The 288,358-nt window shown below is 38.6% G+C and overlaps 2 protein-coding genes and 1 long non-coding RNA gene across 4 annotated transcripts; 1 reads left to right on the top strand and 2 right to left on the bottom strand.

The window, feature by feature from the left end:
* The first annotated feature begins 1,482 nt into the window (after window positions 1-1,482).
* On the top strand, window positions 1,483-2,106 carry LOC108134805 (NADH dehydrogenase [ubiquinone] 1 beta subcomplex subunit 2, mitochondrial-like). Its single transcript, XM_017255257.2, has 3 exons — window positions 1,483-1,661; window positions 1,727-1,850; window positions 1,900-2,106. The coding sequence occupies exons 1-3, from the start codon at window positions 1,558-1,560 to the stop codon at window positions 1,960-1,962; spliced, it is 291 nt and encodes a 96-aa protein (XP_017110746.1). The 5' UTR covers window positions 1,483-1,557; the 3' UTR covers window positions 1,963-2,106.
* Window positions 2,107-48,344: 46,238 nt separating this feature from the next.
* Window positions 48,345-274,007, bottom strand: LOC108137349 (DEAD-box helicase Dbp80). Of its 2 annotated transcripts, none has more exons than XM_041709788.1 (11): window positions 273,891-274,007; window positions 273,720-273,841; window positions 212,646-212,777; window positions 212,390-212,585; window positions 189,239-189,353; window positions 188,987-189,164; window positions 125,743-125,844; window positions 112,844-112,979; window positions 85,722-85,884; window positions 85,548-85,661; window positions 48,345-48,541 (listed from the first exon to the last, which is right to left on the bottom strand). In XM_041709788.1, the coding sequence occupies exons 1-11, from the start codon at window positions 273,936-273,938 to the stop codon at window positions 48,402-48,404; spliced, it is 1,446 nt and encodes a 481-aa protein (XP_041565722.1). In that variant the 5' UTR covers window positions 273,939-274,007; the 3' UTR covers window positions 48,345-48,401. The 2 variants fall into 2 exon arrangements, with proteins under 2 accessions (XP_041565722.1, XP_041565723.1); XM_041709789.1 differs by having other exon boundaries at window positions 273,720-273,832.
* On the bottom strand, window positions 232,458-233,415 carry LOC108137350. Its single transcript, XR_001774034.2, has 3 exons — window positions 233,111-233,415; window positions 232,686-233,052; window positions 232,458-232,624 (listed from the first exon to the last, which is right to left on the bottom strand). It is a non-coding gene; the product is annotated as an uncharacterized LOC108137350 (long non-coding RNA).
* Window positions 274,008-288,358: the final 14,351 nt, after the last annotated feature.

Raw genomic sequence — 288,358 nt, 5'->3', positions numbered from 1 at the left:
CAAAATACGTTCGATGTCGATGATTGTCTTAAAAATTGATTGTCTGTTAAAAGCAAAAATATAATAAAAAGCCAAGTTAAAAAAATAATATAAAGCCAAGATGCTGATGCCGCATTTTTAGGCAGCCCCTGCCGGCGGCCCGTATCTTTTTTTCTGGCAGAACTTTTTAGACACTGCACCGGTGAGCTAAACACTCACCGCTTATATCGACCGGATCGGATTTCGCTTGCGCTTGAATTGCTTGCGTCTAGCTGAACATGGTAACAGTTAACGCGGAAATTTTTTGGAGTTTTACGAAACAGATTGAACATGCTCAGATTGGTTTGGCCGTACTCGTATTTTACTTTTGCCGCTTTACTATACCGCCTTGTAGAGAAAATTTGTTTCACACGCAATAAATATCTTGGTACGCCATTACCGTGGTCTTGTGGTAGTATAATTCCATCGCAAACGGCTTAGTGCCGTACTGCTAATGTTTAAACCTTTTTTAATCTGAACGCGACTGGGCAGTAAAGTCCTCTTCAAATTGCACGTTTTTGGCCGTCGAAATCACAATCAGTAATACACTACAGTATTTCATTACACTTGGCTTATTAAGTTTCCTGGGCTGAACTCACACCTGATTTACAAACATCAAATTGTATATATTTATTTCGTTTACTTTGCTTTTTATTTTGGAAAGGTCTGTCCTCAGAGCACCATCTCCCAATTTTTCACCTAGTCCTAGATGGTGAATTAACGTTCCTAATGGCCTAATCACACAGAGCACCAGCCACCATCTCTTTCAAATATGGTCCGTAAGGTTTTGCCTTGCCAAAAATTTCCCGGTTATTTACGTTCCTAAACAAATGTTTTAAGCCGATATTTAGACGAGGTTTTTTCGGTGCAACTCAAAAGTCTTGACGCGATGGAATTCATATTGACTTGGCGGCCATGCCATCTATGTTTCTGTGAACCAGAGGCGTAGTCGGAAGAAAAGGGGGGCTTGGGCTTCCCCAGGCATCGTGTTGAAAAAAAAGCTTTTTGGGCAGTTCTTTTAAAGTTGAGATAACCATTTAACAACTAATCCATAGCATTAAAACAAAATAAGAGTCGGTAAAAGTACTTCTAAAAGAGTTTGACAGAGAACAGATGTACGTCACTCAAAACGTTCAGATAAATTTTTACTTGTTTTTTCATGACAATTTAAAAAAAAAGAGCAGGGAAAAATAGTTAGAATACTTCTTAAAAGGGCAGAAAACTCTCCGTACGCCACTGCTTCTGCTTACGTCTGTTTTTGAACTGTGAATGGTGGATTTCTGCGTACAAGAGTTAAACAACCGTCAAAAATCTCAACCGTCTCACTTAGATGGGTTGTGTGGGATTGGGCTACTTGATAAAAACCCCTTCGTGCTAACAATTCCATCGTTCCATTTTCGTCGTTAAATAATCGTTGCTATTTTTCCGCCTATTGTCTTTTCATATATTAAAGTAAGGTTTTACGGATCAAAGGCCGATAACGATTTGTCATAAGTGAAAAACATTTTTTTGTCGCTGAATTGTCAATTCTGGCAGATTATGAATATTGCTGTTAAATTAAGTTATTTTCGAGCCCCAATCGGTTTTATCAACCGCAGTATTTTGGCAGGGGAACGTAATGCAATTCAAAGAGAAAGTCATGTGTGAGTTACATATATTCGTCGAAACATTTCTTTAGATCGATTATAAGCTTACATAATATTTGTAGCGTTTCTTATCGCAATCCTCCTCCGCCGCATTCTACGGCAACCAAAATTGGAGCAACAACTGTTGGAGGAGCTATGTGGTGGTGGGTAATTTGGCACTTATGGCATGAGCCCGATCATATAACGGTATAATTTTTATTTTTATATATATTCACATTAACAGTATATTTTACAGGGAGAATTCGATTACCCCAACCCATTAAAATGGAGCAACTCTGAGTTGGGTATTCCAAAATGAGATTTTGAAAAATTGTCATTTTGAGTAAAATACCAAGTAATTAATAAAAAGGATGTTAAACAACGTATATTAATCTGAACATTTTTGCTATGCGAACTAGTTGTTCAAATTAAATACTCCGCAATTAAATACTTTAAACAAAAATGTTGATTTGTTTTTATATTATATTTATGTATAATATATATTTGTCACTTAAACGATGAGCATACATAAAACCATAGCTAAAAAAATTTTGTGTCAGTAGAGTAAAATGGATTTTAAAATTTATCAAGACAGTCTGAAATTAAGATGATGAAATTTAGTAAAAGGGATTGCTCTCCACATTTGGGCTGGATGCTTATGTATTATTACTTAGTGGGCCGAACTTTATTTACACCGCAGAATACCGACCTCTAGGTTTTGTTTATACCAGGGGTGCCCAAACATTGCTAATGGCAGAGCAAACACCAGTTTTTTTGTTTCAAGCCGTTACACTGAATAAAAATGACTGAAATTTACAATCTATGATGCAGATAATTTAGCATATAACTATTAATATGCCACTCCATATCAAATTTTTAGCCCCACTTATTATTTTAAGACAAATAATGCATTGCTGCTCAAGTTGACCAATGTTCAAGCAACGGAGACAAGAGGTGATTTCTGGCAGTGTAAACTTTTTTGGGCGTTTACGGGGAATCCTATGCAATTGTTGTTGCTCATTTCGGCGACAGAGGCAAAATGCCTTCGGATAAGCATGAAAAAAGTAAAGTAAGCCAGGGGTCAGTGATGTCGTTTCTACTTTTTCCCGTCAAATTGGTAATTTTTTGAAGTGTGATTGCGGAAAAATTTGAAAACGGGCAGCGGGAAACTACATTTTAAGTGCGGTTTTAATTGAGTTTGACGGTTAAAATAGTAAAAATGTTTTTCTTTCGAAACAGTATCGAAAGTCCACACCTAATTTTAGCGCGGGTTCCATAGGTAATATTGTGAAATTCGTTTGTGAAACTGAGGAAAAAACATATGTAAATTGTCCATGCCAAAAGAGGCTTACAAACAAGAGTTCCGAGATGCCTGGCGTCAAAGCACGAAATTCAAGAATTGGATTAGGAAAGATCCCATCGTAATGTCCGGTGTGTTTTGCAGTTATTGCAAATGCAGCATAACTTCAAAATTGAGAGATGTGCGAGCACTTGGTGCTCCAAAAAAACACACCAGTGTGTTAAAAAAATAAAATAAATCTGCTCAGTCTGTCCCTGAGCGAATCAAGAGTATAAGGAGAGCACGCAAAATTGTCCTTATAATTGGCATTCGCTATGCTAAGAGCGGCACATGTATATCTTCATATGTATATCAATGTACAATCCAACAACAAAAGAGGAACAAGAACCCCTGGTTTATACTTTGCAGAAGAAGGACAGCGGAACTTTGTTCAAATTTTGCAGAAAACGGACCACGGAGAAATTAGAATGAAGGTTTAAACTGTCGGCTAACGTGCTCTTATTGGTGTGGGGAACCTGAGTAAGAAGTTGCCTACTCGAAGTTGCTTATAAATTCGATAAGGATGCTGAGCTCAGGCGTGGCAAACTCCCAGATGGTTAGATAATTCAACTACAATATTTTCTTTGAGTGAATTTTTTATACTCTTAAGTATTTTAATTTCAGTCAGAAGTTTGCAACGCTGTAAAGGAAACATTTCCAGCCCTATAAAGTATATAAGTTAGCTGATCATGCATAACCGACTAAAATAATGCAAAACCAGCGACACCTACGGATGTTGCACAACGAGTTGCCAAAATCCCAAGCTTCGGTCAGCGCAATGCACTCTGATGCAACGGCGGCTACCCAGACCATGCATAGGCAGCCGGGTCAGCACTTCTAGGGCATAGGGCTAACTTTCGTTATAAGAATTATTGTACTTAGCAGTAAGTTGAATTTTGGATACAAACCGTGACGGTCAAACCTCGCAATTACCAAGTCTTCTCATTCGTACAGTACAGTACGTCTTAAAATAAATCCTTAAACAGGACTTATAATTAATTGGCACCCAACGCGTCGTAAGACCCTCGACCCGTGTTAAATAAAAAAACGCGTCGTAAGACCCACGACCCGTGTAAAATAAAAAAACGCGATCGTAAGACCCTCTATTCAACGTTAAAATAAAAACATAAAACAAATATTTAAAAAACGCGTTCGATTCGTAAAAAAAAAGAAAAAACAACAACAACAAAAACAATCAACCAAATAAAAACAACCAGGAACATCTACAAGAGCGAAACTGAATTAAAAGAAGGAAGACACCGACAGCGGCAACAACATTCAGTTTTATAATTAAATAAAAACCATGTAAGTAGAGTGTTCATTGATATTACCACTATTTTCAAATTGCAAAATATTTTAAAAATATTAAAAAAGTGATTTCCTAAGAGTCTCAATCAAAGGTAAAACAAGTTCGGAAACCTTTTTTTTAGAAAAAATTAAATACGAAAGGAACAAAATTCTTTGTTCTTTGTGTTAAAATCATATGAGCGTTAGAGAGATAGAAGAATTATTAGACAGATTTCAAAAACTAAATACCGCGGAAAGTTCACAACAAAATAGTTCAAGCATGGCATTGACCAGTGAATAATTAAAATCCATTATAGAAGGCGAGCGCACTTGCCGCGCAAGAAAAGAGCTTTGAGAAAAAATTACAAGATGTTCAGAAGCGATTAGGCGGTGTAAATATCGGCACACCAGAAATAGAACCGTATAAGGATGCCGAAATCATAATAGATATTGCTTGCTGCGAAACGTTAGATATTATGAAGTCCCTGCTGGTCTTTGAGGGAAAAAATGAGACATACGTCTCTTGGAGGAAAGCGCATACCGCCTATAAAGTATTTGAAAAATATGATGGTAGTTCCAAGCACTACCAAGCCTTAGGCATTCTCCGAAACAAAATAAAAGGCTCAGCCGATATGGTTCTTTCGTCGTTCGACACGTCTTTAAATTTTAAAGCTAATTTTAACAGGCTTGACTTCACATACGCGGACAAACGACCGATATATTTAATAGAACAGGAGATGTCAACACTCCGTCAAGGAAACATGACACTTCTGCAGTACTATGACGAAGTAGAGAAAAAACTGACTCTGCTAATAAACAAAACAATTATGCCTCACTGAACGAAAAATATAGAGCGGATGCGCTACGAGTATTTATTTCGGGCACAAGGAAATCGCTTAGCGACGTTCTTTTTTCGGCAAGACCAACCGATCTTCCTTCCGCTTTAGCATTAGCCCAAGAAGTAGATGCTAATCATGAGCGATACATGTTCGCAAGTAGTTTTGCACGTAGCACGGAGGAAAAACACCAAAGGGCTGAACAAAGAAGTGCAACGACAGACGCTAAGTTTAATCCATATGGTAAAAACCCTACTTTAATAGAATACCACCAAAACAACCACCCAGACAGGATCCGACACAACCAATGGTAGTTGATCCCTCATTATCCCGTTTTAGACAACCAACCCAAAACCAACAAAGTGGACCGTTTTCAAGGCAAATTCAAAACACCAAAATATTCAACCCAACGGTAACAATAATAAGCGGCAGACGATTAAAAGGCCCAATAGTAGTAGCGCTAGATATACAGGACCAAAACACCAGAGCATAAACCATCTGGCTGTAAAAAACGACCCACCAAATGATGAATACCCAGCAGTAGCCGAAAAGGAATGTGAGAACATCGACGATGACCTAGTAGAATACGGTGAAATAAATTTTTTAGGCATAACTCCCTGCTCCCATTCATAGAAAGGGATATCGCAGGGAGAAAAATAAAACTTTTAATTGACACAGGGTGTTTGCGCACTCAGCGCTTGTATTTAAATCATTTAAATCTCTAGTTGTAGGGCGAGAGCGGGAGCCAATAAAGCTTTCGTCTGTTCGCTCTTGCGAATTCGCCCCGTCTCTCGCCACCGTAGCATAAGTTAGGTTCTAAGAGAAATTATTGAAATATAATTGTTAGTGATCAATCGAACGTCTTCGTAGCCACTCCTTTTCGTCGCGCTTTCGACATAGTTTTCACAAAGTTTCGCAATTAAAATCGTCTCGAACTACTGCGTTCACAAGTTTTCGCGTTATTAATACAAAATAGTATTAAATTTTCACAGGGGCTTAAAAAACCTTATTTTCGTAAATAAACCATTCTCTATAAAATCAATCCATGGTCGCAACACAATAAACAAAAAATTTATAATGCACCTTTTTAATAAAAATACAACATTTTTCTTGCTACCAAACTTAACAACGTTTGATGGAATAATTGGACTGGACCTACTAAAAAAAACTGACGTCGTACTTGATCTAAGAGAAAAAAGTTAATAACTAATAGCAGTTCGGAGGAAATTTAATTTTTGAAATGTGGAGATGTTAATTTTACAAAAGTTGAGGATATAGTTGTACCACAGGAAATAATGGAAAAAATTCTGGAAATATTAGGAAACCGTAATTTGCAGATCCAAACGAAGCGCTGCCGTACAATACTAACATTATTGGTACTATCCGGACGAAAAAACTTTTAAAATATGTTAACTTATTTATTTTTGAATTAAAAAAAAAAAATTTTTAAGTAGTAATCGAAATAGTTGAGAGTTCAGCTTTATGATTTTAATTTAGCTCAAATCGGAAATCGAAATACCTGCCATAGGAAGTATCGAATAATTAAACTGCAAATTATCATTGCTTCAATGTTTTTAAACATATACGGAAGTAAATCATAATTTTAATGTTTTCAAGAATATTTAGTTTTTTCATTAGCTGCAAGGGTATATGAGCTTCGGCTTACCGAAGTTTGCTTCCTTTCTTGTTCAGGATTACTTTATTACTTTCGACCGTTAATAGTGGAGTTTTGCGCCGAATAGGAAGTTGAAGGTGCAAAGTCACTCCACTCTTACCTTGTCAAGAGATGTTTTTCTTTATATGAAAAGATTTTATTATACCCGTTACTCGTAGAGTAAAAGGGTATACTGTATTCGTGGAAAAGTATTTAACAGGTAAAAGAAAGCGTTTCCGACCCCATAAAGTATATATATTATTGGTGGCCGAGTCGATCTATCCATGTCCGTCTGTATGAACGTCGGGATCTCAAAAACTATAAAAGCTAGAGATTTGGGATTTGGAATCGTAAAAGTATTGTGAGAAGTCTTAAAACTCCCCATAACAGCGAAGGAGCCGAAAATACCGCAGGAATCAAAGGCTACGACGGACCTTGGACCCGGGCAACGCAGAGACACCGTGAATTAATGGTTCCGAGCTGGAAATTGGACCCTCACAAGGCAAGGGCAACAAGGTCGGACGGTAAATTGGTAAACTTCGGACCTGCACAAAGAGGGCGCACCGTAAACTAACCTTGGAGAGGGATAACGGGACCATCACAGGCTATAAAAGGGCGGCGCAAGCGCAGCTCAGCCCCGAAGTAATAGTGCGAGAATCAAAGCGAGTGCGTTTAAGCGAGACCAGTAGCAAGCTAATCAAGTGCCGAGTGCCAGAATCAAGATCGCAAAGTCGAGACGCCGAAAGATAGTGAGGTTCGCATAACATCCAGAGTCTCGGTGGAGCCGTCCCGATTTAGACACCAGCAAGCAGTTAACGACGAGGTGCGACGACGCAGAGGACGACAACGATCCCAATACACCCCTTGCTTTATTTCTTGGTCATAGGCAATCACCAAGTATAAATTTGGTGGATTGATCCCATAACCTCTCTGAGCTAGCCGCCGTTTACGTTGCGAGCGAGATACATAAGAAATCAGTTCATTACATCTGGCGTCCATAAGTAATTGTCCTGACAATAGATCGAAGATGGGGAAGTCCTGGATTTATAATCTAAGGAAGAATGGTTTCGCCGAGGTGAGCAAGGTTCTTGGAATAGAACTCGAGGGCTCAATAGAGGTTGTAACGAACTGATTTTGTTGGTTTATCCGCTCGCTACGAATGTCGTGCGGCTAGCTCAGAAGATGTAAGTGTTCGTCCCACCAAATTTATATAAACGTAAACGGCCTATTGATCAGTGAAAACGCACAGAAAGATTGGGCATATATATCCACTTGACTCTCAACCGGGGTTTTGTATTGACAATGTGGAAATGTGCTCCGCCGTCGGCTTCTTCCCACGTTGAACGTCTCGCTGGGTTGTGATCGCTGCGAAGTGGTGTCTCCCTCGCCGGTTTCGATCGATATGCCTTCTGTTGCGTTTGGCTCGGCGGGATTACAGGGCTTAGGGATGCGTTACCGTTCCCAGACAAGGGTGAACAGGCACTGTGCTCTCAAGGCGTACGCCGTTCGCAGCTGCAGCCTCCTGTCCCTTGCTCTGTCCCGGCCGGTCGAACCGGACGTCGGCTCAGTTTCTACCTGACGGTTCAGGCGTACGCCGGGTCAAACGCAAGGTTATAGACGAACGCTTCCACCCTACCCTCTCTGCCGCAGACTTCAGAATTCGACGTATTTATATTCTTCGTCCTGGTTGTCCTCGTTGTCCTTGCTCTGCCTCCGGATGTCTCGATTGGCTCCGCTCCTTGTTGGCGTAACGCGCACGATTCGGTAAGCTGCCGTTCTGGGACTCTAGCGGTGAACTGCAGTAACGCATACGCAGTTCGAAACACTAGCTGAACAAACCTTGTAAAATTCCTGCAGGACGATCAGACGTACGCCGGAGTTCGCCAATGCAGTCCTTGTAGGCAGGTAGCTAGTTCAAGACCACTTTCCTTCTGACCCCACGGTTCTTCGTCGAAGGACTCTATTTGTTCAACTCTGGCGGACACGCCGGGTGGGATGCCAAGCTCAAATCGCGGCAGAAGTTGTGACAAAGCGCCTGGACTAAGCCGTGTGATGCCGTAAGGACCTCAGCTACCTGTGTCTCAATTCGGAGACTTTAGCTCTAAGTCCCGAACGTCTCGACGTAGCGATCTTGTTTCCTTGATGAATCCGCACAGCTGTGCTCCTTGTTGACGTTGATTCGATATGTTGTTTACTTGCGTTGGCACTCGTAATAACTTTCACTGATGATGACTGCTCGATGATTGACTGATGACAGACTGATCCCGCTTCCAGCGTCCGGCCTGCTTATATAGGCCCCTGTTTACCGTTAATTCTCGACGTCTCCTTGCTTCCTGGTCCAAAAACCACGGTTCTACTTTTCGACCTTTCGCCCTCTGCGAATGACACCAATATCAGGGTCCAAAGTCCGGTGCCGTCTCGTTACTTGCTTTTGCACACGGCCCTTCGCTGCTCCTTTATATTGCCGTCTCTCTCTCTGACCCTCCCTGTCCTTGTTTGGTATTCAGGGCACCAATCTCTCTCGCCGCACTACCGTTACTACGGGCGAATTCGCCGCGTAACTGGTAACTGGTAGGCCACTGCTTGCATGCGCTTACTCTGCTTGTTTTTTAACTTGTGGGGAGTTATTCAACTCCTTACATTCTCCCCTTACTTCGGGAACGCAAAAGAGACCGTTGTTCTCTCTCCCTTGGTATACTCCATACATCCTTCCCTGGACGTGTCTTCTCCTTGTACTCGTCATCGTTTACTTGTAGCCTTCTAGACGACTCGTTCCTCCAGATGGTTCCCACGACGCTCACAGCTCCTTCTTGAGTTCCACAGCGCCGATCCTCCTTCCAGATTTTGAATCTCCCGCCCAGACGTTTCCCCCATAGACTTTAAAGTCCCGCCCCATATGTTTCCCCCGTTGACTTTCTCGATTTCCGTGATTTGTCCTCTCCGTTGGATGGTCACTCTACGTCGTGCCGATCGGTCTCCAGCTGCTATCGGTGTTATCGATATTCTCCAGTGTGACTCTCCGTTGTACGGTCACCCTCCGCCAAGTCGATCGGTCTTCAGCTGCTATCGGTTCCGATGTTTTCGATGTTCCACAGTGTGACTCCGTGTGCCGATATTTCGAGTATTTTGGGCCCACCGATCGACACTATCGTACAGTCCAATCGGCCGCTTTAAATCGAAGTGTCCCCATCCCTTGATTATAGTGACTTCGCACAATGATATGGTACGAGCAATTTCCTATCGATTTGTTGTTTACTTATTGTCTATTTCCTTCAAAGCTTGGCCCAGGATTGCAGAGTTGACCTTTCCTGCCCTTGGGGCCGGGGTCAATGACCCTGCTAGGTTCATCACTCTCTTGCGCCGTTCTGCATTTAGTTGGCAAGTGGTTTGTTTCCCTGAGAACCCGGTTTTCCTGTATATCTCTCATTTCAGATTGCCGGCTCAGCTGTAGTGTCATTTATGTGTGTGTGTTTATTTGTTTATAATTTTTTATTTAATTGTCGCCGTTTATGTGTGTTTACGGTAAAGCTCTCGAGCTGTACCGTCTCCCCTCTTTCATCGGTAAAACAAGGATCTGGTCATGGTCTTCCGCGATTCGTACAGAGTCTGCCGACGCTACGGATTGTTGTTGGCCTGCGGACTTTTCAGGTTCTTGTCCTGTGCATCACCTTATTCTACGCGGCGTATCAACAAATGATTCTGGCTTTATGCCCGACGCAGAATCTGTTTGCCTCGTTGTCTAGGTCACTGTGCATCCTTGTGTCCTGCGTACTATAAAGACTTTGGTATTTGCCCGACGCTATAGTTCGCACCGCTTGTTGCTGCCTGCCCGAGTTGTCCTGGATTGTCTGTACCGAGTTTTTGTGTTTGTTGTTTAAGCACACTGACGTGGACGGTTCGTCCCTTTTGTGTTTCCTTGTGGCGGATTCTACAAATGACTGGTGAGACGAAGTCTGTCACTGTATACGGTCTGTCATATCTCGGCGCTAGCTTTGCCGCAAAACCCTCGGCTGCCTTCGACAAATGGTGCTCCTATACCCAGACCATGTCCCCTATTTTTGGACTCCACTGCCTCCTTCGTAAATTGTAATGCCTGGCTTGGTCCTGATCAGCTTTCTCCATGTTCCGGCGCACAATTTCGAAGATCTCCTTTATCTTATTGGCCTTATCTTCAGGCGTTTCCGTCTGTTTTCCTGTGCCATTGGTTTCCCTGTCGTACTGGGCGCTGGGCAGCCGATACTTTAGAGCCTGAGTGAGGAAACAAGGGGAGTACCCTGTTGATTCCGACGTACTTGAGTTTACCGCTAGCATAATCTCCGGCCACTTCTCGTCCCAATTCCTCTGGTTCTGTCCTGCAAACTGAGCTATCATGGTTTTAACGGTTCGGTTTGCTCCTTCTGTCGGATTTTCCTACGGTGTATATGGCGCTGTAAATTGTTGCTTAGTGCCCATTTCGCTGAGGAATTTCTTGAATGCTCTGCTGGCAAACTGTACTCCATTGTCCGTAATTACCACCTTTGGGGCTCCGAACCTAGCGATGATTCTTTCTCGTTACGCCTTTTGAAGTGTTTCTGCCGTTACTGTTCGCAGTGGCACCAATTATGTTCACTTTGAAAATCTATCTATCAGCACTAGCAGCATTTGGTGCTTTGATCTTGGCAATGGTCCGACAAAGTCTGCGCATACTGTTGCCCATGGTTCTTCGAGTATCTGCGTCAGCATCTTCCCAGCTTTCTGCATCTGGTTAGGTTTGAATTTAAGGTATGTCTCGCATTTTCGTACTTGTGCGTCCCTATGCCGTCCTGGCTAGTAATATCGAGCCGCTAGCTTTGCAATAGTTTTCCGACTTCCCACGTGTCCAGCGGCTGGTGAGTCGTGATTCTCCTTCAGGGCGGCACACAGAGCTTCCATGCTTCCACGTCTTCGCTGCCTGCTCTTTGCGGTTAATGCCTTTATAACGCGCCTTCCTCCATGAGGTATTCCGGAAACTTCTGTGGCTGAGTGTTGATTTTCTCACACATCTCCTTAACCCAGCTGCATGCTCCGTGCGTGTCATCCGGAGTTTCCTTGGCTAGCCTAAAGAATTCTGGCAGAGGCTGTTTCGACAGTGCATCAGCGACAACGTTAAGCTGCCCCTTCCTGTACGAAATTTCAAAATCATACTGCTGCAGCTCCAAAACCCACCTCGCTATCCTTCCTGATGGACTTTCGACGCTGTTCAACCATTTGGTCATATGGTCAGTCACCACTTTGAAATGGTATCCTTCCAAGTACGGTTTGAGCTTCCGGATCGCCCATACGATTGCCAGGCGTTATTTTTCGCTGGTTGAATAGTTCTTTTCCGCGCCATTCAGGGTCCGGCTTGAATACGAAATGACCTTTTCGCCGCTTTCTGTTTCCTGCGTCAGGACTGCCCCTATAGCATAATCGCTTGCGTCTGTCTTTAAAACGAATGGTTTATCGAAATATGGACATGCCAGCACAGGATCGGGCACTGGCCTTTCCTTTACCTCATCGAATGCCTGCTGGTAATCTGTAGTCCATGTCCATTTCGTGCCTTTCCGCAATAGATATTTAATGGTTTCACTATTCGAGCAAATTCGGACACGAATCGCCTGTACCAAGATGATACGCCTAAGTATTGGCGCAGTTCTTGGATGGTTGTAGGTGGTTCCAACTCGGCTATGGCTGCTACCTTTTCGGGATCAGTGCCGATTCCTTGATTTGTCACGCAGTGTCCCAGGTAAAGCAGTTCGTTTCTGAAGAATTGGCATTTTTCGGGATTTATCCTGAGGTTTGCCTCAGGTTCCTTCTGTGTTCTTCCAGCGTGCGTCCGATCACGATGATGTCGTCTTGGTACGCAAACGCGTGTGGTGACATCTCCGGTGCTATAACCTGATCCAGTACTCTCTGGAAAGTCGCCGAAGCGGAGTGTAAGCCGAATGGCATTACTTTCCATTGGAAAAGTCCCTTTCCTGGCACTGTGAACGCCGTGAATGGCCTGCTATTTTCTTCTAGGGGAATTTGTCAGTAGCCTCCTTTCGATGGTATCTCGCATCCCTCAACTGGTCCAATATGTAATTTATCCTTGGCATCGGATACGCATCTTTGATATATTTGGAATTTATTTGTCTAAAGTCGACCTGTCTTCTTCTTCATCATGACAATCGGGGTGCTGTACGGACTTCTCGAGTATTCTATACATCCCTTCTCCAACAACTCGTCGACTTTCGCATTGATTTCCCCTTGAACCTTTGGATTTTTCGGGTAGTATCTCTGTTTGATTGGTTTGTCGTTCTTCATGGTGATTTGGTGCTCGGCTATGTTGGATGTTCCACTCATTGTTCGAAATTCCGCGAGCTCCTGCTGTAGGAATTTTTCAACATTGCATTCCTCAGAGGTGGTTTGCACCACTACCAAGGACAATTTTTCCTCTAACCACTCGTTGTGCCTTCTCCTTTCTGGGATCACCACTGTATGTCCGGCACACCTTATTTCGGCGCCGACTCCTGTGAGGAAATTCCATCTTAGCACCAGCGAGTCTACCATTTCTGGTAGGATCACCAGGCTCATGGGCAATCGCTTATTGCCGAATTCGATCTCCACCTCGAGCTGTGTGTTTATACCTCTGCACCTGCCATCTGCGAACCTAACTTGCCTTCTCGTCCTTGTAATCTTTCCATAAGCAGCCAGTATATCCGCCAGCTCCTCGCTTATAAAGTTCGCTTTTGCTCCGGTGTCGATTGTGGCTTTGTGTGAGGTTCCGCCAATCGTTACCGCTGCGGATAACTGCTGCTCTTCTTCGGATAATTTGCCAGTTAGTTTGGAGAGACAACACCTTGCGACCTCTGCTCGCCGCTCTGCGGCTGTGATCGCTGGCCACTTCCCGATCTCTGGCAGCACTCTACACTTCTAACACCAACCTTGCCGCAATTCCAGCCGAAAAGTAGCCGCTGGTTTTGGCATCCACTGGCCCAATGCCCGTGACCGCCACACCGCCTACATGCTTCGTGTGGGTTCACGATGTGTGTCTGTGACCTGTGGGCTCTTGGTGCTGCCACTCATCGTCACTTCCGTCACTTCCTTCTGCACACGGTCCTTTGCTGCTCTCTTTTATTGCTGCCTCTTTCGAACTCTCCCTGTCCTTGTCTGGTGCTCAGGGCACCAATCTCTCTCGCCGCGTAACTGCTTGCATGCGCTTACTCTGCTTGCTTTTCAACTTGTGGGGAGTTATTCAACTCCTCACAAAGTGATGAGGAAAACCCTGGCAGACGCTATTGACCAGAGCTAGACATGGCGGAGTTGGTGTCGATTCTAGAGAAGAAATTCCGGAAGATTCAAAGGGCCGAAGGACTTATATCGAGCCTGGATGTCCAGGGCATGGCAAGCGACGGCAGGCAGCGAAAAGTTAGCCGGGAGAGGAGGGAAAGCGTACGGCATATCCGCTGGACTACTGCCAAGCAAGTTTAAGGCTCAATAAACAGGGCTCAAAAAACCCATCACAATTCATTCGAATTTACTCACCGTATTCAGCGTTAACGCAAAACCACGAGGCCATTTAGAAAATAAGGGACGGTCGGTCGATAGTTGCGATCGATGGGTGCAATAAAATACTGCATTTCTTGATGAACGGTCACACCGATTCAGCGCTGAAAACTTAGGACAACGATAAGGGCAACGACAATAGCACTGCTGAACCCCACTATCGATAAATGCGATCGGGATGTGTTCAGTAGAGTGGCCAGACGACGGGAATTGAAATGGTGATTTCAAATTGGGTACTGTCTGGGCGGGAAATTCCAATTTCGTTTCTGGGGGAACGAGGAGTACGAGTTTGGCGTGGATTTAAAGAAACGAACATCAGGGGCGGGGAAATCACCACTTCCTCCACGTTTCCGAAGTAAGAGGGAAATGTGAGGAAAAACTCCCCACAAATCCCGATGCTGCATTGCAACAGCAAAGAAGCCGAGAATGCCACCGGAGTCAAGGGCAACAGGGTCAAACTGTAAGCGACGGGCCTTGGACCCGGGCAAAGCATAGACAGAATTGACGGTATCGAGCTGGACATTGCACCCTCATACGGCAAGGGCAACAAGGTCGAACGGTAAAATGGCGGACTTCGGATCTGCACAAAGAGGATGCACGTAAACTAACTGTTCGGCAGTGGAACTTTGACCCGATCACGCGAGCTGGAGAAGAGGGACCATCACAGGCTATAAAGGGCGACGCAAGCGCAGCTCAGCCCCGAAGTAATAGTGCGAGGCCAATAGCAAGTTAATCAAGTGCCCAGTGCCAGGATCAAGATCGCAAAGTCGAGACTCCGAACGACCATAAGTCTTCAAGGCTGACGCTACAACGCTGAGATCCAACGGAAGCCAGGTCGTCGTTGAATCGAGCTCAATAAGTCCTCAATAAGTAAGTAAGTGAAGTTCGCATAACATCTTGAGCCTTGGTGGAGCCGTCACGATTCAGACACCAGCAAGCAGAAAACGATGAAGAGCGACGCCGCCGAGCGACGCAGCAGAAGCTGTAGTGAAGCGAGGCTATATTTATGGAGACAAATAGAACCTTAAAGATCCCAACACAACCCTTGCGTTATCTCTTGGTCAAAGGCAATCACCCAATATATATTTGGTAAAACGATCCCACAACCTCTCTGAGCTAGCCCCACTTTTACGTAGCGAGCAAGATACATAAGAAATCAGGTCGTTAAAGTATGTACTGTCACTCTGAGACACGTTAGAAGGTTGATTGTTGTGTGTGCGTTTTGGTCATATCTATCGGCAGTCTCTAAAAAAAATTGATCTATTATTTTAGAAGTTATGGGGCTTATGAAGTTAAAAATTGTTAGTGGTGATACGTAATAAACTTAACGATATGTACATTGTTACTATCGATATGATGTGTGAATGGTGTTCCCTATTTCATAGCGGGAGTTAACGAAGAATAATTGAACATAATACTTAATCAACAAGTAAAACTTAAAAGGCCTTAAGTCTGAACCATACCGGCCCCCCCTGAACGACCCGTTCAGTTAAGAGGGAGAATGGCGACCTTAGTAATTGGGCGCTTGTAGACCCCATTGGCCTTCTTGACAGTCACCACTCGGACTTTAGAATCCTGACCTGGGTGTACTTCTTCGATGCGTCCAAGTATTTACTTCGAGGGCGGAAGATTATGCTTCTTGAGTACAACAAGGGTGCCTATTTCGAGGTTCGCCGTCTTCGTTTCACTTGCCACGGCGAGTGAAGTGAGGTATTCAGTGTGCCATCGCTTCCAGAAGCCTTGCACTATGACCTGCAGCTTATTCCATCGCTGCAAAAAAAAGTACGGTTCAGGCACCGCTGTGTACGGCTGTCCTACCAAAAAGTGGGCTGGAGTTAGTGGATCGAGGCTGTGATCGCTGTCCGGAGTAAGTGGCCGTGAGTTTAGGATAGCTTCGATATGGGCCAGAACGGTTTACAGTTCTTCAAAGGTGAGTGCGGCTCCTCCGGACGCCCGACTCCCACAATCCGCGCAAAGTTTGGTGGGGACGGGGGTATAAAGTGCTAGTTTATGCCTTCTGATGACAGAAAACTGGCCAATGTTTCATTCTTAGCTTACTCTTTGAAAAGTTTGCGCATTTCGTCCAATTCCCGTCGGGCTCCATGGAAGGTGGTTCCATTGTCAGAATACAAGTCGGATGGTATTTTGCAACGGGCACAAAAAAGTTTGAACGCAGGAATAAATTCATGCGTTGTGAGATTGCTTACGACTTTTATGTGTATTGCTTTTGCCAGGCACACAAATATGGCAAACCAGGCTTTGCTTATGTGGGGAGTACGACCTTTAGATTCCATGATTGAGATGGGGCCCGTGTAGACCAGACCAGTGTGCCAGAAACAAGGTATATCCACCAGGATTTGCTGACTTCTGATACGCCGATTCATAAAGCAGGACTTACAGCGAAAGACTTCCTTGCGTATTATGTTCAGGGCTCCTAGTACCCAGTATTGTTGACGAACTTGATGAAAAGTGGCGTCTACTCCATGGTACAAATTAGCCTGGTGAACGTAGTGCACAATCAGCAAGGCCAGCGGTGATTCCTTGGCGACGATAATCGGATGTTTTGCGTTAATTGATAACTCCGATCGGTCAATACGTCCTCCGATGCGCAGTATACCGGCGTCAATTTAAGCAATTTTGATTTTCTGGGCAGTCTTTGATTTTTCGCGGTTGCGTCGTATTCTTGTGGGAACGCCGTAAGTTGCATGTGCTTCAATAGCCTCTCTAGGGCGTATTGCAAATGTTTAGCAGTTAGGTATCCGCTGAGATGTTCAATCTGGAATGGCAAGCTATTATTAAGACATGCTTTACTTTTGGGGCGTATGCGTTGTATAAATCGAAAAACTTAGCCGAAAACGCGCAATTGTTGATACTATGAGGAGTTGAATAACTCCCCACAAGTTAGAAAGCAAGCAGAGTAAACGCATGCAAGCAGTGTCACACCAGTTACCAGTTACGCGGCGAATTCGCCCGCAGTAACGGTAGTGCGGTGAGAGAGAGAGTGGTGCACTCAGCACCAGACAAGGACAGGGAGAGTCCGTGAGGGACAGCAATAGAAGAGAGCGGCGAAGGGCCGTGTGCATAAGGAAGTAACGGGACGGCATCGGAGGTTGGACCCTGATATTGGTGCCGTGCGCAGAGGACGAAAGGTCGAACGGTAAAACCGTGGACTTTGGACCAGGAGGCAAGGAGACGCCGATAACTAGCGGTAAATAGAGGCCTTTATAAACCGGCCAAGCGCAGGAAGCTGGATCAGTCGATTTCTACCAAGACAACAAGTTACAGTAAGTAAGTAAGTAACAGTCAACTGAACCAGTAACCAGTGAAACAAAGTGAAGGAGCAAGTAAAGCCGTGCGGAGTCATCAAGGAAACAAGATCGCTACGTCGAGACGTTCGGGACTTAGAGCTAAAGTCTCCGAATTGAGACACAGGTAGCTGAGGTTTTTACGGCATGACACGGCTAAGTTCAGGCGCTTTGTCACAATTTCTGTCGCGATTTGAGCTTGGCATCCCACCCGGCGTGTCCGACAGAGTTGAACAAATAGAGTCCTTCGACGAAGAACCGTGGGCTCAGAAGGAAAGTTGTCTAGAACTAGATGCCTGCCTATAAGGACTGCATTGGCGAACTCCGGCGTATGCCTGATCGTCCTGCAGGAGCTGTACAAGGTCCTGGTGCGACTAGCTCGGAAGGACGTATGCGTTTGTTCAGCTGGTGTCTCGAAAGGCGTATGCGTTGAGAGCACAGCGGTCCACCGCTAGAGTCCCGTTACTTCCTTCTGCCCACGGCCCTTCGCCGCTCTCTTGTATTGCTGTCCCCCTCGGACTCTCCTTGGCTTTGTCTGGTGCTCAGTTCACCACCCTCTCTCTCCGCACTACCGTTACTACGGGCGAATTCGCCGCGTAACTGGTAACTGGTAGGCCACTGCTTGCATGCGCTTACTCTGCTTGCTTCTTAACTTGTGGGGAGTTATTCAACTCCTCACACAATTAAAGCACAATTTGTTTCGATCGAGTATGCCCAACGATAAAAATTGAGTGCACATCATAATTTAATGCGGCTGTGTGCAGAAAACACAATACCTTCCTGACGAGTTCGAGGCATCGCTGGCGAGGTGTGCGCTGGCGATGCGTTTCCCATATGGTTTGGGAGTAGTCTAACACGATTCCAGAGCGTCCCATATGGAGAACAAAAAATCCAAAAATGTCTCTAGTCTCTAGTGAAGCACTTCGCTAGAGCATCCTTCTGTACGTTTGGCCCAAGATTGGCGTGTTTCCATGTCCAATTTATGGACCAATTTGTGTATTAGCCATGGATCTCGCTAATCACAGGTAGGAATCCGGATCTTCTCAAATCTCAAGTCTGTGTGTGTGGGATTTTCGAACCTGCTCTGAAAACTGTGTTTGCGAGGACACAAGCTGTACCTGCGTGGTAGCCAACCGCTCAAGTGGATCCCCTACGTTGGCGATTGGGGTGGACGAATAAGGTATTGCTCTTTTCCTCTCTGCTATAGCGCTGGATAAAAGAGCATGAACTTCATAATACTTGATTTCGTATTCCTGCATATCGTTCGTCTACACAAATTTTTATTTCAGTGTATTAATGTTAGTCATTATCGATACATCGATACGATATGTGAAGGGTATTCCAATTTCCCAATAAATGAACATAATACATAATAAACAAATAAAACTTAAAAGGCCTTAATTCTAAACCAAAAATGTTTTAAAGAATATTTAAATGTTGCAAAAGCTGCAAGGGTATATAGCGTCCTTTCTTGTATATTCATGGCTTTAATACATTTTTTTTTGTAAAAAGATTCTTTCTTATTTTTGTTTTTGTCGTTTAGTTTTTTTGGTTTAATTTGTACAGGAGACCTTGAAAACAACGAAGATCACTATGGACTGAACCAAGAGCGTGTGCAAAGGAGACTACTAATATAGCCGTAGAATTGACGATGGCCGTGCATTGAACATCATAACTCGTTGCCAAATTTTTCACGAACTTCAAAAAATACATTTACGGGAAGACCGATTCAAAGTTTTTCATACGTGAACAACCTGGTAGCAGTGCCGGTCGTTTAAAACGCTGTAACTCTATTGTTTTACTCGGTTTTATTTGAAATTTGTACAGAATATTCAAGATAGTGTTGATTAAGAAAAAAAGGGGAATAAAAGTTTAAAGTTTATGTCTTTCAGTTCCCGTGGGAACAATCGGGAAAATATATGAAAAACAAGAAAGAAAGCAAACTTCGGCAAGCCGAAGTTCATATACCCTTGCAGCTATTGCAAGAATTAAACATTTTTGAAAACATTAAAATTATAATTTACTTGCGTATACGTTTAAAAACATTGAAGCTGTGATGATTTGCAGCTCAATTATTTGATAGTTATTTTATATATTTTTATTGTTCCTATGGGAGCTATATGATATAGTCGTCCGACTTTGATGAAACTTAAACCGTAAATTGGAAATATTTAACCATTACTAAATGTCGAAGAACTAAACAAAAAATTAAAAAACAGAAAAGTTATAATTTTTTTTCATTTATTTTTCCGATTGTTCCTATGGGAGCTATATGCTATAGTCGTCCGATTTTGATGAAATTTTTACCATAATTCTGAAATATTTAACCATTGCTTTATGTCGAAGAACAAAACAAAAAATTAAAAAACAGCAAAGTTATAATTTTTTTTCAATTATTTTTCTGATTGTTCCTATGGGAGCTATATGCTATAGTCGTCCGATTTTGATGAAATTTAAACCATAATTCTGAAATATTTAACCATTGCTATATGTCGAAGAACTAAAAAAAAAATTTAAAAACAGCAAAGTTATAATTTTTTTCATTTATTTTTCCGATTGTTCCTATGGGAGCTATATGCTATAGTCGTCCGATCCGGCTCGTTCCGACTTATATACTACCTGCAATAGAAAGATAACTTTTGGGAAAGTTTCATGCAGATAGCTTTAAAACTGAGAGACTAGTTTGCATATAAACGGACGGACAGACGGACAGACGGACGGACAGACGGACGAACAGACGGACATGGCTAGATCGACTCTACTAGTGATGCTGATCAAGAATATATATACTTTATAGGGTCGGAGATGTCTCCTTCACTGCGTTGCAAACTTCTGACTGAAATTATAATACCCTCTGCAAGGGTATAAAAATAATATCGCTGTTTTTTAATTAATTTGAATATATTTCGATATAAATTATTGCTTTCTTTCTTTTTGGGTAAGCTTTTTAGTCTTGCCGAACCTAGATTGTTTAAATAAAATGAGTATTTAAGTATAGCTAACGGTTTTTTTTAAATCGTGGTTATAACATTGGTGTACTTTACTTTACTTTACTTTAAAAAAAAACAACGTTTAACGAGCTTAAAAAAGTGTGACGGCCCACCGTCATAACAACTCATAAGACTAAATACAACCCATATTTAAACATTAACATTAAAATTAAACATAAAAACATTCCAAATACTGGTATTTTATTTTGAAAAATGTTTTAAACGCGCTCCCAAAGTCGTCAACACCCTGTCACACTTACACGACGGAGTTATCGATCGCCGATTATCATCGCCCAATAACCCGATTACCTAAAGCTGGATCATCGTCATCGTCCCATCTGGTCTCACTAACCAGCGCCTATATAAGGGGAGACACAACTCCAGTCCAGTCACTTGCGTTCCGATTACTATCGAGGAAACATCGGTAAAGAAGAATATCTGGGTAAGTGTTCTGGTAGTGGTGGTGGATCCGTAAGAGTGCGATTTTAAGTTGGCTCTACGATCTGGTGAGGATCACCGACGCCCGGTGTGGTTTGCGAATACGCACCCAGGCCCGGTCATGATCACTGAGCCCGCCGCGGTTTGCGTAATTTCGGCCCATCTCAGTGAGTTCCTCCCAGAAGTCACCCGGAAACGATACTGAATAAACGGCAGGTCGAAACTGACGATGCTCTACATTCCCATATCCCACTAGAAAATCCAAGTATTTCGTTCCTCACAACACTACGAACCCGACGTACTCGAACGACGGGACAGTACTGAGCAAGCAGTGTGCAATCGGTCATCGATCAGCACAAACACGCCCAGCAATCAGTTCAACACTCGGCATTCTGACACCGCCAATCCCAAACAACAAGCAGTGTAGCATTCGCTTCATTCGCAGCGCCAGCACCACGCACCAAGCAGTGTAACAATCGGCCCTTCCGCAGCTCCAGCACCAAGCAATTCAACACTCGGCCCTTCCGCAGCACCACGCACCAATCAGTGCAAGATTCGGATGTCAAGCAGTACAAGATTAGACCCTTCTCGCACACAAAGCAGTGCAATACTCAGCATGCAGCGATATACTCGGCCCTTCCGCAGCGTCGATATCACTCAGCAAGCACTTCGGCACTCGGCTCTTCAGCATCGCCGACACTAACTCAGCAAGCAGTACCACACTCAGAACATAACCATACTATGTAGCGTTCGATTTTTGTTATTCTTTGGGGAAAGGGAGGTAAATTGATCTAAAGATGAAATAAATTTCTGTCTCGAACCCTGGACACGGCAAGCTATACCGCCTCCCGATATACTCGGCCTTTCCGCAGCGTCGGTATCACTCAGCAAGCACTTCGACATTCGGCTCTTCAGCAGCGCCGACACTAACCCAGCAAGCAGTACCACACTCAGAACATAACCATACTACGTAGCGTTCGATTTCTGAAATTCTTTGGGGAAAGGGAGGTAAATTGATCTAAAGAGGAAATAAATTTCTGTCTCGAACCCTGGACACGGCAAGCTATACCGCCTCCCGGAACAGGGTCGTTACGAAGTCAATATTAATCATTGAAATTGTTGCCATTGTTTATGTTTACCTGTATGGTATCTGTGGCAGCCTGTCACTGCGAGCGTTGCTGAAAGCGTTAGTCTCTCATTGATTCAGTTATATATATATTCTTGTAGAGTGCAGATCACGCTGAAGAAATAATAAATATTGTTTGTATATTTGTATTTATTAAATATAAGTTAACACCGGCTAGCGCCCCCTTCCCTTCATTCCCTCTCGCCATCCACGATACCCGACGACGACGACCCTTCTCATTCGACCCCTCGGCCACCCACATCGTACATGTGGCGACCTGGTCTTTACAGTACACATTCAATTCAAGTGGCTGCAATGACCCGGTCGCTGGGCCACAAGAGCTACAGCGGTAGCACCAGCAATAGCAGCGATGCAACGGCAGCGACGCGACGATGGAGACAGAGCGACAGCGGCAGCGCCAAAACGACAGCGGCAGCGCCAGAACGTCAGCGGCAGAAGAGCAACGGCAGCAACAAGCAAGCGGAAGACTGTTGACCGCCCACTAGCTGTCTCAGTTCAACAGCCGCCACCCCTACCACTGCGCTAGATAAAGTGCAGCTCTCGCATCCGGAGCGCAACAAGCGGACCAACCAAAACCTCTGCAGTCGGCTACCGTACTTCCGCGTCTGCCAACGGCATGCTGACGCCGGAGGACCGGAGCTGGTTAAGAGGCCAACCCACAAGTATTTAAGAGCGCACTTCTGTAACCACAGCAGTACTGTGCGTACCCAATATTAGACTGCACAAATAAGCTTATAACGTAATCCGAAAGTAAAGTTGTTGAATTTCATAAAAAACCAAAATAACGAGTGAACGAGTGAGATGCAGCTGATCAACGTTACCATAAGGTAGTATAGGGTAGCTTCGTACCCTTACGGCCATGTCCGACCTTAACTGGCGCCCGAAGAGATTCCAATTTCTCGCGAAAGTGGGACCCAAATTTTTGCGGGTACCCCCGACAAAAATCAAAGAGAATAAAAATGTGAAAAAATAATAATTATTTAAAAAGAATGAAACGAAGATGAATTAAAAAATGTTTTTAAAAATGAAAAACCCAAGAAAGGATAAACATGATTTAATACTGCGTTGTGTGTGTGAGAGTGCATAAAAATGTATGGCTTTCGCAGCTGGCATTCCCCACGGGCGCAAAAAAAGTTGTAATAAAATAATAAAACAGTGAACCTGCCACGGCGATATGTCCACGCACCTCTCAGTGTGCCGTATCCGCGGGCACAAAAAAAAACTGTGTATAAAACAAAAGAAGCAATAACCCGCTGCGGCGTTAAGTCCACTCAAGTGGGTAGCTTAATCGCGAGCGCAAAAATTGCATTATTAAAAGAGAAGAAAAAGCTTTGGCAACAAAAAAATATAATAAAAATAATTATCTTAGTCTGAAATAGGAGTTAGCACTGGAAAATAATATTTTTTGGTTGGTTTCGAACTAGGAAAAAGCCGAAGGTGATAATAAAATCAAAATAATAAAATAAAAAAGTGGTGTGTGGCAATCTGCTGGAAAGGCTCACGAATGTGGAATGCATTCAAAAAGTGCTGCCCAGTAGATTGTGTGGCAACGTTACCTTAGCAGGCGAAACGCCAGAACGGACAAATACGGACCACCGCGACCAGTACCCAATAACCGCACCAAGAAAAACTCACACAAGTATTAACGCACAACGCCCCAAGAAGAAAAAATATTACAAAACTATACGAATTTTTCACCAATCGAAAACAAAATACTAATAAAAAATTTAATTTCAGAACTCTGCAAGAACACTACAAAACTACAAGAAATCGGTCAAAAACACACACAAATCAAAAAAAGCCCAAAGAATCTTTGCGAAGCGAAAAGGAAACCAACGGGTGAGTGAAACGTTTAAATAAAACAATTTCCCCTGAATAAAAAAATATAAAAATAGTAAGAAGACAAACTGTTACCCGTTAGGCCCATCTACATTAAAATTTTTTCACTCTATCCTTTTAAAAATAAAATACACGGCCTGACCAACTTTTTTTTTTTATTTAGCAAAAATCAGAAAATAAAAAAAATGAAGGAAATGAAAGAAGTATTGAAACGCCTTGATGCCTCCATGGCAATCTTGACTGCCCAAATGGCAGAGATGAAGAACGAGGCTAAGAAAGTAGGGAATAGAATAGATTTTCTCGAATCCGATTTCGAGAAACGTAGCCCGGTAGTGGAAATACCGCTACCACTAATAGCACCCCCGCCGTTAGCAATAGGCTGGTAACAGGATATCCCTAAAATTTTCCAACTATTAAATGCCACTTCGATAATAAAGGGGAAATGTGTATTAAACGTTTCACAAGCTCAAAAATAATTACACAATTACCACACCAAAATACCATAAAATGTTAACATAAAAAAAACATATAAAAAGAAAAAAATTTAGTCTAGACATATAAAAATAAAACTAAAATACAAACAAATTTAGACATATAAAAATAAAGGAAACAAAATTAAAACACAAACAAATCTGGACACATAAAAGCAAAAGAAACACAATAAAAACACAAAACCAATCTAGACATAAAAGAAAAACACAGGAACATTTTTTACAACACTAACAGACTTAACACAAAATTCACAACAAAAACAAACCTAAACACAAAAAACTAACAAACCTGAAAACAAAAAAAAAAACTTAACAGAATAACACACTAAACTAAAATAATAACAAACCTAAACTAAAATAATAACAAAACTAAAATATACCGTCTGGCGAACCAACGGTGTTTTTAAGCTGGCCCATATTATCAATCTAGACCGCATTAAGCAAGTCATCGACCAAACAACCAACGAGGCTATGATAATCACCGACCAACGGATCAATGCTTTGGTCTTCCACTACCTGCAACACGCATCAGAGGGCATCTCACGCATGGATGGCACACCAGCACGGAGGTCACGATCAATCGACTGGCTAGGATCAACCTGGAAATGGGTAGCAGGGTCACCGGATAGGTCTGACTGGAAAGCGATCTTAAAAACAGAAGACGACATAACCAAGAACAATATCCAGCAGATCCGGATAAATACAAAACTCTTTGAGTCAACACACGAATCACTCCAGAGATTAAACGACGTCATCGGAAGAGTTAACGCAATAGACGGCGATTTCCATGTAACAACCGCCGTACTCCACAAGGCAATAATAATAGCGGACCAAGTCAGTGAACTACTAAGAGCCTGCCAACTGGCAAAGACTGACGTGGTCAACACGAATCTATTGGACCACCAGGAAATAGACGAAATTTTGACAGAGGTAGAAAGCCTTCCGCATCAGAACATGGTTGAAGCCGTCGAATTTTCCCGAGCAACAATCCTCACGAATGGAACTATATTATTGTATATCTTGGCAATGCCCAAGGTAGTGGACCAAAAATACCGATTGATGCTAATTTACCCAACGGTATCCGACGGTAAACCGGTTGTGCTGAAGTACAACAAACATACGCCCTTCTTGGAAATTGCGTATCCATCGGCAATACAACTGTCTGCTGAGAAAGGGACCTATACAAACTGGAGGAGGAAAGCTGCATACCACGACTTCTCAAGGTCAAGTTGCATGCGACTATCTTAGGACAAACCAAAAAACGGTGGAACTCATCGATGACAGCACAATCTTCCTGACGAACTTCAATGGCACAGTATCCACTCCAACAAAGGAACACCACCTGGAAGGCTCTTACGTCGTACAATTTGACAATGAAACGGTCACAATCGGTGACCGGAATTACATCAGTTATTCGTCAACGCACTTGATAGCAATGCCAGCGGTCTTGACCCAAATAACGACAACGGGTTACGAATTATCATTGAAATACGTGCATGACTTCAGCATGGAGAACCTGAAAAAATGATCAACTATATCTAATGAAATTTTTAATATCCTTCTCCGCAGAAATAATCATAACAGTACCCATCATAGTATCAATCTACCTTGTTTGGAGAAAGATAACATCAACCAAAGGGATCCCGATGCTGCGAGACCCACCAGCGAACCTCGAACCGACAAAGGCTTAAGGATCTGTGGGACACTGATCTTGTGGTGGGAAGTAGTTAACACCGGCTAGCGCCCCCTTCCCTTTACCCCCTCTCGCCATCCACGATACCCGACGACGACCCTTCTCATTCGACCCCACGGCCACCCACATCGTACACATTCAATTCACGTGGCTGCAATGACCCGGCCGCTGGGCCACAAGAGCTACAGCGGCAGCACCAGTAATAGCAACAGCAACGATGCAGCGGCAGCGACGTTACGATTGAGACAGAGCGACAGCGGCAGCGCCAGAACGTCAGCGGCAGAAGAGCAACGGCAGCTTACTTATAACGTAATCCAAAAGTAAAGTTGTTGAATTTCTTAAAAAACCAATATAACGAGTAAGCGAGTGAGATGCAGCTGATCAACGTTACCATAAGGTAGTATAGGGTAGCTTCGTACCCTTCCGGCCATGTCCGGCCTTAACTTATGTCTATTGGGCTGTTTACATTCGTTTCGGCTTACATTCGTTTGGTACATACACACATAAAAAGGAAAAATGTGTGGCCACTTAAATGTAGCCTAAGTGGCTACTCTAGAATTGAATTTCAAAGTCAAAGTAGAGTGGTCAAAAATTGATCCTGAGGAGAATTGTGTAAATCGAATTCAAAGGAAAAACTAAGTAATGGCCTGAAGCCATTTCTATGCAATAACATAGACACTTTGGCGCTCCGAATGGGACAGCGAAGAAATTAGCTCGACTCTTAAAAACTTCAATAAGCTTCTGCATTTGGGAGGCTCATAACTTCAGTATATTATAAATAACTTGCCAGGAGCGATGGTTCCTTTTATTCCGGAGGAACGCAACGATGTGTGGATATATGAATATTTTTCGCCGATACGTAATTCGGTATTCGAGCGACATCACCTAGTTTTATCGCATTGTAAAATGATGGGAATATAAGGCTGTGTATCGATATGCGCCAAGCGAATAAAGCAATTCAACGAGAAAATTACCCATTACTAAGATTATAGTCGTTTTCAACGAAGCTTAAGGACGCTCGCTGTTTTTCTCGACTGGATTTGCTTATTAACAATTGCATCCAAATAGCCGAGAAATTACTACGTTTATAACATTGCAAGGGTTGTATAGATACAAGCGTCTACTGTGCGGCGTTAACTCAGCATCTGAGATATTTCAAAAACTTCCAGAGAAACGTTTAGCGAAATGCCCGAAAGGCTAAATTATATTGATGATGTATTTGTCTTCGGGAATTCACTGGAAGAACAAGACAAAATGGTGAGGATGGTAAAAGTTATCTTAAGGAAAACAATATCTTTCTCAACGTAAATGGTAAACGCAGCAACTTAAATGTTGTGAAACGAATGGAGTTGACCTAATTACAACCCCTCTCTATTGGCCTCAAGCTAATGGCGAGGTAGAAAATATGAAAAGGTTATTAGTAAAGTGGTTCAAAATTGCATTTGAAAGTTATAAAAAATATAAATAAATAGGAGATTCCAAAATTTATATTTAATTATATTTAATCGCAGAGACAAGATTCCGGGAGCTCAGGATATAGTAGGGGAAATGGAAGAATCTGAAAAAATAGACAGGAATTTTATTAATAAGAAAAAAGGAATGGAGGAGGCAGAAAAACTCTTAGCCACTGAATCTAAAACACAAATGGGAGATAAAGTAGTGCTAAAGAACTTGATTTTTCCGAGCAAGTTAACTCCTACAGTCTATGAGCTAATTCAGACAGATGGAAGGAAGCCTAGTAGGGATATCGGGAGGAGGTAAAATGTATTTAAGAATCAGAGGGTTCTGGTTTAGAGATTAAAACTTCTCAGCAGTCGGATGGCTACTAGCAAGAAAATGGTGCCTCACTTAGAACACTGCCACCACCGTTAACGCAAGCCGAATCGATTCCGGATATCTCCGTAGAGCAGCATACAGATGCGCAGCAGGACTTGAAGCTAAAGTGCGAGAGCGTTGCTGAAAGCGGAGAGCATTCTGGCTCTCATTAAGTCAGTAATATATTTACTCTTGTGGAGTGCAGAAGAAGAAATAATAAATATTGTTTGTCTATTTGAATATTCGCGTGCCATTTTTATATATCTTTTAGGCTGTTTACACGTCATTACAGACTCCATATCCAAAATTTATTTTACACTAAGATGGACGTCGGGATCCAAGCGCGACAAGCATTCTCGTTATGCCCAGATTCTTGGCTTTTCACAGTATTAACAACTTTGTCACTGGGCCTTTGCCATGGATTCTTCACTTTCGCAATAAGTCCGTCTATTTTTTGTGACGTGGTGTTTCCATTGGTCAAACGCCTAAAATGATTTTATGTTGTTCAATTGCGTGCTATAATTTGTTGGTACGTTTTATTTATATTTAATTTTCAATGCATCAAACCTGACCTACCTGACTAGATGCGAGTTCGTTTCGAGAAAATTATATTGTGCTCCTGCGCAACCGTATGCCAGGGAGGGTATTATTATAATTATGGTCAGAAGTTTGCAACGCAGTGAAGGAGAAATTTCCGTCCCTGCAAAGTAGATGTATTCAGTCCATGTCCGTTTCTACGCAAAATAGTCTATCAGTTCAATAGCATAATGCATACAATTTTTCTAAAAGTTGTCTTCCTGTTGCAGGTAGTATATAAGTCAGACGGTAATTCTTTTAAACCTAGTAATGGTTTTAATTTTATTCGAATCTAAAAACTTTATTATATAGTTGCCATAGGAACGTTGGAATAATTGAGCAGAAAATCATAATAGCTTCCATTTATTTTAACATTAAGGCATATAATTCGAAATTTAGATGTTTTAAAGAATAATATAATTTAATAGCTGCAAAGGTAAATAAGGGTATTTTCGACTCAATACAAAATTTTTTGGAATCAAAAAAGCTTACCGGCTGCAGGTACCAAACGAACTTACAATACGGACATATTTTTCCGTTTTTCCTTAATTCAATTGCTTGAACCACTGCCAAGTCCCGCGAGTCAGATACCTCTTCATCCTCCACCGCTGTCACCCTAGATGTCATCTTCCGCTTGGGACATTGCTGATACTTATGGTCCACGCACTGTAGCACTTAAAGTAGGCCCCATACGGCCTCTTGGGTTGTCCACAATCTCTAGCTCAATGTCCCATTTGCCGCCAGTACGGACGGAATTCATTGACTGCTCCTGCAACTTTGAGATCAGGGCAGACATCGTCTTCAAATAAGCCTTTTCAGACGCAGATCCTGAGTTATTTTCCAAGCCTTCCACAATAAATCCGAAGATATCTTCTGTTGACAACTTGTCGCACAATGCCGCTCAAGCGTAAATCTATCGCAAAGCGCTTTGGTTTTTTAATTTATTTCTGGCCTCCAATTGCTTGGTACCATCGAAAATAGTCACCTTGAAGTCGAAAACAGCCAAGTTAAAGCTGCCTTCTCAATCATTAACGATCTTGCAGATTCCGTCATAAAACGTTTGGAGAAAATAAAAAAAAAAATTCTTTTCAGGCGAGGTTTCCTCCAGGTTTAGCACCTCAAGTCTTTTCGATTCTGGATTGTCCATAATGACTTCGCAGCTGCATGTCTTGGCGTCTTCTTGGAAAAACACGTTTTTTACTCCAGAATATATTTTAACTCGGATATCGATTTCTTTATCACGTCCCAGTATCTCTTAAGCAGGTTCATATTTTACTGGCATTCATTCCGCACCTAATATGAAAAACTGAGTTTTTTTTTATTGTTTTCTCAACCGTCAAACGGCATTCTGCAAGATAGCAATCGCACTTTTTGATAACAATATCAATGTTTTCATGTGATACCTTATTTCTAATATATAATATAATATTTACACTTTTTACAAATATAAAATATGTCTAACAGATTTGAACCATTTTAACAGTAACTAGACAAGAAGAAAGGAAGCTTAAGGAAGCTTCCATGGGGTCGGTCCATGGGGTCGGTCCATGGGGTCGGTCCATGGGGTCGGTCCATGGGGTCGGTCCATGGGGTCGGTCCATGGGGTCGGTCCATGGGGTCGGTCCATGGGGTCGGTCCATGGGGTCGGTCCATGGGGTCGGTCCATGGGGTCGGTCCATGGGGTCGGTCCATGGGGTCGGTCCATGGGGTCGGTCCATGGGGTCGGTCCATGGGGTCGGTCCATGGGGTCGGTCCATGGGGTCGGTCCATGGGGTCGGTCCATGGGGTCGGTCCATGGGGTCGGTCCATGGGGTCGGTCCATGGGGTCGGTCCATGGGGTCGGTCCATGGGGTCGGTCCATGGGGTCGGTCCATGGGGTCGGTCCATGGGGTCGGTCCATGGGGTCGGTCCATGGGGTCGGTCCATGGGGTCGGTCCATGGGGTCGGTCCATGGGGTCGGTCCATGGGGTCGGTCCATGGGGTCGGTCCATGGGGTCTGGGGTCGGTCCATGGGGTCGGTCCATGGGGTCGGTCCATGGGGTCGGTCCATGGGGTCGGTCCATGGGGTCGGTCCATGGGGTCGGTCCATGGGGTCTCGGTCCATGGGGTCGGTCCATGGGGTCGGTCCATGGGGTCGGTCCATGGGGTCGGTCCATGGGGTCGGTCCATGGGGTCGGTCCATGGGGTCGGTCCATGGGGTCGGTCCATGGGGTCGGTCCATGGGGTCGGTCCATGGGGTCGGTCCATGGGGTCGGTCCATGGGGTCGGTCCAGGGTCGGTCCATGGGGTCGGTCCATGGGGTCGGTCCATGGGGTCGGTCCATGGGGTCGGTCCATGGGGTCGGTCCATGGGGTCGGTCCATGGGGTCGGTCCATGGGGTCGGTCCATGGGGTCGGTCCATGGGGTCGGTCCATGGGGTCGGTCCATGGGGTCGGTCCATGGGGTCGGTCCATGGGGTCGGTCCATGGGGTCGGTCCATGGGGTCGGTCCATGGGGTCGGTCCATGGGGTCGGTCCATGGGGTCGGTCCATGGGGTCGGTCCATGGGGTCGGTACTCACAATTAAATAATTATTTCTTGAGATTTACATTAAAGGTATTGAGAATCACTGAAAGGTTCTTCGAAACGATTGTTATTTGAATCTTCGAAACGATTGGTATTTGAATCTAAGCGATAATAATTAAATATTTTTTTAAACAAATTTTAAGAGCATTTTTCATTTATTTATATATGTTTTTTTCTTTATAACTTTTTTAATTAAATTTATGATTTTGTGTCAAAATTTCAAGTAAATCGCAGTTGAAGCGATTAGTGAAACAGAAACAAACAAAATTTACCAAATTAATAATGAAAATGGACTCTATGGTAACCAGGTGAATTCTATTACCTTTTACACGCAGTATAATTTTAATTTTTCAAATGACCCTCTATCCTTTTTTTTCTAAGGGTCGCCGAAGACTGGCTTCCACGCCCCTATGTGTCAATATATGTATTTTAGCAATAGAAAAATTGTGAATTCTTAAACGGATTTCTTAAACGGATTTGAAAAAAAGTATTCTGAATAAATATGTGATATTTATTTATTTTAGGTTTATGTGCTGACATAAGATATTAAGGTTAAGACAATAAGGCTATGATATTTAAGATAGGATTTTAAGGTGTTAGCACCATCTTTCAAAAATTTTAGATATTAACCGCGCTTTGTGGCACAAGGCGTTATCATCTTTATTGGCCTCAATTGACTAATGGCGAGGAAGAAAATATGAATAGGTCAATTTTTATATATCTTTTGGGCTGTTTACAGGTCATTACAGACTCCATATCCAAAATTTATTTTGCCCTAAGCTGGAGATGCCCAGATTCTTGGCTTTTCACAGTATTAACAACTATTCACTGCGCCTTTGCCACGGATTCTTCACTTTCGTAATAAGTCCGTTTTTTTTATTTTGTGACGTGGTGTTTCCATTGGTCAAAAGCCTAATATGATTTTATATTGTTCAATTGCGTGCTATAATTTGGTGGTACGTTTTATTTATATTTAATTTGCTATGTATCAAACCTTAAGTTGCTGGAGTTTATTCAAGCGACTTATTGAAGCGACTCGACCAAGTCTATCAAACCGATTATTGTGAAAATTTGCACACATTTTTTAACATAAATTAACAGGTTACTACCAAAAGTTTTTTATAGTTTTGATTTTTTTTATTTACAAAAAAAAAATTACATTTTTTAGTGAAACAGAAACTTATTAGTTCCAAGTGCTGCAAACAAAAATTACAAAATTAAAGAAGACTGTCTGCCACGCCCCTATGTGTCAATATTTTGAGATTCAATTTATTTGAGATACTTAAAATAAGAAATAATACAATATGTTTTTTTGGAATTCAAATTAAGCTTATTTTAAAATATTGTCTCGTATTTTATAAACTTGACTATTAAAATTATTTCCCGAGAAACCTTTTGATAAATATTATGAGGTTGTGTAGTGTAAAGACCACGATCTCCCACTGAATGAAAACACTTTATATCAACTGATAATATATTCTATCTATATTCTTTATTGGCCATTCGCTCTGGCCGCTTAGCATAGAATTTCGAGACATCCTGTGAGCTTAAAGTCTCTGGTGTTGGCTGTAAAGATATTGAAGTAGAAGGAAAGGAGTCGGCGTCGACGTCCACCGGATTTGTCGACATAGACGATTTAGTCTCTACTATCTTTTTTAAATGACCAACGTTCCTGTTGGACGTCTTACCACCCCCGAGTATCTAGACAACATTTCCTTCTCGCTTAGTAACCTCATAAGTGGTCGTATCAAATGTTGGCGTCAAATTGTGTGGGAATACTACGTTCTTTAAAAGTACTTTGTCGCCAATTCGAATAACCAAGTTTCCCCCGCTCTTGTTGAAAATTAGTTCCGTCGGTGGAGCGCCTGTGGTACCGTGTGGAGTAACATTGTACATCAATACGAATTTCTGGATTTCTTTCTTGTAGCTGTCGTTAATCGCGTGAGCTATCTTCAAACGTTTCACAAGATATCGTTTCATGTTCTCTACTTCGCCGTTAGCCTGGGGCCAGTAGGGAGGTGTAGGCATTAACCTAATTCCGTTTGTCTGGCAAAAACTTTTAAGCTCAGCGCTTAGAAATTGCCTACCATTATCCGTCGTTAGTGTCTCTGGAAATCCTAGCCGTGAAAATATCTCCTCCATCTCATCAATAATTGTTTTGGATGATATAGATCTGATTAATTTGAATTCTATATACCTTGAGTAATAATCTATGAGAACTAATGTATTCTCACCGTTAGGTAATGGTACCAAAAGATCAGTCGCTAGACATTTCCAGGGTCCATCCGGAAACGGGTGTCGTTGCATCGGGGCAGGCCTTGGCATTGACACTATAAGACAATCTCGGCACGTCTTTACGCACTGTTCAGCATCTTTGTCCAAGCATGGTTACCAAACCTTTGAACGCAATCTTCGTTTCATGGCACTTATTCCTGGATGCCCTTCGTGAGCAAGGTTAAGGATTACTCCTCGTAGTTTTCGTGGAATTACTAACCGGGTGCCTCGAAGTAGGATATCACCGACTATAGACAGTTCCAGCCGAAACGGGTAATACGGGCTTGACAAATTCGCTTTCCATGAGTCTTGATTAAGACATGTCATTGCATCCACCATCTCCTCACCTAGGACACTCATACCCTGACTTCAAATATGGAGATGGATTTAGGTATGGATGTTGACAGTACGCGAAAAATATGCTCCTCTCCAGCCCAGTCATAAGGTTCTGCATCAGTATGTTGGCACAGTCTTGACAACGAATTAGTAATATTTTCTTTTCCCGTTTTTAAATAACATGAAAACGGTAAGATTGTAACCTCAGCAACCACCTTTCAATTCTAGCCGGGGGTCGTGATGTTGGTCTCTAACGGCTTGTGATCAGTTATTAAGTGATCAGTTATTAAGTCAAATTTTAAACCAGCCAAAAAATAATAACATTTTTCCACACCCCACACTAACGCCAGGCTTTCCTTTTCGGTTTGCGAATATCTCTTTTATACCGATGAAAGGCTCTTGCTGGCAAATGATATTATTCGTGGATTTGTCAAACTGTACTAATACAGCACCAAGAGTCAGTGGACTAGCATCCGCAATTAAACAGGGTTTTTGCGGATTTTGTTTCTAGGGTTAAAGTATGCGAGTTTTGGTACTGCCGCAATTTTTTCTTTTAATATTTTCAATGCTTCGTCCTGCTCTTTACCCCAAGCAAATGGTTCACAACTCTTTAGTTATTTCCTTAATGGCTCAGTACTGTCTGCTAAGTCAACCACAAATTTAGCCACGTATGTAGCTAGACCAAGAAAACTGTGTATTTCTTCTTTATTTTTGGGAGCTCTGAACTCAGCAATAACCTTAACTTTTTCTGGGTCAACTTCGATCCTTTGATCGGACAAAATGTGCCCTAAAAATTTTACTTTCTGAGTTCTTAGTGTACATTTCTTTTCGTTCAGCAAAACATTATTAATTTTTTTTTAAATTGTCCTTACCATTTTTAGGGCAGTGTCATGTTCTTTCATATTGCTCCCAAAGACTATTATGTCGTCAATGTAGTTTAAGGCATTTTGACAAGGAGATAAGAGTTTTTTCATCAACCTTTCGAATATTTCAGGCGCCGAGTTCACCCAAACATTAAACGTTTGTATCGAAATAAGCCACGGTGCGTAATAAATGTTGTAATTCCTCTGCTGGATTCGGCCAATTCCAATTGATAATAGGCGTTTTTTTAGGTCGAGCCTTGAAAAATTGTGAGGAGTTGAATAACTCCCCACAAGTTAAGAAGCAAGCAGAGTAAGCGCATGCAAGCAGTGGCCTACCAGTTACCAGTTACGCGGCGAATTCACCCGTAGTAACGGTAGTGCGGAGAGAGAGAGTGGTGAACTGAGCACCAGACAAAGCCAAGGAGAGTCCGAGAGGGACAGCAATACAAGAGAGCGGCGAAGGGCCGTGGGCAGAAGGAAGTAACGGGACGGCACCGGACTTTGGACCCTGATATTGGTGCCGGGCGCAGAGGGCGAAAGGTCGGTTTGGACCAGGAGGCAAGGAGACGCCGATAACTAGCGGTAAATGGAGGCCTATATAAACCGGCCGAGCACAGGAAGCTGGATCAGTCGATTTCTATCAAGTCAACAAGTAACAGTCATCAAGTGAACAAGTAACCAGTGTAACATCGTGAAGGAGCAAGTAAAGCCGTGCGGAGTCATCAAGGAAACAAGATCGCTACGTCGAGACGTTCGGGACTTAGAGCTAAAGTCTCCGAATTGAGACACAGGTAGCTGAGGTCCTTACGGCATCACACGGCTAAGTCCAGGCGCTTTGTTACAACTTCTGTCGCGATTTGAGCTTGGCATCCCACCCGGCGTGTCCGACAAAGTGAACAAATAGACTCCTTCGACGAAGAACCGTGGGCTCAGAAGCAAAGTGTCCAGAACTAGCTACCTGCCTACAAGGACTGCATTGGCGAACTCCGGCGTATGCCTGATCGTCCTGCAGGAACTGTACAAGGTCCTGGTGCGACTAGCCCGGAAGGACGCGCGTTTGTTCAGCTGGTGTCTCGAAAGGCGTATGCGTTGAGAGCACAGCGGTCCACCGCTAGAGTCCCAGAACGGCAGCTTACCGAGTCGCCAACAAGGAGCGGAGCTGGTCGAGATAGCTGGAGGCGGACAAGGACAACGAGGACCCAAGGACGACGAAAACGAGCATCGAGCGAGCAGCCCACACTTCGAATTCTTAAGCCTGCGGCAGAGAGGTTAGGGTGGAAGCGTTCGTCTAGAACCTGGCGTTTGACCCAGGGACTGCGTTGGCGGCTTCCGGCGTACGCCTGAACCGTCAGGTAGAAACTGAGCCGACGTCCGGTGCGACCGGCCGGGACAGAGCAAGGGACAGGAGGCTGCGGCTGCGAAAGGCGTACGCCTTGAGAGCACAGTGCCTGTTCACCCTAGTCTGGGAACGGTGACGCATCCCTAGTCCCTGTAAACCCGCCGAGCCAAGGGTGGAAGAAGACATCGCAAGCAAAACCGGCGAGGAAGACACCACTTCGCAGCCGGCACGATCCAGAGAGGCGTTCAACGTGGGAAGGAGACGACGGCAGGACGTGATTCTACATTACCAGTACACCACCCCGGCCGAGGGTCAAGTCGGCGAATAAAAGATCACTGCATGCTCCCAATCTTTCTGTGTGTTTTCACTGGTCAAAAGGGCGGTCACGTATATATAAATTTGGTGGGACGAACACTTACATCTTCTGAGCTAGCCGCACGACATTCGTAGCGAGCAGATAATAAAGAAAATCAGTTCGTTACATCTGGCGCCCAACGTGATTGTCCTGACAGTGAAAAGGATTTCTCAAAGGTGGCAGCCAAGCTTGGCATTATCCTGGAGGGCAAGTCGGACGACATGCGAAAGGCCCTTTCAGAGTATGTTACGAAGACACAAAACGACCCAGGAATGGCGGGAATTTGGGCTGAGCTGGAGGAATTGTACGACAAACCAAGCTCGAGCGGCAAGTTACAAGTCCCAGACGCTGAACAGCTCATAGCCAGCCTGGGCGTTGAGAGCATGAAGGAGGCAGGAAGATCCAGAGGCCCAAGCCAAGAAAGAAGAACAGAACAGCAAAGGCCCAGCGCACCAGACTATGCAAAAGTCGCGAAGCAAGTCAGGGAATGGTCGTTCAAGTTTGACGGCACGGAGAAACCACTGGAGTTTCTGGAACAAGTGGAATGGTCAGCAAACACATACGGTGTGAACCTGAACCTCATTCCCCGAGCCATGCCAGAATTGCTGCAAGGCAAGGCCCTAAAATGGTTCATATCAAACAATAAACACTGGAGGACATGGGGAGAGTTCAGCGACAGTTTTCAAACGTATTTCCTGCCAAGGGGTTTCTTCACAAAGCTCGCAGATCAGGTCAAACAAAGGAAACAGGGCTTTAGAGAGTCGTTCAATGACTATATGGTTGACATGCAGACCATGATGAGACCACTTGGCTACTCCCCAAAGGAAACACTCGAGCAGATAAAGGAAAACTGCACGCCTGACCTGAGGATTTCCCTGAGGACATATAAGATAGACGATCTAGAGTCTCTAATGGTGCTGGCTGACGAGTATGAAGAACTCGAGAAAGAGCGAGAAGCATTTATTCAAGAAAACAAATTCTCGCGAAGCAAAACAACAGCACCACAAGTCACGTGTAGAAGGTGCGAAGAAGAAGGCGGACACCAAGCACCTATTGACGGTCCAAGACAATGGACTCCAAACACCTACAACCACCAGAGCACGTTATGGAGGCCACCCAATACCAATCAGAGACCACCCAGCGCAGCTCCAAGAGCCCACAGGTCACAGACACACATCGTGAACCCACACGAAGCCTGTAGACGGTGTGGCGGTCACGGACATTGGTCAAGAGGATGCCAAAACCAGAGGCTGCTTTTCTGCTGGACTTGCGGCAAGGTGGGGGTGAGGAGTGTAGAGTGCTGCCAAAGATCGGGAAATGGCCTGCGATCCCAGCCACAAAGAGGCGAGCAGGGGTCGCAAGGTGTTGTCTCTCCAAACTAACTGGCGATTTAATCGAAGAAGAGCAGCAGTTATCCGCAGCGGTACAGATTGGCAGAACCTCACACAAAGCCACAATCGACACCGGAGCAACAGCGAGCTTTATAAGCGAGGAGCTGGCGAATACACTGGCTGCTTATGGAAAGATTACAAGGACGAGAAGGCAAGTTAGGTTGGCAGATGGCAGGTGCAGCGGGATAAACACGCAGCTCGAGATGGAAATCGAATTCGGCAATAAGCGATTGCCCATGAGCCTGTTGATCTTACCAGGAGTGGTAGACTCGCTGGTGCTGGGATGGAATTTCCTCACAGGAGTCGGCGCCGAAATAAGGTGTGCCGGACATACAGTGGTGATCCCAGAAAGAAGAAGGCATAACGGGTGGTTAGAGGAAAAATTGTCCGTGGCAAACCAACTCAGAGGAATGCGACGTTGAAAAATTCCTAGAGCAGGAGCTCGCGGAGTTTCGAACAATGAGTGGAACATCCAACATAGCCGAACACAGAATCACCATGAAGGACGACAAACCAATCAAACAGAGATACTACCCGAAAAATCCAAAGGTTCAAGGGGAAATCAATGCGAAAGTCGACGAGTTGCTGGAGAAGGGGTGCATAGAACACTCGAGAAGCCCGTACAGCTCCCCGATAGTCATGGTGAAGAAAAAGACAGGTCAGTGGAGGCTTTGTGTCGACTTTAGACAGATCAATGCCAAATCCATCAAAGATGCTTATCCGATGCCAAGGATAAATTACATATTGGACCAGTTGAGGGAGGCAAGATACATAAGCAGTCTGGATTTGAAGGACGGATACTGGCAAATTCCTCTGGAAGAAAATAGCAGGCAATTCACGGCGTTCACAGTGCCAGGAAAGGGGCTTTTCCAGTGGAAAGTAATGCCATTTGGTTTACACTCCGCCTCGGCGACTTTCCAGAGAGCACTGGATCAGGTTATTGGACCGGAGATGTCACCACACGCGTTTGCATACCAAGACGACATCATCGTGATCGGACGGACACTGGAAGAACACAGAAGGAACCTGAGGGAAGTGTTCCGACGCCTTAAACAGGCCAACCTGAGGATAAATCCCGAAAAATGTCATTTCTTCAAAAGCGAACTGCTTTCCCTGGAACACCGCGTTACGGACCAAGGAATCGGCACCGATCCCGAAAAAGTAGCAGCCATAGCCGAGCTGGAACCACCCACAACCATCCGGGAGTTGCGCCAATACTTGGGCGTAGCATCGTGGTACAGGCGATTCGTGCCCGACTTTGCGCGAATAGTAAAACCACTAAACGATCTATTGCGGAAAGGCACGAAATGGACATGGACTCCAGAGCACCAGCAGGCGTTCGAGGAGGTGAAGGCAAGGCTAGTGGCCGATCCTGTGCTGGCATGCCCGGATTTCGATAAACCATTCGTACTGCAGACGGACGCAAGCGATTATGGAATAGGGGCAGTCTTGACGCAGGAAACTGAAAGCGGCGAAAAGGTCATTTCATATTCAAGCCGGACCCTGAATGGCGCGGAAAAGAACTACTCAACCAGTGAAAAGGAATGCCTGGCAATCGTGTGGGCAATCCGGAAGCTCAAACCATACTTGGAAGGATACCACTTCAAGGTGGTGACGGACCATATGGCGCTTAAATGGTTGAACAGCATCGAAAGTCCCTCAGGAAGAATAGCGAGGTGGGCCCTGGAGCTGCAGCAGTATGATTTTGAAATATCATACAGGAAGGGGCAGCTTAACGTGGTCGCTGATGCACTGTCAAGACAGCCTCTACCAGAAGCCTTTAGGCTAGCTAAAGAAACTCCGGAGGACACGCAGGGAACAAGCAGTTGGATCAAGGATATGTGTGAGAAGATTAACAAACAGCCAAGAAGTTTCCGGACTACATCATGGAGGGAGGCGCATTGTACAGGCATATCCCGCACAGAGCAGGCAGCGAAGACGTGGCAGCATGGAAGCTCTGTGTCCCACGGGGGCTGAGGGAAACAGTCCTGAAGGAGAATCACGACTCACCAGCTGCTGGACACGTGGGAAGTCGGAAAACGATCGCAAGGCTGGCGGCTCGATATTACTGGCCAGGAATGCATAGGGACGCCCGAGCACACGTACGGAAATGCGAGACATGCCTCAGGTACAAGCCCAACCAGATGCAGGCAGCCGGGAAAATGCTGACGCAAATACCCGAAGAACCATGGGCAACGGTATGTGCGGACTTTGTCGACCCTTGTCCAGGTCGAAGCATGGCAACCAGATGCTGCTAGTTCTGATAGATAGATTCTCAAAGTGGACAGAATTGGTGCCACTGCGAGCAGCAACGGCAGAATCACTTCAAAAGGCGTTCCGAGAAAGAGTCATCGCTAGGTTCGGAGTCCCGAAGTTCAGTTTGCCAGCCGTGCATTCAAAAAATTCCTCAGCGAAATGGGCATTAAGCAACAATTCACGGCACCATATACACCGCAGGAGAATCCGACGGAAAGAGCAAACCGGACAGTTAAAAACATGATAGCGCAGTTTGCGGGACAGAACCAGAGGAATTGGGACGAGAAGTGGCCGGAGATTATGCTAGCGGTAAATTCAAGTACGTCGGAGTCAACAGGGTACTCCCCGTGTTTCCTCACGCAGGCTCGAGAGCTTCGACTGCCCAGCGCCCTGTACGACAGGGAAACCATCGGCACGGGAAAGCAGACGGAAACGCCTGAAGATAAGGCCAATAAGATGAAGGAAATTTTCGAAATTGTGCGCCGGAACATGGAGAAGGCTGCTCAGGACCAAGCCAGGCATTACAATCTACGAAGGAGGCAATGGAATCCAACGATAGGGGACACAGTCTGGGCGAAGGAGCACCATCTGTCAAAGGCAGCCGAGGGTTTCGCGGCAAAGCTAGCGCCGAGATCCGACGGACCGTACACGGTAATAGACTTCGTCTCACCAGTCATTTGTAAACTCCGCCACAAGGATACGAAAAAAGAACGAACAGTCCACGTCAGTGAGTTTAAACAACAAACACAAGAACTCGGTACATACAAGCAAGGACAACACAAGCAGGCAACAACATCAGGTGGTGCGGACTATAGCGTCGGGCATAAGCCAGAGTCTATATAGACCGCAGGATAACACGAGCATGCAACGACAAAAAGTACAGACTATATCGTCGGGCATAAGCCAGAGTCTATATAGACCGCAGGATAACACGAGCATGCAACGACAAAACGTGCGGACTATATCGTCGGGCATAAGCCAGAGTCTATTAGAACGCAGATAAAAAGGAGGCACAGTGACCCAGACAACGAGGCAAACAGATTCTGCGTCGGGCATGAAGCCAGAGTCATCCATTAATACGCCGCGAAGAATAAGGTGATGCACAGTACAAGAAACCGAAAAGACCGCAGGCCAACAACAATCCGAAGCGTCGGCAGACTCTGTACGGATCGAGGAAGACCACGACCAGATCTTTTTCATTCCCGAGGAAAGAGGGGAGACGGTACAGCTCGAGAGCATTACCGTAGCATGCCAAGCCGGAAAAACACGAATATGACGCGCACACACATAAACGGCCACAATAAAAAAAAAAAAAAAAGGGAAGATACACACACATGAAAGGCACAACGTATGATCCGGCAATCTGAAATGAGAAATATACATGAAAACCGGGGTCGCAGGGAAACAAACCACTTGCCAACTAAACGCAGAACGACGCAAGAAAGCGATGAGCCGAGCAGGGTCATTGACACCGGCCCCAAGGGCAGGAAAGGTCAACTCTGCAATCCTGGGCCAAGCTTTGGGGAAAAAGAAAATAAGTAAACATGAAATAGAAAGGAAATTGCGCTTACCATAGCATTGTGCGGAGTCACTATAAAGAAGGGATGGGGGCGTTTCGATTCATGATCACCGATTGGCCCTACACGATAGTGTCGATCGGTGGGCACAAAATACTGGAAATATCGGCACAAGGAGTCACGCTGTGGAAAATCGATACATCGAGTGGCAACGCCACGTTGGGTCACGGAACCGATAGCAACTGGAGACCGATCGATTTGACGGAGAGTGACCATACAACAGAGAGTCACACGAGAGACTATCGATAACACCGATAACGACTGGAGACCGATCGGCGCGATGTAGAGTGGCCATCCGACGGAGAAGACATATCGGGAATTCCAAAATCATCGGGGGAAAAGTCTGGGCGGGAATTCAAAAGTCTACGGGGGAAACGTCTGGGCGGGAATTTAAAGTCTACGGGGGAAACGTCTGGGCGGGAATTTAAAGTCTACGGGGGAAACGTCTGGGCGGGAATTTAAAGTCTACGGAGGAAACGTCTGAGCGGGAAATTCAAAATCTGGAAGGAGGATCGGCGCTGTGGAACTCCATAAGGAGCTGTGAGCGTCGTGGGAACCATCTGGAAGAGCGAGTCGACTGGAAGACTACAGGCGAACGAGGACAAGTACGAGGAGAAGACACGTCCAGGGAAGGATGTCAGAATGTGGAGTATACCAAGGCAGAGAGAACAGCGAGTCTCTTTTTCATTCCCGAAGTAAGGGGAGAATGTGAGGAGTTGAATAACTCCCCACAAGTTAAGAAGCAAGCAGAGTAAGCGCATGCAAGCAGTGGCCTACCAGTTACCAGTTACGCGGCGAATTCACCCGTAGTAACGGTAGTGCGGAGAGAGAGAGTGGTGAACTGAGCACCAGACAAAGCCAAGGAGAGTCCGAGAGGGACAGCAATACAAGAGAGCGGCGAAGGGCCGTGGGCAGAAGGAAGTAAAGGGACGGCACCGGACTTTGGACCCTGATATTGGTGCCGGGCGCAGAGGGCGAAAGGTCGAACGGTAAAACCGTGGACTTTGGACCAGGAGGCAAGGAGACGCCGATAACTAGCGGTAAATGGAGGCCTATATAAACCGGCCGAGCACAGGAAGCTGGATCAGTCGATTTCTATCAAGTCAACAAGTAACAGTCATCAAGTGAACAAGTAACCAGTGCAACATCGTGAAGGAGCAAGTAAAGCCGTGCGGAGTCATCAAGAAAACAAGATCGCTACGTCGAGACGTTCGGGACTTAGAGCTAAAGTCTCCGAATTGAGACACAGGTAGCTGAGGTCCTTACGGCATCACACGGCTAAGTCCAGGCGCTTTGTTACAACTTCTGTCGCGATTTGAGCTTGGCATCCCACCCGGCGTGTCCGACAAAGTGAACAAATAGAGTCCTTCGACGAAGAACCGTGGGCTCAGAAGCAAAGTGTCCAGAACTAGCTACCTGCCTACAAGGACTGCATTGGCGAACTCCGGCGTATGCCTGATCGTCCTGCAGGAACTGTACAAGGTCCTGGTGCAACTAGCCCGGAAGGACGCGCGTTTGTTCAGCTGGTGTCTCGAAAGGCGTATGCGTTGAGAGCACAGCGGTCCACCGCTAGAGTCCCAGAACGGCAGCTTACCGAGTCGCCAACAAGGAGCGGAGCTGGTCGAGATAGCTGGAGGCGGACAAGGACAACGAGGACCCCAGGACGACGAAAACGAGCGTCGAGCGAGCAGCCCACACTTCGAATTCTTAAGCCTGCGGCAGAGAGGTTAGGGTGGAAGCGTTCGTCTAGAACCTGGCGTTTGACCCAGGGACTGCGTTGGCGGCTTCCGGCGTACTCCTGAACCGTCAGGTAGAAACTGAGCCGACGTCCGGTGCGACCGGCCGGGACAGAGCAAGGGACAGGAGGCTGCGGCTGCGAAAGGCGTACGCCTTGAGAGCACAGTGCCTGTTCACCCTAGTCTGGGAACGGTGACGCATCCCTAGTCCCTGTAAACCCGCCGAGCCAAGGGTGGCAGAAGACATCGCAAGCAAAACCGGCGAGGAAGACACCACTTCGCAGCCGGCACGATCCAGAGAGGCGTTCAACGTGGGAAGGAGACGACGGCAGGACGTGATTCTACATAACCAGTACACCACCCCGGCCGAGGGTCAAGTCGGCGATTAAAAGATCACTGCATTCTCCCAATCTTTCTGTGTGTTTTCACTGGTCAAAAGGGCGGTCACGTATATATAAATTTGGTGGGACGAACACTTACATCTTCTGAGCTAGCCGCACGACATTCGTAGCGAGCAGATAATAAAGAAAATCAGTTCGTTACAAAATGTTTGGCACCCCTTAGTTTAGTCATAAAATTATCAAATGTTGGCAATGGGTAGTTTTCTCTCTGAATAGCTTTATTTGCACGCCGCATATCTATGCATAAACGAATATCACCATCTTTAAATGTAATAACCACCGGTGATATCCAGGCGCTTGGACCAGACGGGTTCAATATTCTCCATGCTTAATGCTTTTTCCAGTTTTTTATCAATTTTTTCTTCCAACGCTGTCGGTACATACCTAATGGGTAGTTGGATGGGAGTAATGGATTCGTCAATCGAAAGTTTGGCTGAAACATTACGCCATTTGGGAAACGGTTCAACTTTTTCAAATATATGTACGCTTAGTCCCAGTCTTAAGACGTTGAATTTTATAGCTGTGTCACGTCCTAACAAAGATTGTTTACTATTTTCAATAACGTAAAAAGTAGTTCAGTTCAGAATCTTTCCGTGCCGAAATCGGTGTTTCGAAAATTTGAAAGACGGTCTAAGGCATAAGCTCTAAATTGGTTTACTGATTCTGTGCGAGCGTTAAACATGACAGCTTTTCCCTCGCGCAATTGTTGCCAATTTGAATGACTGATTAGGTTATACTTTGAACCCGAATCAATAATCATGGCGACCGTATGACCACTTATTTTACACAGAATCTCTTCCTCGCTGGATTGCTCATTTGCTACTCCAAACAGGTTGGTAGGCTTTGAATCGCCATACTCATTTTGAGTTTCAGTACTTATTGATTGTATCCTAGTATTTCCCTGACGTCGCCGTTATCGACCCAGTTCTTTCAAACCGAAGATTGAACGACATTGCTTATAAAAATTCCTGAGTCTATCGCTTTTTCTGCACCTCATGTTCCTAGCGGGGCATTCCGCGCTGTTTTCCGATGCCCTCTTCTACCACATCTTCCGAACTCCATACCCGTACCGTGCTGTATAATTTTGTTAATGCTGCTGCTGGTAGTTGGTGCGGCCATAGACTGCGTTTGTTTGTTTACTTGCTCGTCTATGCAACTTGTTTTTACGATCTCCTCCAAAAATTGCTCATTTTCAAGCAATTTCTTCTTTAAGTCTAATGGGGCCCAGATATCAATAAATTTATCGATTAAACAGATCTTTTCGATTTGTCCCTTAGTCTCACCAAATGAACACTTAGCGATTTGTTGGCGTAATCTAAGTAAAAACTCCGTAAAACCTTCTCCCCTCCGTACGCCATAGCGCCTTGTCCATCGCCTGGCGTAGAAAAGGTTTCAGCTCCGTCATAATTTTTCCTGAAATTAAAACATAAATCCCAAAATAGTCCTTCAACATCGGGCTTTTTTGTATTATCTTTCTTTGCTTTCATTCCATTAGGAACAGATAACTTAAGGCTTTTACTTCCTGTCCTTGATCTCATTCCCTATGGAATAGACTACTTTTTTTTTTTTTTTAGCTTAGGCTCATTCCATTTTGAATAGACTCTTTATTTTTATTTGGATCTCATTCCATTTGGAATAGACTCTCTCTTTTTTTTTCATTTCTTTAATCCTTCCATTTGGCAAGGGTTTTTCCACTCTGGCAATGCTGTGTGCCTGTGTCTTTTTCTTCTTTTTTCTACTTACATTTCCTTTGCACACTTAAAGTTTGCTGATTTAATCGATTCGGTTATCTTTTTCTTGCAAAAAGGTTAGCACAAACTTTATCTCCGGATCTCATCCTCGTCGCCAGTGTAAAGACCACGATATATTGGCCATACGCTCCGGTCGCTGACTCTGGAACTAATAATAAGGCGTTGCCAACCGATTGGCAAAGTACCAGCCAAACCTACTGTGGAGATAGGGAGAGAACATTACTCTTCTCCTTAGCGCCGCTCTCTGCTGGTACAGATCGCCACATGTAGCAATTTTTTAATATATTTTAAAAAACAAAACTGCTATAAGGGCAAACCAAAAAAAAATTAATTTATATATACTTTAAATATTCTTAAAAATTTTAAATTTTAGATATGGCAACGCTTAACCGCCCGATGCTCCGTCTGAAGCAAAAAATACACAACACAAATATGTATTTTGACAAAAGAAAAATTGTGAATTTTTAAACGGATTTCTTAAACGGATTTGAAAAAAAAGTATTCTTTTTGTTTTCCTAAAACAAACTTCAAAAATTCATACTTTTTCATAGAGGGGGATTATTAATAAATATATGATATTATAATGATATTATGTTAATTTAGTTTCATGTGCTGGCATAAGTTTTTAAGGTTAAGACAATTAGGCTATGATATTTTAGACAGGATTTTAAGGTGGCCGGTCAAAGTTTTAGCACCGTTATAAAGGATTCTCCAATAACCCAATCTCCAGAAGTAAAGGTATTTTTATTTAGGTGAGTGTAAGGTTAAAAAAATGCTGTGAAACGAATAGAGTTCACCTTATTACAACCCCTTTTTATTGGCCTATGGCGAGGTAGAAAATATGAATAGGTCATTAGTAAAGTGGTTCAAAAAAGCATATGTAAATGATAAAAATTATAAATAGGAGATTCCAAAATGTATATTGATATTCGAGCTTATATTCCGGGAGCTGAGGATATAGTAGGGGAAATGAACGAATCTGAAAAGAGAGACAGGGATTATATTAATAAGAAAAAAGGAAAGGAGGTGACAGAAAAAACTAGGAGAGGCTCAGTGCCTCTAAGAGTCTAAAGAGTCTAAAACACAAATGGGAGATAAAGTAGTGATAAAGAACGTAATTTTTCTAGCAAGTTAGCTGACTGTAGGACAGTCTATGAGCTAATTCAGATATATGGACGCCTAGTAAGGATATCAGGAGGAGATAAAACGTATTTAAGAATCAGAGGGTTCTGGTTTAGACATTGAATCTTCTCAGCAGTCAGTTGGCAGCGAGCAAGAAAATGGTGCCTCACTTAGTACACAGCCACCACCGTTAACGCAAGCCGAATCGATTCCGGATGTCTCCGTGGCTCTCATTAAGTCAGTTATATATTTACTCTTGTGGAGTGCAGACTATACTGAAGAAATAATAAATATTGTTTGTCAATTTGAATATTTGCGTGCAATTTTTATATAGCTTTTGGGCTGTTTACAGGTCATTACAGACTCCGTATCCAAAATTTATTTTGCCCTAAGCTGGAGATCGGGATCCAAGCGCACAAGCCTTCTCGTTATGCCCAGATTCTTGGCTTTTCACAGTATTAACAACTTTAATCACTGCGCTTTTGCCACGGATTCTTCACTTTCGCAATAAGTACGTCTATTTTTTGTGACGTAGTGTTTCCATTGGTCCAAACGCCTAAAATGATTTTATGTTGTTCAATTGCGTGCTATAATTCGGTGGTACAATTTATTTATATTTAATTTGCTTTGTATCAAACATTACCTACCCGACTGGAGAGAAAATTATATTGAGCTCCTCCGCAACCTTATGCCAAAAATCGACCTTTAGTTCGATTTTTATACCCTTGCTATTATTATAATTTTAGTCAGAAGTTTGCAACGCAGTGAAGAAGAAATTTCCGTCCCCATAAAGTAGATGTATTTGTGATCATCATCAGTCCATGTCCGTTTATACGCAAAATAATCTCTCAGTTCTATAGCATAATGCATAAAATTAATCTAAAACTGGTAGGTAGTACGTAATTCTTTTAAACCTAGTAGTGGTTAAATTAAGAGCTACGCTTTAAATTTTATTGAAATATAAAAACTTTATTATATAGCTGCCATAGGAACGTTGGAATAATTGAGCTGAAAATCATTATGGCTTCCATTTTTTTAACATATACGCATATATTTTGAAATTTAGATGCTTTAAAGAATAATATAATTTAATAGCTGCAAGGGCATATAAGGGTATTTTTGACTCAATACAAAATTTTTCGGAATCAAATAAGCTTACCGGCTGCAGGTACCAAACGAACTTACAATACGGACATGTTTTTCCTTTTTTTTAGTTCAATTGCTTGGACTACTGCCAAGTCCTCCGAGTCAGATCCCTCTTCACCCTGCACTGCTGTCACCATAGTTGCCATCTTCCGGCACCATCCGGCCTCTTGGGTTGTCCACAATATCTAGCCCAATGTCCCATTTGCCGACAGTACTGACGAAGAGATCAGGACAGACATTGTCTTCAAATAAGCAATTGCAGACGCAGATCCTAAGTTATTTTCCAAGCCTTCCACGATGAATCGGAAGATGCGCAACTTGTTGCCGCTCAAGCGTAATATATATCGCAAAGCGCTTTGGTTTTTCAATCATATGTAAAACTAAGTTTTTTTTTATTGTTATCTCAAATACTTGCCGATGTCTTCCGCAAGATAGCAATCGCATATCACAGATGATGTACGCTTGCTTCTATTAAAAAAAACTTTATGGAAAGTTTTATCCAGATACATACAGCACCCTCTGCAAGGGAATTCAATTGATTAGCCATCTATAATTGTAATTTCCCTACTGTTATTTGCTTGTCCAAACACTATGTCAGTACAATGTGTACGTTTTTTTACACCAATTTTTCAGAATAAAGTTTAAATGTCATTTTATTATAAACTACATTTTGTGGATACAGAGAAATATAACTATGTGCCAATCTTTTCAATGTCATCGGCGCTATCAGTATTCAGCACTTCAATTTCTTTTTTAAAATGTTTCTCGATATCAGAGCACACCGTCATAGATTTCTCATCCGTTATAAGATTTATAGCAATCCCAGACTTTCCTGTAAGAAAAAAATTTTGCATGTAAGTATTGGGGAAATACAGTATATAAAAATCTAACATGTTAAAAACCGAGGAGTTCGCTAAATACAAGCAGAGGGGTTAATCAAATCATTGTCAAAAAATAATAAAAACCATTGACAAAACGTAAAATTTCAAACAAATCGGAGTTGAAGCGACTCGACCAAGTCTAACAAACCGATTAGTGTGAAAATGTTCACACATTTTTTTTAACATAAACTAATAGGTTACTACCAAGCGTTTTTTTTTAGTTTTGGTTTTTTTTTTATTTAAAAAAAAAAGTTTACATTTTTTAGTCAAACAGAAACTTTCCACTTCCAAGTGCTACAAACAAAAAATGAAAAAGGGCTCTATGATAACCATGTGAATTATATTACCATTTATACGCAGTATAATTTTAATTGTTCAAATGACCATCTATCCTTTTTTAAATGATTTCAATATTTTGAGATTCAATTTATATAAGATACTTATAATATGAATAAGACAAAATTCTTTTTTGGCTGTTAAAATCAAAATTCATTCCTTACACCCCTTAAGCTAATTGTAAAATATTGTTTCTTATTTTATAAACTTTATTAACAAAAATATTTCCCGAGAAAAATTTAAAATGTTATAAAGGTAGACCAAAAAATAAATTTTTATATAAACTATAAATTTTCTTAAATTTTTTAAATTTTAGATATGGTAACGCTTTACCGCCCCGGTGCTCCGTCTGATACACAACACAAATATGTATTTTGGCAAAAGAAAAATTCTGAATTTTTACCTTCGATTCTTGAACGGATTTGAAAAAAAGAATTCTTTTTTTTTTTTCTAAAACAAACTTAAAAAGTTCAAGATACGATACTTAAGATTTTTATTTATGTGTAGTTTTACGTGCTGACATAAATTTTTTGAAAGTGATGTAATACTACGAAAACATTCCTAGCAATAACAATTCAAATTATTTAAGATATAATCAAAGATCTCCACAGCAAGTTAAAAATGACCAGTGGAAGAATCAGGGAAAAAATATTAATTGGAAGTCTTATAATAATTATGTAAAGCCTACTCGTGTACCCATGGAAATTGATGAATCGACCCAATATCAAAATCGTCCGAATAACAATTTTAATAGAGGTTGTAATTATAATCATTATAATCAAAACCAAACGCAAAAAGTAAATACAGAACAAACAGCCTGAACCACATCCACCAATAAAGCGAGAACCAACTGGTTCAGTTAATCAAACTGTTCAAAAATCAATGAGAGTAAATAACATAGAAGAGGATAATTTTTTAGATCAGAACCTGGAGTAGGAGTACCCTTCATGAAGAGATCAGATATTAAAATCAAAAAAGATTTACAATTATTAAATGATACAGAAGCAAAATCCTGTTACATACAAAAATAATTTATCTAAATAAAAAAGAGCGTCCAATTTATAAAAGGCTTACAACCAATAATGGGTTTCATATTTAATACAAAACAAGTGGACAGTTTTGTATGACGCACTGCAGATTCGCGGCGACATCGATATGACCACTGTCGAAGAAAGGTCAGCAATCGTAGTCATCATGTAACACTACACGGCGGAATAGGACTCACGCTGGCCACGACACGACATCAGTTTTCAATTGTCAATGGAAGACAAACTGTTAGACGTACTCTCAGAAGCTGCATTCAATGTTTTCGGGTACGCCTAAATACAAGTCAACAACTTATGGCCTATCTACCACTTCACAGAGTTACTCCTCCACGTGGACCTTTCATCGCTACGGAAATACAGCCTTTGATTGAGGTGACGACTACGATTGCGGTACCAACTTTATCGGAACCGACAGAGCTCTTTAAAGTTGTCAACGCCCTATAGTCCTAATTTTGGAGGGATATGGGAGACTAAACTTATCTACATTGAGTCTTTTTAGGAGTTCGAATGACCTATGAACAACTAGCCACAGTATTAACACAGATTGAAGCATGTTTAAACTCTTGGCCTCTGTACCCGCTTACAAATGATCTCGACGATCTGTCAGTCTTGATACCGGCACATTTCGTAATAGGCGACTCTTTACTTGCACCACCGAATGTCTCGCCAACGGATGTTTCGCTCAGCACTCAAAGAATCCTCCGCCAATTCTGGATTAATTTGAGCACCGACTGGCTGTTTCACTTACAAGCACGTCCGAAATGGCGACCGGAATCCAAAAATCTTCAAGTCAACGACGTAGTCCTTATTAAAGATGACCGACTTGCTCCTGATGAATGAAAAATTGGCAAAATAATCGAAGTTCACCCAGGCGGGGATAAATTGGTTCGTGTAGCCTCTATTTAAAGCAACGTTAGAACTTACAAACGTTCCGACTCCAAGATCTGGAGACCACCAATACCGCGCAGAACCGATCCAAACCTTGTTTCCAGTAAATAAATTCTTAATCCTCGCACCTGTTGATCGCCAATACAATATGTCATAACATTCGGTCTCTTTTGCAGCACTTGTGAGCCCAATTGGATTTAATACTGGACCCAATATTGGAGGCGGCATGGATAGATTTGTATGACGCACTGCAGGTTCGCGGCGAAGGGCAATGTTAACCTGCGGCACTCTCTCTCTCTCTTTTTCTTATATTACGACTCACTCACTATTGAACTGCCTTGAGAGTTGGTCGCGAATATCTTTATAACTCGAATTCACAATAAACAGCACAAATTTCGCCCAGTTTAATATTCAATAAACAATTGGAGAAGATCAGTAACTATCAACCGTATTGATTCTCATTTACTTGGAACAAGGAAAAGTCCCCTTAGCAGTCTTTTGCTCATCATCGAAATTATCCAGGGAGTTTTTTACAAAATAGAAGCATTAGAATCCGACCTAATTATAGTTTTTAATCTTTTAAGAAAAATAGAAGCTGTAATTAATATTTAATACAAAGGAACTTTTAATTATAAAGAAAACAATAAAGAATAGTAAAATTTTTTTATGATGAAGATAATTCAATAAACCAATTATCGTTAGCTAAAGACAAAATTATTCTTACGTTAAAAGAGTATACTATAAATTTTTGTTTGGTGAGCTCAAAGGAATTAAAAGACAAGCTGTAATGGTTGATAAAGTTTTTTAGCTTGAAAATACAGAATCCTGAGCACACCAACGTAGAAATATCCGTCAACAAAAATTTAAAAAGTTTGGGATCTAAAAGACCTGAACACGCCGACATAGAATTATCCGTCAACAAAAAATTAAAAAGTTTGTGATCTCAAAAAACCTCGAAAACGCCAACGTAGAATTATCCGCCAAAAAAAATTAACAAGTTTGGGATCTAAAAATCCTGAACACACCGACATAAAATAATCCGTCAACAAGATTTTTTTCAACAATTGACTTGGAATCAGGATTCCATCAAGTTTTAATGAAACGTCCTTTTCCACTAAAAATAGAACATTTGAATTTTTACCTTTCGGTTTAACAAATGCACTCAGAATTTTCCAAAAACTTATCACGTCTACATGGATGAGATTATAATTTCAAACAAATCGAGCAACATTACTCGGACTTAATACAAATAATAAGCATTTTACAAATATGAAAATTTCTCTCTGTAGAATTACTTTACATTACGCAGACCGAAGACATAGTACTACAAATGGACAAGTTGAAAGAGCGTACTCGACATTAACGGAAATAGCTCGCTGCATAAAAGAAGAGTTCAATAAAGATATATAATAATATAAACAGACCATTCACTCCAAAACAAACCAAAAACCTTTTTGTTGTGTTTGGTTAGAATCGTTCTCGGTGAGTGCTTGGTACAGACTGACTTTATTCAGAGATCAGCGAGATACACGTGTGTGTGTATACATGTGTGTGCTTATAGAACGAAGGAATACAGATTAGATTTGGATGTGCGAAATAGCGAGAATACATTTTGCTTATACATAACACATCTCCTCCTTTAATTAAGAACTATTTATATGCTTAGTTTTTCTGAAGTCCTTTGGCTTAAAACGATCGACTTCCTGGCGAACACGGCTGCTTTGGCGTACTGGTATGCCTGAAAGACGTCGTGTAGATTGGTTCTGCCTCAGCTGCTGGGTAGGCTCTGCTGCGCGTTCAGGAGGACGAGAAACAGGAACAGGATCAGGTTGCTGAACAACTGACGGAGTTGGCGGTCGATCTTGTTGCTGTATTTCTTGATTGAAGGATGGCTTTGGCAGTTCAGGAATCCACCAAAACTCTGGAGGTCTCTTGATTGAGTTGTTTGCTGACAACTTCGGTTTCAGCTGGTTGAAATGGCGCTTGATGTAACCATTTGACGGTTGAACAATGAACAGCATTTTTCCAACTGGACGGTCGATAGTGCCTTCAATCCACTTTTCTCCCCTTCAATAGTTTCGAGCGTATACCATTTGATTAGATATGTACTTGGTGATTGTCTGTTTATCTTCGACAGGCTGCTCGAAAAGTTGACTAAGCACGGTGCGGACTGGTCGACCGTGGATTTACTGTAAGAAGAAGAAGAAAGATATTTTGTTACAGCTACCCTAAGTGGTATACCGTCTTTGAGGTTCTTCTTGACTGCGAATTTAAACGTCTGTACAAATCGCTCTGCTAATCCGTTGGATGCTGGATGAAACGGTGCTGTGGTAATAAGCTTTATACCGTGCAGTTTGCAGAATTCTTTGAAGGCGTCAGCTGTAAGCTGAGGACCGTTGTCGCTAACCATAGTTTTCGGGTATCCTTCGATGGCGAAAATCGAAGAAAGTGCAGCGACCGTTTTGGCGGTTGTTGTAGACGACATTTGGATGACAAATGGGAACTGTGAGTACGTGTCCACGCATATGAGCCACATAGCGTCAAAGATTGAACCGACGAAGTCGATACGAATTCGCTCCCTTGCTGTTGTTGCTGCTGCCCAACTTTGGTACTCTCTTCGTGCTGCAGGATTGTTGCACTTGCTACAAGACTGAGCAAGGCTTTTGATGTCATCGTCTATGGTAGGCCACCAAACATGTTGTCTTGCCAACTGCTTCATTCGAATACATGCCCCAATGGCCTTCATGTAAGAGTTTTAGGATATGGGCACGTAGACTGGCTGGAATTATAATACGATTTTCGTCTGTGTGTAGGCAAAGCAATTGTTTGTTAATTGTAAGAGCAAACTTCCGGTTAAAGTAAGGCAGTGGCAAGCTTCCTCTTCCTTGTCGAAGTCTGGATCTGTACCCACTGGAAGGCGTGAAAGAGCATCTGCATTATCATGAGCAGATGTGGATCGATACTGGATGTCGAAATTGTAGGCCATGAGAATAATTGCCCAACGTTGTAGCCTGTTTGACGTCATCAACGGGAGATGCTTGCCTGGATTAAAAAAAAAACAATGGGTCTCTCTCCGCCGTCTGGCTGAAGATCCGAAAGGACTACCCCGATGCCAAAGGATGAGGCATCTGTAGCGAGCACTAGCGGTAATTTTTCGTCAAAGTGAGCTAGCTGCGTTGCGTTAATGATGTGGGACTTAAGAGCTGTAAAAGCCAAAAAAGAAGGCTTCGTCTTTTCTGCGAAGCTGATTCAATGGAGCAGCCAACTGCGAATAGTTCTGAATAAAATTACAATAATAATTAGCTTTACCCATGAATGCTTCCAATTGTTGTAAGTTAGAAGGCGAAAAAAAAGAAGCATTTTTGCCTTTTGCATCTGAGGCCGTTCTCTTGAAGAGTGCTGAGAACTCGGTTGATTCGGTTCTGATGTTCCTCGCTTGTAGCTGCTGAGATTATGATGTCATCTAAATAGTTGACACAACCTTCTATTCCTTTTAGAAGTTGCTCGAGGTATCTTTGGAAGATGGCTGGTGCGCTTGCAATCCAGTAAGGAAGACGCTGATATTGAAATAGGCCCAGTGGCGTGTTTACCACCATGATTTCCTTCGAAGCATCATCTAATTCCATCTGGAGATAGGCATCCTTGAGGTCTATCTTGCTGAACTGCTTACCATGACGAATGATGTGAAGTAGAGCTTCTTTTGTTGGCAACGGATACTGTTCGACGTCGATTTGTGCGTTGACTGCCTGTGTAAAATCGCCACAAATATCACCAACTGGCTAAGGAGCGAGCACGATTGGGTATGACCAATTGCTGAATTTTACTGGTTTCCAAATTCCGGCTTGTGTGAGTCTGTCTGCTTCGGCTTAAAATGTGCCCATTTGAGCGAACGGAATTTGGCGGCATTTATAAAACTTTGGTGTCGCTGAAGATTTTAAAAATACGCTGGCTTTGAAGTTTTTAATGACACCCATGGCTGGTTCAAACACTGCGCTGTACCTGTTGCAGAGGTCACTTACTTTGTCATTATGTACCTCAAAAATGTTTGATACTTGCATGATATCAAATCCGAAAACGTTAAATAAATCCATGCAGAAGAGATTAGTCAAAGTTTTTATATTAGTCACGATTATGACCACTTGTTTCTCTTTCTCTCCGCACTTTGCGAAAGTGTGCAGCTCCCCTAGTATTGGTATTGGAGTATGTCCAAACGCATGTAAAACTCGGGAACACTTATGCAATTTCGACTTCTGCAGCAAGGCGTATGTATTGGAGTTTATCACGGATGCTGTATCTCCGGAATCCATTTGAAATCAGATAACTTGTTTTAATATTTTGAGGTCAATAACTTTTCTGTTTTGTTGACATTTTACTTGACCTGTGACACTGTAAACTGCTTCGATCACTTCGACTTCGTTTGCTTCGTTCCTATTGGACTTTACTTCCCGGTTATTTACTTGACCCGGCCATTTGACATTTGACTTGACATACTTTGACATACAGACGACTGATATATGTCCTTTCCTACCGCACTTGTGACATACGGCGGTTCTGAACTTACATTTTTCTCTCTGGTGAGTTTGACCACAACCGGAGCAAGATTTAAGATCACCTTTAAAAGATCTGGAATCGTTTCCACTGCTTGCTTTTTTGTGTGTGTGTGGATCGCATTGATTGGATCCTGTTTGTATACGTTCTCTTTTAGCGTTGCAACGGTTTTTGTTATTGTCTCATAGGTTTCTGCAACTATAAGTACATCTTCAAGAGTTGACTGTGACTTTTGAAGAGCAGATGCCCTGATTGCATTATACGGAGTATGTACTATGATTTGATCTCGTATCATCTCATCTACATAATTTGATAAACAACCGTTTGCGTTGCACACAAATTGGCATTCACGAGCGATCTTGCGCAAGTCGGCTACCGACTCTCTATGTGTTTGTGAATGCTTCATCTCTCGTTTAAAAACTCGTAACGAGCTGCTACAATATGCCGTTTTGTGGTGAAATGCTCCGTTAGCTTGTCTGTGAGCTGGTTGTATGTATATGTGTTCAAATTGTTACTCCCGAATAGATTTTTTAATAGTTCGAATATGTTAACACCACACCATGAAAGGAAATAGGCTTTTTGTTTTTGTTCTGCACTAACCGAATATGCGTTGAAGTGCTGCGATAATTGTGGAATGAAGGACACATAGATAATTCACCCGCGTGTCTTGAATCACTAGCAACTGCAGAAGCGTTTTTTTCTAGGATTGCTTGCATCCATGTTCATTGTTGTTCAATAAGAACTGCTGTAAATTCTTGCTGTTGAGCAAGCATTGTCTGGATTATGTTCTGATCTGCCGGCATCTTGATGAAAATCAACGACTACGCGACACTGTATTACACAAAAACGATGTGTTTTTGCGGATGATAACACGGTTTACACAAGAATGTGTATTCCTGTGGCTGCTTTACGATTTACACAAAAACGATAATTCTTGTGGCTGAGATTCTTCTTTTTATCCTCGTCGCCAATAATGTTGTGTTTGGTTAGAAGCGTTCTCGGTGAGTGCTTGGAACAGACTGACTTTATTTAGAGATCATCGAGAGAATGAACAAAAGTGACGTGTGTACATATGTGTGCTTATAGAACGAAGAAATACAGATTAGTTTTGGATGTGCGAAATAGCGAGAATACATTTTGCTTATACATAACACTTTTGAAATCCCTAATAATACAATTTAGCTCGATAATGTTCCCCTTATTTTAAAAAATACATAGTTAAGAATGTTAAAAAACATAAGTAAAACAGAAAAGAAAAAGAGTATCATATAGGACAAGTTGTTTATGAAAAGAAACATGGGGAACGAAATAAACTTAAATCCAGATATAAAAACAAATGGTTAAGGAAAATATGCCAAACAAAATAATTATCGACGATAGAAATAGGATTATTTATAAAGATAATATTAAATTCTAATCAAAAAAATTAATTTAAAAATATTGATTGTTAGCCGGCCCGAGGTCAATATGTTTAAAAAAATAACACAATTATTAATTATGGTTATTTGTCAATATATTCCGGATGCTCTTCAGCAACCGTCTTCAGGACAACTAAAAAATAATAATAACGATTTTAATATTCTTACCAACAGAAACAATTTACATTTGGCATACATCTAATTTACGTCTGTTTCCGGTGACGTGGAGTTGTTAACTAATTTTTCTTTCCCTAATAAATGTCTATATAAATGAGCGTAATTGACAGTGTCCGTTTGGTAGTTCATCCGTATCTGTAGGTGATTTTAGCATTTCTATGGTGAATCGTTTGGCATAGTGTTGTCCTTGTGTCAAGATACTCGCCTCTTCGAATGAGTGCTGTTTTTTACGCGGTCGTATGGTGTCTAGCTTTAAAGTCCGATTTTTGCTGTGCTAGTCTGGTTTTCAGTTTCGATTTTGTTGTTCCTATATATATCTTGTTACTTATTTCGTTGCTGTTGTCGTATTTTATTGAACACGTCTAATTACTACTGAGTTCAAATAAGCTAATTGATCGTTTTCTTCTAGTTCCATTCTAAATTTTATATTATTGGCGAAAGAGTTGAGCATGGTCAGTGTAGTTTTAATGTCATCCTCTTGAAACATCTACGTATTTGGTCAGTAATCTTGGAGGTCGTTTACATTTACTAGTGAAAGAAAGAGAAAAATTAGTTAACAACTCCACGTCACCAGTCGCAGACGTTTAAGTTAAATGTTAATTGTTCTTGTTTGTTAAGAATATTAAAATCGTTGTTCTAATTTTATAGTTGTCCTGAAGACGGTTTGCCGAAGATCATACGAAATATATCGACAGAATAATCCAAAATTAAAATTGTGTTATTTTTTCAACATCCTGACCTCGAGCCGGCTAACAATCAATATCAATAATTAAATTTTAAAATAAAATTTTACTTTTTTCAGAAAAATGTTTTCTTGTGTACTTATATTGAACTTAATACTTTTAACAAGTTCCGAAATAATTGACTACTCAAGTCTAGCGTATTTATTATTTAAAAACGTATTGACGTACGATATATACGTAGACTTATTTCATGTAAATAATTTAAGTTTTAATAAAAAATAATAAACAGGGAAAGAGGAATTCAAAATAAATCATCAAAAACAGACATAGAATGGGAAGTTTCAATGGATTTAGAGCTCATCGAAATTACATGATTAGAAATAATGCCAAAAAGGCAAAAAGACGATTAACGAAAAAGGAACTTTATGGAAATGGATAGCAGGAATTCCTGGTCATGATGATTTTATAACTGTTCAGAATAAAATAGACGACTTAATACGAAACAATAAAAAACAATTCACAATAAATTCCAATTTATTAAATGGGGTAAAATACTTTACTGAATATTTAAAAAAATGTAATCTTTAATGAGGAAACAATTTTATGAAAACACCTTTTGCGGTTGTTCACATTTGATTTAAAACATTTATTGGATACCATTATCTTGGCAAAAACAAACATTTTTAATACAAAAATTTTAAATGAAAAAGAAATTAAGGAATTTTACAATCACGAAAAGCCATTTGAAGTATTAGCCGACTTATTGAATATATCAACCTTTAAAATGTTAATTAATAACGATTTACTAGTAATCTATAAAAAATACCTGTATAAAACCAGAGATTGCTAAACCCGATGGAAAATTATTAGTTAACAATCAAGTTGCCTTTTGCAAGAACAAATATTACTTAATGAACAATTTTATAAAATAATTTTTAAATAACTACTGTAAATTAAGTTCTGAAACAAGTTGTTTTATAAAACTATTAAATGGCGAAAAAGCCAGCTGTTCTAAAATTAGAGAAAGTAACAAAAACAAGAAAGAAAGCAAACTTCGACAAGCCGAAGTTCATATATCCTTGCAGCTATTGCAAGAATTAAACATGTTTGAAAACATTAAAATTTTGATTTACTTGCGTATATGTTTAAAAACATTGAAGCTATGATGATTTGCAGCTCTATTATTAGATAGTTATTTTATATTTTTTTATTGTTTCTATGGGAGCTATATGATATAGTCGTCCGATTTTGATAAAATTTAAACCGTAATTCTGAAATAGTTGAGTATTACTATATCTCGAAGAACTGCAAAAAAAAAGAAATAAAAAACACCAAAGTTATAATTTTTTTTTTATATATTTTTCCGATTGTTCCTATGGGAGCTATATGCTATCCGACTTATATACTACATGCAATAGAAAGACAACTTTTGGAAAAGTTTCATGCAGATAACTTTAAAACTAAGAGACTAGTTTGCGTAGAAACGGGCGGACAGTCGGACATGGCTAGATCGACTCTCTTAGTGATGCTGATCAAGAATATATATACTTTATAAGGTCGGAAAAGTCTCCTTCCCTGCGTTGTAAACTTCTGACGGAAATTATAATACCCTCTGCAAGGGTATAAAAATAGATATCCTCCAAGATGGTTCGATTTTAGTTACAGGAACAAACATAGTAGACAAAAATTAATTTAATTTAATTTAATTTTGTTCAACGACTCAAAAATTATAAATAATTTTACTAATGTAAACACCGAAAAGAAAAAATAAATTTACATAGCACAGCACAAATTTATTAATTATGACATTGACATATATATTTCTTCTAATAATTCAGAATTTACCCTTGACAATATAAATATTCTCAATCCATATTTCCGAATTAATAAAACAAAAATACGCATTTCTTTTATATTATTAATTGTAATCATCGTATATTTAATGTTATAAAATTGTTGTTGTTGTTATAAAATATAAAAACTTTATTTTTATAAGCAAAAAACAACGGCCAGAACTAAAAAAAAGGTATAAGCCTTTAAACAATTAAATACAAACCATGATATTTACAAAGTGAAAATTCAAACCATTACATTTTAATACGTGAAAGTACAAATCAAGAAATTGTCACAGAAATAAATTCGAACCAAGACCAATGCTGTTTTTTGAAACTCAGAGACCGATTAAATGAAATTAATAATGAATCGGAGCGATCCATTTTAGAAGGATTTGTCTTGGTTCCCCAGCCGAGATAAACAATTCAAACTTAAAGTAAACATCAGCTTCCGTTCGAAGCCAAATCAATTGCGCCTTTTCTATTCCAAGCCCAAATAAATTGCATTGTTCAGCATAATTGAACTTCACAATTGGAGGCGACTTTTGCAGCATGAGCTTATACTTAAAACAAAAAAGGAACTTCTTGAAGCTCCAGAAAAAGCTTTTGGCCAAGGTTCTTTGAATTAAATATTTTTTTTGGGTACTTTAACTAAGAAGTGTTTTGCGTAAAATAATTTTAATAAAGGTTTAACAACATATCATTTTTGGAAATATTATTTATATTTATACCCTTGCAGAGGGTATTATAATTTCAGTCAGAAGTTTGCAACGCAGTGAAGGAGACATCTCCGACCCTATAAAGTATATATATTCTTGATCAGCATCACTAGGCGAGTCGATCTAGCCATGTCCGTCTGTCCGTCCGTCTGTCCGTCCGTCTGTCCGTCTGTCCGTCCGTTTATATGCAAACTAGTCTCTCAGTTTTAAAGCTATCTGCATGAAACTTTCCCAAAAGTTGTCTTTCTATTGCAGGTAGTATATAAGTCGGAACGAGCCGGATCGGACGACTATAGCATATAGCTCCCATAGGAACAATCGGAAAAATAAATGAAAAAAAATTATAACTTTGCTGTTTTTTAATTTTTTGTTTAGTTCTTCGACATTTAGTAATGGTTACATATTTCCGATTTACGGTTTGAATTTCATCAACGTCGGACGACTATATCATATAGCTCCCATAGGAACAATCGGAAAAATAAATGAAAAAAAATTATAACTTTTCTGTTTTTTAATTTTTTGTTTAGTTCTTCGACATATAGCAATGGTTAAATCTTTCAGAATTATGGTTTAAATTTTATCAAAATCGGACGTCTATATCATATAGCTCCCTTAGAAATAATAAAAATATATAAAATAACTATCAAATAATTGAGCTGCAAATCATCATAGCTTCAATGTTGTTAAACATATACGAAAGTAAATCATAATTTTAATGTTTTCAAAAATGTTTAATTCTTGCAATAGCTGCAAGGGTATATGAACTTCGGCTTGCCAAAGTTTGCTTTCTTTCTTGTTTTTCTATAAATTTCCGGTGAAATATTAAATTTGTATGCTGAGCCGAAAAGTTTTTATTTCAGCTTTTTAAATTAACGGTTCCGCTATATTTTGAATTTCTTTTGTCAATTTTTCTTATATTTGTTTTAGCATAACCTTTCGAAACATATTGAGCTTTGTGTTTTTTTTTTAAGTTTTTAAAACGCACTTTAATACAGAGTATTGGTCGACGCCATACGTTTGTGGTCGCCTAAGATACGGACACCAAGAAATTCAATCATTTTTTTGAGAAGTCATTCCATGCATAAACGCATCGCTTACTCCGAGTCCGTTAAGTACGCCTAATACACTAATATGATATAAAGGGCTAAGCTAGAACAAGAGAAGAGCGACCCAAAGGACAAGACCGACAACTACTACTGCCTAAAAAACCAAAAAAAAAAAAAAAACGTAAAAGGATGTAAATTAACTACGAATCCTTTAAGGCCTCGGACAACGACGCGAACTCAATTAATAACGTTGAGATATTGACCACATGGAGGACCTCGTCAAAATATGCAACAAATAGTCACTATATTTCGTTTTGATATTTTTTTTTTATTGTGTATTAAGAATAGCCGCCCACATAATGCACGCATATACATATGAGTAAACATAAATATAAAATATATATATCTTTCAAAACCCAGGATCCAGAGCGTCGAGATCTGACGACGGAGATAATTCCATATCAGTCATCAGCCAGCTTTCATTGTGATCGGTTGTTTTTCACTATGTCTCTTTGCACCGAATGCAATTCCGAGGTTACTGCTACGCAGCTACGTAGCTTCGAGGCGGTCCGTTGTTCGTCGGTCTGTCGCCGCACATTTCACAAAGCCTGTGTTGATTTGCCCGAAGAGGCAATTAAATTACTAATTAATATGCCGAACCTTCTCTGGCAATGCGACGGTTGTGTTGTGAGTAACGATTCTCACTCTAAAATCGGAGAACTAATGGAAGAGATTCGTGAGCTAAGAAATCTATATATGGACTTAAATTCAAAGTTTAATAATGCTTTTCCCGTTCCTGCTATTGGCAACAATAATGTCAGTCAGCGTAAAAATTGGTGAAACCTGCAGCACCAACTCCTTCTACTTCCCATCAAGCGAACCAGGCTTCATCCCATCATGCTAAGCAAGCTGTTCTGGTATTCACCGCTCCAGCAGCTGCCCCCAAAAGGAATCACAAAAATAATCATAGGAACAAGGGACGCATTGTTGGTTTAGCCCCTAGTTGTGACCAATTCGAAGTTCTACCAAGCAACAAATTTAAGCATATTGGCAAATTTGCAGTAAGCACCAAATCAGAGGCGTTGTGCGAATTTGTTGCTAATAAGTTGTGCATTAAAACTGACCGTATAATTTGCAAACCTTTAATTAAAAAAGATGCAGATATATCAGCATTGAAGTTCATCAATTTTAAGCTGGGAATTCCTGAAAAATACTATCAATCAGTGTTTTGCGATGAATTTTGGCCAGAAGCAGTAAAAGTCAGCAAAATCATCTACAGGAACAGACCAATTGTTGAGGAAACGATTTTTGAGTTGCACACTGATCATACTCCTATTTCATCATTACCCAATTCAGATCCAAAAAACCCCCAGGAATAGGCGCCACTGGCGTCATCACCGTTGCGGGGCATTTCGGCGATCTTCTTCCTTATCTACTGGGTTTGTGCTCGCAACAACAAATGCTGGGCTTGCCTATTGCCTTTGTTATCCCAAAATTTTAAATTCTTTATTTCTTAAATTCCACCGTTGTTCGTTTTCTTCGACCCTCGCCAAACATCGGGTTCCATTCCTATTACGGATTGCGTGCTCCTCCGAGACGTGCTCTATTATTTCCATACGCTCACGACAGCCCCACAAAATTCTCGGCTTCAGCTTCCAACGTCCGCTTTGAGCGAGGCTCTCCTAAGTCATGGTCTTAATGTCCATGCTCTTGGACCGCTCTCCGGATTCGAGCTCTCTGCAATGATGCTACAACTACAACACTATCTGGAATTTTTACCGCCCGCTTTGTATAGCTGCTCTGGATTTGATGAGACTCTGAAAGTGCGTGTGGGAGTTGAGCTCTCTGCTAAACTTTCTGTTCAGCTGATGGATGAACAACAACATCGCCCGCTTTTATCGCTATGTTCTCTTAAAGTTGCACTCTTGGAAGTGGCCGCTTTCAGCTTAGAGCCATCGCTCTTAAATTCTGACTTCTCTTTTTTCGAGAATTTTAATATATTTTACGAATGTAACGCACTTAATTCTGAAGATAAGCAATGGATCAAAGTTACATCGTTATTAAGGGCGATCAGCGGAATAAAAACATTAGGATCGGTAGGTGCTGTTACTCCGCATGCACTGGAATGCATTAGCATGAACAACACGAATCAACTGGTGGCGACCCCGAGGATTTCAAATCATTCCATTTTAAGCACATCCCCACATAAAATCTATTTCCAAAATATTTCTGGAATGCGAACAAAAGCGGAATAAGTATATCTTGTTACATCCCAAGGCAACTTTGATGTCATAGTCCTAGTTGAAACCTGGCGCAACATGAACTTTTACACTAACGAGTACTTCGATTTCAACTTGTATCAAGTCTATCGCAAGGACAGAGATGGTACAAAAACACAATTTACTTCCGCTAAACATTATTAAATGCTTTTATGTTAGCTACAGTAAATGCGTATACAACCTTATAACCACTTACAGTATTGCAGGGCAGCCCTTAAATGTTCAACAATAATGCTGAGATCTGGGTGTAATGTTTGATTCCAAATTTAATTTCTCAGCACACTTTGAGAAGTGCCTAAAGCATACGCTGTGTTTGGGTTTGTAAATCGGAACTCAGCGCTATTCATGGATCCCTATACGAGGCTTGCGCTCTATTCAACGTTTATGCGCTCTAAAATAGAGTACGCGGCTTTTATCTGGAATCCATCAGCCAATATCCACATAAATAGAATAGAAAGACGACAGAAAAACTTTCTAAAATTCGCTCTCTTACCCTTAAGAATTTCTGAACCCTTCCCCCCTTATCAGCAGCAGTGTCTCCTCGTTCACCTTCCCACACTTGCCAATCGCAGAACAATCATCTCCATCTGTTTCATCGCCGACCTGGTGGCCGGAATCATTGACTGTCCAGAACTTCTTTTAAAAGTAGGCTCCAGCTAGGCACTTCCCTTTATTGTTGAGTTACGCAGGACTAATTACTCCCAAAACGAGCTTTATAGAGCCTTGTGTGAGTGCAATAAACTTCCAACTAGCATGCGACTTAATTATTTTTCTAGAAGTCTGATCTTAAACATAAGTTGATCGATTACTTTTTTCAATGTTAGTGCGTAAGAATAATGTTAAATATATAAGTAACCAGTTAAGGAATGAATACCGTTGGCGAAATAAATAAATAAATAAAAAAAATATTTATTGTCTCATTATTATGACAATGATCACCACTACAGCAATAGGCAACACTTACTGTAACGATCAGAATTAAATAATCAAGTAGATTATTTGTTATCTTGTTACACACTATTTCATTGTCCTAAGACGCAGAAAGCCATGGTTTTCATTTCACTAACGTACATTAAATTATCGATGAAAACCTCTTTCTGGGTGGAAACATAGAAATTGTAATCACCCCTTAATAATATTATTTTGTTTTATAATTTACTCCCTGTATGCGCTTATGTCCCAAGCCTACAATATTTTATGAAATAAACTTCAAATGTAATCAGAATTTAGACTAATTCAAGGGGGGCTGACGCAATAGTCGAGAAAGGCATGAAAATTACATAATTTCTGACAGACAGCCTATTGTCAAAATAGGGGATCGTATTGCTCGGCCCACGGCGATCAATTGGTCCACCCGAGCAAATGTGACCGAGAAAGTTTGCGGTCGAAACACAGCCCGATCGTATTAGCAAGAACCTCACCCAAATCCGGCGAGTTCATGCGGGCAGTAATAGGCCGACGAAACATGCCTTCTAGGCAGGGTCGATACAACCTTATTGATATTTCCGACTGGCTCAGCCATTTCGAAGCTAGCGTCAACAATCTTTCTGCTTCTACTCCAACTTTATCTACCTGCAATGTCAAAATTGGGTACATAAAGTATCGTCCATCACTAGCCATAATTTTTTGCCATATTTCTGGCATATCACAGATTTCACGTAGAAAGAAATCTGGGCTTTTTTCTCTTATCTATTATTCCATCTAATCTCTGACTTCAATATAGTTGGATAAGTGCAGGTAGGCTAGGCCAAGAGCCATCGGAAGGAGCAATGTCTAGGATACACTGCGGGTGGGGTAGACATTGAATCACGCATTTAATTCAAATCACATCGGAAAACGATATCATTTAGTTAAGGGAGTAGAGAAAAGATAAAGAAGGCAAACGCGTCTTTGGGGAAACATCTTGAAGCGGGAATTCAAAAGTCTGTGGGGAAACATCTGGGGCGGGAAAATCAAAACTTGGAAGGAGGATCGGCGCAGTAGGACTCCACTAGGAGCTGTGAGCGTCGAGGGAACCATCTGGAGGATGCAGGTAACTCAAAAGCTACAAGTTAGCAAGGATAAAAGCTGGCGAGCCTAGCAACAGCTCTGGGCCACGTAAGAATTAAGCCTTAAGCATTAAAAAGTTTCTTAAAGACAAATATCTGCGGTTTTAACCACGATTTACTCCAGTCTCGGACGTGTTTTCGACATCGGAATAGTATTCTGCAAATAAAATCCTTTTATTTCTTGCGTTTGTGATAAGTCTTCATTGAGAAATCTATTCAATTCCTCTTGCTTTGGTGGTCGTTTTTCGTCGTCCAAATCGAATCGGCCACTTTTTAACCCTGCAAGCCACTTTTGACACGTTCGTTCGGCTAGAGCATGTACACCATAAACTTCAGCTAAAATACGGTGGATTTCGACAGCCTTTTTCTTCATATTGTAGTAGTGAAGTAAAATTGCAGATACTGAAAATTAAAGCCTAGAGATGACACTTCAAAATGCTAGTGTTGCCAGATCAAATACCGGCCTACCAATTGAAACCGCACGAACTTATTTATACACCTAATACGTATATGCTCACAACAGTATTGTTTTCAACTATGTTAAATTCAAACGGCTACAAGCGTTCTATCATTTAATTAAACCGCCCGCGTGTATACAAGACACAAATTCTTAGTTAAAAACCACTAGCAAAAATAAGTAAAAACGCCCGCTTAAAAAGATGAAACACCTCGCTAGAATCGTTCAATCGTTAATAAAGGAAAAACCATACAAAAACTTGCTGTCCACAATTATTCGGAAGCATAACAAATTTTTTGATCCATTCGGAACGCCGGAAATAAATTCGTTAAACACAAAGGGAGAGAAGTGAATTAACTATTCATCATGAATACAATAACACATCAACTTCCAACGCAATGAAGGAGACATTTTAGTCCCTATATAGCAGGTATTAAAACCGAATCAAATATTGGTTTCGGTTACTGTTAAAATTACAACCAATATAATTATTTCGATTAAGGTTTCGGTTTCGGTTCAAAAATTCTATTTCCAACCAACTATACCCCAATCAACAAATGTTATGGTTTGTTTGGGAACCAGACACCCTATACGTTTACATTGTTTATCTTATCTTATGAGGGCAGTTCGATGCGTTATCTATAATTGTATTATATCCACACTCACACGAGCGCATAAAGCGAAACTTAATTCATATGTATATGTAAGAGCTTTGATTACCTGCATTGCAACTATCATAATAATAAGACAGACAGACCAATAAGTTTAATATCGTGTATGTCAAAATTGTTTTATAAATGCCCCCTAACACGAATAATACCATATCTGGGAGCACACAATCTCATCCCGGTATATCAATTTGACTTCCTTCAAAGCCATGGAACAATCGAACAAGTTAACAGACTAAGATCAGAGTCTGGCTCGATGGCCTCATGCATAAAATCAAAACACACTTGCCTACATACACTCATAAGCTACTTGAGTCGTATCACTACAAAACAGTCTTCGCAATAAGGTGCAGCACAACAATATCTTACGGCTACAAAATCGAAGCTGGAGTCCCGCAAGGAAGCGCACTGAGGCCTACAAAGTTCTACCGTACAACTCCACTCTCAAGCCTATTTGGACATATGGCTCCCAGCTATGAAGGAACGCGAGCATTAGAAACATAGATTTCTTATAGCGCGCACAATCGAAAATCCTAAGAACTATCACAGGGGCACCATGGTATTTTCGCAAATAAAACATTCACAGGGACCGCGGCATTCTTGCAATAAAAGATGATATAGACAAAAAAAAGCTCACCCAAATCAACTCGCAAGAGGCTTGTAGTCGAACCGCTCGAACTTAGTTATAAACCTAATATTATTGCAGAGGGTATACAAATTTCAGTTAAAAGTTTGTAACTCAGTAATGCAGACGTTTCCGACCCTATATAACTGTCGGAAAAAAAAGCCAGGTGTTTGATTATAAATAAAAAAAAACTTAATAAATTCTTTCATATCAATTTCGTTTATTTCATTTCTCACACTATAAAATATATTTACATATATATATTGATCAACGTCTTTAACAAATTTGACCTTTAGCTCTAGTACATCAACAAAAAAATGTTTGTTTCTAAACACACTAATTCTTATAATTAAAGTATTTGTGAGGTCTACACTTCGAAACTAAAAGTTGTTCCAGATTTTTCGGCAGGTAATTTCAAAAGAAAATAAAAGTTCTAATTCAAAGCTTCCCAATGAGGAATACAAAAGTAACTTGAATAAGCATAAAAACGTACCAATTGTGCTCCATAAAAGTTATTGAATCTTGTCAACGCCCCATGCTCTATACGAAACACGACCATTTTTTGAGATCCCAAAATTAATCCTGTAGGTACATCAATCAGTAACGCAGCAACTCGTTACAGAACAAGACTTCCTTCATTTACATATAGACTGGCCTTGACAATATCCAGACCTTTAAAGAGAGGAAGACTTAAAAGACTACACCTATGCCCTACTACTTAGTTTTGTTGAGAACCTTTCCATTTGAAGGAAAAATAACGATTGTGCATCGATATTAGAGCCTTCGATGTTTCTAATTTTTCAATTTAGGTGTGAGAGGTCTACCGCCTTAATTCCCCTACCTACCCCAACCCAAAGCCCGAACGACAATTTAAGCTCGCGCCCAAAGCGAATCATAGCTGGTAACACCAATCTGACATCAGCGCGATAGCGATAACAGATTATCGTCATCAGCGCAATCTTGAGATTTCAGTCAGAGGTTAGAAAAACTCAGCAAAATCCTATAACACGTCACTCTTACCGGCGTCTATAAACAATCGAATATGATTTGAAGCAACAAAATAAATAATAGCATAAAATATAATCCCGAACCAATTTGGCAAAACTAATAATGCAGAATTTCTACTTTTTGATAGTACTTTAAGCAGCCACTTTCAAAAACTGTTTCAGAATCGAGGATGTTGCACAGATTAATACGGTGACGACGCGTCTTTGGGGAAACATCTTGAAGCGGGAATTCAAAAGTCTGTGGGGAAACATCTGGGGCGGGAAAATCAAAACTTGGAAGGAGGATCGGCGCAGTAGGACTCCACTAGGAGCTGTGAGCGTCGAGGGAACCATCTGGAGGATGCAGGTAACTCAAAAGCTACAAGTTAGCAAGGGTAAAAGCTGGCGAGCCTAGCAACAGCTCTGGGCCACGTAAGAATTAAGCCTTAAGCATTAAAAAGTTTCTTAAAGACAAATATCTGCGGTTTTAACCACGATTTACTCCAGTCTCGGACGTGTTTTCGACATCGGAATAGTATTCTGCAAATAAAATCCTTTTATTTCTTGCGTTTGTGATAAGTCTTCATTGAGAAATCTATTCAATTCCTCTTGCTTTGGTGGTCGTTTTTCGTCGTCCAAATCGAATCGGCCACTTTTTAACCCTGCAAGCCACTTTTGACACGTTCGTTCGGCTAGAGCATGTACACCATAAACTTCAGCTAAAATACGGTGGATTTCGACAGCCTTTTTCTTCATATTGTAGTAGTGAAGTAAAATTGCAGATACTGAAAATTAAAGCCTAGTGATGACACTTCAAAATGCTAGTGTTGCCAGATCAAATACCGGCCTACCAATTGAAACCGCACGAACTTATTTATACACCTAATACGTATATGCTCACAACAGTATTGTTTTCAACTATGTTAAATTGAAACGGCTACAAGCGTTCTATCATTTAATTAAACCGCCCGCGTGTATACAAGACACAAATTCTTAGTTAAAAACCACTAGCAAAAATAAGTAAAAACGCCCGCTTAAAAAGATGAAACACCTCGCTAGAATCGTTCAATCGTTAATAAAGGAAAAACCATACAAAAAACTTGCTGTCCACAATTATTCGGAAGCATAACAAATTTTTTGATCCATTCGGAACGCCGGAAATAAATTCGTTAAACACAAAGGGAGAGAAGTGAATTAACTATTCATCATGAATACAATAACACATCAACTTCCAACGCAATGAAGGAGACATTTTAGTCCCTATATAGCAGGTATTAAAACCGAATCAAATATTGGTTTCGGTTACTGTTAAAATTACAACCAATATAATTATTTCGATTAAGGTTTCGGTTTCGGTTCAAAAATTCTATTTCCAACCAACTATACCCCAATCAACAAATGTTATGGTTTGTTTGGGAACCAGACACCCTATACGTTTACATTGTTTATCTTATCTTATGAGGGCAGTTCGATGCGTTATCTATAATTGTATTATATCCACACTCACACGAGCGCATGAAGCGAAACTTAATTCATATGTATATGTAAGAGCTTTGATTACCTGCATTGCAACTATCATAATAATAAGACAGACAGACCAATAAGTTTAATATCGTGTATGTCAAAATTGTTTTATAAATGCCCCCTAACACGAATAATACCATATCTGGGAGCACACAATCTCATCCCGGTATATCAATTTGACTTCCTTCAAAGCCATGGAACAATCGAACAAGTTAACAGACTAAGATCAGAGTCTGGCTCGATGGCCTCATGCATAAAATCAAAACACACTTGCCTACATACACTCATAAGCTACTTGAGTCGTATCACTACAAAACAGTCTTCGCAATAAGGTGCAGCACAACAATATCTTACGGCTACAAAATCGAAGCTGGAGTCCCGCAAGGAAGCGCACTGAGGCCTACAAAGTTCTACCGTACAACTCCACTCTCAAGCCTATTTGGACATATGGCTCCCAGCTATGAAGGAACGCGAGCATTAGAAACATAGATTTCTTATAGCGCGCACAATCGAAAATCCTAAGAACTATCACAGGGGCACCATGGTATTTTCGCAAATAAAACATTCACAGGGACCGCGGCATTCTTGCAATAAAAGATGATATAGACAAACAAAAAGCTCACCCAAATCAACTCGCAAGAGGCTTGTAATCGAACCGCTCGAACTTAGTTATAAACCTAATATTATTGCAGAGGGTATACAAATTTCAGTTAAAAGTTTGCAACTCAGTAATGCAGACATTTCCGACCCTATATAACTGTCGGAAAAAAAGGCCAGGTGTTTGATTATAAATAAAAAAAAACTTAATAAATTCTTTCATATCAATTTCGTTTATTTCATTTCTCACACTATAAAAAATATATATATATATATATTGATCAACGTCTTTAACAAATTTGACCTTTAGCTCTAGTACATCAACAAAAAAAATGTTTGTTTCTAAACACACTAATTCTTATAATTAAAGTATTTGTGAGGTCTACACTTCGCAACTAAAAGTTGTTCCAGATTTTTCGGCAGGTAATTTCAAAAGAAAATAAAAGTTCTAATTCAAAGCTTCCCAATGAGGAATACAAAAGTAACTTGAATAAGCATAAAAACGTACCAATTGTGCTCCATAAAAGTTATTGAATCTTGTCAACGCCCCATGCTCTATACGAAACACGACCATTTTTTGAGATCCCAAAATTAATCCTGTAGGTACATCAATCAGTAACGCAGCAACTCGTTACAGAACAAGACTTCCTTCATTTACATATAGACTGGCCTTGACAATATCCAGACCTTTAAAGAGAGGAAGACTTAAAAGACTACACCTATGCCCTACTACTTAGTTTTGTTGAGAACCTTTCCATTTGAAGGAAAAATAACGATTGTGCATCGATATTATAGGCTTCGATGTTTCTAATTTTTCAATTTAGGTGTGACAGGTCTACCGCCTTAATTCCCCTACCTACCCCAACCCAAAGCCCGAACGACAATTTAAGCTCGCGCCCAAAGCGAATCATAGCTGGTAACACCAATCTGACATCAGCGCGATAGCGATAACAGATTATCGTCATCAGCGCAATCTTGAGATTTCAGTCAGAGGTTAGAAAAACTCAGCAAAATCCTATAACACGTCACTCTTACCGGCGTCTATAAACAATCGAATATGATTTGAAGCAACAAAATAAATAATAGCATAAAATATAATCCCGAACCAATTTGGCAAAACTAATAATGCAGAATTTCTACTTTTTGATAGTACTTTAAGCAGCCACTTTCAAAAACTGTTTCAGAATCGAGGATGTTGCACAGATTAATACGGTGACGACGCGTCTTTGGGGAAACATCTTGAAGCGGGAATTCAAAAGTCTGTGGGGAAACATCTGGGGCGGGAAAGTCAAAACTTGGAAGGAGGATCGGCGCAGTAGGACTCCACTAGGAGCTGTGAGCGTCGAGGGAACCATCTGGAGGATGCAGGTAACTCAAAAGCTACAAGTTAGCAAGGGTAAAAGCTGGCGAGCCTAGCAACAGCTCTGGGCCACGTAAGAATTAAGCCTTAAGCATTAAAAAGTTTCTTAAAGACAAATATCTGCGGTTTTAACCACGATTTACTCCAGTCTCGGACGTGTTTTCGACATCGGAATAGTATTCTGCAAATAAAATCCTTTTATTTCTTGCGTTTGTGATAAGTCTTCATTGAGTAATCTATTCAATTCCTCTTGCTTTGGTGGTCGTTTTTCGTCGTCCAAATCGAATCGGCCACTTTTTAACCCGGCAAGCCACTTTTGACACGTTCGTTCGGCTAGAGCATGTACACCATAAACTTCAGCTAAAATACGGTGGATTTCGACAGCGTTTTTCTTCATATTGTAGTAGTGAAGTAAAATTGCAGATACTGAAAATTAAAGCCTAGTGATGACACTTCAAAATGCTAGTGTTGCCAGATCAAATACTGGCCTACCAATTGAAACCGCACGAACTTATTTATACACCTAATACGTATATGCTCACAACAGTATTGTTTTCAACTATGTTAAATTCAAACGGCTACAAGCGTTCTATCATTTAATTAAACCGCCCGCGTGTATACAAGACACAAATTCTTAGTTAAAAACCACTAGCAAAAATAAGTAAAAACGCCCGTTTAAAAAGATGAAACACCTCGCTAGAATCGTTCAATCGTTAATAAAGGAAAAACCATACAAAAAACTTGCTGTCCACAATTATTCGGAAGCATAACAAATTTTTTGATCTATTCGGAACGCCGGAAATAAATTCGTTAAACACAAAGGGAGAGAAGTGAATTAACTATTCATCATGAATACAATAACACATCAACTTCCAACGCAATGAAGGAGACATTTTAGTCCCTATATAGCAGGTATTAAAACCGAATCAAATATTGGTTTCGGTTACTGTTAAAATTACAACCAATATAATTATTTCGATTAAGGTTTCGGTTCAAAAATTCTATTTCCAACCAACTATACCCCAATCAACAAATGTTATGGTTTGTTTGGGAACCAGACACCCTATACGTTTACATTGTTTATCTTATCTTATGAGGGCAGTTCGATGCGTTATCTATAATTGTATTATATCCACACTCACACGAGCGCATGAAGCGAAACTTAATTCATATGTATATGTAAGAGCTTTGATTACCTGCATTGCAACTATCATAATAATAAGACAGACAGACCAATAAGTTTAATATCGTGTATGTCAAAATTGTTTTATAAATGCCCCCTAACACGAATAATACCATATCTGGGAGCACACAATCTCATCCCGGTATATCAATTTGACTTCCTTCAAAGCCATGGAACAATCGAACAAGTTAACAGACTAAGATCAGAGTCTGGCTCGATGGCCTCATGCATAAAATCAAAACACACTTGCCTACATACACTCATAAGCTACTTGAGTCGTATCACTACAAAACAGTCTTCGCAATAAGGTGCAGCACAACAATATCTTACGGCTACAAAATCGAAGCTGGAGTCCCGCAAGGAAGCGCACTGAGGCCTACAAAGTTCTACCGTACAACTCCACTCTCAAGCCTATTTGGACATATGGCTCCCAGCTATGAAGGAACGCGAGCATTAGAAACATAGATTTCTTATAGCGCGCACAATCGAAAATCCTAAGAACTATCACAGGGGCACCATGGTATTTTCGCAAATAAAACATTCACAGGGACCGCGGCATTCTTGCAATAAAAGATGATATAGACAAACAAAAAGCTCACCCAAATCAACTCGCAAGAGGCTTGTAATCGAACCGCTCGAACTTAGTTATAAACCTAATATTATTGCAGAGGGTATACAAATTTCAGTTAAAAGTTTGCAACTCAGTAATGCAGACATTTCCGACCCTATATAACTGTCGGAAAAAAAGGCCAGGTGTTTGATTATAAATAAAAAAAAACTTAATAAATTCTTTCATATCAATTTCGTTTATTTCATTTCTCACACTATAAAATATATATATATATATATATTGATCAACGTCTTTAACAAATTTGACCTTTAGCTCTAGTACATCAACAAAAAAAATGTTTGTTTCTAAACACACTAATTCTTATAATTAAAGTATTTGTGAGGTCTACACTTCGCAACTAAAAGTTGTTCCAGATTTTTCGGCAGGTAATTTCAAAAGAAAATAAAAGTTCTAATTCAAAGCTTCCCAATGAGGAATACAAAAGTAACTTGAATAAGCATAAAAACGTACCAATTGTGCTCCATAAAAGTTATTGAATCTTGTCAACGCCCCATGCTCTATACGAAACACGACCATTTTTTGAGATCCCAAAATTAATCCTGTAGGTACATCAATCAGTAACGCAGCAACTCGTTACAGAACAAGACTTCCTTCATTTACATATAGACTGGCCTTGACAATATCCAGACCTTTAAAGAGAGGAAGACTTAAAAGACTACACCTATGCCCTACTACTTAGTTTTGTTGAGAACCTTTCCATTTGAAGGAAAAATAACGATTGTGCATCGATATTATAGGCTTCGATGTTTCTAATTTTTCAATTTAGGTGTGACAGGTCTACCGCCTTAATTCCCCTACCTACCCCAACCCAAAGCCCGAACGACAATTTAAGCTCGCGCCCAAAGCGAATCATAGCTGGTAACACCAATCTGACATCAGCGCGATAGCGATAACAGATTATCGTCATCAGCGCAATCTTGAGATTTCAGTCAGAGGTTAGAAAAACTCAGCAAAATCCTATAACACGTCACTCTTACCGGCGTCTATAAACAATCGAATATGATTTGAAGCAACAAAATAAATAATAGCATAAAATATAATCCCGAACCAATTTGGCAAAACTAATAATGCAGAATTTCTACTTTTTGATAGTACTTTAAGCAGCCACTTTCAAAAACTGTTTCAGAATCGAGGATGTTGCACAGATTAATACGGTGACGACGCGTCTTTGGGGAAACATCTTGAAGCGGGAATTCAAAAGTCTGTGGGGAAACATCTGGGGCGGGAAAGTCAAAACTTGGAAGGAGGATCGGCGCAGTAGGACTCCACTAGGAGCTGTGAGCGTCGAGGGAACCATCTGGAGGATGCAGGTAACTCAAAAGCTACAAGTTAGCAAGGGTAAAAGCTGGTGAGCCTAGCAACAGCTCTGGGCCACGTAAGAATTAAGCCTTAAGCATTAAAAAGTTTCTTAAAGACAAATATCTGCGGTTTTAACCACGATTTACTCCAGTCTCGGACGTGTTTTCGACATCGGAATAGTATTCTGCAAATAAAATCCTTTTATTTCTTGCGTTTGTGATAAGTCTTCATTGAGAAATCTATTCAATTCCTCTTGCTTTGGTGGTCGTTTTTCGTCGTCCAAATCGAATCGGCCACTTTTTAACCCGGCAAGCCACTTTTGACACGTTCGTTCGGCTAGAGCATGTACACCATAAACTTCAGCTAAAATACGGTGGATTTCGACAGCCTTTTTCTTCATATTGTAGTAGTGAAGTAAAATTGCAGATACTGAAAATTAAAGCCTAGTGATGACACTTCAAAATGCTAGTGTTGCCAGATCAAATACTGGCCTACCAATTGAAACCGCACGAACTTATTTATACACCTAATACGTATATGCTCACAACAGTATTGTTTTCAACTATGTTAAATTCAAACGGCTACAAGCGTTCTATCATTTAATTAAACCGCCCGCGTGTATACAAGACACAAATTCTTAGTTAAAAACCACTAGCAAAAATAAGTAAAAACGCCCGTTTAAAAAGATGAAACACCTCGCTAGAATCGTTCAATCGTTAATAAAGGAAAAACCATACAAAAAACTTGCTGTCCACAATTATTCGGAAGCATAACAAATTTTTTGATCTATTCGGAACGCCGGAAATAAATTCGTTAAACACAAAGGGAGAGAAGTGAATTAACTATTCATCATGAATACAATAACACATCAACTTCCAACGCAATGAAGGAGACATTTAAGTCCCTATATAGCAGGTATTAAAACCGAATCAAATATTGGTTTCGGTTACTGTTAAAATTACAACCAATATAATTATTTCGATTAAGGTTTCGGTTCAAAAATTCTATTTCCAACCAACTATACCCCAATCAACAAATGTTATGGTTTGTTTGGGAACCAGACACCCTATACGTTTACATTGTTTATCTTATCTTATGAGCGCAGTTCGATGCGTTATCTATAATTGTATTATATCCACACTCACACGAGCGCATGAAGCGCAACTTAATTCATATGTATATGTAAGAGCTTTGATTAACTGCATTGCAACTATCATAATAATAAGACAGACAGACCAATAAGTTTAATATCGTGTATGTCAAAATTGTTTTATAAATGCCCCCTAACATATAGATATAGATATAGACAAACACAGATTAATACTGTGACGACCACGCCTAGAAGGAGTGAAAGCCACAATTTTTGTAGTCTGGACACCATTCATGAACATAATAAATATTAAGATCGCGGGACGAATAAGACGTGTCATCCGAACACGTTGGCTGAACGCGGAACCGCAAAACGGGAGACACCTGCGAGTCAGCCACGCATCCGCTCGTAAGAAAGTTTTTCTCCGGAAGCGCGGGTCGACTGAAAATAAGTTCTCGGAAAAGATCAGTGTGCTCAAGGTTAGTTTAATTAGCTTCAACCTTCATTGAAGGAGGACGGTGTAGTGGACTCCTGTCCTCCTCCAGAAGGAAATTAAAATAATAAACGGATACAAGGAAATTAAATTCCTCATTTGTGGTTTATATTCGTAGCTACACATCTAGTGTAGCATCCCCCGTAGTGATTGCGACCTGCGCGTGGACACCATTCCCGACTGGTCTTTTCCCTAGTTTCCTTCTCCCGTAGTGATTGCGACCTGCGCGTGGACCCCGTCCCGGCTGGTCAACTGTATCCTATCTTCCCCCCGTCGCCTTTCACCTGACGAACTCTCTCCGGCTTGGCCTCGTCCGAAGGTCCAGCCCATTAGATTTTTCATCTCTGGCGCGAAACAAAAGACTGTGACGTCCTTAAAGTATCCTCCCTGGCTTGGCCTCGCCCGAAGGTCCAGTGTATTTCTGCCTTCGACGCGCAATAAAAGACTTGGGAGCCTGACCTTCGAAGAGTTCATTGTCCTCGTTCGCATCGCTCGCTGAAGTTAACCCAGGAATTTAATTGAAGACTATAACACAAGATGAGTAACTAAGGAATCCGACGGTGAGTACGAAGTAGTTGATTTTTGTAAGAATCCAGGTATAGGACCCCGCTGGATATATGCTCGTCGAAAAGACGATCTCAACTCTATCGCCGTTAAGTTCGGTTTTAAAGCGGATGGTACCGTCGAAGAGATAAGAAAGACGTTCGCCAGTCTAGTCAGCACAGGATCGTTCTCACAAAGGGTGTGGGACCGACTGGCTCAGTTGCAGGAGCAATACAGTAGCCGGCCCCGAGCCCTAACTCTGCAGGACGGAACGGCGAGATGGGGCAAGAAGAAGTGTACCGAGCATACGAAAACATGGCTCCGGAGAATCGGCTACACATTAAGCGCAGTGATTTTGCGACGCTGACCCACAGCTAACCACGTGGCTACAGAATATGAGAGTGTCGAACAACTCAAATCGACGCAATATGAAATCCCAGCGGCGACGGACAGGAACAACGAAGGACTGAACTTCGACGGTCGCCGAACCCATTCCGGAGTCCAAAGAGAACTTCACAGACGGGACACGTGACCCACCGGATGATCGGACAAGCAACGTTCAGCGGGTTTGCGGTCGTTGCGGAGAGAACGGACATTTTCGACGAGACTGCCCTAACCCACGTCGTGACTTTTGCCGAGCATGAGTACGTCTACGTACTACGGTACTATTACCTATGTTGACGATGCCCAATACGTTGGATAGAGTAATACTTGGGATGGACTTCCTAAAAGTGCGATGTGGCGTGCCACCCTCGTCTTGCAATCCGAAACCCAAGCGGTACGCCCCGCCGAGGTTAAAGTACAATTGGGGACCGCCAGTCAAGGAGGAGCGGTGGTTCTCAGCCCTATGTCCACTCAGGCTGCGACCTTGGAAACCGACACTGGAATATCCGCTGAGATAGAGACAGGAGATGACGACGAAGAGCGACAGAGCACACCATTGAGTCGGGCTCAACAAGGCTTCATCGACCGGGAAGTGGCCTCGTTCGATGGACTTTAGAGGGTGTCTCATGTCGCCGAGCACCGTATCGTCATACGCGATGATAAGCCATTGAAGCATTGAACCATTGAAAAAAATTATCCCAGGAATCCGGCGATCCAACATATCCAATCGTATTGGTGGAGGAAAAGACTGGCGATTGTCGCATGTCCGTCGACTATCGGCAGTTGAACGCACTCTCAGTGCCTGAGAATCAAACACATTTTGAAGAAGTTACGTCACGCCCAATACATCTCCACGTTGGATTTGAAACACGGCTATTGGCCGTACCCAAGGCTAGGGAAAGTCGCCAATATACTGCATTCACTGTTCCGGGTAGAGGACTATACCATAAGAAGACGAGGACGAATACAGGTACATGACGACCACGAAAACAAACCGCTGACTATACGCTGGAAAATGGCCAGCTCTATAGGAACATGGGTTACCGACCTGACCACGAGTACTTCCAGTGGAAACTCTGCATACCCACTTCTCGTAGAGCCCGCGTCTTACACGAGTGTCATGACTCCCCGACCGTAAGACACTTGGGGGTCCGAAAGACGATTACTCGCCTGTCGCACAGATATTTCTGGACCGGTATGTATCGCAACGCAAAACACCATGTTCGGCACTGTGAATGTTGTCAAAAGTTTAAGACTGTTCAAACCAAAGCGACAGGTAAAATGCTGGCCCGTGTCATAAGCGAACCTTTCGGCATTCTCTGTGCGGACTTTGTAAGCCCGCTACCCCGGTCGATACATGGAAACTCTGTGCTTCGGGTTTTTCATGATGTGTTCTCCAAATGGGTAGAGTTGATCGCACTCCGGAAAGCTACCGCCGCAAGTGCAGAACGCATACCCGGGCGAGTGGGCATTCCCCGGTAGTTCGTGTGCGACTATGGAAACCAAGTTCCGAGCCGGACCCTAAAGGACCACTTTACCACAGAAGGGACCAATCGTTTTGTGAAGACGCTGATATCCCAGCTGTCGAAAGGCGACCAGAGTTCTTGGGATAATATGTTGGCGGAGATATCCCTCGCTTTCGATTGCAGCATAACGGACTCGACGGGGTATAGCGCCGCATTTCTCACTCAGGAACGGGAATCACGCCTGCCTGCGATGCTGTATGACGAACTCATTATAGACATTATAACCTACGAAGGCGCGAATGGAGACCAACGCTCAGGAGTCAAGTATGGCTACGACAAAATCCCTTATCAAAAGCGGCCAAGGAATTCGACGGCAAACTTGCTCGTAAATATGACGACCCTTATACGAAGTTTACAACTCCGAACTTGGTAAGTCTGCAGAGCACAGGAGATCGACGCCGGCGAATCGCCAACATATCTCAGCTCAAACCATACCGTGAAGCGGAAACCCCTGGCATGTTCGACGACAGCATGGCCGGGCCGAGCAATCCGGTACGGTAAGCAACAGGAAGCTGCAGAGTAGCTTTAAGAACCATTTTATTACTTGCTATGTAATAGGTTAACATTAACGAGTCTTTTGTTAGCTACCCCGTCAGGTAAGGGGCAAATCAAGAGGAAGGTGGCCGTGGGAGCCGGTCCTCTCAGATTCGTCGACACCATTCGGAGCGACGGGCGCCTCTATATGGCGCAACCATGCCTAGAAGGCAAGTACGCGACAATTTTTATAGTCTGTAATTTTATAGTCTTAAGAGACATATCATGAAGCATAATAAATATTAAGTTGAAAGATCAAAGATAATATTAAGTTATAGTTAAAATCAGAACTTGAGTGGCATCACCAACTGATATTTAGTGTAGACATGGGAAATACTAGGAAGACAAGGAAAATACTAGAGGGGGGATAATACTAGAGCATCCGGGCTCTTGTCTTAGGATCGCGGGACGAATAAGACGTATCATCCGAACACGTTGGCTAAACGCGGAATCGGAAAACGGGACCCACGTGTCTCCCGACGGTCGGAAACTCCGAGGCATCTAAGCCACCTGCGAGTCAGCCACGCATCCGCGCGTAAGAAAGTTTTCTTCGGTAACGCGGGTCGAGTGCGGACCTAGGAAAAGATCAGTGTTTTCAAGGTTAGCGTAATTAGCTTCATCCTTCGTTAAAGGAGGTCGGTGAAGCGGACTCCCGTTGGAAATACAGAAGGAAAATAAAAAATAAAAGGATATAAGGAAATTAAATTCCTCACTTGTGGTTTTTATTCGTAGCTTCCTTAGTTTCCCTCTCCCGGAGTGATTGCGACCAGCGCGTGGACACCATTCCCAACTGCTCTATTACCCTAGTTCCCTTCTCCCGAAGTGATTGCGACCTGCGCGTGGACACCATTCCCGATAGGTCTATTACCCCTAGTTTGCCTCTCCCTTAGTGATTGCGGCCTGCGCGTGGACACCATTCCCGACTGGACTATTTCCCTAGTTTCCTTCTCCTGTAGTTTTAACGGCCCGCGCGTGGACAAAATTCCCGACTTGTCTGTTTCCCTAGTTCCTCTCTCCCGTAGTAGTTGGTCTTGTGCGTGAAACCCTTTACCCCCGTCGCCGTCCACCTGACGAACTCTATCTGGCGTGGCCTCGCACGTAGGTCCAGCCCGGTAAATTTTTCATCTCTGCTGCGAAACAAGAGACTCCGACTTCAGTGATTTATAAATTTCTTGTTAAGGACTTCTGGATCCGACTGAGATCTGAACCCCGGCCAGAGAGCATCCTTACAATACTCTAATTTAATATTAGAGGAATATAATTTTTAGTTAATCTACTTGGTGCAGTAAGGACGGCCCACCAAGCCGGGGTTATCAATTTCACCACGTATAGGGTTATAGATTAAGACAGTAACAAGCATCGTTCTGAGGTTGGCTGGGGAGGGTAAATTAATTAATAGTATTCTACAGAATAAGAAGGTAAAAAGTAAACAAGTTTTTTTTACTAATTCAATGCGGTCAATATATACCTATTTCATAATGCGGACTCCAGATGGGATTACTCCAGAATCGGACGAACTAGCGAAATATAAAAAGTCTTGGCGACATAGGGATCCTCGAACTCCAAGATCGTTTACAAGAGCAGTCTTTAAGAGGATGAATCGTGTATTTTGGATTGAAAAGCTATAAAGTCATCACCTTACATTTATCGTATAGCCGTTTAAATTTTGTAAACTATACCGGCCCCATTTTTGAAAGTGATTTAGATCGAATTGTAAATGTGGGATTTTGCATTTTTAAAAGGGAACCCTTTAAGTCCTGACACTCAGCTATCTTTAGATCCATCTTGGTAGTAAAGATGGTGGATCCTGTTTGACATGGACTGGGGGACCTAGAGAGGAACATCGACGCCCCTGTCCAGATCGGTTATGATCATTAAATCGTCTTTACCGACCGACCGAACATCCCGTCTATAACTTCCCGAATCCTTTCCAATCTGGGAGTATTTAGTCGGAGAGAACGACCCATCCGAGCGCCGAACTAGAAAAAACTTCACCGAGAACCCCCTATTAATTATATCCATTGTATAAACTAAATTACTAGTAGTAGTTGATTATTTATAATAATCAAGGCATGGTTTATAACCGTCATCCGAAATATAAATGTTTGTTTACACTGATATATTCCAATATTTTTATAAATCAAAAACGTAAAAGATTCAACGTAACTCGACTTTACAAGATTAAATGTAATTATTGAGTATAATTTGTCAGTAGCATAAAGCATGGTGCAGGATGGAAGAGAGTTTGGTACAATCTTTGCCGTTTAGGTACTATGCCAATTCATTATTAGGGAGGGAACGCGTTTGAAAAAGGACAATCCTTAATTCCGACAAAATTAGACAAGTGTCGATATAGTGAGCGACATTTTAAATTGCTCGAAGGCTTCGAAGGCTGTATTTCCAATTTTTCTTCTCAGTCTTATTCTTTGGGAATGGGAGGTAGACTCATTTGTCTCGCACCCTGAATACCGCAAGCTATACGACCTCTGGAAACAGTGACGTTAAATTATGTATTCATTTACAGGTCGCTGAAACCAATATAAAATCAGAAGGGGAAGAACAGTCCCAAACACATTTCGCAATATTCTTAAATTGCTAATAAATTGTAAGCACTTTCAAATCAGCAAGTCTGCTGAGAAAACCGGAATACTTTTAACAGACAATGCACTTAGGTTTCACACACTTTTGAAATAGAATAGTAATGGCAGCCCGATTTCCGCGGAGGAATTCAAAAATACTAAAACAGATAGTTTTAGTATTTTAACTGTTCGCTGAATAATTCGAAGCTTTCTTTATAAATTACCTCAAATTCGAGCAAGAAACTTTAAGTAATAAAAAGAGGCATTCAAGGACATATGGTCGACATGCAGACCATGATAAGACCACTCGGCTACTTCCCAAAGGAAACACTCGAAATGATAAAGAACAACTGCACACCTTATCTGAGGATCTCCCTGGGAACTTTTAAGATACATGATCTACAAGCTCTAATGGTCCTGGCTGATGAATATGAAGAACTCAAGAAGGAGCGACATGCAATTATACAAGAAAACAATTTTTCGCGAAACAAATCAACAGCACCACAACAAGATGCGAAGAAGACGAAGGACACCAAGCGCCCGTCAAACACGCAAGTGGACTCCGAACAACTATAATTAGAACACGTTATGGAGGCCACCTACTACTAATCGGAGACCACCCAACGCAGCACCGAGAGCCCACAGGACACACACGTACGACGTGTACCCACACGAAGCCCGCTAACGGTGTGGCGGTCACAAACATTGGACACGAGGATGCCGAAACCAGCCGCTACTTTTCTGCTGGATTTGCGCCAGCAAAGAAGTGACAGAATGGAATCTATGTGTCCCACGGGGGCTCAGGGAAACCGTCCTAAAGGCTAATAAAGACTCACCAGCCACTGAACATGTGGAAAGTCGGAAAACGATTGCAAAGCTGGCGGCCCGTTATTACTGGCCAGAAATGCACAGGGATTCCTGAGCACATGTGCGGAAATGCGAAACATGCCTCAACTACAAGCCTAATCTGGCTAGGCCAGATCCCGGTCAAGGGGATAACTAATACAACTATACACTATAATCGCCATCAGATCGACAACTTGACCCTGATAATAGTATCTGGAGTCGGGGCCAACCTATTAGGTTGTTATTGGATCGAACCTCTGGGAATTCGTATCGAAGGAATTCATGGTAAAAAACCATTTGAAGAAGAACTCGATCGTCTGAGCGCAAATGAATTTTAAAACATTCCGAATGGGCCACATCGACGGTTCCTGTTGTTAAAAAGGATGGATCAACCAACCACATTGCCATCGAATTACGGCCATAAACACGCTTTTTGCATCAATAAAGTGTATTGCATCAATAGCGCAAGTTTATCAGCAACTGGTAGTTGCCGTATTTCGAAGAGAATTGCCGTATTTCGACGATATTGTGGTCATGGGAAAGTTTGACGAGGACTTATCAGTCAGACTTATCGACGTCCTTTCTATTTCATCTAGGCATACGGCCCTCGGTAGACAAGGTCAAGTCCATACACTCCTTACCAGCGCCAACATATAAGAAGCACTTACAAGCCTTCCTGGACTCGCTAGTTTGTGTCATTCATGTTTTCTTACAATGCTACCATTGCAGAGCCATTGCATCGCCTTCTGAATAAAAGTTCTTCAAGGAAATGGTCGCAGCAGCATCATGAGCCTTTCACCAAGTTAAAAAAGGTCACCGTTTCGACCAAACAGCTTACCAAGGTGGACCTTTTAATGATTGAATGGGCAGCCAAACCTATTGTGAGCGCACATTCACGCGCATCATCCCAGAATTGTCAAAATGAAAGCATTATCAAGGAACTACATTTGGTGGATAAATATCGGGTATCGATTGCACAGTTATGCGCTGCAAAGCTTGTTAAGAAACACGAAATGAGCCACATAGATAAGAAGTAAGCTTGTGGGAATCCATTAAAATACCTTGGTCCCGTTTCCATGTTGAATTCGCAGGACCGTTTTTTTTTGGTCGTTGATTCTTGTTCCAAGTTCCTCGAGATTTGCGTTCTTTCGCCTGCTTTTTTCTACTCATGGAATTCCAGACGAGCTTGTTTCGGATAACTGAACTGCTTTTACATCCGATGAGTTTAAAATATTTATGAGCCATAACCTTATTCGCCATATCCGATCGGCACTTTCACCCAGCAACGAATGGCCAAGCTGAGCGAATGGTCCAATGCACATAGGTTTTCTTAAAAAAGATGGAGCGAGATACTGACTTTAATCTAGCCCTGGCCCGATATCTGCTCAGCCAACATTGCACACCACACTCGACTACGGGGCATTTGCCAGCAGAGCTGCTCCTCAAGCGGGAGCTCAAACTACTCGAGCGGCCGTAAATGGATTGAAGGTCGTGTATTTGAGCAGACTAAACCCATATCATACGCGGTAAATCTCGAGGATAGCAGTGTAGTTTGACGTCATCTAGACCAGCTTCGAGCTTGCGAGCCTACTACTCCGTCTACGTCTGTCGACAAATCTGTTCCCGATCCACACCCAACATTGCCGTTTTCGCCAATGCGATCTTTGGAAACGATTCAAGTGGAAGATCAAGACGACATCGACAACCCCCACAATACTATGACCCATCTGGGTGTCAGGGGGTATTGTGTATGCGTAAGTCGGTAGTTGTTCCCTATTTACTCTTCTCTCTATCGTCAGTCCATACGCAGTCGTCAACCAATGCAGATCTAACTGCAGCAGAAGTCAGGCCTTCCACAGGCACACGTCATCACATACTACTATTATCATATCATAATAATAAACAATTTAATATATGCTTGCGCATACATAAAAGAAACCATAAGAGTGCAGAAGCTGCACGCTTAGAACTTTCGAGACAGAGAGAGAGAGAGAGTGGGAGTTTAGAAAGCGGGAGATCAAGAGAGCGGGAGTGTAATGCAGAAAGCGCCTGCAAGTCTAGCACCAAAAACAATACTACGGCGTGGACAGACAAAGCACAAAAAAAAACAGCTAAAATTTTAAATACACAGAAAAGAAAACAAAAAAGTTTAAATAAATTGTTAATATAGATCACTATAGCGAACGGTTATATTAAAGTTTTTATTAATTGACCGAGTAGTAAAAAATGTTGTTATATCTCACAGCTGGGTTATTACAAAAACAATAAAAGTTCGGAGCGCACAAAAAAACACGACCGTTCGCTTTGCAAGTCAAACGAAGTCTGTCTCTAACGGCTCTAACGGATCTAACTTGCCTTACTGTAAAAATGTTACAGTGCACTCTTTAATAACTACACTGTGCAACAAGTCGAGGTCGGTGAAATAATACATTGGTGCGTTTCTATAGGTCTAATAAATCTCGGTGTGCTGACCACAACCTCATCCTTGGATTTTGTTTTATTTTGAAAAAATCAAATACCTTTATCTGTAAGGTCACAAGTCAGTTTTTTTTTTACCGTACCACCCTTGGCACTCAGACGCTTTCCAATAGTTGCAGAATTAAAGTACATACCAAATCGTCCGGTGCGGCCTATTCGATGTAAATATGTTTCGCAGTCAGCGTTGCCTCGCACATCTACCGGCAAATCAAAGTTGACGACAATTGTAACTTGCTCAATGTCAATGCCTTAAATTAAGATAAGTATTCAACGTATTAACATGTTTAATTTAATATTATCCAAAATACCTCTTGATAAAACATTTGTGGTTATAAGTACTTTTTCAAGACCAGAACGGAAACGATCCAAAACAGCAAGTCTTTGCTCAACTGTCAAATCTCCAGAAAGCACAGCAACAGAATGTCCATCCGAGGTCATTTTTGCTGCAAGCCAAGCAGCAGTTCTGCGCGTCTGTAGACGAAATATCAAATAATATTTAACAAAGTAATTAGTTTTTGATTTTTTTGTTATCTTTGCAACGCAGTGCTATTTATTTATGTGCTGACACACTAGGCGATTTTATATATATTATATCATAATGTGAAGTTGGCATACAGCGGTCACTCTGCGGATTCAACTTTTTGGTCTAAAAGGGTTTGAGCAGGAAATGTTAAAATAATCTGTGTGTGACAGAAAAAAAATCTGAAATATGTTTTATTTCAAAGTGAATTTATAAACATAAATGGGGCTTTTATCAACATTTAAAAATAAGAAATTCCTGCCAATTTCTGTAATTCTCGTTAATAAAGGAGCATACCGCATTCGTTGAAAAGTATGTAACAAGTAGAGGAAAGTTGGTTCAGCCCTAAAAAGTTTATATATTTTTTTTTTGGTTTGGATAATTAACCGAGTCGATCTCGTAATGTCCTTCTGCGGCACAATATTTTACCAATCGCAAAACTAGAGAAATGGTAGAGGCCAGTTTTTAGGCGGTATATGTATATTCGGTCTGTATAAATAATCACACCCAAAGCATAATTAGTGCTGAAAAGAACTACGAAACGATACGACGTCTTTATTTGTTGAGTTATAACTTCGAACGGTTTTATTTTATTAAGTCTCTGTAAGCAAATAACATTTGTGAGATTGTCATTCTAGTCTTATCTTTGGGCTACGCAGGGAGCGCATCTATTTGCCCTGAGCGGGCGCGGGAGAGCTATAGTTGGACTCCCGCACAAGTGCTTTGTGTAGTGTGGGAAACACCAACAGTGACATTAGTTTGAAGGCTCATGTGGCCTGTACTTACAGATTTCAAGTAGTAACAAATGCTCCCTTGCATGGTTTTGGTAACAGATCGTAAATAATGGGTTTAGATCGATTGACAAAGTGACACAGCACAGAGCTGTGGGATTATTATCTTATTTCTTATAACCCACGGAGTGGCTTGTTTATCCCTAACTTAGAAAAACACAGCTAGCCTAATAGCACTTATCGTCAAGGACATTCTGTGACCGCTCATAGGAAGTCGTTTTAGACTTGTGTTGTTTCATTCAAGTGGCTGCAATGTTTGTCTCATATTCCTATATTTATACGTGTTAATGTTTGAACATTCTGCCAAGGGCCAGCAAGATTAGAAGTGTAGTTTTTAAAATTCACATATGAAATAATAAACATTTCGTGATTGAACAATTATATCTGTTATATCTGTTATATGTTATATCTTAAATTAAAAAAAATAAAAAAAATTGTTTATCTTTTTGTTTTAATGAAAGTCAGGTTTAATTAAATCCGTAATTCTAAAATAAAACACATTTTTATATATGAAGAACTTACAAAATAAAATTTAAAAAAGAAAAAGTTACAATTTTTTTAATTTTTTTTTCCGTTTCTACGCAAACTAGTCCCTCAGTTTTAAAGCAATCTGCATGAAACTTTCCCAAAAGTTGTCTTTCTATTGCAGGTAGTATATAAGTCGGAACGAGCCGGATCGGACGACTATAGCATATAGCTTCCATACGAACAATCGGAAAAATAAATTTAAAAAAATTATAACTTTGGTGTTTTTTAATTTTTTTGTTAGTTCTTCGACCTATAGTAATGGTTAAATATTTCGGTTTAAATTTCATCAAAATCGGACGACTGTAGCATATAGCTCCCATAGAAACAATCATAAAAAAAAATATAAAAAAATTATAACTTTGGTGTTTTTTAATTTTTTTTTTAGTTCTTCGAGTAATGGTTAAATATTTCAGAATTACGGTTTAAATTTCATCAAAATCGGACGACTATTGCATATAGCTCCTAATCGTATAGCTGCCATAGGAACTATCGAATAATTAAGCTGCAAATCATTATAGCTTCAATGTTTTTAAACATACACGCAAGTAAATCATAATTTTAACGTTTTCAAGAGTATTTAGTTTTTGAAATAGGTGCAAGGGTATTGAACTTCGGCTTGCCGAAGTTTGCTTGCTTTCTTGTTTCATACAAGTTTTCTTTCTTTCAGTACAAAATGTACAAATGAGAAAGGTACAAAATTTGCTACAAGTTGCTAAAACCACAACTCACAAATTAAACCATTTTAAATGAAATAAAGTCGAATGCACCGTTGATGTAGTTTTTATTATATAAAATATTGTTTTATTTATTTTGAAAAAAACGGTTTGTTTTGTTTTTCCCTACTAAAATTGATATTTGTTCCTCGAACTATAACTGTTTATAACATGTTTTTTTTCGAAATAGCTGCTGTTATCTTATTCTAAGCCTGATAAAAAACAACCAAAGGTTTAAAAAAATAACGATCTTATATTTCCCTTGCTTTTTGATGTGTTAACAAATACCTACACAACTAAGGTCTTTTTAGCTTTTTGAATATTAAATTCAGCTTCTTTTAATATCCCACAGCTGCCACCACTGCCTACATCTAACAGTCCTTTGAAAGCTAAGCTGTCTAAGATGTTGTTAAAATTTTGTGCTTGACGGCCGAAAAAAATAAAACGCATAACCTTAAGAATCCACAAAAAATCGAATTTCCAATTAATTTCTGGCATAATTAACTTGTCCGATTAAGTCGGATACCAACAATAAGTTAGAATTAATATGGATTTTTCAATGAATTTTTTTCGAGTTTTTAAGGGTATAGTTTAACAGCCCAAAATTAAAAAAAAAAAGTGTGTCTGTCGAGCTCTTGCAGACAAATGACTTATCCAATCCAATTACTCATTATGACAATGTTAAATATTGATCTATTGTTAGTAAAATTTTGTAAAATGCACCAAAGTCGGTTGGCCACAAATCGAGATATAAAATAAAACTTGAAAAGACAGCTGTCAAAAACTTTCTAAATCTTTAAAAATAAAGTGTCCCAAAGAAAAAATTTTTAGTGATCCAGGAGTCGTACTCTACCAGAAATTTGTATTTTTGGCTTGGGGGTATTTCGGCTGTAAACTAGTGTTATTTATGAACATAGTTGCGTCTTAATATGGGGGATGGAAAAGTTTGCCCCAAGGGTATCATTGTCAACTAAATGCTATGTATGTTTAGCGAAACCTTCCGAAATTAATAATTTAGATACCATTTTTCGAATTTGGTTTATCTTTACTGGGTCATAAATACGTTTTGTTAAATACTTTTTGCACATTTCGTACAAATTGGAAATAAAAATGTGTCTAGTTAAAGATCCAGATAATAAGTTAGAATATGAGTTCAATATGAATTTCGAGAAAAATGGGTGTAAAGGACTTCCCAAAGATGGCGGTTGAGGATCATCCAACGACGAAAAAATTTCTGTAGATTCTTTTTTACGGAGGTTATAATGGAGGGTGAGGGGAGAGGTTGTTATATATGGGATACGGCTCCAATATTCTATGTTTTCTACCATATTGCTCAGATCACTTTATATATAAATTATGTTTTAGTTGTGCAGCCTCGCACTGTCCCTTGCCGCTGTCCGTGAGGGTGAAGAGTTGCGATCCAATTGCCACCGTGGCTGGTCCGGGGGAAGGGGTGAAGACGTAATTGCCACCGTGGCTGGCTGCTCATATGAATGTGCCGGGCGGTTGCCAATGGCTTACGAAGACTACGTTGGGAGTAACTGACTCCGTTGCTAACGGCCCTTAAGGCTCGGTAACCAATTTCAATTAATAGAATAAGTGTTGACGGCCACTGACGGAGTTTTACATTCAAGCCAATGCTCTTTATTAAATGTCCAAATTAAAACTGAAAACATATATGACTTTACGTAAGCTATGCTCGGCCGGCAAGCCGACCGCTCGTGCAGCAAAGTGCTGACACTAGCAAAATCAACATAACTCACCATACCGTGCACCGCCAAGAACCAGGTACGGCCCCTAAAGATGTTTATGCTGATTTTGCAACTAAACACTAGGGTGATCCAATAATCACCCAAGATCTGTATCGACTTATGATTACTCCTTAACAGTGTTAACATATATAAGGGTGTCAAAAAAGTCCTGCGGTATTTTAATTGAATTTTCAATTATTCATAAAATTAGTAACAATCAAGCGATTTAAGTCAAATAGTCGCCGTTTTGTTCAACGACTAGTTACCAACGATGTGCCAACTTCATAATGCCCCTCTTATAGGCCTCTTTTGTGGCCAACTTCCGACTACCAAGCTCTTTCGCCATGGATAGAAACTGGTGGTATTCCCTTGGTGCATGCAAAGGAATTTCCCAACCGAGTTATCGGAACTCACCAAAGATGTGTATGGCCTGGCAGTATTGGTCCGAATTGAGCGTGTGGCTATAGGGGAGCAGCTCATAGTGGATGGTTCCCTCCCAGTCCCACCGGCCACACAGCAGAACCTTCCTTGCCGTCAATCCGAGCTTGACCACCGCCTGGGCCGCTTCACCACGCTACGACCACGACCGTTTGCGCTTCATGTTATAGTAAGTGACCCAATTTTCATTGTCAGTTACCATCCGCTTCAGAAACGGGTCAATACAGCAAATATTCTGCGTAAATTCGAGTGGCACACACATATCGAAGCTTAATTCTGAATCCAAGGTTTGATGCCTCATGCCCAACTCTTGGCCAATGCTCGGCTGCTACTATGCCGGTCTCTCTCGACCAATCCAGAGATTTTGTCGCAATTTTCGACGACAGGCCTTCCGGAGCGTGGCCCATCCTCGATCACCTTTACACAAGAACGAAAACGTTGAAACTATCGTTGTGCGGTGCAAATGGAAACTGTATCGGGTCCATAAACAGCAAAAATATCAACAAGCTGGAGAATGACCCGTTGCGATGAATACAAATAGAACTACGCAATACTTTTTAGACACCCCTACATTTAAGCACTGTAATATTAATAACATAATGAAGACACATTTATCAAAAAAAACTAAAACTAAGTACGGTGCAAATATGTTGCAATTTTAGTTTTCAAAAAAGAAATAGAGGTTAAAATGGTCCTCTGGGAGAACTAGAGGGTCAATTCTAGATCAGTAGGAGAAGACCAAGATATATCTGAGAGATTAAAATCACCCAAACTCAGAAAGAAGAGAAACCAAGAACAAATTTAATAGCAGACAAATAATTGGGGTAATCAGGCTGAATTTTCTCCGATGCAAGACTGGAGTTAACAGCAGATAAATCCTTTTCCGACACTGAATTTAAAGAAGCGTCCGTTCTAGTTGACTCGGTTTTTTACGTTACGTTACTCACTTAGCAGTTTTTTATTACTAATTGTTGATAGAACCTCATAAAGCCAATCATCTCAAGTTCCATTACCCTGCAGGACTCACATGACCACTTGAGCCAAGACCGCAGGTCAATGTGATCCCTAACTCTACCAAAAATCCCGCACATTTAGCATACATGTTTGTATCGCAGACCCAGCACAAGGTTAATATATCTTTTGATGTAGTTGGAAGCTGGCAATCTTTTTACTTTATTTATAATAAGAATTAGAAGCAATAATGTAAATTATTGCGCAAAAAAAAGATTAATAAATAAATACCTCAGTCAGTTTGACACTGGGATCAAATGAAAACACAAAAATTTTACACACAAAAACACAAAAGTAAAAAAAACGCGTGTTTGTTTCCCGCTGACCAAGACGGAAAAGTAATGCAGCGGGCTATGCAGCAGATGCGAAGTACAAGGTTAGCACACTGCCCATAGCGCTGCCGTCCATTCTGCTCGTTGCTGCCGACGTCGGGCTTCTGCCCGGCTTTCTTGGAGAACATTTAAGATAGCATTAGTTAGTTCTTAACAGACTCGAAAGGAATCCAAACGGATTCCCGGATAATTTTAATAACAATAAACGGGAATAATTCCATAAATAAAACTATAGTTATCCAAACGGATTTCTAATTAATGTCAATTAACGAACGGGAGTAATTCCAATAAATAAAGATTATTAATTCTAACGAAATATAGTCTTGTATTTACTTAGATAAAGCTAATTTATGCCAACATTTCAAAAAATTTGATTTCATGAACTTTTGACATTTTTTAAAGACGCAATTTTATGAAATATTTAATAAAAAGTGAAAAAATCAAATAAGAAGAGATGCAGACAAAAGCAATTTGTGTATAATTTCGAAAATGTTCACCGGACCGAAGTTAAATTTTCTCTGTGTATTCTTAAATATAAATACATTGAGAAAATGAATTAAAAAAAACAATTTTTTTTAAGTTTAACTGTTTACAACTCCTTTGCTTTAGTTTTCGGTTTTAAGTATAGACTTAATTTAAAGGAGAGGCAGTTTTAAAGACTAATGTAGTCTAAAAAGTGTGCTATCTTAACCTTTTCATAGGAAAATTAAAATACGTTCACAAAATATGTATGACGTCATCATAAAGCAAAAATTATTATTGGGTCGATTATTTTAATAATATTACCGTCGCGTTAAAAGATGGCATTTTACAAAGATGATAAATACCACTTAATATTTTTAGTCGTTTGATTTTTTTCTTGATTTTTTAGTATCTTATACTAAAATGTGTATTAGGTCCGCTTTCTACTTTTTTTCTAAAGACAAAACATGCAAACATTTTAAATAATAAAAGTATCATATTTTAAGACAATAGGCTTTATTGCAGCTCCTGAGCCTTACTGGAAGAGAAATACCAGAAAAATAGCTTTCTGGCCAAAGTGCGATCGAAAGAAAATGTGTTGACAAGTGACAAGCAGTTTCAACATATAGTTTGGAGGAAAAATCCTTTGGCTATTCGATGTTGTGTGAGTCTGTGCAACTATCATTTCCTAGAGTTAAGTTATAGAATCCGACTCTTACGTCAATGATATTTTGACTGGCGCTGCCAGCGTAGAGGAGCTAAATGCCATTAGGTTTGGATTGTCTCATATTCTTCAAACTGAAAGATTTTAACTTCAAAAGTGGTTATTTAACATCAATATCAATTGCCTTTAAGTTTTAAACTGACACTGCTGACATGGGTCTCGAGACACAAAACGGAACATACTACCAGTGACTTGAAAGTTTAACAAGTCCTACAATAATTAAAGGAAAAATCCTATTGCTGGAACTTTGGCTTTATAAGTTAGACGTAGAGGATTTGATTCCGATGCATTCTGAAACAACATGAAATTTATTAAAATTTAAACATTCTCAATTGGATAAGATATATTTTCTGCGGTTTGTGTATACCGATCTCCGATGGGAGCTTATGTTGCTTAAATCTTTAATCGTAGCAAAGCTGCAAAGGAATGAACATGATCGTTGTTGACTTCAATTCCCGAATTAGCGTAGCAATTAAGCACTCCCATAGGCTTGAGTTATGTTTTCTCAACTTCTTCCAAATCTATGTCAAGACCCTAACAAAGGTTATTGGAAATGATCGTGTCCATCTTCTTTGTGGACATTCGTTTCGAATAGTGTAGCGGTGATTAAAGAAAAATAAAGTTTTTGATACAGACCAAATGCTTTACTAAATTCAGAGTAAAGGACGTCGGACGTCTGTTTAAAAATTATTTTTAAAGCTATAAAGTGAACTCCATAAGGCTAGTTGTGATTGATCTCCTTTTCATAAATCCATTAAACCGTGATCTCCTTTTCATAAATCCGTGAAGACACGGAGAAAACACTGATTTACAAAGGTGAGAAGACAATATTTTCAAAAAGCTTTGAAATAGCCAATAACTTAGATATACACCTTTCTTTCGAAATATGTGGAAGTTGGAAGGTTTCATGTGATATGGTGGGCAATTTAAAAGAATTTAGCTCAGAGCTTTTGCACAATATATAAGCACGCAGCCAGGAATTCCATTGACCCTGGTAAATAAACAGACTTAACACATTGAAGATCTAATAGCAGAGAACTGTCGTTTAAAGTGTGACAGAAAACAAAGTTCGACTTGGAAATGGTGTAAGAATTAGGCTGCGTCGAGGTACATTAGCTTGTTCGAAAAAAAGCCAAATAAATTGGCTTTTGCTTGATCTGTAGTTGTAGTCGTGTTTTCAAAAGATGGCGAGGAAAGATTAGATTTAGGTTTACGCTTAGTGTTAATCATGTTAAAAACTGCTTAGAGTCCTGGGAGAACTAGACCCTTCAATGGTTAATTTTAAAAACACTAAGCATTAAGCACGGTGTATCTTGACCAATCTCTTAATAATCTAGAAAAAACAGGTTCAGTGGACTTTACGTTTCTAAGGTGTGTCAGTTTTTTGCCAAACCAAAGTGGTTTGTTAGAACACACAAAATAAAAAATGCTAAGGGCATCAGCCAGTGTATTTCTTAAGTACAGATTGGATTAATTAGAGGTCAGAAATAATATTATTTTGCCTCAGAAAGTCTTGCTTGCGAAACAAACACTTCTTAAACTTTTCTTATTTTTCTTCTATTACGGAACCCGTGCCGATTGTTACATCGATTGTAGAATAAAATTGATCTTCAGGTTGTGTAAGTGGTCCTATTCTGAACAGAAACACGTTGTTACAAAGCACAGAACTATTAAGCGATTTATTTAATTACGAACACGGTTTACTTGGGATAAAGACAAATCAAGCAACCCTTCAATAATATCATGTTGTGCTATATATAGTAAGACTTTCATTTTTCTTCTGTGGACCAAGTAACTCCTTTCTAAAATGTGAGTGTTTATGTAGCCCTATATATCAATAATCAATAATAATAAACAAAATATAATGTACGTCACTGCAAATTCTATTCAAAATATTAAAATTAGTTCTTGCTAAACCAAAAAGTTTACCTCTTTTGACTAGTGCATTTATTTTAAGTTATATTGTAATTTTAGAAGATTATTTATAATTATTTGATATGGGGGGGCATATGACTCAGAATAATATCCTGTTTTTTTGTAAGATTTATTTTACACTGTGATAATAATCCGCGTTGCACAGTCGTGTACAGAAATTGGTCACATTTTTCACATTGATAAGTTGCATTCTGAAAAAATTCTCTTATCGAAGAAGAAATTCAAGCTTTCGAGATATTTTTGCTAATTCATCAATGACTTCGTCTGCTGTGATTATATGCAGCTGATGCAGCGCCGCGGCACGCAGTAAACTGAGAGGCACTGTGACTGACTGAGGTATCACTTGGAGGTCCGTTAGAAGCGCTGGAGTTATCATATTTTCCACGAACCCTCCTGATGAACAACAAACCGGCAGGCAGACGCCAAAACTGCGTAAATCCTGGGAAACGCAGCGACCGCTGGCAATCTAAAAGATTCAAGGAAGAATTTGTCGGTTGACAAGAAGTCAACAGTATTGAACATAACTCGGGCATTCGAAACTTTAATATGCTGTACTGCACAGCCATCGCGTTAAAATGTGTTTCAATTTTGAGATTATATCATCTTATAATTCTCAGACCCAAGGGGGGGGATTGATACCCCCGATCCCCCCCTATCTACGCTACTGTCACTATTTACGGCAGTACCTGAAGATCGGGTGCAAGCTATCCAACCCGTGAGACCAGGCCGGTTATGGCTATTATAAACAATATTTTCAAACTCTGCATTTTAATTTGTCTTTGCCTTTGGCTTTGAGGACCGATCTTGGTTCCCCAGCTAAGTTAAACAAATCAAAATTAAGGTAAACATCAGCTTTCCTTTGATGCCCAATCAATTGCGCCTTTTGCGTTAAGAGTTCCGACCAAATTGTATCGGTCATCATAATAGAATTTCACAATGAGATGCAACAGTTTCTTGTTAAGCTTTAAAGCTAGACATAAATTGAAGTTCTAAAGCTAAAATAGAAAAGCTCATGGACGAGGATCATTCGATCAGATTAAGAAATGAAAAGTCAGTCATATTTTGATCGAGACCGCGATCGGTTTACAAGTATTTAAAACTGTCTTGCATTAATTGAGTATTAAGAATAAACGTTTAACACCCGAGTATTAAAATAAAAAAAAAAAATTTTAACTGGCGACCAACGTAGGCCGGGTCAAAAAAAGATCCAAAAATTGTTTAATGAAAAATAACTCATTTTTAGTGGACAAATTAAAAAATTCTACAAAAGACACAACAAAGTCACAGTCGTTAACAGCAATTACATGGAAATTAATAAATGAAAATAAAGGTGAATATTAAACGAAAAAATACAAGAACACAAAATAAGTAAAACAACGGACAAAATAAAATAAGTTTAAAAGAAAACGCAAAAAATTATTAAAAAACCAGAAACGCATTTAACTAAAAAATTTTAACAAACAGGAACTACCAATAACGAAAACTCAACACGCTGAAACAAGAAAAACTATAGAAGGAAGAAAGGGCATTCTCTAGCCATCAATCTTCGCTGAATCCAGGAAAGAATATCAACCCACAACCTCACAGAAGGAAGACCCCATCGGAACAGTCTCGTGAGGAATTAATTAACAATAATTAAATATTTAGGATTATAATATAAGATCAGGATATTGAGATTAAAACTTTAATAAAAACAGTAAGATAGATTCGCGATTTAATAACTAATATTAAGAAACAATCTGGAATAATATAATAAATAGCTATGGTGAATTAAATTTAACAATGGCAACCGGAAGTTCAGCACAGGCGGTTTAAAAGTGGATTTAATAAAAATATTAATAAATGTTTAATTGAATGAAGTGAGCAGGAAAATATAAGGTTTAGAAGAAAGGTTAGTCACAGATGCAAACACTGTGGAGGATTATAAAATACAAGCAATCGACCCAATTATAAAATGCGATACAACACTTGAAGTGGTAAAATCTTTACCAAAATTCACCAGGGAACCAACACAATATGTAGGTTAGAAGGAAGCTGCAGAAACTGTAATGAGTCTTTATAAAATTCAAAGTGAACAATATTTTATCGCCTTAACAATTTTACGAAATAATATTATGTTGCTCTTACCAATAATGGCATCTTTTTTAAACTTTCAAGCAATCTTATCTAGATTGGACTTTATATATAGCGATAAACGACCAATACATATTCTCGAGTCAGGACTAAGTATCCTCAGGCAGGGACAAATGACAGTTACTGAAAACTATTACGAAAAACAGTCAACTATTATCGCTTTTACGCTGGTCCTTCGTATTACCAATACAGTTCTTTGGATCTCGTCACAGTCAGCATTTGGAAAGGTGCATACATCGGGTTGTTTAGGACCTTGGTCCCTTGACTGTCGGAAAAACTGTGGCCAATTTATCCATTCTTTAGGGCTTGGAAATGAATTTCGTGGCCATATTTGTTAAATACAGCTTCGTTGGAACCCAATGCCAATTACTGGCATTCGTAGTCTCCATGTTTTCTCCAACATGGTGCATTAAAAAGACGTAAAAATTCGAGGATCCTTCAGTCCGTCCAATATATGTTTTCATCAGTCATTATGTTACATGTGTTACTGACTTTCTGAGATAAGCGCGCGCCAGTCAAAGCGGCGAGTAGATTTATTCGGGGTATGGGAAGTGGCTTAAGAGATGCCACTTTGCTTTTTGCTGCGACCAATGATTAAGTGATGTAATTCCCCTATCGTAGGTTGCATATCCGAACTCCCTGGCGTCCACAAAGGTGTGTAGTTCGATGAAGACTGCTATATGGAGTAATGGCGTGTAATGTCGTGGGACCTGAACTGTTGCGGCTTGGGAAAGCAAACCTTTCCACTTTTCCCAAATAAAAGCTGAGGTACCGGTAAAACGTTGTCCCATCTTATTCCTGTGCGCCAAATTTCTTGTAGCAGAATTTTGATGCCTATGGTGAAACAGAGTAAAAATCCCAAAGGGTTTGGTTGGCATTACTTCTTCAGAAAGGACCTTTCTTTTCATTCGTGTAAATTTGAAAAAATACTTAAAAATTTCAGTTTATGGTTCCCAAAACATACCAAGGACTTTCTCTGCATCTCCGAGCTCCTTGGCCGGTTCTAGGGTAATCGAGTCACCCAGCAAATGCTTCAGAACTTCGGGGGAGTTAGACGCCCAATTCCTTACATTGAAGCCTAATGCGGCGTGTATGTCCCGAACCTCTAAAGAAACCATGATTGCTTTGTTTCGTCGGCCAGACTGTCTATGAAGTCGTCGACATATTGTGCTTCAGTAATAGCTGCAAAGGCTCGTTCACTCTTCAGTTTATACTCCTCCGCTTTCTTATCTAGCTCGTAATGAGCAATGCATGGAGCGCAGGATATGCCAAAAGTCATTGCTTTCATTACAAATATTCTTGGGGCTCTGGTTTCTTTGTTAAACAATATAAATCGCTGAGCGTGCAAATCTTCTTCCTGGATACGAATTTGGTGGAACATTTCCGCAATGTCACCGCAAACTCCTTTTTTCCAACCCGGAACGCCATCAAAACTTCAGTAAGGTGATGCAAAAGGTCGGGAACCGTGATCATGCAATCGTTCACTGACTTTCCATGAGATTTAGCTGCTGAGTCCCATACAAGCCTAACCTATTCTGGATATTTGGGTTGTGAGTGATAAATATCGGAAGGTACCAAATGCTCATGCTCATTTCGGACAGTCCAATCTTTTCACCGCGCTTTTATAGCTTTGTCTTGGTAAAATGGGGCTGTTGTGACGCCATAGGAGACCAACTTAATAGTGGCCATCAACTGTTGTGCAAGTACTATCCAATATATGTAGGGCCTTTTCGTCATCGATTGAACGAAAAGTGCTTGGAGACACAGGCTAGTGTAACGCCATAGGAGACCAACTTAATAGTGGCCATCAACTTTTGTGCAAGTGTTATCCAATATATGTAGAGCCTTTTCGTCATCGATGGAACGAAAATTCCTTGGAGTCACAGGCTTAACATGAAAGCTCTCTTTATCGGTTTTATCGATTTCTTCCCAATTACATTGACAGTGGTGCATAGATTATGCGGTCTTGGCGTTGCCGGCGCCTTGTAGTACCCAACCGAGTGTACACTTCGACGCAATGGGATCGCACCAATTTCCTTCTCGTAATTTGCGAGGCACAGCAAACTTCCAATTATTTGTGCCAATCAGAAGCATTGGTTCAGCACTTGAATAAGACTTTAAGGGTATTTCCTTTAGGTGCGGGTATTTGGCGGTTAACTTACTTACGTTGACAGTCAATTTTGGTAGACCAAGTTTATGACTGTGTGAACGTTATTTATCCAGTATGTTTTTTGGAGGTCTGCTCCTGAGATTTGAATGTTAAAGCGCACAAAGTTACTTTCCATTCTAGGGGTTTGATTAGCCAACTGTATTTCATTCACATCCTCCGATCCCACACAGCCTAGTTGAGAAGCAGCTTCTTCCATGGACTTTAAGGCACTTAAAGCAGAGTCGATTGTCACGAACAATTAGCTGCTTTTCCTCATAGGGGAGATTACGAAACCCTTCGCACTGTGCGATTTGATGCTGTGTACTTTGGCATTTGAAGCAAGGCGTATTCTCAGAGCTGTTAGCGTTTGGAGGTTCATCCGATTCGGTGTGTTGTGGCCGTCCGGTGTTGTAGCTGGTGTGAGCGTGTAAGTTATTTGGTTTTAAGAACAGCGTTGAAACCACAGTGGAAGCTGCTTCGGCGATCTTGTATAAACTATCACTAACAGCCTTTACTTTTCCAATGGATCCGTCTTTTGGGTGAATTGCACAAGACAATTTATATTGATTTGGGAGCCTGTCAACTAACTCCTTTACAAGTATAACGTTGTTGATGCTAGCATCGAGTTTGCATGCTTCCATCGTAGCGCAGATTTTGTTGTCCAGCCTGTCCTTGTTTATAGATATTCTTCTCGCTTTGTAGAATCCAAAAATTTGATCAGGGCGGCCAAAAAACGTCTTTAATGTGCTTTAATTGGGCGTTTGAATAATTTAAACTCGTTTTGTCAATCTCGACCTCAGCTACGTTGATTTGCTACAAGTTGTTTTTCACGATCTGCATCGGATCCGGATAGCCTTTTAATTGTTTTTTAGGAGCTACTGAGATAATTTCTAGGCCCTGTGCGGCTGCACTTTGCGGTACCTTACTGGTGTTGTCTACATCTTTAATAGCGTTGTTGGATGTAATTTACTCGCAAGTAGTGCAGGCCCAGCCTTTAAGGTTATCGTCACTTTCCTCGCGCACGCAAGTAAAATGATAACAAGTTTTGCAAGTTTCACATTGCACCCAAATAATATCGTTATCGCGATTGAACATTTTCGTATTCTTGTAATCGATTTCACAATTGATCTTTTCTTTGACCTGTTGGGGGGAATGTATTTACTTACATAAGCTATGCCTTACTCACAGCTTTAGTGGTCAGTTGGTTTCAGTTAGTTTTATCATTAAAGCGATAAACATCTAGACGGCATCATGTGTTCAAAAATTCTTTTCTGCGGACCTGTCTTGCTCTTATCTTCGCAGTTAAATTTCGATCAGTAGTGAATTGTAGTAGTAGTAGTAGTAGTGAATATGTGAATTTTGTATGTATACGAGTAAAACTGCACTGTGTCTTTCGCTCTGTTACTGCGGAACTGTACTGTTCTTATATATAGTCAGTAGCAAGCTAATGATTTTTTTTGCATACGCGGAACTTAATTGCTCGATACGCATATAGAAGTTTAATTTTTCTTCTTTTCACATACACACTATACTTAAAATACGTATATTAAGTTTTTTTAAAGAATGTTACAGACGGCCATTAAAACGAAGCTTCTAACAGCATTTGATTTAAAACGATGGTTTATTAAATATTCAAAATTTATTCAAATTTATTCAGTTTTAAAAAACCTTTTCTCGTCTCGAGGCTCGTGATGCAGCTGCCTCTCTGCGTACTAGTTGCCTCTCTGCGTGGATGCACATCGATTGATATAAAAATGTATTTTTCATTCCATCGAGATTCGATAATTTATTAGAAAATATTTATAAACATTAAAATTATAATTAAATTTCAAGTTGCTGTACTGGGGCGGTAACAGGTATACTAAATTAAAGCAGGGGTGCTCAAAACTTCCTTTAGGCAGTGCATTTACTAACACAATTAAAACAACACTCGCACACAAGTAACGGAGTCAGTGAAGAGTCAAGAATAAAAAACAATTTGACGATAAAAAAATAAAATTGTTGTTGCCTTGCCTCGTTCTTATCAGAAACGAATTGGACCATAAGGAAGAAACGAAAAATTGTTAGTGTATAGCAAATTGTGCAAGCTAATATATTGCCTAAGCATTTTGCATTTACAAAAGCAATTGTGCTTATTGTGCATTATAGGCGTGAGCCTATTTATTTATGTATTGGTTCCACTGCGCATTCAGACCATTCCAGACTTCTTTATCCTTCTAGAAACAATTACCTTTTTTATTTGTTCCAAACTTTTTCGTAAAGATGAAAGATGACGGAATTGTTCAAGAAAATAAAGAAAATCCATATACTTTAAAAATAGCGGAGATGAATCGACTTTTTGATAATGGTTTATATACGATCAGTTCTAAAGACATGTAAGTTTGTAATGTAATTTATTGTAATAAAGTAATGATTTAATATTTCTGAATTACGGTTTAAATGTTATTAATATCGACTCCAACAAGAAAAACAGGAAACAAAATTTAAAATAATATATCTTAGTTGCTTTTAAATTAAATGTAGATGTTTATATTGATTTAGTTAAGGTTTTTTTTATTTCTGCATTACGGTTTTAATTTTATGCAAATTTGACGCATGTTTACGCATAAATTCGAAATGTAGTTGATTTAAAGGTTTTTGATTTTCTGACATTTTCCCCGCCAAGCTGGTGATTCATAATTTCAGCTAAACGTCATACCCAGGCAGCGTTAGCTGGTTTGAACTGAGAATAATGTCCGTTTTTGTTGTTTAATAACTTTCGAAGCATTCACGCTGAAAATCTATTTATATTCCAAAAGTTGAGGAATCTCAAGAGCTATTAACGTGAAAAGTTAAACAAAAATCGAAAATAACAGTGTTTAAAAAATTTCAAAGTAAAAAAAAGTTAATTATTTTTTTACTTTTTTATTTAGAGCTATTATGTTAAGGCAACGTGATTAGCATTTGACAATGCCTTTTTAGTATAGAAGTTATACCCGCGGAAAGTCCAGCTGTTTTAAGCGATTACCCGCTAAATTAGCTAGCGAGATTCCAGAATTCTAAAACATGTCCTTAATGGATGATCGATGGAGAAAACTTTTGTATTTTTAAAATATACAAAAAAAACATTTTTTTAATTACTTTTGAACGGAGCATCGGATCCAAGCAAACTGTGTTTAAAAATATAATATTTTACCAATAAATTCCACTTAAAAACATTTTTAGTATTTCACTTACACCGCCCTTTCTCCCAATCAACCAATCAATTTTCCTAAACTCCTTCATTTACCGATACCTTTCAATTGGTTATTACTCGTTACTCGTTACACGTTCTTGGTGCGCATCGTCACTACCTGTTCAGTCGTACAGTGATTCCCACCAAAATCAATCGGAGTTTAGGTGGCGAACAACATTGCCGACACTAGAAGCTAAGAGCGTGCAGCAGGCCCACCCCCTTCTAACAGTTAATTTGTTCTGTCTGCCGAGTAGCGGCAGATTTGCGGCAGATCTGCGGCAGAGGACTTAATAACTCTATAACTTCAAAAATAATACCTCGATTTTAAAACGACATTCCCGAAACACACGCACAGATAGCAGATGTTTAACATGTCTCAGAGTGACATGACAGACTTTGGCGCTTCTACATAGGGTCAAATTCTCTCCAATTTTCAAAGCCGCGTGCATTCCTTTTCTGTGTCATTGTAGTGAGCATGGGCACCTCTTAGTTGCGCAGAGTAAAAAGCAATCGGTTTCTCCTTACCTTCATTGTCCTCCTGAAACAATACAGCTTCGGTTCCGCTTTGTCTAGCGTCGCATTATATAAAGAAACGTCGTTTGTGTCGACCGATAGATATTACCGAAACACACACACACAGAGTCCAATAGCTAAGGTCAAACAACTTTCAGAGTTACGTCTGTCGCGATTTGTGGGCTTTAGAGTTGGCGTGGCAACATTACTAGAATCTGCATTCTAAGCTTTATAGTTTTCAAGATGTCGACGTTCGTACGAACAGTCAGACGGACAGTTGGACAGACGGACGGACATACTTTTCGACAAAAGCAGAAGTCGCAGTCGAAGCAAATGCAAAAATCAAAAAGCGACAAAAATCAGAAAGTAGCTAAAGTCGCTGTTTTTTTTGTTTCATTGCTGCTTTGCTGTTTTTTACGTTTATGAGCGTAAGTCAGAGCTGCGGCAAGTATCAACTTTCGGAGGTCGTTGGAATTCGCAGTCGACTTTTGCCCAACACAAAAAAAGTTATTAGTTATTATTATTCTGAAACAAACTGACAAAAAGATACGGAAAAATGTTCATTTTGAGATGTACAAAACAAATATTTTTTTAAATTTGCGTTAGCGAGGTAAAGATCTACAATGATCTACAGTGAAGTTGAGACAACTCACCAAGTCGGGGCTATCTATCTCACCACGTAAAAGGTTATAAGTAAAGACAGTATCACGCACCGTTCTACGGTTGGCTAAAGTGAATAAATTAATTAATAGCAGTCTACCACTACTCCAAGAGCGTAGTGGTGGTTGAACTCCGTTTCATATATCCTATTTGACACGGAGATATAACTGGTTTACAAAGGTGCTGCAAATATGGAGTTATAATATTTTCAAAAAAAAACTTGGAATAGCCGACCAAATAGATATACAATTTTTGGTATTCATTTTACTAACCATCGTGTAAAGAGGAAGAACAAATGACTTTTTCTTTGCACAGAGCTTCTGCGCAATACCTAAGCACGCAGCCAGAAATTCCATCGGACCCTGGCGAATAGACTAAGATCTAACAAGAGGGAAGTTTCGTTTAAGGTGGGGCAGACAATTACTTGGAAACGGTGTAACAAAAAAACTGCGTTAATTTAGCTGAGGTAGAATAAGTTGTTTAAAAAACAAAATCGTCTATTGCCTTATCTGTAGTTGCTGTCATGTTTTCGAAGGATAGCGAGAAATGATAAATATTAGATTTACGCTTTGTGTTAACAAAGTTATAAAACTGCTTAGGGTCCTGCGAAACCGGAAGCCTACAGCGGTTTTAATAATTTGTATAACACTGAGCATTGGGCACGGTAAATTTTAATTGAGCACTTTAAAATTAAGAAAAAAAGATTGAGATAAGCTTTTGCTAAACCAAGGTAGTTTGTTGGAGATAGACGGATAGTACCACGGAACACAAGAATTAACAAAGTATTTTTATTAAAGCCATTATATTTCATGACTAGAGACCGAAGCAATCGAAGCCAGATATAACTGATTACTTTTAGAAAATGACTTAATAGTGGGGTTAAAACTGCGAGTAATGCGAGGAGAGCAACTCATCTTTAGCGAAAACTATCTGTATCTACTCTGAAACTATAAGACTATAAGCTTGTTATGCTGTCTTTAGAGTGGCACATGAACGACGTCATCTCGTTCACAACATTAAAACCAACGACACAACAGAACTCTTTTGCCCTGTAAAGTCAACGCACTTAGTCCCTTGATCAGCAAGTCACGTTTGACTGATCAGTCCTTATAAGCATGACATGTCCAATTTGCCAAATATTTAGTTAAAGGTTTTCGAAATCGTTAAGTTTAAGCTGCAAGAAATGGGCAATTAATGAAAGAGCATCTTTATCGAATAATCATTTTTTAGATGAAGCTCATTTCCACCTAGTTGGTTACGTCCATAAGCAGAACTGCAGCATTTGGGGAGCCGTCTTAAAAAAAGCCAATGCATTCACAACGAGTGACTCTAGTAGTAAGTTAGTTAGTTAGTGGACAGGCGGCATAATTGGTCCGTTTTTCTTCGAAAACAAATCAGGAGTCGCCGTAACCGTCAATGGTGACCGCCATCGCGGCATGCCGAAAGACTATCTTCCACCGAATGGGAGCGGAACTCATCAACGACATATAGTTCCAGTACGACACATCTAACGTACATTCGAACATCTACGCGGTACGTTCGAAAAGCGAACTATAAGCCGAAATGGCGATGTCAACTGGCCCCTTCGCAGCTGCAATTTTCCCCGTTGGACTACTTTTTGTGAGGTGCCGCCAAGAATAAGTTCTATGCCAACCATCCAGATACGATAGAAGACGAGATTAAAGTCACCATTGGGGCCATTGAGGACTATACTATCAAAATTGGGATGAAAAATTGAGTCGATCGGATGACCTACTGCAAGGCCTCCAAAGACAGCTAATTAAAAAAAATTTTTTTTTTTAACCCACCGGTTTTTTTTTTGTAAAGCCATTTTTAAAAAGGAACCGCTAAATCGGTCACTCTGCACATGTGTTTTAAGCTATTTAATTAAAAAACGTAGTAGTAGTTTTCATATAAACAAAATTCTTTTAAAATAAAATTTATATAAAAAGTGAAATTTTTAAAAAAATATTTAAAACCTTTAATCGTAGCAAATAAATTAATTTTACGTTTAAACTTGAAACCTTGGTGTGAGAAAACTAGTCGAGCTGTTGTATCTTTTATTTATTATTCCCCAAGTTTACATCTGTGAGCTGCATTGTTGTCATTATCACAGCTTATCGGCAGCAACTCCCTATGAAAATGCTATTACTGGACTTCGCTCAGTTGTGGTGTATCAGGCTTATAAACGCATCATAGTAGCCGGGCCAGTCAGCACACGCACCGGATTTGAGAGCTTTGTGACAGTCTACTTGCAAATTCACTTATTTTAATTAAGCGGGAAACTCGGATTCGGAAGCCATGTTAACTTGTGAAAAGCCAGCATTCGCAATGCACATCAAACTATTTAACTTTTTAAAAGTTAATAGCTTGTCTCACACTCTACCCGCTCACTCTCCCAGTACTGCTTAAATACTGCCTCGTTAAGCTGTCGTACTTAGGCAGACGCGGTCTAACGGAACTTATTTACCCTGTCGTTTGCAGACTGCTCTCCCTCGCTCCGCCGCTCTTTCACTTTCACTTTCTCTTTGCAGCTAATGTAATGTTGTAAATTTAAGAGTCACTGTTTTTTTAAATTATCCCAAAGGCTCGTATTGTTTAATGTTACAGGGTAACTGACAAAACGTCATTCAAAAGAAAGGAACCAAATAGATTTATGCAGCGAGAACATAATCTGAAGGAGCGGTGTAATTTTAGTTGATTTATAGTTTTTTAATTTTTTGGGTTTAGAACAACAACAAAATATGACAATTGAATTGCTTTGAGAAATTGGAAGCTTTACGGAAGTTTTGTGTGTAGTTCAAAACTTTGAAATTTTGAAAATAAAAAAAAATAATTTAAAATAATACAAAATATTTCTATTTATAACTGACATTTTTTATAAATATATTTAAGGGTTGATTGGCAAAAAGTGTACATAAAATAGTCAAAAGTAAGTAAGTACTTTTTTCATGGAATTTTAATTTAAGATACAAATAAAATAATAGCTTAAGAGAGCCCAAAGGCTTTTATGTTTTACCGCTTTTGATTTTACGATCTATGCGAAGATCGGATTCAGTAAGGACTCTCACGAACAGCAGTGCTGTGCATAATAATGCAGTTTAAATATTAATAACAATTAAAATTTCGTATCAATCTTATTCATGGCGCCCGAGCAGTGACATCGAAAAGTTTTGCGCGGATTTATTAAAAAAATCATTTCAAGACCGCTTAGCTGCCTGCTAATTTCGGCGCCAAGACTTGTAATTTTTTGCATTTTATTTTAAAGCAACAGGCCAACATCGGTGGACCCCAATGCACACTCGAAGGAAGTGAGTACATTGTATGACCAGAGAACCGTGTCAAATTAATAGTTGATCGCTGCAAACAATAGGTTTCGCAAGCGAAACAGCGTTATCAGTGCCGTTCAAACATAACATTAAGTTCTCGCTGTGTTTTCCTAAGTTTATTTTAGATTTGATTTTAGACAGGCCGCAAAGCGCCAGTGCAACGAACTGCAATTGCTTGTGTTTTGACTTTGAGGTGTTCGTGCACTCTCTTAATTTCGTTCTCGTCTCTCATTTCTTGTAACGCCAAACGCTTTACACTTAAACAAATTTGTTCGAACCACCTAGAAACATAACCAGTGGTTATGTTATTATTATGTGATTATTAACCACATAAGTACATATAAAAACAACATAAATAAATAAAAGAAGATAGCTGCTCCTCGGTGCAATTAACTAAATTATTATTATTCAGAGTATAAACAATATATAGGAATATTTAAACAATAGGTTGACTTTGATAACTAGTTATCAAAAATAGAAACCATTTAACCATTTGCTAGCATGCCTTTCTGACGAGGCATTGGGAACAATAAAAGCTTTTCGAGCCTCAGATGCAAATTATAAAGAGACATTATCGAGTTTAAAGAGAGTCTATGAAAACAAGTGTTTAATTTTCTTTAAAACTCTAACGCAGTTTTTTGAAACCTCATGAATCACAAACCCTTCTGTGTCTGCCTTAAAGTCAATAATTGATAATGTGAGTGCAATTTCGCTTATGTCCCTTGGGCACGAAAAATATGTTGTTGATGCGGTAATTATTCATATAGTTTTGTGAAAAGTAGATACGTACAGTTAATCCAAGTATAAAGCACAGATTAATTATGATGAACTGCCAAAATGGTCAAATTGCGTAAAGGTTTTAGACCGACGATATCAACATGTGTCAGCCGAGGAAGCGTCGAGGGTAAAGGGAAAAAGTTATTCGGAAATGCCCTCTGGGAGCAAGGAATTCATATACTTGCTCAAGAGTCAATAATACAAGTGATCCAGAATGTTCAAACTGCAGTTCTAATCATATCACATAGCGGGATGCCAATTTTAGATCGTTTTAACTTTGCCAAAATGAAGCAATTATGTATTAATTATCTAAATGCGGGACATCGAGATTGTTTATTTATTATGCTCACACGCACATCACACTCAACTTTATCGTTATTAAAACACGAGTGAGCCACATCCAGATAGAAGCTGGCAGGACCAGCAAGGACAAGGTGCTTCTACAGCTCAGGCTTCTAATTAAGTAAGTAATTCCAGCAACAGGCGTTGTAAATGTATGCGATCGATTTGGTCAACTCCATCGGGCCAGGGCTTTATTAGATTCGGTGTCGCAAGTTAACTTTATGACAGAAAGCCTTGCTCAGTTATTAAGAATGACAAAAACAAATAAGTGCCTTACTATCACATCAGTAGGAGAAACAAGTTCAATTACCAGAAGCGCGGCCCAATGGACATATTCTTACGTCAGAATTGTGGAAGACAGAATTCCACAAGATTTGTTGTGTAGTGGTCAATGAAGGTCCTTTGCTACAAAAAACGCTCTTGGGATGGGTTATTTCTGGACGGTGTAAGCAACAACAAAAGAAGCTACTTGATGAATCGCCTTGTCAAAGGAACATATGAGATTAGTAGGACTGGTTAAATGGCTTTGGGAGTAAGATACCGTCCCAGAAAATAGAAATTTTTTTGTATTTAGGCGAAAAATGTGTAGCTTATCAGATACTATAAGTTGATAGTTACGATCCTCTTCTGCTAGACTTACTTGCCTATATATTTTTGTTATATCTGCCCTTAAGGCGAATCTATTTAAACAAAATTGAACTAAAGATAATAACAGTTCCCTCTGAATAGTGGGCCCCACCAATCACTTTTAGCTATTCGTCGCTTACAAGATCTTGGTGTTCGTTACATGGAAAAATATGAAATTAGTTCGTACATAATTTGCAACGATTTATATGTGGACGACATGATATTGACACCTTGAACGTGATGTGTAATCAAGTGTCTGAAATTCTTAATAGTGGCAGTTTCCAGCTGTCTAATTGGTTTTCAAACCATCCATAACAACACTGAAAAATCTCTAATTTTTGACCAAAGCCTTGGGTATGCTGTGGATGTCATACACAGTCACATTTCAATTTCATTCAGATGAGAGTTTTACCGAGTTGACTCTTACAAAACGCACAATTCTTTAAGTTAGCGCGCGTCTTTTTGATCCCTTGGGATTGCCGTCCTAGTGGCCTAACGTCGAAGATTATTCTTCATAACATTGGAAACGTCAACTTGAATGGGAAGAATCGATTTCGATGTCGTTACATCCGAGTTGGGAAAGGCTTAAGAAGAATCTACTTAATTTTCACACAGTCACCATTCTAGGTACATGTTAGCCAGTGGGTGCTGAGCCGTTCAAAGTTCACGGATTTGCGGATGCATCCAGCCAAACTTACTGAAACTGCCTCTATTTTCAAGCGACCGAAAACGGTCAGGTCCACTAAAAACAAAAAACATACCATGACTTGAACTATGCGCCGCACTTTTTTGGCACAATTTTGATCCTTCATCAAACAAGATTTTAACAAATGTAAAATCGAGAGCGTTTATTTTTGACAGACTCAGAAATTACGCTACATTGGATAAAGTCTCTTCCTTCGTCAGTTGCAGTGTTTGTTTCAAATCAGGTAGCCACAATTCAAGAGCTATCAGAAAATATATAATGGCGACAGTTTAATCCACCATACATTGCGTCCAGTGGCTGCGATGTAAGTGAACTTATTGAGCCCATTGGTTCGAAGGCCCGAAATTTGTATATGAAAAGTTCCGGATTAAAAAACTCAGAGTTGAAAAGAGCCGCTCAAACGTGTATAGCCGTCGAGCTATCAACTCCGTTTGAATTTATTATGCTTAGTTTTCTTAAGTTTTCAGGTTTAGAATTTTCAAAAAATCGATTTCTTTTTTTTTCATTTTCAGTCACTATATGCCCTTAGAAGTAAGTTAGAAACCCTTTTTAACCGCAGACGGTAACAGAAGTGGCCGAAAAATGAATTTCGCCGCAAGGCCGCGAGCGCTCGAATCGCACAATTGGCGCGTTGAGTCGGCCGCCTTGTCATAGCGTTTTCTCAGTTTCATAACTTTGACATTCGTCGTCCCTGCATTTTAATTTCGAAAAAAACTTGTCGCGAAGAGAGAAGTGAAAATTTTGTATTGTATGGAGCAGGCATTGCTGATTAGAGGTACGATGATTTTCTTTCGACTAAGGCATGTGTTTCCCGTACTCAAACTTTAAACGCGTTTATCTCGAAACGCGTTTTTTTGGTGGTCGCAACGAGTGTGAGTATTACCTCACATGCGCCTGGATCCGAGCTCCCCGAGATTCCGTTAGGATTGCATTTTTCTATTATTTTTCTACTATTAATGATGTTGTTGATGTTAAGTCCTAGTTAAGTCTTAAATGAGTAGCCAGTTAAAGATTGTTCTGTTGGCGAAATAAGTGTTCTAAAGCTGGTAGAAGATTATCGCCTTTTCGGGTAGAAGCAGACTTCCGAATGCATCTATTTAAGAAAATGCTTAATTTCCAATATTACTCCCTTGTAAAACCCAAATTGTTGATTTGTATCTCCGAAATTTGCATTTTAGAAATTGTCACGCAAACGCAAAAACAATGATAGGTCTTCATCGGCAGTAAATCTGGTTAATAAATGCGCGCAGAGAATGCACTCGGGTGGTGAGAAGGTATATCCATTGTTTTAGATATAAACCTGTTCTGGTGATCCAAATAATGGGGAATCTGCTTGACGATAGGTTCGAATCCATAAGGCAATTTCATATTCGTGGCGTAAATTTGTTAAGTCCTATAAAAGTCTCGTTCTGTATTCGAGCACGGTCCCGCATTAAGATGTATATTCCTGTATTTGTCTATTTTTCTTCCAAAGCTTGTTCGAGTAAATCTTTTTTGGCCTCTAAAAGCTTCATCGCAAGACGTGGTGTACAGCCGAGGGCAGGAAGTATCTGGCAGACACCGAGGCCGTGCTGAATCCTTGGCCTCTGACGTGGGAGTGGTGTTCACTATAGGGCACCTGCTAATCAGGCCCTTTGTTCGCTGCCGCAAGGATTAGAGGCAGACGCAAGATCTTTGAGCTTCTTCAATAGGTGGCAACTGCTATCCACGCTCAGATAGCGCTTCTGGGCGGCATGGTCAAAGGAATACGTTCACAGCACATACTGGAGGTCGGAGCCTTGGTTATCATCCACGAGGACAACAGTCCACCCCAGCAGGGTCGTCAGCGTAGTGGCAGGGGCCGCTGTCAAAAGTCGAGTGGCCGAAATCAAGACCGCAACAGCGTCCAATTCAAAAGCATGCTGTACTTCCAGTATATTGAAGGCAGGTCCTTCAAGGTGGCCGGAATGTGGAAGCGCAGAATGTAAATTCATGAAGTTTAGATTTAAGATACACATTTAATAATAGCGGTAATTTAAATATTGACAATTTTTCGTCTCAATTTTCTTCAATGTTGTTGTGAAATTAAAAATCCAAAACGGTTCATAAATTGAACCTTTGAAATATCTTCCAAGTGGGCCGATGTTTTGATAGTAGTACTTGAAAATAAACACTCCCATTAATGTATTTAGAACGGAACTAAAATCGCGCAATAGAACTCAATTCTTTGAAAAAAAAAAATCAGCCTGGATGGCTGTAAAAGGACCTGCGGCATAAGTCTCTAAGACCCAAGTTCAAGTGAAAACACAGAAGGACACAATCTTTCAGAATACGGAGAAATATTTTCAATAAAGACTCCACCGATCTGTCAAAAATAACATTGCTAAAATTTTGGTCTGGATACTACAACGTATTTGCATAATTCATCTTTCCGCATTTCAAAGGATTCCGCAGTTAAGAATTGTGGTATATAACAGATCCCGCTGACAAACGCCAATTTCCAGAACGCATGCTAGCTCAAACGGTCCAACAACCAACGAATCGTATTTGCGCACCGAGTAATGTGGTTGTACACCGTTGCACAAGAAATAGGGAAAAGATAAACGATCTCTGTCAAGCACCGTAAACGTATACAGATGCGGCCGTCTTGGAAATAAGAGACCAGTCAATGATTATTGGCTCAACACAAGATTACCCAGCAGCCTTCACGCTAACAGTCAGACTTCAATAATTCAATAAACCAAAAGGAGTTAGCTATCAACTATAAGCTGTGTCCCAATTGCTTGAGAGATTTGCACACGCTCTAAGGAATCCAATCGGGTAAGGCTCAGCATTGTACAGGCGCTGTGAATTTTACTATTCGTGCCATTCGTTTCTTGAAGGAAATTTATGCCAAATTTCCTTACACAGATTTAATAATCGAAACGGATTTTTTAGATCAAGTATTATTGTCGAACCTAAAGTAAAAACACTATTAAGGTCAAACAGGCACACAAATGACAGTTTAATGTTGTTATCAAACCTCCGTACATACAGAAGAACTATAAAATTAGTTTATAGAAGTTTACCAGTAGACCGATATCCAAGCAAGCAACAGAGTTAGAGCGATTGTCAACTCAAGAGTGAGAAAAGTAGAAATTGGAAAGCCATGCATGCCAGCGCGCAAAATTTTATGATAAACATAAAATTAAGTGTATACAGATTGGGAAGATAACAACGAATCGGAATTCAGTATAAGTCCCAGATTCTTCCATTGTTTTTTTTGGACAAGCTATAGAAAAACACGGTATTTGACAGTCATCTTTTTATCTGCTCCGTGACTCACTTCATTCTGTGTCATGTTCATATTGCTCCCAAAATAAAATGTATATTGCTTAAACAAATTATTATTTTGCAATTTTTGTCTCGAATTAAAATTAATAATTTTAATAATTAATAATAATAATTAATAACTTATGAAGCATTATGAATATTGTTAATATACTAATTTTGATTTATAAAATTTAGTGATTGTCCCATAGAACAAATCCTAAATAAAAAAAAAATTTTGCTTTCAAAATAAAAGTTACTTCAAATTTTATTTAATTTAATTTATATATATTTTTATTAATGTTTTTTTTATATTAATATTAACATACTAATATTAAATAATAGTGCTTCAAAAATTAAAAATAAATGTATTTCAAACCAGATGATTATTACAAATATTATAAATAATTTTTCTATAGATATTAGAACAGAAAAGCTGGATATAATCAGTATGTGTCGATTTTTAAATACGTAGCTTTATACTTACATGACAAAATATAATAGCTTGGCCAATGCTTATGCAACCGTAGATATTTTGAATAGCGTTATATTTCCCTTCCTCGTTTTTACATTTTACATAAAACTGCTTGATATTATCAAGCGACTCCTCTTCTCGCAACAATCTAAAAAAATACAATACAGATTTAATAAAACATATGATAGATTTTGATAAGTTTGTAAAATAAACGTTTTCATTTTTGCTCCCACATAATTAGCAAATAACAACAATGAAGCCATGTCAAGGAGTTTTACGATCGTTGTAATGGAAGCTAATACACACGGATCAGACATCAGTCAGGGCAAAAAATTAGTAAAGCCTGCAAACCAAGCTGTTCCGTTACCCACCGCTCAAGCAGCTGCTCTCACCAGGAATCACAGAAAAAATGATAGGAACAAGAGGTACATCGTTGGTTTGGCCCCCAGTTGTGATCAATTTGAAGTTCTACCAAGCCACAAATGCTTGCATAGTGGCATACTTGCAGTAAACACCAAACCAGAGGCATTGTGCGAAATGTAAACTTTGATGTTCTTAAATTTTAAACTAGGAGTGCCTGAGCAACGCTATCTGTGTTTTGCGATGAATTCTGGCAAGATGCAGTCAAAGTCAGCAGATTCGTTTACAGGAATAGACAACTTGCTGAGAAAACAATTTTGACTTTGTACACTGATCATACTCCTTTTTTATCAGCAATTGCTCCTAACTTCTGACTTCTCTTTGTTAAAAGAATCTGATGTATTTGGCGAATGCAGCGTGCCCCATTCTGATGATACACAATGGATCAAAGTCACGAAGCTACTAAAGACGATCTGCGGGACTAAAGCATTCAGAACGGTTTGTGCTGTTATTTTGCATGCATTTAAATACATACCAAAGCTTGAAAACGAATCAGCTGGTGGCGATATTATATGAAGCACATCCCAACTTCATATATGTTTTCAAAATATCTCTGGAATGCGGACAAAAACGGGACAAGTATGCATTGCCCCATCTCAATGCTACTTTCATGTTATAGTTATAGGTGAAACCTGGCTCAAAATGAGTACTTCGACTTCAACATGTATCAAGTTGTTCGTAACCATCCCACAAAAAAACGTTGCGCTAGAGAAGGAGTTTTAATTGTTCCTGTTCGCCGACGTTTTAGGTGTTTGTCAATCCGCCTTCTCAATGAAGATACCCTTCCTAATCAAGTTTCTGTTTCGGTTACTGGACTAGCGGATACGCTGCTAATTGTGGTGTCTTATAAACCGCCTATTAGTACCTTTACAAGGCCCATCTGGAGAATGTGGCTTAAAAGCAACTCAACGTTATTGGTGACTTTAACCTGGCCTCTCTTGTTTGGGCTAGGCATCCTGACGCTCATTCCTTATTGCCAAGTAACTAACAATAACCAAATAAGATACTTTTTATCGATGATCTATTTAGGAGTCAATACTATACATAACATAAATATATATAAATTTTTTCCTTAATTGAATGTAATTTATCTATTAACAACTGGGATATTCATCATAGGTCGTTGCTAATGTCTTTAGACTTTTATAGTTTTGGGCCATCCGCGAAAAAATTAATTTTTAGTGAAAACTGCCTTTGTTCTATCGGAAGTGATATTTCCTCTGTTAATTGGGAATCAGTTCTTTTGCGTTAGCACAAAGCAAAAATTAGTTATATTTATAAACTATTCTAAAAACATGAAAGGATGTAAACTTTGGCCGAAGTTTATATACCCTTGCACTTGAAGCTGTGTATTTGATAGTTCCTATGACAGTTACATGATATCGTTTTCCGATTTTAATAAAATTAAAAGCGTAATTTTGAACTGTTAAATTATTAATTAATCAAAAAGAATTTCTAAAAAAAAAATTACAAAATAAATAGTCAAATTAGAAATACATCTTTTTTTTAATATTTTGATTGTTCCCATGGGAGCTATACCATAATTCTGAACTATTTAACCATTGCTATAAGTCGAAGAACTAAAAAAAGATGAAAAAATAGCAACATTTATATATTTATTTATATATATATATATATATGCTATAACCGTCCGATCCGGCTCGTTTCGACTTATATACTACCTGCAATAGAAAGACTACTTTTGGAAAAGTTTCATGCAGATATCTTTAAGGCTGAGAGACTAGTTTGCGTAGAAACGGACGGACAGACGGACATGGCTAGATCGACTCTCCTAGTGATGCAGATCAAGAATATATATACTTTATAGGGTCGGAGATGTCTCCTTCACTGCGTTGCATACTTCTGACTGAAATTATAATACCCTCTGCAAGGGTATAAAGTATATAATATCCTCTGCAAGGGTATAAACAGCTAAGCTATATTTTTTTTATTTTTTTTTTTTTTTCTATTTTTCCTATGGGAGCTATATGCTATTGTCGTCCGATCCGGCTCGTTACGACTTATATACCACCTGCAATAGAAATACAACTTTTGGGAAAGTTTCATGCAGATAGCTTTAAAACTGAGGCACTAGTTTGCGTAGAATCGGACAGACGGACATGGCTAGATCGACTCTCCTAGTGATGCTGATCAAGAATATATATACTTTATAGAGTCGGAGATGTCTCCTTTACTGAGTTGCAAACTTCTGACTAAACTTATAATACCCTCTGCAAGGGTATAAAAATACATAAACAACATTCAGCATGATTTTATAGCAAGTCGTAAGTAAAGTAAGTAAAGTAAGTAAAGTAAGTAAAGTAAGTAAAGTAAGTAAAGTAAGTAAAGTAAGTAAAGTAAGTAAAGTAAGTAAAGTAAGTAAAGTAAGTAAAGTAAGTAAAGTAAGTAAAGTAAGTAAAGTAAGTAAAGTAAGTAAAGTAAGTAAAGTAAGTAAAGTAAGTAAAGTAAGTAAAGTAAGTAAAGTAAGTAAAGTAAGTAAAGTAAGTAAAGTAAGTAAAGTAAGTAAAGTAAGTAAAGTAAGTAAAGTAAGTAAAGTAAGTAAAGTAAGTAAAGTAAGTAAAGTAAGTAAAGTAAAGGTAAAAAGTAAGTAAAGTAAGTAAAGTAAGTAAAAAGTAAGTAAAGTAAGTAAAGTAAGTAAAGTAAGTAAAGTAAGTAAAGTAAGTAAAGTAAGTAAAGTAAGTAAAGTAAGTAAAGTAAGTAAAAGTAAGTAAAGTAAGTAAAGTAAGTAAAGTAAGTAAAGTAAGTAAAGTAAGTAAAAGTAAGTAAAAGTAAGTAAAGTAAGTAAAGTAAGTAAAGTAAGTAAAGTAAGTAAAGTAAGTAAAGTAAGTAAAGTAGAGTAAAAAGTAAGTAAAGTAAGTAAAGTAAGTAAAGTAAGTAAAGTAAGTAAAGTAAGTAAAGTAAGTAAAGTAAGTAAAGTAAAGTAAGTAAAGTAAGTAAAGTAAGTAAAGTAAAGTAAGTAAAGTAAGTAAAGTAAGTAAAGTAAGTAAAGTAAGTAAAGTAAGTAAAGTAAGTAAAGTAAGTAAAGTAAGTAAAGTAAGTAAAGTAAGTAAAGTAAGTAAAGTAAGTAAAGTAAGTAAAAGTAAAGTAAAGTAAGTAAAGTAAGTAAAGTAAGTAAAGTAAGTAAAGTAAGTAAAGTAAGTAAAGTAAGTAAAGTAAGTAAAGTAAGTAAAGTAAGTAAAGTAAGTAAAGTAAGTAAAAAGTAAGTAAAGTAAGTAAAAGTAAGTAAAGTAAAGTAAAGTAAGTAAAGTAAAAAGTAAGTAAAGTAAGTAAAGTAAGTAAAGTAAGTAAAGTAAAAGTAAAGTAAGTAAAGTAAGTAAAGTAAGTAAAGTAAGTAAAGTAAGTAAAGTAAGTAAAGTAAGTAAAGTAAGTAAAGTAAGTAAAGTAAGTAAAGTAAGTAAAGTAAGTAAAGTAAGTAAAAAAAGTAAGTAAAGTAAGTAAAGTAAGTAAAGTAAGTAAAGTAAGTAAAGTAAGTAAAGTAAGTAAAGTAAGTAAAGTAAGTAAAGTAAGTAAAGTAAGTAAAGTAAGTAAAGTAAGTAAAGTAAGTAAAGTAAGTAAAGTAAGTAAAGTAAGTAAAGTAAGTAAAGTAAGTAAAGTAAGTAAAGTAAGTAAAGTAAGTAAAGTAAGTAAAGTAAGTAAAGTAAGTAAAGTAAGTAAAGTAAGTAAAGTAAGTAAAGTAAGTAAAGTAAGTAAAGTAAGTAAAGTAAGTAAAGTAAGTAAAGTAAGTAAAGTAAGTAAAGTAAGTAAAGTAAGTAAAGTAAGTAAAGTAAGTAAAGTAAGTAAAGTAAGTAAAGTAAGTAAAGTAAGTAAAGTAAGTAAAGTAAGTAAAGTAAGTAAAGTAAGTAAAGTAAGTAAAGTAAGTAAAGTAAGTAAAGTAAGTAAAGTAAGTAAAGTAAGTAAAGTAAGTAAAGTAAGTAAAGTAAGTAAAGTAAGTAAAGTAAGTAAAGTAAGTAAAGTAAGTAAAGTAAGTAAAGTAAGTAAAGTAAGTAAAGTAAGTAAAGTAAGTAAAGTAAGTAAAGTAAGTAAAGTAAGTAAAGTAAGTAAAGTAAGTAAAGTAAGTAAAGTAAGTAAAGTAAGTAAAGTAAGTAAGTAAAGTAAAGTAAAGTAAAGTAAAGTAAAGTAAAGTAAAGTAAAGTAAAGTAAAGTAAAGTAAAGTAAGTAAAGTAAGTAAAGTAAGTAAAGTAAGTAAAGTAAGTAAAGTAAGTAAAGTAAGTAAAGTAAGTAAAGTAAGTAAAGTAAGTAAAGTAAGTAAAGTAAGTAAAGTAAGTAAAGTAAGTAAAGTAAGTAAAGTAAGTAAAGTAAGTAAAGTAAGTAAAGTAAGTAAAGTAAGTAAAGTAAGTAAAGTAAGTAAAGTAAGTAAAGTAAGTAAAGTAAGTAAAGTAAGTAAAGTAAGTAAAGTAAGTAAAGTAAGTAAAGTAAGTAAAGTAAGTAAAGTAAGTAAAGTAAGTAAAGTAAGTAAAGTAAGTAAAGTAAGTAAAGTAAGTAAAGTAAGTAAAGTAAGTAAAGTAAGTAAAGTAAGTAAAGTAAGTAAAGTAAGTAAAGTAAGTAAAGTAAGTAAAGTAAGTAAAGTAAGTAAAGTAAGTAAAGTAAGTAAAGTAAGTAAAGTAAGTAAAGTAAGTAAAGTAAGTAAAGTAAGTAAAGTAAGTAAAGTAAGTAAAGTAAGTAAAGTAAGTAAAGTAAGTAAAGTAAGTAAAGTAAGTAAAGTAAGTAAAGTAAGTAAAGTAAGTAAAGTAAGTAAAGTAAGTAAAGTAAGTAAAGTAAGTAAAGTAAGTAAAGTAAGTAAAGTAAGTAAAGTAAGTAAAGTAAGTAAAGTAAGTAAAGTAAGTAAAGTAAGTAAAGTAAGTAAAGTAAGTAAAGTAAGTAAAGTAAGTAAAGTAAGTAAAGTAAGTAAAGTAAGTAAAGTAAGTAAAGTAAGTAAAGTAAGTAAAGTAAGTAAAGTAAGTAAAGTAAGTAAAGTAAGTAAAGTAAGTAAAGTAAGTAAAGTAAGTAAAGTAAGTAAAGTAAGTAAAGTAAGTAAAGTAAGTAAAGTAAGTAAAGTAAGTAAAGTAAGTAAAGTAAGTAAAGTAAAAAGTAAGTAAAGTAAGTAAAGTAAGTAAAGTAAGTAAAGTAAGTAAAGTAAGTAAAGTAAGTAAAGTAAGTAAAGTAAGTAAAGTAAGTAAAGTAAGTAAAGTAAGTAAAGTAAGTAAAGTAAGTAAAGTAAGTAAAGTAAGTAAAGTAAGTAAAGTAAGTAAAGTAAGTAAAGTAAGTAAAGTAAGTAAAGTAAGTAAAGTAAGTAAAGTAAGTAAAGTAAGTAAAGTAAGTAAAGTAAGTAAAGTAAGTAAAGTAAGTAAAGTAAGTAAAGTAAGTAAAGTAAGTAAAGTAAGTAAAGTAAGTAAAGTAAGTAAAGTAAGTAAAGTAAGTAAAGTAAGTAAAGTAAGTAAAGTAAGTAAAGTAAGTAAAGTAAAGTAAAGTAAGTAAAGTAAGTAAAGTAAGTAAAAGTAAGTAAAGTAAAGTAAAGTAAGTAAAGTAAGTAAAGTAAGTAAAGTAAGTAAAGTAAGTAAAGTAAGTAAAGTAAGTAAAAAGTAAGTAAAGTAAGTAAAAAGTAAGTAAAGTAAGTAAAGTAAGTAAAGTAAGTAAAGTAAGTAAAGTAAGTAAAGTAAGTAAAGTAAAAAGTAAGTAAAGTAAGTAAAGTAAGTAAAGTAAGTAAAGTAAGTAAAGTAAGTAAAGTAAGTAAAGTAAGTAAAGTAAGTAAAGTAAGTAAAGTAAGTAAAGTAAAGTAAAGTAAAGTAAAGTAAGTAAAGTAAGTAAAGTAAGTAAAGTAAGTAAAGTAAGTAAAGTAAGTAAAGTAAGTAAAGTAAGTAAAGTAAGTAAAGTAAGTAAAGTAAGTAAAGTAAGTAAAGTAAGTAAAGTAAGTAAAGTAAGTAAAGTAAGTAAAGTAAGTAAAGTAAGTAAAGTAAGTAAAGTAAGTAAAGTAAGTAAAGTAAGTAAAGTAAGTAAAGTAAGTAAAGTAAGTAAAGTAAGTAAAGTAAGTAAAGTAAGTAAAGTAAGTAAAGTAAGTAAAGTAAAGTAAGTAAAGTAAGTAAAGTAAGTAAAGTAAGTAAAGTAAAAAGTAAGTAAAGTAAGTAAAGTAAGTAAAGTAAGTAAAGTAAGTAAAGTAAGTAAAGTAAGTAAAGTAAGTAAAGTAAGTAAAGTAAGTAAAGTAAGTAAAGTAAGTAAAGTAAGTAAAGTAAGTAAAGTAAGTAAAGTAAGTAAAGTAAGTAAAGTAAGTAAAGTAAGTAAAGTAAGTAAAGTAAGTAAAGTAAGTAAAGTAAGTAAAGTAAGTAAAAGTAAGTAAAGTAAGTAAAGTAAGTAAAGTAAGTAAAGTAAGTAAAGTAAGTAAAATAAGTAAAGTAAGTAAAGTAAGTAAAGTAAGTAAAGTAAGTAAAGTAAGTAAAGAAGTAAGTAAAAAGTAAGTAAAGTAAGTAAAGTAAGTAAAGTAAGTAAAGTAAGTAAAGTAAGTAAAGTAAGTAAAGTAAGTAAAGTAAGTAAAGTAAGTAAAGTAAGTAAAGTAAGTAAAGTAAGTAAAGTAAGTAAAGTAAGTAAAGTAAGTAAAGTAAGTAAAGTAAGTAAAGTAAGTAAAGTAAGTAAAGTAAGTAAAGTAAGTAAAGTAAGTAAAGTAAGTAAAGTAAGTAAAGTAAGTAAAGTAAGTAAAGTAAGTAAAGTAAGTAAAGTAAGTAAAGTAAGTAAAGTAAGTAAAGTAAGTAAAGTAAGTAAAGTAAGTAAAGTAAGTAAAGTAAGTAAAGTAAGTAAAGTAAGTAAAGTAAGTAAAGTAAGTAAAGTAAGTAAAGTAAGTAAAGTAAGTAAAGTAAGTAAAGTAAGTAAAGTAAGTAAAGTAAGTAAAGTAAGTAAAGTAAGTAAAGTAAGTAAAGTAAGTAAAGTAAGTAAAGTAAGTAAAGTAAGTAAAGTAAGTAAAGTAAGTAAAGTAAGTAAAGTAAGTAAAGTAAGTAAAGTAAGTAAAGTAAGTAAAGTAAGTAAAGTAAGTAAAGTAAGTAAAGTAAGTAAAGTAAGTAAAGCAAGTAAAAAAGTAAAGTAAGTAAAGTAAGTAAAGTAAGTAAAGTAAGTAAAGTAAGTAAAGTAAGTAAAGTAAGTAAAGTAAGTAAAGTAAGTAAAGTAAGTAAAGTAAGTAAAGTAAGTAAAGTAAGTAAAGTAAGTAAAGTAAGTAAAGTAAGTAAAGTAAGTAAAGTAAGTAAAGTAAGTAAAGTAAGTAAAGTAAGTAAAGTAAGTAAAAAAGTAAGTAAAGTAAGTAAAGTAAGTAAAAAGTAAGTAAAGTAAGTAAAGTAAGTAAAGTAAGTAAAGTAAGTAAAGTAAGTAAAGTAAGTAAAGTAAGTAAAGTAAGTAAAGTAAGTAAAGTAAGTAAAGTAAGTAAAGTAAGTAAAGTAAGTAAAGTAAGTAAAGTAAGTAAAGTAAGTAAAGTAAGTAAAGTAAGTAAAGTAAGTAAAGTAAGTAAAGTAAGTAAAGTAAGTAAAGTAAGTAAAGTAAGTAAAGTAAGTAAAGTAAGTAAAGTAAGTAAAGTAAGTAAAGTAAGTAAAGTAAGTAAAGTAAGTAAAGTAAGTAAAGTAAGTAAAGTAAGTAAAGTAAGTAAAGTAAGTAAAGTAAGTAAAGTAAGTAAAGTAAGTAAAGTAAGTAAAGTAAGTAAAGTAAGTAAAGTAAGTAAAGTAAGTAAAGTAAGTAAAGTAAGTAAAGTAAGTAAAGTAAGTAAAGTAAGTAAAGTAAGTAAAGTAAGTAAAGTAAGTAAAGTAAGTAAAGTAAGTAAAGTAAGTAAAAAGTAAGTAAAGTAAGTAAAGTAAGTAAAGTAAGTAAAGTAAGTAAAGTAAAAAGTAAGTAAAGTAAGTAAAGTAAGTAAAGTAAGTAAAGTAAGTAAAGTAAGTAAAGTAAGTAAAGTAAGTAAAGTAAGTAAAGTAAGTAAAGTAAGTAAAGTAAGTAAAGTAAGTAAAGTAAGTAAAGTAAGTAAAGTAAGTAAAGTAAGTAAAGTAAGTAAAGTAAAAAGTAAGTAAAGTAAGTAAAGTAAGTAAAGTAAGTAAAGTAAGTAAAGTAAGTAAAGTAAGTAAAGTAAGTAAAGTAAGTAAAGTAAGTAAAGTAAGTAAAGTAAGTAAAGTAAGTAAAGTAAGTAAAGTAAGTAAAGTAAGTAAAGTAAGTAAAGTAAGTAAAGTAAGTAAAGTAAGTAAAGTAAGTAAAGTAAGTAAAGTAAGTAAAGTAAGTAAAGTAAGTAAAGTAAGTAAAGTAAGTAAAGTAAGTAAAGTAAGTAAAGTAAGTAAAGTAAGTAAAGTAAGTAAAGTAAGTAAAGTAAGTAAAAAGTAAAGTAAAGTAAGTAAAGTAAGTAAAGTAAGTAAAGTAAGTAAAGTAAGTAAAGTAAGTAAAGTAAGTAAAGTAAGTAAAGTAAGTAAAGTAAGTAAAGTAAGTAAAGTAAGTAAAGTAAGTAAAGTAAGTAAAGTAAGTAAAGTAAGTAAAGTAAGTAAAGTAAGTAAAGTAAGTAAAGTAAGTAAAGTAAGTAAAGTAAGTAAAGTAAGTAAAGTAAGTAAAGTAAGTAAAGTAAGTAAAGTAAGTAAAGTAAGTAAAGTAAGTAAAGTAAGTAAAGTAAGTAAAGTAAGTAAAGTAAGTAAAGTAAGTAAAGTAAGTAAAGTAAGTAAAGTAAGTAAAGTAAGTAAAGTAAGTAAAGTAAGTAAAGTAAGTAAAGTAAGTAAAGTAAGTAAAGTAAGTAAAGTAAGTAAAGTAAGTAAAGTAAGTAAAGTAAGTAAAGTAAGTAAAGTAAGTAAAGTAAGTAAAGTAAGTAAAGTAAGTAAAGTAAGTAAAGTAAGTAAAGTAAGTAAAGTAAGTAAAGTAAGTAAAGTAAGTAAAGTAAGTAAAGTAAGTAAAGTAAGTAAAGTAAGTAAAGTAAGTAAAGTAAGTAAAGTAAGTAAAGTAAGTAAAGTAAGTAAAGTAAGTAAAGTAAGTAAAGTAAGTAAAGTAAGTAAAGTAAGTAAAAAGTAAGTAAAAAGTAAGTAAAGTAAGTAAAGTAAGTAAAGTAAGTAAAGTAAGTAAAGTAAGTAAAGTAAGTAAAGTAAGTAAAGTAAGTAAAGTAAGTAAAGTAAGTAAAGTAAGTAAAGTAAGTAAAGTAAGTAAAGTAAGTAAAGTAAGTAAAGTAAGTAAAGTAAAAGTAAAAGTAAGTAAAGTAAGTAAAGTAAGTAAAAATAAAGTAAAGTAAGTAAAGTAAGTAAAGTAAGTAAAGTAAGTAAAGTAAGTAAAGTAAGTAAAGTAAGTAAAGTAAGTAAAGTAAGTAAAGTAAGTAAAGTAAGTAAAGTAAGTAAAGTAAGTAAAGTAAGTAAAGTAAGTAAGTAAAGTAAGTAAAGTAAGTAAAGTAAGTAAAGTAAGTAAAGTAAGTAAAGTAAGTAAAGTAAGTAAAGTAAGTAAAGTAAGTAAAGTAAGTAAAGTAAGTAAAGTAAGTAAAGTAAGTAAAGTAAGTAAAGTAAGTAAAGTAAGTAAAGTAAGTAAAGTAAGTAAAGTAAGTAAAGTAAGTAAAGTAAGTAAAGTAAGTAAAGTAAGTAAAGTAAGTAAAGTAAGTAAAGTAAGTAAAGTAAGTAAAGTAAGTAAAGTAAGTAAAGTAAGTAAAGTAAAGTAAAAGTAAGTAAAGTAAGTAAAGTAAGTAAAGTAAGTAAAGTAAAGTAAAGTAAAGTAAAGTAAGTAAAGTAAGTAAAGTAAGTAAAGTAAAGTAAAGTAAAGTAAGTAAAGTAAGTAAAGTAAGTAAAGTAAGTAAAGTAAGTAAAGTAAGTAAAGTAAGTAAAGTAAGTAAAGTAAGTAAAGTAAGTAAAGTAAGTAAAGTAAGTAAAGTAAGTAAAGTGAGTAAAGTAAGTGAAGAATGTTGATATTTTCGAGAAGTACCCGTATCTTCGGGTCACGGGCTTCGACGCTCTTTATTTGGTTCGTCGCTCATTGAGCTTTTTATTATGGTGACACTATTAAGAAACATTGATGCACTTCTATTGTATCATATCATTAATTTTTTGAGTTTATTACTAATTCTGTTATAAGCGTCGTTGCTTTTATTTTGTAATACACCAGTTCTGAGAGATTTATTATGAAGAGATTACCTAGGTGAATTAATCTCAGACTGCCTAGAGCCGGAATGGAACAGAACAGGAGTTCCTCCGTTTCCTCTTCTCCTTCGTCTCTGCAGTTTCTGCAGAAGCATCATTCCGCACTCGGTACGGTAGAGTCTTAATTTCGACGTTTTCGTTTTTTTTTTGCGCCTATAATGGTCTATCGGCCCCGGGCCGGACTAAGGTATAAGTCGAACCGTGCCGAGAGTCAGTCTGGCTGAGGGCCCGGGTTAACAACTAGCTCAGTCTCAAACTCTGGGTTCAGGGAGATGGCGACCCCCTGTTCTAACTATCGCCTTAACCGGGCATCGCGGATCTCTGCCCGGGTGGACCTTCCCTTTCTCCGCAACTCGTGGGATTCAAATATTGGACACCAACAAAAAAACAATAAATACCACAAAATAACAACACCACGCTGGAGACAGGATCTGCGAGCGTTGGCTCCGCCTGTGCTGGCACCTGCTCGGGGCTATCTCGAAAGGGTCCCATCCCAAATTGGGGGTCAAAGGTGGAACACAGTCGGCCGCCAGCACCTCTGCAAAGTGCGCGTCGGCGCCAAAAACTGCAGAAGGTGCGGCTAAGACTGTCGCTCCACCCACCGAGCAAAGCAAATTTACATATACGGAGACGCGGACTGCCGCGCAGACACTCCGCTTACAGAACAGGAGCAAGATCGCCAACCCCTCATTCGAATGGTTAAAGAAGGTGGAGTGGGCGAGAAATATGTTTCCAAATTATGGCCAAGAGAGGCCTAGTGCAAAGAACGCACAGCCGAAGAGGCAGCGATCTCTTGAATTGCCTGGACCAAACCTGTCTTTTGCGGACATCACGCGGGACAAGATTTTGATTGGGCTGGACAAATATAAAGAACTTGCGAGCCCAGCATGTAAGGCATTGTCGCGTCTCTCGCCAGACATGGCCAATTATTGATGCGAAGAGAAATTCTCAACTTCTAAAGCTAAACCTTACCGAGCGCGAAATGCTAATACGAGTGCTTACAGGCCATTGGTTGGTCGGCACACATGCAAGCAGACTGGGCGCGCCCCAAAACGATTTCTGCAGAAGCTGCAGGGATGAGGAGGAGGAGGAAAAGGTGGAACACCTGTTGTGTTCCTGATCCAGACTGTATCACTTAGGGAATCCCTTCATGAGCAGTCTATCTGAACTGGCGAATATAAGCCTAAGGCGAATAATAAATAATAAATAATAAATTCATGAAAGCAACCGCATGGGAGCTATGCTAGGTCAGCTGCAGTAAGGGCAGCAGACAATAATATAGAAAAGGGGACACAGATCCACGCGGTATCACAATGGACCTTCGAGGTCTAAGTGTGTCCATAAAATTGACAGCTGCTCTAGCCTAACCGAACCTAATGGGCCATCGGCATAACAGTGTTCTCCTTATCCGGAAGATAGATGGTAGTACCATGTCTTGCTAGCTCGTCAGCTATACAGTTGCTTGCGATGTTCCGGTGACCGGGGACCCATTCAGGTTGATGCTTAACTGCGTAGCCATCTCGCTCAGAAATCTGCGACAGTTTAATATTGTCTGGGAGCTTGTGTTGGTCGCATAGATCGTATAACCGCTTGGCTATCCCTATAGATGTTGATCCATATTTTTTGACAGTTGGCATTGTATACTTGCATAAGTGCTTATCGATATAATTCCGAATGGAAGACGCTGCAGTGATCAGGAAGTCTGTAAGATTTCCTGATTTTAAGTTGATTATACCTCCGCCGATGTGGTTCTCTAGTTCATAGCCATCAGAGTAGATGCTGACAGATTGTGTAGGCCCCAGTGCTCCCAGTCTTCTCGACTTGTGTACAGGCTTTATAAGGAGGTGTGATCTTATTTCCTTTGCACAGTGTCTCTCAAACGAACCGCCGCCGGCTAAGCCCGGCTAAGTCCATAATTTGGAGTACTGGGAAGGGCACCGCTTATGCAAAGGGATTCCATCCGTTGAACCTTGTTAAGGTTTGCTGTGATTGTTTGCTTGTTTATCGCAGTCCATTACATTGATATTCCGTAGAGCGGAATGGGCTTGACTATGGCTATGTATTGCAGTTGATGATTTCCTCTCGATGGCTTTTTTACAGATGTAAAGAACAATTGTTGTTTTTCTTGTTCTCGCTTGGTTTTTTCAGTCTTCACTTTAGACGCCTGTCTAGTACTAACCCCAAGTAACTAACGTTGTCACTGAAGCAACCTGCAGGTATATTTCTACAGTGTTCACTCTGAAGCCTTTGATTTTGATACTTCTTGCAGCAATGAGAGAACATAAAATTTAATCGGGTAAGCCTTGTCAGGAATGCTGACTAAACTCAACCGCGAAATCCCTTCACATTTACCTTTAAAAAAATATGTAATATGTAATATTATACCTTATTATAGTGGGATCTGCTACAATTAGGCGAGCAAAGTCCATAACTTCTTTATCGTATGTTGCTGAGAAAAACAACATTTGGCACTTAGGATTCAGCATTCTGAAATTAAAAAAAAGCAAATATTAGGAATCATATATTTAGTCTATTATTTTAAAATTACGATTTGATTAACCTTAAAATTATATGCCTTTAAGAGTCAAAATATTTTAGGGAATTGTGTCAAAGGCTCTTATAGTATATCGGATAAGCCGCTGAGCCAAATTACCAGTCATAACACATGGTGTTTTCTACCAGTTTCGATTTTTTAAATAAGAACTTACAATATTAAATTCGGAAAATTTTTGGTCGTCAGTACAATTGTTCGGTATAAAAACGGAAACACACCTTTCGTAAACCTAATTCTTTCGTCAAAATGGGATGAACCAAAACTTATATAGCATTTAACAAAGATTTCGTCCAATATTTTAAGAGTTAATGTCTCTGTACAATTTTTTTTAATTACCACTGATTTTGGTTTACAAAAAAAATTGCTAAGTCGTATAAATTACTCTTGAAAATTGTTATAGGTAATACACTTGTCAATTAAATGTTGTGCAGATCAGGGGCAAAGCACGACACGAACAGTATAAAACCTTACACACACATTGATAAGTACCCTGTGCAAATAACCCTCACAAAATAAGAGCAAGCAATTAATTATAAGTGTGCTCCCCGCTGCTCTTGATACACTGTAACGACCCTGTTTCGGGAGGAGGTATAGCTCGCCGTGGCCAAGGTTTGGGATAGAAATGTATTTCCTCTTTAAATCAATTTACTTCCCTTTCCCCAAAGAATAAACCAATTGAACACTACAGAGTATGGATATATTTAATAAAACGGTTGGTTAGGGCTACGTCTCTAAATTTAATTACCTCGGCGCTATGGGAGGGCCGAATGTGGTACTGCTTGCTGAGTGATACCGACGCTGCTGAATGACCGAGGGTAGCACTGCTTGCTATATTGATGTTGACGGTGCTAAGGGGCCGAGTATAGGACTGCTTTCTGAGTGATACCGACGCTGCGGGAGGGCCGAGAAAATCACTGCTTTCTTAGTGGTATCGGGGCTGCTGGGTCGTTGGGAGGAACGATCTACTTGGTTCTTTTAGTGAGATGTGGTGTAATGTGCATGCATACAGATTACACACTGTACCATCGACAACAATGTTAGCCAAATCTGCAGGATCAGCAATCTTCCAGTGCAAACGTAATTTGTCCACTCACACCATCGGCGAGTGATAAGTCGCGCCAGCTTATTCCCACAGTTGGCGACGGCAACAATTATATCCATTTATGCACATATTTCTTCTCTGTCTCTCTCTGTGCGCGCCGCTCTCGGAGATAAATATCTGCAGCAGTTCAACACCTCCAACGTGGGCTACACCCAAAAATTACAAACCGAGCTTGATTTTCTAAAATCGAGTCTCGAAAAAAAGAAGCCGAGAATCGCCACTCACTCACAACAAAGAAAATATTTATTTTAAATGAAAAAATATTAACGAAACCTCCATCCCCCTTAGGCAGCGTTCATTGTCAGTACACCTGCGACAGACCGGCGACGCCCAGAAGATGCGAAAGGGTCTCATAATTCCAGCAATTTTTAATAGTGTTAGTAAATAATATGCATTTGTTAAGTTGAGCGAAACTCTCTCTGCCCAATTAGATTTATAGCCCGTAAAGCTATACAAAAAAAGGTAGAAAAATTGTAAAATTAAAATTTAAAAAAAGTCTTAAATTCTAAAAACGAAAAATAAACTTAAAAATTTAATATAAAAATGAAAACAAATAAGTAATGAGAATAAATAGTATAAGTTAAATTGATATACCAAATCATGAAACACCAGTTATAATTGACAAAAAAAACAAAACAGTGGAATTTTGATAATTAATAAAGCAGATTCCAATAATGTTGACATGTATCTTACAAATATATTGTTAATGATAATTGTTGCTATTTTGTGCGGAAATTTGATTTGCAAATTATATTTACTTCACAATAAATGCCTGCTAAAAAGAATCCAAAGCAAAGATAATGATAATTAATAAAGTAGAGACCAATAATGTTGACGTGTATCTTACAAATATATTGTTAATGATAATTGTTGCTTTTTTGTGCGGAAATTTGATCTGCAAATTATATTTGCTTCACAATAAATGCCTGCTAAAAAGAATCCAAAGCAAAGATAATGATTTAGACAAAATCTAAAAAAAAAAAAATATATATATCATAAAAAACAACAATTATTATATTATCAATAAAGAAAAAGTATTTATATGTGGGATTTTTATTTATTAAGTAGGTTATTATTTAAAAGTTGGATTATTAATATTAATTAACATAGTAATTTGATTTAACCGTCGTCTTGTCGTCACACGTCGTTCGCTTGAGCACGTCTTTACTCAACTCGATCCCGTCAGCAACTAACGCTCGTCCTCTCGATATGTTGCTCTGCTCGACTCCTCGTTGTCACATCGCGTTGTAGTGATCGTCGTCTTCTTTTCCATCGGCTCGTCTTCCTTTGGAATGCGTTTTTTGACCATCTACTCGTCTTCTTATTTTAAGCTGCTTCTTTCGTAGTCCTGGGCATCATGTCATACGAATGCTGGGGTTTTATGGGAGGGATTCGGGGAATAATGCAATCTCACTCCCACATTCGGCCATTCTTTGTCTTCGAGGGTGGGCCACGGCTTAAGGTCTCTGCACAGGTTGAAGAAATTTTTGGTCCATCTGAGTTTCCGACTTTGGTTATTTCGTAAGGACCCAAATACTTTGGCTTTAGTTTGAGACCACCGCCAAACTGCGTTCGTTTTATGGCTACTAGTTCACTAATCTTATAAGTCTTTGCCGGTTTACGTCGTAAGTTGTAGGTCTTCTTGTTTTCAGTTTGGATTTTCAAAATGTGACTTTTTGCCTTGAGTCGAAGGTCGTTGTGCGTGTTCTGAAACAAGGCTTTGGACTCGTTCTCATTTTGACTCCGATTAGAACCTCAAGAGGAGTGGCGACGATGCTTCTCGAAAAAGTGGAGTTAAAGGCTTGTTGAACTCGATCGTCTGTACCTCTTTGTGGGATCATCCACACTCAGTTTGGATAGAACTGAAAAAATGATGGCATTCAGTCTTTCCACTTGTCCGTTAAAACGTGGTAGACCTGTCTTTGATTTCACCACCTTTATGCCTTCGTCTTCGCAGTACTGAAGATAGTCTTGCGCGGTAAAAGCTGAGCCTCCGTCCAATATAATGCAAGCTGGGTTACCAAATATATAACTTTGGTCTCGTATGACTTCGCTGGCAGTGGTTGAGGGTAAAGTCAACAGAATTTCGTAAAGGAGTCGATTACGGCGAGAATGTGCTTGTAATGTTTGCTTGTGGAGTCTAGTAGACCTAAGAAATCAATGTGATAGGTATGCAGCGGGAAATCCTCTTTGTGCAATGGATGTAACCAGCCCTCCTGTTTGCCACGCTTGCGGTTGGTCAAAATGCACGGAATGCAGCAGTCGATGTACTTCTTTTTTTTTCGTCAGTGTTTTCGATAAAATACTCGTTGCAAATCAGCGCCTTCGTTGTTTAAATAGCAAAGTGTCCTCGGTCATGTGCTCTACCAATGGTCTGCTTCTGCATGTCCTTCGGAACTACAATTAGTTCTAAGTCCTTGAAAAGTTTGTACAGGACACCGGATTTCAGAAAATAGTCTTCATATGATGAGTTAGAGTCTTCCAGGATTTTAATAATCGCTTTCAGGTGTTCATCTTTTTCTTGCGCTTGCCTGAAAACAAGCAATGGAGTCGTCAACGATCGTCATTATTGGGTACCTAGAAAGGGCATCAACGTGCTTCATACGTGAACTTGAACGGTGTTCAACTTTGTAGTCGTACTCTTGGAGCAAAAATACCGAGCGTGCAACCCTAGTGCACTGGATTTGCTTGTATAGCGTCTTTGCGAATGCATTACAATCTGTGATTATCTTAAATGGAATTCAAAGGAATTCCGTTGTTTGCCTACTCATGAAGTAGTCAGGGTGAAATTGGCCGTCATTTGGTGATTTTTGCAAAAGCACGGCGCCAAAACAATCGATTGATGCATAAGTATGTACCTCGGTGTCATACTTCGGGTTGTAAATTGCCAAAACAGGGGTGGAAGTCAAGTACTTTTTTAAGGATTCAATCGCATTCTCTTCTTCTGGGCCAATTACAAAATTTGCTTTATTTTCAGTCATATCAGTCAGGGATTTCGAAATAAGAGCATAGTTGGATATAAACTTTCTAAAGAATCCGGTAAGACCCAGAAAACTCTCTAGCTGCTTCAGATTCTGTGGAGTCTTGAATTTGGAAACGGCATTGGTCTTCTGAGGCGTCGGGGAAACTGTTTAATTCTCGATGATGTGGCCTAAAAACTGAATACGGGTCTGCAGGAAATGACATTTCTTTAGGTTGAGTTCGAGCCCATAGTTGCTGCAAGTTCCTATAACTTCTTTGAGATTCGATACAACCTCATTTTCGTCCTTTGCTGGTATAATGATATCGTCAACGTAAGGGAGAGCGATTCCTCTGCGAGTCAGCGTTCGGAAAATCGCATTGATGTGTCTCTGAAACACACCAGGTGAGTTTGACAAACCAAAAGGCATCTTAAGGAACTGGTACTGTCCGCTTTGGGTCAAGAATGAGGTGGACTTCTTGCTGGAATCGGCTACTGGCACATGAAAATAGCCATTCCTGGAGTCAATCGTGCTGAACATCATAGCTTCTTGTAAGCGATCAAGCTGGATGTCAATCAGGGGCCACGGAAAATGGTCTTTTATTATTACCTTGTTGATACGCCTGAAATCCACACAAAGTCGTTGGGAACCGTCGTTTTTCGTAGCAAGCACTACAGAGCTTGTAAATTCAGAGTCGGACTCTTCGATTACGCCGTTTGAGAGCCACTGCTCGATCTGATCGTCAATTACTTTCGTTTCAGCGAATGCAAATCTACGCGGGCGCGAAAAAATTGGGGTTTCGTCGTTTAAAATGATTTTCATTTCAATGTTTGTTGACTTCGATGGTTTAGGAATGTACATCGTTATTAGTTCACGCACCTCTTTCATTGCATATTAATATTAATTTCGAGTTCTTCGTTGTCAAGCACTGCTTCGATTTGCATTAAATTGGATTCCTATTCATCTTTGTCAAGATTGTTCAACTTTTGCACACGCAAACCACTTGGACTAAACGAAACTTCTGCTTGCAAGCACAGTTCTTCCCAAATATCAAACGAGTGTCCATACAATCACACTGAACTATGAAGAAGTTCAAGTCATAAACACTGTTGTCAATCGATACTGCTTGCTTACACTGTCCAATCGGCTTGATCTTATTGGCATTGCGATCTTTTCCAAATCCAATTAGATTTACCCTGCACTCTTTCAACCTTGGCAAAGCTATCTGCTTGTATAAGTCTTCGCGCAAAATGTTGAACGTTCTGCCCGTATCAAACAGCGCCACGCAATTCTGATTTTGGATTGAAACTGCTTTGCTCGTCATGTCACTGTGCTCCCTTAAAACTCGCGCGTTGGGCTTGCTTTCTTCGACTGCCTTTTCACTTTGTGGACAATTCTTGGAAATGTGTCCAAATTTGTTGCACTTGAAACATTTTCTTCCTTTTTCTTTGTTGTTGCAGCCACCAGAAATATGTCCCTTTTCACCACAGTTGTAGCAAACGACTTCTTTTTTGCCACCTTTTGAACCACTTTTTGCTTCCTTCCAGAACTTTCGATTTTGCACTTATTGTTTGGTAGTCCTTCAATTTTTACTTGAATTCGTTCATGTTTTTAACACCGTACAGAATTGATTTATTTAAAGAAAGTTCGTCGATACCGTCGATCACATATTGAATAAGAGCTTCTTCCTCAGCATTTCCTCGGTATGCAATATATCTTTCATGCGATAAAAGTATTCTTGCACATTTTCGTTTGCACGTCGTTTGCTCTCTCCTTGTTGCATATGTATTTGTTTGCTGCTTACTCTGGACCTGAACTCATTTAGCAAAGACTCCTTTAATGCATTCCACGAATTTAATCCCTTTTCACTCAATATAAACATCTTAGCGACACCTTTAAGGGACTTTTTGGCGAAGATAAGCTTTTGTAGCGCATTCCAACCCATAAGTAAGGCTTGATCTTCAAAGTTGCTTATACATACCTCAACTGGAATTTCATCACTCCCATCAAAATGTTTAATTCACTCTTCTATGTCTCGAAAACTTAGAGCAAAACGCGGCATATCAACCTTCTTGATTCGTTGTGAGTTCGACTTTCTCTTCCTTTCGCCTGTAGAAGGTATTTCTACTTCTGTTGAAATTACACTTCTAATTTCATCATCATTTTGGCTGTCTTCGTCATTTTCCATCTCTTCGTCGGATGCCTCGTTCTCAGAATTGTCCACTTCGTTGAAAAAGAGAAGTTTGCCAAACTGCAGATTGCAGCTGCAAAATTTTCTACGTCGTAGTTAAAAACTGCGCATATTGATATCAAATCTTTGTCTTTCAATTTCGCGTGTATACACACTTGGATTTATAAATTGCGTCATTTTGGTCATACTGAAAGCCAGCAAATTCACGTAAACGTTTGCGATTGCTTCTGTCCCCTTCTCCTTCGAATATATATTTGTGAAGTGCACAAATGCTTTCTTTCGATGCACTTTTCAGCGTATTGGAAATCAGATCGTTTAGGCAAGCCACAGTTTAGAAAAAAAAATGTTATTTTCACAGTCGTCTTTAGTCACTTTTCACTTTCACTTTCAAGTTTCCTTAACATTAACATAGTAAGAAATCTGAATCTTTGTGTTTGTTTTAACCGTCGTCTCGTCGTCACACGTCGTTCGCTTGAGCACGTCTTTACTCAACTCGATCCCGTCAGCAACTAACGCTCGTCCTCTCGATATGTTGCTCTGCTCGTCTCCTCGTTGTCACATCTCGTTGTAGTGATCCTCGTCTTCTTTTCCATCGGCTCGTCTTCCTTTGGAATGCGTCTTTTGACCATCTACTCGTCTTCTTATTTTTAGCTGCTTCTCTCGTAGTCCAGGGCGTCATGTCATACGAATGCTGGGGTTTTATGGGAGGAATTCGAGGAATAATGCAATCTCAATATATATTATGTGCGATTTTTAAAAAAAATAAATGACAAAATAAAATGATATATTTTCTTAATCTCAAAAATGTCTAAAAAATGACCACCCTTAAAGCAATTTAATTGGGAGGCCTATTTTGCAGAAAGAATTCAGCAATTAGTCTCAACGACTCTAATAGGCATATATGAATTAGAAATTAAAAATTTTGAAACCTTCAATTTAGAATCCTCACCTTAATACATAGCACTTAAACACAAAAAGCTATCGTATTGTCTACCATCCCCGGTGTTCAGTTGAAATCAGTTGTAAATGGCAACCCAATGTTAGGTAAAAACCTTTTGCTTGTAGTTTTTAAAAAGTAATTTCTACAAATATGGAATGGGAGAAACTACGTAAAAGAATAAGAGAAGAAAAAAATATTTTTGATAGATCCTATACGTCTTTGACAAAAAGTCGATTCAGAAAAAAACAAACATGCATAAATATTATTAACTTGCTTCAACAAAGCTCGTTCACTAATATATGACCAACGAGACAAGTTAGAAAAAGCACATTGGTTCCAAGTAGCTACAATTACGATCAAATTTGATAAGTATAAAAGAAAAATATAGTTTGGATATAACAGTTCCGACTATCCTAAACACAGCACTGACATTGGAACAAGAACCGAAATCCATAGAAGCTGAAGACATTAACCTAGAGGAACAAGAAAAGTTTGATTTCGATAACGCGGAAATAAAAGAAAAAACACAATTCCCGCCATCCTAATTCAATCTGAGCTATCAGATCAAGAAATAAAAGATTCTGATCCTGACAATAGCATAGCAGAAAATAATCCTTGCACAATGACCAACGAAGCAGCCGCTCAAAGGGCGTAAATCAAAGATATTTTAAATGCAGTACCTGAATTCGATGGAAGAAAAATAAATCTCCAGCGATTCATAACTTTCGATTTTGTCAAGATGACAATGGGACCATACGAACAAATTGCTATAGAAGTAATTTAATCCAAAATAATTGGGTCAACGCTTTACAAGGTCCAAAATAGCTCATATACAATTGATGCAATAATCACTAAGCTTCAAAGCACATTTGTTGGCGAAACCTCAGAGGTACTAAAAGCTCAGCACAAAAGAAGCAATATATACTTTGATAAAGAGTTGCGAAAGCGCAAAAACCAAAACAATTTTGGAAGCTAGATCATTCAATATCATGTATAACGCTATAACTAAATACATTCACTGCAGTACCCAACAAACAAATAACCACAGCGTATTGTATAATATATGTCGGAATCTCGACTTCCTCAAGGAATTCCGCGGCGTTGGCAGCCGTGCTCTTTCTCGGCTGTGATATTTCGTGACCGCACCTCGATCGAGACTGTCTAATCTATCAATCAGAACTCCCTTATATGCAGCGTAAATAGGCCAGCATCATCTTGATTAAATACTTTTCCGAATACCATATGGCCGTCTCTTTTACTCGTACCATGTCACACCGAGACTGCACATAACAGACCTCCGATAGGCTTAACGCAACACTTACACACAGAAACTCATATAAAGAAGGGATTGTGGAGGGAGAAATAAAAAACAACGAGTGGCAAACATAAGCTTTAATTTTAAGTAAAAATGTATTTCCAAGTAGATAAGGATTTCATATTAATTCATATTAATTCATATTTTAATAGCGTAATACCACGAAAATAAAACTAAAGATCCGACATATACAAATACCATATACAAACAACCGAGGTAGTTATTATAGAGGAAACCATCGAGGTAATTTTATACGCGGTAGAAATATCTTCTACCAGGGAAATTATCGCGGTATTACCAAAATAATAATAATCGAGGAAATTATGGCCAAGGCCAATATCAAAACCAGAATTACTATAGAAACCAAAACCAACATATTAACAGCGGAAACCAAAGGGATTCTTTCCGAAATAACTCAAACAATTGAGGAAACTCAAATGCTCAAGTAAGAGCTATTGAAAAAGAACAGGAAAACTAAAAATTCCCTTAAGACGAAAAACGCCACACAAAGCAACTATATATAAAATTAATCTCAGTCTCAAAATTTATATACAAATAAATAACAATCACACTAAAACACCTTAACCCTTTTAATAGATACAGGAGCTTATTTAAGTCTTTTACAAATAAATTCTGATCACTAGAATGACATAGACACAACAAAAATAATAACAATGTCTGGAATAGGAGAAGGTACTCTTACTCAAAAGGCTTAACATTTATAAAAATCCAAACAGGAAATTTTTTAATCCCTTTCAATTTTCAAATAGTTAAAGACGACTTTTCAATACCCTGTGATGGTATAATAGGAATGGACTTCCTAAAATATTAAATTTTTTATAAAAAAACGAAACAGGTCATAAATTAGATAACCAGTATTAGGACCCTATGTAGTAATTGAAATCAATCAAAAATAAAGAGCAGATAGTACATAATTATAGTTTAAAACCGTTTAGTTCATAGAACATATAATTCCCAAATTTTATTAAATTTTATTGATCTTCATTAAACACTGTGACGATCCACCTTCACAAATATGCAAAATTCAACTTTCACATTAAAGCTTAAAAGAACATTCCAAATACTGGCCGGCCAAATATTCAAACGCGCGCCCAAAGCCAGCAGCACCCGGTCACACTTATTCGACGAAGTTATCAATTGCCGTTAATGATCAAACCCGATTACCCAAAGCTTAATTATCATCATCGTCCGAGCTGGTCACACTAAGCAGCGCCTATATAAGCGGAGACACAGCCCCAGACCAGTCACTTGCGTTCCGACGACTTTTGAGGAAACAACAACTTGGAGGAATACCCGGGTAAGTGTTCTGGTAGTAAGTATTGGTAGTGGTGGTGGATCCGTAAGAGTTCGGTTTGAATTCGGCTCTACGACCTGGTGAGGATCACCGACGCCCGGTGTAGTTTAGGAATACGCACCCAGGCCCGGTCGAGATCGCTGAGCCCGGCACGGTTTTCGTAACTCCGGCCCATCTCAGTGAGTTCCTCCCAGAAGTCACGTTTCCGGCTTCCGACCCGGAAACGATACGGAATAAAACGGCAGCTCGAAACTAACGATGCCCTACATTCCCACATCCCACTTGAAAATCTAAGTAGTTCGTTCTTCTAAAACGACCCAGAACACTACGAACCCGACGTACTCGAACGACGAGACACGACGACGCCAAGCAGTGCACAATCGGCACTCCCGAAGCGCCAACACCAAGCAATGCACCCAGATACCGCCCAATGTCGACAACAAGCAGTGCACTCAGCCACCGCACATCGGCAACACCAAGCAGTTCCGCGAATCATTGCGCAGTACCAGCAGCAAGCAGTACAACATACGACCCTTCCGTAGCGCCGATCCCGCACACAAAGCAGTGCGATACTCAACGAGCTGCGATATACTCGACCGTTCCGCAGCGTCGATATCAACCAGTACCAGGAGTACCACATTCGGCCCTTCAGCAGCGCCGACGCCACTTATCAAGCAGTATCACGCTCGATATAATTATAGTTAGAAAACATAGTCTTAATCAATCGTACTATTAAAATATAACCATACTCTGTAGCGTTCGATTTGTGTTATTCTTTGGGGAAAGGGAGGTAAACCGATCAAAAGAGGAAATAAATTTCTGTCTAGAACCCTGGCCACGACGAGCTATACCGCCTCCCAAAACAGGGTCGTTATATGGCGCCCGAGCAAATTGAACACAAAGAAAAGACAGTATCCTCAAATAGAAACACCAAAGATCATTTACCCTCTTCCTCAACACAGCACAAAATAATACAATGGCAGACAAGTTAACTCGGGGCTGGATAAACAATGCCAATAAAGCCCAACTAGAAGCCTATCTAATAGAATTCAAGGTCAAACCAGAAACACTGTGCGAGGACATGCGAAGACAAATGTCAGATTTTATAAAGAACGGCAACCACGGCGAGGAAACTATCAAACGCCTTTTAAAACTGGCTCAAAAACACGCACCTAACGGAACAGAAAACCAACCGAAAGGCATTAGCGGGACAACCGACACAGAGGAACACATCGAGGAAAAACATAAATACCTGCAAGTGCCGAACCCGACGGAGTTTGTCAAAGGAATACCTGGACCTAAGCCCACAAGGACAGAAGGAAATAAAGTGACCACGATGGGAGTAATACGAAGTTGGGGAGAAGAATACGACGGAACTGGAAGCCCGGAAGAGTTCATTAGTAGAACAGAGGAATTAGCAGAGGCATACTGCATAGATCTAGATCATGCAGCAGGAGCAATGGTAATACTTCTCAGAGGCTTGGATTGGTGGCACACCCACCCAAACCCTAGCGGAATACCTCCGACTAGCCGAGGAATTCGAGACACTACAACCACAGGGGCACACAGCACAGCAGACAACGCAACAAACACCGGAAACTCGTTTGGGACACCAACAACCAGGAAGTTACTGGAGACCACCAAGAAACGAATGGAGACCCCAAGAAACACAACCAATACATAAAAGAGGCGTCACAAGATCTTGGGACATGAGCAATAGATGCTCGAGGTGCAAAGCAGTGGGACACATAACAGGCGGATGCAATAACCAACCAAGACTGTTTTGCTGGGTATGCGGACGGGATGGAATACGAACAATTCATTGCTGCCGCAGGAATGAAACGACGGGAAACGAAAGACGCCCATGGGATCAGAGCGGGCACCCAGGGCACACACCAACATCAATAAAGTTCAACGGTCGACGTCTACTAGCACAAGTCATCATAGGCAGCACAAGAATTCGCGGTGCAATTGACACAGGAGTCACACGGAGTTTTATCGGCCAAGAACTAGCCAGTAGAATAGCCAGACTTGGAAAAAGAAACAAGTAGTAAAGCCATAAGACTTGCAGACGGAACAAACAAAACGCGCACAGAGACACTAGAAGTACCAATACAACTCGTGACTCAAACAGACACAACAACACTATTAGTCCTCGAAGTGGTGATCGGAGACCTACTCTTGGGAATAGACTTCTTAGAACAATGCAACGCCACACTAGAATGCGGAGGCATCACAGCGAAAATTAAAAAGAAGTAGAGGAACCAACGCAGAAGCAAGAAACACAAGAGACACGGCATCGGATCACTAGAAACAGGGGACTTAACAGACGAACAGATTCAAGAGACCCTCAAAAGGAAGTTAAAAATGATGAGCCAAATTAAAGGAGTAAGACACATTGCAAGCCACAAAATCTTCATGAAGCACGACCGCCCAATTAAACAGAGGTACTACCCTCGAAACCCAGCAATGCAGTCAATAATAAACAAACAAGTCGACGAACTCATAGCACAGAACCTCATAGAACCCTCGCACTCCGCCTACAGTTCGCCAGTGGTAATCGGGGAGAAGAAAAACAAGGAATGGAGGCTTTGCATAGACTATAGGCAACTGAACGAGCACTCTGAGCGAGACGCATTCCCAGTACCACGAACCAACTCCGCGAGGCAAATTACATAAGCACACTGGATCTGAAAAGTGGCTACTGGCAGATACCGATGGACGAAGACAGTAAACAGTACACTGCTTTTACGGCACCAGGACGCGGACTGTTTCAGTGGAAAGAGCGCTAGACTCAGTCATCGGACCGGAGATGGAACCATTCGCGTTCGCATACCTGGATGACATAGTGGCAATCGGACGCACGAAACGGGAACACCTGGAGAAGCTACTGGAGGTAATGAGGCGACTCCGCAAGGCAAATCTAAAGATCAACACAGAGAAATGCCACTTCTTTAAGGAAGAAGTGAAAGGTATACACACCGATCCAGAAAAGATAGACGCGATCCTCAACATGCCAAGTACACAGCTTCCTAGGAGTGGCCTCGTACAGAAGATTCGTCCCGAATTTCACTGAACTAGCGCAACCGCTGTACAACCTGGTCAAGAAGGGGACAAAGTTCAAACGGACCGAGGAGACAGAAAGGCGACCAAAAACCTAAAGAAAGCCCTAACCGAAGCACCAGTCCTGGCTTATCCGGACTTTTTTCTTTATACTTCAGACGGACGCCAGTAATTACGGACTAAGAGCAGTACTGACCCAAGAGTACGAAAACGGAGAACACGTTATTTCATATGCCAGTCGGAAGCCTACAAAAACAGAACAAAACTACTCGGCTTCCGAAAAAGAGTGCCTGTCAATACACTGGGGCATCCAGAAAATGGGGATGTACCTGGAAGGGTACCACTTCGTCGTTATCACGGACCACCAAGCACTTAAATGGCTTAACTCGATCCAGAGCCCTTCAGGACGGATTGCCAAATAGGCATTGGCAATGCAGCCATACTCATTCGAGGTACGCTATCGCAAAGGCAAGCTTAACGTCGTGGCAGACGCATTATCCCGAATGCTCGAGGAAGAAATACACGGAGCCGAAGTAGAGGAGGACGAGTGGATAAAACAGAAACTCATTGCAAAAGAAAAAGAACCAGAAACATGGCCAGATTACGCATTATTGAAGGAAAACTATACAGACATCTACCGTTATGGGCCGCAGACGAGGATACACAACCGTGGAAGCTATGCGTGGCAAAGAACCAAAGAGAACGAGTGCTACGAGAAAACCACAGAAATGGGGAATCGTCAACCAATTAACAGCGCCATACACCCCGCAAGAGAACCCATCCGAGAGGGCAAAGAGGACAATAAGAACTATGATAGCTCCGGAACCGAACACACACGGTACGACGACTGGCTACCCGAAAAAGCAATGGCCATCAATAGCAGCAGGTCAGAAACAACAGGATACAGCCCGGCGTACCTACTATACGGACGGGAAATACGACTACCTGGCAGCCTGTATAACGAAACCACACCTGGATCCGGAATGGTTTACTTCATTAAAACGTATCAATCCAAAAAACATAAAAAAATGCAGAGTTATCAAAGTAAAACGTCCGAGTTGTTCCGATCTCTAATATGCACTGATTTTAATGTTCAAGTTTGAGCTTGCAATGAGCGACATGTACATGTGTGAGCTGTATGTATAAGAGCGAATTAAAAATACAAACATATTATTACAGTGAAGGAAAATTAAGAAGTAGAAGTTGGCAAAGAATTCAAATTAACCAATTGTTTTTAAACAAAGTTATTTATAAATAAATAATACAAATGTAAATTGGCGTTCAATTATGATGTCATCGAACATTCTCCGCCCGTTGAATGATCCAAGGAGTATTCAAGCACCAATTTGCTCAGGCAGGGGCGCTATCTTGCAGATGAGTCTACGAATGGTTCCATTTTTCACCTTGATCTCGGCCACTCTCACTCGTCCATCAGCTCCAAAATGAGTGTTGGTGATGCGACCCAGGATCAACTCCTTGGGAGGTGAATTATCCTCGTGAATTATTACAATTTGGCCAATTTGAATGTTGGCATCGGGTTTGAGCCATTTGGAGCGCGCCTGAAGTGTGTGTAAATAATCACGCCTCCATAGCTCCCAGAACTGCTGCTTCAAGTATGTTACCCGCTGCCACCGCGTAAGATAGGATGGTCTGCTCTCGTCAGAACACATCCAGTTTGGGCTGCCACGACATGACCAATGTCTTCGTTACATCTTTGGTATCAACCTTGAATTGAAACTCTGCTCCATTGCCTTCTATTTTGCTTGTGTTCCATTTTGCAAGCTATAATCCAGCATTAGAAAGTATGCTGGTGACTTCTGCAGCCTTAAGATGAAGCTCTTCGACACTGTCTGCTCCAGTAAGAAGGTCATCGACGTACATCTCTTCCTTACGTACGGCTGCTCCGATGGGAAACTGCTTTGAGAAGTGATCCGCAATATATTTCAAGCTCCTGATTGCTAGAAATGGTGCGCAGGACATGTCGTACGTGACAGTGTTGAGCTGAAACAATTCCAGAGGCGCAGCAGAGGATTCTCTCCAGAGAACAAGTTGATACATACGATCGTCTGGTGATACTTCAAACTAGCGATACATCTTGCAGATATCCGCTACAAGTGCATGACGATGTAGCGAAAGACTAGAAGTGTTAAGATAGGATTTTGCTGGATGCTTGGCCCAATCATCAACAACAAAGAAAGGTTCGACGTTGTTTTTCATGATGCACCAAACACAAAACGCAGCTTGGTAGTCGTGCTTTCTGATCTAAGGACTCCAGATGCGGGATTACATAATGGTTCTTCTGCGAGTCAAAATCAGATGCTAATTTCATGTGATTCAGAGCTATGTATTCTTCATGAATTTCACGTACATCTCTCTTAACAACGGGTTGCGGTTCAACCTGCGTTCATTTTGCAGAGACCAGGATTTGGCTATTTCAAACGACTTTCTTAGCTTGTGAGGGTTCTCTTTAAAGGTCGTGTAACGGCAACAACAACGAAATATGCAACAAAATATTTATAGGAACAACAAAATCGAAACTAAAAACTAGACTAGCACAGCATAAATCGAACTTCAAAGCTAAACACCCTACGAACACGCAAAAAACAGCACTAATGTCCCACTGTGCCAAGAATAATCACTCAGCGAACTTCAAAGAGTCGAGTATCTTAACACAAGAATAACACTATGCCAAACAATTCACAATAGAAATGCTACATATTATAAAAACACCTACAGACAAACGGATGAACTACAAAACGGACACTGACAATTAGGGAAAGAAAAATTAGTTTACAAGTCCACGTCACCGGACGCAGACGTGTAAATTAAATGTATGTCAAATGTAAATTGTTTCTGTTTGTGAAGAATATTAAAATCATTATACCCTTGCAGAGGGTATTATAATTTCAGTCAGAAGTTTGCAACGCAGTGAAGGAGACATCTCCGACCCTATAAAGTATATATATTCTTGATCAGCATCACTAGTAGAGTCGATCTAGCCATGTCCGTCTGTCCGTCCGTCTGTCCGTCTGTCCGTCCGTCTGTCCGTCTGTCAGTCTGTCCGTCTGTCCGTCCGTTTATATGCAAACTAGTCTCTCAGTTTTAAAGCTATCTGCATGAAACTTTCCCAAAAGTTGTCTTTCTATTGCAGGTAGTATATAAGTCGGAACGAGCCGGATCGGACGACTATAGCATATAGCTCCCATAGGAACAATCGGAAAAATAAATGAAAAAAAATTATAACTTTGCTGTTTTTTAATTTTTTGTTTAGTTCTTCGACGTTTAGTAATGGTTAAATATTTCTGATTTACGGTTTAAATTTCATCATAATCGGACGACTATAGCATATAGCTCCCATAGGAACAATCGGAAAAATAAATGAAAAAAAATTATAACTTTGCTGTTTTTTAATTTTTTGTTTAGTTCTTCGACGTTTAGTAATGGTAAAATATTTCCGATTTACGGTTTAAATTATATCAAAATCGGACGACTATAGCATATAGCTCCCATAGGAACAATCGGAAAAATAAATGAAAAAAATTATAACTTTTTTGTTTTTTAATTTTTTGTTCAGTTCTTCGACATATAGCAATGGTTAAATATTTCAGAATTATGGTTTAGATTTTATCAAAATCGGACGTCTATATCATATAGCTCCCATAGAAATAATAAAAATATATAAAATAACTATCAAATAATTGAGTTGCTAATCATCATAGCTTCAATGTTTTTAAACATATACGCAGTAAATCATAATTTTAATGTTTTCAAAAATGTTAAATTCTTGCAATAGCTGCAAGGGTATATGAACTTCGGCTTGCCGAAGTTTGCTTTCTTTCTTGTTGTTATTATTTTATAGTTGTCCTGAATACGGTTGCCAAAGAGCATCCAAAATATATTGACAAATAACCAAAATTGAAAATTGTGTTATTTTTTATACCCTTGCAGAGGGTATTATAATTTCAGTCAGAAGTTTGCAACGCAGTGAAGGAGACATCTTCGACCCTATAAAGTATATATATTCTTGATCAGCATCACTAGGCGAGTCGATCTAGCCATGTCCGTCTGTCCGTCCGTTTATATGCAAACTAGTCTTTCAGTTTTAAAGCTATCTGCATGAAACTTTTCCAAAAGTTGTCTTTCTATTGCAGGTAGTATATAAGTCGGAACGAGCCGGATCGGACGACTATAGCATATAGCTCCAATAGGAACAATCGGAAAAATAAATGAAAAAAAATTGTAACTTTGCTGTTTTTTAATTTTTTGTTTAGTTCTTCGACATTTAGTAATGGTTAAATATTTCCGATTTACGGTTTAAATTTCATTAAAATCGGACGACTATAGCATATAGCTCCCATAGGAACAATCGGAAAAATAAATGAAAATAAATTATAACTTTGCTGTTTTTGTATTTTTTTGTTTAGTTCTTCGACATTTAGTAATGGTTAAATATTTCCGATTTACGGTTTAAATTTCATCAAAATCGGACGACTATAGCATATAGCTCCCATAGGAACAATCGAAAAAATAAATGAAAAAAAATTATAACTTTTCTGTTTTTTAATTTTTTGTTTAGTTCTTCGACATTAAGTAATGGTTAAATATTTTCGATTTACGGTTTAAATTTCATCAAAGTCGGACGACTATATCATATAGCTCCCATAGGAACAATCGGAGAAATAAATGAAAAAAACTTATAACTTTTCTGTTTTTTAATTTTTTGTTTAGTTCTTCGACATTTCGTAATGGTTAAATATTTCCAATTTACGGTTTAAGTTTCATCAAAGTCGGACGACTATATCATATAGCTCCCATAGGAACAATAAAAATATATAAAATAACTATCAAATAATTGAGCTGCAAATCATAATAGCTTCAATGTTTTTAAACATATACGCAAGTAAATTATAATTTTAATGTTTTCAAAAATGTTTAATTCTTGCAATAGCTGCAAGGGTATATGGACTTCGGCTTGCCGAAGTTAGCTTTCTTTCTTGTTTTTGTTTACCCTTAGCGGGAGAGCTACGCACAAATCCATTGGAAAGTAATAAAATTTTGAAGGCTCAAGTGACCTGCACTTACAGATTTAAGTGGTAACAAATGCTCCCTTGCGTGGTTTGGATAACATATCGTAAATTATGGATTTAGATCGATTGACAAAGTGACATGCACAGAGTTCATAAAGTCTTATAATTGGGATTTTTGACTTATTTTTAATAACCCACGAAATGGCTTGTTTATCTCAAACTTGCGAAAACATTTTTAAGGGATAAGGGAGATCACAACTACCCTGATTGCACTTATCGTCAAAGACATTCTGAGACCGCTCGCAGAAGGTCATTTACATGTGATGTGTATATAAAAAATTGTGTTTGATTCAAGTGGCTGCTATGTATATCTCATAAACTTATATCTATACGTGTTCATGCTTGAACATACTGCAAAGGACCATCAAGATAAGAAGTGTAGTTTTTAAAAAATAGCATACATATACAAACTTTTAAATATTTAACAACTAATAACGCTTTAATACTTCAGCTTTTTGTAAAAGTTATGTTTATGCTATGTTTATGTATTGCCTATATATAATTAAAATTAGAGCGATTAATAGCCTGATTCCATAGCCGCATTAGTGGACTAAATGGCGCATTAGCATTCAGCTAATGCAACTCCAACATGTGAGTGGCACGAACAGCTGATCTGGAGTGAACATGAACATGAGTGAGTTTACTCAACTCTTTAATGCTCAGCAGGACATCCATAATGGTATCGAGGCATTTGTCAACTTGGACGACAAGGAAGAGAAACTGATTGCTTTGTTATGACGGGTTTGCAATGGAGACCACCACAGTTTTGTAAAAAGGGCAAGTTATGTGGGAGTTATTTTATGCTTAGCTTAGTGTCTATCGGTGGCCTCCGGGAGATGGTGACCCCCTGTTCATCGCGGATCTCTGGTTAGGTGGACCTTTCCCCTTCTCCGCAACTCATGGGACCAAATTACGGAATCAATAATAAAAAATAACAATATGGAGCCGGGGAACTCATCCCGAAACGACGATAAGGAAGGGGGCTGGAACAGCTGCAGGCACAGCGACCGTTGGCTCCACTTGCGCTGGCACCAGCTCGGGGAGCTTGGCCGACAAGGCCCTATCCCAAACTAGGGATGACAGGTGGCAAACAGTCGGCCGCCAGAACCTCTACAAAGTACAAACAGCCAAGACTGTTGCGCATCCTTCCGAGCATGGCAAATTTACATATGCGGAGAAGCGGATTGCCGCGCAGACACTCTCACAGAAGGAGCAAGATTGCCAACACCTCAGCGGAATGGCTGAAGAAGGAAGAATGGGCAAAGGCTGTGCTTCCAAACTGTGGCCAAGAAAGACCGTGTGCAAGGAACAAAAACCCAAAGAGGCAGTGATCTCTAAAATTGTCTAGACCTACGGCAAAAATATCTAAGGTCATTGCGATCATTACGCGGGACAGCATTCTGATTGGACTTGTGGACCAGGGAAATCCCGGAGGCCGGATCCCTAGGAACAATTGGAAGTGGAGGGGATGCTGTCTAATGTCCACCAAAAAAAACCCCAGGGCATATCTTCTTCATGCTGCAGAGCTGCAACCAACACCTTTCCACGCAAAACTGGAACGTCGTGAAGGTGGAGCCACGTGAGGGGCCAGTCAGCCAGGCCATAGGCGTGCAGAACCAAGAATCGGCATAGCCAAGCGGCTGTTAGATCTATGCGACCAACACAAAATCTCAAACAGTATCAAACTGTCGCAGATCTCTGGCCGAGATGGCTACGCAGTTTATCATCAACCTGATATGTGTCCCCAGAACATCGCAAGCAAATGTAAATCTGACGACCTGGTGAGATAAGGAGAACTTTGGTATGCCGATGGACACTCGCTAAACATGGCCCATTATAGACGCAAAAAAAACGAAAACGTCGAAATTACTTAAGACTTAACCATACCAAATGCGATAATTTGCGATAATTTTTGCAGACGCTGCAGAGACGAGGAAGAAGAACAAACGGAGGAACTCCTGTTCTGTTCCTCTCCGACCCTATGCAGACTGAGATTAATTCATAATAAATCTCTCAAAACTTGCTAGCAAAACCTAGCAAGAACAATACGGTTCATGAACGAACGAGCAGATGAGTGTGCCAGACGAGGATGAGCCTCACCGCTATTAACATCTGTCAGGAACATCTCCAGATTACTAAAGCGCTCACTCACCACACTTGGCGAAATGTCAACAGCTGAGTCATCTCCAAAACCAAACGAACCGTTATTCGAAAATACGTGTACTTCTCGTATATATCAACACGCGATAGCGAAGTGCAAAAAACGTCTACCAAGGGCAACTCGGCCGTACTGACGTTGGAAAGCCAAAGAGCATGGACTTGCTTACTGTCACTACTTACTCTTACATCTTCTCCTACGGCGTGGAGTTTTCAGTCTGTTCTCAGTCAACAGATGCGACCACTGGTGCACCAACAACATGCAGCGGTAAAATGTCTGCAATTGCACCAAAAGTAATAACAACAACTTCAGCATCGGCAGCAAAATTAACAACAGAGACAGCAACGGCTTTTATCGCGGAACCGACTGCTATGTCGTCGACCAAATACAACGGCAAATACAACGGCAACATAAAATTTGACAGCTAAACAAAACCAAAACAATATTCAACAAGCGTGCCTGGCCATACAGATACATACATACATACCGGCATGGATCCCTACATCCAAATTAAGCGTAAGCTTAGGCCGCAGAACACCGCAGTTGATAACAAACCAAAAATAAACATTGTCCAAAGAGACAACGAATTATCCCGGAGATCTAACGACAATAGATTTGCCCTCCTAAGAGAGAAAAGCTCGAACGCCCTGGTCAACAAATTTGTTGCGCTGGTCGGGGACGGAAATTGTCATGTTGGTTCGCTCACTAAAGGGAATATTCACGAAACCAAACTTCAGACCAAAGCTGAAGAACATTTCCGAGCTTTTTACAAATACCTTGAGGAAGCTACCCATTAAAAAGCAGGAAGGTCTTGCAGGTTGTATTAAAAGGAACCGAGCCCGACGTAACCCCCAATGAAGTATCGATGCCCTCAAAGAAAACGGGTTTTCTGCAAAACCTCAATTGGTCAGCTTAATACACAGTAGGGCTTCTCATACGCCGATGCCCTTCGAACAAAAACGGGAATCCCACTCCAGTCTAATCTAGGAAACTTTCAGAAGGTCCCAGGACAGTCACAAAGCACACTGGAATCAATGATGGTTACCATGCAACAAGGTGTGATGGAATTTATGTCTTTCATGAAACCGGCCATGCAAATACTGGTTCAAAACCTGAAAATGGTGTTCCAGTTGCTTGCAGCTAAGCAGTTCAAATATTTATGGCAAATCTACGTGTGGAAAGCCAATGGTGTTTCACGGCACAAACTTGAAATAACACAGTTCCTTAATGTAAATCATACCGACATTATGCTACTGGTAGAGAGCCGCCTTTTACTGCCCGCCTCGCTTTAAAATCTCTGCAGGACAATTCATAAATTTTTACAATTTATTTGGAGATCGCTTCATAGCTGCAGTAGACTATAATGCTAAACGTACGGACTGGGGATCACGACTCGTGACTCCCAAAGGAAGGCAATTATATAATGCAATCATAAAACTGAGCAACAAATTGGAATATGTTTTCCCTGATAGTCCCACATACTGGCCAGCAGACCCCAGAACTGATTAATAGATTTTGGGGTGACAAAAAACATTCCACGCAAAATTATAAGCGCTAAACCGCTTTCGGACCTTTCATTTGACCATTTGCCAGTGCTAATAACTCTCCTTTAAAGCCCAGAAACCACAGAGCACCCCCACATGCTGACATCGCACAGAACCAACTGGTTAAAATATAAAAAGTATGTAAGTTCCCACATTGAACTAAACCCTCAGCTCAACATCGAAGCAGACATCAACTGATGCTCTTAAAGAAAAAGGCTGAAAATGCACAGCTACGGTACATCGAAAAACTTTCGTCAACTAATACAAAACATTATCTGTGGAGGGCTCACCCAAAATCAACTATCATAATGTAAAGACCACACAATTCCATCATCCTACAGGCCAATTAGTTTATTATTGTGTCTATCCAAATTGTTGGAAAAACGCTTTCTTACACGCATAATACCATTTCTGGGAGCACACAATGTCATCCCGGCAGATAAATTTGGCTTCCGTCAAAACTATGTGTTGGCTCATTTGAGTTTTTTATTTTATTGAATTGTTGTTTTTGAAGTTATTTGAAGTTTACTGTAAGTTAGTTTATCGCGAAGGCGGGAGCAAACTAAAGCTCTCCCTCGCTCTCGCGATTTCGGCCAGTCTTCGCCAACCTTCTTTAAGCTAGGTTCTAAGTACTTTTATATTGATTCGTTTCGATCGCACGCAGTATTCTTTTCGCTGTCGTTTTGCCAAAATAAAGTTCACACCACCAAGTTCCTTTTTGTTATATTAGGCCCAGGGTGGACTGTGAACAATACATTAAAGGCAGAAAGTTTTGAGTGACAATAACACATACATATAACAAATAAAGTGCAAGTGAAATTTAATTGCAAACCAATTTTTACAAATATATATATATATATATATATATATATATATATATATATATATATATATATATATATATATATATATATATATATATATATATATATATATATATATATATATGTTTTTTTTTTGTTTTTTTGTTTTTTTGGTTTGCTCAAAAAATTTGGGAAAGCGCAAATTGGTAAAAAAAAACGTTCCGGTCGCAGAATACTGTATTTTTTTTTTTTCGCCAAGGATGCCCTGCGTTAGCTCTGATTGCATGAAAAAAGTGGCACATACGTATCTATATAGTGGAGCTATATTACATGCATTAAACACATTTAAATATTGCACAACCACAACATATGCACAATATATTTTTTTGAAGCAAAATTTTACAAATTATTAACATTTATATTTGTTATGTATTTATTATAAAATTCCACCCAATTCCATCTTGAATTGCGTGGCACTGCTAATATTTTTAAGATGGTTTGGGAGCTGATTCCATGATCGAATAGCATTAATTAAAAATTGTCTTTCGGATGTCAATGATCTAGGTTATATGCAAGTAAGATTGTTTGCTCTTCTAGAGGATGTAAATTGAAGTTTTTCGAAAAGATACAAAGGTTCTTTTTGGAAAATAATTTTTTGCAGAAAAATTAAGTTCCGCATCTTTATCCATTCATTTAGCGAGATATCGAATATTTTCAGCGAAAATTCGGATACGTGATCTGTATGTGGTTGGTTGAATATATACCTGGCTATGCAATTAAATAGAACTTTAATTTTGTTCTTACTGGTAGTGTCACAGTTTGAAAAAACTTCTACTCCATAAAATAGCGCTGGAACAATGCAGGTTTTAGCTATTAGTAAACGTATATGGGTGGGCAGGCAATTTTTAGTTACGGATAATGTCCTTAATATGCCATATGTTTTCCCTACAGACTTTTTAATATGATCATTCCAGGTAAGGGTTCTGTTGAATGTAAAACCTAAGTTTACAGCTGTTTCAACGTACTGAAGTGGCGTGCTATTCATACTCAGTGGCTGCAAATTGTTAAAAATTATCTTTCTTTTACTTATGACAAGACATTTTGATTTTGGTGGGTTGATCCCAAGTCCATTGTTGCCGGCCCACTCATTTACACGTTCAAGTTCTCTGTTACAAACATCTATACATTCATTTATTCTGTTTAAAGGACGACTCACATACATTTGGACATCATCAGCATACAAGTGTATATTACATTCAGATAACGCATTGGGAAGGTCATTAACATATAAGGTAAACAATAAGGGACCAAGTACAGACCCTTGGGGTACACCACGATTAACATTTTCATATGAAGACGTAACGCTAGACAGTACAACAGATTGACGACGATTTTGTAGGTACGAAGACACAAGTTTGACAGAAGTTTTAGAAAACATAAACATATTACGTAGTTTTGCACAAAGGACATTATGGTTTACTGTATCGAAGGCCTTACTATTGTCCAGTAAAACTAAGAGTGTAACATTGTTTTCGTCTATTTGTACCCTTATGTCGTCTGCAATTTTTATAATAGCTGAGGTACAGCTTCTGTTTTTCCTAAAACCAGACTGATTATTAGTAAGCATTGCATTGTCGGACATAAATTTATTAATTTGATCAGCCATGAGATTCTCAAATACCTTTGATAGGTATGGTAAAATGAAGATGGGTCTGTACTCATTATTTTATTTAGGAATTGGAATTATTTTTGCCGCTTTCCAACAGTCCGGATAAGTAGATTTTGTCAGTACAGTATTAAAGGTATAGGTTATGTATGGCAGGATTTTTGGCAGCAGAATTTTTATGAATTTAGGGTTTATGTTGTCAGACTCAGTGGCGTCACTCTTAATTCTTAGTATACTTTGTAGGACATCACACTGATTAACACACAAAAACCTAAATCTAATATCACAGACAGTTTTAGATACAAATCGTGGGTTAAGATATTTATTCTCAGTGATTTCAGGTACTTTGCAGCTTAAGAACTTTTTATTAAGTTCATTTACATTAATGTCTTGTTCAAGTCTTGGTTTAACTTTGCATATTCCCAGGTTTTTAATTATTTTCCATGTCTGAGCAGTGGAAGATGCGTTGTTGAATTTATGGGAATAGAAATTTTATCTTGGCGGTGTCAGTAAGTTTGGTCACTTTTTTTTCGCAATGACTTGAACACTGCGTAAGCTTGAGGTGTCCTGTACCTTCTCCACTTATTGAACGCCCCGTCACGCTGTAATAGTGCGTCTTTGATGTTTCTTTGGAACCATGGTTTTTCAGAAAAACGAATAACTTTGCTACGAACAGGTACGACACAGTTATATAAATAACAAATATTGTTTTGTAAAAGGTTAACTTGTTCGTCTACTTCGGAAAGGGAATATATGTCATTCCAATTGCACAAATTAAAGGTGGAGTCCAAAAAACTATTGGATGGTCAAGGTATTGTAGGTCAAGTGCGTAAGTCAAGTATATGAGGTCATGTTTTGAGACCGATGGGACAATAAGTTGGTCATATGTAGCTACTTTGTCTGTATTAGACACAAAAAATAAGTCTAAAAGCGAGTTGCGGGTTTTGGTAAAATGCGTAGGGGACACAAAGTTAACCAACTTCATCCCCAGAGATTTCATGTCCTCTGCAAGGTGGGAATCCCTTAAAATATCGCTATTAAAATCGCCTGTTATAATGACGTCTGAATAATTAATTGACACGTCAGGAATGATGTTTAAAAATTGTTCATAGTCAATACGGCAGTTAGGTCGGTATACAGCATATCTTTGGCATCTAATTTCTATAAATAAGTATTCAATTGCACTACTGGTTGAGTGTTTACATATAAACGTGGAACATAACTTTTTACTAACATATATTGCAACCCCACCCCCATGACTATCACGATCAGAGCGATGCAAATTATAACCATCACATTCAACTAAAACATCACATAAATAAGGAACAAACCAAGTTTCAGAAACACATATAACATCTACACTCGAATTGATAAAGAGGTATCTAAATTCTTCAATTTTTCGTGTGAGGCTTTGAGCATTTATATGACACACATTAAGACCAGCTCTCTTCTCTCCGAGAATCCTTAACATCGCATGGCTATTTGATCGATTTGGATTTATGTTTATGTTATTGTTGTTGCTGTCACCCATTTTAAATTATTTAATTGTAATATTAGCTGTGCTCGCAGTCTATAAATATTTATGACATAAAGACACACCACACCAAGAAACAAAATAAAATTAATGCGACTGATACTAATCCTAAATAAATATAATAAAACTACTGATAATTTCACAACAATGGTATATAAATATAAGCGCCTCTTAGGTGCGAAATGAATTATCATTTAATGTCCCAGAACTAGCAGAATGCAGCGCAGCTAATTCCTCGGGGGTGCAAATCTCCATTTGAGCCAGTTCGCCCAGGCTTTGCACGCAAATGGCCTCCCCTCCCTCTCTCTCCTTTACGAATATATCTCCACGGCGAGAGAAAACAGCTGTTAGGCGCTTCAGCCTCTTGAGATGCATCGCCCGCTTGAAAATTTCATATTTTGTTTTGGTCAGCTGTTCGTTTATATATATAAACGCTGGCGAGTCTAGGCCGATGAGCTTTAAGCTCAGTTGCGTTTTGTTTTCTTTTCGGTATGCCCCGATCGCACGCAGCAGTGTCGCCTTATCGTGCACGTGTTCCATTTTAATAATTATAATTGGATCCACTACTGTACGGGTCGATTTTCGCGGTCGCGTTCGAAAAATCGTACGTACTTTAGGCGGCGGGGTCAGTTTGAGAGAGAAGCACAGTGCGTGAAAAAGTGCTTTCACATTTTCCCCCTGGACTTGTGGGACCCCATGCCAACGCAAGTCACAGGCGACTTCAGACGCCGCCTGTGCGTTGCAGGAGGCCACCCACTTTGCCTCCAACTCGTCAACGCGCTGATCCTTGCAGTTTTTTACATATATTTATCAAACACATAACCTATTTGAACCGCAATTGAAATCTAAATGTGTTAAATATTAAAATTGGTAATTGCAATCACAATCGTCCATCCTAACCATCTTCTCGTTGAACTTGCAAAATAATAGTTAATAAAAAAATCCCAGCCGCTTACATTACCAATACATAGTCAAACACATAAGCTGCAGATGCTTTTTGCTTTCGCTTGACCGCCGCTGCAATGGTCGTTGTTGTGTTTTTCTTTTTGGCGCGTTGTTTTGATTCGAAAATTTATATATTATTTTATCGTCATCGTTCAATTATTTATTTTTATTTATTTAAATTTTTCTTAAACAAATAAATGTAAAAAAATAATGGAATCAGAAAAATTAAAAAAAAAAAATAAACAAATTTAAAAGCCGAGTTAGAAGTATTAAAAGAACGGCAACCCAACGGGGTTGGCTTGACGTTTTAAATGCATCGATTGATAAGGCAAATCAATTGCAAGACTGCATAGAGAAGATAGATACGTGACACGTTTGGAGACGAGTTGAAAGAATTAGAAATAGTGACCAAGGCTAAAATTCTTTCCCTTGTAACGGTCGTTATAACAGCTAGCGAAACCGAAGCTCCACGCTTAGCCTCGTTAGCCACAAATCGTGCTCGACTTCCCTATTTATTTATTTCGCCAACAGAACAATCTTTCACTCTCTTCTTATTTAAGACTTAACTAGGAAACTAATAATTATTAGTAGAAAAATAATTGAAAAATGCAAGCCTAACGGAATCTCAAGGCGAGCTCGGATCCAGGCGCATGTGAGGTGTTAGGTTATTGCATAGTCTTAATGCTCTACGCATAGGCTCAACCATAATTAGATCTATATAGCGATATGTGAAATGGCTCCATTGCTTTTAGAGACCTACCTGGGAAAGATATATTAATTATACTTGCAAAGCTGGACAGTCATTTCTGCCACCGAGCAGATAGAAGCAGATACTTTTCTGCGATCCTGAAGCGAAGCAAGATGTAGAAAACGACACTTAGCAGAATAGGAAGGAGCAGGATCGTGAAAATTAGGAGATTGTACGTAACAAAAAAGCATTTTGAAAAGTTTAGCGGCAGTAAATTACGGGAGCACCAATTACCAAATCTTTTTAAATCATTTTGGAGAAGCTGACTGTCCAAAACTGAATGTGCCAAGTGCACTCCCTTGAGGGAGGCCAGACGTTGCCACATACGAGTTAGAGAAAAAAACATTGTTTTGCACATTATACACCCTGTTCTTTAAATAGGATCTGATCCTGTTTAGGATTGAAGAGTGAAAGCCTATCTTCATATGTTTAGCCAATAGAGCTTTGGGACAGACTTTGTCAAACGCTTTGAAAAAATCTGTTTAAACTTGGTTATGAGTTAATAAAAACACTTATACAGAAGCTATTTAACAAAACTATATTTGTCGTAGTCGACCCTCCTGGCATAAATCCGAGCTGGTTAGGGCTAATGATGCGCCCATCAAGAAACACTAGCTGCCTAGCCATAATTCTTTTATTGATTTTAAGTGGGCCGCAGAGAACGTCTATACAGTTTTTCAAAATGAAAAAGGCCGGCGCAACCAATTTATTTTCGAGTCATTAAAGCTCATAGCAGCCGTATCACAGTCAGAATCAGTGATATCTAAATTCCCTATGCTTAGCACTGAGGCAATGGATTGCAATATTTCTTCATCTTTCCAGGGAGACAATGGCTGAAAGTTGGATAAAAAATCATAGCGATAAAATAAGCCACCCCCAAGTCAGAGGAAGCGAATTCCTTTTCAAGCAATATACCGGAAGGAATGTGCGATATTGATCTTTTAGAATTTACAAAATTCCAAAATGATAATGGGTTAGTAATCAGTTAATCATCCGCAAATTATTGACTGTATAAAAATTTACTCAAGAACCCGAATTCGAGCTTATGTTGTTTGAACCGATCAAAGTATACAGAATCTCCGCTTGCAGCATAACGCTTATAAAACTTGTTTCTAAAATTTTTCTATTTTTTAAGTCCGCGCGTAAACCAGGGAGTTATATTAGAACAAGGAGTTTAATAAGAAAGAAGAAGACAAAAAGTGTTCTTATTTCTGTTAACATTAGAAATATATTTCCGAATTGAATTTAAACAGCTCGCACTAACGAAGAATAGCGACGCCGGCAAGTTACATGGTAAAAAATATGACAGGTTAACTTAATTAAAAGTGGCTGTTGGTAAGCATCGCACTCCGATACAACAACTACAACAACTTAAACTAACGCGAAAATCGGGGTTAACAAAAATTAGGTCTTAAAGTTTGTTTAAACTATTAAATACATTATTAATCAAATACCATTTTAAAAAGAACTTGGAAACCATCGCCGAGAAATCTGTATCATGGGCCCACACAATTCAAGAAAGGTTGAAGTCGCCCAGAACGCAGATGTACTGATTTTCTTCGAAATCCTGATAGGTATAATCTATATTGTCCAAATGAGCCTTGTATAGCTCGAAGCTAATGCTTGGGGGTATATAAGATACCACCAGGAATATCCTCTCCTAATGTCCAGAGAGAGACACGCAAATTTTATTAAGAAGAGAACCCTCATTTAAGAGTCGAATAGAAGCGCAACGCAGATTACGCCGCACATCTATAAAGACGACGCCACCTCAAGAGCATTGTGTTTTAACAGCTTTCACTTGCGAAATACTTAAATTCGGATCGAAAAATTTATTGTCATAGAAATCCAAAATGAACCGGGTTTCAACTAACGTAATGAAACCATATTCACACTGAGTGGTTTCCAGAAATATAGAATGCGATTTAGTACGCATACCAGCAATATTTCGACAATAGATGCTAAACGATGCATTGTTTTCGCAAGTTTGGTCATCAAAGATCGTGCTATCAATGTTCGGCCAGGCTGCCTGGACAGAGGCGAAAAACGCTTTGCTGGTGTCGTTATAAGGTAATTGATATAATTGGTAAGAACTTTAAACAAGTGTTGAAGTGCGGATACGTAGAGGCTGTTGATAAATGCTCAGTATCTGAGGAAAATGAACAGTTCTCACAACGAAAGAGCATCAATGAAGTTTTTTCAGTTAGAAGAGAGCGCTGCTTCTAAGAGAACACTACACGCAGTTAATCCATTTAATGATAAGACTGGCGACATCAGCTTTTAATGTCCAAACTGCTCCCCACAAGCAGTAAAGGGAGAGCATCACAAAGCGGGACCCTGAGAGAGGGTCCATACCACTATTGTGAGAAAGCCCAAAATCAGAAAACATGTTATGTTTTTTTATCACCGCAATATCTATTAGTTTAGGGACTTTTTGGGGTCTACTGGCCGGTACGTGGGCTACCAGGGGAAATATGGTCGAATTTGTTGCTCAGTTTTATGATTGCATTATATAATTGCCTTCCTCTGGAGTTAAATTCCTGCCGGAGTTAAATTGCTTGTGAAGTGCGTCTCTACCAGTAGCATAATGTCAATATGATTTTTACTCAGAAATTATTTCAAGTTTGTGCCGGGAAACGCCATTGGCGTTCTACACGGTTATTCGAAGATTTGCCATCAATTATTTGGACTACTTAGCTGCAAGCAACTGAAACAAAATGTTCTGGTTTTGAACCAGTTTTTAAATGGTCGTTTCATGAATGACATGGTAACCATCATAGATGCCAGTGTGCCTTGTGACTGTCCTAGGACCTGCAGAAAGTTTCCTTGACAAGACTGGAGTGGGTTTTCCGTTCTTGTTTGAAGGGCATCGGGGTATGAGAAGGGTATTTAGCTGACCAAATATGGATCTTGCAGCCGTGCCTAAAAAAATTCCCTTTAGTGAGCGCAACCATTTTGTTGACCAGGGCGTTCAAACTTTTCTCCTTAATGTAAATTGGTGGGGCATTGGTTTCGGTTGGGTCTCTTGACCCAGTTCTGGTTGAAATTCAGCTAGGAGTGTAAATCTGTTCTTGTTAGATCTCTACGGTATTTCGATATCTCTTTGGACACGGTTTGTTTTTGGTTTGTTAAACAGAAGCTAAGGCTTGCATCCCAGTTAATGCCCCGTAGATCAAATATTGAAACGTTTTTTTACACAGATTTTATTCGGTCTATATGCACACCATTCTGGGGACTGGTGAGCAGTTCCCCAGGATTGGACGAAATAATGAACTTACATACGGATAATCAAATGCTTTTAACCACCTTTTTATAAATACAAGCGCTCCCCTGGCTTTATTCACCATTGACGAAATATGATCAGAAAATTTAAGTTTTGGGTCCAAGAGGACGCCAACGCCATCAATTAGTCTAAGACTACACAACCATCCAAAGTATACGTCGCATACTGTGGATCGGCCCGATAGAATGTCATTCTTTTGCATTTGGCACTATTTAATAGATTTCCACAAAACCATAGTCGTTAAGATCCTTTTGTAAGTCTGAACTACGGAAAATATCACAATACTTAACGTCATCTGCGTAATAATAATGTAATAAATAATGTAAAAAGAAGTGGACCAAGGTGGCTTCCATGTGGCACGCCTGGACTTTTAAAAAGGAATCGTTGTGTCCTACCACTCAGATAACTCGAAATCCGTGTAAGATCGTTTGAACACCCTAATAAGTCTTACTTCCGTACAATAAGCGAATGATTTACGTAATCAAATGCTATGCTAAAATCAGTGTAAGATAGTCAGTTATAAAGTAATTTCTAAACGTTTTCACGAACGAACGATGTTAGCTCCAAAGGGGTTTGTCATCGTAGACCTCCGTGTTATAAATCCATGCTGACAATATGTTGCAAATGAGGGTTAATAACGTTTTCGAAAAGCTTGGGGATAGCGGATAACTTGGAGATACCGCTATTATTGCATGTACTTGATTTATTCCCCTTTTTATAAAGGGGAATACAAAATGATTCATTCCAAAAAAAAGAAATTTCTAAGGATAGGGTAATCAAGGGTCTTTTTTTATCTCAGCACACAGACAGGAACACCGTCAGGACCCGGTAATAAGACTGACTTCACCCTTTGCAGATCTTGGAGAAGGGAGATTGAACCTAGACTCGTACAAAAGATTAAGTCAGACTTCGACACCACTGGTTTAGTTTTTATATTTTATTTCATTTGTCTTTAAAACATCCTCTGTCTTTAATTTTTACCGCTCTTTTTAACTGCACTAAGGACATTTTAATCGAAAAATTATTTTTTTAGATTAAGCTAATTTCCACCTCGGTGGTTGCGGCAATAAGCTGAATTGTCACATTTGGAGCTCCGAAAACTTTCACGTCGTCTTATAGAAGCCAATGCATTCACAAAAAGTGAATGTTTGGTGCGGTATGGGGTTGGGGGCTTTCGAAAAGCACTATGCAATTAACACAAAAAATTTGAAAATTTTCATCCGTTTTTGTTTAAAACCCATTTTGAAGGGCAACTTTTTCAAGGGCCACCCTGTATCTGTCAGTAGATACTCATTTTTTAAATCAAACTATTTTTTCAGAGTAAGTGAATTAATAAGTCCTCTACCGCTAATCTGCCGGCAAAACACTATCTTATGCTTATTAAATTTGGCTGTGCTGATCGCTGATGTGGAGAGCGAAAGCAATATTAGCGGGGGGTGGCGGTGCGCGCTTAATTACAATTTGGAAGCAATTCAGGCTTTTCCCGACTGTGGTCGTGAAGTTTGTAGAGGCTTTTGGCCTAATAATCTCCCGATGCAAAAACAGAAACATTGGCCAGAGTTTTTGTCTTCGCCACCCGCTTTGTGCGAGCTTTGTTTAGATTCCAGTGCATTAATTGTCAATACCGCTTCCCGCCGAAAATTTTCCCTTCACACTTTATAACTGGTTCGTTCTAATGCTGGCTCTTAACTAAGGTGCTCAAATTTTCACATTCATTCTGATTGCTTGCTTTATGGTTGCCACAAATTGATAGTCGCTGGCCATGAATTGTCATGAATTTGGAATATGGATTTCGGATTCTACAACCGTCGACAGACTGGAATTTGAAAGGGTGTTTCCGTATAAAAAAAACCTTCACTTCTTAAGTTTAAATTGTGATCTGATTTTTTGTTTGCCTGATCAGGAGCCACGTAGCGACCTTTATGTGCAGTGTGGAAAATATATATTTGGTTCGCCTCAAGTGCCATGCACTTTAAGATTACAAGTGTTTAGCAGCGCGCAAATTCTAATTTATTGCTCTCGATTGATTAACAAAGTGACATGAATTCTAACTCTTAAATTTATGATAATTATATGATAATTGGTGTTCTCCTTGAAAATTCTGCCACGGGCCGGCAAGATAAGGCGTATTGTTTATAAGTTACATAGATTGGTATATATTTTGGTGGACAGTATATTTTTTTGATAAATTTTATTTAGCCTTTAATTTATTTATTTAAGCACAACCTGCACGTTTTTAAAGTACTGTGGGAAAATAGGAAGGTGAATTTTTAATTTAATACTCTCATCTATCAAGACAAGCTCAAATGCATTATTACGGGAGATGGGACTTGGATTTATGCTTTCATTCCGAAAACAAAATTTGATGGTACTTCTGTGCTCAATTAATCATACATTGTAAAAATCGTAAAATGCACTCTTGGTCGTTTGGTAAACACAAGAGTAAATACATTACTGATAATGACATTGACATAATATTTTAAATTGAAAATTATCCTTACTTTTTGCCAACAGTAATATTCATATTTTTTCGTTGTCTTTAACTGTGTCGACTTCATATAACGGTGGTCTACCTATTAAGAAATGTATTGGCGTTATATTTTCATTTTCCTTAATATTTTCTCCAGTAGTATACAATAAAGGTCTTCATAAATGCAGTAGTGTTCTGCTCTCTCACTCATTTGCACTCATTTTTTGCTGTACAGTATATTCCATAACCCAAAATATACTGTTCAACATTTTAGTGAATTGTACTGCGTTCACATCCCTGGTTTTAATTCATATCTAACCATTGAGTCTTTAGTAGATAATGTTTAATTGTTTTGAATTTTGTGTAAGTCAATGCGATGTTTAAGAAGCAATACTAAAAATTAAATCAAATGCCACTTGTCTTAATGATGAAAAGTTTTAATTTTTGTGTTGACCAAAATATGAAATATGTATACTTTTTTTAGACAGCTATAAGGATTATGAAATCATATATCTCTTATAGGCAAAAAGCTAGTGTTGTGGGGGAAAAATGTGTCCGAGATACGAATGGCTACTCGTGGTGAAAAATATCCAAACAATTTATCAACCGAAGCTGATTAGGAGAATATGTTTAGAAAGCGCTAGTACTTACTAATAAGTCACTTTCGTAACCATATCAATATAAGACAAGTTACGACAAATATACATAACACAGACTTTTTTCTGACAGTCTTTTCTCTAAAACTATTGTTATAACTACCCTTTAAGGGCTCGAAATACTTGGAAACTGTGACGTAAAAAGACAGCTTTTTAAAAATGTTGCACGATATGTTTACTATTTGAAACGAACGGATTATCTAACAGAAAGCGCAAATAACATATTTAACCTAAATGAGCATACCTGGATTAATTTAAAAATCTTAATACTCTGATGTAAAATAATAGTAACAAAGCAACCTGAGTATTTGTTTGTCCTTATAAGATTTTCTTTCTTGCAATATTGTTAATATAAGACTTGCAAGCTCTGACAAGCAGTTCTTAATTTTTGCTGCTAAGCTCTGGAACCATTTACCAAACCAACTTAAATCAATTAAAGGCACATGACATAAAAAAAAAACGAAATTATTAATTTTGAACCGATTTTTTCTATGAAAGCTATAGGATATAGAGTTTCGATCTGAACCGTTTTCGAACTGATCTGCGAACATGTAAAATAAGACGATTGCGAAAGCTTCAAGTTTCCAGCTTTTAAATTAAGCTTCCAAACGGTATAGAAACAGACAGAAATAATATATATATGTTAGATATACCCTTTACTGCTTTGACAAACCTTTGACAAATATTATTATGCAAATGGAGTATATTTAAAAAATGTCCGAGTCATCATATAAACTATGGTTTTTATATCACAAAACAAAAGCGTTGTAGTTTTAGTGTAAATTATTATTTGATTAAATAAAATAAAAATACCTTTTTGGTGGGGTTTATACATACTTATACTTATACTTCGAATACATTGATCATGATGACCTTGGGTGGCTATCAAAACATCAGCTTCATCTAACACAAAAACGGTAATTTTTTAAGTCATAAAGGCGGAATTTTAACCCCCAATCTAACAATTTTCCCGGTTTCCAATATCACAATATTGCAGGCATAACTTAACGTTATCTGCGTAATGATAATGTAATAATTAAAAAAGAATCGTTGTGACCTACCACTCAGATAACTCGAAATCCGTGTAAGATCGTTTGAATACCCTAATATGTGTTACTTCCGTACAATAAGCGAATGATTTACGTAATCAAATGCTTTGCTAAAATCAGTGTAAGATACGTCAGTTATAAAGTAATTTCTAAAAGGTTTGTCATCGTAGACCTGCGTGTTATAAATCCATGCTGAAAATATGTTGCACATGGGGGATAATAACGTTTTCGAAAAGCTTGGGGATAGCGGATAACTTGGAGATACCGCTATTATTGCTTGTACTTGATTTATTCCCTTTTTTATAAATGATTCTTTCCAAAAAAAAAAAAATTTCTAAGGATAGGGTAATCAAGGGTATTTTTTTATCTCAGCACACAGACAGGAATTTTGAAGGGCAACTTTTTCAAGGGCCACCCTGTATCTGTCAGTAGATACTCATTTTTTAAATCAAACTATTTTTTCAGAGTAAGTGAATTAATAAGTCCTCTACCGCTAATCTGCCGGCAAAACACTATCTTATGCTTATTAAATTTGGCTGTGCTGATCGCTGATGTGGAGAGCGAAAGCAATATTAGCGGGGGGTGGCGGTGCGCGCTTAATTACAATTTGGAAGCAATTCAGTCTTTTCCCGACTGTGGTCGTGAAGTTTGTAGAGGCTTTTGGCCTAATAATCTCCCGATGCAAAAACAGAAACATTGGCCAGAGTTTTTGTCTTCGCCACCCGCTTTGTGCGAGCTTTGTTTAGATTCCAGTGCATTAATTGTCAATACCGCTTCCCGCCGAATGGAATTCTCGGCAAACTCGAAAATTTTCCTTTCACACTTTATAACTGGTTCGTTCTAATGCTGGCTCTTAACTAAGGTGCTCAAATTTTCACATTCATTCTGATTGCTTGCTTTATGGTTGCCACAAATTGATAGTCGCTGGCCATGAATTGTCATGAATTTGGAATATGGATTTCGGATTCTGCAACCGTCGACAGACTGGAATTTGAAAGGGTGTTCCGTATAAAAAAAACCTTCACTTCTTAAGTTTAAATTGTGATCTGATTTTTTGTTTGCCTGATCAGGAGCCACGTAGCGACCTTTATGTGCAGTGTGGAAAATATATATTTGGTTCGCCTCAAGTGCCATGCACTTTAAGATTACAAGTGTTTAGCAGCGCGCAAATTCTAATTTATTGCTCTCGATTGATTAACAAAGTGACATGAATTCTAACTCTTAAATTTATGATAATTATATGATAATTGGTGTTCTCCTTGAAAATTCTGCCACGGGTCGGCAAGATAAGCCGTATTGTTTATAAGTTACATAAATTGGTATATATTTTGGTGGACAGTATATTTTTTTGATAAATTTTATTTAGCCTTTAATTTATTTATTTAAGCACAACCTGCACGTTTTTAAACTACTGTGGGAAAAAAGGAAGGTGAATTTTTAATTTAATACTCTCATCTATCAAGATAAGCTCAAATGCATTATTACGGGAGATGGGATTTGGATTTATGCTTTCATTCCGAAAACAAAATTTGATGGTACTTCTGTGCTCAATTAATCATACATTGTAAAAATCGTAAAATGCACTCTTGGTCGTTTGGTAAACACAAGAGTAAATACATTACTGATAATGACATTGACATGATATTTTAAATTGAAAATTATCCTTACTTTTTGCGAACAGTAATATTCATATTTTTTCGTTGTCTTTAACTGAGTCGACTTCATATAACGGTGGTCTACCTATTAAGAAATGCATTGGCGTTATATTTTCATTTTCCTTAATATTTTCTCCAGTAGTATACAATAAAGGTCTTCATAAATGCAGTAGTGTTCTGCTCTCTCACTCATTTGCACTCATTTTTTGCTGTACAGTATATTCCATAACCCAAAATATACTGTTCAACATTTTAGTGAATTGTACTGCGTTCACATCCCTGGTTTTAATTCATATCTAACCATTGAGTCTTTAGTAGATAATGTTTAATTGCTTTGAATTTTGTGTAAGTCAATGCGATGTTTAAGAAGCAATACTAAAAATTAAATCGAATGCCACTTGTCTTAATGATCTGAATTTAAAAAATACTTCTTCCAAAAATTATAAGCTACGTCACTCTTGTGTTTAATCTACGAGTACCACATCTACTTTTCCCAACTCCTGGAAAACTGCAAAAAATCTGGCAATTCCCAAAGCCAATATAGAACAATCTTAATCCTAACTAACCTGTCAAAAAAGTTAGAGATGCTTATTAGAGAAAAAACAATCTGGTTTCCGAAAAATAACAATCTGTAATATAGCGGTTGTCAAAATATTGTAGTAGAGGATATTCACCGTGAATTAGATAACAGTAGAGTAAAAGTTTTAATTTTTTTGTTGACCAAAATATAAAATATGTATACTTTTTTTAGACAGCTATAAGGATTATGAAATCATATATCTCTTATAGACAAAAAGCTGGTGTTGTGGGGGAAAAATGTGTCCGAGATACGAATGGCTACTCGTGGTGTTCAGACGAACACTGATAAATATTATGTCTAAGATTTAATGAGCTCTGCACATGTCATGTGGAACTGTGTAATTCGATCAAGAGCCATAATTTCAAATGCACTTGTAATCTGTAACAGCAGGCCACTTGAGCTATCTAATACCGAGAGTTCTTGTGCGGGGGGCAAAATAAAAAACTTCCCCGCCCAGACTAAAAGATTAGGTCTCGTAGACCATAGCTAAGATTAGAATAAGATTTTCACATAAGTCTCTTGTCAAGAAGTTTTAAATAAAATGAAACAGTTTCAATACAGAACTCAAACAAAAAGGTTGTATTTATTTACTATCCTTAACATTTCGGTCCTACGAGCAACTCTACAGTTTTCCCCCACCAGTGGTAAGAGACTTAGAGGAAAGCCAGCACCTTAATTGACTCTTGTTTTCCCCTTTATGGTAAGAAACAGAGTATAAATTTAAAAGCAAAAGGACAAATAAGAGTCCTTATTGTTTAAAGCAATTTTCAAAAATAATAAAAAAATAATAAAAATTTTTTTGTGAAATTGTGGTCGAGAAATCGACAAGTTAAAATAAAAAAAAAAAATATAATAAATTGTCATCGAACAATTTGATTTTGAGGCGTATTCGTGGCCTTACAACAACGAAAGATAAAAAAAGTGATTAATTAAAATCAGGCCACACATCGAAAAAGTGCAAAAAAAAGTATATATATACATATATATTTAAACTATCAGTGACAAAAAACAAATATTAAAAAAAAAAAAAAACAATATTAACTGTTCAAAAATAAATAAAAAAAAAACTTAAATCTTTAAAAACAACAACGAAGACCCTCAAAGAGACGACAACTGAAGGAAGGCCAGCAGGATCAACAACAGGAGCGGCAACAGAGACAAGGACAACGGCAGCAGCAGCAACAACGACCATCAGCAACAACAGCATCAGCTAAAACAACTACAACGGCGACAACGGCAGTGACGACAACAAATACACCAGCTAAGTTAATCTTAAAATTTATTTTTATAAGTTACGAACATTTTAATATTAAGAAAAGATAAATCCGTTCAGACGCTCTCGAGTTTTAACGAACATCAATTTATTTTTATATATATACATATACAAAACTAAAGTCAAAACCATGTTGTCCGCTGAAACTATTGCCTTAATAACAAGAAAGAAAGCAAACTTCGGCAAGCCGAAGTTCATATACCCTTGCAGCTATTGCAAGAATTTAACATTTTTGAAAACATTAAAATTATGATTTACTGCGTATATGTTTAAAAACATTGAAGCTATGATGATTAGCAACTCAATTATTTGATAGTTATTTTATATATTTTTATTATTTCTATGGGAGCTATATGATATAGACGTCCGATTTTGATAAAATCTAAACCATAATTCTGAAATATTTAACCATTGCTATATGTCGAAGAACTGAACAAAAAATTAAAAAACAAAAAAGTTATAATTTTTTTCATTTATTTTTCCGATTGTTCCTATGGGAGCTATATGCTATAGTCGTCCGATTTTGATATAATTTAAATCGTAAATCGGAAATATTTTACCATTACTAAACGTCGAAGAACTAAACAAAAAATTAAAAAACAGCAAAGTTATAATTTTTTTCATTTATTTTTCCGATTGTTCCTATGGGAGCTATATGCTATAGTCGTCCGATTATGATGAAATTTAAACCGTAAATCAGAAATATTTAACCATTACTAAACGTCGAAGAACTAAACAAAAAATTAAAAAACAGCAAAGTTATAATTTTTTTTCATTTATTTTTCCGATTGTTCCTATGGGAGCTATATGCTATAGTCGTCCGATCCGGCTCGTTCCGACTTATATACTACCTGCAATAGAAAGACAACTTTTGGGAAAGTTTCATGCAGATAGCTTTAAAACTGAGAGACTAGTTTGCATATAAACGGACGGACAGACGGACAGACTGACAGACGGACAGACGGACGGACAGACGGACAGACGGACGGACAGACGGACATGGCTAGATCGACTCTACTAGTGATGCTGATCAAGAATGTATATACTTTATAGGGTCGGAGATGTCTCCTTCACTGCGTTGCAAACTTCTGACTGAAATTATAATACCCTCTGCAAGGGTATAAAAAGGCAAGTAGAAATTACAAAACTAATTCATACCCTTAAAGAGCTACCTAGTCTATCATTTGAATATTTGAAACAGTATGAGGAATTAAGGTCCGAATGTGTTCAAAATCATTCGGTTTTGGTTCAAATTGGAGTAGTCGATCATGACTACTTCAAGAAGAATCATTATGAGAAAATGATGATAGATCTCTCAAACATAAAAGATAGGATAAATAGGGTTTTAAACAAAGCTGACAAAGTTAACTTAGAGGCCAGTAGTTCTAAAGTTGTCAATAAATTAGATAGAGCAATAGTACAGGTACGGGAGTACTTAAAAGAAACTTTTGAAGACATTAAGCTATCAATGTTTCAACTTTTGAGATTAGAGTCCAGAAATTAGAATTTTATTGGACAAAAATAGTAGGTCCTAAACAAGTCGACCAAGTAGATGTCACTGATAGGGGTTATGACGAGGAGTTGAACGAGTTAGAGTTCGACATCTCGTCAATAACCAACACAATGAAAAAAAAATCGAACAAATTGTGCCCGGAAAGGTTAACGTTGGAAATCATAAAATTGATGATTTGCCAACGTTACCTAAAATTCAGGTAACCACGTTTTATGGAGATTCCAAAGACTGGGACCTGTTTTATGAGTTGTTTAATGAACTCATTCATTTAAGAGGGGATCTAAGTCCTTCTTTTAAGTTCAGTTGCCTTAAGATCTCACTTAAGGGAGAAGCCAGAAATGTGGTTTATTTATTGACACGATTAACGAGTCATTACATATGATAAAATTGAAGGCACAACTTTCTAATGAAGTGGATATTATGTTTGCACACATAATAATTAGGAAGTTTAACAAAGAAGCTCTTCAACTATATGAGAGCCATGTTAAAAAAACTAAAGAGATTCAAGCGTTATCGGACGTCATTGAATTTTTAGAGCAACGGCTAAGTTCGATAAGCTCAGTTTAGGATGAAAAGCCTGTAAAAAAAATATATAGTAGCAATATAAGAGAATTAGCTACTAATAATTGTCCCATATGTAAAATTTCGGGACATTTTATATTCCAGTGTCAGAAATTTAAGGCTTTAAATCCATCAGAAAGGATGGAAAAAGTTAAAAATGCCCATTTGTGTTTCAAATGTCTGAAACACTCATTTAATAAAAAATGTCAAAGCGACATTTCATGTTCTATTTGCAAGAAAAATCACCACAGCATGCTACATATAAATTATAACGTTAACCAAAAATTAGAAAAGGTTAACACTTGCAGGACATCCGAACAGGCGTTGCTTGCTACAGCACGCGTTCAAATAAAATCCTCGAATGGAGAGTTTGAAAATTTCAGAGCTTTGATTGACAGTGGTTCTCAAAGCACCATAATTTCTGAAGAATCTGTGCAGATTCTAAAATTACAAAAAATTCGATCTCAAACAGAGATCAGTGGAGTATCCTCCACAGGAAAGTGCATCTCGAAGCACAAAATTCATCTTTCAATTAAATGTAATGCTTCCCAAAAAATTTTAAAAGTTGAAGCATTAGTACTCCCAAAACTTATGAGGGCTCTCCCAGCCCACAAAGTTAATGTTGACAAAACAAAATGGGAAAAATATAATTTGGCCGACCCCGACTTTAATAAGCCGGGGCGTGTAGATCTAATTATTGGAGCAGATCTATATACTGACATTCTACAGAGTGAAGTGGTCAAAATAAATGGCCTCCTCGGCCAAAAAACCGATTTCGGGTGGATTATCTCTGGATGTAAAAAATCAAAGGGACAGAAGACAATTGTAGCAACCACCATAGAATTAAAAGATATGGATCGGTATTGGGAAGTAGAGGATGAAGATAAAAATGATATCGAATCTGAAATATGTGAAAATAATTTCAAAAAAACTACAAAGATAGATTGAGATGGGCGATACATTGTGTCAATTCCATTTAAAGATGATGTCACCTTAGGGGATTCAAAAAAACAAGCGATGGTTCGTTTCATGAATCTGGAGAAAAAATTAAAAAAAAACGAGAAACTAAGGGCAGACTACACTAATTTCATCAATGAATATATGAATTTAGGACATATGGTCGAAGTGCAGAATGAAGGTAAGTATTTCTTACCGCACCAAGCCGTGATCAGAGATTCGAGCTTGACGACCAAATTAAGAGTAGTTTTTGACGCTTCAGCAAATCTACTAATAACAAAAGCTTGAACGATATAATGTGGGTTGGTCCACGAGTTCAAAAGGATATTTTTGACATTATCGTTAAATGGAGAAAATGGGAAAATGTAGTATCCGCGGATGTTGAAAAAATGTATCGTCAAATAAAGATTGATGATGAGGATCAGCAATACCAGTACATTTTATGGAGAAACTCTCCAGATGAAAAAATAAAAAATTATAAATTGGCAACAGTCACATATGGTACTGCATCCGCACCATATTTAGCTACCAGAGTTCTGGTAGATATTGCTGATAAATGTAATAATAATATTTATTCGGATAACGGAACTAATTTCGTAGGAGCCTCAAGAAAATTAGATCAAGATTTAGTTAAAGCAATCAAGGAAAAGACAATGATTGCCGCGCAGCTCGAAAAGGATAGAATTGATTGGCATTTTATCCCCCCGGCAGGACCTCACTTCGAGGTATTTGGGAAGCTGGAGTTAAATCCATGAAATACCATCTGAAACGGGTAATCGGGGAAAATAGTCTGACATACGAAGAAATGTCAACACTTTTATGTCAGATAGAAGCATGCTTAAATGAAAATGAAATTGATCAAGATGAAGTCCTAACACCAGGACATTTCTTGATTGGTAGACCACCGCTAGAAATAGTTGAACCAATTGAAAATGAGAGAATTGGGAATTTAGACAGGTGGAAACTAATCCAGAAAATTAAAAGAGATTTCTGGGTTAAGTGGAAAGAGGAGTATTTACATACTCTGCAACAGAGGCACAAGTGGAAGAGAGACAGTTCTAATATAGAAGAGGGACAAATTGTGTTATTAAAAGATGAGAATACTCATCCAGTCAGATGGCCAATAGGCAAAGTAGAAAGGATCCACAAGGGCAAAGATGAAAAGGTCAGAGTGGTAGAAATAAAAATAAAAGATGGATTTGTAACTAGACCAATCACTAAAATTTGTCCTTTAGAAGGAATTAAGTCTGTGGACAAAGTTGAATCTGACCCTGAAGAAACAAAACCTGAAAGACGAACAAGAGGTACATCGACAATATCGAAACTTTCTTTTATAATGGCTTTGTTATTATGTATATTGTGTCAATTCTCTTACGCTTCAGCTAAAGTTGATCAGCCAAAATATGCGATTGAGAAAATAAACAAAACTTCGGCTATATATCTAGATCCAATGGGTGACGTAGAGATTGTAGCCTCCTCTTGGAATTTAATTATATTTTATAATATGGACGCTTATTTCGAGATGATTAAAAAGGGTAAAGATTTAATCCCAAAAATGAGAGTAATTTGCGAAAGGCTTCTTAGTTTTGAGGATCAGTGTGTTTTAGTTCTCAATAACACAGAAAGGCAGATCTCAGACTTAGAAGAAAATAATAAACTTTTTATGGCTCAGGGGAAATCAAGAAATAAACGAGCTCTGTTTGGATTAATGGGATCGCTTTATCACATTTTATTTGGGATAATGGATGAAGACGACAGGATACAAATGGAGGACAATATGAAAAACTTATTAAGCAATCAACATAATCTTAATGAGTTAAGTAGGAAACAAACTTCCTTAGTTGATTCTACGACTAATATTTTGAAAAGAACTACTGAAGAAGTTAATTTAAACTTTAAAGGAATGAATAAAAGAATTGAGAACATGACGGCGGTATTGCAGAAATCTTATTATGTGTACAAGGAGTCCATCAACTTCTTCATGATAACAAAACAATTAAGTAACATTATAGATGAATGCGAAAAGATTCAATCCGGAGTTATAAGCCTGTTAATTGACATCAATCATGGTCGACTTAATACCAATATATTGAAACCTAGTCAGTTGAAAAGTGAGATTTCCCAAATAAAAAACAGTTTGTCAGAGAATTTAATTCTGCCAGGAAAAAGAACAGGTACAGAATTAAAAGAGGTTTATACTTTACTCACGGCTAGGGGGCTATTTGTAGATAAAAAGTTAATTATCAATGCAAAAATACCTTTGTTTGGAAGACATGCTTCGGTGCTTTATAAAATTATCCCAGTACCAGTTAGGCTAGATGAACGTATGATTACAGTACAAGTCGATTCTCAGTACTTAGTTTACAATTTTGAAATAGATGCTTATCACCTCATGACAGAACCAACCATTACTTATTAATGGTCAAATATGGCAATCTAATAAAAGGGTTTGTGAAGGAAGTTGGCCTTGGAGTAGTGCTAACGATAATAGTTGTGAGCTTAAGCCTCTCAAACCAAATAAGCAATCAGATTGCAAATATAAATCAGTGATTGAGAGTAAATCATATTGGGTCGAGTTAGAAAGGAAGAGCAGTTGGCTTTTTAAAGTTCAGAACCATTCTAAGGCTAGAATTCAGTGCAGCAACTCGAAAATAGAAATAGTGGATTTACCTGAGCAAGGAATATTAACGCTAAGGTCAGATTGTACTGCTCGAACTGATGACAAAATATTAGTTGCCCAACACAGTATTCAGCTAGAAGATCAGGGAACATTTTCTGTGTCTTATATTGGAGAGGTTAATGATGTACCGAAGATAGTTTGGAACCAGCTCAATTTGCCCTTAATAAATCATACTGATAAAATCAATCGATTAACACAAGAAATACAATATTTAAAGACTCACAAGTAAGAATTAAAAGAATTAGACTTCCATCATGTAACTGGACACGCTTCTTTAATTTTGGCAATTATTATAATACTTGTATTAACTGTATATTTTATAAGAAAAATAAATGTACGAAGGCAATTACAAGCCATTGCCATACCAAACGGTATAATTAATATTTAATCAATTTATGTTTTAAATAAATTATGTTAAAGAATGTTTTGATTAAAAATAAATAAATTAAAAATTCAAATTTTGTAATCCTAAAACATAAGTCATTTCAAGCCGTGCAAGGTGTTAAATTTATAATGCAAAATAAAATATATCGAATAAATACAGTCCACTAATTTTATATTGCAATTGAATCAATTATGTAATTACAACACATACACCACAGTTTGCCGGCCCTTGCCAGAATGTTCAGACGAACACTGATAAATATTATGTCTAAGATTTAATGAGCTCTGCACATGTCATGTAGAACTGTGTAATTCGATCAAGAGCCATAATTTACGATCTGGGACCCGACAAGGGTTCAGTTTTTCAAATGCACTTGTAATCTGTAACAGCAGGACACTTGAGCTATCTAATACCGAGAGTTCTTGTGCGGGGGGCAAAATAAATAACTCCCCCGCCCAGACTAAAAGATTAGGTCTCTGCGTAGACCAAAGCTAAGATTAGAATAAGATTTTCACATAAGTTTCTTGTCAAGAAGTTTTAAATAAAATGAAACAGTTTCAACACAGAACTCAAACAAAAAGGATGTATTTATTTACTATCATTAACACGTGGTGTACCACCTTTCTAAATAAAAAAGCCTAGTTATATACAAGAAAAATATCCAAACAATTTATCAACCGAAGCTGATTAGGAGAATATGTTTAGAAAGCGCTGGTACTTACTAATAAGTCACTTTCGTAACCATATCAATATAAGACAAGTTACGACAAATATACATAACACAGACTTTTTTCTGACAGTCTTTTCTCTAAAACTATTGTTATAACTACCCTTTTTAAGGGCTCGAAATACTTGGAAACTGTGACGTAAAAAGACAGCTTTTTAACAATGTTGCACGATGTTTACTATTTGAAACGAACGGATTATCTAACAGAAAGCGCAAATAACATATTTAACCTAAATGGGCATACCTGGATTGATTTAAGAATCTTAATATTCTGATGTAAAATAATAGTAACAAAGCAACCTGAGTATTTGTTTGTCCTTATAAGATTTTCTTTCTTGCAATATTGTTAATATAAGACTTGCAAGCTCTGACAAGCAGTTCTTAATTTTTGCTGCTAAGCTCTGGAACCATTTACCAAACCAACTTAAATCAATTAAAGGCACATGACATAAAAAAACAACGAAGGATAAAAAAAGTGATTAATAAAAATCAGGCCACACATCGAAAAAGTGCAAAAAAAAGTATATATATACATATATATTTAAACTATCAGTGACAAAAAACAAATATTAAAAAAAAAAAAAAAACAATATTAACTGTTCAAAAATAAATAAAAAAAAAACTTAAATCTTTAAAAACAACAACGAAGACCCTCAAAGAGACGACAACTGAAGGAAGGCCAGCAGGATCAACAACAGGAGCGGCAACAGAGACAAGGACAACGGCAGCAGCAGCAACAACGACCATCAGCAACAACAGCATCAGCTAAAACAACTACAACGGCGACAACGGCAGTGACGACAACAAATACACCAGCTAAGTTAATCTTAAAATTTATTTTTATAAGTTACGAACATTTTAATATTAAGAAAAGATAAATCCGTTCAGACGCTCTCGAGTTTTAACGAACAGCAATTTATTTTTATATATATACATATACAAAACTAAAGTCAAAACCATGTTGTCCGCTGAAACTATTGCCTTAATAAAAAGGCAAGTAGAAATTACAAAACTAATTCATACCCTTAAAGAGCTACCTAGTCTATCATTTGAATATTTGAAACAGTATGAGGAATTAAGGTCCGAATGTGTTCAAAATCATTCGGTTTTGGTTCAAATTGGAGTAGTCGATCATGACTACTTCAAGAAGAATCATTATGAGAAAATGATGATAGATCTCTCAAACATAAAAGATAGGATAAATAGGGTTTTAAACAAAGCTGACAAAGTTAACTTAGAGGCCAGTAGTTCTAAAGTTGTCAATAAATTAGATAGAGCAATAGTACAGGTACGGGAGTACTTAAAAGAAACTTTTGAAGACATTAAGCTATCAATGTTTCAACTTTTGAGATTAGAGTCCAGAAATTAGAATTTTATTGGACAAAAATAGTAGGTCCTAAACAAGTCGACCAAGTAGATGTCACTGATAGGGGTTATGACGAGGAGTTGAACGAGTTAGAGTTCGACATCTCGTCAATAACCAACACAATGAAAAAAAATCGAACAAATTGTGCCCGGAAAGGTTAACGTTGGAAATCATAAAATTGATGATTTGCCAACGTTACCTAAAATTCAGGTAACCACGTTTTATGGAGATTCCAAAGACTGGGACCTGTTTTATGAGTTGTTTAATGAACTCATTCATTTAAGAGGGGATCTAAGTCCTTCTTTTAAGTTCAGTTGCCTTAAGATCTCACTTAAGGGAGAAGCCAGAAATGTGGTTTCTCACTTATTGTTGGGATCTGGGGAGAATTATAAGGCCGCTTGGGAGTTATTAACCAAGCGGTACGAAAATAAAAGGAAAATTTTTTCCGATCAATTAAACCGCCTTCTGGATTTTCAAATCGTAAATGTTGATTCAGTTAGGCAACTAAAAATATTTATTGACACGATTAACGAGTCATTACATATGATAAAATTGAAGGCACAACTTTCTAATGAAGTGGATATTATGTTTGCACACATAATAATTAGGAAGTTTAACAAAGAAGCTCTTCAACTATATGAGAGCCATGTTAAAAAAACTAAAGAGATTCAAGCGTTATCGGACGTCATTGAATTTTTAGAGCAACGGCTAAGTTCGATAAGCTCAGTTTAGGATGAAAAGCCTGTAAAAAAAATATATAGTAGCAATATAAGAGAATTAGCTACTAATAATTGTCCCATATGTAAAATTTCGGGACATTTTATATTCCAGTGTCAGAAATTTAAGGCTTTAAATCCATCAGAAAGGATGGAAAAAGTTAAAAATGCCCATTTGTGTTTCAAATGTCTGAAACACTCATTTAATAAAAAATGTCAAAGCGACATTTCATGTTCTATTTGCAAGAAAAATCACCACAGCATGCTACATATAAATTATAACGTTAACCAAAAATTAGAAAAGGTTAACACTTGCAGGACATCCGAACAGGCGTTGCTTGCTACAGCACGCGTTCAAATAAAATCCTCGAATGGAGAGTTTGAAAATTTCAGAGCTTTGATTGACAGTGGTTCTCAAAGCACCATAATTTCTGAAGAATCTGTGCAGATTCTAAAATTACAAAAAATTCGATCTCAAACAGAGATCAGTGGAGTATCCTCCACAGGAAAGTGCATCTCGAAGCACAAAATTCATCTTTCAATTAAATGTAATGCTTCCCAAAAAATTTTAAAAGTTGAAGCATTAGTACTCCCAAAACTTATGAGGGCTCTCCCAGCCCACAAAGTTAATGTTGACAAAACAAAATGGGAAAAATATAATTTGGCCGACCCCGACTTTAATAAGCCGGGGCGTGTAGATCTAATTATTGGAGCAGATCTATATACTGACATTCTACAGAGTGAAGTGGTCAAAATAAATGGCCTCCTCGGCCAAAAAACCGATTTCGGGTGGATTATCTCTGGATGTAAAAAATCAAAGGGACAGAAGACAATTGTAGCAACCACCAAAGATATGGATCGGTATTGGGAAGTAGAGGATGAAGATAAAAATGATATCGAATCTGAAATATGTGAAAATAATTTCAAAAAAACTACAAAGATAGATTGAGATGGGCGATACATTGTGTCAATTCCATTTAAAGATGATGTCACCTTAGGGGATTCAAAAAAACAAGCGATGGTTCGTTTCATGAATCTGGAGAAAAAATTAAAAAAAAACGAGAAACTAAGGGCAGACTACACTAATTTCATCAATGAATATATGAATTTAGGACATATGGTCGAAGTGCAGAATGAAGGTAAGTATTTCTTACCGCACCAAGCCGTGATCAGAGATTCGAGCTTGACGACCAAATTAAGAGTAGTTTTTGACGCTTCAGCAAATCTACTAATAACAAAAGCTTGAACGATATAATGTGGGTTGGTCCACGAGTTCAAAAGGATATTTGTGACATTATCGTTAAATGGAGAAAATGGGAAAATGTAGTATCCGCGGATGTTGAAAAAATGTATCGTCAAATAAAGATTGATGATGAGGATCAGCAATACCAGTACATTTTATGGAGAAACTCTCCAGATGAAAAAATAAAAAATTATAAATTGGCAACAGTCACATATGGTACTGCATCCGCACCATATTTAGCTACCAGAGTTCTGGTAGATATTGCTGATAAATGTAATAATAATATTTATTCGGATAACGGAACTAATTTCGTAGGAGCCTCAAGAAAATTAGATCAAGATTTAGTTAAAGCAATCAAGGAAAAGACAATGATTGCCGCGCAGCTCGAAAAGGATAGAATTGATTGGCATTTTATCCCCCCGGCAGGACCTCACTTCGAGGTATTTGGGAAGCTGGAGTTAAATCCATGAAATACCATCTGAAACGGGTAATCGGGGAAAATAGTCTGACATACGAAGAAATGTCAACACTTTTATGTCAGATAGAAGCATGCTTAAATGAAAATGAAATTGATCAAGATGAAGTCCTAACACCAGGACATTTCTTGATTGGTAGACCACCGCTAGAAATAGTTGAACCAATTGAAAATGAGAGAATTGGGAATTTAGACAGGAAGAAACTAATCCAGAAAATTAAAAGAGATTTCTGGGTTAAGTGGAAAGAGGAGTATTTACATACTCTGCAACAGAGGCACAAGTGGAAGAGAGACAGTCCTAATATAGAAGAGGGACAAATTGTGTTATTAAAAGATGAGAATACTCATCCAGTCAGATGGCCAATAGGCAAAGTAGAAAGGATCCACAAGGGCAAAGATGAAAAGGTCAGAGTGGTAGAAATAAAAATAAAAGATGGATTTGTAACTAGACCAATCACTAAAATTTGTCCTTTAGAAGGAATTAAGTCTGTGGACAAAGTTGAATCTGACCCTGAAGAAACAAAACCTGAAAGACGAACAAGAGGTACATCGACAATATCGAAACTTTCTTTTATAATGGCTTTGTTATTATGTATATTGTGTCAATTCTCTTACGCTTCAGCTAAAGTTGATCAGCCAAAATATGCGATTGAGAAAATAAACAAAACTTCGGCTATATATCTAGATCCAATGGGTGACGTAGAGATTGTAGCCTCCTCTTGGAATTTAATTATATTTTATAATATGGACGCTTATTTCGAGATGATTAAAAAGGGTAAAGATTTAATCCCAAAAATGAGAGTAATTTGCGAAAGGCTTCTTAGTTTTGAGGATCAGTGTGTTTTAGTTCTCAATAACACAGAAAGGCAGATCTCAGACTTAGAAGAAAATAATAAACTTTTTATGGCTCAGGGGAAATCAAGAAATAAACGAGCTCTGTTTGGATTTATGGGATCGCTTTATCACATTTTATTTGGGATAATGGATGAAGACGACAGGATACAAATGGAGGACAATATGAAAAACTTATTAAGCAATCAACATAATCTTAATGAGTTAAGTAGGAAACAAACTTCCTTAGTTGATTCTACGACTAATATTTTGAAAAGAACTACTGAAGAAGTTAATTTAAACTTTAAAGGAATGAATAAAAGAATTGAGAACATGACGGCGGTATTGCAGAAATCTTATTATGTGTACAAGGAGTCCATCAACTTCTTCATGATAACAAAACAATTAAGTAACATTATAGATGAATGCGAAAAGATTCAATCCGGAGTTATAAGCCTGTTAATTGACATCAATCATGGTCGACTTAATACCAATATATTGAAACCTAGTCAGTTGAAAAGTGAGATTTCCCAAATAAAAAACAGTTTGTCAGAGAATTTAATTCTGCCAGGAAAAAGAACAGGTACAGAATTAAAAGAGGTTTATACTTTACTCACGGCTAGGGGGCTATTTGTAGATAAAAAGTTAATTATCAATGCAAAAATACCTTTGTTTGGAAGACATGCTTCGGTGCTTTATAAAATTATCCCAGTACCAGTTAGGCTAGATGAACGTATGATTACAGTACAAGTCGATTCTCAGTACTTAGTTTACAATTTTGAAATAGATGCTTATCACCTCATGACAGAACCAACCATTAATAAGTGTCAAAGATGGCAATCTAATAAAAGGGTTTGTGAAGGAAGTTGGCCTTGGAGTAGTGCTAACGATAATAGTTGTGAGCTTAAGCCTCTCAAACCAAATAAGCAATCAGATTGCAAATATAAATCAGTGATTGAGAGTAAATCATATTGGGTCGAGTTAGAAAGGAAGAGCAGTTGGCTTTTTAAAGTTCAGAACCATTCTAAGGCTAGAATTCAGTGCAGCAACTCGAAAATAGAAATAGTGGATTTACCTGAGAAAGGAATATTAACGCTAAGGTCAGATTGTACTGCTCGAACTGATGACAAAATATTAGTTGCCCAACACAGTATTCAGCTAGAAGATCAGGGAACATTTTCTGTGTCTTATATTGGAGAGGTTAATGATGTACCGAAGATAGTTTGGAACCAGCTCAATTTGCCCTTAATAAATCATACTGATAAAATCAATCGATTAACACAAGAAATACAATATTTAAAGACTCACAAGTTAGAATTAAAAGAATTAGACTTCCATCATGTAACTGGACAGGCTTCTTTAATTTTGGCAATTATTATAATACTTGTATTAACTGTATATTTTATAAGAAAAATAAATGTACGAAGGCAATTACAAGCCATTGCCATACCAAACGGTATAATTAATATTTAATCAATTTATGTTTTAAATAAATTATGTTAAAGAATGTTTTGATTAAAAATAAATAAATTAAAAATTCAAATTTTGTAATCCTAAAACATAAGTCATTTCAAGCCGTGCAAGGTGTTAAATTTATAATGCAAAATAAAATATATCGAATAAATACAGTCCACTAATTTTATATTGCAATTGAATCAATTATGTAATTACAACACATACACCACAGTTTGCCGGCCCTTGCCAGAATGTTCAGATGAACACTGATAAATATTATGTCTAAGATTTAATGAGCTCTGCACATGTCATGTAGAACTGTGTAATTCGATCAAGAGCCATAATTTACGATCTGGGACCCGACAAGGGTTCAGTTTTTCAAATGCACTTGTAATCTGTAACAGCAGGACACTTGAGCTATCTAATACCGAGAGTTCTTGTGCGGGGGGCAAAATAAATAACTCCCTCGCCCAGACTAAAAGATTAGGTCTCTGCGTAGACCAAAGCTAAGATTAGAATAAGATTTTCACATAAGTTTCTTGTCAAGAAGTTTTAAATAAAATGAAACAGTTTCAACACAGAACTCAAACAAAAAGGATGTATTTATTTACTATCATTAACACTATCATTAAGCCTAGTTATATACAAGAAAAATATCCAAACAATTTATCAACCGAAGCTGATTAGGAGAATATGTTTAGAAAGCGCTGGTACTTACTAATAAGTCACTTTCGTAACCATATCAATATAAGACAAGTTACGACAAATATACATAACACAGACTTTTTTCTGACAGTCTTTTCTCTAAAACTATTGTTATAACTACCCTTTTTAAGGGCTCGAAATACTTGGAAACTGTGACGTAAAAAGACAGCTTTTTAACAATGTTGCACGATATGTTTACTATTTGAAACGAACGGATTATCTAACAGAAAGCGCAAATAACATATTTAACCTAAATGGGCATACCTGGATTGATTTAAGAATCTTAATATTCTGATGTAAAATAATAGTAACAAAGCAACCTGAGTATTTGTTTGTCCTTATAAGATTTTCTTTCTTGCAATATTGTTAATATAAGACTTGCAAGCTCTGACAAGCAGTTCTTAATTTTTGCTGCTAAGCTCTGGAACCATTTACCAAACCAACTTAAATCAATTAAAGGCACATGACATAAAAAAAAACGAAATTATTAATTTTGAACCAATTTTTTTTATGAAAGCTATAGGATATAGAGTTTCGATCTGAACCGTTTTGAGAATTTGCGAAAGCTTCAAGTTTCCAGCTTTGAAATTAAGCTTCCAAACGGTATAGAAACAGACAGAAATAATATATATATGTTAGATATACCCTTTACTGCTTTGACAAACCTTTGACAAATATTATTATGCAAATGGAGTATATTTAAAAAATGTTCGAGTCATCATATAAACTATGGTTTTTTATATCACAAAACAAAAGCTTTGTAGTTTAAGTGTAAATTATTATTTGATTAAATAAAATAAAAATACCTTTTTTGGTGGGGTTTATACATACTTATACTTATACTTCGAATACATTGATCATGATGACCTTGGGTGGCTATCAAAACATCAGCTTCATCTAACACAAAAACGGTAATTTTTTAAGTCATAAAGGCGGAATTTTAACCCCCAATCTAACAATTTTCCCGGTTTCCAATATCACAATATTGCAGGCATAACTTAACGTTATCTGCGTAATGATAATGTAATAATGTAAGTGGGCAAAGGTGGTTTCCCTGTGGCACGCTTGAACTTTTAAAAAAGAATCGTTGTGACCTACCACTCAGATAACTCGAAATCCGTGTAAGATCGTTTGAATACCCTAATATGTGTTACTTCCGTACAATAAGCGAATGATTTACGTAATCAAATGCTTTGCTAAAATCAGTGTAAGATACGTCAGTTATAAAGTAATTTCTAAAAGGTTTGTCATCGTAGACCTGCGTGTTATAAATCCATGCTGAAAATATGTTGCAAATGGGGGATAATAACGTTTTCGAAAAGCTTGGGGATAGCGGATAACTTGGAGATACCGCTATTATTGCTTGTACTTGATTTATTCCCTTTTTTATAAATGATTCTTTCCAAAAAAAAAGAAATTTCTAAGGATAGGGTAATCAAGGGTCTTTTTTTATCTCAGCACACAGACAGGAACACCGTCAAGACCCGGTAATAAGACTGACTTCACCCTTTGCAGATCTTGGAGAAGGGAGATTGAACCTAGACTCGTACAAAAGATTAAGTCAGACTTCGACACCACCAGTTTAGTTTTTATATTTTATTTAATTTGCCTTTAAAACATCCACTGTCTTTAATTTTTACCGCTCTTTTTAACTGCACTAAGGGCATTTTAATCGAAAAATTATTTTTTTAGATTAAGCTAATTTCCACCCATTTTTTTTCCACACAGACTGTCGCCGCGATCGGACGTGTTGTCGGACCGTGCTTAGTTTGTGTAAGCTTTCAAAAAGTGATAATTGGAAAAGTGCAAATCGAAAATAATCAAATTCCGCAAAGACCCTCGGGCACAAATAGGTAGATTGGTTTCTTACCAACCTACTACAACGCGAAAAGACGCTTCTTGCGATGTAATCGCAAACACACATATTAATTAATTAATTAATTAATATACGCAGACTATAATTAAAGTGAAGACAATGAGTCAAAACGATATCCGCATGCAACGTCAGCGCGAGCAAGACGAGAGACGGCTCTCATCGATCAGAAATAATGCATATTTCACGTTTACTGCAACCGAAAATTATGCAAACCCAGACAATACGCGGTCAATCACCCCCAGTTCGACTGACCTCTTGAACGTAACGAGCGAGAGAGCGCGCTCTTGTTCTCCCGCGCTACCATCGATGTCTCTAAAGCCAAAAAGTGCCGAGTGTACTCCAATGCATGTATGCACTGACCTACGCTTATCAGCAATAAGTAGCACAACAGTATCTTTAACCACTGCAACGGTAACAACAACAACAACAACAACAGCGGCAACGGTATCGACCAACCGTTTATTATCATCATCAGCAACTTCGCCATCGATAAACAAACCCGTAGCCAACACAAAAACGGCGTTCGCTGCGCTGCCCAAAAAATACACAATAAGCTACGAAAATAAAAGGCCGGCTGTGCAGACTGGTATGGATCGCTACATCCAAATCAAAAGAAAGCTGAGCCCCCTAAATTCTAAGCGAAAAATAACCCGTGCCAATTATAATTCAGCTGAGACTGAAACGCCCATTAATACAAACAGATTTAAAATTTTGGAAGACGCTACTGACGAAGAGGTTGACGAAGCTACCGAAGCTGAGAAGAAGAAACCGAAGCCCCCCCCCAACATACATCCGGGAGAAAAGCTGCAATGCACTTGTTAACAAAATAATTGAGCTTATTGGAAAAGATAACTTCCATATAATTCCCCTTGTGAAGGACAGCATACACGAAACAAAAGTTCAAACGAAGAACGAAGACAATTACCGAGTAATTGTCAAGAAAAAGAACTTCTACACGTACCAACTTAAAAGCAGCAAGGGTCTGCAAGTTGTACTTAAAGGAATTGAATCCGATGTAACACCTAAAGAAGTAAAAAATGCACTACAAGACAAAGGTTTTAACAATAAGACAGTCTTCAATATCTTGAACAGGGATAGGAAACCGCAACCACTCTTCAAGATAGAGCTCGAACCGGAAACTAAGCCCCTTAATAGAAACGAAGTGCACCCCATATACAAACTTCAGTTCCTTCTCCACCGTAGAATCACAGTAGAGCAACCACATAAGCGCAATGGGCCGGTACAAAGTACGAACTGCCAAGAATATGGCCATACAAAGTCATACTGCGCACTACGCCCAGTGTGTGTAGTTTGTGGAGACCTTCATGACTCAGCACTCTGCCCAGCGAGCAAAAACGACTCCAATGTAAAAAAGTGCGGCAACTGTGGCGGCAATCATACAGCCAACTACAGAGGTTGCCCAATATACAAGGAGCTAAAAAGTCGCATCCATCAACGAGGAACCACTCCCACAACGCACAGCTCACAGGATCAAAATCAAACCCTGAAGTCTTCTTTTCGACTTTACCCAGCTCCTCACGGACCCGTAACCCTCAACAAAAATGTGACATTTGCAAGCGCTCTAAAATTAGGACTGGCTCCTCCTGTATCTAAAACTTCATTTCCACAAGCAGCATGTCTAGAACACAACATGACTCAACAACGTCAACCAACGGAGCAGACACAAAGCAACTTTGAAGCAATGATAGTTAGCCTGCAACAAAGCCTAATGGAGTTTATGTCGTTTATGCGCACAACTATGCAAGATTTAATGCGAAACCAAAATCTTCTGATTCAAATGCTGGTCTCACAACAATCAAAATAATGAAGTCCCTACGAATTTCTACGTGGAACGCTAACGGCGCCTCACAGCACAAACTTGAGTTAACTCAATTTCTACTCGACATCACATGCTACTTTCAGAAACACACCTTACAAACAGATACAATTTTCAAATAAGAGGCTACTCATTCTATGGAACAAATCATCCGGACGGTAAAGCACATGGTGGGACTGGCATTCAAATCAGAAGTCGTATTAAGCACCACTATTATAACAAAACTGCTAAAAACTATCTACAGGCCACATCTATAAGCATACAACTGATTACCGGCAACCAACTAACTCTAGCCGCCGTATACTGCCCCCCTCGTTTCAATATAACCGAATATGAGTTTTTGCAGTTCTTCAACACATTAGGTGACCATTTAATAGCAGCAGGAGACTACAATGCCAAACACACACACTGGGGATCTCGTCTCGTGACTCCAAAAGGGAAGCAGCTTTACAATGCAATCATAAAATCCAACAACAAGCTTGACTATGTCTCTTCTGGTAGACCAACATACTGGACGACAGACCCAAAGAAACTACCCGATCTTATTGACTTCGCGATAACCAAAAATATTCCCAAAAATCTTATAAGCGCCGAATGTCTTTCGGATCTTTCATCTGATCACTCGCCGGTCTTATTTCATCTTCTCCAACAACCAGGAACATTAGAACACCAGTTTAACCTGACCTCACAAAAAACCAACTGGCTCAAGTTTAGAAAATATATTAGCTCACATATTGAGCTATGTCCTCGCCTCAACGACGAAGCTGACATAGACAGCTTTGTAACTACACTGGAGTCCGTACTCGTCACTGCGGCTCGAGTTTCCACACCCCAAACCTTAAATATTCAATGCAAGCAAAAGAAGACAAATCTACAAATCGAACAGCTTGTCCTAGAAAAGCGGCGCTTACGTCGGGAGTGGCAATTCTATAAATCGCCATCTGCTAGGCAGAACTTGAAATACGCCTCACGGCAACTAACTAAAGCTCTAAAACAAGAAGAATCATATGCCCAGCGCCGTTATATAGAGCAACTGTCATCAACTTGCTCAAAACACTCACTATGGAGAGCCCACCCATCTCTTAGCTCACCGAAAGAAACCGTGATGCCTATTAGAAACCCCTCAGGCGGCTGGGCGCGCAGCGATAAAGATAGAGCCAGCACATTCGCCGACCACCTTAAAAATGTCTTTCAACCAAATCCTGCCACCAATGCATTCACTCTGCCGACTTTTGCATATGACACCCAGCTTCACCATGAGCCAATCGAGTTTCGCCCATTGGAAATCGTTAGCATAATCAAAAACCATATGAACCCGAAAAAATCTCCAGGCTGCGACCTCATTACCCCTAAAATGATCACGGAGCTTCCATATTGTGCCGTTCGCACCATTACACATCTCTTCAATGCCATCGCTAAACATGGCCACTTTCCAAAAAGATGGAAAAAGTCAATTATTATAATGATTTCGAAGCCAGGAAAAGCCCCACAATCCCCACATCGTACAGACCTATAAGCCTACTATCATGCTTATCTAAACTCTTTGAAAAATGCATATTGACTCGGATAAACACATATCTACGAATCCAGAATGGAATTCCATCACACCAATTCGGGTTTCGAGAAAAACACGGAACGATTGAGCAGGTCAACCGAATAACATCAGAAATTCGAAACGCGTTCAAAAAACGTGAGTACTGCACCGCCATATTTCTGGACGTCTCTCAAGCGTTTGATAGAGTTTGGCTAGAAGGCCTAATGTACAAGATCAAGACAATGCTTCCCATCAACACTCACAAACTTTTAGAGTCTTATCTACACGACAGAAAATTTGCTGTGAGATGTAACACTGCCATATCTGACGATTTTTCTATTTTGGCTGGAGTCCCCCAAGGTAGCGTGCTCGGGCCAACATTATATGTCCTCTACACAGCAGACATCCCGACAAGCCCGACTGACAACATCTACTTTTGCTGATGATACAGCTATACTCAGCCGTTCAAAATGTCCAATACAAGCAATCTGATTGGCGAATTAAAGTAAATGAACAAAAATGCAAGCACGTTACTTTCACCCTGAATAGGCAAAACTGTCCACCCCTCACATTAAATAACACCTTGCTTCCGCAATCAAACGAAGTAACGTATCTAGGAGTACATCTCGACAGAAGACTCACATGGCGCCGGCACATTGAAGCCAACAGAACACACTTAAAGTTGAAAGCCAGTAGCCTACACTGGCTCATCAACGCTCGATCTTCCCTTACCTTAGACTACAAAGTCCTGCTGTACAACTCAGTACTAAAGTCTATATGGACGTACGGCTCCTAGTTATGGGGGTATGCTAGCAATAGCAACATCGACATAATCTAGAGGGCTCAATCAAAAATCCTGAGAACGATCACCGGGGCACCGTGGTACGTTCGCAACGAAAACATACATCGTGACTTGAACATCCCACCAGTCAAAGCAGTTATCGCAGAACAAAAGGATAAGTACCTCACCAAGCTATCTTTGCACCCCAACCACCTTGCAAGAGGTCTAACAAGGTTGTGCAACCAATCCCGTCTTCGTCGCAATGACTTACCTACCCAGCGACCAACTTGAGGGACGCGCAACCAAAATTACAGTCCACTAATGTTTACTTTTAAGATTCGAAAACTTATTATTAGTCTCAAAGCTAAGAGAAGATTCAATAAATAAAGCAAAATTAATAGAAAAAAAAAAAAAAAAAAAATTTCCACCTCAGTGGTTGCCGCAATAAGCTGAATTGTCAAATTTGGAGCTCCGAAAACTTCCACGTCGTCTTATAGAAGCCAATACATTCACAACAAGTGAATGTTTGGTGCGGTATGGGGTTGGGGGCTTTCGAAAAGGGCTATGCAATTAACACAACAAATTTGAAAATTTTCATCCGTTTTTGTTTAAAGCCCATTTTGAAGGGCAACTTTTTCAAGGGCCACCCTGTATCTGTCAGTAGATACTCATTTTTTAAATCAAACTATTTTTTCAGAGTAAGTGAATTAATAAGTCCTCTACCGCTAATCTGCCGACAAAACACTATCTTATGCTTATTAAATTTGGCTGTGCTGATCGCTGATGTGGAGAGCGAAAGCAATATTAGCGGAGGGTGGCGGTGCGCGGTTAATTACAATTTGGAAGCAATTCAGGCTTTTCCCGACTGTGGTCGTGAAGTTTGTAGAGGCTTTTGGCCTAATAATCTCCCGATGCAAAAACAGAAACATTGGCCAGAGTTTTTGTCTTCGCCACCCGCTTTGTGCGAGCTTTGTTTAGATTCCAGTGCATTAATTGTCAATACCGCTTCCCCCGCCGAATGGAATTCTTCGCCACCCGCTTTGTGCGAGCTTTGTTTAGATTCCAGTGCATTAATTGTCAATACCGCTTCCCCCGCCGAATGGAATTCTCGGCAAACACGAAAATTTTCCCTTCACACTTTATAACTGGTTCGTTCTAATGCTGGCTCTTAACTAAGGTGCTCAAATTTTCACATTCATTCTGATTGCTTGCTTTATGGTTGCCACAAATTGATAGTCGTTGGCCATGAATTGTCATGAATTTGGAATATGGATTTCGGATTCTACAACCGTCGACAGACTGGAATTTGAAAGGGTATTTCCGTATAAAAAAAACCTTCACTTCTTAAGTTTAAATAGTGATCTGATTTTTTGTTTGCCTGATCAGGAGCCACGTAGCGACCTTTATGTGCAGTGTGGAAAATATATATTTGGTTCGCCTCAAGTGCCATGCACTTTAAGATTACAAGTGTTTAGCAGCGCGCAAATTCTAATTTATTGCTCTCGATTGATTAACAAAGTGACATGAATTCTAATTCTTAAATTTATGATAATTATATGATAATTGGTGTTCTCCTTGAAAATTCTGCCACGGGCCGGCAAGATAAGGCGTATTGTCTATAAGTTACATAGATTGGTATATATTTTGGTGGACAGTATATTTTTTTGATTAATTTTATTTAGCCTTTAATTTATTTATTTAAGCACAACCTGCACGTTTTTAAACTACTGTGGGAAAAAAGGAAGGTGAATTTTCAATTTAATACTCTCATCTATCAAGACAAGCTCAAATGCATTATCACGGAAGATGAGACTTGGATTTATGCTTTCATTCCGAAAACAAAATTTGACGGCACTTCTGTGCTCAATTAATCATACATTGTGAAAATCGAAAAATGCACTCTTGGTCGTTTGGTAAACACAAGAGTAAATATATTACTGATAATGACATTGACATGATATTTTAAATTGAAAATTATCCTTTCTTTTTGCACACAATTTTTTCATTCTTATTTTGTCGTTGTCTTCAACTGAGTCGACTTCATCTACCGGTGGTCTACCTATTAAGAAATGTATTGACTTTATAACTTTATTTTCCTTTATATTTTCTCCAGTAGTATACAATAAAGGTCTTCATAAATGCAGTAGTGTTCTGCTCTCAAAACTACTGCACTCATTTTTTGCTGTACAGTATATTCCATAACCCAAAATACTGTTCAACATTTTAGTGAATTGAATTGCGTTCACAGCACTGGTTTTAATTCATATCTAACAATTGAGTCTTTAGTGGATAATGTTTAATTGTTTTGAATTTTGTGTAAGTCAATGCGATGTTTAAGAAGCAATACTAAAAATTAAATCGAATGCCACTTGTCTTAATGATCTGAATTTAAACAAGAAAGGAAGCAAACTTCGGCAAGTTCACATACCCTTGCAGCTATTGCAAAATTTAAATATTTTTTAAAACATTAAAATTATGATTTACTTGCGTATATGTCTTAAAACATTGAAGCTATGATGACTTGCAACTCAATTATTATATAGTTATTTTTTATATTTTTTTTATTTCTATGGGAGCTATTTGATATACTCGTCCGATTTTGATGAAATTTAAAACGTAAATCGGAAATATTTAACCATTAATAAATGTCGAAGAACTAAACAAAAAATTAAAAAACAGAAAAGTTATAATTTTTTTTCAATTATTTTTCAGATTATTCCTATGGGAGCTATATGCTATAGTCGTCCGATTTTGATGAAATTTAAAACGTAAATCGGAAATATTTAACCATTAATAAATGTCGAAGACCTAAACAAAAAATTAAAAAACAGCAAAGTTATAATTTTTTTTCATTTATTTTTCCGATTGTTCCTATGGGAGCTATATGCTATAGTCGTCCGATTTTGATGAAATTTAAACCGTAAATCGGAAATATTTAACCATTACTATATGTCGAAGAACTAAACAAAAAATTTAAAAACATCAAAGTTATAATTATTTTTTATTTATTTTTTCGATTGTTCCTATGCTATAGTCGTCCGATCCTGCTCGTTCCGACTTATATACTACCTGCAATAGAAAGGCAACTTTTGGGAAAGTTTCATGCAGATAGCTTTAAAACTGAGAGACTAGTTTGCGTAGAAACGGACGGACAGACGGACATGGCTAGATCGACTCGCCTAGTGATGATGATCAAGAATATATATACTTTATAGGGTCGGAGATGTCTCCTTCACTGCGTTGCAAATTTCTGACTGAAATTATAATACTCTCTGCAAGGGTATAAAAATACTTCTTCCAAAAATTATAATCTACGACTACCACATCTACTTTTCCCAACTCCTGGAAAACTGCAAAAAATCTGGCAATTCCCAAAGCCAATTATGCATATAGAACAATCTTAATCCTACCTAACCTGTCAAAAATGTTAGAGATGCTAATGGCGAGACAAATAAATATTTTCTTCGTCAGTAAAAAATTATTAGAGAAAAACCAATCTGGTTTCCGAAAAATAACAAACTGTACTATAGCGGTTGTCAAGATATTGTAGTAGAGGATATTCACCGTCAATTAGATAACAGTAGAATAAAAATTTAAAATTTTTTGTTGACCAAAATGCAAAATATGTATACTTTTTTAGACAGCTATAAGGATTATGAAATCATATATCTCTTATAGGCAAAAATCTGGTGTTTTGGGGGAAAATGTGTCAGAGATACGAATGGCTACTCGTGGTGTACCACCGGGATGTGTAGTAGTGCCATTCACTATATGTGTTAACGATCTGTCAAAAGTTCTGTCCTTATCCACTGTTCATATGTTTTTAATACTGAATTTTTGAGTGTTAGCATTTAGGCTAAGAAAAATGTTCTGAGCCTAAGCCTTTCTGAATAAAAAAGCCTAGTTATGTACAAGAAAAATATCCAAACAATTTATCCACTGAAGCTGATTAGGAGAATATGTTTAGAAAGTGCTAGTAATTTAACATTTATTTCAATAAGTCACTTTCGTGACCATATCAATATAACACCCGGACGAACATATGGGAGTGTTACGACAAATATACATAACACAGTCTTTTTTCTGACAGTCTAAAACTATTGTTATAACTACCCTTTTTAAGGGCTCGAAATACTCGGAAACTTTGACGTAAAAAGCCAGCTTTTAACAGTGTTGCACAATATATTTACTATTTGAAACCAACGGACCGTGTAACAGAAAGCGCAAATAATATATTTAACCTTAATGTTCATACCTGGATTGATTTAAGAAGCTTAATATTCTGACGTAAAATAATAGTAACAAAGCAACCTGAGTATTTGCTTGTCCTTATAAGATTTTCTTTCTCGCAATATTGTTAATATACGTATAGGACTTGCAAGCTCTGACAAACAGTTCTTCATTTTTGCTGCTAAGCTCTGGAACCATTTAGCCAACCAAATTAGATAATTTAAAGGCACATGACAATTCGAAAACAAACTTTAACGTTATCTGTGCACACAAACACAAAATCAAAAGAAGTTAAAGCACTTTCAGTAAAAATAACTTTTAAACCATTGCTAGAACAGTAAGATCTTAAAAGCATGGTAATATTAATTTTCGTTACTTGCGAATGGCGCATTATTTAAAAAGTTTAAACTTGAAGTTTCAGGACAAAGAAATAAAATAAAGAAATATAAAAGATGTGTCATCTATATGATAAAGTCAACTCATTTTGTCGGTATTAAAATATTCAAATTAAATAAAAATAAAACTAAATTACTAATTTTGAGCCGATTTTTTCTATGAAAGCTATAGGATATAGAGTTTCGATCTGAACCGTTTTCGAACTGATCTGCGAGCACGTAAAATAAGACGATTGCGAAAGCTTCAAGTTTCTAGCTTTTAAATTAAGCTTCCAAACTGTATAGAAACAGACAGAAATAATATATACTTGTATATGTTAGATGTAGTTTAAGTGTTATTAATTATTTGATTAAATAAAATGAAAATACATTTTTGTTAGGGTTTAGTTTGTTTCATAAGGTACAAAGCAACCGAACGAATGTGGTTTATGCGCGATAGACAATTCTAATTTTAACTAAAGTTATACATACTTGTGAATTCGAATACATTGATCATGATGTCCTTGGGTGGCTATCATTACATCAGCTTCATCTAACACAAAAACAGTAATTCTTTTTAGGTCATAAAGGCGGAATTTTAACCCCCAATCTAACAATTTTCCCGGTGTTCCTATCAGAATATGCTCCTCAATTTTTTTGGCTCGATCAACTAAAAACAGAATCGATAAAAGGTTTATAAAAATATATTTATATATATATATATATATATTCGAAAAAACATACCTTCTTCACCCCGGACGGCAAATCTTAGTTTTATGTCCGGGCAGAACTGCCCCATTCGTGCAGCCACTTCACCAGTTTGAATTGCCAACTCATACGTAGGCGATAAGCAAAGGACCTACAAAATAATTTAAAATTAAGTTTTCAGGAGAACGGAAGATAGCTTCGACAAGCCGAAGTATACCGAAATTTAATCAGTGAGTTTGTCAAGACCATTCCCGATTTGCAAGTTTTTTCAACGGCACGGCCACGGCACCAAAAGATGAAGTCATCCGATGTTGTTTGGCTCTCGATTCGATTCTTTTTTTATTTTTGTTTGAACTTTTAGAATTTTATTGGTCAAGTCGAGAAGATGATGACGGCTAAATGGCACGGCCACTATTGATTATCATACGGGCTCGTTTTATGGTATTTTTCTTTACTTCGGAGACAACAGAACAACGAAAGATTTTCGAACTCGCGTCGGCTTCCACTCTCGGGCTTGTCCACTTATGCAGGGGTGTTCAAAAAATCCCACAAATATAAAGTATTGAACGGTTAAACAGGGCGTCCAATTGCGGCAGAAACTCGGTTAGCATGGCCGTATAATGCGAACCGTCCACTGTTGTCGTTTGCACAGCGTGAACAGCGGATCGTGCACATTGAGCGGGTGTAACGACTCTTGGTGCATCACGTGGATTTTCGGTGCCCCAAAAGCGATAGCTTTGCTTGCTCACCTACCCGCAGAGATGAAAATGAGCCTCATCGCTCATTATGATTTTGTAAAAAAAATAGTGCACTTCGTCAACCAATTCTGACGGCGCCCATTTGCCTGATATCTTTTTCTCGATTTGAAATTTCAAACATATCAGGTGAAAATTTAATACTATTTTGTATTGACAACGCGAAAACTTGTGAAGCAGTAGTTCGAGACGATTTTGATTGCGAAACTTGTGAAAACAATGACGAAAGCGCGACGAAAAGGAGTGGCTAGGATGACGTTCGATGGATCACTAACAATTATATTTCAATAATTTCTCTTAGAACCTAACTTATGCTACGGTGGCGAGAGACGGGGCGAATTCGCAAGAGCGAACAGACGAAAGCTTTATTGGCTCCCGCTCTCGCCCTACAACTAGTGATTTAAATACAAGCGCTGAGTGCGCAAACACCGCCCCCTCTGAAGGGACGACGTCCTTCAGCCCAGAACGGGCAACAGGGCCAGTCGGTGGACAGCTCGCCGATATTCGCCGTCCTGCGTCCTGACGTCCGCCACGCGAACCTTGCTATCGGCGCCGGCGTGCACCGCTACCACTCGTCCGATCCTCCACTGCTGGGGTGGAAGATTGTTTTCTGCGACGACGACGAGCGCTCTTACGACGAGGTTGGGCTCCCCCTGGTGCCACTTGGACCGCTGCTGGAGGCTGGAGATGTACTCCCGGGACCATCGCTGCCAAAACCTGTGGCTGATCTGGTCCGGGAGCGCCGCTGATGGTGGGGCCAGAAGAGGGCCGCCGATGAGCAGATGCCCGGGGGTCAGGGCCTCGCCGTCGTTCGGGTCGCTGCTTAGAGCGCCGAGGGGCCTGGAGTTGAGCACGGCCTCCACGCTGGTGAGCAGAGTTCCGAGCTCCTCCGCGGTCAAGAGGTCTTGGCCTACCGTCCGAAGGAACAGGTGCTTTGCAGACTTCACACCGGCCTCCTATAGTCCGCCGAAGTGCGGTGCTCTGGGCGGTATGAAAGCAAACTCGCATCCTTTTTTTGATGCGAATGTTTCGATACCGCCCCCCTGCTCTACCAGACGGGCTCGGAACTCTCTCATGTGGCGTTGTCGCACCACACCTTCTCCGGAATCCCGCGACGACTCACGAACCTTTGAAATGCCAACAAGAACGCATCAGTGGTTAGGTCAGACACTAATTCTAAGTGGACCGCTTTGGACGCAAAACAGACGAACAAGGCCACGTGCGACTTGTACGGTGGCTTACCACGGATACGATACGTTGTGCTGAAGGGACCACAAAAATCAACGCCACAAATATTGAACGGGCGGAGAGTTCGAAGTCTATCTGCTGGCAAGTTTCCCATAATTTGCGTCAAAAGTTGCGGCTTACAGCGAAAGCAGCGCATGCACGACCGAACTGTTCGTCGGCAGACTTCTTGAGCATTAACTAGCCAGATTTTCTCGCGCAGACGACTTACGAGAGCTCGTGGGCCAGCGTGACAGTTCGTAACGTGCAGGTATGACACATAGGATCTGACGAACTGTGAGCTTTTGGACATCAACAACGGGAATTTGGCTTCGTACGGGATAGGAGCATTCAATAACCGACCCCCAACTCGTAGCATTGTCGAGGAGCACCAATCTAATTTATTTTCCTGAAGAAAAGGGTTTAACTTTTGAATATTCGTTGCTACCGGTTTATTCTTCCGAATTTTACTTATGTCGTCCCTGAACTCGTGAAATTGGGCAACTTCGACAATTTTATCAAAAGCGAAATCCAGTTCTCTTGGCGAAATACTTTTTTCAAAGGGCTTCGACACCTTTCTGCACCTTTGAATAAAACGAAAAACCCACACGAAAACTCTCAGAAGTTTCAGGTGCGACGAAAAGGACTCTATTTTCTGAAGCACATAATTTGGCTCTGGGCTGACTACGAGAGCTATTGCCGATTTGCGTAGCTCCATCGACATTACATCAGCCGGCAGTTCGAAATGTTTATTTACAGGCCAATTATTTTCTGAGTCTAGCAAGAACGAAGGCCCACCGAACCAAATGGACGTTGTAAGCTCCTCTACGTCGCATCCTCGGGACACTATATCTGTTGGGTTGACTTTCGTGGGAACGTGTATCCAAATTGCTTTCTCCGACCACTCCTGAATTTCAGCAACCCGGTTCGAAACAAAAACCGACAACGACGAGGGATGGGTTTTAATCCAGTGTAAAGTGATCTCGGAGTCTGTCCACAGGAAAACATTCTCAATGGGAGAATTTAGCAATGGCCTGACACGATTATCGAGATCTGCTAAAAGGTGAGCTGCACACATCTCAAGGCGAGGCAAAGTTTTCGTCTTGAGGGGAGCTACTTTCGATTTGGCGGTCAATAAAGACACTTTCAAACCTTCACCAGTTTGAGTCCGAACGTAGATGCACCATACGCTCGCATGGAAGCGTCAGCGAAACCATGTATTTGAATCGGGACTTGTGGATCTGTGTTGACGAATCGAGATACCTTAATTTTAGGCAGCTGCAGAAGCGTCGCTTTAAACGTCTCCCACGACGTGAGCAACTGCATCGGTAGCAACTCGTCCCAATCTAATTTTCGAAGCCACAGTTCCTGCAACAACATCTTTGCCTTTGTGACCAAAGGACACAAGAGGCCAAGTGGGTCGAAAAGTCGAGCAGTCACCGACAAAATATTTCGCAAAGATCCAGGAAAGAGTCATCCAACCGAAATTGAAAGTAATCTTTAACCGGTAACCAAACCACGCCAAGGGTCTTGGTTACGTCTGAGTCTGCCATAAGTGGCATTACAGCGCTATCAGATGCGGATAACTCTGGGCAGTTTGAAAACCACTTTGCCAATTCAAAGCCTGCCTCTTGCAAGACCTGAGAAACTTCGTCTCGAAGGCTTTGCAGGTCCTCAACGCATCCGGCGCCAGTCAACAAATCGTCAACATAAAAATCATTCTGAATAACCTTTGCGGCTTTTGGATGAGTTGCTTGCGCCATCTCTCCTAGCCGCATTAAACACCGAATCGCCAAAAAGGGGGCTGGCGAAGTTCCATATGTAACGGTGTTCAACTTAAAGATTTTCAGGGACTCAGAAAGATCTCGTCTGCATACTATGAGCTGGAAGTTACGATCAGCTTCGTCCACCATCACTTAGCGATACATCTTTTTGACGTCGGCCGCAAGGGCAAACTTATGCAATCTAAACCGAAGCAGAGTCGAGTACAGCTCCTCTTGAATAGTTGGGCCTACCATCAAGATGTCATTCAACGCTACCTGCGTAGAAGTACGGCTCGATGCATCGAAAACTACTCTCAACTTAGTTGAAGTACTTTGTGGCCGTAAAACGCATTGGTGCGGAATGAAATCAGTATTCGGAATTTTGTCATTGATGGAGGACATGTGGCCCAATGAGACATATTCCTCCATGAATTCAATATACATCTTCTTCAGCGAAGGGTCCTTTGACAATTTCCTTTCTAGCGACAAAAATCTACGTTTCGCAACTTCGTATGACGAACCAAGCAAGAGTATTTGGGTCAGATTTAAACGGCAAACGTACCGAAAATCTACCGGACGACAATCTTTGAGTAATTTTCTCAAAGTGTTGCTGACAGAGTTGTTGCTCAGGAGTATGGACTTTAGCCTTGGGCGGCAAGTCCTCCACAGACCAAAATTTCTGCAGGGTTGTGTCAATTGACTCCAACGCTTCCTCCTGGCAGCTGAGATGTACCATTTTTTCAGCGTTTTTATTATTTTCAGAGGCACATCTGCCTGACACTATCCAGCCAGAAACTGTCTTTTGTAGGATGGGGAATTCAGGCCCCTGCTATATCTGGCCAATAGATAAAAGTTCAAAGAATGTTTCAGCGCCGATAAGCATATCTATTTTTTGGGGCTTGAAGAAGAATGGATCTGCCAACTGAATATTTTCAGGCACCCTCCACCCGCTGGTGTTCACCGCTTGATCCGGATGATAACCAGAAATATTTTTCATAATCCAAAAATCGGACGACAATTGGCTGTTCCCTACTCGCGACTTCACAATCGTGTGTATTTTTTTTGTGACTTGGGCATTAGTTCCACCAGTGCCTCGCAAGCTCATGCACACGTCCTCTCTTGTAATTTTGAGCCTCTGAGCGAGCTCGTCGGTTACAAAGTTTATTTGTGAACCAGAGTCGAGCAACGCTCGAGCTAATACAAACTCGCCGTTTTTTGTTTGGACGCTCACAACAGCAGTTGCAAGAATGACTCGATCCGATGCATTCGCATGCAAAACATGCGAAGTGGATGGAGACTCCTGCATGAGCGTGGGCTGAGAAGGAGGTGGCAACGCGAGATTTGTGTTTGGGACATATATATGTAGCAAAGTGTGATGTGAGGAATTGCACACTCTACATCTGTTCGATTTGCATTTTTTGACAGTGTGACCCTTTCTTAAACAGTTAATGCATAAGGGTGCTCTTTTAGCGAAATCGAATCTTTGCTGAACTGTCAGGGCTGCGAAGGAACCGCAGTTTCCAATCTGATGTTCAGCTAAGTTGCAATACATGCATTGAACAGAGTCGTTCCTGGCAGCAACAAGCGAAAAACTCCTATTTCCATTCTTCTTAGGGTTAGATTGGGTCTGCTGAACAGTTTTGGGCTTGGAAGCCTCTTCTGCTACCATGTGTTGGTATCGCCTGTTGAGGGCCGCCTCACATTCGCTCCAAAGTAAAAGCGAAGTATAATCTAACTGTTCTTCCCATTTTCTTTTAGTTCCTGCATCGACCTTGCTCATTACCAGATGTATTAAAATGGCTTAGTAATGCGTCTATCAATTCCAATAGACAGCAAGGAGTCATACAAGGCTGTGACCGTGTCGATGAGAGTTCTCAAGGCTGTAGCTGAAGGCTGGGAAATTTTTTGCTAATTAAAAAGTGTCGATATGTTGTCAAAAAAAAAAATAAGACAATCATTATCGTACACCCGCTTTAGGCTAGCAAGGGCTTTGGGATAATTTTCCGCAGTAACTTGGAAGGTCCTAACTGTTCCTACAGCGTCTCCAGCTAAACACGAAATTAAATGATTGAAACGAAAGTTTCGAAAAGGCTTATAAAATTTTTAAATTCGGAGTGTTCTCCGCTAAAAGTTGGGAGAGCAACGCTCGGCAGACGGCATTGAGGCGGGCGATTTGCTGGCGGAGCGGATTTCTCGATATTATTTTGTTTGGACTTATTTAAAATTGAAATCAGCAATGACTTTGTCATTACGACTCGACGAATTAAGCGCACTAATTGGGTCGACGACGAGTATTTTATTGCTTGTTTTTTGGCCAAAGCGATTCACATATAATTCGAAATATATTATGTATATTGTAGAATTTTGGTTGTTAGTACATGCAAATTTTTATTTCTTGGTTAGAATGCTCACTATCTACCGATTTTTACACGAATGCAAAAAGTTGAAAGATGGGCCGAAACACAATTGACAAAACGCCACAGATTAACTTTCAACTTTTGGCACTCTATACCTGGATGGCCGACTTGATAATTGCAACTTCCTTTTTGACTTCCATTTGGCGGCAGCAGCAAATTGAGCAATTAAATTTGCCGAAACGTCAGGCGCAACTTCAAGAACGGCAGAAAATTTCCAGCGACGAAATTATTGAATTTAATTTATTGGCCGAACCGACACGAATAAATTGGTTGTTGTTGGTATTGTTTATAGTTTTTCACCGAAAAAAAAATTAAAACTCGCGAACTCTACTGCTGATCACGTCGGGGTCACCGTGAAAATTTAATACTATTTTGTATTGACAACGCGAAAAATTGTGAAGCAGTAGTTCGAGACGATTTTAATTGCGAAACTTGTGAAAACTATGTCAAAAGCGCGACGAAAAGTAGTGGCTACGATGACGTTCGATGGATCACTAACAATTATATTTCAATAATTTCTCTTAGAACCTAACTTATGCTACGGTGGCGAGAGACGGGGCGAATTCGCAAGAGCGAACAGACGAAAGCTTTATTGGCTCCCGCTCTCGCCCTACAACTAGTGATTTAAATACAAGCGCTGAGTCCGCAAACAAAATAAAAGTGCGCAAACAAGTAAAAATAATCAAAACAAGAAAGAAAGCAAACTTCGGCAAGCCGAAGTTCATATACCCTTGCAGCTATTGCATGAATTAAATACTTTTGAAAACATTTAAATTATGACTTACTTGAGTATATGCTGAAAAACAGTGAAGCTATGATGATTTGCAGCTCAATTATTAGATAGTTATTTTATATATTTTTATTAGTTCTATGGGAGTTATATGATATAGACGTCCGATTTTAATAAAATTTAAACCATAATTCTGAAATAATTAAACATTGCCATATGTCGAAGAACTAAACAAAAAATTAAAAAACAGAAAAGTTATAATTTTTTTTCAATTATTTTTCAGATTATTCCTATGGGAGCTATATGCTATAGTCGTCCGATTTTGATGAAATTTAAAACGTAAATCGGAAATATTTAACCATTAATAAATGTCGAAGACCTAAACAAAAAATCAAAAAACAGCAAAGTTATAATTTTTTTTTCATTTATTTTTCCGATTGTTCCTATGGGAGCTATATGCTATAGTCGTCCGATTTTGATGAAATTTAAACCGTAAATCGGAAATATTTAACCATTACTATATGTCGAAGAACTAAACAAAAAATTTAAAAACATCAAAGTTATAATTATTTTTTATTTATTTTTTCGATTGTTCCTATGCTATAGTCGTCCGATCCTGCTCGTTCCGACTTATATACTACCTGCAATAGAAAGGCAACTTTTGGGAAAGTTTCATGCAGATAGCTTTAAAACTGAGAGACTAGTTTGCATATAAACGGACGGACAGACGGACATGGCTAGATCGACTCTACTAGTGATTCTGATCAAGAATATATATACTTTATAGGGTCGGAAACGTCTCCTTCACTGCGTTGCAAACTTCTGACTGAAATTATAATACCCTCTGCAAGGGTATAAAGAAAGTCGATTTTTTTTATTTAAAAAAAAAATTAGAACCATACAAAATGGGTTGACTTCTTTTGGCCCACCTTGTACTACACGTAATAATATTTACTTTTATGATGTTCAAAATTATAGAGGTATTTCTAAATTGTCTGCAATACCTAAAGCATTTGAGCGCATTATAACTTCTCATTTGCAGCATTTGTGTTCCTCAATAATATCACCATATCAACATGGTTTTGTTAGGCGAACCTACTTGAATAGACATCTATATAGTTAAAGTATTTAACAATAAAATGCAGACTGATTTAATATATACAGATTTAAGTAAGGCTTTTAATTCTGTAAACCATTCTCTTCTTTTATTTAAATTAAATCAGCTCGGATTTTTGAATTATCTTTTAACTTAGAAATCAAGTAATTTGAATGAAAGAACTTAGAGGGTTATTTTTAAAAACGCAGTTTCCAACATGATTAACGTAACATCTGCCTCAGGGTAGTCTTTTGAGCCCATTGCTATTTACTTTTTTCATCAATGATCTTCCTTCTGTCATAATACATTCTCGAGTATTAATGTATGCTGATGAGGTTACACTTTCTTTATCCTATTATAATTTGCAATCGGGATTCGGTTTACAGTCTGATATTGATTGTTTTCAGAGATGTTGGCAGTCTAACCTCTTAAAACTGAATTGCCCTAAATGTAACGAATTGACTTTTTATAGGAGTACGCCTATTCTCTTCATAATATGCTACTGGATCGTATACATTCGGTCAACGATTTACGAAATCTTCTTGACCCAAAATTCAAATTCGACTGTTACAAAGTCTACTGTTCATTTGAACAATAAGAATTTGAAGACCTTTATGCAAGTAAATTATTATTCACTTCCCTTGACCGTCCTAATATCAACTACACATTGATCGTATTGAGTCGGTACAAACAAAATTTCTACTTTATGGAAGACGATATAGAGATAGAAAACAAGATTTGAAAAGTTAAGAGAACTCTCAAAACATTCAAACCGAATTATTACGTCAACATCTATTCTATATTTACATTGTAAAATTAAACTAAACTAAAATATATAACTAACAAGAAAGGAAGCAAACTTCGGCAAGCCGAAGTTCATATACCCGTGCAGCTATTGCAACTAGTCTCTCAGTTTTAAAGCTATCTGCATGATACTTTTCCAAAAGTAGACTTTCTTTTGCATGTAGTATATAAGTCAGAACGAGACGGATCGAACTATAGCATATAATTTTAATTTTTTTTAGTTCTTCGACATATAGTAATGCTTAAATATTTCAGAATTACGGTCTAAATTTCATAAAAATCGGACGACTCTATCATATAGCTCCCATGGAAACAATAAAAATATGTAAAACAAATTTTTATTTTTTTATACCCTTGCAGAAGGTATTACAATTTCAGTCAGAAATTTGCAACGCAGTGAAGGAAACGTTTCAGACCCTATAAAGTATATATATTCTTGATCAGCAACACTAGTAGAGTCGATCTAGCCATGTCCGTCTGTCCGTCCGTTTCTATGCAAACTAGTCTCTCAGTTTTTAAGCATAGGAACAATCGGAAAAATAAATGAAAAAAATTATAACTTTGCTATTTTTAATTTTTTGTTAAGTTCTTCGACATTTAGTAATGGTTAAATATTTCCGAATTACGGTTTAAATATCATCAAAAAATTAAATCTTTGCCGTTTTTTAATTTTTTTTTAGTTCTTCGGCATATAGCAATGGTTAAATATTTCAGAATTATAGATTAACTTTTATCACAATCGGGCGACTATACCATATAGCTCCCATAGAAATAATACAAAATATATGAAAGAACTATCAAATAATTGAGCTTCAAGTCATCATAGCTTTAATGTTTTTAAACATATACGCAAGTAAATCATAATTTTAATGTTTTCAAAAAGGTTTAATTCTTGCAATAGCTGCAAGGGTATATGAACTTCGGTTTGCCGAAGTTTGCTTTCTTTCTTGTTAAATGTAACATTTCTATTTTTTTAATTTTTTTTTCAAATTTTTTTTGTCTTATTAATAATTTGACAGTTCTGAATTACGCTTTCAATTTTATTAAAATCGGAAATAGATATCATTCAGCCGCCTTCGTATTTTTTCAAAAAATTGCAGTTTACATCCTCTAGAAGAGCAAACAATCTAACGTGCATAAGACCTAAATCACTGACACCCGAAAGACAATTATTAATTAATGCTATTCGAACATGGAATCAACTCCCCAAACATCTTAAAAATATTAGCAGTGCCACGCAACTCAAAATAAAATTGTTCACACACCTTAAAAATACTATTATGTAAATTAAACTTATAAGTTCCAAACTTGTAGCGTTAGGATGAAATTTTATAATAAAATACAAGTATGTCGGAGAATTAAAATTCATCCCCTTGTAAGTCGTCATTGCTGGTGAATTTGGTTCTTGGTTCGTTTGGTTCTTGATTGCCTGAACTTAATTCTGGCAAATGCAGCGAGTCTTCGATGCCTTTGTTGCTCATAATTCTCTCTTAAGGACCAAAACACGTGTCTATCTCACGTCACACTACAAACCAGAAGAAGAAGAGAGACTAGACCTAGCAACGCATACGAAGCCACACTCGGCCTCAGCTCGCAAACTGAGTCCCCATTCTACCAAAACTAATATCTAGTATATCTAGTATACCAGCACAACCCATGGTCATACCTGTCGAAATGCTGCACTACATACTCTCCGACACGGCCATTCTGACATAGACACGTCCTCGTGTCTACAATAAACCTCTTAGTTTCATTCCAACATTATAATACTATTACTTCAGAAAAACATAACCAAGTAATCTCAATTTCATAGAATATTTCAAGTCATTACGTTTTTACATTTCCAGTCAAAAGATCATTTTAACATTATCAAATTATAAATTAATCATTACAAATCATTAAGTCATAATCCATGAAACATATCTTGTCTTATACTTGCCAACTTTTGAATATTCATCAATCGCCAAACACATTGGCTCACGCATTTTATTATGCTCTCAGCTCGTCCATCGCCCAACACTAAGCTTCTCAAATTCTTCAACAACATCGCTCGTCCATCGCCCAATACTTGGCTTCACGAATTTATCTACCACATTGCTCGTCCATCGCCCAATACTTGGCTTCACGAATTCATCAACCATATCGCTCGTTCACCGCCCAATACTTGGCTTCACGAATTCTTTAACCTCATTTCTAAAGCAACCTTCGATCATCGCCAATCACATGGCTTCACGACACTCTTCTGTTTCAAAAGACTTTTCTAACAGACTTTGTTCTTTAAAATTTGCATCAGGCTCTCTGAAATTTACACATTCTGTAACTTTCTCAAACTTTCGTGTTTTTTTTTTTTTTTTTTTTTTTTAAAGTCTCTCTTCAATGCCTCAACGAAAGAACCTCTAAACTTTGGATCCGATTTCGTTTGCTGTTTCACACTGTTTTCGAGCACAAAGTAACCCACACTGAATCTAATTACCTTAGCCTTGCTTTCGTCAAATTTTGTTTTCTTATATCTTGTCAATTTCAGTTTCAGTATCGCTTATAGGATTAGCCCCAGAGGCATAGCATTTTCACCAATCAAAAGTTCTAATGGACTACATTTAGTACTACGATTCACTGCGAAAATAAGGGCCAGCTGCACCTCCACTATTGCTTCTTGCCACGACATAGAGCTTGTCTCAACAGCCGTCAACAGATTCTTAAGGGTTCTCATAACCCTTTCAACTTGACCGTTGACTCGACTTACACCTGTGGCAATTAAATGTAGATCTATCTATTGATAAGAACATAATTGCATAAACTTTGAACCAGTCAAGCTTCGCTGCTGATCGGCAATTAGATGTGTTGTCACACCTTAAATGACTATCGTAGATTTCAGTGGGTTAATACAAGTATAAGCATCAATAGAGAAGGTGCAAAACAAATAAGCAAACTTAGTAAAAGCATCAATTGGAAACTAAGGATCAAAAATAATCAACACTGGCTTGTTCGTCAATACAGTGATTATTCTTTTGCTAATTTCTTAGTGCTATACACTCCAAAACAAGCTATTATTTTCAAATGTGAGAAAATACAAATGGTTCAAAAATTGTGCAAAAACCTCGGAAATTTGCGAAAATACGACATCAAACCGATGAAATGTCGTAACGTAGCGATTGATTTCGATGTTGCTTTAATTTTTCGCCGCGTTAACCTCATAACCAATGTACCGAAACTATTGGTTTTCAGAAAGAAACATTTTGAAATGTTAAATAAAAATTCATCTTTCACTAAAATTTCTATAACAATTTCCAACCGTTCTTTGAAACACAGAGAAAGCATTCTTTAATCTAAATGGCATCGATAGAAATTCGTTCTTCCGATCAGGTGTAACAAAAGCAGTATTTAATTGTTCCGAGTGCACTGGAATCTAATGATATCCACTAGACATGACAAGAGAAGTGAAATAATTTGCTCCCCAAAGTCTAGCTACTTTATCTGATATCAGAGATAATGAAATTTTATCACCTACTGAATTTTTATTTAATTCCCGATAATCAACTCAAAGTTTTGCTGAACCATTTATTTTATATTTACAAATAACAAATGGAGATTTACTAGGTCTGATAACTTTATACTCAATTAATTCTCTATTTTTGCCACGTACTAGCGCCCTCTCACTTGAACCAAATCTATATGGTCGCTTTTGAACAGTCTTAGTTGATTCAACCAGTCAAATGCAAAAAAAAAAAACAAAAACTATACCAAAAACATTGAACCAATATTTGTCTGCCAATGACAATATTATTTTTGATTCCACAATTTGGTACTATGTGAAACAAAACTACCAATGAATTACCATCAACAATGATATAAATCTTGATTTTCGATGTACTGTAGTACTGTACTTTCTTTAATTAATAAACGCTTAGCTTCCGGATCAAATGTTATTGGAAATCTCTCACCATTAACCAGCATACTCAATTTAGGCTCCACCATAGTGCACAGCTCCACTCTCTTCCGATCTTACTCCCAATCCGGTATTCTGCACTTTTTTGGGACAATTTGTGGCAATGTGCCCCGGCTCCTGGCATTTGTAACAAGTTACATTTGCCCTTCCATGATGAGACTGATGAAAACTGAAATCCTAGTCCAGATCTACAGTCTTGCTTTTTATGTCCTGGTTTTCCACACTGATAACATTTTAGTTCCGCAATTTTAGCCCGCTTGGTCTCCGGTTCCCAGTTTGGTGCAATAGGACGCTCCTTCAGGGCAGAGAATACTTGCAGCTCCGCTTGCAGCTAACGTCGACTGCTGACATGCGTTGTGTGTATCATTCGTTGTAAACGCCGGTCGAAATTAGCCATATGTCCAAGAATCAAAGCGATGGAAATTTGTTCACAATTTAAATTACGCAATTTTGTGCACAGTGACGTCACGCTGCGGCTCGCAAAAACAGGCAAGCTCTCACCGGCATTTAGAAGATTAAAAATAACAGCGGCTGGCGTCTCTGAAGTCTCGAAACGCTGCTCAAACAATTGCCGGAACTGTTGCCAAGTTATTCCTGAGTAGCATATTTGTGATAACCACTAGGCCGCTGTGCCTTCCAAGGCCTTACTCAGCGCTAATAAAAGAGCGCTGTCACTTAACGGTTTCGTTCGTAAAATTATGTCGACCGTAGCGCACCACTGCGTTGCATCCACCCCAGCAATGTCCGGATTATATTTCGGCAAGCAAATCTCGCCAGTCTGTTGTACTGTGGTCGCCGGCATCTGTAGATTCTTAACCAGTTCCAGAAAATTCCGGTTTTGTTGATGTAACAACGCGAAGACATCCCTTGACAAAGTTTGGTTAGGGCCGAATCCCACTTCTGATGTCGGAGAACTGAATTCATCCCCTTGTAAGTCGTCATTGCTGGTGAATTTGGTTCTTGGTTCGTTTGGTTCTTGATTGCCTGAACTTAATTCTGGCAAATGCAGCGAGTCTTCGATGCCTTTGTTGCTCATAATTCACATTACACTACAAACCAGAAGAAGAAGCGAGACCACCCCTAGCAACGCATCCGAAGCCACACTCGGCCTCAGCTCGCAAACTGAGTCCCCATTCTACCAAAACTAATATCTAGTATATCTAGTATACCAGCACAACCCATGGTCATACCTGTCGAAATGCTGCACTACATACTCTCCGACAAATATATATACAAATTACCTTTATTAACTTTTGCTATATTCCCTAACGGCCATCTCGATGGATGACAATAGTCATCCTTTATTAGAAATACTTTCTATATTGGGCATATTATTTTCCGATTTATACCTCTGTTATCGTAGTCCTCTTTCCATTTAGTCTAAATATCTCTTTTAATTTTTTGAATGAATTTTCACCAATCTAAATTCCCTATTTTTTTCATTCTCATAAATAGGATCAATCACATCCAATGGTGGTCGGCCTATTAGAAAGTGTCCAGGTGTTAGAACTTCATCGCCCTATAGAAAACTACCTTATAAATATAGGGGCCTCGCAGATACCTCCAAAGTGAGGTCCTGCCGAGGAAGTAAAATGCCACTGAACTCCTTCTTTCCTGTATTGCATTTTCTTGTATTGCTTTCGCCAACTCTTCGTTCAACTTTCTTGCTGCGTCTAAAATATTTGTTCCATTCTCAAATATATTTTCATACACATGTACCTTCAGAAGATATCCCACTAATATCAGTTTCAAATTTATAATTTATAAATTCTATATATTCTTTTCTAACTCGATAATAAATTTTACCTCCTTATAAGCGAAATTTCGACCACCTTTTTCGCTAATTTCCCAACAGGCTTTGTTTATCTCTGATTGCCCTTTAAGAAGATTCATGATTTGTTCGGACACCATATTTTTAAAAATATTATTTTAACTTAAATATATCTTATCTTGCTTTTGTGCTGGTCGCTGGTCGTGGCCGCAGCTGTATATGCTGCTACTTGTACATAGATACTGCTGTTCTCGATGCTGATGTTAAACGTCTCTTCTGCTGTAGATGTTGCTGCTATCGTCGCGCTGCTGTAGATTCTCGTGTAATCGGTGCTGCTGCTGTAGCTGCTGCTGCGAGTCCACCAACAATTTTTTTTTTATGTGTAATTTGGTTTTTTGATTTTGTTGTTGTATTTGTTTTTGTGTTTATGATTATTTTTGGTGCACTAGTAATTTTTTTTTGTATCGCAGAATTTAAGGAGCTGGTTTATAATTCTGAGTCTCATACCACTGGTGGGGGAAAACTGCAGAGTGTCTCGAAGAACCAAAAGTGAAAAAAACGACCAAATAATAAAACGTCTTTATTTGCTGAGTTATAATTTCAAACTGTTTTGTTTCACGAAGTTTCTTAGTAAGTAACATTGGTATGATTCGTATTCTATTCTCATCTATGGCATACGCAATGACCGCATCTGTTTGCCTTGAGCTGGAGAGCTGTATTTTGACTCCCGCACAAGTAAGAAACATTTTAAGTGACAATATTTTGATGGCTCAAGTGGCCTGCACTTACAATTTACAAGTGCTGACAACTGTTCCTTTGCATGGCTTGGGTTACAGATCGATTGACAAAGTGACATACATAGAGTCATAAGTCTTATAATTGGGATTATTATCTTATTTCTAATATCCCACGGAGTCACCGCTCGCTACATTTACGATTGCGATTAACATGAACACGATTTGATCATCTCCGAAACCCCCTACTAAGATGTAGGACAATGGGTTTTTTATTAAAAGATGATAAACTTAATAAAGAAAACTAAAAATTCGCAACCGCTCTTCCAAGTCCAGCTAGTACCAGACAGCTGAACTTTGAGTTGCAGAACCAATCAGGATCAGCTCACACCAGGTATTACTACAGTCGCTTGTGGAAATTAAAACAACTCCGAACCTTGCTCAGCCAAAACATTAAACTTAAGAGGCTGTAGATACAAGGAGCTATAGAGTCGGGTCCAACGAGAGACAACGACACGATCCGATCCCAAAACACACAAAGTGCTCAATTTACCTCACAATCGGCCTTCGGGTGCCGAATCCTCATTTGGCCCTTCATTTACCTCCAACGCAACATCTTATGCCAGTGTTCTTAGAACAGGAACAACTCACGGAGAGACGAAAATTGAAAACATTTAGCAGGTCATGAAACCACTATGCAAAACCTCATGCAAAATCGAAATATACTGATACAGATGTTTGCATCTCAGTAGTTCAAATAAACCACGTCTGCTGCGACTCACGGCATAAACTTTCTGAGCGACGTTATGTTTCTAGCAGAAATGTGAGGGTACACTATCTACGGGTCCGATCATACATAAAGTAAAGCCCACGGCACCGGCACCTTAATATGAAACCGCGTCATTGCCGCTGTCTTCTGCCCACTTCACTTTACAAATCTTTGAGAATTCATGGTTTTCTATAGTTCATTTGGGGATCGCTTTATAGCAGAAGGAGACTACAATGCCAAGTATACGGACTAGCGATATCGACTTCTGACTCCCACAAGCGCGACGGCCGAAACAGTGATCCCTATAAGAAACTCTTTAGACAGCTGGGGTCGTAGCGATAGAGGCAGAGCCGTATTCCAAAATGTTTTTCAGCCAAAACCTGCATTAAACCGTCGCTTCCAGTTCGTTCTGAAACTGAAACGAAGTGAATTGTGTTTCAGCCAAATGATGTTGCTAAAGTCGCCAAAGAGCAATTGAAACCAAAAAAGGATTCAGGCAGTGATGATTACTCCAAAAATTATATTAACTGGTCGATAAATAAAGGAAAAAATAAAAGCTGGTGATTCTAACAGGATTTTATCTTCAACTTACTGGTCCGAATCCGAAAATTTTCCACCGCGTCCTAGTTTTCAAAAAATCGTGTTTAAAGTCTTAGATATTTGTCTTTTAGGTCATTTTCAAGGTTTAATAACATCAAATTAATGGCCCAGAGCTGTAGAGATTTAAGCATACTTTGAAATGACAAACAACAAAGTTCCATGTGGGTTCTCTGGTTATAACAAAATTAAAAAACAAAAATTTGTTTTTTTTGTTACCTGGTGTGTCTAGGCTTAAGGTAGGCATAATAGAGGTTAAAAATATAATATACATTTTTTAATATCTGCTGTTAAACGTATAGCCGAGACCCATCATAAAGGATAATCGGGTAGCATTTAAATAATTTGGGTGTTATTAAAGACTTATAGGTAAATTTCGTGCATTTGCCTTATATAATGGTTTTTTTTTATAATTTTGGATCCCTCTCTTGACTGCAGATGCTGTCTTCGGTTTGAAGTAGTTGGCTTCCGTTCTCGTTTATACATTAAAATATCAATATCAATAACTTTTTTTTTTTTTTTTTTGGATATTTTTGATTTTTTTTTGACCAAAATTGTTTGTCTAAAATTTTTGACAGGCAAGGTAGGATTAAGATTGGTGTATATTCATCATTGGTTTTGGGAATTTCCATAATTTTTGCAGTTTTCCAGGAGTTGGGAAAAGTAGATGTGGTAATCGCAGTATTAAACAAAAGAGTGACATAGCTTTTAATTTTTGGAAGAAGTATTTTTTAAATTCAGATCATCCAGACTAGTGGCACTCGATTTAATTTTTACTATTGCTTCTAAAACATCGCCTTGACTTACACAAAATTCAAAACAATTAAACATTATCTACTAAGACTAAATGGTCAGATATGAATTAACACCAGGGCTGTGAACGCTATTCAATTCACTAAAATGTTGAACACTATATTTTGATTTATAGAATGTACTGTACAGCAAGAAATTAGTGCAGTATTTTTGAGTGCAGAAAACTGCTGCATTTATGCAGACCTCTATTGTATACTACTGGGGAAAATATTAAGGAAAATAAAGTTATAACGCAAATGCATTTCTTAATAGGTAGATGTAGTCGAGCCAGTTAAAGACAATGAAAAAATGTGATTACTACTGTGGGCAAAAAGTATGGACAATTTTCAATTTAAACATCGCGGGCCTAACAATTCGTGCTAGTTATATTTTTTGAGCTGGCAGGGTTGTTAATGATATCTGGGTTAAATTTCTTGTCAATGTCATTATCAGTAATATATTTACTCTTGTGTTTACCAAACGACCAAGAGTGCATTTTTCGATTTTTACAATATATGATTTAATTGAGCAGAGAAGTGCCATCAAATGTTGTTTGTCGGAAAAAGTAATTCAGGTACTCCCAAATTGAAGTTTGCTAACATGTAAGAAGGTTTTGCTGGGCAGAGTTTCGGTTTCCTCACAACTGGGAGCGTTTCTTATTCAAAACATGGAACGAGGATCGGCGCAGTAGAACTCCACTAGGAGCTGTGAGCGTCGAGGGAACCATCTGGAGGATGCAGATAATTCAAAAGCTACAAGTTAACAAGTGTAAAAGCTGGCGAGCTCGAGGAGAGACGTCGAGGTAAGGATGAACACGAGTTTATGAAACACAAGGATATCAAGCCAGAGATAAGGAACGAGTCTCTTATTCGTTCCCGCGGTAATGGCAGAATGTGAGGATTTGAATAACTCACTTGAATAAAAACATGCAGTCAAACGAGCAGTGGCCTACCGGTGGCCAGATACTCGGCGAATTCGCCCTTAGTAACGGTAGTGCGGGAAAGAGTGTGGTGCCGTATGTACAGAGAGGGTCAGAAAGAGTCCGAGAGAGACGGCAACGGCAGGGAGAGAGAGCGTCGTAGTGCCGTGTACAAAAGGAAGTAACAGAACAGCACCGAACTTCTGATCCTGCTGTGGTGCGGTGCGCAGAGGGCTAAAGGTGCTACGGTAAAACCGTCGACTTTGAACCCGGTAAACGGGGGTCTATATAAGCAAGCCGGGCGCAGGAAGTTGGATCAGTCGCCTTTTACCAGTCAACAAGTACCAGTCATCAAATGAAGCTGTAATCAGTGAGACAACGTGAAGAACCAAGAGCCGTGCGGAGTCGATACGTTCGTGACTTAGAGTTTTAAGTCTCGGAATTGAGGCACAGGTAGCTGAGGTCCTTAAGGCATCACACGGCTGAGTCTTGATTTGAGCTTGGCGTATTGCCTGGCGTGTCAGGCAGAGTTACACAAAAAGAGTCCTTTGACAAGGAACCGTGGGCTCGGAAGGGAAGTCGTCTAGAACTAGTCAGGAAAGACCTAAGCAGGCGTTCGGTGTGACCAGCTGGGACAGAGCAAAGGACAGGAGGCTGCGGGTGCCTTTAAGCACAGAACCTGTTCACTCTAGTTTGGGAACGGTGACGCATCCCTAATACCTGATAGCCGCCGAGCCAACGGCAGTAGAAGCAACCACGTGCATCCCGAGCGGAACCCAAGGCAGCAAACCAGAGCGAGTTGATCGACGCCGGAGCCACCCGGAGCATCATCGTGGGAAGAAGAGTGCTCAGACGGGGCCGGCGAAGAAGGCTATAGAGTTACTATCAGCCCCAGGCGGAAGGTCACGTCGGCGAATAAAGATCCTTGTGTATACCCTAACCTTCTGTGCGTTCTTACTAGTCAATTGGACGGTCACGTTTATATAAATTTGGTGGGACGAACACATACATCTTCAGAGCTAGCCGCACGATATTCGTAGCGAGCAGAAAGTAACAAAATCGGTTCGTTACAACAGGTCCTTTAGCTTCTGACGAGTCATCAACGATCTGGCGTTGTCCTGGTGGAACACTACACCCTGTTGGCCAATTCTGGTAGCAGCTCATAGTGGACGAAACCTTCCTGGCCGTCAATCCCGGCTTGGCCACCGTTTGGGACGACTAACCGTTTTCGCTTGATATTGTCGTAAGTGATCCATTTTTCGTCGCCAGGGACCATTCGCTTCCAGAATAGGTAGAGGTTGTTCCGTTTCAGCAGCATATCGCAGGCGTTGATTCGATTTTTTCGTTAAATCATCCGGCACCCAAACACCAATCATTTTTTTTTTGTATACAGCCTTCTGCGGGTGGGTTGGTGAGTAACTCTTAGCTCTTGGGCGATCCTTTTCACGGACTCAGATGCGTCGAAATCATTCTTTCGCGGTTCGAAGTGATAGAGTATCATCCCCCAAAAAACCGTTAATCTCACGGATCTTTTATTTAGCGGATTTGCCTATAACAAAGGAAAACTTTAAAATGCATAGCTTCGTTTTGTAGGTTATGTCAAGACCTTTTATAGTACTGCCAAATATATATGTAGCGCTCTGTACATAGCCCCGAAATTCAAAAGACAGAAAGGAAAAAGATATTTGACAACCTTATATTAATTTGTTAAGACGTTTTTCTTATGCTTTTTTCGTTTCGTTTAACTTTTTTCGTTTAATTTTTTTTCGTTTTTTGTTGGTATTAAATAGATATATATTTTTATACTCTTGCAGAGGGTATTATAATTTCAGTCAGAAGTTTGCAACGCGGTGAAGGACGTTTCCGACCCTATACAGTATATATATATTCTTGATCATCATCACTAGTAGAGTCGATCTAGCCATGTCCGTCTGTCCGCCCATCTGTCCGTACGTCTGTCCGTCCGTTTCTACGCAAACTAGTTCCTCAGTTTTAAAGCGATCTGCATGAAACTTTCCCAAAAGTTGTCTTTCTATTGCAGGTAGTAGTAGTATAGCATATAGCTCCCATAGGAGCAATCGGAAAAATAAATGAAAAAAATGATAACTTTTTTGTATTTTATTTATTTTTATATTTGCAATAGCTGCAAGGGTATATGAACTTCGGCTTGCCGAAGTTTGCTTCCTTTCTTGTTGTTAATATTATATATTTGTTTAGTAATATAGAAAAACACTAATGGGTGAAATAATAAACGCACGCAGTGTAGGGGAGCTTAGTGTCGAGAATTCTTTTTTTTTTATTTAAGGGTTAAAAAAAGTTTTGCTGGATTTTTTTTTAATTTTCACTTATTCATAAAATTGGTTACAATTATCCGATTTGAATCAAATGTTCGCCGTTTTGTTGGATGACTAGTTCCCAACGAGATGCCAATTTCATAATGAGCTTGCTTCCCTATTGGCAACTAGGAGAGTCACTTTTCACAGACCTCTTTTGTGACCAATTTCTTACTACCCAGCTCGCTCGCCATGGACAGAAAAACTGGTGATGTCCTGACTATATGGTGTATGGAAAGGAACCTCCCGTTCGAGCTCCCGAAGCTTTTGGCGCGACACCAAAGATGTGTGTGGCCTGTCGTTGTGCTGATGCAATAAAATTCGTCCTCTGATGATCAAAGATGGCCTCTTCTGCATGAGTGCTGCCTTTAAGCGGACTAGTTTTGGACAGTACATGTCCGAATTGAGCGTTTGGGTATAAGGGAGCAGCTGATGATTCCCTGCCCATCCACGGTCTAGGCCGCTTCACCGCGCTTCGCCCTCGACCGTTTGCGCTTCACGTTATCGTAAGTAACCCACTTTTCATGGTCAATCACAATCCGCTACAGAAACGTAGATTTTGTTGCGATTCAGCAGCGATTAACATGCGTCAAAGCAGCAAAAATATTTCCTTTTTGTCAACCCAAGCTTCTTCAAATGGTTTATAACGGCCGATGGTATGGCTGCTACTATGCCGGTGTCTCTCGACCAAATCAGCGATATTTTCGCAATTTTCGACGACGGCCAAATTCTCAAATTCGGTCACCTCTACACCAGAACGAAAAAATGAAATCATTGTTGATCGGTGGAAATTAAAGCTGCACGAATTTTATTGGAGGCTTAAAATGCATTTTTGCCTTTGTCGTAGTAGCTCTGTATAATAAATTTTGTCTTGTTTGTCCATGTTTGCGACTCTAGAACATACTGAACCAAACAACAATTTTTTCAACAAGCACGACACGATGCGATGAATACAACTAGAACTATGCGCTTGCAACGACCCCTATCGAAAGTACCGCAACACTTTTTTCACACTGCAGTTTTATGGCACACGCCAAAACTTAAGAGTACCAAAAATTAAGCGGTTAAGGAAGCCAACAATTGTACTGCTCCAACGAAACGAGCAAAGATAACTCCGAATCGCAACAGCGGTGTCGGTTACGTTTATAGCTAGCGGCTCAACTCCTAGGCATATAACTAAAGGCAACAAATATTCTAGCCTGATGCTGATGGGCGCGGGAAAATCATTAGACAATCTGCGGCTTTTTGGCTTTTTGGCACGATTTCCTGGAAACTTTTTTCTGCCTTTTTTTCCCAAACTCTAAATTGGTGTTCGCTTCGACAAAAATGGCAAAAATTATGTTTGCACTAACACCAAAGAATAAATTTTTTGAGATTTAATGGTCCAAAGCGATTCACTTATAATTCAAAATATATTTGTGTTTGTTTCAGAACTTTAATTGTTAGTACATGCAATTTTATTTTCTTGAATAAATTGCTCACTATTTAATTATTTAGGAAAATACGAGAGAAATATTTTAGTATTCAAGTATGTGTCCAGGTACTAATAAAAAATTTAGTTTTTCCGAATAAGTTGACACAAAATATGGAGTGTTAAAGAGTCAAGGCAACTTCGTAAAGGTATCAGGTCTGGGAAAAACAATAATAAGGGATGTGAGCCATTTGAAGAAAACTCCAGAGGCCAGTACAAAGATGGACGCCCCGGACACAGCATTGACAGCCATGGATTCAGAGATGCCACGTCAGCATTATTTGCCTGAGACCAACGTGGAAACCGGTCCGACAGAGCACTAAGAGAGGATCCTAATCAAACATGGAGGGCGGCGATGTTTAGCCCTCAGATGCTGATAATGACCAAGAATACTAATTTGTGAACGATTGCCAAGGTGGTTATTAATTGAAAATAAACTAAATAAAACATTGAGTTGAACTATTCTGATTGTGTGTATTAAATTAGCTGAATTTTGAACATTTTTGTGTGTACCGATAGATTTGACCGAAACACACGCACGATAACTAAGGTCTAAGTGCGAATAGCGTGGTCTGAAACTATTAATCATCGAATACTCTACGAGTTACATTTATAAAAATAGTAAAAGTAAAAATGTAGAATCATAAAGGTTCAATAAGCTAAAAATTAAAAAAAAAAGGTTTTTTAATTCTAAAAAGCAACCGCCGTTTTAATCGAATGAGCCGTTTTAAAACACAGCTTCGACCAATTTTAAAAACATCGTTTCGCGTGCTGCGAACGTATAGCCATGAGTCTACCAATCGGCCAATATCTTTGAAAAGATGCTACTTGCGGTCAAGCTGTCAGTCGATAGATATTTTCAGAACAAACTTTATACTTTATAACTGGCCTCTACCATGTCTCAGAGTGGGCGTAGCCAAATTTTGAAATAAACTTGAGCTGTGTAAGCATGCCCAAAATCTGCATGATAAATCAATAGCATCATAAATATTTTAGGGAATTATCTCAAAGGTTTATAATTCTAAGCTATTTTACATTTGTTTTGTTGATATTCAAAAGTGTGTACCTGAGGATGACTCAAGTTGACGTTCACTCGGCTGAGCATTGCCAAGACAAATGCGGCTGTTTTGCCCGTTCCAGATTGACTTTGTGCAATCATATTTTGAGGGGGATCCGCAAGTAGAGTTGGCAAAGCGGTCTCCTGAATTTTTGATGGGGTGTTAAATCCCATTGCGTAAATTCCCTTTAGCAGTTCCGCCTTTCTACACCAATAAATTAAACCATTTAGTCAGTGCAGACAGTTAGTTAAATATTTTACTTACAGGTGCAGTGCTTCAAATGTTTTAACAGAATGTAGGGGAGAATTCGGATTCTTTTGCTGAATGTCGAGCGATAACTTTGTGTTCACCAGTCCTTTTCCTAGTATTTTAATAAGAAGACTTGTTTCTGCTGGACTGAAATATTTAATAAAATACAAACATTAAATATAATTATTATTAGACCTAGAGCTGGTGAAATATATGTATTATGGTGTATGGTGCTTTATATGTACTGAATTTGTTACTTGGCTGAAAGAAACTGTGGCATTTTAATCCCTTGCAGGGGTTATTAGGGGTTATAAAGAATTTATATTCTTGATCAGCATTATTAAAAGAGTCGATCTAACCATGTCCTATGTTTCCCATGTTTCTATCCAAACTTGTCCCTCAGTTTTAAAGCTATCTGCATGAAAATTTTCCTAAAGTGGTCTTTAAATTACAGGTTGTTGCAAGACCGGATGCACCGGGCACGAAGCGCAAAGTCAGCGGTCCCACGCTAGTCACGCTGACCAAGGCTAGCATTCTGCCCATAACGCTGCCGTCAATTTTGCTCATCGCTGCCGACGTCGGGTCTTCTGCCCGTCTTTCTTAAAGAATATTTAGGTTAGCATTACTCAGTTCTTAACAGACTCGAAAAAAATCCAAACGGATTCCGGTATATTATTAATTTTAATAAACGGGAGTAATTCCAAAAATAATGTTATATGTATCCAAACTGATTATGTCAATCATAGAACGGGATGATTCCGATAAATAAGGAATATAATTATTAATGGGAAAATAGTCTTGACTTTACTGGCGCCCAACCGAGTTAAAGCGAAAGAAACAAATATCCAAAAAATAAATCTTTACAAAACTTTATCAGAAACCGAGAATAATTCAAAAAGTGCAATTTACGAAAGTCATTTTTTTTGTTTTACAAAAAAAGTTTAAACATCAAATTCTGGAGACTACAAATCAGAAACTTTTGCGAGAATAATTCGAAAAATTGCAATTAACGAAAGATCATTTTTTTTGTGTGAACAAAAAGTTTTAACAAAAGTAATTTAACAACAAAAAATTCTGCAGACTAGCTTTATAAAGCGGATTAAAAACCTTAAAACCTTTAAACAAAAGTTATTTAAAAACAACCTTCTGGAGAATAGTTGTAGGGGAGGGCCAACGCTATTTATACCTTTTTTAAGAAAACAGGACTTGGTGGATGGGCAAATCGTATCCTTAAGAATGAAAATTAGAATGGACATTTCTTGAAATCATTTAAAAATATTACGACTTTCCTTGAGAAAAAAAATGTTATAAAAATATTCAGATTACTTAAAAAATCAGTTTTATTGAGAGAGAATATAACATTTTTGCTTATCAATTAAATACACAAACAAATATAAAAATAAATTCTATTTGCTTTTTTTTAAATTGAGAATTATATTTTAATATTTTTAGTATGCAAAAATGTATATTGAGAGAGAATACAACATTTTTGCTTATCAATTAAATACAAAAATAAATTCTATTTGTCTTTTTTGTAAATTGAGAATTGTATTTATTTATTTTTTTATGTCAAATTGTGAGAAAAAACCAATATTTTCGCAGTGGAGAGATAAGAAATCAGATACTGTTATCAGCGAGGGAGTTGCATTAGAAACAGAAACCACTGAAAAAAAATACAATATATGAATCAGATGAGGAGCTATTAAAAGTCTACAAGAAGCCTAATATCATAAAACGTACAGAGTCAGAAGAGCATAAAATGTCGCCCGATCAATGGAAACGGATGCTGGAGGTAGGTGTACAGACAGCACCAAACCAAAAATCTCAGGTATTTGAAACAAATATTCTCGCGGTGGAGAGATAGAAAATCAGATCCAGATAACAGCGAGGAAAAGGGACTTGCATTAAAAACAGAAACCACAGAAAAAAGATATTAAAAGAATTAGATGAGGAGCTATTAAGGCCTACAAGAAGTTTATTGTCACAAAAGATACAGAGTCAGAAGAGCATAAAATGTTGACCGATCAATGAAAACAGATGTTTGAGGTAGCTGTACAGACAGCACTTTATCAACAAGCCCAGTTATTCGAAACAAAAATTAAAGAACTCTCTGAACAGATAAATCTATTAAAAGTCACTCCACCCATAGTAGAAGTGTATGAACAAATCTCTATAATAGAAGGAATAAAATGCGATGAACCTTTAGACATCGTAAAATCTTTGCCGGAATTTGACGGCAAGCAGGAACAATATAGTTCGTGGCGTCATATGAAGTATTCAAACCTTTTGGAGGTAGTTCAAAACACTATCAAGCCGTATCTATTATAAGGCACAAAATAAGAGGATCGGCAGACGATGTCCTAGCACTTGCACTTAACACTGTTTTAAATTGTAAGACTATCATAGCCTGAATAGACTTTAACTACGCGGATTAGACGGCCATACAGGTGATTCAACAAGAACTTAACCTTATGCGACAAAGTATTATAATGAAATCGAAAAAAAAAACTAATTTTGCTAACAGACAAAACGCTGATGTCTCATGCTGCATACTGCAGCTGCAACAGTGCTGAACGAAAAATATAGGAGCGACGCACTGCACTTTCAGAGCTTAAAAACCCTCTAAAATGGAAGTTTTTCCAACAAAACCAAAGGATCGGCCCAGTACCCTTGCATTGGCACAAGAGGCTCAGTCTAGCCATGAACGCAGTGTATTTGCAGCCACATTTGTATTTTCACCCCAAAAAAAAAACTAATTGCCGGGAAAGCCAAAATTTTAAACAACATTATTTTAACCCAGAAAACGATAACTTCAGACAGTCAAACTTTTCACAAAAAAAATCAGGGTCAATCGGTACCAGAACCAATGGAAGTTGATCCTTCCTCACGGTCCCTGCAGACGACAAATTCCTATGAAGGATATAAAGGAAGAGACTAAAGATAAATATCACAACTCTGGAACAGGAATACACCGATGATTATGAGAGACATGCTCCAGACAATACGGGGAAACCGAAAATGATTTACTACCAACCGAAGACTTTAATTTTTTAGATTCGACATTTAATAGATACAGGTGCATCGAAAAATTACATAAAACCTTTGCCAGGTCTGCCTCACATAAAAAACGTGGAGACAACTTTTAGGGTCCCATCCTTTTATGGCTCCACAAAAATGGGGGAAAAAATGTAAAACAAACATTTTTAACGAAAATTCGTATGTTTTTATTTTCGAAAACCTTAAAGAATTCGACGGTATAGTTGGTCTCTAGATCATTTAAAGAAAGTAAATGTCCGAATTGACCTTAGCACCGGTAGGATCGAACATAATTCAGGATCGGAAGTTTGCAATTAGCTAAATACAAAGACGTGAATTTTATCACTTTAAACAAAATAAATCCTACATTTATAAAAATTCTGCTGCCAAAAATCCTGCCATACATAACCTATACCTTTAATACTGCACTGACAAAATCTACTTATCCGGACTGTTGGAAAACGGCAAAAATAATTCCGATTCCTAAATCAAATAATGAGTACAGACCCATTTCCTTTTTACCATACCTATCAAAGGTATTTGAGAATCTCATGGCTGATCAAATTAATAAATTTGTGTCCGACAATGCAATGCTTACTAATAATCAGTCTGGTTTTAGGAAAAACAGAAGATGTACCTCAGCTATTTTAAAAATCGCAGACGACATAAGGGAGCAAATAGATATGAACACGTCTAAATATAAGTAAAATATGAGCAGCCACTTGACCTCCTGTGTTTAAGCTATAAGTGCTATCAGGGTAGTTGTGATCTCCCTTATCGCACTTAAGAATGTTTTCTCAGTTTAGGGATAAACAAGTCACTCTGTGGGTTATTAGAAATAAGATAATGACTTCAAATATAAGATTTTATGAGTTTTGTGCATGCCACTTGTCAATGGAGCCAGAGTCATAAATTACGATCTGTTACTTAAAATCCAAGGGAACATTTGTTTGCACTTGTAATCTGTACGTGCAGGCCACTTGAGCCTCTAAATAGTATCACTTGAAATGTTTCCCACACAACACAAAGGACTTGGGCGGGGGTCAAAATATAGCTCTCCCGCTCAGGGCAAAACAGATGCGGTCTCTGCGTAGGCCATAGATAAGAATAGAGTACGAAACACACCAATGTTACTTGCTAAGAAGCGTATTGAAATAAAAACAGTTTGAAATGATAACTCGACAAATGTAGACATTCATTAGATCGCTCTAACACTCTTAGTTTTACTGGACTATAGTAAGGCCTTCAAAACAGTAAACCATAATGTGTGTATAGATGTTAGTAACAGAGAACTTGCTCGTGTAAATGAGTGGGCCGGCAACAATGGACTTGGGATCAAACAATCAAAATCAAAATGGCTTGCCATAAGTATAAGACAGATAGTTTTTAATAATTTACAGCCACTGAGTATAAATACGCCACTTGAGTGTGTTGAAACAGTTGTAAACTTAGGTTTAAGATTCAACAGAACTCTTACCTGGAATGATCATATTACAAAATCTTTAGGGAAAACATATGGCATAATAAGAACGTTATCCGTAACTTAAAATTGCCTGCCTCCCCAAATAATAATAGCTAAACCCTGCATTATTTCAGCGCTACTTTATGGATTAGATTTTTTTTAAACTGTGACACTATAAGTAAAAACAAAATTGAAGTATTATTAAATTGCAGGAATATATTCAACCTACCACATAGAAATCATGTATCCGAATTTTCACAGAAAATATTCGATGTCTTACTAAATGAATGAATATAGATGCAAATCTTAATTTTTCTGCAAAAAAATTCCAAAACGAACCTTTTTATCTTTTCGAAAAACTGAATTTTACTTCCTCTAGAAGAACAAGCCTAGATCACTGACATCCGAAAGACAATTTTTTTATTAATGCTATTTGATCATGAAATCAACTGTCCAACCATCTTAAAAAAACAAATTATTTATACACCTTAAAAATACTATTACGTAAATTAAAGTATAAATAGATGGCGACCTAGTTATGTTTTGTTTTTTTAAATTAGTGTTAAGTATCATTTAACATTTAAACATTTGCAACGCTTAGTGACTAGCGCATTAACTTATAGGTTCCAAACTTGTAGCGTTAGGATGACATTTTATAATAATATACAAAATACAAATATATAATACTTCAGATGCCATTTAATAATTAAATAGGTTACATTTAGGTAATTTTTTTTATACCATTGCAGAGAGTATGATAATATTGGTCAGAAGTCTGTAGCGCAGTGAAAGATACGTTTCCGACCCCATAAAGTATATATATTCTTGATCAGGATCAATGGGGTAGTCGATAAAGGCATGCGCCCCGATCGGACGTCTATATCCTATAGCTCCTGTTAGCACACCACTTCAGTCGACGCATACAGGCAGCGCTAGCTCTGCCTGTTTTACCTTCAAAGCCCAGATTCTATTAATACTAACTCTAGCCTATAAATTCCCTGTGTGGGAGACAAATATGTTGACTTTGTATATCTTAGAACCTAAGCAATGTAGTGTATTTTTAACTAACAACCCCATTCCACTTCTGTGCAATGGTGGCCCCCTTGACTCTGAAATCGTGTTTATAAGCCCGACTTCAATCCTAATAAAATCAGTACTCAAGTAATCCTTGTGTATTCATTTATACTGCATTCTACGAGTGAGCATCGCTGTGTCTTTGGCCCTCATATGCATGATTCTCACCGAGTTAAACCAATTCAAGTTATGGTTTAGCGTCCTTTTGTCACTAGATTATGTTCTAGGGGCAACCACATTTATAAATAATAAAATTTCAATAAATCTACAAACATTTTGGTGACCCCGACCGTTGCATGAAATTCTAGTCAACTGGGCGACCAATTTCTGCACATATTTTTCTAGACAGATTCCCAATCAACTTGGCGATCGAATCATCTAGATTTGAATTTGTGAAAATCTTGCTTAATAATCCTGTTATTGATCAGAATTCATAACTAAGGGTAATTTGCCTCGAATAATTTTCCGAGCATATTCCCGAACAACTTGAAAATTTTTTTTCAAGGAGTAAATGATCAACTTGGCGATCTTTTATTACAATATTGAAAGTCAACTTGGCGACTCCAATAATACAAATATTTAAAAGTAGAAGAAGTCAACCCTGCGACTCTTCCAACTTACATTAAAAATTTAATCCGATTTACTGAAGTCAACTTGGCGACTTTCAGGATAACCGTCGATTAATTTCCGAAATTGAAGTTGTCAACAAGGCGGCTCTTCAACTGGAATACAACAATTTCAAGTAGTCAACACGGCGACTCTTGTACATTTTGGGAAGCGATTGTATCCTAACAATTAACAAACAAATTAAATAAAAATTTTGAATAAAAAGATTTAAAATTATTGAATTGGCTCTTTTTCTAATCCTTAAAACCTTATTTGTCTTTGACCATAAAATCGTTTGCGATTAGAAACGTATTCAGCTTATATTAAGCAAATAAATTATCTTCCAACGGGTCAAGCATTATATAAGGCAAAATGGAGGTTGAAAATTTGATTGCCGTTCAAAGCCAAATTGGCGAAATGGAAATGTTAAATGATACTCCAATGTCGCATGAATATTTTGAAAAGCAATACTACAATCAAATGAAAACGATTGGTTATCAAGCTATCGAAAAATTCAATACTAAAATTCTTCAATCGATAGAAACTGAAACATCGACAGAAGTGGTGTCCAAGCGGCGGTTCCCGAAAACAAATTTACTTATAAATCAGTAATTGATAATTTATGGAAACAAATTGAATGTCTTCATTTTGAAATTCACAAATTGTGCATCGAACCTGAAGAATTAGGTTATAGTATGGAGCGATATATCTCCGCTGAAGAAGCAATGTTACAATTTTGTCAGCCATCAACTGAAGCAGTTTGAGTAGCTACCAATTCATCGGTGGCTACAATCTCTTCAATACAGTTGCCAAAAGTTTCCATTCCAAAACTTGATGGAAGCTATCTAATATGGCAACATTTTTAATAAAATGGTTCATGAATCTGCTATCCCAAAGAAACAAAAGGTGTGGTATTTTAAAGTTAATCTCTCTGGAGAAGCAAAAATGTTAGTTAGGCATTTAGAATTAACAGAAGTTAATTATGACACCGCCTGGACCATGCGATATTTGAAAAATTATTTGATCTCCCTAATGTGACAAATGATTCTCAATCAATAAAAAATTTGCATGACAACATCAATGAATCATTGCAAGCCTTAAAAAATATTGGAATCAGAACAGAAACCAGGGATCCAGTCCTTCTGTTTCATATGACAAGAAAACTAGATCGACTCACCACACACTGTATGACCAAACAATTTTAGATAGCAGGGAAATTCAATCAATAAAAGAGTTCTTTGCGTTTCTGGAACAACGTTTTCTCGCACTTGAAGCCATTGGCGGCAAAATGCATAAGGAAAAACAAAAAACAAGTGCTTCAGCGACAGCGAGTTCATTGGCATGCCTGTTTTGTCAAAAAGGACATAGCATTTACAAATGAGATAGATTTAAGGATATTTCTCCTGCTGAAAGGCTGGTCTGGGTCCAGCGAAAGAAATTGTGCGTCAATTGCTTAAAGGCAGACCACATGTCCAAACAATGCATGTCTACATATACATGCATAAAATGCAACAAAAAACACAACACATTGCGACGTTTAGGTAACGGAAATTCCAGTATAGAACCAAAAACAGCAGCGTCTGCTGCTACTAAAAACAGTTGTAAGAAAAAATACATACTGTTAGCAACGGCTAGAGTCATAGTGCAAGGAGTAAACAATCATAAAGGAGATTTTCGCGCACTTCTCGATTCCGGATCACAAATAAATTTAATATCTGAAAGACTCGTTAAGCGGTTATCGTTGCAACTACATCCAACAAACCTTCGCACTGAGGGAGTTGGAGGCCAGCCGCGAATAAGTAAAGGACTTGTTAGTGTACTAATTAAACCAAAACATAGTGACTTTGAAGTAAGAGTCGAAGCGTTTGTTCTTCCTCATATTGTGGCAGATCAGCCCACTGAACAAGTAAAAATAACTGAATTAAAAATCTCAAACAATATTCCGCTTGCTGATTCTCATTTCGCAAGACCAGGAAAAATTGATTTACTGCTTGTCGCGGAACATCACTTCTGTATCATAAGGCCAGAGCAAATCAAGTTGTATCCAGGCCATCCGATTCTCCAGAACACCGAATTTGATTGGATCATTGTTGGAAAAATCAACATGTGCTCAAAAATGCCACAAAATTGAATGGTAGTTTCCTCAGCCGAGGAAGCAAAGTCGTTGTTGGAAAAATTCTGGAAATTGGACAACATAGAACCAATAAGGAAATACAGGACACCAGAGGAAAGACATTGCGAGAAACATTTTTTGGAAAATCTTCAACATGAACAAGACGGAAGGTTAATAGTCAGATTACCTTATTCTGAAGATCTCTCAGCCCTGGGGAAGTCTTGCGATATTGCGACAAGGCGTTTCCTTTCGTTGGAACGAAGAACCAGCCCAGATGTTAAAATTTTGTATAACGAATTTATGGCCGAATACGAAAAACTAGGTCATATGAAACAAGTATTGCCTAATCAAATACCAAAGGAACATTACTTTATTCCTCACCACTGTGTTCTTAAACCGGAAATTACTACTACAAAATTAAGAGTAGTTTTTGATGCTTCCTGTAAAACATCTACAGGAAAATCATTGAACGATGTGCTTTATCCAGGACCAGTTGTTCAAAGTGATCTGTTTTCTATTCTATTGAGATTCAGAATTCACAAATTTGATTTTACGGCTGATATAGAAAAAATGTATCGGCAAGTTTGGATGAATCCAAAAGACCAATTCAATCAAATGATTGTTTGGCGCTACAATCCGTCTGATGAAATAAAATATTACCGGCTGAAAACTGTCACTTTTGGCACAATGTCAGTTCCATTTCTTGCCACAAAATGCTTGGAGCATTTGGCCAATAAACATTTGGAAAAATGACCAATGGGATCAAATGCACTAAATAACGATTTCTATGTTGATGACTGCCTAACCGGAGCTGACACAATTATAGATGCTCAAAGGATTCTAAGAGAGTTGAACAAAATCTTGCTGCCTTATGGTTTTAAGCTTAGAAAATGGTGCTCTAATTCACACCAGGATGTTTTACCTGAAGATATTGCTAGCAACATTAATCTTGGCACTGCACTGGAACATAATAGTGTTTAGACGTTGGGAATCATTTGGAGCCCTAAGGATGACAACTTGTGTGGCAAGGCAAGAACAAAACACTCAAACAATTACACAAAGAGTGGTAGCCTCTGAGTTGGGTCAAATTTTTGACCCACTTGGTCTTTTTGCTCCAGTCATAATCAGAGCAAAAATCTTTCAGTCCTTAAACTAGATTGGGATACAGAGATTTCAGTTTCCCAAAAGGAAAGGTGGGAGGCCTTCAGACAGGACTTGCTTTGCTTAAACAAAATGACTATTCCACGACACATTTTCGATGGAAAAATACCTCATAAGCCAGAACTACACATATTTGTGGATGCTTCCGAAAAAGCGTTTGGTGCTCTTGTTTATATCATATAAGAGCCATATATAGGAACAGACAAACGACTATGCGCCTATTATGCGCTAAATCAAAAGTAGCACTTCTTGAAAAGCATACCCTACCGCGAGTAAAATTATGTGCAGCTGTGTTAGGCGCAGAGCTTGCTGAAAAGGAGAAAAAGGATCTATACTTACAATCAGAATCCATAAAATGTCATTACTGGACAGATTCGACAAGCGTGTTATGTTGGATAAATGCGAAAGCATCGAATTTCCATACATTCGTTGCAAATAGGTTGTCGAAAATTCAAGATACAACCTGCCTGAATCAATGGAGACATGTGTCAACAAATCTCAACGCCGCAGATGTATTATCTAGAGGGATACCCGCATCTCAATTAAGCGGTCATACATTGTGGCTATACGGACCACTGCTTCTTCATGGATCTGAAGAGAAATGGCCAGCTCTATTTAAAGCTCCAAAGGATAGCACTATTTCCTTGGAACGGAAAATTAAAATTGTTACATTGGCAACATGTACACTTAGAGAAGAAATATATCGAATTAAACATGGAAATTCGTTTAATCGCTTACAGCGTATATTTGCATACATGTTACGATATTGTTATCGTAAAAATAGAAAACAAACCGAGCTACTGGAGTTTGACGAATTGGAACAAGCTAGGCGGATAATTATACGGTGTATACAACAGGCTGACTTCACAAATGAATTCAATCACCTTCGACGTCATCCCGAACGACCATTACCCAACAGCAGCAAGGTCGCTGCTCTTCATCTTCATTTGGACGAAAACTCTATCATACGAGTAGGAACAAGGGTGGAAAATGTCCCAATTTCTCGGGATGCAATGAATCCCTACTTACTACCATATAATGACAAGATCGTCAGAATACTGATACATAAACTTCACGAAGAAAATATGCATTGTGGACAAAATACTTTAAAGGGTATTGTACGACATCACATTATTAAAATCACTGTGGTTAGAAACGTTATCATGAAATTCGTGCCATGTACCAGGTTTCGTCCGAAATTGCTTTCTCAAATAATGGGAAAACTACCTGAGCATAGAGTTTTACAAAATCGACCGTTTTTAAATACCGGAGTCGATTATTGCGGAACCTTCTGGATACACAACAAGGTCCGAGGCAAGCGACCTGATATGGCATACATAGCAGTATTTGTATGTTGCTCGACAAAGGCTGGAACTTGTGGGAGATTTAACAACTGCTGCATTCTTTGGAGCACTACAACGATTTATAAGTCGTAGAGGAAAGTGTCAGACCCTATACTGCGACAATGCGATAAAGTTCGTTGGCGCCAGCAACCAATTAAAATAGTTAAAAGAAAGAAAAGAAGGCTAAGAACTCTATAGTCCAGCTGTGCAATACGAAGGGTGTCCACTTTAAATTTATTCCACCGAGATCCCCTCACTTTGGTGGATTGTGGGAAGCTGCAGTAAAATCAGCAAAAACACTATTAATAAAAAATGTGTCAACTGCTAACCTCACCTTTGAGCAGTTGAGCACTGTTATCACAAATTTTGAGGCAGTATTAAATTCTCGGCCTCTTACTCCAAGATTAGATGATCCTAATGACCTTACAGTCCTAACAACAGGTCATTTACTGATTAGAGAAGCACTAGTCGCTCAGCCAGACCCAGAACCACTTCGAATAAAATCGCTACCTGAACAATGGGAACAGAGAATATTTAATAGGCCTGCAACAACACTCAAAATGGAAACAGGCCCATAAAAATGTAAGAGAAGGCATGATGGTTATTGTCAAGGAAGACAAAGTGCCTATGCTGCAATGGCCTATTGGACGAATAGTTAAAATTTCTCCAGGCCAAGATGGATATGTGCGAGTTGCAGACGTAAAAACAGCAACAGGAGTATTTAAAAGAGCGATTCATAACCTTGCTTCACTATTCCGTCAAGAAGATCCAGGGGAAAAACGAAAGGAAATAAATGGAGAAGATGCAGAAGAAGAAGTAGATCAAGAACCAAAAAGGCGGAAGAGACCATCCTTACCAATGCTATCGATGCCGTTATTAATCTTTCTGCTGCTATTACCATTAGCTGCTGCAGGCTCGATTAATATAACCAGGTTTGATTTAAGGCCAGGAATTTATTACGAAAAAATTGGATCTACTCGACTAGCAACTGCAGACTGGACAATCATAGCTAATTATGATTTAAAACCGTACCTCGAAGATGTAAAGACATTTTACATGGGGACAATTAAGGTTGGTCAAATGTGTTCACATATACAACCAGTCCAAGCATGTGCTGCTGTATACCATCATTTTCAACACGTTTATGAAGAAATAAAAACTGAAAATGATTTACTCCACATGTCAAGAACGCGTCGTTCTCCCTTGGATATTGTTGGAAATATTGCCAACAGTTTATTTGGCGTATTAGACTCAGAATATGCCAAGAAGATGTCATCAACTATTCAAAAGGTGAAATCGAATGATATTACATTTTAGTTAAGAATCAAACTTCGATAATTGATTCTACAATATACATTATGAAACGAGATGAAGCTGCTATCGATAAAAGGATAAAAATAATGACTCAGCAAATGGAGGATATAGCTAATGCTCGTCTAGATTCTCTTAAGGCCTTTCAATGGTATATTGCGTTGACGAATCAATTATCAATATTGGCAGCAAGTCTTCAGAGAGTTCAGACAGAAATTTCACATGTTCTGACAAATGTGATCACAATGAAATAAGTCCACTTCTCGTTTCTCCCAAGCAACTTCGAAAACATTTGGATAAACTAAAAATTCACATGCCTCAAGGAAAAATGCTTCCTCTCGTCAACGACGATGTACTTCAACTTTATTAGTTGATGAAGGCAGAAGCAAAGGTGGTAAAGGATTATGTAATCTTTAAATTAACACTGCAGTTAGAATCAACACAGTTATTTGAAATATATAAAACGGGAATCATCAACAATAAAATGATTTCCCTTGATATTGAATATCCAATTATGGCTGTGAATCAACATCGAGATCAATTCATTACTATGTCGTCAAATGAATTTGAACTTTGTAACATACTTAATGGCGAAGAGTATATTTGCTCAGATAGGCAATCCATGTTCTCCATTGACAATCATTGTGAGTTTCAATTGTTTAACAAATCCTCGTCATTGTGCCAAACAAAGGGTTTAACGAGATCATTCTCATGGCAAAGATTGAGAACAAAAAATCAATGGATATTTTTAATTAAATCACCGATGGAGTTATCAGCAGTATCACCATCAAAATTGATAATATTGGACTTTTATCCTTGGATCCGAAGTGCACTTTAAGAAATCCTGTTCTGAGTGTTATTGGCCATCAGGTAACCTCTACTGAAACATTGAAATTATCGTATGCTCGATTTGGTAGTCTAAATGAATCTTTAACACCGCTTGCTAAAGTTTCGCAAGCAAATAATTCATTAAAGCTAAGTTATAATGAATTAAATGAACTCAGCAAGGAACGGATTCCCAGAATAAAAATAAAAATGCCAAACGAGATCGTCGAACTACAACATCACCACATGAGTGCCTATATCGCCCTAATTTTATCACTTGGGTTGATAATATTTTATGTATGGAAACGTTTCCAAAAGAAGTCGCCTCAACCAAACTCGTCATCGCCTTTGAGATCAATATTGGATGATGTTGAACACCTGTTCAACGGCCGGGAGTATGTTAGCACACCACTTCAGTCGACGCATACAGGCAGCGCTAGCTCTGCCTGCTTTACCTTCAAAACCCGGAATCTATTTTTACTAACTCTAGCCTATAAATTCCCTGTGTGGGAGACAAATATGTTGACTTTGTATATCTTAGAACCTAAGCATTGCAATGTATTTTTAACTAACAACCCCATTCCACTTCTGTGCAATGGTGGCCCCTTGACTCTGAAATCGTGTATATTAACCCGACCTCAACCCTAATAAAATCAGTACTCAAGTAATCCTTGTGTATTCAATTACTCTGCATTCTACGAGTGAGCATCGCTGTGTCTTTGGCCCTCATATGCATGATTTTCTCCGAGTTAAACCAATTCAAGTGTTGGTTTAGCGTCCTATTGTCACTAGATTATGTTCTAGGGGCAACCACATATATAAATAACAAAAAATCAATAAACCTACAAACACCGTTGGAGGCAGCCAGAAGGCAGTACACAGCATTCACAGTGCCAGGGAAAGGCCTGTTTCAATGGAAAGTTATGCCTTTTGGTTTACACTCGGCATCAGCAACTTTATATGTTTCACGACAAAGGCTGTCTATCTGGAACTTGTGGGAGATTTAGCAACTGCTGCATTCCTTGGAGCACTACAACGATTTATAAGTCGTAGAGGAATGTGTCTGGGAAGCTGCATTAAAATCAGCAAAAACATTATTATTAAAAAATGTGTCAACTGCTAACCTCACCTTTGAGCAGTTAAGCACTGTTAACACAAATGTTGAGGCAGTTTTAAATTCTCGGCCTCTTACTCCAAGATCAGATGATCCTAATGACCTTACAGTCCTAACACCAGGTCATTTACTGATTGGAGAAGCACTAGTCGCTCAGCCAGACCCAGAACCACTTCGAATAAAATCGCTACCTGAACAATGGGAGCTTGTGCATCAGCAACATTCCAGCCGGCGTTGGACCAGGTAATTGGACCCGAAATGATGCCGCACGCTTTTGCGTATCAGGATGATATAATCGTCATCGGACGGACGCTAGAAGAGCACATGCGGAACCTAAAGGAAGTGTTCAGAAGACTGCGAGCGGCGAACCTGAAAGTAAACGCTGATAAGTGTAAATGCTTCAGGAAGGAACTTCAATACTTAGGGCATCGCATTACAGACCAAGGCATCGGGAAGGATCCGGAAAAGGTATCAGCGATAGCATTGCTAAAACCACCGGCAACTGCCAAAGAACTGCGGCAGTATTTGGGAGTGGCGTCGTGGTACAGGCGTTTTGTGCCAGATTTTGACATGCTAGTGCATCCGCTGAAAGGGTGTCGAATGGGAATGGACCGACGACCACCAGCAGGCCTTTGAAGCTGTCAAGGCAAGGTTGGTCGCCGACCCAATTTGGCTTGCCCGGATTTCACAAAGCCGTTTGTGCTGCAGACCGATGCCAGTTATTATGGGCTGGGTACCATTCTCACTCAAAATTCCGATCAAGGTGAGCGGGTGGTCTCCTATTCCAGCCGGACCCTAAACGGGTCGGAAAAGAATTACTCGGCCACTGAAAAGGAATGTTTAGCAATCGTGTGGGCCATAAGGAAATTAAAGCCATACCTGGAGTGATACCACTTCAAAGTGATAACAGATTACATGGCCCTGAAGTGGTTGAATAGCATCGAGAGCCCAACCGGAAGAATCGTACGGTGGGCACTGGAGCTCCAGCAATACGACTTCAAAATCACATACAGGAAAGGCCGGCTGAATATTGTGGCGGACGCACTGTCGCGGCAGCCCTTACCTGAAACCTGCCGAATGATGAAAACGAAGCCACATGGTCAGTCAGCGAAACAAGCCGAATGTAGCTGGATAAGGGACAAGATAGCACAGAACCCCCAAAATTTCCGGACTATTTAGTGGAGGGCGACCGGCTGTACATTCCTCACAGAGCAGGCAACAACGATGTGGTCGCATGGAAGCTATGCGCACCAATCGGGTCAAGGCAGCGAGTCATGGCCGAGAACCACGATATGCCGACGGCCGGACACATGGGCAGCCGGAAGACGATCGCGAGGGTGGCAGCGAGGTATTATTGGCCGGGAATGCACCGCGACATTAGGAAGTACGTGCGGAACTGTGAGAGCTGCCTCAGATACAAGCCCAGTCAGCTCCAGGCAGCTGGAAAAATGCTCACACAGATCCCAGAGGAGCCACAGTATGTGCCGATTTCGTTGGGCCGCTTCCTCGGTCGAAACACGGGAACTCGAAGCGTCAAGTGCTCGTAGATCGATTCTCGAAGTGGACGGAAACCCAGACCCCGTCGGAAAATGCGAAAAATAAATAAACGAAATCTTCGAGCTGGTTAGACGGAACATGGAGAAGGCTGCGCAGGATCAGGCGCGCCACTACAATCTCCGGAGGCGCCCTTGGAAACCATAGATCGGACACACGGTATGGGCCAAGGAGCACCATCTATCCAAGGTGGCAGAAGGATTCGCGGCGAAACTGGCCCCCAGATACGAAGGGCCGTTTTAAATAATTAATTTCAACTCTCCGGTTATTTGCAACCTGCGGCACGAACACACGGGCAAAGATAGAAAAACACACATAAGTCAGTTAAAACCGCAAAGCAAGGAGGGGCAGTCTCAAATCCGGCGTATCGGAGGAGCACTGTACCCTTACCGAAGAAAGGGAGAGGACGATACACGGTATCGAACTAAACGGTCAAGCACACAGACACAAAGATCAAGAGCGCAAGAGCGGGACAGGGAGGGTTAAAAAGCCGTAGGCACCGTTTCCGGCTAAAATGCACACTTGCACGGTTTGCGTAGGAGGCGTGTACACAGAGGGCACCGTTAAATTTAAATATTACACGGGCACAGAGCGGAGAGCGAGTCCCGTTACCGGTACACGTCGCCGCCGAGGATGCGCGGAAAAACCGAGGTTTCGTCAGCGATGGCGATTTAAACCAATTCAAGTGTTGGTTTAGCGTCCTACTGTCACTAGATTATGTTCTAGGGGCAACCACATTTATAAATAATAAAAACTCAATAAATTTACAAACAGCTCCCATAGGAACAATCGGATATAACTTGCAGGAATTGTAGATATTTGCATCCTATCAAATCGTATTTTTGTATGCATACCTTGATCAGGGTATAAGTGCGTGCCGATCGGACGTCTATATCCTAAAGCACCCATAGGAAGAAAAGGATGAAATCGGCAAAAATTGTATACTTTTCAGGTTATTTCACGCAGTATAGAAGCTATTAACATGAATCTTTCCAAATCGTATTTTTAAGTGCTTACCTTGATCAGGGTAAAAGCTCGTGCCAATCGGACGTCTATATGCTATAGCTCCCATAGAAATAATAGGGTGAAATCGGCCCAACTTTTGCAATTCATATTTATTTGCGCTTATGCCGCATATAGCCTGTTTGAAATAGTCACACTTTTTTGAAGCTCCGCTTTAAACACCGAAAAACAACTTAAATTCGGCTTAAAAAAACTATACACTACTTAGTGCAGCAGCATAAACAAGTGTAAAACACATAAAACTTCTCGTCGCCAACACAAATATGTCTTCAACAGCAAAGGGACTCAGGAAGGAAACTCACTCCGATCTACAGGGAGCCCGTGAATCCGATGCTCAATTGCTTCACACGATCGACCTCAGATTTTCCGATCCAAAGGAAAACCTTGCGGGGAAGATCCGTGATGATGAGGCACGTATAACCGGCAGTCTGGAGGAGAAGTTTAAGTTGATAGCAGCTGAATGCAACAAACTTTCTCTGCGAGTCACTCAAAGTGGGTCGCCTATCTGTTATATTTTTCGAATGCGACCGCATAAATCGGCACATACTCTATCCGATTATAATTATTAAAATGGAACATGTGCACGATAAGGCAGGACTGCGGTCGGGGCATACCAAACTCTCGGCGTAGACTCGCCAGCCTTTATATATAAACGAACAGCTGACCAATCCAATATACAAGATGCATCTTAAGAGGCAAAAGCGCTTAACTGATGTTTTATTTACGTTCAAGAGAAAAAAAGATTGTAGGCGATTTGCGTGCAAAGCTTGGGCGAACTGGCTCAAATAGAGATTTGCACCCTCGATGGATTAGCTGCTCTGGAAGCTGCTAGTTCTGGGACTTTAACAATTATCAGTTGCGCTTTTATATTTATATTCCATCTTTGTAAAATCATCTTTAATTTTATTGTATTTATTTAGGCTTAGAATCAGTCGCTTTAATTTTAGATTAGTTTTTTAGTATGGTTTGTCTTTGTTTCATAAATATTTGTAGGCTGCTAGGGCAGCTAATATATTAAGTAAATAATTTAAAATAAGTGATAGCAATAACATAAACATAAATCCAAATCGATAAAATAGCCATGCGATGTTAAGGATTCTCAGAAAGAAGAGAGCTGGTCTTAATGTGTGTAACATAAATGCCCAAAGCCTCACACGAAAAATTGAATAATTTAGATACCCCTTTATCAATTTGAACGTCGATGTTATATGTGTGTCTGAAACTTGTTTTTTTCCAAATAAATGTAAAGTTTTAGTTGTGATGGGTATAATTTGCATCGTGATAGTCATGGGGGTGGAGTTGCAATATATGTGACTAAAAAGTTAAGTTCCACGTTTTATGTAAACACTCAATCAGTAGTGCAATAGAATTCTTATTTATAGAAATTAGATGCCAAAGACATGCTGATAAACTGCTAATTGGGTGTTATACCGACCTAACTGCCGGATTGACCATGACCAATTTCTAAATATTCTCCCTGACGTGTCATTAAATTATTCATACGTCATTATAACAGGCGATTTTAATAGCGATATTTTAAGGGAGTCCCACCTAGAAAAAGACATGAAATCGCTGGGGATGAAGTTGGTAACTCGCTTTTAGATTTATTTTTTGTTTCTCATACAGACAGCGTAGCTACATATGACCAACTTGTTGTCCCATCCTACAATACCTTGACCATACAAAAGTTTTAAGGGACTTTGGCAATATCAACTATGACCTTTTGGACTTAAATTCGTGCAATTGGAATAACATATATTCCCTTTTCGTAGTAGAGGAACAAGTTAACCCATTACACAACAACATTTTTTATTTATATAACTGTCTCGTACCTGTCCGTAGTTAAGCTATTCGTTCTTCTGAAAAACCATGCTTTCAAAGAAACATCAAAGATGCAATATAACAGCGTGACGAGACGTACAATAAGTGGAGAAGGTACAAGACACCTCAAGCTTACGCGGTGTTTAAGTCGTCGAGACCAAAAGCGACCCAACTTACTGATACCGCCAAGATAAATTTCTGTTCTTGTAAATTCAATAACTCAGGCATGGAAAAAAATTAATAACCTGGGAATATGCAAAGTTAAACAAGGACTTGAGCAAGTCATAAATGTAAATGAACTTAATACAAATTCCTTAAACTACACAGTATCTAAAATCACTGAAAATAAATATCTGCCCCCCACGATTCGTACCTAAAACTGTCTGTGATATTAGGTTTAAGTTTATGTGTGTTAATCAGTGTGATGTACTTCAGAGTATACTAAGAATTAAGAGTGACGCCACTGAGTTTGACAACATATACCCCAAATTTATAAAAATACTGCTGCCAAAGACCCTTCCATACATAACGTATAGCTTTAATACTGCGCCGACAAAATCTACATATCCGGACTGTTGGAAAACGGCAAAAATAATTCTGATTCCCAAATCAAATAATGAGTACAGACCTGTATCCATTTTACCATACCTATAAAAGGAATTTGAAAATCTCATAACTGATCAACTTAATAAATTTATGTCCGATAATGCAATGCTTAATAATAATCAGTCTGGTTTAAGGAAAAACAGAAGCTGTACCTCAGCTATTTTAAAAATTGCAGACGACCTAAGGAAACAATGTTACACTCTTAGTTTTACTGGACTATAGTAAGGCCTTTGATAAGGTAACCACAATGTCCTTTGTGCAAAACTACGTAATATGCTTATGTTTACCAAAACTTCTGTCAAACTTGTGTCTTCGTACCTACAAAATTGTCATAAATCTGTTGTACTGTCTAGCGTTTCGTTTTCATATGAAAATGTTAATCGTGGTGATCTTCCCAATGCGTTATCTGAATGTAATGTACACTTGTATGCTGATGATGTCCAAATATATGTGAGTCGTCCTTTTAACAGAATAAATGAATGTATAAATGTTTGTAACAGAGAACTTGAACGTGTAAATGAGTGGGCCGAAAACAATGGACTTGGGATCAACCCATCAAAATCAAAATGTCTTGTCATAAGTAAAAGAAAGATAATTTTTAACAATTTGCACCAAATTTTTAACAAATTTGCAATTTGAGTACGTTGATACCAGTGCTGCCAGATTTTGAGAGATAAAATAAGCTAGATTGAAGAAAAAAATAAGCTAGAATGAGCTAAAAATTAAAAAAATTAAGCTAAAAATAAGCTAACCATGGAAAACATTAAAATAGTTGATTTTTTACTTTTATTGATATTATATTTATATAGCTATTAGAGCAAAGAAATAATTTCATCGACTTCATCATTCGATTCCATATATTTAGCGGATGAGCTGACTAAAGCGAGGTATTTCGTTGGAAGTATGTAGCCATGGCAACATTTGCATTGACGTCGCAGTCCATATCTATAACATAAAAAAAAAATACTTAGTATATTTTAAATAATTTAAAATTTCAAAAACAAACCTTTAAATTCATTTTGTTGCGCAACTTTGTTTTGACCATGTTCATTTGGCTGAATACCCTCTCAACCGCAGCATTCGACCATGGCAGTGAAAGAATGTGCAAAGCAAATAACGCCAGTTGCTCGAAAGCTTTGTTTTGGCCAGCATCCTTATACATCAAAACTTCTGACCAAAACTCTATAGTTATTTCCTTTTTTTCCCAATTAATAAGGTGGATTTTTCCAAATTGGGATACTATTTCATCAATATTTTCATATTTGAAATGTTCCAACAACGAAATAATTTTATCTGGCGTTTTATTTGCTTTTAGCATATTGTCAACGGCGAAAATATCCATTTGTTTTAGTACTTCAATGTTATCAGGAAGTCTGAAATTACGCTGCAGATTAATACATATCATTTTATTAAAATCCAATTAAAGCTTACCTCTCCCTTAGTTGAATAATTAAAGCCTTGATGAAGTTTTTACAATCTTCTCTGATTTTATATTTTTCATCAAAATATTTTTCGTCTTTGATTTCCTTCTTTTTTCCTCCTTTTTTGTTATAAATTTTTTTTAGCCGAAATTAGCTAAATGAAATTTGAAATAAGCCAGATTTTAAGCTATATGCATTTCAAGTATTTTTCAAGCTATTTCATTTTAAAATATGCTAAATCTAGCTTGAAATAAGCTAAAATGGCAACAATGGTTGATACAGCTGTAAACTTAGGTTTCTGCAAAAAATAATTTTCCAAAAAGATCCTTCGAAAAGATGATAAACTTCAATTTACATCCTCTAGAAGAGCAAACAATCTTACTTGCAATAGACCTAGATCATTGACATCCGAAAGACAATTTTTAATTAATGCTATTCGATTATAGAATCAGCTCCAAAACCATCTTAAAAATATTAGCAGTGCCACGCAATTCAAGATAAAATTATTCACACACCTTAAAAACACTATTACGTAAATTAAATCAAAAATAAAAGGCGATTTAGGTTCGTTTTTATGAAAAATTGTTTTAAGTATAATGTAACAATTAAATATTTGCAACTCTTAGTGACTAGCGCATTAACTTATAAGTTCCAAACTTTTAGCGTTAGGATGAAATTTTATAATAAATACAAATACAAACAGAATGTCGATGATGTCCTAATTTAATTAAATGATCACTAAGAGGGCTGGGGCATTCGCAGACCCTAATACCGTTTAATATAAATACGATTGCTACTATCTGTTCTGACGGGAAACCCGTATTTTCTAAATTATACCCTTACCCAATGGGCATATCTGAATTTGTCAATGCAAAGGTTAAACAACTTCTAGCAGACTGAATCATCAGAAAATCACGATCACCTAACAACAATTCCGTGTGGGTTGTCGATAAAAAAAAGGCCACGATGAAAGTGTCAACAAGATAGAACGCCATGTTATAGATTTTAGGAAACTAAACCAGAAGCCTTCCAAGCACCTACGTCACTTTATAGCCTTGGATCATTTTTGGGTCTCTGCAGCTTTTATAAAAGGCTTTGCCGCAATCGCAATACCCCTAACGGAGATCTTAAAAGACGAAAATGGTAAGCGGTTCTCGCGTACCCCTATTTTAACAAACCTTTTGACATAACAACGCACGCTTACGCGCATGGCTTAGGGACTGTGTTGTCGCAGGAAAATCGTCCAATAATCTGGATCTCCAGAACAATCCGGAAAACCGAAATGCATTTCGCCACCAATGAGCGGGAACGTCTAGCCATTGTATGGGCACTAAAAAAGTAAGAAAATTAAACATTTATACTGACCATTGACCTTTGACGTAAGCTGTATCCGAAAAAAACACAAATGCCCTCATAACACGCTGGAAATCTTTTATTGATGATTATAACGCAAACACCCTACAAATCAGGCAAACAAAATGTTGTAGCCAATGCCCTCTCATGACAGTTTTCGGATCTCTTACAGGACAACTTCGAATCTGATATCGCTATCATTCATAGCGAAGATTCGCTTACGTACACTATATAGTCAGTAGATAAACCGTTATCAGGTAATCATCGAAGAAACAGACATCCCACCTACGAGAACCTTTATTCTATTCAAAGAAAAAACCAGATATATTATTCGTTAATCCGATCACAAAACTCTTCTAACAATACTATTAGACGTAGTAAAAACGGATGTCGTTAATGCCATGCATTGCGAACTGTCAATTCTTGCTTTTATTCCGCATAAACTAGTGGAGGCATTTCCCTCGACGACATTTAAATATTGCAAGTCCCTAGTAACGGATATTCCTGTGCAATCAGAACAAAAGGAATTAGTAACTTAGAATAAAATAGAGACTATCGAGCAGCTCAAAAACGTAAAGCAGATAATTAATTGTTTCCGTAATCAGGTAATCATCGAAGAAGCAGGCATCCCATCTACGAGAGCCTTTATTTTATTCAAAGAAAAAACCAGACATATTATTCGTTTATCCGATCTCGAAACAACACTATTAGACGTAGTCAAAACGGATGTCGTTAATGCCATTCATTGCGAACTGCCAATTCTTGCTTTTATTCAGCATAAACTAGTCGCGGCATTTCTCTCGAAGACATTCAAACATTGCAAATCCCTAGTAACGCATATTCATGACCAATACGAACAAAAGGAAATTGTAGCTTTAGAATATAATATAGCCCACCGAGCAACTTAAAAAAACGCAAAACAGAGTCTGCGAAGCTAGCAACGGAGCTAACACTTAATTGTAAAATTTGCTCTATGGCAAAGTACAGCCGTCCCCCTTCAAGTCAAATAGTCGGCCAAACATCGATACCCTGTTGATCAGGAAAAATTCTCCATATAGGCATCTCACATGTATTAATAAATTTTCTAAGTTCGCTGTTCCGATCGCATCCAGAGCTATCGTGGATGAAAAATCCCGAATTTTAAATATTGTGAATTATTTTCAGAACACACAAGCAATTAACTGTGACTATTAAGACTATTAAGTCAATATTATTAAATAATTTCAACATAAACATTCCAAATGCAGTCCCTTGCACAGCACCTCGAACGGACAGGTCGAAAGATTCCACAGCACCCTTGCTGAAATAGCGCTTTGTCTTAAAATCGAAAATGAAATGCACGACACTAAGGAGGGAATTTGGGAATCTTGTACACTCAACTAATATTACTTTATATGAACTTTACGCACTCGAAACAACGACTACAATTGATGTATTGAACGTACTTCCAGAGTTCATCATAGGCATGCATGTTATATGACACTTTACTTAGGGGCCCTTGCCCAATTTATAAACAACTTTGAGGCAAGAGCTTTTTACCATTTTTTAACTAAGCCTCCAATACATTCCCACCCAGATCAGTTTCACACTCTCCGCTTCGAACAGATTCGTTAAATATCCAAGCCGATATTATAAACACCAGAGCCCCAAAAAGGGAGCCCCAAGTACGATAACGAAAACATCGATTTCCGGCAGAATTTCAATTTCAAATTTAATTGAAAAATTTCATCATCCTATTTTCCGACTCTCTTCGATGACTCTCTTAATCAGATTTTTGAGATAAATCTCTTAAGCCGAGGTTTGACTATGGATTATTAAACCAAAGTCAGGCAGTCCGTTTTTGAATCCGAATTGATCGGTCGACAACTTGAATATCGCGAGCAGTGAAAATTAAGTTCGGTACTAATAACAATTGTGTAAACTAGTGAATAAGAAACAACAAAAAAAAAGCGGTAATTTAATTGGCGCCCAACGTGGGGCTGTGCTATTAAAAAAAAAATGAAATAAGTTTCAAAACTGTTTTCGAAAACAAAAAGGGAATTCGTTCCGCTCAAAAACCTAACCGCTGACATAATAAAAAGTGTTTACATCGTAAAAATAGCTAAGGGAGGAAAACAATAAATGCAATAATCCCTCTTTGTTTACAAGAATCCTTTAATTAATACCCGTAACAAAAAAACACACTGCTCAAAAAATCTATTTCTCTCAAAAACAAATATTAAACAAAAAAAAAAATCAAACGGGTAAATATAAAATTAATTAAAAATCAAGTACAAATTCAACAAAAAAAGGAAGAGCCGAGAAACAAATTGAAGGAAGAGCTGAGGGCCATCCCTCGCTATACGAAGACCCAAACAGGATCATCAGGAAAAAAGATGACATCCCATATCCAAGGAAACTGAGAAGAAGTGAGCTGTTTAATTATAGTTATATATATATATATAAGAAGTAACTTCAAAAAATTTAAATAAAAATAAACAAGGTGGAAGAATTAATCAACGACTTTAAAAAAATTCTAAGCGATAATGTAAGCGATTTAATAGCACAAATAGTTAATAAGGAATTGAGTCCTTTGAGGAATGAAATCGCGAATTTAAAGATACAATTAAATAACAACATAAAGAAGGTTGAATTCAAGGTGGAAGATATTGATCCAAACGTAAGGTTCGATACTTCTTATGAAATCGTTAAGTCGGTTCGAGATTTTAAAGGCGAAGAAGGGACAATACAAAAGGGGAAGTGAAAAATACTTTTCGGCACATTGCCAATGATGCTTTAACTCATAATGGAACCGTATTGAATTTTGACGCCATAATGGTAAGACAAGATTTTGTTTTTAGTGACAAGCGACCTATACATTTTTTAGAACAGGACTTAAGTATATTAGGTCAGGGGAAATTATCGATTATCGAATTTTATAATTTGGTAAATAAAATATTAAGTCTCTTGATTAACAAAACCATTATGACACATGGGAGGAATAATCCAATTACATCTGAACTTAATGAAAACAAGAAAGGAAGCAAACTTCGGCAAGCCGAAGTTCATATACCCTTGCAGCAGCTATTGCAAAAACTAAATATTCTTGAAAACATTAAAATTATGATTTAAGTGCGTATATGTTTAAAAACATTGAAGCTATGATGATTTGCAGCTTAATTATTCGATAGTTCCTATGGCAGCTATATGATATCGTTTTCTGATTTTAATAAAATCAAAAGCGTAATTCTAAACTGGCAATTATTAATAAGTCTAAAGGAATATAAAACAAATTACAAAATAGAAAAGTTATATTAAACAAAATTTTTTTTTTATATTTTTAATGTTTTTATTGGAGCTACATGATATAGTCGTCCAATTTTTATGAAATTTAAACCGTGATTCTGAAATATTTAAACATTACTATATGTCGAAGAACTAAGAAAAAAACTAACAAACAGCTAAGTTATAATTTTTTTTTTATTTTTTTTTCGATTGTTCCTATGGGAGCTATATGATATAGTCGTCCGATTATGATGAAATTTAAACCGTAATTCTAAAATAATGAACCATGAATGAAGTTTCATTCAGATAACTTAAAAACTGAGGGACTAGTTTGCGTAGAAACGGACGGACAGACGGACCTGGCTAAATCGACTCCCGTAGTGATGCTGATCAAGATATATACTTTATAGGGTCGGAAATGTCTCCTTCACTACGTTGCAAACTTCTGAATGAAATTATAATACCCTCTGCAAGGGTATAAACATAGAACACTACGAGTGTTCATAACTGGCCTTAACGGTCATATCTCAGATGTACTATTTTCAATGAATCCACCCGATTTAACGAACGCAATGGTAATAGTATAAGAACTTGATAGCAACAATTTGAGGGCCCAATTCGCGAACAATTTTATATCATCACAACGCAAGACTAATGAGTCAAACTTAAATGGGCAATAAAACTCAAATAATAAACCAAGAAATACAAGGTGAGTTCGAAAGCAAACAGGACTTTTAAATAAAGACAGAACAAATAGTTTATTCGGCAAATTGGAAATATTGAAAATAGTCTGCTTCTGCTTCAATACAGCGTTTTGCACGGTCCAAAAGTGTCGAACGAGTGTTTTAGCTCGTTGCCTGGTATGGCCGCCAGAATGGCCTCTACGTCTGCATAACGCTTTCCTTTCATCGGCAAATGCATTTTTCCGAAAAGGTAGAAGTCGCACGGTGCCATATCAGGTGAATACGAGAAGTGGTTGATGGTTAAAATGTGATTTTTGGTCAAATATTCGGACACAAGCGCCGATGGATGAGACGACCCATTATCGTGCAACAAACGCCAACTTCCATCTTCGCGATATTCGGGTCGAACACGTCGAATACGGCGCACCAAACGCTTCAAAACTGCAAGGTAGAATGCCGCATTAACGTTTTGGCCGGGTGAAACAAATTCTTTGTGGACAATACCCTTGGAATCATAAAAACAATTCAGCATTGTCATTACTTTTGACTTCTCCAGGCGCGATTTTTTAGGTTTCGGCTCGACCGGCGCCTTCCATTCAGCACTCTGGCGTTTCGTTTAGGAATCATATTGAAAACACCACGTTTCGCCACCAACCAAAATCTTGTAAAGGAAGTTCGGGTTTTTTTGCCTCTTTAATGATGTCTTTCAAATGTTGAATTCTGAGCAATTTTTGGACGTCAGTCAATTTGTGCGGAACAAACCGTGCAAAAACCTTTTGTAAGCCCAAATGTTCGGTCAAAATTTGATAAATCAATGTTTTGAAGATGTTCAATAATATTTCCATTAATTTCAATGATGATTTCGGCTGATTTATGAATTCACGCACAATTTCGTTGGAATTTTCGGTTATCACGGATTTTGGTTGGCCCACATGTTCATCGTCATTTATGTCCTCACGACCACTTTGAAAACGTTGAAACCACTCGTGCACTCTGCTACGGGACAGGCAATCATTGCCATAAACTTGTTTCATCAATTGAAACGTTTCGGTATAAGTTTTACCACTTTTAAAACAAAATTTAATGTTGGCTCTTTGTTCGAAGCTCATTTTCGCACCGATGACAAAAACATACTGACACTTAAAACTCAATAACCTCACTTCCAATAGATGAAATGTCATGAAATGAAAATAATAATAATGATAATAATAATAATAATAATAATAATAATAATAATAATAATAATAATAATAATAATAATAATAATAATAATAATAATAATAATAATAATAATAATAATAATAATTAAAACTTAAGTTATTAGTTGAGGTTTAATCAAGCAAGCAAACAGAAATAATTATAACAATTTTAATCAAAATAGAAACAATACCTGGAATCAGGGAAGATTTAATAATAAGCAACAAAGTCAGTGGAACTCTTTTAGACCACTACAAAGCAAGCCCGAGCCAATTGATGTTGATGAATCAATTCAGATGCCAAATAGACCCCGTAACAGTTATAATCAAGGGTATAATAATTATCAAAATAACAACTACAATCAAATATTAAGACTATGAGGTTGAACAACATTGAAGAGGACCATTTTTAGGGCAAACTCAGGAGAAGGTCTACCCTACATAATAAGACATGATAATAAAATAAATAAAAAATTAAAGATATTAATTTATAAAAACAAAAATGAACTACCAATATATAAAAGAGTATCCACAGTGAATAGATATTCAATAATTAAGTCTTACCAAATGATAACTATTTTCGATACGCGGTATACTTTTAATGAAATTGATGGGCTAGACTCAGATTTACTTGTTGGCTACAACATTGAAAAAAATCGGAGCTGTAATTAATGCAGCATTGATAATTGATAATAAATTAATGGACGAAAAATTAAATAACGATAACGGTAATATTTTAAACCAACATTCTTTGACAGAAGAAAACACCATTCATCCGTTAAAAGAATTCATAGTAAAAAAATACTTTGATCAAAATCCTCAAATCAGATCCGAATCTGAAGAGGGAAATCAAAGTGAATTTAGTTTGGGAAACATAAATCCTGAACACGCCGTCGTTGAATTATCCGACAAAAATAAATCATGAACGCGTCGTCGTCGAAATATCCGACAAAAATAAAAGTTTGGGATACAAAAATCTTGAACACGCCGTCGTAGAAGTATCCGACAACCAAAAAATTAACAATATACAGAATTCATCATATCAAAGAAAAGATTTGGAGAACAAAATATTAAATATTATTAATAAAGAACATTTAAAAATAAATATGCAGATTCCTTTTAGGACTGACATACGCGGTGACACAATTATTATTGGCCTAACTTATATCAAAAACTAAAGGAGTTTGTTAAGAATTGCACAATCTGCAATCAGAACAAATATAACAGACATCCAGTGCAAATTCCTATCGGTCAAGCACCTATTCCGGATAGAGAATTTTATATTCATCACTTGTATATTTATTCAAAATTTTTAGTCGTAAAAGAAATCCCAAATATATTAATTATAGAAAATAAAGTTTCAGAGATTCTCCAACAGTACCTATGTATTAGCCAAAACCTTGATGATACATAACGAACCAAGTTTTTGTCATCCAAATTTAAATCTTTTGCACAAAGAAACGGGATATCTTTATTTCATGCAGATCCTCGACAAAGTACTTCCAACGGACAAATTGAAAGGGCACTCTCTATTTCTACAGAAAGTGCACGTTGCATTAGTAATTATAGCAGCACAAAAATACAACTTATCAATTCACTCTATAACCAATTAACGACCGTATGATATATTTTTTAATAAAATCAAACACGATAAAGCTCCCCAATTGTTGTTCATAATAAAGACAGCAAAGAAAAGGACTATTACGTAGGAGAAGTAATTTACGAAAAGAAACACGGGGAAAGAAATAAGCTTACTCTAAATATATAAAAAACAGGTTAAGGAAAATCATTCTAATAAAATTATTATTAATAATAGAAACCGTACGATTCATAAAGATAACATTAAATTTTAAACAAATTGACATATCTTAAATTCCAGATAAAGAATTCAATAATGTACTTATTTTTGCTGGTAGCTACAACCAAGTCCGAAATTATGGATTACACAAACCATGATTTCTTTCTTTACAAGGATGAGGTCTTCTTTGGTCCTCATTTATGAATCATATGCGGATTTATTTCATATAACTAATTTAAGTTTTTATAAAGATATTATTACTCTTGAAACAGACACAGTCATAGCGTCACGATTCAAAAATTATTAAAATACTTATTTCTCAAATAATACCCACTAGATCAAAATGAGGCATTAATGAATTAGGCACAATTTGGAAATGGATAGCAGGAACACCAGATCATGATGACTTCAGAACAGTTCAAAATATAATTGATGATTTGATATAAAACAATAACGATCAATTCGTTATTAGTTCCAAAATATTTAAAGAAATAAAAACTCTATCTGACCACTTTAAAACCGCATTTAAAAATCAAATCAAATCACTCAGAAAACACCGCCTTCGTTTTCTGACTTACGATCTTATGAATTTAATGGACACAATTACATTAGCAAAAATAGATGTTTTCAACACAAAAATTCTAAACAATGATGACATACAAGAAATACAACATAAACAAAAACCAGTTATTATTTCTGATCTATTGGATATATCTGAATTTAAAATCGTTTTGCACCAAGATCTTATTATTATATATATTAAATACCCTATAATTATCGACCGGTGTGAATTTTACAGCTCAAGATCCATTTCTCACAGGGATGGAAAATTGTTAATCAATAATCATGTCGCGAAATGTAAAAATAAGTTTTATGTAATGTCTAATTTTAATACGGAATTATTTAGCAACTTTTCAACATTAAACCCAGAAGATTTTTGTTTTACCAGTTTTCTAAATGGAGAAAAATTTGTATGTAATACAATAAGAGAAAAATTTATTTGTTTATTGAATCTTCCCTAGAAGAGACTTGCAATAAGTATTCAAATCTTTACCTATAATGTATTTTAATTGTTAATTGGTTAATGGCCCTAAGTTGGGCAGGATGATTTCTATGTTGCTACTGCTTGCGTTTCCCCAGAGTTCAGGTTGGCTTTAAACAAGAGTTGTAAATAACTACATTCCAGTGGCAGGGCCTATTGGCCTTAAGTTTTAGGGAAATCTTCTTCGCTTCAATGTGCTTTCTCCAGGTAAACTGTCTGTCTAAGTGGATGCCCAGGTATGGGACTTCGTCGATTTGGGGGATTTGTTTGTTGTTTATGGCCAATGGTGGGCAGGTTGCCCGAATGAGTGTAAACGTAATATTTTTGCATTTCTGTTCGTTGACTTTTATGCGTTAATCTGCTAAAAAATTTTATACGGCGCCCAGGTGGTTTTTTAAATGCGCGTTTGCTGTTTTTGGACATTTTGAACGACTGGTTATAACTGTGTCATCAGCAAAGGTGGATAGAGTTGTCTGACTGCTTGTGGGAATGTCAGCCGTGTATAGGACATACAAGATCGGTCCGAGCACACTTCCTTGGGGTACTCCAGTTTCGATTTTGTGGTTGGCGGAGAAGAAATGTTTGCGTATGACAGTAAATAGTCTGTCTTTAAGGTAAGATTCAAGTAATTTGTGGGTGTTTTGTGAACCAGACCGTCAATCCAAATGCGGTCGAAGGCTTGACATACGTCTAGGAATATGGACTGCAGTATTCCCTGCATTCAAACGCTGTGCGTATCTCAGCTGTTATGCGATTTACCTGTTCGGTATTTCCGTGCTTTTCCCTGAAACCGAAAGGATGTAGGGGGATTGCTCTGTCATTTTGATGGTGTGTACTGAGGTGGCACAAAAATAGTTTTTCAAATAGCTTTGATAGGCACGGAAGGAGGCTAAGGGGCCTGTAGGACGAAGGTTGGGATTTGTCTTTGCCTGGTTTTGGTATCATTGTAATAACAGACTTTTTCCATTGCGTGAGTAAATAGCCACATTTAAGAATTGAGTTGAATATGGTGGTTATGCTTTTGACTGCGCATAGAGGCAATTCAATTATCATTTTAGGCGAAATTAAATCATGGCCAGGGGCTTTTTTTGGATTCATCTGTTCTGCAATGACTTTTATGATTGTGCTTGTTTAAAGAATTATTATGGAGGAAGGCTCCGCTGGTGAGATGTTTGGTAAATTGGTTTGTCGGCGGATGAGGTTGGAAGACATTTTTTCACTACGGGCCCACCCACCTGTTGGTGATCGAATTGGAAAATCGGGTTCTATTGGTGGTTGAATGTTTGGGTGCGCTCTCCAGAGTGGAAATTTTTTGCTGGTGGGCGAAAGTTGCGCTATATAGGCACGTTGAGTCACTTTTCAGTTAGTAAAGCTTTAGACAACTTCCGACAAGCTTCTTTAAACCATTGTTAAGTGGCTGGGGAGCGGTGTGCCTGCCAGTCTCAGCGAAGTCGGTGCTTTTCTTGAAGGAGCGACTGGATCTGTGTAGTAGTTGTACGTGTAGTTTTTGGGGGGGATGAGGCTGAAAGTTCGGGTGTAGAGTGTTTGACATTACATCCGATATATGTTTAAGTGAGTCTTCAATATCAGCTTCACAGGAGATTTTAGGTTCGATTTCAAAGTGTGAGCTTATATATTTTTTATACTTTAGCCAGTTTGTTGCATTGGATGTCAGAAATTGTGGTTGTTCTACAAACTGTGGATGTTCAGATAGTCAGAGTAAAACAGGTGAGTGGTCAGATGACAGTTCCGCCAGGGAACTGTCTGGTTTTTTGTTCGGATCTGCTAGCCAGTATGTGGGAGTACCTGTTGAAACAAAATCTAGCTTATTACCGGGTTTGATAATAGCGTTGTATAATTGGTGTCCTTTGGGGTTAATAAGACGAGAGCCCCAGTAGTGGTGTTTCGCATTATAGTCACCGGTAGCTATAAAACAGTTACCCAATTAGTTTTAAAAGCCTAAAAATTCACTCTCTGAAATATTAAATCGTGGGGGACAATACTCAGCCGATAGGGTGACTGGACCGCTGGTTATGTTGATTCGTAGGGATGAGGCCTGTATGTGCTTGTAAGCAAACGCCTCCACAGGGTGATGCCCAATGCGCTGTTTGATACGGATTCCGGTGAGCTTTGCCGTCTGGGTGGTTGCTCGCATAGAAGATGTAGCCAGTGAGTTAGAAATGGTTTATATTGGTTAGGTGCGTTTCTGAAAGGAGCATAATATCGATGTACTGGGTTTTTAAGAACTGTAGAAGTTCAAGTCTGTGCTGAGAAGCACCGTTAGCGTTCCAAAAACATATTCTTAAGGAATCCATTTAAGTTGACTTTTGTTTGATAGAAGCTCCATAAGATTGTTCTGGTTTCGCACTAGTTCCTGGAGGGTACCTTGCATTCAAAGCATGATGTTCGTGAGTGTAGCTAAAGTAGCTTCAATGCTGTTTTGTATTTGTGAAGTGTGAGTCTGGTTTTGTTGGTTATAAGGTTGAGTTGGACTTTGAGCGTTTTGCTCTGGCAGCGGAGTATGTTTCGGGTTTGGTATAGGCGGGTGGGGCTGTAATGCTTCGGGCTGAGCGGTTCTTATAGGCGACAATCCAGGGTATCGAAGTGCAGCCGCAAACGTAACTCCAGGAGTGGTTTGCGAAGGAGTATAAAGATTGGCTGAGCAACCTGTTGGGCGGAGGTTGGTTGTTGGCGCCTCTGGTTTAGCCGTCTCTTGATCTCTTTATAGACGGGGCATCCCCTGTAATTAGCAGTGTGGTTTCCACCACAGTTGCTACATTTTCTCTGTGCTGGGTCTTCATTGTTACCCGTGCAAGCTTCTATACAGTGCAGGTCTCGCCATAGGCAACACAGACTGGTCGCAAGGTGCAATAACTTTTTGTGTGCCCAAACTCCTGGCATTTTGTACACTTTACCGGGCCATTTCGTTTATGCGTCTCCTCTACGGTTATTCTACGATGGAGTAGGTATTGCAGTTTGTATATGGGGTGCACTGCGTTTTTCTTCAGAGTAGTCGCGTCTGGTTTGAGTTCAATCCTGAAGATTGGCTGAGTAATTTTTTCCCTGTTTGTTATGTTCTTTACGTTTTTAACGCCAAAACCATTTTCTTTAAGTCCTTCAGCTATATTAACTGCCGGGACGGTTGACTCGATACCCTTCATTACAATTTGAAGTCCTTTGCTACTTTTGAGTTGGTAGGTGTAATAATTAACACGCTCACTGTCCAGGAAGTTTGTTACAGAGCGGTAGTTGCCTTCATTGGTGATCACGAGCTTGGATTCAGATATATTACCTCTTTTTAAAATAGTAATATAAAAGTTGTTTTGCCAAATTTTTTGCTTGAGTTTATTGATTAGATCTGAACAATTTTGATCTCTAATGTAGATAGGTGGTGGCTCGCCAAGTATGGCAAATTGAAGTTTTCGTAAGTTTAGGCAAATTTGTTTCTCTAGCTTTTTGCGGACTAAGCTTTCTTTTTATTTATACAAACCGATAGATTCAAGTCTGTGCAAGCGTAGATTGTGACAAGGAAAGGGGGAAGGGTATTGCGAACTCTATGACTGAGTTGGAGCAGTGCAGCTTGAGTTTGTAAATAGTGCTGGCGAAAGAGACAGAGCTCTCTCAGTAGCGGGCGGCGACATTGCCCTTGTTGTTATTTACTGTCTCCGATGAGACAATTGCTAAGTATGCAATATATTTCGAAGACGAAGACCGTTGAAGCGAAGACAGTCGACGCGCATCTTGCAGTTGTTGTACACGACTTTGACTCACTGACTTGCTGTTGGCACTTTTCAATAACGTACTCGCAGGCATTGTTATTTAGTTTAATTTATTTAAATCTTCGTATTTGTTATTAGATTTGTTAGGAAAGAAAGCCCTTGTTGTTTGGCATTGCTGCCGCGTCTTTTCGCTATTTATTGGTGTATTTTTATTTTTAACTAAGTTAATTTTCCCGTTCACTCGGCGAAGCGATCGGAAAAACGTCTACCTCGGGTAGTTGATTCTGCTTAAATACAGTAAATGACACTCATTTAGATGGGTCATATTTAATAACCTTTAATGGCAACACTAAAATTAATAACAAATACTACACTAATGTAGACAACCACGGCAAACTCACATTGAAATACAACCAGAAACTAATATCCCCGACAATGAAAATACTGTTCATTGCCGAATTGACTAATCAGGGCCCTTGCCCAATTTATAAACAACTTTGAGCCAAAAGCTTTTTTCCATTCTTTAAACAAAGCCTCCAATCAATTCCCACCCAGATCAGTTTCACACTCTCCACTTCAAACGGATTCTGGAAACATCCAAGCCGATATTGTAAGCACCAGAGCCCCAAAAAGGGAGCCCCACGTCCGCTAGCGTAAACATCGATTTCCGGCAGAATTTCAATTCTGAAAAATTTCAATTTCAATTTAATTGACACATTTTATTTTTTATTTTTTCGAATCAGATTTTTGAGATAAATTTCTTAAGCCGAGGTTTGATTATGGATTATTGAATTAAAGTCAGGCAGTCCGTTTTTGAATGAGAATTGATCGGTCGACAACTTGAACATCGCGAGCAGTGAAAATTAAGTTCGGTACTAATAACAATTGTGTAAACTAGTGAATAAGAAATAACAGTAAAAAATATATTTTTTTTTACAAAAATTCACTAAGCGATAATTTATTTTTTGCACGCAGCATTAACATGTTAGTATCAGCCTTGAATGCAATTGCAGGTAACCCAGACCTCGATGACTGTGTACAAATTTAAGCAAAATCAATTAACTGAATCAGAGACTAATCAGGTAGAATAAGAACAAACTCGTTTAAACGAATTAACCAAATCAATAAACGAAATTTAGCCACCTTTTTAAAATAAACTTGGCCAAAAATAGAATTATAGTAAATAATCTGGAAACCTAATATCCTCAATAACATTGACAAAAGTAAACATATTAAGCCCAGTAATTCTAAATGAAATTGATATCAAAGAAATTAGTCACGATAATGTCACAAATTTTAGCACGACCGATCTTTTAGAAGTATAAGAGATAAAAGCGTTTTAAAATAATGATTAAATACACTTCCTCATAAAATACCTCAAACCTAACTTAGTGAGTAAGAAAATTTTTATTTCTATTGGGTATTACAACATAGTAATAGGATTCTAGACTTTCGCTGATTGTGGTAGAAAGTCGTTTGCCATCCACCAGCGTGACGCTTCAATTCGAACAACGTTCTGCAGAAAATCTGACTCCTTAACATACGCTCAAGAATTGGTTTCCGGAACCTCGCCCAGGGCACCACCATTCCAGGCCACCTCGGTCCAATAACAAGAATCAACGACGGAATGTTCATTATTAACGATGCATCGCGATGCTGCTACGAAACTTCAACACGACGACAGCCCTAAACACCTGATTAGGGACACATATTTGATATTTATTCTCGTATTCGATGATATAAGGGATGCATCATGCTTTTGCGCTGCAGCCGGCTGCATTAGGCTTAAAACTGCCTCTTCTTCAAATTAAGTTCATACTTAAAAACGCGATTTTCAAAAACTAAAGCAAAACCGATTTTTAAAAGTTTTTGTCGATATTTTATAAATTAGAAGGAAAGCCAGCTTAAATATTTTTTTACTTGACATATTAATCAATATCAAAGACTTCACAAGAATTTCGTTCAGCTAGATATTAAACTTTTTTCATTAGATTTCTTTTCTTTTCATTCAGTTTTGCACAAAATTAAAAAAAATATACAAAAAAAAACAATAAAATTCTTTGAAATTTTGCTATAAATTAGCTTAATGCATATCAAATACGGCCCATACTTATTTTATTAATTTTCTCCAAAAACGGATTTTGGCCAAAACTCGGACCCGCTGGCCCAATGTGCGTTGGAGAAAGTTACAAAATTTTTTATGAAATTTAAGAAACTAAAGAATTATCCATATGTGCGGAACAGCTGAAAACTTTAAATTTAGAGTTAAGGGTTACATACATATCGATGTGATGTAGTACGATTATCATCTTAGCCTTCTACTTAGTTATGAGATTCGGAAAAGAAAAAATCGCGCTTCAATGTTTAAGCTTAAATGAAGGGTCAATGTTGAGTTTCAGGTTTTATCCGCTCCTGGCGGAATTTTCTTGGTCAAAGAATGTGCTTCGTACAGCTTCTTCAGCAATTTGCAGAATATTTCCGGGCGACACCTGCAGAAAACTAACTTCTGTCAGCCTCTCGGGGGGGAGGTTCACAACGAACTCCAGAAGCCCCATCGAGCATCTGTCCACCCCTTCATTTTACCAACAGCGATACGAAAACGAAAGGTTGACAACGAACTCCAGAAACCCAATCGAGCATCTGTTCACCCCTTCATTTTTCCAACAGCGTTACGAAACCAGCCCGGACTATTCAATCCGATGCAAGTATCTTTAACGCCTCCTCCAAAGGGAGTTGAAATCCTCTCCATTACCTGTGACTATTAAGACTATTTAGTAAATATTATTGGCCAAACTAATGAACTATCGATATGCGCAGAGCAACTGAAAATGTTAAATTTAAAGTTTAGGGTTTCATATATATCGATGTGATACTAGATATGAGATTCGGAAAAGAAAAAATCGCGCATCATTGTTTTGAGTTTAAATGTAGGGTAATGTTGAGTTTCAGATTTTATCCGCTCCTGGCGAAATTTTCCTACAGCTTGTCCAGCAATTTGCAGAATATTTCCGGGCGACACCTGCAAAAAAATAACCTCTGTCAGCCTCTCGGGGCGGAGGTTGACAACGAACTCCAGAAGCCCCATCGAGCATCTGTTGACTCCTTCATTTTTCCAACAGCGTTACGAAACCAGCCCGGGCTATTCAATCCGGTGCAAGTATCTTTAACGCCTCCTCCAAAGGAAGTTGAAATCGTCTCATCTCCTTGCCTAGCGAGCCGACGCGAAAAGAGAGTGCCTTGAAGCCTCAAGAACTTGCAGCCATTTTAAGCGCCCACACACCGTGCAATTCGACGGACTTCAAACGTTTTTCCCAATTGGCAACTGGAACAGACCTTCCTTTTAAGAAAGCGCCGACTTTCCGGTCCCAACTTTATGAAAAGCCGCCGCTCGTCCCAAAGGAAATACGATTTAAAAAAAAATAATCAATTTTCACTCCAGGGAAGAAGTCAGTTTTGACCCGTTTTTTCACTGAACCGTTGACTGGAACCAACGCTTTCAACATCGGAGGACTTAAATAAAGCTGGTTCTTTTACAAAAGATAATCATCGCGGGAGCCACCCCTTTCGTTAAAGCTACGTATACTTGTAGGGCCTTTGGTGGCCAACATTTATAGTTTGATTTTCTTTTACAGAAGCAACCCGTACGACTAAATGTCGATACCGGTGCCGCAGTATCCCTGCTAAACGATCAAGATCTCCCAGCTCTGCACTACCAAGTGCACTTTGCCGGGTAACACTACATAGTCCCTCCGCGAAGCCATGTGTGATGACTACACGAGCCTACGCCAATCTTGTGATTGCCGGTCGACGATTTTCCTGGGGGTCTCTGATGCTGTTTGCACCGACAACCGAAAAACGGAATTTGCTGTGTTCGACGGTGCCCACCAGTATACCGCCATCTCACGAGACGGTTCGATGCCGCTCTCAGGTTACCATCGGATTTGTTGGAATGTTGACCTCATTCTCAATTGCCACCTAAAGCTCTGCTAGGCATCACCTTGGTAAGTACCTCGAGCCAAACCAACACTCTTTACCTAGTGCTTATTGCTGCCCGCGCAGACAATAGTGGGACAAGTGGGACAAGGTTGCCGATATGGAACTAAAAGGCGTTATCGCCGGTCGTCCTAGCTAAAAAAAAAAGACGGTACCACCCGGTTCTGCGTTGATAATCGACGTTTAAACGATATCAACGTCATGGATTCTTATCCCCTCCCAAGGATGGACAACATTTTAAACACCATGCATGGTTCTCTACCATGGACGAGGAATTCAGGCCCAAGAGTGTTTTACCTGCGACGCCGGAATTTTTAAATTGGTTATGTCGTCGAGGTAAACCAATTTGAAAATTCCGGCGTGCACTCTCGGTCCCCGGAGGATCATTTGGTTCACTTGCAGAGAATTTTTGAGGCATCGCTAGGTGCGGGACTGAAGCTGAGTCTACGTAAGAGTCATTTCTTCCGGACCGACGTGAGTTACCTGGGTCAACAACATTGTGATACAGTATACCTACATTCAGGTCATTAAAATAAACTGCCCAACAGAAATATGATTACCTAAAACGAGTCTCAGAGCCAGACATATGGGAAGTGCAAGTCTGACCGCTTAAGCAGGCAATGTATGCACATACAACTTCTCTCGCGCTCTCACGCCTTATTTGTAAGCTTAACCATTCCTATGTATATGGCTCCGAGCACTAGCCCTTAAGTGACACTCTGAAAGATATGCTCAGCAAACAAGCAATTATAACCTGTTGGTCAAAGATGTAAAACTTGTGTTATTATTATTGGATGGATAAAACTACTGATGGAACAACAACACATGGCGACTTAGACAGCTTACACTAAGTCACTAACAAAACCTCCATTCCCAAAACAAGTACCGTAAAAAAGGAAAACAATCGCCAAAAATGCCAAAAAAAAAATATGTAAATCGTTGAGTCTGACCGTTAATCAAGCAGTAAATCAATTGCCCAGGAGCTAAACATTGCTCAAAAAAACAGTTTGGAACCATTTAAAAAAATAGCTCGATATATGGACGTGAGCTATCAAAATTAAACTTTTGGATGGAATTTCGATCTGCGAATCGCTGCTGAATTGCAACAAAACCGAACCCTTTTTGAAGCGGATGGTGACTGGTGATGAAAAAGGGTCACTTACGACAAAGTGAGGAAAAACTGTCGTGTTCGATGAAGGATGAGCCGGCCCAGGCGGTGCTTAAGCCAGGATTGACGGCCAGAAAGGTTTTGCTGTGTTTAATGGGATTGGCAAGGAATTGTCTACTATGAGCTGCTCCCCTATGGCCAGACACTTAATTCGGTTTTTTACTGTCAACAATTGCACCGTCTGAAGGAAGCAATTGCCCTATTTGGCCAATAGGAAAGGAATTATTTTCCATCAGGACAACGCTAGACACATCAAAAGCGACACGCCAGAAGCTTCGTGAGCTTGGATAGAAGGTTCTTTTGCATCCACCTTATAGCCCACCTTTTCCTATCAACGTCGAACGACTTGGATAGTGTAAAAATAGCTACAAGAGAGCATTGTGAAAAGTGACTGGCTCAGTTTTTTTGCAAATAAGGACGAAGGATTTTATAAGAGGGGTATCATGAAATTAGCATAAAAATGGCAATCGATTGTAGAAAAAAATTGGTGCTTATGTGAAATAAATCGGATAAGTCTAACCATAAAAAAGTTTAATTTTATGTACAAATATTTACTTTTTACTTGACCTTATAAAAGAAAAACAAATTTTGTAACATTGAGCGGAACTCTCTCTGTCCAATAGAAGTGTAGCCCGTAAAGCTATACAAAACGATATTCCTACCTAACAATTCTGGATGTGAATCCAAAAATCGATTCAAGCAAAGAGATTTAAAAAAAATGGTTGTGTAATTATTAATGAATGAGGACTAATAGTAGAAGTAAGACAGATAAAATAATTGACACAATTGATTTAAAAATACAAGAATTGGAAATATCCAACATAAGTATTATAGATACAAGTGTAGTGTGCATACATACAGAGTACACATTGTACCATCGGCAACAAAGTTAGCCAAATCTGCAGGATCAGCACTCTTTAAGTGCAAACGTAATTTGCCCTAACTCGCCGGCTTGACCGACAGCGCCGACTTCGCAGCATTGGGCTAAGCTAAAGATAAGAATATATTGGCCACTCAGTCAAGAGATGACTAAAAGTGAATAAAGTTTAAAAATAAATGATAATTCCAAAAAACGGACCAGTGCGTTTGTTAACTATTAAAAACACACGGAACCTTTATTGACCGATTTAAAATGACGACCGTGACAGTAAAAAAGCCTAATTTAAAAGGCAAACGAAACTCAAAAAAAAGTGGGGATATACCTCGAAACAATCAAATAACTAAGTGTCATCAATAAAAAACAAAAATTGATGAAAAATAGTTATGGCACAAGATGGTACACAAATCTAATGAAAAACAAATTGAAAAAATCCTAAAAACTTCAGTATTAAAATTTAAATTAACAAACTTTTTTTTTTTTTCTTCACCAATGAAAAACTAAAGTCATAATGGGTTGGTTTGGCTCAGACGACAACTAGTCTATGGGAGATAAAGCAAACGTTGTAAATTATGTTAACATAGTTGACCACACGGATGCTATTCTGGCATTGGGAATGCTACTCCTGATCCTGACAATTAGCAGCGTTGCTCAATTCTTGCTCACATTATACGTCAAACATAACAAAAAATATTAATAATATAATAATATATTAGCTGAGCCAGCGACTTGGACAAAATTTAAGATCAATTATTCTTTTTTTTTTGTCTCCACTTTTTTTTTCCTCTCTCTCTCTCTCTCTCTATAAAGTTTATATATTTAAAAATATTATCAATCTAAAAATAAGGTAAAAATAATAAAAGGAATGGAGGATTAAAAAAAAAAGCATTCCACTTTTGATCACACTTTGAAACATCAAGTTTTTTTAAAATTTAAATTTAATTCTTTATTTTTTAGAAGCAGCAACGTTTTCTTATTCTTACATTATTCTTTTAATTCTAGGTAAAGCTAAGTCTCGTCGCTGCACTGACTGCCCTCAGGCGGCGGCTATGCTCTCTTAAGCGGGAGCGCGAGGTATATGCACATGAGGTCCGTTCTTATTACAATTATGGCGACGCTTCGGTGTGTAGTCCAAGCCATAGCGATCGGTTCATAGTTCGGACACTTTGGTTTATGACCGGGGCATTTTGATTATGTAAACACTGCAACAAAGTGTTTTGCAGTGTTTATTATTATTATTATTATTATTATTATTATTATTATTAGTATCGGGGTGTTTAGTGTACCGCGACCTATAAGATCAATAGTACCCCCATTCAGAGCCTACAGCTCAGATATCAACCCACTTCCTCGAATAAGTCGAGGAGTTTTAATGGGTTGATTCTTCCTAGGAGCTCAGGTGTAAGAGTTCTGGTTCCTATGATTTTACATCTTATACTTGCTAAAAGTGTTACAGTATGTACCCTTTAAGTACTCTTGGTACAGTGGATATTCAATTTGTGTGCATAGTACAATTCCAAATAATAGCCTCTATCGACAAGAATTAACCGCTAATGTTAAGCCACTTAATGCAGAGCTAGACGCCTTAAAAAAGCACTTAGCTCAATAAAACTCCAGGAGCCGAACAAAGTTACAAAAATTTTGGAATCATCGATAAAAAGCAACCGGTAGAGAAATATCTGCCAATACTTAAATAGGAATGCCCGGCAGTCTGGCGAGGCACATTATAGTCACCATACTGTGAATGCAAATGTAAACACACAAAGCACAAAAAAGACTAATAAAGAAAATCTATACATTCACAAACCTGTTTTTTTATGTTATGAACACAAACAGATGTACAAAAATAGGGAACCCATGTTTGATTATAGAATAAGATCTATTCTCAAAACACACATAAAAACCATCTCATTTTACGAACTAGAAATTGAATACATGGAAAAATTCAATCTAACTAATTTCCAATAATACATTGCAATAAAACGCAAAAAGATATAGCTTTTACAATAAAAAATTGTAATGTTTTTTCTGTCGTTGATAAAAATTCATTGCTTGGCAATGTAATTCTTTTTAATGTTATTGTAAAATAAATCTTAATACATACAAAAAATAGACCTTATGTCCGGATTCCACCAAACTGAATTAGAGAAATCATCCAGAAGTATAACTTCATTCATAACGAGCAACGGATCTTATCGTTTTCACGATTACCTTATGGTTTGAAAATAGCCCCAAATTCTTTTCAGCGTATTTTCCGGCTTGGAACCATCCCAGGCATTCCTCTACATGGATGACCTGAAAGTTGAATAATGTTCAGAAAATAATAAGCAAAAAACTTAACAAACGTCTTTGACCTTTGCAGAAAAATTATCTTAAACTACATGACCATGACCCTGCGCAGGGACAAATCAAGCACAGGTGCCTAGGCATTGTGTTGAAAAAGCTTCTATGCCCAAAATATACGACGACCTTAACAACGACGAAGTGAAGAAAGTAGTGACCTTGCATTTAACTAATTTCACATGTTTTGTTAAACATGGTACAAAAGTAATTGCAAGAATATATGTTAGCGATCTATATATCAATGGTTCATTTGATTTAGGTAAATTTTTCCAAAGGCTTGAAAGGCCTCACCAATACCAAACAAAAGCGCAAAATCAGTAGCCAAAGCTATTTTTGAAAATTGTATTCGAAAAAACGGTCCAATGAAGACATGGGAACGGAATATAGAAATTCTATTATTGAAGAATTTATACCTAGGTATAAAATTCATAACATTTACAGCGCACCACCACCAGACATGAGGAACAATAGAACGTAGTCAACGAACGCTTAACGAATACATTCGATCCTATATATCCGTTGATAAAACAGATTGGGACGCATGGCTACAATACTTTGTCTATTCTTTCAATACAACACCTTCTATGACACACAATTATTGCCCCTACGAATTAGTTTTTAGCAAATATCCTAATTTAAGTAAATCTTTTAATTCAACAGATAGGATAGATCCGCTAAGGAGCCAAAACTTAGACAATAAAGTTCTTACAAAAGAGTAAGAACATGCTAGATAAAAATAAGCAAAAAGAAAAATCGCATGACGATAAAACACTAATGATTAAAAGTTAAAGATAGGAGCCCAGGTATTATTGAGAAATGAAAACGGTCATAAGCAAGATAACAAATATTTAGGCCCTTGTTCGATGACATCATAACTGAATGCCAATTTACATTTTACTATTATTTGTTAATAAATAACTTTCTTAAAAAACAGTTGCCAACTTGTACTACTTAATTACCCCTCACTGTAATCATTTGTTTGTATTTTTAATTCGCTCTTATACATACAGCTCACACATGTACATATCGCTTTTTATAATCTCAAACTTGAACATTAAAATCATTGCATATTAGAGATCGAAAAAACTCGGACGTTTTACACTGATAACTCTGCATTTGGGCAGAGACCGCACATTTTCGCTACAGTGACAGGACTCTGCATTCGACAAGTCCCCACATAAATCCTATTCGCACACAGAATTCACTCTGCATTCTGCGGAGAAATAGATTATTGGCAGCGCATTTGGCATCATCGTTGGATCTCCGGAAGCATCGTTGGATCACGGGAATCATCGCCACTGGTTCGTCGTGGATACCTGCATACAGGGTATGCGCGTCATAACCATCAAGTACAGTTTTGCAAGCTAAGGAATACCGACAAAAAGGGGAGGAAACAACCGTAAGCTGAACTCGCAAATGCAATCGCTGTTTTTGTCATACCACTCTGACCATATACACACATACTTGTGCAGCTGGTCTGCACATAAATGAGCCAAAAATTGAGTTACTCTCCCAAGCATCGGAGTGTGTTTTTTTTCACTCAGAACCAAAGGGCATTGCCAAAAAATTCGGATAATGTATTATTTCACTTGATAATTGCTCCACAATTACACTCAGTTTTCGCTAATTAAGCTTTCGCAATATGACTACGCCTGCTGATACTCAACTCGTGTCTTTAAGACAACAAAGGAACACAATTCAGCGAAACATAGTTAACCTCAAAGCTCGCATCGAACCGCAGAACGACATTGCTGCCCTTGAATGCGAGTCACAAATTTTGGAATCGTTTTTAAAGCAAATTCTTCAAATTCAATCGCAGATCTAACGGCTGGATTCAGCTGACGACGGCCGTCAAGAATTCGAGGGTATATTCTAGATACAAGGCAATTATCATCACTCGTATTGGGGCAACAAAGAAGGACTAGCCAGAAAATGCAAGTTTCTTCAATTCATCGGTAACTGGGCACAATAATCGTTTACCATCGTTAAAGCTACCTAAGTTCGACGGGAAGTATGGTGATATCACTGCCTTTACTAGCATGGTACATGATGACGCTTCAATATCAGCTGTTGACAAATTCAACAACTTGCTTAGCTGTTTGTCTGGAGCCGCTCTGAGTGTCGAGTCAAGTGGCAAGTGTCAATTCTCTCAAGGCGTTAAAGCAGTTAAAGGAGAGCTACGATAAAATGGTTTTGATTTTCATAGAGCACATTTCTAGCTTATTCGATATTCAATAATGAAAAGATCTGATGCCGCAGTTTTTCGTTGTATCTTGGATATCGTTTCCGCGCTGTGTGAATCGTTGTTGTCGTTAGGAACTGAAGCAGATGTTATGAACGCAATACTAATTCATCTTGTTTTATCTAAAATTGATGCAGATTCAAAATTATCCTAAGAATACGAGGTGTTGCCTACTTGGGAGGATGGTTACCACAGTTTAACACACACTATTCTTCATAGAACTGCTCATCCAGAGCAAACAGCACAGATTGTTGCCCACACTTCTTAGCAGGAGCTACATGTTGTTTCCAAGCTTCGCGTAATTCAAGGAGCGCTTTAATTCCTACGGCAGTAGTGTTGATTAGAAATAAGTTTGGAATATTTCATCCAGCCAGAGCTTTGCTTGACTCAGGCTTTGAAATAAATTTCATCTCAGACGGTTGGCCAATTTCCTTTAGCTCAGATTCGAAAGAAAAAAAATATGACATTAGAAAGGTTTTGGCTAAAAGAATAGTTTAATTCGCACCATAATTGTTTCACCGAAGAAGAGGGGTGCGAACGGCATTTTTTGGCAAACACAAAGTTTCTCACATCTGGACGGGTCCAAGTTTGGTTGCCCTTTAAAGAGAAACCTCACAAGCTAGGTAAATCTTTTGAAATGGTTAAATCATAGTTTCTGCAAAATAAACGTAGGTAGATGTACGTGAAATTCATGAAGGAATACATAGCTCTGAATCACATGCAATTGGCATCTGATTTCGACTCTCAGAAGCCACAGTATGTAATCCCGCATCATGGAGTCCTTAGCACGACTACCAAGCTGCGTGTTGTGTTTGATGCATCATGAAAAACAACGTCGAACCTTTCTTTGAATGAGTTGTTGATGATTGGGCCAAGCATCCAGCAAAATTTTATCTTAACACTTCTAGCCTTTCGTTTACATCGTCATGCACTTGTGGCTGATATCTGCAAGATGTATCGCTAGTTTGACGTATCACCAGACGATCGTATGTATCAACTTGTTCTTTGGAGAGAATCCTCTGCTGCGCATCTGGAATTGTTTCAGCTCAACACCGTCACGTACGGCATGTCCTGCGCACCATTTCCTGCAATCACGAGCTTATATATATTGCGGATCACTTCTCAAAGCAATTTCCCATCGAGGCAGCCGTACCAAAGGAAGTTATGTAAGTCGATGACCTCCTTACTGGAGCAGACAGTTTCGAAGAGCTCCATCTCAAGGCTGCAGGGTCAACACCAAACTTTCTAAGGCTGGATTATAGCTTGCAAAATGGAACACAAGCAAAATAGAAAGCAACGGAGCAGAGTTTCAATTCAAGGTTGATACCAAAGATGTAACGAAGACATTGGGCATGTCGTGGCAGCCCAAACTAGATGTGTTCTGTTTTAGTATACAGTACCTACAATCACTGTCATCACCAAGCGGAGCATCGTTTCACTTGTGGCTCACCTGTACGGTTTGCTAGGGCTCGTATCACCAGTCGTTATTCGATGCAAAATATTGGTCCAAGAGTTGTGGATGCACCGTATAAATTGGGACGATAACACTTCCTTTTGAGCTTCAATAACAGTGGAAGCGAATTGAAGCAGATTTGCGTCACCAAGAAATTTATCGGAAATACAAGGATTTTCAGATGCACCGCAGCGAGCTTATGGTTGTTGCCTATATCTACGAACAGACTTAAACTGAGAGTTTAAATCAATACTAATTATCGCAAAGTCTAAAGTGGCCCCAATAAAGGCAATTTCATTGCCGCGGCTAGAATCGTGCGCCGCCTATCTATTGTGTCAAACATGGTCCAAGGTTAAGGAAAAATTCGAAAAATACATTAATGACGGTTTATTTTGAACAGATTCAAGAATTGTTCTACAGTGGCTAACCATGCACTCGTCCAGGCCAAACTGTTTCGTCGCCAACCGGATTTCTGAGATGCAATCAACCACTTCAAACCTCATTTGGAGGCACGTTCCCGCGGACATAGGTTCAAGAGGCTGCGCAGCATCTGAGCTTATGGAAACTATATGGTTTAGTGGAAAAGCGTCTTACGTCAACCCTCACCTGGATGGCTTCAACCAGTGCAAAATTCTTAGAACACCGAAGAAGAGTTGAAGCTGTGAAAACCAACAGTCCTCACATGTACCGATAGTGGCAGTAATGAAGATGTGTTCGATTACGTTACAAACGGGTTCTCATCCTATCGGCGCATTTTGCGAGTCATAGCTTTTGTGTTGGGCTTCTTCAATCGAATCAAGGCCAACAGGAAAATGAACGTAGTCGATGCCCTGGTAGTAATTCCCATGTACATTTTAATATAAAACGAAATGCTTCCGTAAATGCAACATTAAAAAGCTAAGCAATTTCATGGATATGAAAAGCGCAATTGAACTATTCTATAGCGTTCTAAATACGTTTTTTAATAAATGCGTTACTGACAGTCATACTCCAAGACATAACAGATCTCCGGGGTTTACACAAGAGCTTTAAAGACTTAAAAGCAAACGCACGGGCAAGACATCTTAATTTTCGAAATATATAGTTGCTCGATTGAATTTTATTGTTCTTAACAGTCAATGTTATTTTCTGTTTTTGAACCGGTATAAGACCGAATTTTCAAATAATCCGCTGCAATTTTATTACTTTGTAAATGTCAAGCGAAAAAACTCAACCTTGCCTTTATTATTACTATTAAACTCAACTGAGGCGTCTATTGACTCTGAAATTGCTGATTTATTTGCCAAGTTCTTCCAAACTACCTTGTTTATAGCAGACCGCCAGCACCTAGTAAAATGCTCATAGGTGTGCGCTATACATGCAGGTCTGTTATACAGCTTTTCATGTTTATTGTTCTTCGTCTTTCTTATCTCGCTACATTTGTCGCGTTATCTATTCAGCTGAGCTACAGCGAATACATGTTAAAATTTTGAAGTCAAGCTTTCTGCAAGTCAGTTATACAAAATCGCTGCAACTCCGAGCACAGCTAATAAAATCAAGAAATAATTTCAATTGAACCTATCGTGCGTTTAATTTATATTTCTAAACTAATGGGTGGCATTTTGGTTGTTTTCCCCATAAAAATACCTATAGTTAGGTTTCTTATCTAAACACAGATTTTTATTTTATTTGTTACATTAACGTTAGCAAATATCTGCCAACATAAATATAGTACACGACTCACATCAAGTGGCAGTGGGCAAGGACAGGTGACTTAGGATGTTTGTTACAATAAAATTAACAGAGCATTTGGAAAATATAAAAAAATACAGTTCATTATATTGCGAACAAAAAACGCGTATTTGACCCAGTACGTACGTATGTACAAGTCCAGTTATTAATTTGTGAAGAAACATGACACCATGGCAGGTCCGACGATCCTTGAGGGAGGGCAGGTTCAGTAGACGCAGTCTATCCACGTAAGATGGTATGTAACGATGAGTATCCCAGTTTAAACCACGTAAAGCAAGCAATAGTAACTGTTTCTGTACCGATCCTATAATATATAGAAGTATTCAAGAATTGGACGAACCAAAGAAATGTTTTTCGTGGTATAGGGTTCCTCAAATTCCTTAGACCAACGTTTACTAACAGAGAACTTTAAGTTGTCCTTAATTAACACTCCAAGGTCTGTTACGAAATTCATGCGTTCAAGATCATTCGTCCCAATAGATAATGAAATGGGGAGAAGCCTCTACCGATAAAAGGACATAAAGTTACTGTTTGCGCATTTGGCGCTTGTATTTAAATCACTAGTTGTAGGGCGAGAGCGGGAGCCAATAAAGCTTTCGTCCATAAGTTAGGTTCTAAGAGAAATTATTGAAATATAATAGTCATTGATCAATCGAACGTCATCGTAGCCACTCCTTTTCGTCGTGCTTTCGAAATAGTTTTTCACAAATTCTCAATTTAACATCGTCGAACTACTGCAGTGACAAGTTTTGTTAATACAAAACAGTATTAAATTTTCATGGTGACCCCGACGTGATCTGCAGTAGAGTTCGCGAGTTTTAATTTTTTTCGGTAAAAAACTATAAATATTACCAACAAAAACCAAAACCAATTTATTCGTGTCGGTTCGACCAATAAATTAAAATCAACAATATTTCGTCGCTGGAAATTTTCTGCCGTTCCTTGAGTTGCCCCAGACGTTTCTGCAAATTTAATTGCTTAATTTGCTGCTGCCGCCAAATGGAAGTAAATAAGGAAGTCGCAATTATCAAGTCGGCCATCCAGGTATAGAGTGCCAAAAGTTGAAAGTTAATCTGTGGCGTTTTGTCAATTGTGTTTTGGCCCATCTTTCAACTTTTTGCATTCGTGTAAAAATCGGTAGATAGTGAGCATTCTAACCAAGAAATAAAAATTTGCATGTACTAACAACCAAAATTCTACAATATACATAATATATTTCGAATTATATGTGAATCGCTTTGGCCAAAAAACAAGCAATAAAATACTCGTCGTCGACCCAATTAGTGCGAACTTAATTCCCCCAACTTTCGTCGTAGTGAGCACCAATTTAGGGTATAAATACAAATAGCTGGAAAAAAGTGAAAATTGTGAAAAGTGTAGCTCTCAGAAAATTAGCGGCAATAACTTTCGCCGTAATTCTCTCGGTACTTAGCTCCCTCACACTGTGTGCGATCGGTAAATTACTCGTTGATTTTTATTATATTATTTAACAAATAAATAATTTAATAAAAATAAATATTTAACACCTCTTCGATACCAACAAAATAAATACAAATTAACGCAATGGCAACTAAGGATATCGAAGAGCTTAAACACCAACGAGATGTTTGCATGAAAAGTATTAACCGAACTTATCGCCACTTAAAAGAAGCTAAATTATCAGTAAATCCGGTTGAGCTTAAGTGTCGATTAGAGATTCTAGATACGCACATTAAAAATGCTTCACTTTTGCAAAACCAAATAGAAGTGAAAGATACAAAAGATGTATACCGCGAAGAGTTGGAAGAGAGGGCCGTAATGACAACGTCATTGCTGATTTCAATTTTAAATAAGTCCAAACAAAATAATATCGAGAAATCCGCTCCGCCAGCAAATCGCCCGCCTCAATGCCGTCTGCCGAGCGTTGCTCTCCCAACTTTTAGCGGAGAACACTCCGAATTTAAAAATTTTATAAGCCTTTTCGAAACTTTCGTTGACAAAGATGACACTTTACACGATATTGAAAAATTCAATCATTTAATTTCGTGTTTAGCTGGAGACGCTGTAGGAACAGTTAGGGCCTTCCAAGATACTGCGGAAAATTATCCCAAAGCCCTTGCTAGCCTGAAGCGGGTGTACGATAATGATTGTCTTATTTTTTTTTTTTGACAACATATCGACACTTTTTAATTTACGAAAAATTCCCCAGCCTTCAGCTACAGCCTTGAGAACCCTCATCGACACGGTCACAGTCTTGTATGACTCCTTGCTGTCTATTGGGGATGATAGACGCATTACTAATTCTATTTTAATACATCTGGTAATGAGCAAGGTCGATGCAGGAACTAAAAGAAAATGGGAAGAACAGTTAGATTATACTTCGCTTTCACTGCGGAGCGAATGTGAGCCGGCTCTCAACAGGCGATACCAACACATGGTAGCGGAAGAGGCTTCCAAGCCCAAAACTGTTCAGCAGAACCAAACTAACCCTAAGAATAATGGAAATAGGAGTTTTTCGTTTGTCGCTGCCAGGTACGAATCTGTTCAATGCATGTATTGCAACTCAGCTGAACATCAGATTGGAAACTGCGCTTCCTTCGCAGCCCTAACAGTTCATCAAAGATTCGATTTCGCTAAAAGAGCATTAACTGCTTAAGAAAGGGTCACACGGTCAAAAAATGCAAATCGAACAGATGTAGAGTGTGCAATCCCTCACATCACACTTTGCTACACATATATATCCCAAACACAAATCTCGCGTTGCCACCCCCTTCTCAACCCACGCTCATGCAGGACTCTCCATCCACGTCGAATGTTTTGCATGCGAATGCATCGGATCGAGTCATTCTTGCAACTGCTGTTGTGAGCGTCCAAACCAAAAGCGTCGAGTTTGTATTAGCTCGAGCGTTGCTCGACTCTGGTTCACAAATAAACTTTGTGGCTGATGAGCTCGCTCAGAGGCTCAAAATTACAAGAGAGGACGTGTGAATGAGCTTGCAAGGCACTGGTGGAACTAATGCCCAATCCACAAAAAAATACACACGATTGTGAAGTCGCGGGTAGGGAACAGCCAATTGTCGTTCGATTTTTGGATTATGAAAAATATTTCTGGTTATCATCCGGATCAAGCGGTGAACACCAGCGGGTGGAGGGTGCCTGAAAATATTCAGTTGGCAGATCCATTCTTCTTCAAGCCCCAAAAAATAGATATGCTTATCGGCGCTGAAACATTCTTTGAACTTTTATCTATTGGCCAGATATAGCAGGGGCCTGAATTCCCCATCCTACAAAAGACAGTTCTTGGCTGGATAGTGTCAGGCAGATGTGCCTCTGAAAATAATAAAAACGCTGAAAAAATGGTACATCTCAGCTGCCAGGAGGAAGCGTTGGAGTCAATTGACACAACCCTGCAGAAATTTTGGTCTGTGGAGGACTTGCCGCCCAAGGCTAAAGTCCATACTCCTGAGCAACAACTCTGTCAGCAACACTTTGAGAAAATTACTCAAAGATTGTCGTCCGATAGATTTTCGGTACGTTTGCCGTTTAAATCTGACCCAAATACTCTTGCTTGGTTCGTCATACGAAGTTGCGAAACGTAGATTTTTGTCGCTAGAAAGGAAATTGTCAAAGGACCCTTCGCTGAAGAAGATGTATATTGAATTCATGGAGGAATATGTCTCATTGGGCCACATGTCCTCCATCAATGACAAAATTCCGAATACTGATTTCATTCCGCACCAATGCGTTTTACGGCCACAAAGTACTTCAACTAAGTTGAGAGTAGTTTTCGATGCATCGAGCCGTACTTCTACGCAGGTAGCGTTGAATGACATCTTGATGGTAGGCCCAACTATTCAAGAGGAGCTGTACTCGACTCTGCTTCGGTTTAGATTGCATAAGTTTGCCCTTGCGGCCGACGTCAAAAAGATGTATCGCTAAGTGATGGTGGACGAAGCTGATCGTAACTTCCAGCTCATAGTATGCAGACGAGATCTTTCTGAGTCCCTGAAAATCTTTAAGTTGAACACCGTTACATATGGAACTTCGCCAGCCCCCTTTTTGGCGATTCGGTGTTTAATGCGGCTAGGAGAGATGGCGCAAGCAACTCATCCAAAAGCCGCAAAGGTTATTCAGAATGATTTTTATGTTGACGATTTGTTGACTGGCGCCGGATGCGTTGAGGACCTGCAAAGCCTTCGAGACGAAGTTTCTCAGGTCTTGCAAGAGGCAGGCTTTGAATTGGCAAAGTGGTTTTCAAACTGCCCAGAGTTATCCGCATCTGATAGCGCTGTAATGCCACTTATGGCAGACTCAGACGTAACCAAGACCCTTGGCGTGGTTTGGTTACCGGTTAAAGATTACTTTCAATTTCGGTTGGATGACTCTTTCCTGGATCTTCGCGCGACAAAACGAAATATTTTGTCGGTAACTGCTCGACTTTTCGACCCATTTGGCCTCTTGTGTCCTTTGGTCATAACGGCAAGGATGTTGTCGCAGGAACTGTGGCTTCGAAAATTAGATTGGGACGAGACGCTACCGATGAAGTTGCTCACGTCGTGGGAGACGTTTAAATCGACGCTTCTGCAGCTGCCTAAAATTAAGGTATCGCGATTCGTCAACACAGATCCACAAGTCCCGATTCAAATACATGGTTTCGCTGATGCTTCCATGCGAGCGTATGGAGCGAGCATCTACGTTCGGACTCAAACTGCTGAAGGTTTGAAAGTTTCTTTATTGACCGCCCAATCGAAAGTAGCTCCCCTCAAGACGAAAACTTTGCCTCGCCTTGAGCTGTGTGCAGATCTCTATAATCGTGTCAGGCCATTGCTAAATTCTTTCATTGAGCATTGTTTTTCTGTGAACAGACCCGGAGATCACTTTACACTGGATCAAAACCCATCCCTCGTAGTTGTCGGTTTTTGTTTCGAACCGGGTTGCAGAAATTCAGGAGTGACCGGAGAAAGCAATTTGGAGACACCACGAAAGTCAACCCAGCAGACATAGTGTCCCGAGGATGTGACGTAGAGGTGCTTACAACACCCATTTGGTTCGGTGGGCCTTCGTTCTTGCTAGACTCAGAAAATAATTGGCCTGTAAATAAACATTTCGAACTGCCGGCTGATGTAATCTCGATGGAGCTACGCAAATCGGCAATAGCTCTCGTAGTGAGCCCAGAGCCAAATTATGTGCTTCAGAAAATAGAATCCTTTTCGTCGCACCTGTTCGTGAAGGTTTTTCGTTTTATTCAAAGGTGCACCTGTCTAAGCCTGTCTAAGCCCTTTGAGAAAAGTATTTCGCCAATAGAACTGGATTTCGCTTTTGATAAAATTGTCGAAGTTATCCAATTTCACGAATTCAGGGACGACATAAGTAAAATTCTGAAAAATAAACCGGTAGCAACGAATATTCAAAAGTTAAACCCTTTTCTTCAAAAAAATAAATTAGATTGGTGCTCCTCGACATTGCACTATGGGGCCAACGAAGACATTTTTTGCCCAAAACCAATTTTTTAAAGGTCGTTAAATATATTTTTTTTAATCGCGATGGATAGAAATAATCCTAATCTTAAATGTTGAAAACACAAAATTTTAACAGAGCGCATTACTGTTAAGCTATCAGCTGTCAAAGTCAGCTGTTTGTGCAACTTGAAACGAGCGCTTTAAGTCGTAAATTTTTCTTCCAAATTTAACACAAAAAAGAAGCAAAAAAGCCAATTCAAGTGCAATTTTTTGGCATACAGTCCAATAATAGTGGTTTGCAATATGTATCGATTGTGACGTCCCTGTTATTTTGTGTAAGTTATAACCCCAAAAAATATAAAAGCTTGTAGTGATTTGTTATTTTTAAATAGAGCTACAAAGTGATTCAAGCACTTTCAAACTCTAAAACTTGTTACATATTATAAATTATTCAATTACTTTTCTATTCTGTTAGTATAAAAGTGCACTTTTGCGCACTTTTTCTGAAATTAAACTTTTTAGGTTCTAACGTCATATTTGCAAACTCCGAGTTTTTTAACATATGGAAAGCAGAGGTGACAAAGAGTGCAAAGGAGATTGCCATCTTCGAATTTTTGAAAGCGTTAATACGTTGTCCTTGTTCCAAGCAAGATGAGGCAATTTTGTTCAAAAAAAGTCAAAGCCTTTGCTACAATGTAACACAGAAGGGGGCAATTGCAAAAGAAACTCAAACCTTTTCAGCCAAAAGCATTCTTCTTGGCTAAGGAAACGAAGGGACAGAAATAGCATCCCTGCAGAATAACTAATTCAAGCTGCAAGTGCAGCTTTATTAAAACGAAATTATAGATTTCTTTATTACACACTTTTTTAAACTTTTTTCAATACAATTACTGCGTTTGCTCTGAAAATAACTTCTCCCAAAAGGTAAGACCACGCCCATTTTTTTTCCAACCTTGTATTTTTTTATCATTATCTTCTGAATAAAAAAAAAATTTTTTGTTTAGTATTTAGCAAAAAAAAAAAAACCTAAAAAACCTTCCTTTTCGTATCATAGACTAAATTTAAAAAAAAAACCCGTGAAAATTGCTTCGTTTTTAAGTTATTAATTAATGTTACAAAAAGTAGTCGTTTGCCCCATAGTGCATTGCTACGAGTTGGGGGTCGGTTATTGAATGCTCCTATCCCGTACGAAGTCTGCACGTCACGAACTGTCACGCTGTAAGCCGCAACTCTTGACGCAAATTATGGGAAACTTGCCAGCAGATAGACTTCGAGCTCTCCGCTCGTTCAATATTTGTGGCGTTGATTTTTGTGGTCCCTTCAGCACAACGTATCGTATCCGTGGTAAGCCACCGTAAAAGTCGTACGTGGTCTTGTCCGTCTGTTTTGCGTCCAAAGCGGTCCACTTAGAATTAGTGTCTGACCTGATGCGTTCTTGTTGGCATTTCAAAGGTTCGTAAGTTGTCGCGGGATTCCGGAGAAGGTGTGGAGCGACAACGCCACCAATTTCGTCGGCGCAGATCGCCACATGAGCGAGTTCCGAGCCCGTCTGAAGGAGCAGGGGGACGGTATCGAAACATTCGCATCAAAAAAAAAGATGCGAGTTTGCGTTCATACCGCCCAGAGCACCGCACTTCGGCGAACTATGGGAGGCAGGTGTGAAGCCTGCAAAGAACCTGTTCCTTCGGACGGTAGGCCAAGACCTCTTGACCGCGGAGGAGCTCGGAACTCTGTTCACCAGCGTGGAGGCCGTGCTCAACTCCAGGCCCCTCGGAGACAACCTTCCGCCCCAGCAGTGGAGGATTGGACGAGTGGTAGCGGTGCACGCCGGCGCCGATAGCAAGGTTCGCGTGGCGGACGTCAGGACGCAGGACGGGAAATATCGGCGAGCAGTCCACCGATTGGCCCTGTTGCCCGTTCTGGGCTGAAGGAAGTCGTCCCTTCAGAGAGGGCGGCGTTTGCGCCCTTGGCGTTTGTATTTAAATCACTAGTTGTAGGGCGAGAGCGGGAGCCAATAAAGCTTTCGTCCGTTCGCTCTTGCGAATTCGCCCGGTCTCTCGCCACCGTAGCATAAGTTAGGTTCTAAGAGAAATTATTGAAATATAATAGTCAGTGATCAATCGAACGTAGATCATCAAAGCAAACACGCAAAATGTATTCAGATAATGTAATTATGCAAATTACGTATAGTCACTGTGTTTTTGCGATCAAAACATTTCGTTGTGATAACGATCACCGAAAACTAGTTAAAATGACCAAAATTGGATTTGATCGATGTAGTTTACACGGATAAAATTTGATCAGATGGAGGAGCGATAAAAATACTCGCCCGACAACGACAAGGAGAAACCCAGTCATTATGATTAGTATATTTTTATTTAGTTTACCCTTACAATTTAAACAGGTCTAATTGTATTTTTCCCCCGGTTCTCTTCTAAAGGACCCCATCACCAATATACTCTCCAAGGCCGGACGGGCTTCCTGTGTGCGTGCTTAAGTTATGTGCCTCAACTATTTGTAAACCGATTCTTAAACTGTTTTAATTGTCTAACTCAACTGAATTGTCAATTATCTGAAAAAATTCGTTTATTATTCCACCCCATAAAAAGGGAGGAAAGTAGAATGTTTGAAATAACAGAGGTATTTCTAAATTGTCTGCAATACCTAAAGCATTTGAGCTCATTATTGCATCTCAATTGCAACATTTTTGTTCCTCACTAATATCACCTTATCAACATGGTTTTGTTTAGCGAAGGCCTACCACGAACCTACTTGAATTGACATCTATTATAGTTAAAGGATTTAATAATAAAATGCAGACTGATGTTATTATATACTCAGATTTAAGTAAGGCTTTTGATTCTGTTAACCATTCTCTTCTGTTATTTAAATTAGATCAGCTCGGGTTTTTAACTTATCGTTTAACTTGGTTTTCAAGTTATTTGAATGGAAGAACTCAGAGGGTTATTTTTAAAAATGCAGTTTCTAATATGATATACGTAACAACTGGAGTGCCTCAGGGTAGTCATTTGGGCCCAGCGCTATTTATTTTATTCATCAATGATCTTCCTTCTGTCATAATACATTCTCGAATATTAATGTATGCTGATGATGTTAAACTTTGTTTGTCCTATAATAATAAAATAATATCCTAATAATAAAAATAATTTGCAATCGGGTTTCGGTTTACAATCTGAAATTGATTGTTTTCAGAGATGGAGTTAATCTAACATCTTAAATCAGAATTGGCTTAAATGACTTTTTATAAGAGTACGCCTTCACTTATAAACTATTCTCTTCTTAAAGTCTACTGCTAACAAGGCTATTTAGAATACTGAATAATAATTTAGAATATTGGGCTCCCGTTTGGAGTCCCCAATATCAAGCCCACATTGGTCATATTGAGCCGCTATAAAAATATTTCTTTTTCCCCTTCGTGGTTTGAACTGATTCTAAGCTATGATTGCCGTACATATGTACCTTAAATATGGCCTGCATGAACCCTTTCGTGTTCTTAGTAATAATTATTATAATCTATATAATCAAATTTGCATTTCAACCTCTATCCCTGTCCTAAAAACTACAGTTTAAACATATTTGCAACGTACTTAGTTTTAGTTTTTTTAGCAAATGGGTCTATATTAGGTTATTTGTGTTTTCCTCGCGAACTCCATAACTGCCCACTATGCTAATAGGGCCCGCGCGTAACAAGCTCGTGCTTGGTTTCGTTGGGCCCCTTGTTTGTACTGTTTATAGTGCATCAACGTTTAATACTATCAATCAAAAACACCTTTTGAAGAGGTCAAATTAACGTGACTCCAAAAACTTCTGATAACACATTTTGTGACAACTATAATGTATTTTACCAAAAAATTACTTTTTTTTATTAAATTGTTTGTCATCGGCACAATCAAATCAGTCTTGTTACTTAACAACTCAAAGCAGCGTGCCGATTACGACGAACAGACAGATAAGGCTCAATCGACTCTTGTAGTAATGCTGATCAGAATACATTTATATGCGTTGCAAACTTTTGACTGAAATTATATTACCCTCTAAAATGGTATATGAAAGGCCAGATGTTGTTTCTCCCAAATTAACAAATTCAGAACATGGATTACCAATTTAAATTATACCATTTTGATTACTGTTAAAATTGATTAGTTCTATTTGATTTTGTTTTTCTGAGTATTTGTTACCACACTTCGTTATGTTATAACCTTTTTTTTAATGTGTTCGGATCAGAATTGTACATTTTTAAACGTTTTTTGAAATACAGACTTTAAATGACCTGGAGGAATCAACACTTGTAACGGGTCTTGATGAACCAAGACTGCATTATAACAGGCGTGTGCTTTCAGTGGTCGGCATGGCGCTATCTATGGAGCAGTAGTCGACACACATAATGGAGCATGCTCGCAATTCTTTGTGTGAGTAATTTGTGACGACTTAGTCGGAAGTTAGAGAACGTATTCCAAAAAAGAAAACTTCTTTCATGCGTATGCACCGCCCTTTATAAAAGGCGCGTTTTTAAAAATGCTTATGGATAGAAAAAACGCTTTTGCTAATCCAGATGAAGCACTACCCTATAACACATCGGTGGTAGCTACAATTAGGACAGAAAACGAAGACCCCATTTATGCAAAAATTTTATCCTTACCCTATGGGGGCTGCCGACTTTGTCAACAAAGAAATACAAAATCTGTTAAGTAACGGCATAATCCAAAAATCAACGTCTCCATACAACAACCCAATATGGGTAGTAGACAAAAAGGGAACTGATGAAGAGGGCAACAAGAACATGCGACTAGTAATTGACTTTCGCAAACTTAACGAAAAAACAATATAAGACAAGTACCCCATGTCAAATATCTCTATGATATTTGGGAACTTAGGCAAGCCCAAATATTTCACAACGTTGGATCTTAAGTGGGGTTATCACGGGGGAAGATATGAATTTCGAAGGCTCCCTTTTGGTCTGAAAAATGCGGCCAGTATATTTCAGAGGACAATCAACGATATTTTGCGAGAAAAAATCGGCAAATTTTGCTACGTATATGTGGATGATGTGATCATCTTTTCAGAAAATGCACAATCCCACGTCACACATGTAGATTAGTTTCTAAAGAACCTTTACGAAGCAATCATGAGGGTGTCAGTAGAAAAACCGCGCTTCTTCAAAAAATTTGGATTTTTTTAGGTTTCATAGTAAACTGTGATGGCGCAACAACTGATGCACAAAAGGTCAGGGCCATTAAAGACTTTCCGGAACCAAAGTCTGCGAACTATTAGAGATTTGCAGCTATAGCGAGACCTTTTTCTGATATCCTAAAAGGAGAAAATGGAACTGTTAGTAGACACAGGTCACGGAAAACTCCAGTTCAGTTCTCTGAAGCACAGCAAAAAGCGTTTCAGAAGCTGCGAAATATCTTGGCATCTGAAGACGTGATGCTGAGATACCCTGATTATAAGAAGGCATTTGATCTAACGACGGATGACTCGGCTTATGGAATTGGTCCCAAGAAGGACACCCTATTACAATACAGCAGGTACTCTCCGAGTACTACTTCCCAAAAATGGCCAAATTAGCTGCCGAGATCGTAGGAAATTGAAAGACCTGTGCAAAAGCCAAATACGACAGGCATCCAAAAAAACATGAGCTCAGCGAGACGCCTCCTTACGTAGGGGAAATGCTTCATATTGACAAATTCTGTACGGCTAAAAAATACTTGCTCACCTGCGTAGACAAATTTTCAAAATTCGCTGTGGTGCAGCATGTCAAGGACAATTGAGAACCTTAAACCGGCCATATTACAACTTATGAATTTTTTCCCTAGGCCTAAGGTAGTCTATTGCGATAATGAACCATCATTAAAGTCGCACACAATCTCAACTATGCTCGAGAACCATTTTGGTGTAAGCATTGCAAACGCACCACCCCTCCATAGACTCTCAAACGGACAAGTGAAGTGCTTCCACAGCACCCGGTCGGAACTCGCACGTTGTTTGAAAATCGACAAAGGTTTAACTGATACTGTGGAAGAAATTTTGTTGGCCGCCACCAAATATAACAAATCGATTCATTCGGTCATCAACGAACGACCAGTCGACGTAGTGGAGGTGCATCCGGACGATCCGCAAACGGAAATATAAAATAGGATCATAAGGGCCCAGGACACACTTAGGGCCAGGGAAAATGTCTCCCGACAAAACAGGGTATTCGAGGTCGGCGGAAAGTCTTGGTTAAGTCAAACCGAAGACTTGGCAATAAACTCACACCAGAAGAAAGCTGTAGAAGCGGACATGGGGACCACGGTCCTCATCAAGGGGAGGGTGGTCCACAAAGACAACATCAAATAAAAAAAGTTTTTTACCTTCATTTTTTCCTTTTTTGCCACTTAGCACAAATTTTTACTAGCTGTAAGCATAGGTGATAGAATACATTTTTAAGGTTAAGATAGGTTCCGTTGGTGGTGGACAACCTTGTCATGAACAAAAATATAGCTCCAAATTCATTCCACAGGTTCAAAATCATCCCAATCCTCTTCTCCTTAACCATGGCGTCGACATCACCGAATCTTTAGAAGTCAAGTACATACATCCCCATTATTGACGGTCAAATACCAGTATGGGAGGACTTTGCATCCATTAGACATGCAGCGAACCTTACAGAGTACAGGCGCGTAGTAGAAGAAACAGAAAATTTGAGGGATATGTTCCCCCAGTCACACATGAGAAAGCTTTTGAATGTGGATACAGCTCACCTCCGCGACCTGCTCTACTTGTTAGGCGTGCACCACAGGGTAGCCAGGAGTTTAGACTTTTTAGGATCAATGTTAAAAGTCTTAGAAATAATTAAATTTACAGAAACACAATCAATTCAAAAAATATACAAATAGAAATAAATACCAGAATACAAAGTCAAATTAATGAATTAACGTCAATCGTAAATCAAATCCTGAAAGTGGGAAAGGGTTCACAAGTGGACACTGGCCATTTATATGAATCATTGCTCTCCAGAAATCGAATGTTAACAATGGAACTTCAAAATTTAATGATGGCAATCTCGCTTGCTAAAGTAAACATAGTCGCCCAAACATATTAGATCACGCAGACCTAGAAAGTTTTTGGATGGAGAAGCCCACCGACACTCCTATAAAAGATATTTTGTCCGTAGCATCCGTGAAAATTCTCCAGTCTCCAGTCATCATTAAATTCCCAAAAATTAAATTAGCATGTAAGAAGAATGCAATGGGGAAATGTATGCGATCCAGAATTGCTCCACACCACCAGGAGACACTTTCTGCCAACTTTCAGCGGAGACCACATGCGCCCGAGAGCTCCACGCAGGTGGAGTTGCGCACTGCGAGACCCAACCAAGTGATTTACATTCGATCACTTATGTCGATGAGGCAATTATTATCATCAATAATCAATCAGCGCAAGTACGAGTAGACAACGTAACAAGCGTCTGGATACACGGGACGCATCTCGTCACGTTTAATGAGCGCGTCACAGTAAACGAAACCCTGGTTTTGAGCCAAAACTCCGCCCAAAAGAGGACTCCAGGGGTGGCAAGCTTACCCTCACTGAACATCACCATCAATCAAAATGCTCTGAGCCTCCCCTACCTTCACCGCTTGAGTGAACGTAACCTAGAATACATTCAGAAGTTCGGAAATAATATCAACACCAATCAGGCACACATGGTAGCGCTAATTACAGAAGTAATATGTTGCGCGTTGATTGGTGTCGGCCTAACCTAAGATCTGCGGTCCAACTAAGAAGGGTGATTGCTGAAATAGGGTCGACCGAGGGCGGCCTCAATCTTGAGGGGGGAGTAGTTAACTAAGTAGCTAACCGGACGAAGGCGACGACCGAATGTCCGAAGCCCAGCAGCTGCCAAAACCGCTGACGCGGCATTTGGATGATCGTGCATAGCCGGCAAGCACTCAATTTCATTTTTTGTTAGCTTTAAGTTCACTTCTGATTTAGATTCAATAAAGAGCACATCGCTCATAAAACAAACTCCGGCAACCGCCGTTAAACAATTTATCATTTGAACACTGACTGAGTCTTTAAGCCAGCAGTGAATGAAGGGCAGTTACCCTCCCAACGTAATCATCAATGGCCTGCAGCCTTTTTCACAAATCATTTTTTAAATTTTTTTTGTGAGAAGTTTCAGAACATTATTGATAATTGTGTGGGTATTATGTCGCATTTTTTGGAATCAAATCGTTTCGTTAAGTTCTGAACGAAGAAATGGACGACAGAATTCGGTTGGATTTAGAAAATTATTTCATGACAATCAAAACTTACTCTGGGACATCAGGCTCATTTTCGTTAACAATTTTAGCAACCGCTAATTCATAATTTGAACATTTATTTTCCAGGGCAAAGGCAATATCAGATTCTATGTTAAGTTGATCGACCTGAAATAACTAAATCCGCATTATTTTATACAAATATTTTAATTGAAATACTTAATACCAGCTTGGATACTTCCTGGTCTTCCGCTTTTTTAGCCCAATCAGCCATATCAAAATCGTTTTTAATTTTATCTGTAAACAAAAACTCCGGGTAAAACTCAAAGTTATCAAATACTCTTTTCCAAATATTACACTACTCATGGTTTTTATCGATTAATCGAAAATTTCTAAAAATGAATATTTGTTTTGTATGTGCGTCAAAGTAGCGTCGGTGACTTAGCGGAGATTGGGAGAACAACTGAAATTGAAACACGAGGGCTATTTTTAATTTGTAATATATCTAAATGCAAATATATTAAGAATTAAAATATCTAACAATATAAATGTGATATGAGAATATTAGAACTCTGCATGTATTTTATATATGCATTTAAAATATCGGGTCTCCACAATTTTGCCAATTTCTCCCCTTAAAGAGGTCGTGCCAATATACACGCTAATGCCCTTTTCCACACAGTCCATTCCTGAAAAACCGTTGGGATTTTTGAAAAAGTGAAACTCCAGTTTCCACAGAGCACACCAACCTTCCAATTTCAGCTGATCTGTAGTGCATCAAAACATAAACCAAGATTGACTCATCAAAACATAAACATAGGTGACCTGTTGACTTTTTTCATGTTTTGACGAGCCACAGCTGTTCAGATCAGCTGAAATCGGAATGTGGATGTGTAAAAGTAGTGAGAATATAGTATTCTCTTAATTGGATAATAAGTGTCAATATTGTATAATACTAAACATGTATCGAATGTATGTGTTTTCTTAAGGAGACGGTTACAGTAGACCTAGGCCCTCCTTCCTCCGGTTCCTGGATAGAGCTGTAATAAACCTGTAGTCTAAGCAATCGATAATAACAATACCATCGACCTAAAAACAATTTTTATACCCTAGTAGAGGGTATTATAATTTCAGTCAGAAATTTGCAACGCAGTGAAGGAGACGTTTCCGACCTTATAAAGTATATTTATTCTTGATCAGCATCACTAGTCGATCTAGCTACATATGTCCGTCCGTTTCTACGCAAACTAGTCTCTTAGTTTTAAAGCTATCTGCATGAAACTTTCACAAAAGTTGTCTTTCTATTGCAGGTAGTATATAAGTCGGAGCGGGACGACTATAGCATATAGCTCCCATAGGAACAATCGAAAAAAAAATAATCCACCAGGATGGAAGGGTGGGTGCGTTGTGGCAAGGACACCAAAGCCACCAATTTTGTCCAATTGTCAGTTTTTTTAATGTAAATAAACCTTTGTTTTGTTTTGATTTGCGATATTGATGGTAAACGTCAAGTTAGAGACGTGAGACCTCCGATGAGTCGGAATCGATTGTTCGGACTCCAGGGCATAGGGGGTACTCTGCTCTTGCACTCCGTGGTTAGCCGGCACTATCCTCCGGGAAAGATGCAGTTCCATAACGCCATATCGCCACATTCCTATGGTTGGCTGGTTAGCACAATGTTTCCCAGCGATGGAACTGCACATTGCATGGTGGACACCATGGTAAGATCTTCAGACCCGTCTTCCTCTGCCGCGGTTGCTAGCCGTTAACACTGAAGGACGTACTAAAGGCATTTGATGACTACGGGCTCCCATTTCGAAACATCACAATGGAATTCTACAAGTTCAACAACATAATTCAAACTGAGCGATAGCATTTCATAGAGTTTGAGACGCAACTCGGCAAGCAGTGAGAGTTATGTGACTACAAATGTGATTGTGGCGTATGCTGTAAGATCGCTTCATAATTGGCATACACGACAAAGGTTGCAGCTTAAACTCCTTGAATCCGTCGCTGCTATAATCATCATTTGTCCGAGTGCCGTGCGAAGGAATTGGCATGCTACTATTGCGGAAAAATTTGACATTTTCAAGTACTGCAAGCAAAAGAAGGGAAGAATGGAAAACAACAAGTACAACAGCAGGAAAAGACGAGTGAATAACAACAACAACATCAGCAACAAACGATATAGTGGATATTAATAACTACAAAAGCAATCAGATTGATGTGGACAAAGTTCAATATTGGAAAAAACTAATTGAATTTATGGGTCATATTTTATCGGAAGAGAAGCCATTCAAAATATTAAAATCCCAGAAGACAAAGCAAGAATGATACGCATTCTTTGACTTTTTAAGTTTTTAGCTAAATTTATCCTAGACTTATCTTCTAGAACTGTAAGCCTTAGAAATCAACTAGGAATGATACTTCGATTGAGTGGACTGCATAACATTTAAACAAACTCAATGACTTGCTTAAAACTATAGCAAGTGGTCCGGTTTTAGCCGTTTATGACAGGAGCTAAGCCTGTTGTCATTTAAGCCTCCAAAACGGTATCGGTTGTGTTATTCTACAAAACGGACGTCCAATCAGTTTTGCGTCACGATAACAAAGAGTGAACAAAAATGGGCTCAAATTTAAAAAGAGCTTTTAGCAATCGTTTTTGCGTGTTAAAGGTTTCACTATTATATCTATGGTAGAGAATTTTTTGTAGAAAGTGATCACACGGCTCTGGAAGTCTAAGTAAGCCGTGACATTGACTCAATAACAATGCGTTTACAGCGAATGCTGTAAACCTGGAAGTTACATGTTAGTTGCAGACCGTTTATCCCAAGCTCAACTACCGGATGAATCAGACATCCCAGAACTGGCCAATGTTGTTCATATAATGCAGCTGTCTGTTTCCCGGAAGAAAGTTATGATTGCTATCTTAGAGTTTTGAAGAACGATGAACTATTGGAAAATAGCTTAATTAGTGTAACGAACTGATTTTCATGGTTTATCCGCTCGCTACGAATGTCGTGCGGCTAGCTCAGAAGATGTAAGTGTTCGTCCCACCAAATGTATATAAACGTCACCGCCCTATTGAAAGGGCGCAGAAAGATTGGGAATATACGAAGTGCTTTTATTCGCCGACTTGACACGGACTTGTTGACAATAGGGAAATCCGTCATCGGTTCCTTCCAAGTTGAACGTCTCCACGTCTTCCTTCTGCCTACGGTCATTCGCTACTCTCTTTTATTGCTGTCCCTCTCGGGCTCTCCCTATCCTTGTCTGGTGCTCAGGGCACCACTCTATCTCGCCGCACTTCCGTAACTACGGGCGAATTCGCCGCGTAATTGGTAACTGGTAGGCTACTGCTTGCATACGCTTACTCTGCTTGCTAACCAACTTGTGGGGAGTTATTCAACTCCTCACATTCTCCCCTTACTTCGGGAACGAAAAAAAAAACACGCTGTTCTCTATGCCTTGGTATACTCTTCTCCTCGTACTTGTTCTAACTTGTATCCTTCTAGCCGACTCGTTCTTCTCACAGCTCCTTCTTGAGTTCTACAGCGCTGATATTCCTTCCAGATTTTGAAGCGCCCACATCCCTTGTTTATAGTGACTTCGCACAATGATATGGTAAGAGCAATTTCCTATCGATTTGTTGTTTATTTATTGACCTTTTCTTCCCTTGGGGCCGGGGTCAATGACCCTGTTCTGCACTTAGTTTGCAAGTGGTTAGTTTCCCTGCGAACCCGGTGTAGCAGCTAACTTGCTACTTTCCGTCTTCCATGAGCGATTGATAATGCTCTGAGTCTCGTGTTGTGTTCTGATGCGTATTTTCTCAATACATGTGTTTTATTAATCTTCAAGTTGTAAAAATTGTATTGTTAGCGTAATCGACAAAAGCAAAGTATGCTGCGCTTCCGCGCTTACATTAAATATGGCTTAAGTTTACAGAATGTTATGCGTGGCGCAGTGTTGGTAAAATGTTAAATGCAACCGTGTGTGGTTGCTACATAATTTCGGTTACGTTAAATTCAAATTCAAAACTTATAATTATAACAATAGATCTCCTCCGACACCCGGTTTTCATGTATAACTCTCATTTCAGATTGCCGGCTCAGCTGTAGTGCATTTTATGTGTGTGTGTGTTTTTTTTCATTGTGTGCGCGTCATTTTCGTGTTTCCCGGCTTGGCATGCTACGGTAAAGCTCTCGAGCTGTACCGTCTCCCCTCTTTCCTCGGGAAAACAAAGAGTCTGCCGACGCTACGGATTGTTGTTGGCCTGCGGTCTTTTCAGTTTCTTGTCCTGTGCATCACCTTATTCTACGCGGCGTATCAACGGATGACTCTGGCTTCATGCTTGACGAAGAATTTGTTTGCCTCGTTGTCTGGGTCACTCTGCATCCTTGTGTCCTGCATACTATAAAGACTCTGGTGTATGCCCGACGTTATAGCCCGTTTTTTTGTCGTTGCTTGCTCGTGTTGTCCTGCGCTCTATAAAGACTCTGGTAACTGCCCGACGCTATAGTCGTTGTATGCTCGTGTTATCCTTGTTTGTCTGTACCGAGTTCTTGTGTTTGTTGTTTAAGCTCACTGACGTAGACGGTTCGTTCCTTTTGTGTTTCCTTGTGGCGGATTCTACAAATGACTGGCGAGACGTGGTCTATCACCGTATGCGGTCCGTCATATCTCGGCGCTAACTTTGCAGCGAAATCCTCGGCTGCCTTCAACAAATGGTGCTTCTTCGCCCAGACCGTGTCCCCTATTGTTGGATTCTACTGCCTCCCTCGTAAATTGTAATGCCTGGCTTGGTCCTGAGCAGCTTTCTCAATGTTCCGGTGCTGAATTTCGAAGATCTCCTATATCTTATTGGCCTTATCTTCAAGCGATTCCGTCTGCTTTCCTGGGCAGATGGTTTCCCTGTCGTACAGGGCGCTGGGCAGCCGAAACTCTCGTACCCTGTTGATTCCGACGTACTTGAATTTACCGCTAGCATAATCTCCGCCCACTTCTCGTCCCAATTCCACTTGTTCTGTCCCGTAAACTGAGCTATCATGGTTTTAACGGTTCGGTTTGCTCTTTCTGTCGGATTTTCCTGCGGTGTATATGGCGCTGTGAATTGTATCTTAATGCCCATTTCGCTGAGGAATTTCTTGGCTGGCAAACTTTAGTCCATTGTCCGTTATTACCACCTTTGGCGCTCCGAACCTAGCGATGATTCTTATTCGGAACGTCTTTTGAAGTGTTTCTGCCGTTGCTGTTCGCAGTGCCACCAATTCTGTCCACTTTGAAAACCTATCTATCAGCACCAGCATCATCTGGTAACCATGCTTCGATCTTGGCAATGGTCCGACAAAGTCCGCGTATACTGTTGCCCATTGTTTCTTTGGGTATCTGCGTCAGCATCTTTCCAGCTGCCTGCATCTGGTTAGGCTTGTATTTGAAGCATGTCTTGCATTTCCGTACGTGTGCTCGGGCGTCCCTATGCATTCCTGGCCAGTAATATCGAGCCGCAAGCCTTGCAATCGTTTTCCGACTTCCCACGTGTCCAGCGGCTGGTGAGTCGTGATTCTCCTTCAGGACTGTTTCCCTTAGCCCCCGTGGGACACAGAGCTTCCATGCTGCCACGTCTTCGCTGCCTACTCTGTGCGGGATATGCCATATAACTCGCCTCCCTCCTTAAGGTAGTCCGGAAGCTTCTGTGGCTTTGTGTTGATTTTCTCACACATATTTTCACCCAGCTGCATGCGCCCTGTGTGTCCTCCGGAGTTTCCTTGGCTTTTGGCAGAGGCTGTCTCGACAGTGCATCAGCGACAATGTTAAGCTGCCCCTTCCTGTACGATATTTCAAAATCATATTACTGCAGCTCCAGGGCCCCCCTTGCTATCCTTCCTAAGGGACTTTCGATGCTGTTCAACCATTTAAGAGCCATATGGTCAGTCACCACTTCCAAGTACGGTTTGAGTTTCCGGCTCGCCCAAACGATGGCATTCTTTTTCGCTGGTTGAACAGTTATTTTCCGCGCCATTCAGGGTCCGGCTTGAATACGAAATGACCTTCACGTCGCTTTCTGTTTCCTGCGTCAGGACTACCCCTATACCATAATCGCTTGCGTCCGTCTGCAGTACGAATAGCTTATCGAAATCTGGGCATGCCAGCTCCGGATCGGCAACTAGCTTTGCTTTCGCCTCCTCGAATGCCTGCTGGTGAGTCCATGTCCATTTTGTGCCTTCCCGCAATATATCATTTAATGGTTTCACTATTCGAGCAAAGTCGGACACAAATCGCCTGTACCACGATGCTACGCCCAAGTATTGGCGCAGTTCCCGGATGGTTGTGGGTGGTTCCAGCTCGGCTATGGCTGCTACTTTTTCGGGATCAGTGCCGATTCCTTGAATTGTAACGCGGTGTCCCAGGTAAAGGAGTTCGCTTCTGAAGAACTGAAATTTTTCGGGATTTATCCTAAGGTTTGCCTGCTTTAGGCGTCGGAAAACTTCTCTCAGGATTTTTCCGTGTTCGTCCGAACACGATGATGTCGTCTTGGTATGCAAACGCGTGTGGTGACACCTCCGGTTCAATAACCTGATCCAGTGCTCTCTGGAAAGTCGCCGAGGCGGAGTGTAAGCCAAATGGAATTACCCCTGCTCGCCTGTCTGCGGCTGGGATCGCTGGCCATTTCCCGATCTCTAGCAGAACTCTATACTGGTTTCGGCATCCTCGTTCCCAATGTCGTAGATGGCCTCAATAACGTGTTCTGGTGATTATAGTTGTTCGGAGTCCATTGGCGTGGTCCGTCGATGGGCGCTTGGTGTCCTCCGTCTTCTTCGCATCTTCTACACGTCACTTGTTCTGGTTCTGTTGATTTGTTTCGCGAGAATTTGTTTTCTTGTATAAACGCTTCTCGCTCTTTCTCGAGTTCCCCATACTCCAGCAACATTAGAGACTCTAGATCGTAGGGAAATCTTCAGATAAGGCGTGCAGTTTTCCTTTATCAGCTCGACCGTTTCCTTTGGAGAATAGTCGAGTGGTCTCTGAAGTATCCACTTTTGATCTCACTTTGAAACATCAAGTTTTTTTGAATTTAAATTTGATTCCTTATTTTTTAGAAGCAGCAATGGTGCCGCTCCAGGGTTTTACTGTTTTCTGATTCTTACATTATTCTTTTAATTCTAAGTAAGTCTAAGTCTTGTTCCTGCGCTGCCGACAGACGGCGGCAGAGAGACGGCTATGTATATGCTTAAGTATATGGGCCATGCTCTCTTAAGCGGGAACTCGAGGTACATATATGCAGATGAGGTCCGTTCGTGTTGCAATTATGCCGACGCTAGCACTTTCGGTGTGAAGTCCAAGGCATAGCGATCGGTTGATATTTCGGACACTTGGGTTTATGACCGGGACATTTTGATTATGTAAACACTGCAAGTACTTGTTGCGGCATTGATATTATTTTCCGACATTGTAATTGCGCAGCGAGTTTCGGTTTCACACGCACGAAATCCTGAACGCAACTACTAGCGTCATCCCTTCTTCTTTCTGTGCTTACCACCGAACCACACTTGGCGACAGCGACACAACGCTGTCGCCCCGCTAAAACGGTACTTATTAAGCGACAACATGCAGACAACCAAACACAGCACCGTTAGTCTTCTGGTGAAATCATACCAACATCCACACACTCTTAGTGTGCGCTGACATACTCTTGGTACGGTGGGTATACAATATGTGTGCATACTACATTTCCCTGCTTTGGAAAATAACGTAATAAAATGAAGTTATTTTCTAGTCAATATGTTTAATTGTTTAAAATATAACATTTTGGAAAATTTAAAATTTTTTTAATTATTTATAATTTGTTGTTGGTTTTTATTTATTTGTTTTTATACCCTTGCAGAGGGTATTATAATTTCAGTCAGAAGTTTGCAACGCAGTGAAGGAGACGTTTCCGACCCTATAAAGTATATATATTCTTGATCAGCATCACTAGTAGAGTCGATCTAGCCATGTCCGTCTGTCCGTCCGTCTGTCCATCCGTCTGTCCGTCCGTCTGTCCGTCCGTCTGTCCGTCCGTCTGTCCGTCTGTCAGTCTGTCCGTCTGTCCGTCCGTTTATATGCAAACTAGTCTCTCAGTTTTAAAGCTATCTGCATGAAACTTTCCCAAAAGTTGTCTTTCTATTGCAGGTAGTATATAAGTCGGAACGAGCCGGATCGGACGACTATAGCATATAGCTCCCATAGGAACAATCGGAAAAATAATTGAAAAAAAATTATAACTTTGCTGTTTTTTAATTTTTTGTTTAGTTCTTCGACATATAGCAATGGTTAAATATTTCAGAATTATGGTTTAAATTTCATCAAAATTTGACGACTGTAGCATATAGCTCCCATAGGAACAATCGGAAAAATAATTGAAAAAAAATTATAAATTTGTTGTTTTTTAAATTTTTGTTTTATTCTTCGACATAAAGCAATGGTTAAATATTTCAGAATTATGGTTAAAATTTCATCAAAATCGGACGACTATAGCATATAGCTCCCATATTAACAATCGGAAAAATAATTGAAAAAATATTATAACTTTGCTGTTTTTTAATTTTTTGTTTAGTTCTCCGACATATAGCAATGATTAAATATTTCAGAATTATGATTAAAATTTCATCAAAATCGGACGACTATAGCATATAGCTCCCATAGGAACAATCGGAAAAATAATTGAAAAAAAATTATAACTTTGCTGTTTTTTAATTTTTTTTTTAGTTCTTCGACGTATAGCAATGGTTAAATATTTCAGAATTATGGTTTAAATTTCATCAAAATCGGACGACTATATCATATAGCTCCCATACAAATAATAAAAATATATAAAAGAACAATCAAATAATTAAGCTGCAAATCGTCATAGCTTCAATGTTTTTAAACATATACGCAAGTAAATCATAATTTTAATGTTTTCAAAAATATTTAATTCTTGCGATAGCTGCAAGGGTATATGAACTTCGGCTTGCCGAAGTTTGCTTTCTTTCTTGTTTTAATTGCAGTGCGATGCACATTTTTTTTAATAATAAAATATAATTTTTGTAAAACTGAGCGGAACCCTTTCTGCCCAGTTAGAAGTATGGCCCGTAAAGCCATACGAAAAATTAGGTGGAACATGTAAAAACAAAATTACAAATTAAAAAAAAATTTAATTAAAAAAAAAACAATTTAATCATTTTTTTCATGAGCCAACATACATGGCACATTTAAAATTATTTAAATTGAACAATAAGTGCCTTCTGAAAAGATTCCAAAATCAAGCAAACGACTTGAACAAAACCTAAAACTTGCCCATCATAATTGCGATCATTATTGGCATTAATCAAAATTCAAAAAAAAAATATTAACATATTCAATAAACTTACAATAATTCCCAAAATCATTTTTATTATTTTAAATAACCATAAATGAACACTCTAGAAGCTATTACAAAGGTCTATAGGAATGACCCAAATTTTTGACATAGAATTCTACAATTCCAGGAGTTTTCGTAAAATCAATTATAAAAGAAAATGAATATTTAGAACGAACACTAGATTTCGTCGATTACAAAAAGCCTTAGTATGGAATGGGAGGAATTAATTACCCATGGCCATAAAATAAAAGAAGCTTTTATAAAATCCTATAAAAGTTTTTGGCCAAAAAAGGCCAATACAACAAGATACAATAAGAAAACATTCAAAAATACTTGTCGACTTATTGAATGAGGCAAGAATATTTGTGCATGAAAATAGAAAAATAATAAGTAAAACAATCTGGTCAAAGATAGGAAAATTATTGATCAAGTTACGTTTGAACTTATTAACAGTCAGAGAGAGGTATAAATTGGATATAACTTAACCAACAATTTTAAATACCCCTCTGACAATAGGTCCAAGTCAAAAACTTGAATCAAATAACCCTGAACCAACTAAGTCAGACACACAAGAAAGCTCAGAATCTGAGGCAGAGGAAGAAACTAAGATAGAAGAAACCGATCTACACGATCTTACAATCCCTGCGGTATTAACAATACCAAAAATACAGGAAGAGGAGTCCCCCGTTGACTTTTCCGAGCTTTGTCCTCTCCGTTGGATGGTCACTCTACGTCGTGCTGCTATCGATGTTATCGATATTCTCCAGTGCGACTCTCCGTTGTATGGTCACTCTTCGCCAAGCCGACCAGTCTTCAGCTGCTATTGGTTCCGTGTACTAGCGTGGCGTTGCCACCCGATGTTATCGATATTCCCCAGAGTGACTCTCCGTGATTCTGTGCGTGCGAGTCATTTTCGTGTTTTCCCGGCTTGACATGCTACGGTAAAGCTCTCGAGCTATACCGTCTCCCCTCTTTCCTCGGGAAAACAAAGAGTCTGCCGACGTTACGGATTGTTGTTGGCCTGCGGTCTTTTCGGTTTCTTGTCCTGTGCATCATCTTATTCTACGCGGCGTGGTATGCCCGACGCTATAGCAGCGCTTGTTGTTACCTGCCCGTGTTGTCCTTGCTTGTCAGTACCGAGTTCTTCTGTTTGTTTTTTAAGCTCACTGACGTCTACGGTTCGTTCCTTTTGTGTTTCCTTGTGGCGGATTATACAAATGACTAATGAGACTATCACCGTATACGGTCTGTCATATCTTGGCGCTAGCTTTGCAGCGAAACCGTCGGCTGCCTTCGACAAATGGTGCTCCTTCGCCCAGACCTTGTCCCCTATTGTTGGATTCCACTGCCTCTTTTGTAAATTGTCCTGAGCAGCTTTCTCCATGTTCCGCCGCACAATTTCGAAGATCTTCTTCATCTTATTGGCCTTAGGCGTTTCCGTCTGCTTTCCTATGCCAATGGTTTCCCTATCGTACAGGGCGCTGGGCAGCCGAGGCTCTCGAGCCTGCGTGAGGAAACACGGGGAGTACCCTGTTGATTCCGACGTACTTGAGTTTACCGCTAGCATAATCTCCGGCCACTTCTCGTCCCAATTCCTCTGGTTCTGTCCAGCAAACTGAGCTATCATGGCTTTAACGCTTCGGTTTGCTCTTTCTGTCGGGTTTTCCTGCGGTGTATATGGCGCTGTGAATACTGTACTCCATTGTCCGTTATTACCACCTTTGGGGCTCCGAACCTAGCGATGAATCTTTCTCGGAACGCCTTTTGAAGTGTTTCTGCCGTTGCTGTTCGCAGTGGCACCAATTCTGTCTACTTTCAAAACTATTGTAGCGTGTAACGTTCGACTAAAGTGCAAAGCACTTTATTGTTTTCAAGGATCTGTATTGGCTGCGCACGCTAAATATTCCGGCTCTAGCTCGTCGGCTTGGGGGGTGGAGGTCTTGCTCGTACAGATCTTGACACTGTCTACGTATTACTATTAATAAAATAAGAATTGAGCGTGCATGCGACAAAATCAAAAGCTAGATACTTAACCGGAAGAAAAGATGCATAAATTAGAAAAGAAAAGTTTCGAGAAATTATTGAAAGGGGACAGTGTAAAAGAAAGAGAGAGAGAAATTTGTTGTTTGCGACGCCGTAGATGTAATTTGGCTCGCATATTGCCCATCCTACCTATGAACACCTGCCGCTAGAGCATAACTCTTTTGATCCCTTTTATACCCTACGACCGCAGATACATCAGCTGAGCTCAGTTATTTAGTTTTCTTTAAGCTTTTATTTTAATGATTATTTCAATTGATTTCAATAAGAACATTTTAATCTTTCTTCGATAATTTACAAACGAGAAAACAATTTCGGCGAGAAAAGATAAAAATATAATACGCGTTAAACCTCATGGGTAAATACTGGGCTTAGTTAAAAATAATTATAGGGTATATTAAACGATATGATCTTTAGAAATAAATAAATAGTTATATGTTCAAAGGAAATTCAAAGATTTGTTCTTTTTTTATGATTACTAATATTCATTCTTAATTCAATATTCATCAGTGGTTCGCTAGGTAATTACTTTTAATTTTATTTAAAAGTAAATTTTTTTTCAAAGGAAAAAAATTCTCAGTGTAAATTCATTTTTTTTTTTTTTTGTTTAATTCATTTTTTTGTTTATAGTTAATTTTAGAAGTAATGGCTTTCTTAAATGTTCGGCATTGATATATATATATATATATATATATATATTTTTTTTTTTTTTGCTTATGAGAATTTAATTGGCACTAATATTTTAATTTTTAATAATTTGAAATAAAGGTAAAATAACTCACACAGCTGGTTCCTCGGCGGACGATCGATCTTCCGACGCAGGTAGGATGGAAAAGAAATCAAGGCATTTCTGCTTTGACATGGTTATTATTTTATATAATAAAATATTATAATATAATATATATTATATTATATTTGCACTCAAAAACATTTTCTAATTAATTTTTTTTTCGAATCAAAACGAATTTAAGAAAACTATTGCCAGGAGATAGGAACCGTAAATTTACCGCGCACTAGATGAATCATAACTTAATTTAAATCTTATAAATATTTAATTAAATTAAATTTTTTTCATATCATAATTATAGTCACTTCAATATTCAATTGCATTCTTTTAACACATTTTTCTTGATTTACGTTAACACAAGTTTAGTAATTTTTTCCAGTGTAGCCTGGTTGGCTGAATGCACGTGAACATTTTTCGCAAGCTGAATTTTTTTATGTTACAAATGAGGTTAAGATCGAGCCCAAGCGTAGTTTTTACATTTTTTTTTTCTAAATTTGAATTTGGGTTAGGGCCGATCTAATTGGACATTTTTTTCTTTTTTTTTTCTAGCCTATACGATTATTTGGCCGAGGAAAGAGAGAGAGTGCTGCTTCAACTGCTGATCACTGAACAAAATTTGGGGTGCTCCCTGCTCAACTGCTAATCACTTAACAAAATTTGGGGTTACTCCCTAAGGCACTGCGGCTTAGCGAAGGCGGGTGCTCCTCAGGGCGACTCCGAATCGCGGGCCAGCATGGGTGCTCCGCGGGACAGATTTGGACTGCCGGGCAGCGGGGGTGCTCCACAGGGCAGATTTGGACTGCCGGCCAATGTGGGTGCTCCCCGGAACGTTGGCGAAAGTTAACTGGGCCTCTTGGGCCTCAGTCTTTTAAAAGAAATCGAAAATTCAGCACTGAAAATATTTAGCGAGAAAACCCACACAACTCACTTTTTTGCTTGAATTATTGCGTTAAAAAAATCACTTTGAGAACTTCGAAATACCGCGTGTATATATTTTTTTCCCACTTTGCCGATTGGGAACAAATAGAATTGCACACGTCTGACTGCCACGCCGGTTTAATTAAGAAGGAAGTTCAAAAATCAAGCGGCGTCGGTTGCGGCCTTTTCTAGAAATTTCTGACAGCTGAAAAATCCGCCATTTCGGCTTAGGACAAGCTTCTCAGCAACAGCTGATCGTGGAACTATCTGGCATCACCCGCAAAAATACTAATTAGTATTTTTTTTGCTTAACACTAATTTCCTACACTAAATTTAGCTGGACATCTGGCTACTCTCCAAAGGTCGCTAAAATACATAAAAAAAATAATCGCCAGTTTTCAAGCCAAAACAAACAAACGTTCTTCAGGCGCCGCTACACTATCTATCAGCACCAGCAGCATCTGGCTACCATGCTTCGACCTTGGCAATGGTCCGACAAAGTCCGCGCTTACTGTTGCCCATGGTTCTTCGGGTATCTGTGCCAGCATCTTTCCAGCTGCCTGCATTTGATTAGGTTTGTATTTAAGGCATGTCTCGCATTTTCGTACGTGTGCTCAGCCGTGGGACACAGAGCTTCCATGCTGCCACGTCTTCGCTGCCTGCTCTGTGCGGGATATGCCTATATAACGCGCCTTCCTCCATGAGGTAGTCCGGAAACTTCTGTGGCTGTGTGTTGATTTTCTCACCCATATCAGCTCGTTACATCAGGCGCCCAAAACGTGATTGTCCTGACAGTGAAATATCAAACAGAAATGGGGAAAGGATAGATCTATCTTCTCAAGAAAGGTTGCAGCCAAACTTGGCATCATCCTGTAGTGCAGGTCGGAGGACTTGCGGAAAGTCCTTTCAGAATATGTCACAAAAACACAAAATGACCCAGGAAAGGCGGAAAGGCGGCTGAGCTGGAAGAAACCTACGACAAACCAGGCTCAAGCGGCAAATTGCAAGTCCCAGACGACAAACATCTCATAGCTAGCCTGTGCGTGAAGAGCTGGAAGGAGACAGGAAGTTCCAGGGGCACAAGTCAGTTTTCCAAACTTTTTTCCTGTCAAGGGGATTTTTCTCAAAGCCCGCACACCAGGTCAAAGAAGGAAACAAGGTTGTTAGAGAGTCATTCAAGGATTATATGGTCGACATGCAAACCATGATGAGATGTAGTATGCACACATATTGTATAGCCACTGTACCAAGAGTACTTAAAGGGTAACCACTGTTACACTTTGTTGCAGTGTTTACATAATCAAAATGTCCCGGTCATAAGCCCAACTGTCCGAAATATAAACCGATCCCACCGAAAGTGCTGGCGTCGGCATAATTGTAACACGAACGGACCTCATGTGCGTATACATCGCGCTCCCGCTTATAAGAGCATAGCCTGCGTCTGTGGGCGACGAGACGTAGTCTTACTTAGAATTAAAAGAATAATGTAAGAATCAGAAAACATTTAAACGTTAGAGCGGTACCATTGCTGCTTCTAAAAAATAAAGAATCCAATTTAAATTAAAAAAAA

The sequence above is a fragment of the Drosophila elegans genome, unplaced genomic scaffold (genome assembly GCF_018152505.1).
Source record: "Drosophila elegans isolate 14027-0461.03 unplaced genomic scaffold, ASM1815250v1 contig_512, whole genome shotgun sequence".
NCBI lineage: Eukaryota > Metazoa > Arthropoda > Insecta > Diptera > Drosophilidae > Drosophila > Drosophila elegans.
Note: the sequence above shows the minus strand (reverse complement) of the source record. Positions and strands in the feature narration are given on the sequence as shown.

What these genes read in the sequence shown, in the direction of transcription:
- LOC108134805 (XM_017255257.2), top strand. Translation starts at nt 1,558, where the DNA reads ATGAATATTGCTGTTAAATTAAGTTATTTTCGAGCCCCAATCGGTTTT. An exon ending in ATTCAAAGAGAAAGTCATGT is followed by an intron (nt 1,662 to 1,726) that starts GTGAGTTACATA and finishes TAATATTTGTAG; the next exon opens with CGTTTCTTATCGCAATCCTC. An exon ending in ATGAGCCCGATCATATAACG is followed by an intron (nt 1,851 to 1,899) that starts GTATAATTTTTA and finishes TATATTTTACAG; the next exon opens with GGAGAATTCGATTACCCCAA.
- LOC108137349 (XM_041709788.1), bottom strand. Translation starts at nt 273,938, where the DNA reads ATGGCTGATTGGGCTAAAAAAGCGGAAGACCAGGAAGTATCCAAGCTG. An exon ending in ACATTTGAAGCACTGCACCT is followed by an intron (nt 212,586 to 212,645) that starts GTAAGTAAAATA and finishes TTATTGGTGTAG; the next exon opens with AAAGGCGGAACTGCTAAAGG. An exon ending in CAATGTATTCGAATTCACAA is followed by an intron (nt 125,845 to 188,986) that starts GTATGTATAACT and finishes TTTTAATTTCAG; the next exon opens with AATGCTGAATCCTAAGTGCC.